Below are 288,358 nucleotides of genomic sequence, written 5' to 3'. Positions count from 1 at the left end.
CTGTCCAGTGCAGTGACAATGCGGAAGTACCTGACATTGTCCAATACAATTACAAGCAGGTGGAAATGCACTTCAACATGCTGGCACCAGGAAGCTGGGTCGCACTGCCAGAACTCCAGGAGTGCAAAAAGCCACAGCGAGAACGGCCGGCAGTGGGAGTTGGGGTGATGTGGCTGAAGTGTTGTCACACATGAGTGTGACATATCCATAACAGGGTCACCATGTGGTGTGAGAGGGAAGGATTCCGGAGATGAGAACTTGCAAGGCAAGTTCTAACTTTGCCCCCCCCCCCAGCCCCTATTCCCGTGGGGTGTGAGTCCATGCCCCCTAGTGTTCACCACAACATTATATTTTACTATATTTCACGTTCTCTTTTTATTTTTTATAACACAATATCAACCGTAGCCCCTTATTATGAAAGTATCATTAAATTGCCTTTCCGTTGCTTTGTGTCAACATAATTGTTATACTGCTCCATAATTCGGTATCGAACGGCAATCATTTCACAATTGCAGCTCAGTGCTTATTTTAAGCTAAAACTTCCCCTACTCCAGCTCTTGACAAGGAATTCCATCACCGCAAAAAATATTGGCTGTGACTTTATTTGTCCACAAAAATTAATCACTTGGCTCATGTGTGTCCTCTCCACACATTCACTTTAAAATAGAAAAGCAATGTAGAGAAAGTGGTCTCATAGAGGTGTTTGTCACAGAGCCCCAGCACTGTGCATATATGAATATGATGACCTTTGTGTTTGTGCTGTAACTCCTCTGTGGGGACAAGGAGGACGCCCTGCAGCATGATTAAGAATTCCCTTCTGGCTGCCAGGAACTGCATTAGTATGGATGCTGAGTAGGAGGAAGTCCTCTTTTCACGCTACGACCCTCAACTGCTTTCAGGTACGGGGGACATCATCTGTCCAAGGTATAACTGCTAATACTTGAAACAGACAGGAAGCTCAGAAGAGACCAAAGTGCTTCTTGGTAGCCTAGACACCTTATAGCCCTCTGTGACTGTCCTCTCCACAACACACACACTCTTTCAACCACACCATCACTTCATCGGCAAGTTAATTTCCATTCTGAATGCTCCCCGCTGGTGGGTCAAAGCCCTGATTGTGCAGAGAGCTGATGGAGGCAGAGACTTATACTTACATAGCACCTTATGGTGGAGGAAGCGTCCCCTTGCATCACAGCCTCCCAGATCCGGCAGTCTGGACATAAACATATTCATAGCATCCACACCGGCCGGGATGGTTTGGAATGAGCCCGTTACGAAATGATTTAGATAAAGAGGTGGTGAAGTTGGAAAATAATGGGAGGGGAGGATTAAATGCAATTCAGCAAGCTGGGCACCTTTGTTTTCCCAAACCAATTCAATCTGACCATGGGCAAAATGAGAGAAAGGTGTTAGCAAAAGCTCTTTAATCATGTTCATTTTCCATCCACTCACCGCCATGGGACCGCCAACTAACGAGAACATGAAAGATTTAAAGCAAATCAATAGTAATTTAAAGATGGGGCTTTTTGTAAAACACCAACCACCCTATATATTTCATTACAAACTAGGGAATAATGTTTTATTTTTTGGGACGTTGCTTGTTACTGCTGATCATGGATGCAAAGGGACAAATGGTAGAATGGTGATTAAATCACATATATGTTTTTGGTTCCACTTCACCTCCACAGTATACTCAGACCAAATACATTAGAAACATAAAAATGATTTAAATTAAATTAAATTAAATTAAATTAAATTAAATTAAATTAAATTAAATTAAATTAAATTAAATTAAGAAAAGCCTCTAGATTCAACTTGTTCTTGTTTACAAGTGTTCCTCATATTTTATTCATAAACGACACATTGCAAAAAAGTAACAAACAGTAAAAACAGTCATTTCAAGAAAAAAAAAAAAACTTCAGCACATTGAAACAGAAACAATGGTTCTTAACTTCTCTTACTTCTTATAAACATTCCCAAAACCTTCCCAATGCCCAATTTGAGGTCATTTCCAGCCTAGAGAGAATTATGCTTTTGTTTTGTAAGTACAACTAAACTGCGACAGTGGGATAATTCTTCTACAAACAAATCCCACTCAATTCCAACTGATAACATTTTTTTTTACATATTTTTTTTGTTTTTTTGTTTCTCACATCAGCCAAGAGAACTTATGTCAGCCCACACACAGCAGGAAACTGCTTTTCCTCCATTTTTCCTTTCTATATGATTCTCTATGATAGACAAACATTGAACATTTTCCACTTGCAGTTTTCCCCTGATTTGCGGAAAATTATGTTGCTTTATGAAAATCCACAACTATTTGTATCTTTTTATTGGTTTTGCATGCAATCCTTCCAAATAATTTTGCAAATTCAGTTTTCGTCGGGGCCTGCAGTAACGTGGATTCAGATGAAAGCCAACATTTTGAGCAACCCGCTGAAATACGAGGTTGGAAATCAAATGGGCAGCTCTCAAGGGTCAGTTCTGGGTTCAAAAAGGAAAAAAAAGTTTTGTGAAGCAAAAGGGGGATAGGAAACAGTAGAGCGTTCAACCAGACAAACTGAGCAGAAGAACAGGTCAGTGGAGGTCAAAATTCAGGGCAGGAATCAAAATAGTGGCCAGCCCTAAATAGGATCAAGGATGCAATCGTTGTTGCGATGAAACAAGTCAGAATGACATAATGACATCATTACCAGAAAGCAAACAGTCAAATCATACATTTACAATATAAACTGTGCAAACTGTGCAAACTGGGCCAAATCATACTTCGATCTGGTGTGGGGGGGACGACAAACGTGTCAACCTGGTAAAAACACAAAGAATCCCATTTTAATATGAGCTACCGCTAGCCTGTTTTACATGCTCTACGACTCCCTGCTCTTTATCTAGACATTTCTATCTGACAAAGACATTTTAGGCATTACTGTAGCTACATGAAAATGATACATTTTCATGCACCTAAATGAAAATTATGCATTTTACCTTACATAATACTTAGGCAGGTTACTGAACCTGCCTAAGTGCAGCTACATAATATCCATGGGAGGCGAGAGTCAAACAAGTGACCTTGAGAATAACAGTAAAAGGCTTAGCGTGAAACTATATTGAGAGGCATTTTGTAAGGATCATTCATGCCTGACTCCTAAAAACGAATTTTTCTTTATCTTAATGTTTCATCATGGGGAGCAGATGGGGTTCAGATGTACAAGAATGACAAAGGTGCTCACAAACCAATCCTAATTAGCATGCTGGGGCACACAACATTAATATGATGGATACTGCCCTCTGAAATGGAAGGAACTGACTCATCCCTTCACCCGTTGCTGGCACCCTGAAGCTGCTGCTGCTAGTGCTGCTGCTGCTGCTGCTGCTGCTGCTGCTAGTGCTACTGCTGCTTCTGCAGCATGAAGCGAAGATAAGGGCTCTCATTTGGAGGCACCTGGGATGCTGTATCATCACTGCTCAGGGTTGCATACACTCATCACATGCAGAGGTCCCGTGTGAGGGCTGCCTACATGACCTGACTCCAGAGTTGGGGGTTTGTGCTGAGGCATTGTTTGTGTGCTGGATGCCACAGGCCCTGGACATTTCTGCCTAGGGAAAATATCAGCAAGCAGATCGGGGATGGAGAATTGTTTTGTTTGTTTTCGGGGGTTCATGTGAATGTCACTGGATGTTAGTGCAGTGGGTTGAATGACAATACTCCCACCCCTCTCTCTCACTCACACACACACACACACACACACACATACACACACACACACACACACACACACACACACACACACATAAACACATAAAAACACACTGATGTTTTCTTTACCCTGACCCTACACTGTTGACAAAGCGGGCAGATGGAGCGAGACATCTGATTCTGCAGCACAAATGTGACACTGGAATAACGTGAAAGCTATCAGAGTAATGAGGAGACACCTTGGCGTGACCCCATCTTCATCTTCTCCCTTTATTTGTCCGTGTCTTTCATTTCAGCTCCCTCACTACCACTGCTGCTCCTGGAGGAATTGTTAGTATGAAAACTGATTCAATGACACACAAATAAACAGGACCGCATTCGCTCTCTAAAATCCAGTAAAACTTCATTAGGTATTTATACATGCCTGTTTGTGTGTGTGTGTGTGTCCTCAAGCAGGAACATCTCAGCATAGTTGCTGCAAACAATTGCTAATTATAATAAAAATCCACCTGCTCAACAAACTATGAATGCTAATAAACGGTTAATATTTATCATTATAAATTAAGTATGAGAACTTAAAACAACAAAAAGGCAATAGTTCGTTCGTTTGTTTTTGTAAACAAGTCCAAAATTGTATCAGACAATGCTGCAGTGATTTTAATGATTTTTTTTTGTTTGTTTGTTTACACTAATGACTAATTTATTTTTGCTGCCACAAGTAGGCACAAAAAAGTATATTGTGGACAAAAAGTCTAATTTAAGCAGGATAAGCACAGGATAAGTATGAGAGGCAGCGAACACAATATTCTTGTGTGTTTTGTATCATGGAATAATATTAAGCTAACCAGTTCTAGTATTTTCTATAGAACTGCCAGATTCTGGGGGCGAAGGCAATGTAAATGTAGTGTAAGCAAAGAACACCATCCACCTACATCATCTACTGAAGGACACAGTACAATGATATGATATAATATTTCATTATATTTTATAATGTTCCAGAAACATTGAGCTTGTCCGCATATTAAGGCTCTCAGGTATCTTGTTCAAAAGGCTTCAGTTGCTATGACGCAGCTGTGGGGTTCCATCAAAGGTGAAGTCATTGTTGCACAGTGGATCGGGGGTTGTGGAGCCAGCAGACTGTATTGAACCAGTGATGCACTTCACCTGCGGGACTTCAAAGCTTTCCCTGATCAGATAGCTAATACAATCCCTTCAGCATGTTCTATACCCCCCCCACACACACACACACACACACACACACACACACACACAAAGAGCACCTGCAACTCTTCTAACTCCAGGTGCCCAGAGGGCATTCTTGTCCCACAGGTGAACCATCTCAACTTATGTCAAAAGAGCAGAGGCTCTACTCACAACTACTCCCCACATCTATCCCCCCGAGCAATCTCCAAGCCTTTGCAGTGCCTCCATCTCTGTGGGTGTTGCACCGATCCACAAATCCATTTCAAAATTCACATTGCCCTCCCTGTAGAACTCCTGCTATTTGACACTTCTCTTGACACTTGATCCGGTTTCTGTCTTCCAAAGTGTCCAACAGTTGGTATCCCCCAGTAATACTGCATGCATTGGCAATTGAAAGAGGCTTGCATAGGCATTGGCTCGACATTGATGAAGCATTGATTATGGCATGCAAGGTAATATTTCTATGTTAGTCAGACTGGGGCTGAATAGATTTTGGTGTGGATAACATGATATGGCCAGGTTTGCTCTAAAAAAATGCTGCTCAACAAAATAACAAAATATCCAAAGCATTCACCTGTTACTTGTCTGTTTTACCCTTTATGGCAATGCAGCCTAACACTAAGCCATGCTTTAGTGTCTATAAATTATTTTTATCTGCTTTTCAATGCTGTAAATACTGTATAAACTATGTATTGTCAATATCCCTTTGCATTAATTTAAAACTTTCATAGATTGGCTCCACTGAAACAAAATGTTGACAGAACTCTCTGGGAGAAAGTGCATCAATATGCTAATATTACTTTGGAAGAAAAAACTGTGTTCTGTTTGTATCATTCTGTTTCAAAAATGCTTTTTCACTTTTACACTCACACATAAGCAAAGAAATAAATGTATATAATGATATGTTCAGAGTAGAACAAAGAATTTATTAAGGGGAAGTTAGCATTAAAAATGTTTTCCTGGGCTAGGGATGTGTGTTTGTGCTCGTGTACATGCATGTGTGTGTGTGCATACATCGGGCGCGATTGATTTTCAGTCTAGCCTTAAGACGGCTGATGCTGTTGTAAATTACACATGGAAAGCTCAGCAAATGAAGATTGTCACACCACTGTCCCCAGTGTTTGGCTTCAAATTGGCAACGACCCCCTGACCAGGCGAAGGCAGGTGTATCTGTCCATATCTAATGGAATGATTGATAGCAACTGGAAAGTTTTCACCAACCAAATGGAATTCAGTCCGAGATACAGTGACGTGATTTAAGGATGGTAATGTATAGATTCAACTTGATAGACCTTCAATTAGACTATGAATATGATAATCCGGCTTTAATTTTATTTTAAAGTTGACATTTTTAGTCAATTTCAGATTACATTTAACTGTCAGCAGGATACTTTCTGTTATTTCACAGTACAAAATTAAGTCCTGGTTTGTCAAAACTTACAATGTGATTCCATAATGATTACCAAATTAGATTAATAAATCACCCACGGTGTTCACTGTTCCTGCATCCTCAAGTCATTGTATATGGGTAAACATATGACATATATATATATATCAGTAGTGACCGTGCATTTCCCACCCAGGCCTTCAGTAGTGCTCCATTCATCAATCCACCCCTAAATAACAATTTTATGGCTATAAAAACCTTATCATGCAGAAATGCAGTATAAAGAGCCGTTACATTGCAGAGAACTTGTTTAGCCACAATAGAGGCTGTTGCTGAAGAAACAAAGCCAGGGTGCATAAGTCCCCTTCCGCTGCAACTACAACTGCGACACACATAAACAAGCAACAATAAAATTGCAATATTATTTAGAAAAATGTAAACATTTTACTCAACAAAAAAATGATTATCTGTACACAAATCCATCCTTCTTTATTTCCTCAAAAAGAGTTAAATTACTTGTATAAATTATCCGTGCACTTCAGCTCCATTAGGAAGTCCTTTTCTACCTCCATCAGACATGACCACTACGCTGTCAAAACACTGTGCCACATCTTTACCCAGACATTCATTTTCCACCAAAAATTGTATAATAAGACCTGCAATGTCGTCAGCTCGCTTCCCACTGGTAACATCTTCGAATCCGATGAACTGCTCCTCGACACCTGTACCCGTTACATAATGCAGGACCACTGCGACCTGCTTCGCGTTGCAAGCTCAGCTGTAGATCCACTCTAGTTTCCCCCCAAATTTTGGACTGCACCATTGCTTTTAATTGTCCGGTGCTCTGGTATCTTGTTGCTGCCTTGGTTAGGCAAGTCAAATTTACAGACCCAGCTTGGCTCCAAGCACAATGTCAATCAGTAGTGAATAACAAGCACTCCCAGCAATACAATTTGCAGTATTCCTCGGCGACTGTGACCAAGGGGTACCACTCATAGTTAGCGGACTGAAAGTGACGGACAATTCCTTTTCCTTGCTGTAACAGACCTGCTAGCCGGTGAGAGATGGACTCTGCCAGGCCTGCCTTTTGTCACCTATTCTGTTCATAACGTTTATGGACAGAATTTCTAGGCGCAGTCAGGGCATCGAGGGGATCCTGTTTGGTGACTGCAGGATTAAGTCTCTGCTTTTTGCGGATGATGTGGTTCTGTTGGCTTCATCAGGCCATGATCTCCAGCTCCCAATGGAGCAGTTCGCAGCTGTGTGTGAAGCAGCCAGAATGAGGATCAGCACCTCCAAATCCGAGACCATGATGCTCCTGCTCCAGGTGGAGGAATTCAAGTATCATTGGGTCTCGTTCACGAGTGAGGGAAGGATAGAGGAAGAGATTGACAGGCGGATCAGTGCGGCGTCTGCAGTGATGCAGACTCTTTACTGGTCTGTCATGGTGAAGAGGGGATCGAGCCAAAAGGCGAAGCTCTCAATTTACCAGTCAATGTAGTTCCCACCCTCACTTATGGTCACGAGCAGTGGGTAGTGAACGAAAGAACACTACCCAATATTTCTGCACAATATTTTTGGATACAAGCGGCCAAAATGAGTTTCCTCCGCTGGGTGGCCGGACTTTCCCTTAGAGATAGTGTGAGAAGTACAGTCATTCGGGAGGAGCTCAGAGTAGAGCCGCTGCTCCTCCGCATAGAGAGGAGTCAGATGAGGTGGTTCAGGCATCTAGTCAGGTAGCCTCCTGGATGCCTCCCGGGGGAGGTGTTCCAGCCATGTCCATCTGGGAGGAGGCTATGGGGAGGACCCAGGACACGCTGGAGAGACTATGTCTCCAAGCTGGCATGGGAATGCCTTGGGGTCTCCCCAGAGGAGCTGGACCATGTGGTGGGGGAGAGGGAGGTCTGGGCCTCACTGCTCCAGCTGCTGCCCTTGCGACCCGACTCCAGATAAGCAGGGGGAGATGGATGAATAGATGGATAGCATGATACAACAGCCACCCTGTAAATCCAGTCTTCATGAGCATTATAACGTTCAGTTTTATTAAGAGCTGTTGATATATTTTAACAGCTATTATGGTGGCTGTAATATGAGGTGCTGTGGGACTCAACTAGTTTCATCTGAGAGGTGTTCTGAATACGAAATTGAGAGTGCGTCATATATAAGACTCTTTTTAACAAGTCACAGTTATGATTGGGTGTTAAGTATATAGAAGCAGACTTGGATATTTTTGAACTGCATTTTCTGAAGTCAGATAAAACTGATGATCACTTAAAATGGATTTAAATGTAAGTGCTCCTTGCAGTAAAACAGTACTTATCTAAAAATTACACAGGACTCCCTGAGGTGTCCTGGATTATTTTTATCTTTGTTGTTTCATATTGCAAAACTCACTTTTGATTATGGCAAATAATTGTCATCTTTACTGAAGTGTCCACTTCCAATTTGCCCATTGCATTTCTAAAAAGAAAAACAAAACCTGAGCATTGACTCGAAAATGTTTTTTTGAGTGATTTTTTTTTTTTCTTTTTTTTCCAAAGACAAGTCAACCTCAAGATTTAGTGCACAAATAAGGGTCTGCAGTTTATTGTAATTCTACATGAGGACAAATAAGGGAAACTGAAAACATATTTTGTCACAGTCAAATATAACATTTTTAAAGCAAAAATACCACCTTTTGTTGAGAGTATGTCTTAAAATATTCCAGAAATCAAAGGTCAATCACATCCTGCATTTACCTGCAGGGTAAATTTCCATTCACCGCTAAATATCTCCTGTGAGTGGAGGCTGTTTGTCGATATGCAAATACTTTCCTGTTTACGTCGAGAGCAAAACTTATAATGCAAGTAGATTACAGTAATGACTATTAAACATAAATTTCAGAGGACAGCCTTGGTTGCTGCTTCACTCCACATAATTATACTACAAACCCACTGAAGCTTAAATGTAGCAATGATGCAGATGGAAGTCTGTGGGTGGACTCTACAGTCATTTTCATTATGCATCTTTCTATTATCTTCAATGAAACCAAATGTGGTTTGTGTGGAACCTGAAAATCGGTCAGAAGCCAATGCAGATGCGAGCAGCATCCCACCATATATTTTCAGTAGGCAGAGTCAAGGTGACATTGGAAGATTACTATTGCAGTAATATAGTCTTTCAGCTGCAAGTATAATAATTCATCATTCCCCAGAGGGATTTAAAACAAATGCCCAAATGTAACATCTCAAGATAAAAACTTGTAAATTAGCCACATGCAATTTATCTTGTATCACAGAGCATCAGCTCTCGGTATGTTGGGACATGATTTGAGGTTTTGAAAGAAATCTGTCCTTTGTTTGCCTGTCCAATAAACAAAGAGCATAATCTGTCCAACAACAAAAGGAATATAAAAATTCTCATTGAAATGCAGCATGATATACAGCTGTCAGCTGTTTCTCTGTATTACTGCGTCCAGGTGGACCAGTGGTGGACCCTTCAGGTGCATGGCTGAATGTGTCACATGTTCAGTGTGGGTTTTATGAAAATATAAACTGCTAATTATAGGTTGGAAAAATAGAGATTTTTTATGAATATGTGTTTAAACTAAATATTTTTTTACATTGAAAATTCAGCTGCAACGTTGGGGGGGGGAGGCTTCCTATTTAAATAAAAAATAGATGGACGGACATGCTATATTGATCCCGTTATTAAAATCGGGATGGTGGTGTTACCTGAAGCATCCCAGTGGAGGCTGAAACTCAAACCACAGTTTTTCCAAAGGATGTATAATCACAAAGAAAGAATAAGAGAATATGATAAAAGAGCCATTAAATTCCATTTAATTGATGGAATTTTTGGATGTATTAAAAAAGAAAAGAGATACAAGAATATATCAATACTCAATAGAGTGTTACATAGGGAATACTGCCTCTTGTGACCATGAAGGTAGTCAACACACTTTGGTTTTTACAATTTTAATTGACAAAAATCTTCTTCTCATTTCGGCTTTTCCCATCAGGGGTTGACACAACAAATCAATCTTCTCTATCTAACCCCATTCTCTGTATCCTCCTCTCACATACCACCTTCATATCCTCTTTCTGTACGTCCCAAATCTTCTCCTTGGTCTTCCTCGAGACCTCCAGCTTTGCAGCTCCAATTCCATCATCCATCTACCAATATATTCACTATCCCTCCTCTATACATGACCAAACCATCGCAGTCTAACTTCTCTGACCTTCTCTCAAAACATCTAACATGAGCCGTCCCTCTGATAGACACATTCCTGATCCTATTCCATTCTGGTCATTCCCAAAGAGAACCTTAGCATTTTCATCTCTGCGACCTCTAGCTCTGCCTCCTGTCTTTTTGTCATTGGAGCGTTTTCTAGGCCATACAACATCACCGGTCTCACCACAGTCTTGTACACCTTTCCTTTCATTCAGGCTGATAGTCTTCTATAACATAGTACTCCTGACACTTTTCTCCACCCATCCCAACCTGCTTGAACCCATCTCTTCACTTCTTTTCCACATTCTCCGTTGCTCTGGACTGTTGACCCTAAGTACCTGAAATCCTCCAGCTTCTTGATCTCCACTCCCTGTAGCCTCACCGCTCCACCCGAGTTCCACCATTTCACACACATATACTATGTCTTGCTGCAACTAGCTTTCATTCCTATCCTTTCCAGCATATACCTCAACCTTTCTAGATTTTCCTCAACATGTTCTCTGCTCTCACTACAGATCACAATGTCATGGTCTGTGGAGATTCCTGCCTAACCTCATCTGTCGGCCTTTCTATCACTACTGCTAACAAGGAGGGGCTCGGAACTGGTCCCTGATGGAGTCCCACCTCCACCTTGAACTTCCCTGTTAAAACCACAGCACACCCCACCACTGTCTCACAGCAAGCATACAATTCCTGCACCAGTCTAACATACTTCTCTGCCACTCCAGACTTCCTCATACAACACCAGAGCCCCTCTCTTGGCAAAGATAATCTTGCCACTTTTTTTGATCCTCAGAGGTTGAAATTGTCATAATTTACAAATACATAAATTACAAAGGGTATAGCCACAAGTCAGTGAGATTCATGTCTCGGAAATTGAATCATTGGGAACAATAAATTCCTTATCTTTTTTCTTTTTTTGTTGTTGTTGTATTTTTATTTTTCATGAGACTGAAGACGACATTGTAAATCATGAGACCTCAACAATTATTATCCTTACTTTTTGTATGATTTCAAAAAACTGTTTCATGAATGCCCCAATATCTAAACACAAATAACTTTTTCATAGATAATGTTGAATTGTAGTGATGCTGCAGCCTGTGTAAAGTTTTACTCTAAGTGTTTTGAATTTGGACGGCAGGTTGTTTAAGTAGTTAGCAATCTTGCCTCACAGCAAGGGGGTTAATTGAAGACTCCAAATTGGCTTTTGGAGTGAATGCAAGGGTAATTGATGGTATGTCTCTGGATGTCAGCCCCTGTGATCGACCTGCCCGGAGTCTATTCTGCCTTTCCCCTGTATCACCTGGGATCGGCTCCTGGTTTCTATGACCAAGTCAGCAGGCTGAGCTGTAGGCGGATGGATAGATAGATAAATGGAATGTCTACATTGCCTTCTGACCAGGTGTCTCTTTGTATAACCTTGATTGTTCATGAACACACAGATATTGCATTAGCTTAGACATGCACAAAAACTGTTCATTTGGTTTATTCTGCTGAACACCTGGTTAAAAAGCTACTTGTCTACCATGTTAATTTTCCCTGCATGGGAAATGGAAACAACTGTCACATGAGGTAAAGGTCATAGGATAATAGCTCTGAATGTAAATGTGAGACTTCAACCACCCTGCTGGTGTCCGACTAAAATATTCGCATTCACAGACTGATTGTGTGTTTCCAGACGCTTGAAACAGCAGCACAAAGGCTTCAAAAAACCATGTTTGTCAGATGCATATCCACACACAGTTTAATCCAAGAAAGTTTATTACACTAATCAGTTGCGATTTGAGATGAGCAGACATGATCCAAAAACAGTTTTCTCCTTTTAAAAACCATGGGCATCACTTCTCTTTTTTTTCTCAATCAAAAAATGAAATTGAAATAGCCTTTGTGTGCTGGTGGGGCAGTGCCAGGACTGGTGAGGTCAATAGGCTCAACAAGATAGTGAGGAAAGCGTGCTTGGTGGTGGGACGGGACTGAACCAAGACCATCTTCATTGTGTGGCATTGAGGAAGGAACAAAGCGGGAGCTATCCTGGACAATCCTTCCCACCCCCTGCATGACGACCTGTGGCTGACAAGCAGCTCCTTCAGCCAATGGTTCATCCCACCCCTGTGCAGAACTGACCGCTTCAGAGGCTCCTTTGTGCCCATGATCATCAGACTGTACAACAGCAGTCTGGACGGCACACAAATCTGACCAGCCTGAGGTGCACCTGTGCTGCTTCCACAATCTCACTAGCTTAACCCATTCACAACCTCACCCATTTACGCCATGCCCTTACTCTGTTGTCTTTCTTATCCTTGTTGGTCCCAGCCTGCCCACATCCTACCTATTTTGGTGTATTTATTTTATTCATGTCATTGCTATTGCAACTCTATTTACATTGTCGTTTAGTTCTGGTTGTGTATTTTTCGCTCTTACGGTTCCTATATGTTGTCCATTATTATCCCTGATGTTGTTGCTGTTGTTGTTATTACTGCTGTCTATTTATTTGTGGATGTCTTGCTATCTTCTGTCTCCTGTTTCTCCATTCATATTTATATTCATATTTATTTTAATTTATTATTTTTTTGACATTATAACTATGACATACTATTACTATGACAAGGGATTTTCCCCTATGGTGATCAATAAGGTTTATCTTATATTATCTTTACAGTAAAAGCAGAAGGGTAACAAATTAGAGGGATCAGCCGACAAATGGGGAGTTAAAGTAGTTTAATCCACTGCCCATATGAAGTTCCATCTCCTCATTGATTGGGCCAGTGAGCCAACTAATAGACAACATTTAAAAAGTGGTGTTGTTTTAAAACAATAATTTCCTCTGAGGAATAATTCCCTCTAAGAACAGATCCATTAGTTAGGAAGTTGCAAGTGAGGGATCACCAAGAAATGACCTGTAGAAGTATGAGTGAAAAAGAAAATTGATCAAAGCAACAAAAAAGCCTCTCTTGATACCATTCTACAGATTCATACATGTAACATACATGCAACATACATGTAACAGTTTTTTATTTTTATTTTCCAATATTAATTCTCTTTGAAAAGGTAATACCTTGGTCAGTTTAAGAACATTATTGATATTGCTGTTGTTTTTTTCCCAGGATGAAGCAATCTTTTGTGAGAGGTGAACCTAACCGATGATGAGACAGCCTTTTTCTTTTCTTCTGGCATTTATCAATGTTATGATGGTCTACTTCCGCCAGCTCGAATAATAGAACATTTGACATCGGTCTCTATGGCTTTGGACAGATATTGTATAGCTCAGCATGGCCTTCCTCAGCTAGCCCTCAGCCCCATATGCCTTTCATGAGATAACCACGTCTGATTGGTTCTGCTTTGTCAAATTACAGATGATGAGAAATGGGGAGGAAAAAGGAGACGAGATGGAGCAGTTGGATGGAAAGTATCATGAAGTGGGCACTGTTAGGGGTTCAGTGTCTTGCTCAACAACACACTAGGAGGATCCGGGAATCAAACCAGGACTGTTCGGTCCTGAACAGTTTGCTCCACCTCCTGCACTACACACCCCCAACAGAGCATTAACAGGGAGGCTTTAACCATGATGGAATAAATCATACATACATGTATAGCTTTCTTATTCTTCTTCTTTTGGCTCTTCCCTTCAGGGGTCGCCACAGCATAACAACTTTCTCCATCAAACCCTATTTTCTGTATGCTCCTCTCTACCACAAACTAACTTCATATCCTATCTCACTACGTCCAAAAATCTTCTTTTTTGTCTTCCTCGAGACCTCTTGCCTGGCAGCTCCGATTCCAGCATCCGTCTACCAATATATTCACTATCCCTCCTTTGTTCATGACCGAACCATCTCAGTCTGGCTTCTCTGACCTTCTCTCCAAAACTCATTCCTGATCCTATCCATCCTGGTCACTCCCAAAGAGAGCCTCAGCATCTTCATCTCTGCGACCTCTATCTATGCCTCCTGTCTTTTTGTAATTGGAGCGTTTTCTAGGCCATACAGCATTGCTAGTCTCACCACTGTCTTGTACACCAATTTTCTCCACCCTATCCAACCTGCCTGTTCCCATCTCTTCACCTCATCTCCAAACTGCTCTGGACTGTTGATCCCAAGTACCTGAAATCCTCCAACTTCCTGATCTCCACTCCCTGTAGCCTCACCGTTCCACCCAAGTTCCTCTCATTCACACACATATATTTTGTCTTACTGCAACTAACTTTCACTCCTCTCCTTTCCAGAGCATACCTCCAACTCTCTAGATTTTCCTCTACTTGTTTTATGCTCTCACTACAGATCACAATGTCATCTGCAAACATCATGGTCCATGGAGATTCCTGTCTAACCTCATCTGTCAGCCTATCCATCACCGCTCAGAGCTGATCCCTGGTGGAGTCCCACCTCCACCTTTAACTTCTCTGTTACTCCTACAGCACAACACACCACTGTCTCACAGCTAGCATACATGTCCTGCACCAGTCTAGCATACTTCTCTGCCACTCCAGACTTCCTCATATAATACCAGAGCTCCTCTCTTGGCATCCTGTCATATGCTTTTTCTAGGTCTACAAAAACACAATGCAGCTCCCCCTGGCCTTCTCTGTACTTCTCTATTAGCATTCTCAAAGCAAATACTGCAACTGTAGTACTCTTTCTAGGCATGAACCCATGAACCCATGAACAAATGCTGACTTCTGCTCTCAGTCTAGCTTCCACTACTCTTTCTTACACTTCATTGTATGGCTCATCAACTTTATCCCCCTATAGTTGCTTCAATTCTGAACATCCCCCTTATTCTTAAAAATGGGCACCATCACATTTCGTCTCCCCTCTACAGGCATCTTCTCACTCTCTAAAGCAGGCGTGTCAAACTCATTTCTTATAGCGGGCCACATACGGCCTAGGTAGATGTCAAGTGGGCTGGACCATTAAAATGATAGCATTCTCAGCAATAAATAACCAAAATATCATGTCTTTCCTCTGTTTTGGTGTAAAAAAGTACAAGGAAATTAGGAAATTCTTGGAATTTATTGAACAATCCTTATATAAAACATTTCATGAAACACCTCATATTTCCTTAGACCTTCACATGTATGCATTGCAACTGATCCCACTGATCCTACAAAACACAAAAGTTTAACATTGGTTATTGGTATTGAAAAATATAGTAATGCACTTTACTTATAAAGAACTTATAAAGAAGAGGATTTTTAAACCACTTACACATGTGCATATGAAATCTAAATTGAATTCCTACCTACACCGTACAAAATTAAAGAGAGAGCTATTAAATGTGTAAGGAAGAAAGTATTTACCTGTCCTGTAAATGTAGAAAACTTCATACATGAAGCATGCATACAAATACAGAAAATGTATGGATTTGCAAGAACAGTAGCATTCCACCACACTCTTTTGTAGTGAAGCTAGTGACTAACATTAAATTGTACATTTTCGCTAGCAATTCTGAGCTGGCTATTGCCGCTGCTTTCTCGGCAATTAGGTAGCTTGCTTTTGCTGCTGCTTCACTGATTTCTCGGCTATCGTGAAAGTGGACCGCTGTTTCCTCAGACCCGCCAGCAATTCGTTGATCTTATCTTTTCTCAGTTGTTGTTGCAAGCTGTCATATTTTTGGCTGTGATGTGTCTCGTAGTGGTGCCAAATATTATATTCCTTGAATACCAAAACTTGTTGCAAACACACCAAGCACAAAGGTTTCCCGTGCTTCTCCATTGATAAATAGGATTTTTCTTTGAAAATTCTACACTCTTTATCTACTTTTCTCTGTTTTGATAATGACATTTTGGCTAATGAGTGAGTAGCGGGGAGGTAGAGAACAGGGTGGAAACAACGTCGTAACAAGCAGCAGATGGCATTGATAACGTCTGTTGATTGGTCTGTCTCAGTGATACAGCTTGTCTTCTATTGTGACCAAAATAATGCGCCCCCTAGCGGAAATTCTTGAATTGCATTTACTTAAAAAAATGAATCCTTGTCTTTTATGCATTTTTTCACTTTCAAATTATCCTGTGGGCCTGATCGAACCTACACGCGGGCCGTATGTTTGACCCCCTTGCTCTATGGTCTTGTTGAATAATGTAGTCAGAAACTCTACCACTGCCTCTCCAAGACACTTCCACACCTCCACAGGTATATCATCAGGACTAACTGCTTTTCCACTCTTCATCCTGTTCAATGCCTTCCTCACTTCAGTTTTAGAAATCTCTGCTACTTTGTGGTCTGCAATAGTCACATCTCCTACCCTTGCCTCTCTTTCATTTTCCACTTCATCGGCACTTCAAAGTACTCCATCTTTCCATCTCCCCATCACTCTTCTAGCATCTATCAATACATTTCCCTCTCTATCTTTAATCACCCGGACCTGCTATACATCCTTTTGATCATTATCTCTGTTTCACCAACCTGTATGGATCATTCTCTCCCTCCTTACTGTCTAATCGAGCATACAGGTCATCGTACATCCTTTTTTTTTGCCTTTGCTACCTCGATCTTTACCTTATGTTGTATCTCTCTGTACTCCTGTCTGATGTCTTTTTCTGTATATATACTGTTCTCCTGCACGTCTTCATTCCACCACCATGTATTCTTATCAACTTTCCTTCCAGATGACACACCAAGTACTCTTCCACCAATCTCCCTGATAACACCAGCTGTTGTTCTCCAAACATCTGGAAGCTCCCCCTTACCACCCAGAGCTTTCTCAACTCCTCCCTGAAATCCATACTACACACCTCCCTTTTCGGCTTCCACTAATTTGTCCTCTGCTCCCTGTTTTTTTCCTCTTGATCTTACTTGTCACCAGTCATCCTACAAACAACCACACTATGCTGTTCGGCTACACTCTCACCTACAACTGCTTTGCAGTCACTGATGTCTTTCAGGCTACCTAGTCTATACAAGATGTAGTCTACCTGCGTGCTCCTACCTCCGCTCTTACAAGTTACCCAATGTTCCTGTTTTTTCTGAAAAATGGTGTTCACTACAGCCATTTCCATCCTTTTTGCAAAATCTACCGCCATCTGTCCTTCTGCATTCCTATCCTGTATACCAAATCTGCCCATCACTTCTTCATCACACCTTCATTTTCCAGTTTCAGACTCCTAAGTACAACTTGCTCCTAAGCTTCTAGCCTTACTACCTTTCCACCTAGTCGCCTGGACACACAGGTTTCCTTCTTTGCATCATGTCGACCAACTCTTTACCTTTTCCTGTCATCGTCCCAATATTCAAAGTCCCTACTCTCAGTCCCAGGCGCTTTCCTTTCCTCTTCTCTCTCTGCTTCTGAACACGCCTTCCTCCCCTCTTTCTTTGACCTACAGCAGCCCAGCTTCCATTGGTTCCCTGTAGGCCATCAGAACCACTGGCGGTTGTTGTTAACTCAGTCCTCGATTGATCTGGTATGATCTGGTTATTATGGTCGATTCGCATGTTTGGTTTTGGCAAAAGTTTTACGGACGATGCCCTTGCTGAAGCAACCCTCTGCATTTTTCCGGGCTTGGGACTAGACACTGCACCGGTCCGTGCAGCCCTGAGGCTGCATTACATACATGTATAGCTACAACTCAAAAACAAATTACAAAGCAAATGGTAAATGGTTTCCACTGAAATAGACCATTTATCCTATGATTATCCCAGGATTAACATCATACAAGAGGAGAACAAATATTGTTTTTGGAGAAAGAAAAGACGATTTATGGTGAGTCATATAAGAGACATTTTTCTATTGACCGCCCATCTATTTATATGTGGAATGGAATTCTCTTCGTATTCTTGTTAACAGAAATATCTGAGCACAGAAAAAGGGGGCAAGCAAGAAAAGACAAAAATTAAAAGTAAAGACAAAAATTAAAAGTAAAATTATGAGAAATTAAAATACCCCTTGCGCTGCAATTTCATCTTAGATACATAAGAAATGGCAAGAAACATTACTTGAGAAAATAGCCCTCTGAATGTCCCACCACAATTTCAAATGGAAAATGTACTGATTTCCCTCATTCAATTTTATGATTGGAATAGAAGTAGGAAATAACATTATATAGGTTGAAAGTGAAGGAGGACACAGAGCACCCCATTGGAATCTGAACTCTTGTATCCGCACGTAAGATGAGTGAGGAACAATCTATTGTTCAGAAATCTGCAAAAATATTAGACGCCGAAGAAAGTAGGTGAGATAGACTAACTCAAGGTTCATGTTGAAGCTATATCCTTTCCTGAGGCCACTACATCTAAAGCAAGAACCTCAAACAGCAGGTCTTATAGTTTTTCAACCGTCAAGAGATAAGCCATAATGTAATCCTGGTAAGATTTGCAGACATTTTTTGCACCAGTCATTGTGGGTCAGCCAAATGTTCTCCCGCCAACACATTACTCCAGACTTGGTCAGCAACATGAGCCAAATCCGATTAAAGATAACTTCTACACTAATGATCAACTGTTCATAGATTTTAACATCAGTAGCTGCATCAGCAAGGGATTAATCTTCAGTTGTGGGGAAGTTAAAATACAGACAACATTTCATTGGAATAGGTATCAGTGGGAAGTTAATAAAAATAGAAGAGAAAAGAAGTGATAATGAAGGAGGGCACAATAACAATAGGATTGAATTTACATTGAAAAACACATTTCCAAGGTCTGGCGCATCGATAGAAAGGTACCAGGGAACAGTTTAAGCATTCTCCTAGTAAACCACTTAATATCTGTGTTTTCTTCTCACTATTCTTCAGAAGAAGCCATCCTTTTTGCCCAGCTGGGTGGATTAGACTGTGATATGGGCTGATATATTCAGCAACACTTGAACATGACATCAAATTATACACACCGCGCGCACAATAATTAGGCAAGTGATTATTTTGACCATATCATCATTTTGTCAATAATTTTCAACTCCACGCTGTATAAACTTGAATGCGCATTGTATTTAATGCATATCCAGTCATGTGTATTTGTGTAATGAAGGCCTAAGGAGTGGCCTAAGGAGATCAACACTAATATCAAGGTGTGCTCAAAAAAGAGACTTAACTGACTCTGAAAACTCAAAAATTGTGTAAAGGCTTTCAGAGGGATGCAGCACTCAGACATTGGGGCATGATCACAGAACCATCAAACGTTTACTTGCAAAGAAGACCCAAATTAACCACCAAATATTTGGAAGAATCAAACATGAAGCTACCAGGAACCCATTATCCTTCAGTGCTGCCTTATTCCAAAATTGCAACATACCTGCAGTATCAAGAAGTAAATAAGTGTTCAGTTCCCAGAGACATGGCCAAGGTAAGAAAGGCTGAAACCCAACTACCTCCGAACAACACATAAATTGAAACATCAAGAATGTGCCAGGAAATATCTGAAGACAGATTTATCAAAAGTTTTGTGGATTGATGTGATGAGAGTGACTCTTGGACCAGATGGATGAGCCCCTTGTTTGATCAGTAACAGACACAGAGCTCCACTCTGACTCAGATGCCGGCAAGGTAGAGGTGGGATACTGGTATGAATAGATGCTATTAAAGATGACCGAGTTGGACCTTTCCGTGTTGAAAATGAACTCAAAATCAACTCTCAGACCCTCTGGCAAGTTTTAGAAGATACTTTCTTCAAGCAGTGGTACAGGAAAAAGTCTGCATCTTTCAAGAAGACTTTGATTTTTATTCAAGACAACGCTCCATCGCATGCATCAAAGTACTCCACCGCGTGGCTGGCCAGTGAAGGTCTTAAAGATGAAAAACTAATGACATGGCCCCCTTCTTCACGCTATTGAGAACTTTTGGGCCCTTCTCAAGCAGAAAATTTACAGTGAAGGTAAAAAAGTACACCTCAGTGTCCGGGAGGATGTGGTTATCGCTGCACAAAAAGTTGATTCTGACCAGATAAAGAAACTGACTGACTCTGTGAATGGAAGACTGTTATCAAAAATAATGGTGGCTGTATTGGTCACTAATGTTTTTTTTTAAACTTCATAAATGTTTTTTTTGTAAATTTTAATTTTTTTCATTATTCTCACTGAACAGGTGAAAATAAACAAGTGAGATGGGAAAATCTCAGTTTTTCATTTAGTTGCATAATAATTCTGCACACTGATATTTGCCAAATAATGGTGTACATATAGATATTCTCTTAGAAAAGCCAAACCTTCACTTTTACGGCTTAAATGCTCAGGTTTGAGTGTTTGTTAACATTTTGGATCGACCAAGAGCGCTGTAGTTGTACCATTAACAAATTAATCCTCAAAAATACAACTTGCCTGATAATTGTGCAGGCAGTGTATATGAAATTATTATCACATAGACATACAGAAATTGGGAAAACGTGATTTTTTAAAAGTGGGTAAATTAGTCTGACTTGAGACAGGAAGAACCAGATTAAATTGGTTTAATCTGTGAATCCAATCTGTGAAGTAGCAGAGAACCAAGCTTGATGTCAATAAGAGGAGACGTCCTTGCATCACTGACTCAGACACAAGCAGAGTCTCTTAGGTTGTGTTTTTTTCTTTTTTTGAGGGGATGTCTTGTTGTTTGTTTGTTTTTTTTTCATTTTACATCATGTCATGCTGAACAGCCTCCATTCCAGTTCCATTATTATTCCAGGGTTCATTTTCATTCTTCCATTGTTAGGAGTCTGCTTTTATGAGGTTGATTTGGTTAAATATATGCATATTTTTTTAGTTTGTTGCATACGGGCTTTGTGGCATCATAGTTCATTTTATCCGTTTTTTTGTCTGTTTTTCATTTGCTATTTCTATTTTTTTTCATGTTATTTATATCACAGATAATTTATTGAAGTTTTATTTGCTACTTTGAAATACATTATAGACTAGATTTTTATGGAATTTTTGTGATGTATTTGGCAAAAATCCATTTGAAAAACATCCAAGGCTTCTCTCTTTCTTCCTTTCTTCTTTCTTTTTCTTCTTTCTGTTCTTCCTTTCCTTCTTTATCTGCCAAGTTTATCACAGTAGCAGATAAAATCCAGGAATTAAAGGACAATGGCCTGTTGCCTTTTTGTTAGGACCAACATTTGGACCAACATCTAATTTTTCTTTCTGTTCGTTATATTTTTTTCTGAAAATCAGCATTGCAGAAAATCCACAGCAGCTGTTTAAATGCATTTTGCCTAAAGATTTTATTTTTGGCAGGGATTTTTAAATATTAATTGAAAGCTCGGAGCCCAATTAATAATGGAGCCATTTTAATTAAAATGTGAGTTTATAAGTCCCTACTCACTGGACTTTAGGTGACATTAGGAAGCTGAGACATTACTCTTTAACTTGAATCCAGTAGTGCCTACTCAGAGCCAACACTGTCTATCAGAGATCAGTTGTGTTTTTTATTGATTCCATGCATTACTCATTGGTTGAAGGCAGCACAGTGGCACAGTGGCTAGTGCTTCTGCCTCAGAACAAAAAGATTTCTGGTCTGATTCGAGCAGGTGGTCCTTTTTTTGTGTAGTTTGTATTTTCACCCTGTTTCGATGTCGGTTTCCAGCAGGTTGTTTGGTTTTGTCCCACAGTCCTGGGATTGGCTTCCATCCCCCTGCAACCTTGTGTGCTGAATAAGGGGTACAGATGGTGACTGAATTGTAATTTACTCATATTCTAATTTGTAAGCTGAGCAACCACCTGAAATTATCTCTGGATCTTTTTGAAAGCAATACACGCGTACTGTTTGTTAAAAATGTGTCCTTCACTGGACAGCTAATAAACATAAAGTAATATTTGTAACTCACTGTTTCTGAAAGTTTAGTTTGATTTATCTTTCGATCAAGATTCAGATACCAAACCAGGTAGGTACACCAGTGTGATACTTCCAGGGACCTAAATTCAAGTGTTTAAAGAGGGACACATAACGGTTAAATTATGTGAAAAATTATAAGCTGTGTTACTGTAATGATGCTTGACAGCTACTGTATGGCAACTTTATATTGCATCAATTTATTCACTACTGGAATTTTTCTGGGATTTAGGAATATGTTTTGTGGTAAATGGAGAGAAGATATTTTTTTGTTGATGAAAGATCCCTGGGACCACTTACAAAGCGTGGGATTTGTTAAAAACGTGTTATCTATATCTACAGTCTGATTCTGCTGAAGTAAAGAGAAGAGCCTCAAAAGACTGCAAATCCTCAGTAATTGGTCAATATGCTCATAGACTTTTGGGCCAAACCAAACACATTGCTACTAGAGCATTCAGCATTTTGCATCAATTTCTGTCCAATTAGCTTTAGTTCTACTGTCCCATCTGCCTACGATGGTTTGTAATGATTATCCATGCAGGTCTATGGTCTCAGCCCGAACTTGCACCATGACAGTCATGAGTTGTACTTCTGGCAGTCAGCTGCTCGCTTCTCAGGACATTCCTAATTTATCTGCATTATGTATCTGAATTGCTAATGTTCCCTAAGAATATGCTTTGAGTGCTTGCTTTGAATTCTTGAAAGGGTCAGCAGAAATTTCAACAGGCTGTCCTGCAGCCCCCCTCACCAAACACACACACACATGCACACAGACACACACAAACAAAAAGACATCCCGCTCCTAAAAAGCACATTAGTTTGCCTCCCTTGAGACAAGACTAATGGATTTATTTCCACAACATTTTGCACCAAAACCTAGTGCACTCTATCCTCAGATTTTTTTTTTCTCAAAGGACCATTCTTTCCATCATTTTGATTTAGATTTTTCGGTCTCAAGAGAGCTATTTCTATATTAGCCCAAATGGCAAAAGGATGGAACTCGGCTAACATGACGGTAGGTCCTGGCAGATTTAGCTTCTGTTGTCCTGAGGGGGCGGTTCAGCTTACCCCCAAGAGTGAGATGCTTGCCAGAGTATGCTCCATGGGAGAGAAACCAGAATTTGTTTACATACACCACCTCACCAGCACCAACCTTTTCTTCTCAGCTGCTGCTCAGTTTGGGAGTTTCTTTCTCTCTGTTTGATTATATATTGCCCAAGAAGCAGAGGCATGTGGATGTGTGAGCAAGGGTGTTATGGAGTTGGTTATAATTACTCCCCAAGGGAGAGCTCCTCCCCTAGAGGTATTTGCCTCAGTAGGAAAACAAAGACAAACTAAAATTCATCTAAACCACAGCCAATGCGACAAACCACAATAAATGGGCTATTATCTGTTTCCGGTTGTGTTTTTGTTGATAAGAAAACTTTTAATATTAGTAGTGCTTCCACATTCAAGATCCATTCCTTTGACTGAATAAAAGTCTCCAAATACTTTTGGAAGCTGAACAGGCAGGGGAGCAGAGACTGTGGAACACCAAGTTCTGTCACAGTGTCACAGATATTTCTGCATAATCTCTTCTGATCATCATTTAAGCGCTGCCTAACGCCTGTCTTTTGTGATTCCATCCTCCGCCTCCTTTCATTGTCATGATCATCACCTGCCCTCTTTCTGCCACCTGAACCTGCTGCAATCCTATGCTCACACACTAACACACACAAAAAACATTCAAGTTCAGGAAGTGGATGGATGCAGTCAGATGAGATCAGATCCAGAAATAGATTTACTCATATAATATATACAATTCTTGAGTATAACTGAGGAATTAGACAGACTCAAAGAGCAGATGTGCTTGCATCACCAATGACTTGTTGGCAGCTGTGGTAACAAAGGGGGTAGTTTTCTAAAAACACTTTTCTGTGAAACTTAAAGCAACAAAGGTATCAGACATTTTCCATTTGTGGTGGTGATGAGGATTTCATAGACTAGTTTCAGTAAAAATCCATTAGAATGTTTAGAAAAATATAAGAGAGAAACACACAAATTGCGAAAAAAATTACATATCCAATGTACACTCTTTCTGGATTTGCTTGGAAGTGTGATTTCGGTCAGAATTCTAAATATGTGCTTAAAGTCCACATGCCATAGCAGTGCAGACGAGTCAGACACATAATTGGTCTGGACTAGGTCTGGCAGGTTTTATTTCATTTCAAAGGAACCATGTGGCTACAAGTTCGTGTTGATTCATAAAACAATTTTATAATATGTAATCATTTATCCTGTCTGACTATAGGTTAGATATTTTAGATACTTTATTCTTCAAGTTCCTTCAAAGATGAAAATTCCCCAAATTTCGCATTGGTCCACTAAAATATAAATACTGACCTTGAGCCAACAAACCAGGTTGGGATTATATCAAAACCTTCTCAACATTAAAACTTGATAAAATGTTGATGCTGTGAAATCAAAGAGACATGACGCTATACCACAATAATTTCTTGCGCTTTTAAGCTCATTTCCTGCCAGTGAAGTGTCATTCAACAGTAAAACAACTTCAATAATAGTTGAAAATTGTAGTTCCTATTATAAATACAGACAGTTCAAGAGTATGGTACAAAATTTACTTCCCAAGTATTAAAATAACCCTCTTAACTTTAGATCAATTTTGGCTGTCTGTAGTTTCACCTCTTTACCCAATGGATTTAGCTAACTTTCTTTTCTCAGAATGGCTGTTCTCATATATTTCGTTTTACTGGCCAATAAAAAGTCATCAAGCCAAACTTAATCTAAGAGAAGCCTGTTGCAGACCCTAATATTTTTACAAAATACTGCTGCTCAGTAGATTCGAATTACTCTGCTGTGCTCCTGAGTTTATAGCTGCCCCACTGACATTGTATGGGTGTGTGTGTGTGTGTGTGTGTGTGTGTGTGTGTGTGTGTGTGTGTGTGTGTGTGTGTGCGTGGTTGCATCTCCACCTGGCAATGCTCTGAGCATGATCATCTTAAAAGCACACCATCATCCAACTTAAATGAGGTATTCAAATTAAAATATCCATTGATATTTGTGGGTCAATTTTTCCAAATTTAAGATTAAATAAATGAAGAAATTTAAAAAGAATTGTCTCATGCCACAGTGGACCAGTCTCATTACCACATCATTGTTAGGATTTGCCTCACAGCAGCGGTGCACAAGTGGCTGTACAAGTGGCTGAATATCTATAATTAAGTACACCTACGTTTGTATGATGTGCTCTTTTATACATTAAATGTAACACCAGCAAAACACTTAGAGGGGGAAGGAGGAGTGGTGACTTGGGGTTCCAAAGCCACTGGGAGTTGAGGAGTTGGACAGCTTTTGGGAAAAAAGTTGCCCCCCTCCTCTGGGTTTTGCAGGCATGGATGCAGAGTCTTCAAGACCTGAGAGGAGCCTCTCAAAACCCAGGGATATAATGTGGGATGGGTCTTGAAGGATTCTTTTGACTGTCCTTACAGTTTGTTGGTCATGAGAGCAGGAGAGAGATCTGACAGGTTGGCCAATTTTTTTTGCCAGATCACACCTTGACGCACGCGCGAGGCTTAACTCTGCAGGGTAATTGTGCTGAACCAGCAGGTGAAGGGGAAGATCATTATACTCTCAATAAAGGAGTTAAAAAAATGTAGTTAAGTTGGTACTGCTCACGTCAAATGACCTCAGCTTTCTAAACAGGTACTGAGAATAGAATACAGTCATGTGGCAGACGCTTTTATCCGAAGCAAGATGGAGACGCCAGGGATTGAACCCAGAACCTCATAACATTGAACCACTGAAATACACTGCTAACTGTCACTGCTGCCGGTGACACTCCCTCACGATCTCATCAGCGTTCGTGGAAAACCTCACGAGGTTTTCCAAGATAATACCCAGGTATCTATATTTCTTCACTTTTTCTACTGGTTCCCCCTGGATGGTGGTGGTGACTGCCTCAACTAGCAGCCTCTTTCTGCTGGAGAAGGTAACTATCATGTTTGTGGTCTTACTCACATTTAGCTTGAGGCAGGAGGCTTGACACCAGTGCGCAAAGTCTAGGGGGGCTGAGCCATGGTGGATTTACAGACCTGCTGGATAGTATCAACAGACAACTTCACCCGTTGACTGTCTTGTTGGGTGGATTTGCAGTCGTCTGTGTAGAGAATGAAGAGTAGGACCACAGGATGCAGCCTTCTGGTGGGCTGAGGGAGGTAAAATTGAGTTGATGATGAAGATATTATCAACATCGTCTCTGCATATCGGTAAGTGACTTTGAGAGGATCAACACAGGGTTCAGATACTCTGATGATGTGAGTTTTTCCATGTGTCTCCAAGGCCTACATCACCAGAGAGGTGAAAGCCACAGACCTGAGGTCATTCAGGACCTTTGGGGTACCCTTTCTGGGATGGGAATCAATGTTGAGTGCTTCCACATTGGGGAAAAGTGCTGCAAGAGAGGGAGTTTTAGAAAAGGAGATGGAATACTCCTCCCAGCAGCTCAGCAAGATGCCGGAGGGTCTTGCCCACAGTTTCTGCCTGGTCCAGAAGCTGTGTTAACCTTAGCTGTCCAAAGGGCTCTCACTACCTCCTATGAGTTGTGGACCGGGCAGGTTTGAGGCTGGAGGCACAATAACTTAAAATCAACTATTTAAAATTGTCTTTTACTTGTAGAACAACAGGAAGACAACATGTCCTCCATGACTAACTTAAAGCAATTGGATAATTTTAGGTCAAACTTTTGCCAGCAAATGATGTCCATAGTAAATTAAGATTATATACCTTCCAGTCAGTGCTATATGCACATTTACAATCAGATATTCAAACATCAGGTTCATACTGTCTTCCAAATATGATCCTCACTAACAAAGGTATCAATAAATTAGTTACTGGACATACAGCAACATTTACTCAGTATACAGACCAAGCACAACACATACAACAACACAACAAAACAACATGGAGACACACCAAGACAGCATCTAATAATCTAATAATCATGTTGAAGGTGATGTATAAAGGTAAGATAAGTAAGATTTACTGAGGAAGTGTTGAAAGTATTGTGTATACTTTGCAAACTCTGTTTTTGGACAAAATTCCAGTTCATACAGCAGAAAGGAGCTCAGGAATTTTAGGACGCCAATCCTCTCTGATTGATTCACGACTTTCATCGCTTCATCGGTGGAATTATCATCCCGGTCAAAGATGTGCTCACCTTTGCACACAGTATGAAAGAAGAGGAAGAGGAAGACATACTGATGTGCCGGTGCACTCGAGTGCTTCCACTGACACAAATATCTCTCAGTGTCACGTGGAATATTCCTATCAATCATGCGTTCACTGTCAAATAAACTGGATGAACTTCAGCTGCTGTTGGGGAAAGACCAGGATCTTTCTACATCTTCTGTTTTGTGCCTCATGATGGTGCTGGACTCTGCACAGCCTACAGCTCTTCAGAGCAGATTGTGACACGGAACTTTCTGGCCAAGCGAAAGGTGGACGACACCACCATCATTGGACTAATCTCTGAACAGAACAACTTGGAACTAAATGCTCTTCAGACTGTGGATATGGTCATAGACTTCAGGAAGAACCCAGCCCCACCTTTCCCGATCAACACGAGGAGACTCCCCTGCTGGAACTTTGGAGTTCTGCTACTTCCTGGGAACGATCATCTCCAAGGACCTCAAGTGGCAGCTGAGTATCAGCTCCATCACCAGCAAAGCAGGTCAGAGGATATTCTTCCAAAGGCAGTTTAAGAAATTTAACCTGCCAAAGATGATGATGGTGCACTTCTACACCTCCTTCATCGAGTCCATCCCCACCTCCTCCATCACTATCTGGTAGGCCGCTGCCACCACCAAAGACAATGGTAGCCTGCAGCGTGTCATTCCCTTTGCGGAGAAGGTGATTGGCAGAAATCTGCCATTTCTACAGGATCCATACGACTCCAGGACCCTCAGGCTTGCAGGAAAGATAATGGCTGACCCATCTCACCTTGAACACAAACTGTTTGAACCAATTCCACCTGACAGGAGGCTGTGGCCTGTCAGGACCAAAATCTCTCACTAAAAAGATAGTTTCCTTCTGTCTGAAGCCTGCCTCATCAATGAGACCCAGGACCCCAACACGCACTGTATGGACCTCTTCTCTATTACACTACTTTTGTGCTACTTTGCACCACTTGCTCACTTGCACCACCAATTATACATGTCCTAATTTCTCTTTTTTATCAACAAACCACAAACCACTGCAAATTCCTGGTATTTGAAAAAATGCCCGGTAAATAGAGACTTTCTGATTCTGATTCTAAGTTTGATTTCTGATTAACTGGTCTGTCATGGTGCCCTATCAGCCTCGATTGGTTGAGAGTAAACTGGCAGCACAAAAGTTGTTTGAACTAAGCTTGTTCCAGACAGGATTTTTAGGGGGTTATTTTTTTCAAATATGAATCTATGTGATTAATGTACCAGTAGTCAAAATACGCTGGTCAAAATGAAATCATTTGATCAGCCGTAATGTCCAAGCTCAGAAATAAGTGAACATTGCCACACACAAATATGTATTACACCCCCTCGAGGGTCTGAGTAATATCAGTATTCTGTAATATGTCCCGTTGCTTTTTAACATCAGCTGACCTGTTGCATTATTGTGTTGGGGTTCAATAAGAACTCAGCAGATTCATTTTATTGGTGTTGTTTGTGCCATGTTTGTTCGTGACTGAATCGTATCTGCTCCAAACTGGTAATTTCCTGCATCTTGGCTATTCCAAGCACACTGGGAAAGCTCTAAGTTTACGAGTTCACTCCTGGAATTACAATGTTTCTTCACATGCATCTCAAGTGACCACTTGCGATCAGATCCCACTCTATATGCAAATATACCCCAACATTATTTCCCATGTCTGGACAGCAAGTGTAACCGACATCTGGAAGCCTCACAACTCTTACAGCTCAAGAAGGGAACACAAATTGATTTTCAGTTGTCTTGGAAAATGTATGGGGAAATGAGCAGTCGTGGATTTTCTATATATTTTATGTTGCACTCATTTTTATGATGTCGATTATGATTATTGAAGTTACAGGGCAATACCTGGAGAATGTACTCATAATCTTTATCTCAAGACTTGTTGTACTTCTTGTCCTGGCTAGGATACATGTACTTACACTTTTTTTTCTAGTCATTGTTGCCTTGTCCATTTTGTCAAAAACAGCAGAGGCTATCCTGGCTTGTGGAATCACCTGGTTCACGGATAATTTTTACAAAGCATGTTAAGGAAGAAGAGAACCAGATGAATGTCTGAAAGCTGTAATTTTGATGAAACAATATGGAAAAAGAAGGGCAGCAAAAAGGGACCATTAGCACCTATGGGGCCAATTCACTTCTCAGCCACGTGGGAAAAATGTATGCTAAAATTCTGGAGCAGCATACTACAGCAAAAATGGGTTCAACCGGCTTTGGTTTCAGAAAAGGTATGTATGCTATCTTTCCACTCGGGAAAAGTACAGTATAACAAGGCACTGTCCCTTGGGATTTTTGACAAAGAGGAGGAATTCGAAAAGAGTGAACAAGAACAAGGTATGGAAGGTCCTGTAGAGGTATGGCATCAATGGGCTGTGCTTGTAAAACATCAGAGCTATCTACATCAATGGTAAGAGTGCAGTCTGCGCCCCCAGCAGACTTATCAACTGGTTCCCAGTAAAATTCAGGGTGAGACAGGACTGTTTACTTCCCCCTTGCTCTTTATCATGTGCATGGACCAGATAACAAACTAGGCAAATCCAGACTCAGAGTCCATTAGTGAACCGCTATTTGCTGATGACCGTTTTATGATAGGCAATGACCAGGAACAACTACATACTCTCCAAAGACTTATGGCATGAGAATCAGTGTCCACAAGACAAAAGTGATGAAAAGCCATCCAAACATTCCCATGAGCACAATAAAACACCTAATCTCTGTTTTGTTTTGTTTTTTTCTGCCAACATGCATGTATCTATACCAGACATGGACTCTGATAAAAGTCCGGGAGTGATAATTAATCAAGTCAAGTCAAGTCAAGTCAAGTCAAGTCAAGTCAAGTCAAGTCAATGACACGTTACATGTAGGGCAGGTTTGGACCAAACTTTTTAAAATAATTTACAGAAACCCAACATTCTCATATGTGCAAGCACTTGGTGATAGAGATGAGGGAATATGCCATTTTCCAGTCAAATCCAAGCTCAATGTGGTTAGCTTTCTTTCTCGACCAGTTGGTGTAGAAAGAGTGAAAAGGATGGAGAGATAGAAAGCGAGGTGTGATGAAGACAAGGAAGGGTACAAGGGTTGGGAAGGAAAGAGACAAATACTCTTATACTTCTTCTTTCGGCTTTTCACTTCAGGGGTCGCCATATCGAATCAACCTTCTCCATCTAACCCTATTCTCTGTATCCTCCTCTCTCACACCAACTACCTTCATGTCCTCTCTCACTACGTCCATAAATCTTCTCTTTGGTCTTCTTCGAGACTTCTTGCCTGGCAGCTCCAATTCCAGCATCCGTCTACCAATATACTCTCTATCCTTCCTCATTACATGACTGAACCATCTCAGTCTGGCTTCTCTAACCTTCTCTCCAAAACATCTAACATGTGCTGTACCTCTGATAGACTCATTCCTGATCCTATCCATCCTGGTCACTCCCAAAGAGAACCTCAACATATTCATCTCTACAACCTCTAGTTCTGCCTCCTTTCTTTTTGTCATTGGAATTGTTTCTAGGTACTACAGCATCGCTGGTCTCACTACTGTCTTCTACATCTGTCCTTTCATTCTGGCTGATAGCCCTCTATCACATAGTACCCCTGACACTTTTCCCACCCATTCCAACCTGCTTGAACCTGTCTCTTCACCTCTTTTCCACACTCTTTGTTGCTCTGGACTGTTGATCCCAAGTACCTGAAATCCTCCAGCTTCTTGATCTCCACTCCCTGTAGCCTCACCTTTCTAATAATGGTGCTAACAGTTACATGGCAATTGCTGACATGATACAGTAACAGCTTAAATGATCATTAGAGAAATAACATGTCACATGTAAGTTGAATGTCTGAGGAAAGTCATGAATAAGACTAGAAAAGATCTGATTAGTAACAGAGTGGTCAGAAAAATGGTATGAAAGATGCCTGTTCTGCAATACATTGCACAAGAATGGATAAGGTGGTTCAATCACCTCCAACATATGGTCCCCAATCCACTAGACTCTGACCCTCAACTTCCCGAACTAAGGCATGAAGACCAGGGGAATATAAAGGTAGCCTTCCTCCTTCAGGCTGCCATCTTGCCTCCAAGGATGCATATCGAATCTTATCTCCAAAATCTGAAAAACAAGAAAACATTTCCTCCAGAATATATTCACCATCACAGCTGAGCAATGACAAGAAACAATCGGATATGAATGAAAATGAATACAGATACTCGTTTTCTTGATAGTCCCAAAAAATCTGCAAACACACACACACCAACATCAGAGATTGTGCGAGATGTAGTCACTATTATATTTTTCTTAGTTTATGACAGTGATCATTGGGAGGAATAGTATATCTGCTGTTATATTTTTCCTCTTCACAATTATTTATCAGATCCATTGTCACTCCATCATCTGAATCTGAGATTTCTTTTATCATTCATCAACAACTAATACATATTCGTCATACATTCCATCTCCATTTCATACTCTACATCACATCCGTCAGTGGTTCTGGAAGAAATGGATTTGTGCTGCACTTGGGTCTGTTTGATAAATACTTCATATGGAGGGAGGAGTCTTCCGAACAATGACTAATATCGCATAAATGAACTATTCAAGTTGTCAGGACCATGGCTGGGACATAAAATGTGGTTATTCTGAGGAACTTTCATTTATGACATCTCCTCTGACATTAGCTTATTTCTGCTGCTGTTTCATTGACACTTTGAATTAATGATTATGTATTGAAGCAGATATATGGCACCAATCTGCCACTAAAATGGATATTTTTCTTGGCAAAAAAAGGCTTAAAAATTATTTGACATTTTTAAGTCTTAATTTCCTTGTTATTTTCAGACTGTATTTCGAATAAATTTTTGCCTCTATTTTTAGTCTTTAAGAAGAAGTATAATATATTTAATGCAGCCTCAGGGCGGCACGGGCTGGTGTCTCCCTGAGCCAGCCTCAGGGGGTTCAGAGGTCAGTGTCTCCCTGGGCCGGTCCCAAGCCCAGATCAATGCAGAGGGTTGAGTCAGGAAGGGCATTCTGTGTAAAACTTTTGCCAAAACCAAACATGCGAATCAATCATACTGGATCGGACGAGGCCCGGGTTAACAACAACCGCCATTGGTACCGATGACCTGCAGGGAACCAATGGTAACTGGGCTACTGTAGGTCAAAGAAGGAGAAGGGGAAGGCGTGTTCAGAAGCAGAGAGAGTAGAGGAAAGGCAAGAGTCTGGGACTGAGAGCAGGGACTTTGAATATTGGAAGTATGACAGCAAAAGGTAGAGAGTTGGTCGACACGATGCAGAGAAGGAAAGTGGATATACTGTGTGTCCAGGAGACCAGGTGGAAAGGCAGTATGGCTAGAAGCTTAGGAGCAGGTTGTATTATCATGGTACTGACAGGAAGAGAAATGGAGTAGGAGTTATCTTGAAGGAGGAGTTTGTTACGAATGTTCTGGGGGTCAAAAGAATGTTAAATGGACTTATGAGTCTGAAACTGGAAAGTGAAGGTGTGATGCTCACAGTTATGAGAGGCTATGCCCTGCAGGTGGGATGTGAGTTAGGGGAGAAGGAGAAGTACTGAAATGAGCTAGATGAAGCTATGCAGAATATCCCAAGAGAAGAAAGAGTGGAAATTGGAGCAGACTTCAATGAACATGTTGGTGAAGAAAACTGAGGGGATGAAGAAGTGATGGGCAGATTTTGGTATACAAGATAGGAACCCAGAGGGAGGGATGGTGGTAGATTTTGCAAAAAATACACTTTTTTCCAGAAAAGACAGGATAAGAGTGGAGTTAGGAGCACAGAGGTAGACTCCATCTTGTATAGACCAGGTAATCTGAAAGAAAGCAGCGACTGCAAAGTAGTTGTAGGTGAGAGTGTAGCCAGACAGCATAAGATGCTGGTTTGTAGGATGACTATATGTGACAAGGAAGATCAAGAGGACAAAGGCAGAGCAGAAAAGAAAGTGGTGGAAGTTGAAAAGGTAGAAGTGATGTATTTCAGGGAGGAGTTGAGAAAGCCTCTGGGTGGTCAGGGAGAGCTTCCAGATGATGGGACAACTACAGCTAGTGTTATCAGAAGAAAGAGAAAGGTGGGAGAGTACTTGGTGTGTCATTCAGAAGGAGAGTAGATAAGAAGACTTGGTGGTGGAATGAGAAAGTGCGGGAGCATTAAAAGAAAAAGCGGTTAGCAATGAAGAAGTGGGACACTGAGAGGACTGAGGCCATCAGACAGGAGTACAGAGAGATACAACGTAAGGTAAAGGTAGAGGTAGCAAAGGCAAAACAAAGGCCATACGATGACCTGTATGCTCGGTTGGACAGTAAGGAGGGAGAGAATGATTTGTAGAGGTTGGCGAAACAGAGAGATAAAGATGGAAAGAATGTACAACTGGCCCAGGTGATAAATGATAGAGAGAGAAATGTACTTTGACCGTGGCTAGAAGAGAGATGGGACGATGGAAAGAGTACTTTAAAGAGCTGATGAATGTGTAAAATGAAAGAGAGGCAAGGGTAGAAGATGTGACTATTGTAGACCACAAGGTGGAAGAGATAAGTAAAAGTGAAGTGAGGAAGGCATTGAAGAAGATGAAGAGTGGAAAGGCAGTTGGCCCTGATGATATAACCGTGGAGGTATGGAAGTGTCTCGGAGAGGCAGCATATCATTTCTGACTAGATTATTCAACAGGATCTTAGACAGTGGGAAGATGCCTGGTGAATAGAGACAAAGTGTGATGGTGCCCATTTTTAAGAATAAGGGGGATGTGCAGAATTGTGGCAAATATAGAGGGATAAAGTTGATGAGCCACACAATAAAGTTATGGGAAAAAGTAGTGTAAACTAGACTGAGAGCAGAAGTCAGCATTTGTGCCTAGAAAGAGTACTACAGATGCAGTATTTGCTATGAGAATGGGAATAGAGAAGTACAGAGAAGGCCAGATGGAGCTGCATTGTGTTTTTATAGACCTAGAAAAAGCACATGACAGTATATGATGCGCTGGAAAGGAGAGTATTGAAAGTTGGTCCCAGCAAGACAGAGTATCTGTGTGTGAATGAGAGTAACTCGGGTGGAACGGTGAGGCTACAGGGAGTGGAGATCAAGAAGTTGGAGGGTTTCAGATACTTAGGGTCAACAGTCCAGACCAGCAGAAAATGTGGAAAAGAGGTGAAGAGACAGGTTCAAGCAGGTTGGAATTGGTGGAGAAAAGTATCAGGGGTACTATGTGATAGAAGCCTATCAGCCAGAATGAAACGACAGGTGTAGAAGACAGTAGTGAGACCAGCGATGCTGTAGTGCCTAGAAACAATTCCAATGACAAAAAAAAACGGGAGGCAGAGCTAGAGGTCGCAGGGTTGAAAATGCTAAGGTTCTCTTTGGGAGTGACCAGGATGGATGGGATCAGGAATGAGTCTGTCAGAGGAACAGCACATGTTAGATGTTTTGGAGAGAAGGTCAGAGAAGCCAGACTGTTCGGTCATGTACAGAGGAGGAATAGAGAATATATTGGTAGGCAGATGATGGAATTGGACCTGTAAGGCAGGAGGTCTTGAGGATAGCCAAAGAGAAGATTTTTGGACGTAGAAAAAAAGTAGAAGGACGTAGAAGGACGTATAAGAAATTCTCATTAATTTTTGGGTACCCTTGGGGTCCTTAATTTTAGCTATTTTAGCCTATTTTCATTGGATATAAATTGGAATAAATAAGTGAAATACATATCTCAATGAACAGCAAGTGCCAGTGCCTGTGTGTGTGTGTGTGTGTGTGTGTGTGTGTGTGTGTGTGTGTGTGTGTGTGTGTGTGTGTGTGTGTGTGTGTGTGTGTGTGTGCGCGTGTGTGTGTGTGTGTGTGGTTGAGATTGAGGACAAAATAAATGTTCTAAGAATGATCAAAGTATCAAAGCATATATTTGACAGTTATTAAAGTAATACAGACTACCAAGGGTAAATGAAAATACTCTGCATGTAATTTTGTGCCCAGAGGTGTCATGCATTGTTGATCCAGCCTGGGTCAACCCTGTCTGCCACTGTCACTGTCAGTTTTAAGGTTGGTTGCTCCACTGCTGCTATGTCTTCTGCCTCAGTGATGCGCCTGTCACTGAAAGCCCTGAGACTGAGGCAACAACCCTCCAGCCCCCCACACCTCTACTCCTGCACAATCCTCATGTGGCCTGACGTACTTATAGCCCATTTAACCAATCCACACTTCTTTAGCAGTAGCAACTGAGAAAAGGGATTGAAAGTCAGTCCTGAGCTCCGTGGAGAGGTGCTGAAGAGACTTAAGTGTACTATATCATTGGGCACATCTGTCCCTGCTGATCTGAGAGGATCAGAGAGGTTGTGTTGTGAGGCTGTCAAAGCAGGAGTCACTTGTTGTGGTGCTGAATGAATATGATATGAAGCTCAGGAGATTTTGACGGCCTGAAGAGCATCTCATCAACCACAGCTAAACCAAATATCTGTCACTGCTCAACAAACAGGACAATAAATTAATATTTGATGAGGATTCTATAGCTCTGCAGGCAATTTGTGAGTCATCATATATCCAAATGTCCTTTCCCTCCTATGTTGCTGCCTTACTTTCCTGCTCTCCTACCTGTGACCCAATCACTTTCCATTATACCTCCTTTCCCACCTTCTAACCCTTCCTAAATTCCTACTGTTTTGCCTTTCCAACATCTGAACCTCTTTACCTTCCAACCTTCTGTCGTCACCTTCACTGCCATTACAATCATTTGCCCCTTCCTTGACCCTTGGTGAACTGTAGTACCTGTAGTACCGTATTACCATAATGGGATCCCTCATGGCCAATCTTTATCGATAATACTGAGAGATTAAGTGATTTTTCCCTTTCATTATCCTCTTTCTCCCTCTCCTCCTTTTTATTTTAGTATAACATATATATCAAAGCAAGGAAACCCCAACACACATACTCTCACGCAGACCCATAAACAATCATGCACATGCTCTTTATCAGTTCAGTGTCAGAGTTTAATGTTGGTCCCTTGTAATGTGTGGATAGAAGTGCTTTTATGAGACTGTGCAGTATTTAATCGCTTGATATGTTTATCTTGCAAAGATTAATTAGTCAATATAACGTTATAAAAAAAGCAATGTTTATTATGGTGTCACATTGAGAGCTGGGTCACAGTCCATCAACTATAAGACTGTTTCTCAGTGGGCTATATTTGCTCATTGAACACAGACTCCAGTGGAGGCAGACAAGCATGGTTCTATGACGCACAGTTGGTTATTCTAGATATTAAATGTTCAAAGTTGTCGTCTTTTATTTTTTTACAGTAACATTAATTTGTTTAACATTGTACAACAATGGCAGCAATATGACAGACAGTACAACTTGAGAAAGTTGAACATGTTTTGATCTGCTAATACAGACATTACATTACTATATCTTATATTTTATTCAGTGTGTTACTTTGACTGAGCCTGCTAGTGATAAAAAAAGGAAAGAAAGTTTTAATAAAAGTAAAAATCACAAGGTATTGATCAGTAACAGATCAAGACAATGGTTTCAGTTATAAACAGTTTATTAATGTTTATTTTTGCAACTTGATGTGCATGTAGATATGCATATAACATTTTGAAATACAAATCCATATTTTATGACAAGACCACATAATTTTCATGTGAGGACGTCAGTTTTATCCACTGAGTGTATCAGTAAATTATTTAATCTGCTTCATAACAATTGTGAACAACTTTATTAACACTTCAGAAGCAAAGAAACAACAAAACGCTAATCTGTAGCAAATGTCACACGTTTCAAAGTTATTCCTCAAATAGAACATTTAAATCGCTTGGGTTCCTTTGCTTTGAAAGCCATAATCAATTGCTCGCTAATACATCACCCTTATTTGCAGTTGAGATGGCTGTTGCTCTGTTCACTTCACACTTTGTTCGTTTTCTCAAATTACAAAGTGCCTGGTGTGACCGTGAGCATAGTCAAACTGGCCACTGTTCAGTCACAGAAAACTCTGATAATTATTGCAACACGTGTAAATATTTTAATATAGATATGCATTACTTTTTCAACAAGTCCAAATTCTGTACATGTTGTTAAACAATGGACCATGAGATGGGACCTTCAGTGGAGTAAGTAAAGTGTGATATGTTGACGTTGGATCATTTTCACAGGCAGAATAAGGCAGAAAAAAAAAAACTCAGTTTACGGTGAATTAAATAGTTGCTTTAAAGGATTTTTCTTCAACATACAAATACAAGTAAGGCTGTTTGCTGCACAACTAACCTCTGATGCCTTTTCTGAGTTGAACTATTCAGGCTATGTGTCTGAAGGGCTTCTGACTTGGACAGAGTGGAGCAGAGAGAACGCCAGCCATGATCAGTAGGAGGATTTCATTGGCGGGGAGTCCTGAGCTGCTGCCAGCCAGCGGTGCAGCTCACAGCGACTTCCCGCTGGGGGCTTTGAAGGCAACCGATGCAGCTTCATCTGGCAACCACTCATCCCGGCTAGGTCCACGGGGTCGTCACCACACAGCCCTCGATCCAGCAAAAACACTCTTGCACACTGTCGAATCCCTCTTGTCATAGAGACTTAGATTGAACTTTGTCAAACTGGGGTAAAATTTGCATCCGAGTGATGCAAGACAACAGGAGAGAAAACAGGGTTTCTCGGTGTGTGGAAGCTGATTGGTTTCCTCTGAAATCTTGTTTGTACACTTTTGATGTTGGACTTCTTCTTTATGACTAATTTGCCTCTTGGACAAAACCAAAGAATATCCGAGAGCAAGTTTAATGTCCCCTTGAGTTGTTCTACCTGACAAGGAAGGGATATTTGCACAGCAAAATAAAATGTATGATATTGATTCAGTTCAGCAAAAGAGAACCCCGGTTGTACCTTTACACAAATAATACATTCCATTTTCAGATATCCCGGGTTGCTATCACAAAACAACAACCCAGTTAGAAAAAGCGAAGTAGAGCAGAGCAGCAGCTGCTTGTTCAGCATAGGCTCTTCTTTCCTTCTATGCCTATATTGGATCAAAACTGACCTGACAAATTTATCTTTTGCTTCCTGTCATTAGAACTGAAAACAGTGTAGTTCACCTGGGTGACAGTGGGTTATACCAAAACTAAACCAAACTAAAATTTTATATAAAAAATATGAAATTTTATTTTATATTTTTATATTTGTTATGTAATTCAATCATTTCCTTTCTTTATTTTAAATGTAGAGTATCAGTTCATATTGTCAGTGTTTATCAGATTTTGCATTCCATGAAAGTTTTCTTTTTTCACCAAGTACTGGTAGAATTAAAAAATCTTGTTTTTTTCCCCCTTTTTATTAGAGAATACTGAATTCAGCTGCAGTTTGTTCCATTAAAAAAAGAAATAAATAATCATGAAAAAGAATACATCTTCTGAGATAAATTAAAGGATAGAAAATTTCTCTACCTATACCTCTCTATATATTTTCTTTTTTCCATTTGAGTTGACAACATTGTTTGTATAGAATATATAAAAATAAATAATATAGAAAATTAATTGGTGATATAGTTTTTAAAAATCTCACCAGAAAACCTTTTTGCTTCAAATGTCAAGGAGATCAGTGTCTGCAAAGTAGTGGTTGGTGAGAGTGTAGCCAGACAGCATAGGATGGTGGTTTGTAGGATGACTGGTGACATAGAAAGATAAAGACAAGAAAGGCAGAGCAGAGCAGAAGCCGAAAAGGGAAGTTTTGTGAGGTTTTTAGGGAGGAGTTGAGAAAGGCTCTGGGTGATTAGAGATAGCTTCCAGGTAACTGGACAACTGCAGCTAATATGATCATCTGTAATGAAAATAGATAAGGACATTTGATGATGGAATAGGAAAGTGCAGGAGTCCATAGAGACAGCAGTTAGCGAAGAAGAAGTATGACACTGAAGGAGGGAACTGAAAAGAACAGACAGGAGTACAAGGAGATGCAGCGCAAGGTAAAGATAGAGGTAGCAATGGCAAAACAATAAGGGTACGATGACTTGTATGCTCAGTAGGAAAGTAAGGAGAGAGAGATGATTTATACAGGTAGGCAAACCAGAAAGATAGAGATGGAAATGAAGTATCGCAGTTTCAGGTGATTAAGGATGGAGAGGGAAATGCATTGACAGATGCTGGAAGAGTAATGGGAAGATGGAAAGTGGGCTTTGAAGAGCTGATGAAGGAGAAAAAATCAAAGAGAGGGTACAGTTGTGAGGTAAGTATTGTGGACTGCAAAGTCGCAGAAATTAGTCAGAGTGAAGTGAGGAAAGAATTGAAGAGGATGAAGAGTGGAAAGGCAGTTTGTCCTTCCATGCCCCTGGAGGTATAGAAGTGCCTACGAGATGCAGCGGTCGTGTTTCTGGTTAGATTATTAAACAGGATTTTAGAAAGTAAGAAGAGGCCTGAGGAATGGAGACGAAGTATGATGGTGCCCATTTTTAAGAATAAGTGGGAGATGTTATGGGAAAAGAGCAGTGGATAGTAGATTGAGAGCAGAAGTAAGTATTTGGGAGCAGCAGTATGATTTCATGCCGAGAGAGAATACCACAGATGTAGTATTTGCTTTGAGAATGCCTTGTTCACTACCGCCTTTTTGCTCCTTTCTGCAAAGTCTACCACCATCTGTTCCTCTGCGTTCCTATCCTGTATACTAAATCTGCCCATCACTTCTTCATCCCCTATATTGGCTTCACCAACATGTCCATTGATGTCTGCACCAGTTTCCACTCTCTCATCCCTGGGGATATTCTGCATCATTTCATCTAGCTCATTCAAAAACTTCTCCCTCTCCTTAAACTCACATCCCACCTGTAGGCCATAGCGTCTAACAACATTGAGTATCACACCTTCAATTTCCAGTTTCAGACTCATAAGTCTATTTGACATTCTTTTCACCTCCAGAACATTCGTAACAAACTCCTCCTTCAAGATAACTCCTACTCTTCTTCTCTTTTTGTCAGTACCATAATAGTCAGTACAATAATAGTACAACTTAGGGCCTGCCCCTAAGCTTCTATCCTTACTACCTTTCCACCTGGTCTCCTGGACTCACAGTATATCCACCTTCCTTCTCTGCATCATGTTGACCACCTCTCTACCTTTTCCTGTCATAGTCCCGATATTCAAAGTCCCTGCTCTCAGTCCCAGACTCTTGCCTTTCCTCTTCATCGGTACCAATGGCGGCCGATGTTAGCCCGGGCCTCAACCAATCTGGTATGATCAGAACATTAGGTTTAATTCGCGTGTTTGGTTTTGGTAAAAGTTTTATGGCGGCTGCCCTTACTCACGCAACCCTCTGCATTTATCTGGGATTGGAACTGGCTCAGGGAGACACCTGTGCCACCCTGGGGCTGCGTTAATAAATTTATTCTTTGTTATGAGTTGATTTATTTATTTTTCATTTCTTTAACGTTAATAAGGATACAATGTGTTTCAGAGGTTTACCAATAAACATTTTTATAGGCAAATTATAATTGTGGCGGAAAGTCGGGGGGCAAATTGTTTTTCTGCTTCCTGGGGGCGTGGAACTGAAAATAAATGAGAAGCACTGGGTTAGACAGGAATCTCCATTGACAATGTTTGCAGATGACAATGTGATCAGTAGTGACAGCAAGGAACTGGTTGAGGAAAATTTCGAGGTGGAGGTATGCTCTGGAGAAGAGAGGAATGAAGGTTAGTCGCATCATGACAGAATATATGTCCGTGAATGAGAGGGACTCAAGTGGAATGGTGAGGCTACAGGAAATGGAGATAAAGAAGGTGGAGGTGAAGGTGACGTATTTTGGGTCAACAGTCCAGAGCAATGGAAAGTGTCCAAAAGAGGTGAATAGACAGGTTCAAGCAGGTTGAGAAAAGTGTCAGGGGTACTATTGAGGTTCTATTTGGGAGAGACGAGGATGGATAGGATCAGGAATGAGTCTATCAGAGGAACAGCACAATGTTGATTTTTTTGGAGAGAAGGTCAGAGAAGCCAGACTGAGATGGTTTGGTCATGTACCGAGGAGGGATAGTGACTATTGGTAGAAGGATGCTGGGGAAAGGAAGACCAAAGAGAAAATTATGGACATAATGAAAGAAGACATGAAGTTGGTTGATATGAGAGAAGACTATGCAGAGGACAGGGTTAGATGGAGAGAGTTTATCGGCTGTGGCGACCCCTGAAGGAAGAAGAAGAATGATTTTGTGAAATTATTGTTCCTTTTTTTTTTACATGAAATGACTGTGTATTTTCTTGACAACAAAGTTTTGTCATGCTTCACTTCCCTAGCTTAGATTAATTGCGGAAAGGGAAAAAAAGATACAATGAAGTAACAAATACATGCAGTCAATACATTACATCAGTGTGTGACACCCAGGTCACATTTCATCATGCGCTGTGTCGCTGCAGCTCTGTAATCTTATTCAGACATGCAAAGATAAAAGAGCCTTGGTGTTACTTCCGACCATAGTGACACAACACAATCCCCCCTGCCTGGAAACTCTGATGAAACGTTTTCATCGCAACAATGCAAAGTTTTGACATTACAGCTATTTCTAATTTTGTTTCATTTGGCAGATTCACTTCCACGGGTATGTTCTTGACCTTGAAATGTCAGTAATTAGATGCTAATTTACATTATTGCTCTTTCAGACCTATTTAGACTTACACAAACTTTAACAGACTACATCATCATTCATATCGTAAATATATAGCACCAGTGCATTATAAAGTGCAATTGTGAACATGGCCTATGGAGTTAACAGAATAAGAAAGCAGTTGAGAAGGTACGTAAGAGGATAGAGGCATGATATCCAGGAATTACAATCAAAAACTTAGTAGCAATTGCCAGGAAGTTCCTGCTAATTTTCAGGTAACAGAATAGATCACAATTGAATCGAAACAAATCGAATCGAATGGATTAAATCACCAGTTGTATCAAATAACATGAAAACACAATTACTAAAATTAAGAGCAAACCCTAAAATCAATTTCTAAATATCAGGGGAAAAAAAACATATATGAAATTGAAATCAGTAGCCAATGGCAAGAAATTCCATGCCAATATTTGGGCCACTGCTTATTTTTCTTTTCAAGTCAACTTCCTAATTTCACCGTAATGTCTTACACATTTTTTTGATTTTGTTTTACTCATGCTGGTTGGTATAATTTCTTAGTGATATTTAAATCCATATCCTGCTGATTTTCAAGTAATTTCTGATTCATTCTTGGGTTGTTACTTTTATTTTTTTAGCTTTCTTTCATTTCAAATTGGTTCTTGCATATTTCAGGCTTTTTAAATCTTTTTTAATATGTAATGTAATTATTGATCTTCATTTAGTCCCCAATTAATTTTTCAGGTAAATATATTAATAGCTCAACATATATGGCAGGTTTTTTGGATTTCTATGGATATTTCCAAGAATTAAAAGGGATATGCAGAGGATGAAAACATGTTAAAAGTATCTACCATGGAAATAGATTCTGAGGTACAGTGGGTTGCAAAGGTATTCATGCCTCTTTAACTTTTCCACATTTTGTGACATTACAACCACAAATGTGAATATTTATTTTTGGAATCATATGACAGACCAACACAAAGTTAAACACAAAGAAAAAAAAACTTTACACAATTTTATTATTATTCGTTTTATTTATTTATTTTCAAATAAAAAACAAAGCTGTGCTGTGTGCAAAATTATTCTGCCTCCTTCTCTCTGAGTGTAACAAAGTGCCTTCAGAAGTTGCCTGGTGATTGCTGAATAATCAAATATTGACCTAATGACTAAATAGATTGCACCTGTGAGTAATTTAATTGTACAAATACCGCTGTTCTGTGATGGCCTTAGAGGTTTGTGTAATATTGGGGAACAAGCAACATCATGAAGTCCAATGATGAGGGATAAAGTTATAGTGTGAAGTTTAAAGCAAAGTTAAGCTATAAAAGGTTTCCCCAGCTTTGAACATCTCATGGAGCACTGTTCAATCCAACATCCAGAAATGGAAAGAGTATGGCACAACCGCAAAACTATCAAGACTCCTAAATTTACTGGCCAAACAAGGAAGGCACTCATCAGAGATGCAAAAATTGGATTCTGGAGCACCAAACATGCTCACACTAACAATGCCAGACGGGTATTTTGCCATCAGATGTTACCCTTCTGGGTAACATCTGATGGCCCCCAGATGACCAAAGTAACAATATCACAACAATTGCACTTTCAACTTGAAAAATACATATTTTATTGCCTGTTTATATATTGTGTAGTTATTTTATTGCCTATCTGTATATTTTACATACATTGTCTATTTTATACAGTTTTATATTTGTATTGTCCAGGACTACAGATGGAAATTAGCCATGAGCTATAATCTGGTACAAACATCTCTGCCACTGTGCTTAATGTATTTGTACACTGTCCTAATAAACTTCTAAACAAACAAACAAGCCAAGAGAAACATGGTGATTCTGGATCCAATCCATAATGTGTGGGAAGATCTGAAACTTGTCATTCACAAACATTCTCCATCTAATCTGACCTTGAGATGCTTTGCAAAAAAAATGGGCAAAAAATTCAGTTTGTAGATGTTCAAAGATGGTAGAGACATACCTCAAAAAAACTTGCAGCTGTAATTGCAGCAAATGTAGGTTTCAAAAAGTATTGACTAAGGGGGGTGAATACTTTTGCACACTGCACTACTCAGTTCTTTATTTGTAAAAAAAAAAAAAAAAAAATCACAATCAAGTGCCACTTTGTGTTCTTTTGCAAAACATTTAACAATGTATATTTACTTTTATCTCTCCCTCCATTACATGTTCAGCTTTCATCATTATCATTAACTTCTTCAATTCCTGATTGAATTAATTGCACAACTTTTCTATATGTTCATATATTGAGGCTCTATCTTCTTTTAATTTCTGACTTCTGATTTGGTAATCATGCACCTATTTTACAGCTAGTTTTTTGAGAAACTTCTCCAAAAGAGTTCGGGGAATGCTGCTCAACATTCTCAGTGAGAATGTTTCAATAGTGACTCAACAAAACAAACCAAAAGACAATCATTTTTCCCTTTTTAGTTTTGTTACTCGATCAAGAACAGCTTAGTTGTGTTGCATCACAAAATTTTTAAAGTAGGGTCGTTTTATTCAGGTTATCAACTTTTCAGACAAACTTTATATTATTCATTCTTTCATTTTCTATACCACTCATAGCTGAAGCCTATCCCATTGAGCAGAGGGAGGCTCAACCTGGACCGGTCTCCAGTCAATGGCAGGGCGATATACAGACCTACAACCAATCACTCTCTTATTCACAGGACTGGACAGTTTCAGGTCTCTCCAGTTAATCTGCATGTTTTTGGACTGTGGGAGGAAATGGGAAAACCTGGAGGAAACCCATGCAGGCACAGGGGGAGAATGTCCACATTCCATATACAAAGGCCCGGTGGGAATCTAATGAGGGAACCTTATGGCTGTGCAGTAGAGGCACTAACTACTGCATCACCATATACCACCAACTTCTCATCATCCTGGCTTAAAATCTTCCAATGGTTGGATTTGTGTCCCAGTGTCATGGCATATCATTCTGACAAGGTGACATATATATATATATATATATATATATATATATATATATATATATATATATATATATATATATATATATGTTTTTTTTATATGATAGCACATCTCTCTCATGTTATTTGAAAACCCAACCTGACACCACCATGTCCTACCACCTGGGTTCCTGTCCTGTCTGACCTGATTTGTGCGGATTCATTTGGGGACCATCTTGTCCACAGAGCACATTTTGAGTTAAAGTGGAGCTTTCAGGCACTTCCAGGGCTCGGTTGCCACCACAGCACTGGCATCTTATCCAAACAGGCCTGACAAAACGCGGGTGACGGATCCGAAGCGAATTAGCAGTTAACTCCGTATTTCACCAGAATACATCCTGATTTATGGCATACAGAAGCTTTTAATTCTACTACTTATGTTATTATTGCAAATTTTTGACAATCAGGTAATTGTAACTATTGACTATCCTCACATGCAGCATTTGCTTTAGTTGTATTTGTCAATCTCATCTTCTTCTTCTTCTTCTTCTTCTTCTTCTTCTTCTTCTTCTTCTTCTTCTTCTTCTTCTTCTTCTTCTTCTTCTTCTTCTTCTTCTTCTTCTTCTTCTTCTTCTTCTTCTTCTTCTTCTTCTTCTTCTTCTTCTTCTCCTTTCGGCTTTTCCCTTCAGGGGTTGCCACAACAAATTAACCTTCTGGCCTGTGCCGCCCTGAAGCTGCATCATTTGTAAATCTCATCTATTATGATATTATAATCCATCCATACTTCCGCCGCTGTCTCGGGCAGCTGCCTGCCAGAGTTTCTCCTCACTTTAGTGTCTCTTTTTACTAAATTTTATACTTTTTTTTTTTATTCCATTTATTTCTTCTTCCTTTAGTAACAATTTAGTTAAGGAATTTGCCAAAACAAGAGATGTTGCTCCATTCTCTCTTTCTTGTTTTCAAAGTGTTTGGGGCACTTTTTTCGAGATGGATCCCAGTCCTGGCGAAGCAGCGCAATGGCTCAATTGTTTACACCCAGGATCAGCTGATGGAGCTGAGATGCAGCGGCGGGATGGGGGAAAGGCCCGAAATCCCTAAGGAGCTACGGAGGAAATACCTGGGCTGCAGAGCCGGGAGGAGACGGTGGCTGACAAAGAGGAGATATAGACCGTATCTCCCCTCCATTGTGATGGGAAATGTGAGATCGCTGGGCAACAAGTTGGAGGAGCTAACAGCACTCACACGGAGCGACAGTGTGTTTTGTGAGGCCTTGATATTTTGGTTCACAGAGACTTGGCTAAACAAAAACATACCGGACTCTGTGGTGAGTTTACACGGCTTTCAGTTGGTGCGAGGGGACAAGAGTTGTGCTGACAGCAGCAAGAAGAAAGGAGGAGGTGTTGTCATGTTTGTAAACAAGTGGTGCAACCCCGGATACGTCACGGTGAAGGAGCGTGTTTGCAGCCCGGACATCGAACTGTTTGCAGTGAGTCTCCGGCCGTACTATCTGCCCAGAAAGTTTTCCCACGTAATCATCATCGCTGTTTACATCCCACCGTCTGCCGATGCACCGCGGGCTAATAACGTCATCAGCTCTGTGGTCGCAAGACTTCAGACCCAGCACCCCAGTGCCTTCATAGCCATCTCTGGAAGAAGGCGGCATTCAGGAGCGGAGACAAAGAGGAAGAAGGTGTAAACTGAGCTGAGGGAGAAGATCGCAGAGGGCAAGGACAGTCACAGGAGAAAGCTGGTGAGCAAACTCCAGCAGAACAACATGAGGGAGGTGTGGAGTGGGTTGAAAACCTTCACTGGTCATGGAAAACAGGTGAGCCAGATGATGGAAGAAGACCTGCATGAGACCAACGAACTAACCCTGTTTTTCAACAGATTTGATGAAAGAGCCTCTGCCCACCCTCCCCCCAGGTCCGCTCAGGACTTTCCTTCCCCTGTGCCCTCACCCCTCACTTCCAAGACTTTTCCCCCTCCCCCACGTACCTCTTCTGCTCCCCTGTAAGATGTCTCGTCGACACCTCAGCCCTCCTGCCCCCCACTGGGACTCTCTCCATCCCCTCCTGTCGCCTTCACTGCTGAGGACATGAGAAAAGAGTTCAGTCGCCTTCGTCCCAGGAAAGCTGCTGGCCCTGACGGCCTTAACCCCAGAGTGCGAAAAGTATGGGCCTCTCAGCTGTGCGGGATCTTCACACATCTCTTCAACCTGAGCCTGATCCAGATGGTTGTCCCCGACCAGTGGAAAACCTCATACCTGGTCCCAGTGCCGAAGAAGAAGCATCACAGCACACACAGCGACTATAGACCAGTGGCCCTGGCATCACACGTCATGAAGTCGCTGGAGAGGCTCGTCCAGAGGCACCTTCGCACAGTCGTCAGACCTTCGCTGGACCCCCTGCAGTTCGTATACCAGCCCTGGATAGGAGTGGAAGACGCCAAGCACAGAGTCTGCACTCTGCACAGAGTCTACACCCACATTGTGAGAGTGATATTCTTTGACTTCTCCAGTGCTTTCACACCATTCGACCTGCCCTGCTGAACAGGAAGCTTCTGGACATGCAGGTGATTGCTCCACTCGCGGCCTGGATCAACAACTACCTCATAGGCCAGCCGCAGTACGTGAGGCTGGGAAACATCACATCGGACACCATTGTGAGCAGCATGGGGGCGCCACAGGGGACGGTCCTGTCTCCCTTCCTGTTTACGCTCTACACCTCGGACTTCAGGTTCTCCTTGCAGTCCTGCCACCTGCAGAAATTCTCAGAAGACTCTGCCATCGTGGGCTGCATCAACAGAGGCCAGGAGGAGGAGTACAGGAGCATGGTGGACAGGTTTGTGGAGTGGTGTGGACTGAATCACCTGCAGCTCAATGTGAGTAAGACAAAGGAGCTAGTGGTGGATTTCATGAAACAAAGGACCCACTTGAACCCGGTCACCATCAGGTGTACAGAAGTGTACATTGTGGACAACTACAAGTACCTGGGTGTCCATTTGTACAATAAACTGGACTTGACTGTAAACACCAACGCCACCTTCAGGAAGGGTCAGAGCTGCCTGTTGTGCTGGGGCAGCAGGCTCAAGACAGCTGACACTAACAGACTCAACAAGCTCATCAGGAGAGCTGGATTTGTCCTGGGAGTCTCCCTGGGAGTCTGTTGTGCAGATGTCAGAGAGGAGGATGCTGAGGAAGCTCCTCAGCATCATGGACAATGTCCATCACCCCCTGCATGCCACACTGACGGTCAGGGTCTCACACACCTGGGTCAAATTGGTAATCAGCGCCAGCTGCCGCTAATTACCCGGCCCCATAAAGAGCAGTGGCACGCTCTGCTCAGGGCTGGGGAATTCGTGAGGGACCTAGAAGGCTCAAATGAAGGATCGACTGGAGGTTCCAGGGCTGAAGGATTGAGGGGCCCTTCCTGAGATCCTGCCCTGACCCTTCTGGTAACCCTGCCTGAGACCCTGTCCTGGTGAGACCCTGCCCTCCCTGTAACCCTGCCTGCAACCCTGCCTGGGGCCCTGCCTGAGACACCCTGCCTGCCTAAATAAAAGAGCTCCAACCCTGATTTCAGCCTTGGTGGTGTGGTTCCCAATCCGAGTCCGCCCCCAGCGGCTCGTGACACTGACATCCTGTCAGAGCTCTTTCAGCTGCAGACTGATACCACAGAGGAGCTCCACTGAACGCCACAGGAGTTTTTCCTATCTGAAGCTATCAGGCTTTTTAATTCCTCTCCCTTCAGCTGCAGGGAATCTCAAAATCTTAAACCTTAAAAAAGAAAAAAAATTGTGTTTCTTCTTACCCCATTTTTTTTTTTTTTTTTAATGTTTATACAATTTTCTACGATCATTTATTGTGTTTTTCTTGTAACTCTGGCACAACAATTTCCTTTTGGATAAGTAAAATTGTTCTTATCAATTTTTTTTCGCTTATTCAGAGTCGGGCAGCGGCCGGAGCAGTGAGGCACAGACACCCTCTCTCCAGCCACATGGGAGAGTCCGGCCACCCTGAGGAGGAAATTCATTTCACCCGTTTGTATCCACTACCCACAGTTCGTGACCATCAGTGAAGGTGGGAATGTAGATTGACCAGTAAATTGAGAGCTTCGCCTCTTGGCTCAGCTCCCTCTTCATGACGACACACCAGTACAGAGTCTGCATCACTGCAGATGCTACACCAATAAACATGTTGATATACTGCTCCATCCCTCCCTCACTTGTGAGCAAGATACTTGAACTCCTCCGCTTGGGGCAGAACCTCTTCCCAGAGAGTGGGCATTCCACCCATTTCAGGTTGAACACCATGATCTCGGCTTTGGAGGTGCTGGTCCTCATTCCGGCTGCTTCACAATCGGCAGCGAACCGTTCCAGTGACAGCTGGCGATCATGGCCTGATGAAGCCAACAGAACCTTTTCATCTGCAAAAGGCAGAGACTCAATCCTGTGGCCACCAAACTGGATCCCCTCGATACCTTGGCTGTGCCCCGAAATTCTGTCCATAAAAGTTATGAACAGACGGTGACAAAAGGCAGTCCTGGCAGAGTCCAACTCTTACCCGAAAAGGGTCCAACTTACAACCAGCAATGCGGAGCAAGCTCCAACACTGATCATACAGTAACCGAACAGCTCATACAACAGGGTTCGGTACCCCATACTCCCAGAGCAACCCCCACAGGATTTCCCGCTGAACACAGTCGCATGCCTTCTCCAGCCCCACAAAACACATGTAAACTGGTTGGGCAAACTCCCATGCCCCCTCAAAGACCCTGCAAAGGGTATAGAGCTGGTCCACTGTTCCACGACTAGGATGAAAACCCCACTGCTCCTCCTGGATCCAAGGTTCAACAACCTGGTGGAGCCTCTTCTCCAGCATCATTGAATAGACTTTACCAGGGAGGCTGAGGAGTGTGATCACCCTATTAGTTGGAGCAATCCCCTTTTAAAACGGGAGATCACCATCCCAGTCTGCCAGTCCAGCAGCACTATCCCAAACATCCACGCCATGCAACAGAGGCGTGTCAGCCAGGACAGGCCTACAGCATCTAGAGCCTTGAGGGACACAGGGTGGACCTAATCCACCCCTGGAGCCAGACTACTGAAGAGCTTTTTGACTGCTTCAGCAACTTCAGCCAGGGAAATAGATGTGCCCATTCCAGTCCCCAAGCTCTGCTTTGATTATTCACAACCACAACGTCTCATGTTGACATAAGCAGCAACCTGCTCCCACTGTACACAATGTTGGCAGAGCACTGCTTCCCCCTCCTGAGCCGCTGGATGGTGGGCCAGAATCTCCTCGACATCCCCTGGAAGTTGTTCTCCATGGTTTCCCTGAACCCCTCCCACACCCGAGTTTTTGCCTTAGCAACCACCGAAGTCGCATGCCACTTGGCCTGGTACCTGTCAGCTGCCTCCTTCCCCACCAGGGTTGACATTCCATCTCAAGGTTTTCCGCTCCGGCCAATGCCCGGGCTCACACTGCACCCAACCCCCATGGCCTTTCTTTCCTCTTCCCCTGGTGAGCCCAGGGGAATAGGAACCTGTGTCTTTCCTTCGGGCTGTGCCCTGCCAAGCCCCATGGGTTAAGACCCAGCCACCAGGCACTTACTGTCCCGGGGCCTGGCTCCGGGGGAGTTTATGGTGACCTGCGTCCAGGCGAGGGAAAACTGGGTCCAATGATTTTCTTCTTCATGAGCCACACTTTGTCTGGTGCCTTCCTTACCTGGGACTTTTTTGCCTTGGGTGATCCTTCCAGGGGCATAAAGCCCCCGACAACATTGCTCCCGGGATCATTGGGACACGCAAACCCTTCCACCACATTAGGGTGGCAACTCGCAGAGGGGTATTCTATTATTTATAAGTTTATTTCCAACTTGAAGGTTAAATTATTGTATAATATTATGTGTTATTAGATATCTGGACATCAGGCAAAAACAAGAAAAAAAAAAGAAATTTCCAGGGTTTCAGCCCGTCTCAGTGCATTTTACCACTGTACGACACCCATCCATTTGCATAGGAGAAGCCACTGCCTAGTAATGTTCTACTTTAATTTTGAATACTTGTCTCATCTACTTCTTTTGGTCTGCTTCTTCAGTAGAAAGAGATATGTAGTAATTCAATGTCCAGATCTAATATCCTTTTCTTGGAAACTTCAACTTCACAGGGCAAAGGTTTGAGGACAAAGTTTGGAAATTTAGCATCAGTGGCCCCATTGTCTCCTGAGAGCGCACTGTGATTCCAGGTAGACTTAAGTAAAACTCAAAGATTTCCTTCCAACTTTCAGTTTTGAGTCGAAGACTGTGAAACTCATCGGGTGTAAGCCCAGCATAAATGTAACTATTTGGGAATTTTGGTTTGTTACTAAAAATAAAAAGTTTGCTTTTAAAATTCTAAATTTAACATACTAATGGAGAAAATGCCAAAAAATATTAGAGACACCCGCAGCTGCAACATCTACAAATAGCTTGACTTGAGGACGTTTCATGTGACATAGCTGATGATGCCGAAATAGCACCGGTGACGCTACATTTGATTTCAATTCTTACAACAAAATATGGAAAAAACAATAGATAAAGGCCTCATATTTCCTACAGAGAAAATGTTTTCATTTAATTCACATATAACTGCAGCACATCAACAAATGCGAACTAGTTACTAACAGTAGCATCACCGCAGTTATAGTTAATCAACTGATTACCAAAACTAGTACTTTGGTTAACTATTTCGTCTAACATATCTTATTCTTAATTTTCTACTGTCTTAGGGAATTGTCAAGCGGCATGTCAGGGGTGTTTCAGTTGTGTATGTTTCACCCTGTAAAACATTTTCGTTGAAAAACCACCGGGTTACTAACAATGCAACAAAGGTGTTGACATTGCAGTTCACCACTGCTTACGTCAGCTTGGCTAACTTCCATCTCCTCCTCGCTGGGAGGTGTCCAGATTTCATCGGTGTCAGAGAAGCCAATGATCAGCCTGGAAGAGATTTTGATGGCACCGGGATGGACACAGCAGCGCTCAAAGTGACAAGTAGAGAACTGGGAACCTTGCTAGTTGCAGTGCATAAGTACTGAATTCCAGGTAAGTTTAAAACCTGGATAACACCTCCTCTGGCCAGTGTTGGTCTACGACCTCCCACTAACAATTGTTGACTGCTACAAGAGAAAGGTAAGTGGCTACCTGCGCAGGTGGTAAGGCCAACCAGAAAGCCTCAGCAGCATAGCTTTGTATTGGAAAAAGAACAAGCTGCAACCTCCCTTCAGTAGTTTGTCAGAGGAGTTCATTGTTACCTGTGCATGGCAGGTGCTGCTGTATAGGGACTCGAGTGACACCCAAAGTCTCCTTAGCTGGGATTAAAGTGTGAACTTGCCGAAAGTGGAGAGCCCAGGAGATGAATGACCAAGCTGAAGCGCGACTGCATCACAATGCTCTAGTGAGAGTAGTTGTGTCAGGTCAGGTAGGTCTTGGGAGCAACTCGAGACCTTAGTTCAGCAAGGCCAATCGGAAGGAGAAGTTTCAGTTTGAAGAGACGGAAGCAGAAGAGGAGGATAGTCAGGGCCTTGGACTGAACCAAAGCAGGCACTGGAAGATCTCTCGACCCGAGCTTTGGAAATTGGAGCTGCGCTGGATAAAGTTTTTGATCTAGTCTACAATTTTTTTTTTTTTTTTTGGCAAGATGGTGGGCGGGAGGACGCTGGCGCATTTGGCCGCCGCTTCCCGCTCTCCTCCTTCTCCTTCCAATCAACCAAACCAAAGACAAAGGCTCACCTGGACAATCTCCAGCAAGCTACCAAACTAGCTTGCCGACCTGAGCAGGCTGGTTCGCTAGCTAACCTCTCAAAACTCCAGATCCCGTCGGTGACCTGAGCAGGCTGGCTGGCTGGCTAGCTTGCCTTTCGAAACTCCAGATCCCGATGGCGCCTAGCAAGACGGCATTTCCATTGGCCAAAATCTTCTTGCTCCTCCTGCTCCACCATCTCTCCCTCCACCAAAAATCCATCTCCGACATCCAGCTCCAACACTTGCCTCCTCACAGCAGTACGACACTCAGCTGCACACCGGCGAAGCCCCTCCAGCTTGTCCCTGGACTGGCGCTCATCGCCACACTCTCCAATTTGGACTTCTTCCCAATAATTCTGTGTATGTTCTGTTCCCTCTGTTTTTTTTTTTTTACTTGTGAAGCGTCTTTGAGTGTCATGAAAAGCGCTATAAAAATCCCATGTATTATTATTATTATTATTACAATGCAGCCTTAGGGCAGCACGGGCCAGTGTCTCCCTTAGCCAGCATCAGGGGGGCATGGGCCAGTGTGCCAAGCACAGAAAAAAGATGAGGGTTGCGCCTGGGAGGGCCTACAGCATAAAACTTTTGCCAAAACCAAACATGCAAATCAAGCCTAATAATCTCGTACTGGATTGGTCAAGACCCGGGTTAACAACGAATGATACTGGTACCGCTGACCAGTAACACCAGCGGAAACTGGGTTACTGTTGATCAAAGACGGAGAGGAGGAAGGCGTGGTCAGAAACAGAGAGAGAAGAGGAAGGGCTAGAGTCTGGGACTTAGAGTAGGGACTTTGAATATTGGGACTATGACAGGAAAAAGTAGAAAGTTGGTCTGCATGATGCAGAGAAGGAAGGTCGATATACAGTGTGTCCAGGGGATGAGTGGGAAAGGCAGTCAGGCTCGAAGCTTAGGAGCAGGCTTTAAGTTGTACTCTCATGGAAGAGAAGAGACAGGAAGAGAAATGGAGTAGGATTTATATTTATTTAGGAATGTTCTGGAGGGGAAAAGAAATGTCAGATAGACTTATGAGACTGAAGTCTGAAACTGGAAAATGACGGTGTGATGCTCAATCTTGTTAGTGGCTGGGCTCCACAGGTGGGATGTGAGTTTGAGGAGAAGGAGAAGTTGCGGAGTGACTTGGATGAAGCGATGCACAATATCCCCAGAGATGAGAGAGTGATAATTGGTGCAGACATCAATGAGCATGTTGGTGCAGGCAATAGAGAGCATGAAGAAGTGATGGGCAGATTTGGTATACAGAAAAGGAATGCAGAGAGACAGATGGTGGTAGACTTTGCTAAAAGGATAGAATGACTGTAGTGAAAACTTTTTTTTCCAGAAATACCGGAGCACAGGGTGACTTATGAGAGCGGAGGTAAGAGCCTGGAGGTGGACTACATCTTGTATAGACCAGGTAAGACCTTAAAGAGAGCAGTGACTGCAAGTTAGTTGTAGGTGAATGTGGCCAGACAGCACAGGATGTTGGTTTGTATGATAACTCTGGTGACAAGGAAGACCAAGAGGACAAAGTGGTGGAAGCTGGAAAGGGAGGAGTGTTGCATGGTTTTCAGGGAGGAGTTGAGAAAGGCTCTGGGTGGTCAGGGAGAGCTTCCAGATGACTGGACAACTACAGCTAGTGTTATCAGGGAGACAGGAAGGAGAGTACTTGGTGTTTCATCTGGAAGGATAGTAGATAAGGAGACTTGGTGGTGGAATGAGGAAGTGCAAGAGTATATACAGTGAAAGTGGTTAGCAAAGGAAAAGTGGGACACTGAGAGGACTGAAGAGAGCAGACAGGAGTATAGAGAGATACAGTGTAAGGTGAAGATAGAGGTAGTAAAGGCAAAACAAAAGGTGCACGATGACTTGTATGCTTGGTTTGACAGTAAGGAGGGAGAGAATGATACAGGTTGACGAAACAGAGAAATAAGGATTGAAAGGATGTACAGCAGGTCAGAGTGATTATGGTTGAGAGGGAAATGTATTGATGAATGCTAGAGGAGTGATGAAAGGTGGAAAGAGTACTTTGAAGAACTAATGAATGAGGAAAATTACAGAGTGGCAGGGTAGAAGAGGAGAATATTGTAAACCACAAAGTAGCACAGATTAGTAAAAGTGAAGTGAAGAAGGCATTGAAGAGGATGAAGAGTGGAATCGCAGTTGGTCCTGATGATAAACCTGTGGAGGTGTGGAAGTATCTATGAAAGGTAGCCATAGAGTTTCTGACTAGATTATTCAACGGGATCTTAGAGAGTAAAAAGATGCCCGAGGGATGGTGCCCATTTTAAGAGTAAGGGAGATGTACAGAATTGCGACAACTATTGAGGGATAAAGTCGATGAGCCACACAATGAGATTCTGGAAAAGAGTAGTAGACACTAGATTGAGAGCAGAAGTCAGCATTTGTGTACAGCAATATGGCTTCATGCAGATAAAGACTTCTATAGTTGCAGTATTTCCTAACGCTAATAGCAAAGTACAGAGAAGGCCAGAGGGAGCTGCATTGTGTTTTTGTAGACCTAGAAAAAGCATGGGTGCCAAGAGAGGATCTCTGGTATTGTATGAGGAAGTCTGAAGTGGCAGAGAACTATGTGAGAATGGTGCAGGACATGTATGCTGGCTGTGAGACAGTGGTATGGTGTGCTGTAGGTAGAACAGAGCAGTTCAAGGTGGAGGTGGGACTCCATCAGGGATCAGCTCCGAGCACCTTCTTGTTTGCAATGTTGATGGGCAGGCTGGCAGATGAGGTTGGACAGAACTCTCCATGGACTATGGTGTTTGAAGACATTGTGATATGTAGTGAGAGCAGAGAACAGGCTGAGGACATTCTAGAGGGGTAAAGGTATGCTCTGGAAAGGAGAGGAATGAAGAATAGTTGCAGTAAGACAAAGTATATGTGTGTGAATGAGAGGGACGCGAGTGGAATGGTGAGGCCACAGGGAGTGGAGATGAAGAAGTTGGAGGATTTCAGATACTTGGGGTCAGCAGTCTAGAGCAGCGGAGATTGAGGAAAAGAGGTGAAGAGACGGGTTCAAGCATATTGGATCAGGTAGAGAAAAGTGTCAGGCGTACTACAGTATGTGATAGAAAACTATCTGCCAGAATGACAGGAAAGGTGTAGAAGACAGTAGTTAGTCAAGCAATGCTGTATAGCCTTGAAACAGTTACAATTACAAAAATACAGGAGGCAGAGCTAGAGGTCGCAGAGATGAAGATGCTCAGGTTCTCTTTTGGAGTGACCAGGGTGGATAGGATCACGAATGAGTCTATCAGAGGAACAGCACATTGTTAGATGTTTTGGAGAGAAGGTCAGAGAAGCCAGCCTGAGATGGTTCAGTCATGTATAAAGGAGAGATATAGGTAGATGGATGCTGGAATTGGTGCTGCCAGGCAGGAGGTCTCGAAGTAGACCAAAGAGAAAAAGCATGGATGAAGTGAGAGAGGATATGAAGTAACTTGGTGTTACAGAGGAGATACAGATAATACGGTTACATGGAGAAGGTTTATTCGCTGTGGTGACCTTTAGGGGAAAGCTGAAAGGAGAGGAAGATCTTATCAGTCTATGATGTCCTCCCCAGCTTGTCCCACATCTTCTTTTGGGTTCTGGCAGAGACACCTGCTTGCCCTCTGGCAGAGGATCACTGGAGCACATCCTAAGCTGTTGCCCGCAGGCCCTGTGTGAGGGGCACTATCGAGGTGCCATGTCCAGGTTGAGGCAAATAACAAAATCTATCAGTTCAGGGATCTCACTCAGCAAGAAATGTAGTGGAAATTTTCTATTGGCTGGAAATTCTTAGAAACACAAGAGTCAAGATACCCAGCTTTACATAAGATAAATTTAATTTTGTGCACACAAGAGGAGAACTATGATAGAGTTTCAAGGTGTCTGTACCCTTGTGCCGTTGGAGGGACGGGTGAGTCGCTCTTATATAGTGTCTGAGTGGGGTGATACAAAGGAAGATCTTTTACAACCAGTCAGATTTCCATGTATGGCGTTGTTTTCTATTGCCAGACACAGTTGGTCCTGTGTTAGCAGCCAAAGGGTGTACCAATACCTGGATGCAACAAAAAGGGGAAGACGAGGGGTGTACGTCGTCCCTCTTCTAGATGTGACCCCCCGGTGACCTCTTTGTTTTTCAGGACGTTGTTCCCTTTTCTTTTTCTAGCTATTAGTGACCTCTTGTTTTTTAAGACGTTGTTCCCTTTTCTCGTCCTGGCCTCTCAGCAACCCCTTATTTTCAGGACGACCCCGCTAATGGTATGCATGTTGTATACGTTGTTGTAGGCGTTGTTCCCTTTTCTCGTTCTGGCCTCTCAGCAACCCCTTACTTTCAGGACGACCCCGCTAATGGTATGCATGTTGTAATTTTCCATTATAGAAGCAACAACCAGCCAGGGATGCCCTTGCCTTTGTGAAAGCTGGAAAGAAGCCCCTGTATTGCCAAAGACAAGCAGGCTCCTGACCGCAGCTAGGGAATGGCAGGGTGGACCTGGGCAGGCAGCTTAAATTCCCAGATACCATCACAGTGACCACACTCGTGCTGGGCATGGTCCTCATGTCAGAACCAGAGTAAACTGGGGTTGACTGTGCCCTGGGGGAGACCAGAGGCATTTAAGAGGTAGAGGGCCAAGTATGAGGAGCTGGCAGGCAGTATGCCGACACAATGGGTGGAAGACTCCTTGAAACCCCATTGAGACTGGATGCGGAGGATTCGCAGGCCGGACACTGCAGGGTTCTCCAGGTGTAGGGATAGAGTGCTGAGAAGGCATCAAGATAGCTGTGTCCGTTGGTCACACAAGCTAGGTAGACACAAGCAGGGGACTGATCATCCCCGGCTGAATCGAATGGGCAAGGGTGTTTGATGTTGAAAGACCCAAAACACCCGATGATCGCAGGTTACATTGCTGAGGATGAATAGCAGTAGGTGTGTATTAAATCAACATGCTAAACTAATTATATTCACAATAAAATAACATAGATTAGATAAAATAAGATATCATCTATATCTTGTTGAAAATACAACCACTTAATATAATTTCTGAGAAATAGTAATGTGACCGATGAAAAGTGAGCATGTGCATAACCAATTACTCAGCATTTATTTATCTATTCGTTAATGTATCTATTCGTTAATTCATTCATTAATTCATACATCAATTCATTCTGAATTTATCATGGGAAGTATATTATTAAATGTCAGTTTTTATGTCGGCTGGAGGCACGGTGGTCAAAGTGTCCGTCGCTCCGGTCCAGACTCCGCTCCGCTCTGCTCAGATCCAGTCCTTCTCCTCCCGGGATCCAACTCTGACTGCGGCGCTGTGATTGGTCGCTGGCTGCCTGGCAGGAAGAAAGAGCTGCTGTGTTGAGGCCGAAAAACTCAGGCACGTAACAGGACGGGGTCTGCGTTGAAATCCCTCGGAGGGGGAATACACGTTCCCCCGGACACTCGGAAGGCATTTATATCTGTCTGAGCCACAGAGAAAGCGCCGCGGAGCCTCCGCGCTCCCCCTGCCGAAGCCCGAGCGATTGTGTTGCCCCCCCTCTCCCCCCCCGTCGACTGTGCGTCGCTGGCTGCTGGTCACAGTCAACCAAACCCCGCTGCTATCACTGAGACTGAAGACGACCACCGCCGCAAGCAAAAACACGGGATTTGAAGTCATCGCCCCGCTCTTCGCTCTTCCCCCCCCTCCTCGCCGGCGGACCGACGAACGGCACCACAGCTGTTGCTGGTAGCCGGTGCTAACAGCTGACCGTACCAGACCGGATAACATTCCGGTAAGGCTTAAACTCTTCAGCGGCAGCGCGGCGCCTTATTCAGCGCCACAACTATTATGACCGGCCCGTGAAGACCCGGCGAAGAAACGTGGGGGTTCTTAAAAAAAGCCTTCCCTTTTTTATCATTGCCGAGGGATTTATTCGTCCGGAGGACCGTTAAACCTCCCGTTTTGAAGCGTACCCGCATCAGGTGAGTTCAATCCGCAGCGACGGTGACCTTACCTCACCGGGCTGCTAGGCTTTAAACCGCTTTGCCCCTCGTGGTATTATTAACCCCGACTTATGTGTGTGTCGCACTTGTTCTTCACCAACGCCAATCTTCACGAGGGCCTTTATTGTTTACAAATAAATCTGGAGTGTGTGAAACGACGCAGTACTGTCGGGTATCCCTATACTAATTCAAGCCAGACGTTCTTTTTTTTTTAATCCCCTCCCTCCTCAAACAACATTTAAAAGAGCGTGGGGGTGAATTGAGATTATCAGTCGGCGCAGTTCTGAGCGTCAAGCTGTCACACATCGACCCTTTTTGGACAGCTCACTGAGGATAAGCGGCGGTAGCCGTTGGAAGTTGTGTTTAGCATAAGTATGCTAATTGTGTGCCTCCTCAGTTTTGGCACGCGCGTGTTACAAATAGTGGCGCGAGCTCATCCGGTCCGAACAGCGGCAACGTTACAGACTAATATCAGCATCTCCTCGTGTATACAGGACTGTCTCAGAAAATTAGAATATTGTGATAAAGTTATTTATCTTCTGAAATGCAGTCACAAAAACAAAAATGTCATACATTTCGGATTCATCACAAATCAACTGAAATGTTGCAAGTCTTTTATTATTTTAATATTGCTGATTATGGCTTACATCTTAAGAAAACTCAAAAATCCTATCTCAAAATATTAGAATGTCATGCAAAGTCTTTTTTTTTTTTTTAATTGCGTTACAGAAATTAAGGACTTAATCACAATATTCTAATTTTCTGAGACAGCCCTGTATGTCTCTCAAAACAAAACTGCAAAACACTAACAAACATCTACTTAATTATGCCCGATTTCTCAATTGTCAGTGGCTCTACGACGTGTCGATTTAATTTGATTTAGACTGGGGCTTTTCAAACTTTCCTTCCTCCGCATCCCCACATGTTGACAGTGCGTCTTTGCTCAAACAGAAAGACATGGATTCACGTTTATTATCATAGGGTCATCAACTGAAAGGAAAACAGGACACAAATCACTACAGTGCAATTAGTCGTGGAAAATTTTAGATTAGTAGTGCAGTTTTTATCTATTTATTTATTTTTATTTTTGTGCAAGATCCCTCTTCACCCGTCCTACAGTCAACTTGCAACACTAAAAACAGACACTCTTCTTCTTCTTCATTATTATTATTATCATTATTATTAGTATTATTATTATTATTGTCATTATTATTATTCATTTATCTGTTATTTTGTTTTCGGGTGAAACTGTCTTTGAACCTACTAACTTTATTCATTTTATTTCTAAAGGTAGCAAGTAAGTACAATTTGCAAATCGCTGTTCCCCCATGCAAATGTATTAGTAAAATTACTACTACTACTATTAGTAGTAGTAGGGTAAGTACTACTAGTATTTGTTTTCATTATTTGTATCTGCAGGGTCTTAAATACATTTTCATAAATATTAATGTACAACTTAATTCAATTTTCACAGTCTGACATTTCTCTCAGTCATAAAAACTGAAGGTTTTCTCCTTATGTTCCATGTTTAAACTGAGACTACTTTAACTTTGTCCTGTCACTGTGCTTTTGGATTCATAGATTAATCTCTGAGGAGTATCTACCCATATGATAAAATAATTTCTTTGGCGATTTTAGAGGGAAAAATGTTCAGTCTTTCCTCTTCATTTTTGGTTAAAATCATCTTGACACAGTCTTATATGTCATTATAGTAAGGCTGTGGATACCAATTGGTTGCCTGATAGAAAAACCTGGAAATAATACTTAAATGTTTTTCAAAATTCATCAAAATTAATGATGCTGTGCTTTTCATATACATGTATAGTGACACTAAGTTTTTTCACTTTGCTGAGGTTATACATTCTATTGTTAGACTGTCAACTTAGCAACCTATTTCACAATTCATTATTTCACTGTCCTGTGAATATAAATCAACTGCAAATTACCCAAGATAAACCACCTTTCCCGCATTCCGACCGTGCCTTTCTTTGCAGCCATTTCTTTTTTAAAATGTCAAACAAGAATTTACAAAAGAAGATTCAATCCTTGAATCTCTTTGGCAAAGGGGTTAGCCTGTTCCATGGCAAAGTAGTGTTCAATTATTAGTTTAAATTGTTGACATAATTGTATTCCTCTAGATCCTCCTGAGCCGGAGAGCCACTGGACATACAGCTGAGAGCAAAACAACCAACATCATCATTATAATCAAATGGCAATCAGTGATTATTCTCTCTCATCTTGTCTTTTAATCATTTTGTAAAACAATCATATTACAGTTGGGATACAAATAATTGTTACTGTTTTCCTCTCCGCTTTTTTCAATTGATCTTCTGGAACAAGAAAATATGCCTGTTATGATTTGCCTGAGACCAAGGCCAAGTCCAGACTGATTCCTGTCTGTGAAACACTCCAACACTATTTTAAAATGTTTACACAAAACAAGAAATATTAATCAGTTTTCAACAATAGATCTACCTGCTGAATAGTCTTGAGTTCATCAAATCAGTTGTCTGGCAATTTAAGCCCCAATGAATATTTCCAAGGTAATTTACCTTTTATTTATTTATGTGGTTTTTTTCCCGAGGTGGAGGTTTCACTAACCACAAGAAATCATAGGTTTTTGTCAGATAAATCAAAGGTTTTATAAGCTTATCATTGTAAGAGATGCTCTCCTTCTCCCTTTTCTTTCTTTTTCATCAGATACCTAAATTCTGATGTTTGATTGTTTTACGACCATGGTCATGATGTAAAACATAAAGTAATAATGGAACTGAATTATTGCCAAGTTTACTTTTTGTTATTCTTCTTCCAACAAGCTTGGATTTGACTGTCAAAAATTGCCATGATGTCTGAATGTGAGAGTAAATGGTTGTTTGTCTCTATATGTGGCCCTGCGGTTAACTAGTGACCAGGTCATGATGAAGCCCACCTCTTGGTTCCAGGTGCCCCCGCAACCCAGAGCAGGATAAACAGTAGACAAGGGATGGATAGATAATAACTGACTATCTTACTGGGTAAGCCTCAAACGTCTGATGTTCGGGTGAAATTGAATTGTGAAGCATTGTGAAACAGCAAATACTAAAATTGGTTTTGACATCAAGTTTTAATGGGGTGGACTGAAAACTGAAAACTCAGTCACAGCCAATAAAGCAGCATCAGCTTGTCATCCATCTATGCCGCTGTTACAGATTAACAATGAAGCTCTTAAGCGGGAATCAGGTTTGTGGGATTGTCGAATTTATCATCCGACGAAGGAAAAAAAAAGAAAAGAAGCTGTAGGTTAGATACCCCAAAAGCCTCTCAGTTTGTTCTCATAGCTACATGATGCGAAACAATAGTTGGACATCCTGGTTCGGTCATCCATGTTTTGATTAACTGAGAAACAACACTTAAAAAATTCAATTGCTGAAGTCTGGTTTTGGTTTGGCAGTGCTTCTAGCCTTCATTTGATCACCTTGACAACACCGTATCACAGTTTAATGTATGACCACTGTATTGAAGGCATGATCAGATATGAATGTCTGGTCGGCAGAAACAGTGGATGCAACCTGGCAACACACCACAACTTCCTTGCTTCTTGATCAAGTTGTTGCTCTTTCGTTTTTTGAGCTTTATCACCAGTGCAGATCACTGGTGTCTGCACTGGGGGCTTCAGATTACTTGAAGCCGTGGGGAATTTAAGTTTGTGGAGTATTTGCAGGCAACTTGCATGTACCGTATTTCCTGCACTATAAGGTGCACCTAAAAGCCTTTAATTTTCTCAACAACTGACAGTGTGCCTTATAATCCAATGCGCCTTATATTGATCAATATTGGTTTATTATGGCAACTGTTGTCAGAGGGCCTTGCCGAAGTAGCAGCGATGTAAGGGTAAAGGGGAATTCCAGTCCCACACCACTTGTGTGTGTATAAAGACCCCAAAATGGCACCTTTCAAGAGACGTCACGACACAGAATTCAAACTCAAGGCGATCAGTCACACAGTAGAACATGGGAATAGAGTAGCAGCAAGAGAATTCAACATTGATGAATCAATGGTACGGAAGGGGAGCAAGCAACAAGATGACCTGTGCCAAATAAAGAAGACTAAACAGAGATTCCGAGGAAACAAAGCGAGATGGCTACAGTTGAAAATTTGAACAGTGGGTTGTTGAACCGAGAGCAGCAAGTAGAAGCGTCTCTACAGTCACTATTCAAATGAACATCAATGAACTTAGAGGCGGTCCTTCCTTGTAAATACAAATACCGGTAAGAGCTACAGGTACATATGGTACCGTATTGTGAATTCACTTACTTGTTTTGGGAGTGAAAGGAGTATCAGAATGTTGGTTTGTATTCTATTAATGAAGTTTGACTGACTGACTTCGCTGTCTGTTTTGTTGACATTCCCTTTAGCACAGCTTCATCTAGTGAATGCACAACGCAACCCCAGCCACTACAGTAGTTTCTGTTCTATGCGCCTTATAATGCAGTGCGCCCTATACATAAAAACAGTTTTAAAACAGGCCATTCATTGAAGTTGCACCTAATAAGCCGATGTGCCTTATAGTGTAAAAGGTACAGTACAGTCAGAATTGGGTTCAAGTGCTGCCCCCCCCCCCCCCCAAACCTGACTGTACAAGTCCTTATAACTAGTAGGCCAATAACCTTTAGATAATCAGTAGGCAGTGTTTCTATCTGGCCCAGGATCAGTATAAGTTGACAGCATAATGTCTGTTTGTCTTGTCTGTGGAGGTTCTGGGTCATCCAGAACATGGAGAATTCTTGTCATAATCTTCTTGTCGTTGCAACTGGACTTGAATTTTTGCAATTGAAAACCTCCTCACCCCTCATTTGAGAGGCATCTTCCATTCGAATGACCTGTGGGGTGATTCCGAATATAACTGCCATTAGGACAGGAGAAGCCTCTTGGATGAGGGGGGAAACATCTTCAAGTGAAGAAATTCAAGTCCAGTTGCCAGGACAAGAAGATTTCGACAAGAAGTCTGTCTTCATTAATGCAAGTGTATGCTGACTCTCAGGGGGATGTATGGTGGAACGGCAAACAAGCCTGTTTTGTCCACTGCTTCATTGATTTCCTCGTTCATGCCCAGCAGCATTAAGCGGCCACATTTCAAGTGATGCACTCATCACCGTGTAATGACTGTGGATATCCTGCAACTTAATGCACTCTGCTGCAGACGAGTCTGCTACCATGTGGGTGATCATGTCGTTACAAGACTCTGACCCCCCCTGACAAAGTCATCTCCGCTCAGCCTGGCGTATGCATGTATTTATGCTGTTTGATTAAGACGTCACAATTTTCCAGCTCATCTTAGTAATGTTGTAACCAAACCAAACTCTAGTGCCCACCTTTAACTGCCATCCCTCCTTCGACCCTTGTGGCTGTTATTGCTCTGACCTTCACTTAACAAGCTCTGGAAATAATTTTTTGGTTTTTCAACACATTTTTTGAAATAAAGGAAATTTGCTGGATATTTGGGCAAGGTGTTTGATCAAATTGCAGTTTTGAATTTTGGGTTCCTAGGATCAGATCTTGATAATTACATACATTTACACTGTGTTTTTAAATGCTGTGCTTTTTAAATGCCCCCCAAGTCATTAACAGAATGTACTGATATAAAAATCACCTGTGAAGGTAATTTTTTCTCACGGCTCACGGAGTGCTATGTTTCCATTGTGACACCAGTCTCTCACAATAATATTGGCGATTTCACCGACCATTGAATAGACATTAGCAGCATTACAGACTTTTCCTTTTTTTAAATTGTAAACTGTGGTCTAACACAAGCCAACAAAAGCTGAGTCCTTACAAATCAACTGGTGTAAAGAGGCATGCTGTGTTTTCTGGGAAGGCTAATGGTTTGTCCTGCTTCATTGCCATTGTTCACTGCAAAACAATCAAAAGAAAACTGTAACACTGTCCTGCATCATTGGTAATGCAATATTTCTGCCTGGTATCATATCAAAGTTTTCAATTGCATATCTATATTCTAAACATCCAGTTCTGGCGTTTAGAGTATTTTAAGATTTTGTATGAGAACTACTCTAGTGAAATTTTATTGCAATCTAGTTTCCCTCTTTTTCCAAGTTCTATGATGGATCTGCTGTCAATATCTGTGAAAATCTGTGTCCTTGACAATTACCTGTGTGATCCACGTATAACTTGTCATGCTTTTTCTTTTTTGTGCTTTTTGTAAAAGTATATACAGTAGCTTCCTTCTAAAAGAGGCATGGCTTGTATATTTCAGGGCAAAAGAATGCATAGTTCTTAAATGTGCTTCCTCTTTTTTTTTTTTTTCAATTGTCAGAACAATTCCGTGAAAGAGCCGATGGGCCCTGTGGCATCATTTGTACTACTGTTGAATTGGGTGTCAGGGCCAATTTTATCCTCAGAAGCATAATGAACTAAGTACAACTGCATTCCCTCCTGCTATAGTTATATCGGGAGCCATACTGTTCTACATCTGTGGTCTCCAACCCACCCAGAATTACATCCCAATCAAGGGACCTCTTTGGTAATCCTCTTCCCAGACCGTGTAGTCTGTCCTTCACAGTGCTTTCTGGTCCAGTTCTACCACACTGAAGATGGAGATGATAAACTAGTCATTTGCCAGAGTTAATTGGAAATGTACTATAGCTTGCCCCTCACTGGATTTATTGCACCTACCAGATTCCTATCATGGCTCTGAAGAATTCCATTTAAACCCAACTACCCGGCCAGAGGCGCACACAAAATACAACCTTGTCACATTAATGTCTCTGCATCCTGATTATCTAAGCATTTAATTTAGCCTATAAGCACCCAGGTCATTACTTTGGATTTAACTGCTGTTAATGTGATTATTTTCACATTAGTCATACAAGCTGATTTGCACTGATTCAGTTGCCATTAAGCTGGAATTGGCATTAAGAAACTGCATTTCAGGTACACATATGTCATTTGCAAAGGGAGGTTCTTACTTTTCACTTCATTCTCTGAAAGCCGACTGATTTTGAGCGAGTGCTGTGTTCCACAGTGGGCTAGCCACCCACTAGAATTCACGAACATCTCAAGTTTCTGTGCAATATAACAAGTTACTGCATCCCTGCACAAACTCCCACATTTAAAAACTGGAAGATACAGTGGAGCAAAAAAGTATTTAGATAGTCACCAATTGTGCAAGTTCTCCCACTTAAAAAGATGAGAGAGACCTGTCATTTTCATCATAGGTACACTTCAACTATGAGAGACAGAATGGGGGGAAAGAATCCAGGAAATCACATTGTAGGATTTTTAACGAGTTAATTGGTAAATTCCTCTGTAATTAAGTATTTGGTCACCTACAAATAAGCAAGATTTCTGGCTCGCACAGACCTATTACTTCTTTAAGAGGCTCCTCTGTCCTCCACATGTTACCTGTATTAATCGCACCTGTTTGAACTGGTTACCAGTATAAAAGACAACCTGTCCACAACCTCAAACAGTCGTACTCCAAACTCCACTACGGCGAAGACCAAAGAGCTGTCAAAGGCCACTAGAAACATAAATGTATACCTGCGACAGGCTGGCAAAATGAATCTACAATAGGTATGTAGCTTTGTCTGAAGAAATCATCTGTGGGAGCAGTTATTAAAAAACGGGAGACATACAAGACCATTGATAATCTCCCTCGATCTGGGGCTCCACGCAAGATCTCACCACATGAGGTCAAAATGATCACAAGAACGTTGAGCAAAAATCCCAGAACCATATGGGGGGACCTAGTGAATAACCTGCTGGGAGAGCTGGGACCAAACTAACAAAGGCTATCATCAGTAACACACTATGCCACCAGGGACTCAAATCCTGCAGTGCCAGATGTGTCCCCCTAATTAAGCCAGTATATGTCCTGGCTAGTGTGAAGTTTGCTAGAAAGCATTTGGATGATCCAGAAGAGGATTGGGAGAATGTCCAATGGTCAGATGAAACCAAAGTAAATCTTTTTGGTAAAAACTTAACTTCTTGTGTTTGGAGGAGAAAGAATGCTGAGTTGCATCCAAATAATACCATACCCACTGTGAAGCATGGGGGTGGAAACCTCATGTTTTGGGGATATTTTTCTGCTATGGGACCATGGCGTCTGATCCGTGTAATGGAAAGAAAGAATGGGGCCATGTATTGTGAGATTTTGAGTGAAAACCTCCCTCAATCGGGAAAGGTACTGAAAATGAGACGTGGCTAGGTCTTTCGGCATAACAATGATCCAAAACACATCGCCTGGGCAACAAAGGAGTGGCTTCGTAAGAAGCATTTCAAGGTCCTGGAGTGGCCTAGCCAGTCTCCAGATCTCAACCCCATTGAAAATCTTTGGAGGGAGTTGAAAGCCTGTGTTGCCAAGCGACAGCCCCAGAACATCACTGCTCTAGAGGAGGTATGCATGAAGGAATGGGCCAAAATTCCAGCAACAGAGTTTGAAAACTTTGTGAAGACTTACAGAACATGTTTGACCTCTGTCATTGCCAAAAAGGGTATATTAACAAAGTATTGAGATGAACTTTTGTTATTGACCAAATACTTATTTTCCACCATAATTTACTTATAAATTCTTTAAAAATCAGACAATGTGATTTTTCTGGATTTTTTTTCTTTTTCTGTCTCATAGTTGAAGTGTACCTATGATGAAAGTTACAGGTCTCATCTTTTTAAGTGGGAGAACTTGCGCAATTGGTGGCCGGCTGAATACTTTTTGCCCCACTGTAGCGATGCTGAGATGATTGGAGTAAGTGTAATATTGTGTAATATAAGTAATTCTTTTGCCGGGAGCTCTGAAATATCATTCCTCAATGAGCATGAAACCACTGAAAAATATTTTCTTTCAGTTAAACAAACAAACATTAACATCATCATCAAATGCAAGGTTGCATAAAAATATTTTAAAGGAAAATGTCAGTTGACAAAATGGGATTTTTGACGGTGTCAGTATAATGACTTTTTTGATTATTTGAGTGTTTTTTCAAATTGACTAACATAGGATATGTTATGAACGTAACTTTGCACCATGGTTAAGGGTAGTTTGTGTGGGGGGGGGCAAAACAAGAAAATAACTGGGAGCTATTTGATTTGACTTTCTTGGGTCGGGTGGGGAGTATCAAACATGCCTGTTAAAATGTTAATTTCTGTGACACTGGAGAGAGTAATGTTGGAGCATTTAATCAAACTCTTCATACTTCTACCCCCTGCAGTTGTGAATGACACCAAAGCGGCTTTTAGACCTGTCTTCAATGTATCACAATACTTCCTATTGGATTAATAAAGGATACATTATCATGTTTGTATCCTCTGATTGCAGGTGGATAACTAACTTTTTAATTGAAAGTGTTAAAGGGGTTCATAGTTACTAAATAGAGAACCTTCATAAATAAAATGAATAAGATTTATCTCAAAAGGCTATTAATCAACTAAGAGAGAAAGGAGGCTTGGTCCCTGCATTGAGAACAAAGGGATTGCATCTTGGGCTTATACATGGAGATTGAATGGACTGTCTTGTAATCAGAATCGATGCCCCTGCCTCTGTGGAAGCTATCAGAAATCTGCCCTTGAAGACTTCAGTATCACTGTGTGAATGTGTTAGCAGCTGCTGTCAATGGTGAATGAATGTCTTATAAAGTGGTATACCATGTAAATGCAAACTTTTCACTATTATTGAAACTTAACAAATGCTAACAGAGCTGATATTTTACTTTATAACTTTTTTGAAGCAAGGGTCTTTCTCTCAGACAAACCCTGACTGCTTGAATTCTTCCATGACCTGTTTTAGCAAGTGTTGCCAAACTGAGATAGTGCTGCAGCATTGGCCATAGCATCATTACCCCATTTCCAACTTGGAAGTCCATTCCAAGCCAGAGGTTCATCTGCCAGGGTTTCTACAGCTGACCAGCTTGTATAATACATAAATACATATTCAGATATTTAGCATCTTCAAAGTTGGGTAAATAGGAAAAAAAAATCTTAATCTATTGTCTGTACCCCTTATCCTGAACTCAGGGGCGCAGTGGGACCGGAGCCTATCTCAACTGTCATTGAGCAGTAGATGGGGTTCACCCTGAAACGATCACCAGTTGATGACAGGGTCACATATAGAGAGAAATACAACCATTTACTCATTTGCATTTTAGAGCCTTCACTTAACTCAATATATGTTTTAAGAATGCTGGAGGTAGCCGGAGAACCTGTAGCAAACTAATACAGACACAGGAGAACATAAAAATTCCTTCTTACTGTGAGGTGTAAGCACTAACAACTGTGCCACTCGGCTGCCTATAATTAAAATAATTTATTTTGAGAAGGTCAAACTTACCTTTTATACTAGCAAATTAATATAGTTTATTTTGTTATTAACTAGGCCTCCCGTCAATTCTTTTATCCATCACTCAGATTTGCTTTTAAAGTGCTTTTCAAACAAAATCAATGCATGTACTTCCATCCAGATACATACAGTTACAGTTAATATTTTGAGAAACGCTTTTGGGCCAGAGTTGAATCCTGCTTGTCCTGCTGTCTGATAACCTTTCAGACTCGCCTGTCCTCTGTGGCATTTTACACTACATTCTCTGTCCAGAGACTTTGCCAAATTTTGGCACATGTTTGGCAGCTGAAGAAGTAATTAATAATCTAATAATCACATTTGTAATAAGTGTCCGTTTCTCCCAATGAAGTTGCTTTTCCTAGTCTGATTATAGAAGGTTTCAATGTGTGGTTTTTGACAACATCTTTAGATTTGTCTTCAAGATACAATAGCTGTCTTAAGTTACTGATAGACATCAGAGAAAAAACAAAATAATCTCGAGTCCCACACAGACAAGTAAACACTGGAGCCTTAGCGACTCTGACAACAACCGACAATATAGCGGACCTTGACGCCGATATCGGAGGGAGGAAGGAGAAGAGGTGTCTCCGACGCTGTGAGTAGGAGTAGAAGTGCATGAAACATGAAGATGAACCCCTAAGGCCAGAGACTAGTTCACATCAGCAACCCATCACCTTTTCTTACTGTCCCTTGAGCAATTCTTCTTCTCCTTTCTTCGTCGTCTTCTTCTCCATTTAACCTTATTCTCTGTATCCTTCTCGCTCACACCAACTACCTTCATGTCTCATGAGCAATATGCCCCTTAAAAGGATAACTGAACCCATGAACTCTTTCTCGGGTGTATGCTGAAATGACAGAATGAAAACATGACGAAACCCAGGACTTTGTCCATCAATGTAGACAACCCAGTCGGTTATATCATGCGGTTGCAGTTGTCATATTAGGAGTCTCGTGACTGCTACTCCTGAGTAGAGCCCGCACACCTGTGTGTGCATGTGAGTTTGTGTTTTTACACCAGTGAGGAATGTAATATTGACACCTTGCCGCCAGCTCTTCCTGGAATTGGTGCTGTTTCTCTTCTGTGTTTAATTTGTCAAGGAAAGTTGATTTTCATTAGCAGTCTTAAAGTCTTAAACCATTATTGAAATTACTGATAAAATTACTTAAGTTGGCTGGGCACACTGCAAAAGAAACAAACAAAAATAAAAAAAAACACACTTGAAGATTGACAGTAACTTGTTGTATAGACTTTGTGTGGAGCCTCTTTGCAAGAGCAATCTGCATTATTCTCCTACTGCTCTCCACCGAAGAAGAGAAACAGACTGTAAATTTCTAATCTAATGCACATAGTATTTTCATGTGGAAAAATGGCAATGATGAGGTGGCTGATCAGGGCTTCATCCTTTTTTTTCAAGTATAAAGTTTAAAGTGTTACTTTACTTTAACACACAGTAACCCCGCCCGTGTCAAATCTACAAGTGTCCTGTGAGAACTGTTTCTTGTTTCATCAAACAGGTACAACAAGGACTTGGCACTTCAGTGCATGATTTAATAGAACTTAATAGAAATGTGACCCACTTAATATTCAAAATGATACCTGTACTCTGTCTTTATCATTGCAAGTTTTGTCATTCACCCTTGACTTTCAGTCTGTGATCCTGGGATTATCTTTCCTCTGCTCTACATATAAAAAAGGAGAAAAAAAAAGTAGAATGAGTGAGTAAATGTGTCAGAAATGCTAATTATGTCCTACTCACCACTTTTTTTTTTTTTCTAAGTCATACAATTTGGGATAGCACAGACATTTACATATAACACATAGCTCCACTAAGAGCACCGGTGTGCCTTGCTTTAACTGTTCAATGCAAAATCACAACATTAATATCTAAATGCAGTAATGCAGATCTTCAGCTGTTTTGCTGGTAACTGTTTCAGTATCCCCTTTCCATGTTTTCATTTGATAATGGTATCTAATGAGGCTTTGAACAAAAAGTGTGCCATTTGTAAAATTATGCCAAAAATACAGTCATCGTATGAAAATAAATCCATTTTATCTCCTAAGGACAGTACTCTATATACGAATATTCCACAAAACTCGTTTAATTTTTGCCCACACGTGATCATTATTTGATATCGTTAGTGCTTAAAGAACCATTAAATATCATGACAGTATTAAACCTCTGTCACCTGCCTACTTGATGCGGGATGACATCCTCAGAATTTGGTGACAGATGTCTCTGGCGGTCCATATCACCTCAGATCAGAATATGGGTCAGTTACAATCAATTCAGGTGAAAATGAAGCCGTTTGAACTAAAACCGGAGTATTCAGATTCATCTTCACAATATTTTTCAAATTAGTAAAGGAGACAGTTATTGAGTTGGTGTTGGTCAGCAGGCAGCCAGGGAACTGTGGTAGGCTGGAATTTGCAGTTATATTCACTTGCTGTTCATTGTGCTGAAAGATGCCACAAAAATAGCCGCTGATATTATGACTGAAAGGAACTGCTGGTCTCTCTTTCATTCCCTGCCTGTGGTGGCTAGTCACATGGGAGTAAATCAGCTGGTCACCAGGCTGGTTACATTTCTTATGCACCGTCAAGCTGCATGTCTATCAGCAAAGATACAGAGGCTGAAGCTGCTTGTGGAAAATCAGAGCAGAGGAAAATCGCAGAAGCAGACGTAATCCAGTTTTAAACAAAGTAGATCAATACTTTTATTCCCTCTCTATTTTACTTCTGAATAAACATGCATACTATTAACTAGTAATTATAATTTGGTCTTTGTCATTAAGTTTACTGAATAATCATCCCTGTAATGTATATCATCTTTCCAGCTGTCTTTTACCTACATTGTAGCAAAATGACAGGATTCCTTCCCACTTCCATCATGACACAAATGGGTGATTCGCAAAGAAAGCAAAGTGAAATCTCAAACACCTGTAGAACTATATCTCAGGAAAATGGAAAGAAAATCTCAAACTTCAGAAGTCTTTTCTATTATCATTATCAGTATATGTCATTTATACAATTTAGGTATGGGAAACTCCAACACAAAAAGATTTCATTTGAAATTGTCCTGCCCGAGAATAATTTGTCCTTTATTAACCCCTCATTCGTTCTCTGCAATTCACACATCATGGATGAACAAGAAGCATTAGTTCTGCCGTCCACTGTACCTTTCTGTGTGGATTTTGCATGTTCACCCCTGTGTCTGCGTGGGTTGTCTCGGGTTTCCTCCCACAATCCAAAAACATGCAGGTTAATTGGGAAAATCAAATTGTGCCGACTGAATGAGTGAGTGAATGGTTGTTTGTATAAATTTGTGGCCCTGCGATTAACTGGCGACCAGTCCAGGGTGTACCCCGCCTTTCACACGATGACAGCTGGGATAGGCTCCAGCAGCTCCCGTGACCCTGTGTGCAGGAAAGCGGAAGAAGATGGATGGCCACCCAAAGCTGGCAAAAGAATGGTCCGTTTAAGATTTTCTTAATTAAAAATATACCTCGAAGAAATTTCATTTGTTATGTAACCGGCAACATTTTCCTAAATGTCTGATTTTTATAACGCAGTTAACAGCACTCAATGTTCCCTAAAATATTTAATGTGTCAATCAAAGCATTAGGTTTGACAGTTGTTTTTTTTTTCAACGACTTTTTCAAGCCATTCAGTGCATTTAGAAAAATAACTTAATAGTTCAAGTACATGTTACACTCATATGCATCAGCTTGTAAATAAAAATGTATAGCAAGTCTGAGAAGGGCTTATAATTTTATGGTCTTTTGTACTTTCGTTAAAGACAACAAATGGCTTCCCGGGCTGGGGTTGTTGGTTTGTCTCTTTCTGTTGCAGATGTGAGTTTTCTGTACATTGGTCCTTTAGAAGACCAGCAGTGAGGCTTTTCTATCCCAAGTAGAAGGAATCTCATTATATTCAGCAATTTGAGGAGCCAGATGGGAACAGTCTCCTAGGTGGCTCAGTGTAAACTATTCTCTGCTGGTCTTAAATGATATTTTAATGGCAGTGATTCATGATGAATGTTATGACTGAGTGATGCTCTTTGAATGCAAATATATGAAATAAGGCCTGTCCCCCACTGAGCTGCACTTAGACAGGCGAGTTTGTGAGCCACATACTGAGTAAAAAAAAATGCACACATTTCAAATTTGGACAGAGGGACATCAGTGTGCTGTGCTGCAGTGAGGCAGGAAATATGGTGTCAGGTGAGCTGCTTGGCCAAGGTGTGAGTCCCAGGATGCTTTGCCCCTGTTTATCTCTTTCAAATGGACTGTTTAAGAATTTAAAGCATCTGTAATCCCTATCTTTATGCCTCTGTGCTGGTGACTCCATGTGTGCCGGTCTGTCCTTTTCCTGATATCTCTGTCAGACCCCTAAGGCAATATCTTCAAAGTTTGCAAAGATGTTCTCTTGGGCTCAGGGTTGAATTGATTATGTGCATTGGTCAAAGGATGCTGTCACTGTGACCTCATAAAACACTTTAATTTTTTTTGTTTTTCTGGCTTTGTGAATGTGAGGATGAAGTAATTGCGTTTGGCAGGGAATCAAACAATAATAGCTTGAAGAGTAGATCTTTAATATCAAAAAAGCCAACTTAAAATAGATATAACAGTGTTTTGTACCCCTGGCCATTATTAAATGGTAGTGTTAGCACTGCTTTCCATTTTTTCATGCATTATTGAAATTACTCATCCTGCACAAGGTTCCAAGGAGTTGGGGCCTCTAGCTGTCACTGACATGTTGAGACAGACAACCTTCAAAGCCATTAACAAATCACACTCTCCAAATAACGCTCCTTTGTTACTTCTGGTAATGGAAATGTGTAGGCCTGTACTGTAGGCCTGATGTTAATATGAGAAGAGCACTGGTGGGGAAAAAAAAAAAAACAAAATTGCTTTTAAATTCTTAACTACATTAAACCTGGAGAACATGGCTATACACTCACCTTTTGCCACCCTACAGTTGTGTTTGGGGGAAAATTTGTTTGTCCATCAGAACTCTGGTGGTCTGTGATAGCTACTTCCAAGGCATTAGCAGCTGATCCCTTTTGTAGCAAGAGGAGCCTCCATGGATCAGATTTGTTGTCCAGCATATTCCTAAATGCTCATTTGGACTGAGAGCTAGGGAATTTAAATGCCAACAACTTGAATTTATCACTATGTAGTTCAACCCATTTCAAATCCATCCTATTATAATTTTGGAATGTAACAACAACTGAAGACCAGAATTGAAGCAGTGGTTTGATGCTCCAGTCCAGTCATCCATCTGGCAAATTTTGGCCCTGAAAGGTCACATACTTCTTGCCCAAGTCCAACTCATCAAATCTAGGAATAAGTGTTCACTGGGTGCCCTTGATCCCACCCATTGGCCTGCCAGTGGAACAGTGAACACTATTTTGTCATAGCAATGTATTACCATATTTTCCGCACCATAAGGCACACCTTAAATGAATGGCCTATCTTAAAAAAGAAATCATATATAAGGCGCACCGCATTATAAGGCACACAGAATAGAAGCTACAGTAGTGGCTGGGGTTGTGTTATGCATCCACTAAATGGAGCTGCGCTAAAGGGAATGTCAACAAAACAGTCAGATAAGTCAGTCAAACTTAATTAATAGAATACAAACCAACGTTCTGACAACTCCGTTCACTCCCAAAATAAGTTAATGCATTCACAATACGGTACCGTATGTACCAGTAGCTCGTACTGGTATTTGCACCGCCTTCGTTGAAAACAATGTATTTCCAACTCAATATGTCACAGTTCAAAGTGCTTCATGAAACTAAAGCACCGAGAAGGACCGCCTTTAAATTCATTGATGTTCATGTCGCTAGCTAGCGCAGTTGCCTTCATTGGAATGGTGACTGTAGAGACGCTTTTTCCATGCTGCTCTCTATTCAACAACCCACTGTTCAAGTTTTTCCTCTGACTGTAGCCATCTCACTTTGTTCCCTTGGAAACTGTTGGTCTTCCTTACTTGATCATCTTGTCGCTTCCTCCACTTCCATACTATTGATTTCGTTAATGTTGAATTATCTTGCTACTGCTCTATTCTCATGTTCTACTGCGTGACTCATCGTCTTCAGTTTAAACTCTGCGTCGTAAGTGTGTCTCTTGAAAGGTGGCATTTTGGGGTCTTTATACACACACACACACACACACACACACACAAGTGATGTGGGACAGGAATTGCCCTCTACCGTTTTTACCACTACTACTTCGGCGACGCGCGCGCACACACACAAATGGAAATGAAAATACATTCTTTTCGCAGTCATATATCCCAGCATGCATCGCACGCTACTTTTTCTACGGGAGAAAATGGAGTCGGCAGCCGCTTCCTGTAGTTGCACACCGCATTATAAGGCGCACTGTTGGTTTTCTGAGAAGATCAAAGGTGCGCTTTATAGTGCGGAAAATCCGGTAGTTGTCCAAAGCCAATCAAACCTCCCCTGACAAAAATGAAGCTTTTGTATTGCAAGATCATTTTTGACAATGAATCAGCTATTTATGCTACTTATGTGCCATTTTCCATTTATATTTAATTGGAGTTCTAGTTCAGCAGACAGACTGCATATAGAAACAGGCGGCTTCATTCTCTCATTCAAACTTAGTCAATTTAAAGTATTAGATGAAACAAAGTGAGGTTTCAGACTTTTGGAGAAAGACTGAGAACCCTTAGAGAACACATGCAGGTACAAGGAGACAGGCAGTGTGATGCAGGAGGTAGAGTGATCCTTGGAACCCAACATTCTTGATTCGATTCCTGACTCCTCCTTGTGTGTCAAAGTGTTGTTGAGACACACAAGAAGGACACTGAACCCCTAACTGCCCCCCAGGTGCTTCTAAATGGCAGCCAACTGCTCTTAGTTCATCCATAATGGGTTAAATGCAGAGAAGATTCAATATTATAACATGAAGGATCTATACCGAATCAGCCCGTTTTGCATTGTTTTTTTAGTAGTGAAGAAAACTATAATATAAATTAACCAATAATTTCACAGGCAACTAGCCTGAAACTCCCAATTTCAGAATCTTACCAGCCAGAGCTAGAATTATTGACAAGACAATGTTGCTGTGTAGAGGGAATCAATGGACAACAGAAAGTACTTGTGTATTCTATTCCGACCAGTTGTATTTCACAGCTACTTACTTGATGTCTTGTCAAAAACCAACAGCAGGAGCAGATAAATCCCTAAGTGGTATTCTCTGCAAACTGGATGGCTGTGCTTTGCTTAGCATAAGCATCTGGTAGCTTTGTAGTGAAATATGTCGCTTAAATGTGTAGAAGAAGACGTTTACCATTTGTTTATCACCATATGTTAAAATAAATGCAGTGTATTTTCCCATACTGTAATGTCAGTATCCACTTTGGCAAAGACAACTCATCAGCCAGAGTTCATTCCATGGTTAAGAACTCCAAAAGAAATAAAATGAATTAAAGCTCATATCTTGGGATTCCTGGGTTTGAGCAATACAATCATCTCAAATTGCTGTAAAATTTAAATGTATAAGTAAAAGAGAAACTATCAATTGATATTTTTTTTTCCTATGTGTTTGTTTGCTTTTGGATAAGGTTATTCAATCCTTCAAGCACTTTTCTGCTTTCTGCTATCACCTACTTCTTGCAGCTTTATTTGTGCAGTCAGTAATTGAAATGTTGCCTTGAATAAAGGTAATAATACCACAGTATGCAATGTTTTTAGTTTGTCTGTTAATGTAAAGCAGCACGTGAGGCAAATGTCCAGTGAAGAAAATCTGCAACCGTATGCAGTATTATACATCTTCATGATTTGTTATAATGAAATTTGGCAGCATTTGAGTTGAAATTCTTTTTCATATTTGTTTTGATGCTTCCGCTACTACTCTATAAAGAGCCTCTGAGGCTCTTTATGGAGTAGTTCTGGAGCAATTCTGGTAGAATATGTGTAATATTGAAAAACAAAGCAATATACCGTCACCCAGTGGTAATGTTTGTCACAGCCTAAACAGCTTGACTAAATCAAATAACTCAAATAAACAAGAGTTCTCTGGTTTACAGAATGAAAATACTCTGATTGTTGCTTGTGGTTTTTGGTTTTTTGTTTTCTTGTTTAGTTTTTTGGTGTCCCTGTTTTGCTGTTTATGTGGTTCTTTACCTCAAAGCAGCAAGATGTTTCTGTGTGAAAATGTGTCTTTCAGTATTCCATCTATTAGTCTGCAGTATATTTCAAAGGAATAACCAGATAGGAAACAGTGTTATGGGCTTGTCAAAAGGGGGGCAAACGTCGAAGTTACCAGGCTGAAGATGAAAATCTCCTCATCAAATGGTGACTGAGTGACTGATGCACCAAGCAACTCTGTAACATGTCCTGGTAATGGAGCACTGGGACTGTAAACCACCATTGAAGACACAGTTTGGCCAGAAAGGTCTTGCTTAGTGCCCCCAAAATATATGCTGATCTTTGATCTGCAGTTTTCAATAAGGTTGGTGGGTTTTTTTAGAGGTTATGTTCAGAAGGCCCAGATGGCACCATCTCTACTGCCTCTGAATGGTCATCACCGGCTGAATTTTTTTTTTTTTTACGGCAGCAACCATTGCAGAAGAGTGGAATAAACCTCTGTGCTGGCACAACTAGTTAGTTTTTAATATACAGTCATCTCTGCATGGCTGGGGGTGGAAAATCTTGTTGCAAGATATTGCAAAGAAAGGTCCCTGCCTTTCTGTCTCCCTCCGGACAGACATTTCATGTGGTAAAAATAATGTGTTTTCAGATATGACAAATCGGTTCTCGTTCCCATGTTTGGTGGGAGTTACTGTCTTGCAATCTCTTAGAATTTGATTATTTGATTATTTATCCCCCCCCCCCCCTTTTTTTTTTTTTTTTTTTTTTTTTTTTTTAGGACAAACACAGTGATTGAAATGAAATGAACACAACAAATACAGTCACTGTTGGGAATAAAACTATATCAAGGTAAGACCTGATCATAAATGATTCATCTGGCGAGTGCTGTGCTGCTCTATGGCAAACCCACACCGAATGTTGCTAACTTCATGAAATCACTTATATTTCACATGGCTGCCACATGATGAAAGATATTGTATGGGGGGTATATTTGTATATTATCTGTTTAAATATAAATATATCAGTTAATTTGAATCAATGTTGAGGAAAATGTTCCCATTTGAATGGATAGTTAAGGTAACACTTGGTGGCACCGTGGTTAGCGCTTACACCAGATAACAAGAACATCCCTTGTCCAATTCTGACAGGGGCGCATGCTGTGTGGAGTTTTAAATGTTCTCCCAGTATGGTTTTCATCCATGTTCTCCGGTTGCCCCCATATTCCAAAAACATGCTGAAGGTTAATTGGAGACCCTAAATTGGCCAAACATGTTTAATGAGAGGGTGAACCCCACCTCTCATCCAGTGACAGCAGGAAAAGGCTCTAGTAACTCTGATGGCAGGATAAGTGGTAAAGATAATGAATAAATGAATGAATGAATGAAGTGATATCCCCTTGTAACACACACTAAGAGCAAGGAGTAACAAAAAAGTTTGACAGTGCTTTAAACCATTCTCTAAAAAAGTAATTTTAGAGATAATAAGCACACTTATCAATTTATAAAAAAAACAGTGCAGTGAATACCAGTGCTGCTGCCATTCTGGTGATGAAGAGGCAAACAGAAAAGAAACAAAGCAAATTACTTTGTGAATAAATTTTAAGGGAGGAATCCAGCATAGATCAAATTGGAGCAAAAATCATTCCTGGTTGTCTTGAGTTGATATCACTCGACTGAGTTTGCCTTCCCAATGGACAACTTCACAACAACACTCGAGGGTGTTGTAAACCAGAATGATTTAAACAAAAATAAATAAATAAATAAATTTGAGAAACTACAAATGAGAAACCTCATTTATGCCAATCAGGCATATGACTGTCATGCTGTATGTTAATTAAACCAGAGCTTTGTACAAAAGACAAGAAAAACAACTTAATTTTTTTCTTGTCTTTCTGCTGTATTGAAAATGTGTCACTATTAAAAAGCTTTCTTCCTTTTCTGCACCATCATATTTCTATAGTATCGTATGCACTACATTATAGCTTGGATGTTGAGATCCAGAATTCTTTGTGTCTTCTTTTGCACATTACCAAAACCAGAAATTCCCAGACGGAGGTCCTTCTGGGTTTTCCTTCTGGGTGCAAAAATAGGCCATCAAGACCTTCAATATCCACAGAAGGTGTTGGAGCTAAAAAGCGTTACTAATTCATTTTCCCCAATCACATCCTAAATTACGTTCCTTAATATTCAATTGATATTTATGTTTTGTAAGAACTATGGCAAGACAAAAAGACTATTCATGATCAATTTGAATTTCGTTTTATTTCGGGAAACCTCTGGTATGGATCGAAATAGGCATGTTATGCTTGTGAATTATACCTTCTTCTTCTCCTCAAGGTTGTTTATACATCGTACCGAGACTCCCTGGATTTCTCTCTGTAAAGTCACGTAAATTATTTTTATTCCTGGTCTCTTGCTAACCCTTCTTATCTCTGGCAAATAACCTTGCGGCACCTTGCTGCAATTGAATACAACGAATATGACAGATATACAGTGAAATCCCTTTCAACCGGCATCACTGGCACAGTGTTGGGCTTCATGGCTGATTCCAAACTGAATCAGGTGACTTTGTGTTTGAAGCCATCTGCCATCACACAGCTGCAACAGGATTGGTGGTCATTGTTGTTACACTGGGAAATGTATGGTCATCAAGCCCTTGCACCGTAGTATTAATGTTCAAGTGATATGGCCCTATAATGTCGTAAGAATGTTGTGGAAATGCCTGAAAATAGTGATTTAAGCTGTTTCTGTATATGAGATTTTTGGACTATTTGTGAAACACCATGTCATTGTTGGTACAGCAGGGTGACAAGTCAGATTTGGACAAATGCTGAAACTTTACATCATGAGCATTGGAATAAGTTTACCACTATTTTATAGTTGAATATTTTTAAGTAGAATAATACTTTCTTATCATTATCAGTGTCATAAAACAAAGTGAACTGTTTGCTTGGAAACATTGTATCCAACTCAGGACAACTTTGGTCCTAGAAAACCTGACCACATATCAAATGTGGTTAGTGTACTGCAGCTTCCCAGTGCCATCTTATCTGTTACAACAGTTCTATGAATAGTTCATACAATTAGATGATTATTTCCAAGAACTGTGCAACATCACCCTCTGCCCCCAGCTGCAGTCTCCTGTAGAAATACCAGAACACAACTTACTATACAAATAGTTTGCCACACCTTGGTCGCTGAGTCAATTTAACCTTACTGCACCCTTTTGGGAGAAAATTCTTGCTGTTGTGTCAAGTTGGTGGTTACCTTGATCTGCAAGTGAAAAGTGATTTTCATCATAAAATCATAGTTTTTAATCATGAATTCAAGCAAGTCGATAAAATATGTTATTTCCTCCAGTGTCTGGATGCCATATGCAGCCTGTGCCACAATCATTATTACAGTCTCATCAACAAAACCATTACTTTTCATTTGCTTATTTCATCTACTGCAGTGTATCTCAATGTTTTTAAAAATGGCATTAGCTTGGTCTTGTCCAATACCAGTTAAGTAAAGAGTAAATTTAACATAAAATAAAGAGGTAGGCTACATCCCTCAGATCCACCACATCTGTGTTTGTACCGCACACGCATCTGCCATGTTGAAGTTCAAAATGTTCACTGTAGACACTGACACTGACCTCTGTAGCTGCCCTGACACGCCACCCTCACTGCACAGTACGTATGAAATTTGTTGGATCCGCTTCATTAGTTGTTGTGCTGATGCGATAAGAAATTACATTCTAGATAATTAAAGGAACCTAATTATTATTTATTGATATGAATATTTTTTCCAGGCTGCTTTGCATCATCTCAGTGTGGATAATATGCAGATGTTTAACTGCTGTGCAGAGTCTGTTGACTAATCTAAATATAGCGAGTACTTCTTTTGTCCCTGTATCAACTAGCCAAGGGGCCACTGCACTAAATGTGAATGGTCAGTCTGCCATGCTGACATGCTGTTTTTTTTAAACCACTTTTATCACTTACATTTTTTTAATTTTCATGTTTCTTTTAAATCTGTTTTTCTTGTAAATGCATTTATCTGTATGTTGCCTTGAGTGTCGAGCAAGGTGTGTAATATTATTATTACTCAACCAGGCAAGTCTAAAGGGACAATAAGAGGAGAGCAAATGCAACATACAGTGTTACGAACAGCTCAGCAGTGTGGTCGACTTTAAGGCAACACACATCAACAATATCTGGTGGATATGTTTTTTTCTGTATATTCTGGTCAGAAATAGGTGTATAATGCATTAATTACATTCAGTTTAAGAAATGCCATCTTCTCAGTGGTGAAATACTTGAGTCCAAGTCCGAACATTCAACCAATATGGAATAACAAGAGATGAATATACAGTACAATTCAACATTACAGCTGGTCAGTGTTGTTTGGGTAACAAAATTGCAGGTTATGTGTTTGTGAATTGGTGAAGGATGAAGACTTGAATGATTAGCTGAAAGTCGTTACCGAGATACAGCACGTGTGTTAGCGCCCTCACTGCACCCCCCTTCCCCAGCCAATCCAGGTCATAACATACCGTAAAAGGGGGCTAAAGTAGGGCACACGACTAAAAACAGAAATGTGTCGTTGGTGGCTTCCATACAAACTGAGTGCTGTGAGCACATACACATGCGATACGGCTTGTCATAACTACGTCAAAGTCGGAAATCTAAACAGATTTTTTTTCTTTTTTTTCTTTTTTGCTGTCTGTCAGAGAACTAAATTCAACCTTGTTAGTCTGGATTTCTCACTTCTGAAACGCTCCATAGAAATACTAGTTGTTGTTTCTCCATTATGGATCATCTTAATGTCTGATGTTTCGATGCTTGTTACTCCCTCTCCTCAATATCATCTGAGCACTGCAGTTTCAAGTGTGTCTATAAAATTCCAAAGCCATTCAAGACATACACACTTGACTGGCAGGCTGCTTGTCTCTCTCAAAGACTTGTGAATAATCTGCTGTCTCCATTTGGCTGCAGTAAATTAGTCTAAAAGGCTGATGGATGTCATTTTATGGATAGCTTTGATTCCTTCATCGTCCAACTGCTTATTGGGGCCTGGGTGTCTGTGAGAGCTGACTGGGGAGGTTGACATGAGCAAAAACATTCAGTCCCCTTAATGGGGGGACTCCAAAGTGTTCTGGATAATCCCTCCAGGGTTTTTTGGATTGATCATGGGGCCCCTTGTTGGGTGACCGTGCTAAGAATACCTCTGACATAAGGTGTCTTTAGAGGCTCCTCCTTGAATCATCATTGTATCCTGGTTGAGGACTTTCCCTGTCTGTGATTTTTGGAGCATCATTGCCTGGTATGGTCTCCTAAGACAAACATCCCAAGAGGCAAGACAAAAAGCGATTCAAAATCACCTTAAATTATGAGACTGGGAGGCAGCCATTCACCTTGACTGGACCAGAGAGACCAGGGCTTTCTTCTGGAGCCATGCACAGTTAAGGAACTTGCTTCAGCTAGCACCTGGTGAACAGGCTTCATCCCACATGGCTCATATGAGCATGACCTGCACAAACAATGGAGAGCCTACAGGTTAACCCCCAGCTGGGTGATTTATTCTGGGAACTGGATAGATGTGGAGACCTATGTTTGCTATCACCAGGCCTGGTATACTATTTGGTTGATTTGTATTTAATGTGGAGAAAATGCCTTTTAGCAATCTATTTAAGGTAGTCTTAATTCGCTGAAAATGGACTTATGTCTTATGTATTGATAAAGAAGGTCTGGCAAGGATGTGACTTGATTCTTGTTCTGTTTTTTTGTTCAATCCATCTGAGTCAGCAATACCACAAGATACTGCATCCTCCCATTTACTGGCCACGTACAAGCTTCGAAATGCTCTGGCAGCCGCTAACAATGAGGTTAAACTCAGCTTTTAAAATATTTCCGGGTCCTTAAAACCAAATCCAAACAGATTACATGTGCCATGACAGATCCAATTATGCAAAAAGAGAGTTGATGCTTTTTAGCATTCATGTGAAACAAAGAAAATGTATTGTTTCTCTGGTGCCATGAGCTTTTTAACAAAACATAATTTTTCTCATATTTGTTGTTGACTGAAAACAATTTCAGGTGTGTGAACATAATGTCACAGTTAGCATTGCTAAGGTGTAGGTTGAAATTCAAGAAAGGGATTTGCAAAACGGTGGAAACGTGAAGCGTAAACAAAAGAATAAAAACAATATAAATGCTTTGAAGTCCTTCAGAGTTCCCCTTTGTTACCATAGATTGAAGTTTGGTCTCTGTGTTTTACAGCTGGCTTGACTTTAACTTTATACTTGAGCTCATAATGGCCTCACGCAAAGCCATTAGTCAGCCTGTCCATAAAGAGAAAAACTGACCTCCTGTCAGTCACGTACAATTACAAGACCATCTTTATCACACATTGTACACTTGTATAAAATAACCGGCCTTTAAGGACCATAATCAGTCATTGAAAATTGCAGTTGGTTTAATTTGGCTTGAGTGGGCTTATACACCAAGGGTGATGGTGGTCCAATTAAGGGAATGAGAATATACTCTGAAGATATTTTCTTAGTTCCCTTTTATTCGAGTGAGTGAGTGAGTGAGTGAGTGAGTGAGTGAGTGAGTGAGTGAGTGAGTGAGTGAGTGAGCCATGAAGATAAATGTTTCAGCCGGCGTTTCCCAAGTTGTGTGTAGCCTCCAGCTGAGAGTTGGCTGTGATTAATTGCTTCATCTGGGCTACTAAAGGTGTGTGCACGCCTGCCAACTAAACAATAGTTCATCTCAGAGGCACTGTATGAATGCTCAGCCCTTTTTTTATGAAAAAGAGCTAAAACACTGAGCATTGGTGCGAGACGTTGTCTGACGCTGAGTGATAACCAACCACTTGATTCAGAATTGGCTGTCACAACAATGAGTGAGGCACATGCCGGCAAAGCCATTAGAGAGAACCGTTTCCTGAGATTTAGGGTGGATGAAGAGGATACACAGGGTTCAAAATGGCACAAACAATTTCTTTTTAAGTGCGCACTTGGAGCATAGATTATTGTTCTCTATGGTGACAGCACCTCTACGTGTCTCCTTCTGATCAACAAACATGGGAAGTGATTTTAAGAGCATTTTTGGTCTAGCCCAACTTCATTCTAAAATGATATGTACCGGTAGTTGTTTTTCTTCCATTTCTGAAAGACGGGAATTTTGCAAATTTTGTTGTAGTATTGCTATTATTATTAGTAGTAGCAGTAGCAGCATTAGTAGTAGTAGTAGTAGTAGTAATGTGCATTATCTACCTGGAACCTGGACTGTTCGCCAGTTAGTCACATGGCCACATTTAGAGACAAACAACCATTCACTCTCGCATTCAAACATTAGGACAATTTTAATAACCTAATTTAGTCATGCTGTGCATTTCATAGCGCATTTGACATTTGCAGACAATTCTTTGCTGATTTTAGGTGATTCTTGAAATGTTTAGGGAATTTCTAGCTTTTTTTATGTACTTAATTGCAAGGCTACTCAGTGACTGTACTGTTGTTCTCAGAATAGTCAAGGGATTATTAAATAGGTCAATTAGGTCTTTTTTTGTGTGTCCTCTTTTACGGAGTCTGATCAGTATACAATGCATGCTGTCGTCATTTTTACGATACAGTAAAAATAGTCATCATTAAATGACCTAGAGTCATTTAATCTTTATTCAAGAGGAACTGGGACCATTTGGTAAACACTTGAAATGCATATACTTTAATGCATATACTCCACTTTTTTGTGTGTGTTGCTCTTGAGCCACTTCCTAATTTTCATTTTTATATACAAGGTAGCACAGCCACACAGTGGTTAGCTCTCCCACTTCACAGCAAGAATGTTCCCTGGTTTGATTTCAACTGGATTCTTTCTGTGTGGAGCCCTTATGTTCTCATTGCTATGTAGGTTCTCTCCTTACTCTTTTCGAATGAAGACTGAATGGATGGATGTTTTTTATATGTAGCCCTGTGATACTAGATACCCAGTCCAAGTAATACCCGACCTCTCACCCCGGTGCCAACCAGGATTGACTCCAGCTCCTTGACACCCTATAGACAATGAATAACTGAATTTAATTTTTTTATGTTATATAGTTAATCTGTATTTGGTTAAAAGTTCGGGTTTTCCTTCATCTGACATTACATGGACATCCAGTGTAGCATTTTGTCGAAGTCTATACAACCGGGTTACGTAATAGAATTATACTACATTAATGTAAAATAGAATGATCAATCAGTTTTACATTGATCCTGTACACCCTGCTGACGGTAAACTTATATTTACCAATATTGGACTCTCAGAAATACAGTGTCTGTCATCGCTTGTAATTACTGTGAGCTTCAAGGAAAGAGTGAGTGAAATACACCAATTGAATCAAATGTTACAATTGATGCAAATGTGAAATGTCAGTGCATGATTTCTCATCAATATATCAACGTTTAGTGAATGCATTCAAATGTAAACTGACTGTGTTGACATTTATCGCAGGGATTGTGGCTGAATTACAGAGATTGTGAACTTTGCGTTCTGTTCATTTATGGTGTCATCCAAATCATCACTGTATGTTTTGTACAGTGATCACAGTTGGGATTTGCATTCTCCCTAATGATGTTCACTATTTACGGGGGTCCTCATTCCTCTAAAGTCAAATGAGAGATCTAATCGCAGGCTTAAGACCTGGGCAGAACGGCAACTGTGGATTTTGTGCAGCCTCAGGGCGGCACGAGCCGGTGTCTCCCTGAGCCAGCTTCGGGGGAGTACGGGCCACTGTCTCCCTGAACCGGACTTGGGACTGGCTCAGGGAGTAGTAGCTCATTGGTAGAGCGCATGCTTCGCATGTATGAGGTTCTGGGTTTAATGAGAATGAGAGGATAAATGCAGAGAGTTAGGTCAGGAGGGCCATCCAGTGTAATACTTTTGCCAAAACCAAACATGTGAATCAAACCTAATAACCAGATCATACCGGATCAGTTGACCAACAACCATCATTGGCACTGATGACCCACAGGGAACCAATAGAAACTGGGTTACGGTAGGTCAAAGAAGGAGAGGAGGAGTGAGTTAGAGGAGAAGGAGAAGCTCTTGAATGAGCTAGAATATCCCCAGAGATGAGAGTGGAAATTGGAGCAGACTTCAATGGACATGTTGGTGAAGAAAACTGAGGGGATGAAGAAGTGATGGGCAGATTTGGTATACAGGATAGGAACCCAGAGGGAATAATGGTGGTAGATTTTGCAAAAAAGATGGAAATGGCTGTAGTGAACACTTTTTTCCAGAAAAGACAGGACCATAAGGTAACTTACAAGAGCAAAGTTAGGAGCACGGCAGAAGACTCCATCTTGTATAGACCAGGTAACCTGGAAGAGATCAGTGACTGCAAAGTAGTTGTAGGTGAGAGTGTAGCCAGACAGCATAGGATGCTGGTTTGAAGGATGACTGCTGTGACAAGGAAGATCAAGAGGACAAAGGCAGAGCAGAGGACAAAGTGGTGGAAGTTGAAAAAGTAGTGTTGTACTGTTTTCAGGGAGGAGTTGAGAAAGGCTCTGGGTGGTCAGCGGGAGCTTCCAGATGATTTGACAACTACAGCGTTATCAGGGAGACAGGTAGGAGAGTACTTGGTGTGTCATCTGGTAGGAAAGTAGATAAGGAGACTTGGTGGTGGAATGAGGAAGTGCAGGAGTATATACAGAAAAAGCAGTTAGCAAAGAAGAAGTGGGACACTGAGAGGACTGAAGAAAACAAAGGAGTACAGGGAGATACAGTTCAAGGTAAAGATAGGGGTAGCAAAGGCAAAACAAAGGGCATACGATGCTTGGTTGGACAGTAAGGAGGGAGAGAATTATCTGTAAAGGTTGGCGAAAGAGAGAGATAAAGATGGAAAGGATGTACAACAGGCTAGATTGGTTAAGGATATAGAGGGAAATGTATTGACAGATGCTATAAGAGTGATGGGAAGATGGAAAGAGTAGTTTGAAGAGCTGATGAATGTGGAAAATGAAAAAGAGGCAAGGGTAGAAGAGGTGACTATTGTTTACCACAATGTAGCATGGATTAGTATAATTGAAGTGAGGAAGGCATTGGAGAGGATGAAGAGTGGAAAGGCAGCTGGTCCTGATGATATACCTGGAGGTGTGGAAGTGTCTTGGAGAGGCAGTGGTAGAGTTTCTGACTAGACTATTCAACATGCCTGAAGAATGGAGACGAAGCGTAATGGTGCCCATTTTTAAGAATAAGGGTAATGTGCAGAATTGCGGCAACTATAGAGGGATACAGTTTATGAGCCATACAATGACGTTACGGGAAAGAGTAGTGCAAACTAGACTTTAGTGCAGAAGTCAGCATTTGTGAACAGCAGTATGTCTTCATCCCAAGAAAGAGTACCATATATTCCGCACCATAATGCGCACCGGATTATAAGGCGCCCCTTCATAGAATGGCCTTTAAAACTTTTTTCATATATAAGGCGCACCGCATTATAAAGCACATAGAATAGAAGCTGTAGTAGTGGCTGGGGTTGCATAATGAATCCACTAAATGGAGCTACGCTAAAGGGAATGTCAAAAAAACAGTCAGATAAGTCAGTGAGCTTCATTAATAGAATACAAACCAATGATCTGATAACTGCTTTCACTCCCAAAACAAGTTAGTGCATTCACAATACGGTACCCTACATACTGGTAGGTCTTACCAGTATTTGCGCCGCCTTCATTGAAAACAATGTATTTCCAACTCAGTTAGTCACAGTTCAAAGCGTTTCATAAAATTAAAGCACCAAGAAGGACTGCCTCTTAATTCATTGATGTTAAGTTTGCGTGCTAGCACTGTTGCCTTCATTCGAATAGTGACTGTGGTAACACTTCTACTTCCTGCTCTCTTTTCAACAACCCACTGTTAAAGTTTGTCCCCCATCTGTAGCCATCTCGCTTTGTTCCCTCGGAAACTGTTTGGTCTTCTTTACTTGTTGCAGGTCATCTTATCGATTCCTCCACTTCCGCACCATTGATTTGTTAATGTTGGGATTTCATGGTGCTGCTCTATTCCTATGTTCTACTGCATAACTGATAGCCTTGAGTTTAAACTCTGCGTCGTAACTGTGTCTCATGAAAGGAGACATTTTTAGGTCTTTATACACACACACACACACACACACACACACACACACAAATGGAAATGAAAACGCATGCTTCGCGCAGTCATATCCCAGCATGCACCACACGCTACTTCCTCTACGGGAGAAAATGGAGTCGGCGTGCTGCCTCCTGTAGTTGCGAGACCTCTTGCGGCTCAATATTGATCCAGATTATAAAGCGCACTGTCAGTTTTTGAGGAGATTATAGACTTTTAGGTGCGCCTGATAGTGCCCAAAATACGGTACTACAGATGCAGTATTTCCTTTGAGAATGCTTATTGAGAAATACAGAGGCCAGACGGAGCTGCATTGTGTTTTTGTTGACCTAGAAAAATCATATGAGAGGGTGCCAAGAGGGGAACTCTGGTATTATATGAGGAAGTCTGGAGTGGCAGAGAAGTATATTAGACTGGTGCAGGACATGTATGCTAGCTGTGAGACAGTGGTACGGTGTGAAGTTCAAGGTGGAGGTGGAGGGATAAGGTCTGAGCCCCTTCTTGTGTGCATTGGTGATGGACAGGCTGACAGATGAGGTTAGACGGGAATCTCCATCGACCATGATGTTTGCAGATGACATTGTGATCTGTATTGAGAGCAAAGAACAAGTTGAGGAAATCTAGGAATGTGGAGGTATGCTCTGGAAAGGAGTGGAATGAAGATTAGTCGCAGCTAGACAGAGCATATGTGTGTGAATGAGAGGAACCGAGGTGGAACGGTGAGGCCACAAGGAATGGAGATCAAGACGGGGGATCTCAGGTACTTGGGATCAAGATGAGTTGAAGATGCTAAGATTTTCTTTGGGAGAGACCAGAATGGATAGGACCAGGAATGAGTCTGTCAGAGGAACAGGGCATGTTAGATGTTTTGGAAAGAAGGTCAGAGAAGTCAGACTTGGTGGTTCAGTCATGTACAGAGGAGGGATAGTGAATATATTGGTAGATGGATGCTGGAATTGGAGCTGCCTAGCAGGAGGTCTCGAGGAAGGCCAAAGAGAAGATTAATGGACGTCGCGAGAGAGGATATGAAGGTAGTTGGTGTGAGAGAGGAGGATACAGATTAGTGTTCGATGGAGAAGGTTGATTTGCTGTAGTGACCCCTGAAGGGAAAAGCCGGAAGGAGAGAAGAAGAAGAAGAAGAAGAAGAAGAAGAAGAGGATTTTGTGTGTATCTCCCCCATCCAAAATGTCTTCGCTTGCTTCTGTTCAGAAGAAATACACATACTAGTAAGGAGCTGCGTTTGCTTGTCCCCACTACCATGATGGAATAATAATGAGTTTTACTGCAAAGTATTATAAACAGAATCAGTACGCCCTTCCTCAATTATTTCTTATTTCTCCTTATCACTGGATGACTTCTTGTCATTGTCTGTTTTCTTTTTAAAAAAAAATGGTTCCTGATCGTCAGAAATATCATTTGTTTTAGATAATTTCTTTCTGGCTTTTACATCGGCTGGCAATGAAGTGCACCTCGAAGGTAGCATGTAGTAAATGCAATCAATATATCCTTCCGCTGCTGTCATAGTGGCGGTAGTCATATGTGGACAACCTCTCCTATCACGTTGAGAGCCTTCTATACAGAGTGTCGTCCCTCTCGTATGACATCCTGTCCTCCAAACACACACCCTTATCACTTCCTGTTCAGCTCTGAACGCTGACGGATAGCGGGGCGCCGCATCTCTGTCTCGGCCTTTCAGGTTGACGGTGAAGGGCACGCAGCACCTCTTCAGGGCAGACTTACGAGTGTCTTCCATTGCTCGGCGTTAAGGGCACTGTGGGATCAGAGTAGAAGTGACAGGTTTAATAAAGCATTCTGTGGAATGGCCTCACTGTTCTCTGCGGCAGAAATTATTTCTTACACTTGGGAGTTTCTCATTCTGTCCCTGCTTTATGATAATAACTAGCAAGGCATTTGGAAATTAAAAAATTGAATGTTGTCAGTGAGTGGCCAGAGTTGATGTAGAAGGTGAATTATGATTCATTTTACAATTCTACATTCAAAAAATAAGTAAATCAAACAGATAACCCAGTTAAACCAAACAAAAAACTTTGCACAATGACTTTGTATCAAGAAGTAAATTAGGTTGCTGTGCACAAAACAATATAAAAAGTCCCATTAATACACCTTGATCAATTTAAATTACTTAAAATTGTTGATAGAGGGCATTGATGACACAGGTTTAACACTGCTATAAAAATGTCCTTATTTGAAAAAAATATATATTAAAAGTGGTTTATTATGAATAAATAAAAGTAGAAAATGTACTGCAGCTGATAATAAATTCACATGAAATTTGAATGCTCAGCTGCAGAATATTCCCAATTTTCAACTACTGCTTGTTAAAGCTATTATTAGTTTTGAGAGCAAAGTATTTTTTTTGACTTTTCTTTCTGAAAAATTGAACGATCAAGCAGAAATTCCTCCCGGTGGGTCCAGAGATCAGCGTGACAGGAAACTTTGTCAAGGTAAGCTTTCAAACATTTTGATGCGGCAGAGAAAGCCAATGCCAAAAGTGGTTCTCGCATATGGACCCCCAGCTCAGAGGCTGGAACACAGCAGGACCTCCCCATCATTGCATTTTGCCTCTTGTCAAATGACAGCTGGCAGCACCCCTGCTACCCTGAGTCAGGATGAAGTGGTATAGAAATGGTATAGATAATGAATGTAACAACTGTCTTAGTAACATTAACAATAACAATTTTAAAGATAAAGAAGAAGAATGCAATAAAATAGTCCGGGCAGTGTGACGCAGGAGCTAGAGCACTTGTCTTTGGAACTGGACAGTCCTCGTTCGATTCCTGGCTCCATCTAGTGTGTTGAAGTGTTTACATTACAGTCATTTAGCAGACGCCTTTATCCAAAGCGACTTTAAAAAATTGCAATTCAATAACCGAAAATCCAAAGTACCAGCAGTCGTTATTCAGAAGTCACCACTCTGCCAAATAACAGTCTCAAAACCATATACACACTTACATTCATTTCTTCAGGTTTTTTTTTGTTTGTTTTTTGTTTTTTTCGGGGGGGGGCTAAGTGTAATTAGTGGGGTAGTGCTTGGTGAAGAGGTACGTTTTCAGATCATGGTGGAAGATTGGCAGCGACCCCGCTGCTCTGAGCTTTTCCGGGAGTTCGTTCCACCACTGAGGAGCCAAGACCGAGAAGAGCCGAGACCGGTTCGATAGGCAGCCAGGGGCTCGGAGTGATGGGGTGGACAGTTGCAGAGTGGTGGCAGATCGGAGGGGACGGGTAGGGACATGTGGCTTGACCATATCCTGATGATATGACGGGGCTGTCCCATTCACTGCCCGGTAGGCGAGCACCAGGGTCTTGAACTTGATGCGGGCGGCTACCGGAGCCAGTGAAGGGACATAAGAAGGGGGGTTGCGTGGGAGAATTTGGGACGGTTGAACACCAGGCGGGCTGCCGCTTTCGGAATAAGCTCCAGAGGCCTGATGGTCACCGCTGGGGCACCGGCAAGGAGGGAGTTGTAGTAGTTTAGCAAGACACTGAACCCTTAACTGCTACCCTGGTGCTGGTCGACAGCATGCCTAACGCTCATGGCTCATCCATGATGGGTTAATTTCAGAGAACGAATTTCCCCATGGGGATTAATAAAGGATAAATTATTATTAAGGTATTTTAAATGCATTTTCTCTTTTTTCAGAGGTGTCACTCATTCATGTGTTAATTCATTTATTTATTATTAATTTTCCAAAAAATCGAAAACTGTCTTCAGTCAGTTAATATTTCTCGTGGTATTTTTGTTCGCTTATTGCTAAGCAACCACCATCGAGGGCTTCTAGGTTAAGAGCTGAGAAACTAACCATCAGAAATGAATTCATCAGATCAATGATCATTTCAATAAATTTGCCATCATTGAACTGAACAATTTTACTGTGACAATATGGTATGTCCTCCTTTGCAAACTATGTTCACCTGTTGTGGAGGGGATTTAGTCTAAAATAAAGTGGCCCAATGACCCCACACAGGAAATTTGCCTACCTGTGCTTCCTGTTTGGCCACTCTACACCAGGACTGTGATTGATGCATGAGTCTTTTATTTATTTATGTATATGTCTCATGATTTTGACATGTAGTCAATTTACTGGAGAATAAAATAGGGTTTAACTGTAATCTTTTCGAAATCTTCTTGTCTTGACAACTGGACTTGAATTTCTTCACTCTAAGACTTTTCACCCCTCATCTGTGAAGAAGCCTTTTGGAAGACGAAAAGATTTCGACAAGAATTCTCCATGACCTGGATGACTGAGAACCTGCACGTAGATGTTCGATTGTAATCATTGTCATATTAATAGAAAATAGCAACTTCCACCGACAAGATTTGTTGGGGTGCATCACGGTGTTCCAATGAAATTGTATTATGACTCACAATGTCTGTGCCAGTAACCAGACCTAAACTATAATTAGCATAAGGGCTGATTATAGATTTTCTTTTCCTTTCCATTCATTCTCAAGCCCCAGCTTTGCAAACGTTTCCTTCCACTGCCATGCCTTCAGAGAACAATTCAATCAGCCTCTCTCTGCATGTTTCCCCGTGACCTTCTCAACCAATAAACCACTGCCCACTTAATCATATCTAATCACTTTTCGTGTCAACAGATCCCTATTTCGAGCTGTTGATGTAAAATTCTTTCTAATATTTACTTACCATAGAAGAATGACACCTCAGTGGAAAAAAAAAAGACCACAAATTTTTCTGTTGACCATCGCAGGACTGATTTCTCTCCATTTCACTAGCATGGATTTGACGGTTTACTGGAGCTTTTATCTGCTAGCCAAGTCTGATCAGAGATTTAATTCATCTTATATAGAGCCTGTTGTCATGATGAATCACCTCTCAATTTCAGTATGGAAAGGGAAGCAGAACACTTGGTGTGCTTGATGGGTGCCTTATTTTCTGTCAGACTGGAGACGACAGGAATGGTGACACAAGAGCAAGCCCAAATGAACTACCAATACCCCACCTCCATACAATTTTATATTTTTTTTACCCAGCTTGCCATGTTTTTCAGTCACTGTTCAACAGTCTGTCAAATAGATAAATCAATAAACAGAGTAATTAAGACATTACAAATCCAAGACTTGGTTGTGTTTCGGGGGTTAAAAGGACAGACAAGAAGTTTTTCCATCTTTCACATTTTTATACATCTCATCCGGAAATATTCTGTATACATCTGTTATATTTCCATTTGAGAGCTATTGAATGGAACGTAATTCAAATTTAAGTAGTTGATGCTGCCACTGCTACAACCACCACTGACAATAATAATAATCATCATGAAAATATGACAATATATTATAATAATGCTTGTTAAATGAATAATGTTGGCTGGTTATATGTAAGCTGACATGTTATAACTCAGAATGTAACATCCTTGAAAGTTGTATCCATGGCAGTAAACCCTACTGAAGACGTCAGGTATTCTTCCGATTCTTAGGTAAAGTCTTAAAAGCCAAGTGGATCTGTGACACCGAGAATATCTCTCTCTCTGCTGGAGCCACTTGTACCCGTCAATTCTCAATCAGTGCCTCAAGAATTCGTCATCCCGCCTATCAGACTCCTGAGTGTTTAAGGTTATGAACAAAGCTAAAAATGATATATCTTAAAAAGGAAAAAGGGAGGAAGAGGCAGGGTCCTGTGTCTCCTTGAATAAATGGTTGGACACCCAACATGAATATGGTAATAGATGTGGTTTTACAATGTAAATCAAAGAATCCAGTGGAGAGCCAATATCACAGGAGGGTCAGAGGCTAAGGAGGCACTCAGATGATTCACAGTCAGTCTATCAATGTGCTGTTTGTCCTACTCAAATGACTTGTCTAATCTCCCCTTGCCTCATTAAACCTCATCCCTGTCATTGGCCACAATTATTAAAAAAGGGAAGAAGTAGAGAGGGCAGGGAAGAGTGCTATTCTTTTTTTTTCTATTTGTCATATCCTCCTCCTCCTCTTCCTGCACGTTACGGGTGACATGATGAAAACCAGGGCCCCGGCAGCTGCAGCAGCCACATGTATCTTGCCGCACCCTGGATGCCCCTGGATGTCCCTGGATGCGTATCAAAAATGGACCTGGGGTCAGCCGGGTAATTGGACAAATGCGGTGGCAACAGAGAGAGGATTTTGAGTAATATCTAATAATGAGAGACTTCTCTCCAGCTGCTGTCGCTCCGGAAAAATGGACAAAAATAGTCTGATTAGTACATGGCTGGGATTTTGGAAACACTTAATGGCAGAATATATTTTCAAATGTGGGTGGCAGGTGAAAGTCAGTTCAACAATTTATGCCTGCTATTGTCATTTTCTGAGTGTCTAATTAAAATTCTATATTCTAAGTTAATACGCTCGATAAATTGGATACTTGGGGAGACGGTCATCTCATTGGTTTTGTCTTACCCCGAGTGTGATGTCTGAAATCAAAACTGTGATTTTAAATTGCAAAGGCTATACTGTACCTTTTTCCGCTTCCATATTTCTCTCAACTGTATTCATATGGCATAAATAAAGTGGGTTTAATCACAATACCTGCAAAGTCAAAATCACCTTGTGACTGGAATTTTGTCTTAATTACAATTATTTTGTCCCAATTAAAATTAACTTAGAAAGTGAATGAATGAATAAAATGATAAATTGCATCCCATGAAGTGCATTTTGTTTATTTGCGTTCATACATAATGCACCCATCATTTGTGATGGGTGCATTATGTGCATTATGATTCGATATGGCTAAATATTTTAATGTGGTCATAATAATTCTTATAATGAATTATAATAATAGCACAACTACTACTCATAATAATTATAACATTAGCTGTAGTACTACATACTTTGGGAAATATATATATATATGTATATATATATGTATGTATATATATATATATATATATACACACACACACACACACACACACATATATATATATATATATATATATATATATATATATATTCTTGCATCGAATATATCTAGATGGATGTCCCAGCCTCCGGATCCTGTAAGTCATCTGTTGTTTCCAGTGGTTTTGAATATAAAACAGCGCTCTGAGTGTCCACTTTGACACCTCCCTGATGTTTCCTGCAGTAGTGCTCTTTTTAACTGGATTCACCAAGCATGCTGTCAAACTGCCTTAAGTTCCACCTGAGCCAGGAGAGCAGGGCATTCCCTCAGTTTTCAGGGTCTTTTCATTGGCTCCCTGGTTGAGTCTGAAAGTGGTGCTAGTGGTCCATAAATCACAGAATGCTACATCTAAGATGTGCTCAAAGAATCAAAAAGGCTGGGTTGTAAATAGACTCTGGTTTGCCGGTTGAGCCCAGATTTCCATGTTCACACGGTGAGAAGGGATTTATCAAAAAGAAGTTTGAGAGATGTCTTTGGTCCAAAGGTTGTTACTTCTGTAGATAGTTCTTAAAATCGTATGGCTGTGTCATCTGCAAAATATTGCATGTAAAATCCCCTGTCTAAAATTTGTCAGAACCTGCCAAAATATTGAATGAAGGTACATGAAATTCAACAAATTCAAAAGGAACTCACTAACAAGATCCATCCCCTGAGAAAATACCAAAATATGTTGTTGAGAAAAAAATTGCTGTTTAAAAAAAATAAACAAAATCCACCTGAAAAAAATCCTTGCCAGAGACTAGATGGAATACAGAGGATACTGATTTCACCTTGCAAAATAAGCTTCTTCTGCTTCTATTACCTGATAAAGATAAAAAAAGAGCCTGACTCATGACCTTCAAGATGATTTTAAATGTGGCTCAGTAAGTTGGTGTAATCAGTATCATTGACAATCATTGATAATGATCACTCTTGGCACTTCATTTATTCATTAATTTGTTTTCAAGCACACCAAACTGCTTCAGCTAGGTGCTACTGCTACGTGTTACCCCGAAAAGGGGTGAATTGTAATTGCCAGCCCTATTGGTGAATATCCCTCACTGTCTGTTCGGAGCCTCCTCCCCTGTGTATCAGTAGGTTGTTATCACAGGACGTGATGATGCGCTCCTCCTCTTACACTCCTCCTCCTTTCATCACCTTCCCTCTCACAGTGCCATGAATCAGCCTGGACAACAGTTGCTGCCGACATAGAGGTCACTCCACCTCTCTTCACGTGTACTTCAGCCCAGAGGATGCTTGGAATGTGTCGTGGGCGCAGGAAGTTCTTGGCGGCCTCCCTCGCCCTGCTTTTCATCCCAGCACTCACTTGGCTCTACCTGTCCGTCGGCAGCTTTCAAGGTAAGAGATCGTGGCTCCAGAGTGAAACCAACAGGTGTGTGTGTGTGCGTGCGTGCGTGGTCGTGGTTGTAGACTTTTTTTGAAAATATCCAAAAGATATATTTTCAGCTAGATCAGATTCATCAGGATTGATGATACATATTGTGAAGGAAACCTTGTGAAGTTGTTTTTTTAGGTTTTTGACGGTAATATTCCAAAAGGGTCCAGTACTTGACGTGAGTACAGTGCTCACAGAGCACATTTAAATGTTGTAGGACAGAATGTTATACACTTGAATAAATTTATTAAATTTCTGGTAAATTTAATTACCAATGTGATTTCAAGCTGTGGAATCTCCAATTCTCCTTTTCTTTACAGAATAAAATATATCTATATTGCAGTCAAAGATGTCAAATATAATAATTATTTTATCTGTTTTAAAAATGCCAATGTGACTTTCTAATTTCCTAGTTTTTTTTTAATGTACCTTGAATTGTTTAACTTAACTATGCCAGATACAACTTAAAATTCAGTAGGACAATTTCATCCAAAATGAAAATATATAGGGATAAGAATTAACTGCTCAGAGAAGGAGAAATATTCTGGTGACTCTCAGTCACCTTTAAAAATGAGCTATTCTTAGGTATCAGGGGAATTAACAACTGTGACGGTAAATGACATGGGGGGGAAATGAAAGAAATCAAATCATTCTGGAAATAGGGATTAAAGGGTTAAATCAAAGTACTCCATATTTGTGTTTTGCACTCCATATAGCAAACAGAGCTGAAAGTATCTATTTATTTATGTTAAAATTTTTTGAATAGTTTTTTTTTTTTTTAATGTCTTGTCACTTATTATAACAAAACAACTAAATACATACATAGACAGATAGGTAGACGGATAGGTAGATAGGTAAATCTGCTGATAAATCGATCTAGGTTTTTGTCAGGACTCCAACTTCTTTCTCTTGAATTTTCCCATCAGTTGACTCCAGGACGGTCACTCTGCCATGGTAACAGGTTTACAGAAGAACCCATCCAGAAGCCGAAATTAAGGGTTGAGCCTGTGAGATCCGAAAGTGTGTAGATTGTGCCCCTGCAACTTGCTCTGCAGAAGTCTGAATTTTTTGATAAGCTAGATCTGAAGATTATTTGCTTTTAACATCACAAGAAAACAGTAACCCATTTATTATTGTCATTAAGGAAAATAAAGCGTCAGGATTTAACTACATGGTATGTGGTTACCTTGTATGGCTAGGCTGTATAAATAAAATATTGTCATTAGTATGATATTACTACTAAACTCAGCTATAACTTTAAAGTTAATTGCAATATTTTTTTCCTCATGTATCCGAAAATAAAATAACATAGCTAAATATATATATTGGAAGATTGCCGTTTGGCTTCCCAGCTCCTCTCTGTCTGTATGCAAAAGTGTCCTTGGGTAAGACACTGTCCACCGCGTTGCTCCCTATGGCGTGGTTAGCATCTTGCATGGCAGCTCTATCGGTGTGTAAGTGTGTGTGTGAAAGGGCTGAACACAATCTACAGTAGTGTAAAGCGGTCTGTAAGAGGAGACCATTTACCACACAAATATTAAATTTGTGGGTGGGAAAGGTTTGGGGGCATTGTAAAATGCATATCTAACTAATGTATTTGTTTTATGTATTATCAATGCACCTTTTGCAGGTTATTACCTAATAATAGCATGGGTGTTAGTCTTATAGGTATATTACCACGGCACTACTGTGTTGTTCCTTTGCTCTGATATAAAACACTTTTTACTGAGCTGACTTTTAAAAGTAGATGAAGGGAGTGTGGGTAGTGGTGTTATAGTGCAGGGCAGTGCTGGTCAGAATAACCTCAGCAATCGTCTACAAGGTGTCGTCAAATGAAAAATGCTACACCTGTAACAGCATGATCTTTTGTACTTTTTCCAGATTTTCAGGACTTAGTGAAGTTTATAGATGTTTGTGATGAGATCCAGGCAAGACAGACATGATAATTATGTAAAATCAATTTTGAACCAAAAAAATTGATCTTTTGTGTGTTTGTTTCATTATAGAGTCACATTTTCTCTGTTGACTTAAAAGGCTTTAATTTGATAATCAGATAACATGTCACCGAACTGATATTGATGTTTTAGAGACAGATTCAATTTTGTGGTTGTAATACTTATGACTCAGGAGCAAGAAGCGGGGTGATGTTTAAACGCCCACGTGACCCATCCGGACACAACTTTAATCACAAGACACAATGGCTTATTTAAACTGAAGCTTTAAACACAGTTGTGCCAAGTTATCTTTCCATTTGAGTCCCAAACGGGGGAAAAGAAAACACGGTAGCGCTGTAAAGGAGACGTGATGTCAGTGGTTTGGAATTGATGACTTTTAACTCTTTATTCAGTTATTGATCAAGGAAAATCACATATCTTTGTTAATTCCCTGATACATGTCTCGATCTGCCTTCTTTTCTCACTCTCAGGTATTCTCTTTCTCATTTTTAGTTTAGTTTTAAAACATTCCCTTTGCATTTTAGACTATTTTCCCCCTCATTATTTCTGTCATTTATAGTAAGTACTGAAGTGGTTTTAGAAAATGTTTTGCAGAATTATCTATGTACTTGGTCACTCATTTGTTTATTCATTTATTGTTTATTTTTCCATTTTTTTCAATGTGTCTTTTATTATTTTTTTACCTTTGCGACAAACTTTGTTAGTTCTCTTATGAAGTACTTGAAAAAAAATTATAGTTTTTATTTGAACTAAATTTATTATCTGTCTGACAGAAAATAGTCTAAGAATATATGATCAAACTGTAACTAATTGGGGCATTTTGTATGATGATCATTACATTTTTTGGTATATTTATTTGAAAGTAATGATTATTTGAATATTCAAGGACTGGTCTCTATCAGAAAATGCTTATCTGAAAAATCAGCACTTGATCTAAGTCAGGCTTAATTGAATGGGGCCAAGTTTTATGTTTACAAGTGTGTGTTCTGACCACTCAGCCTGCTGTTTTTGTCTCATCTGAATAAAATCAAAGTAGTTTTTTGCCAGCGTCTAAATTCGACACTAAAGAACAAGAGCAGATAAATATATGTACAATGAATGAAGACAAAAGTGTGGTTAATCAGAGCCCCCTCCCCACTTTCCTTTATAAGCTGTTGTATTAATGAGTTACTGAGGCCTGTCCAAAGTTGATTACTTCCCACAGACAACGCAGTCCTGGAGTGCTTGAGGCCATTAAATGACTGACTCACAGGATTGAAGTCCTGTGGTTGAGTCTTCGTTAATTATGACTCAGGGTCACAACCATTGGAGGATGTATGTTCGATAACATTCCAATAATTCAAAATTCACCAGGGTCTGTAACGTAATTTTCGGATTAGGCTGAAAATTCCTTACAGTCGTGTGATGTTGTGCATGTATACATGCATACGTGTAAAGTATTGTGACTTGCGAAAGCAGTGACTGCGGTGGAAGCTGTGGCTGAAGGTGAAGCCCAAACATTTAAGATGGGAACAATATGGCTCAGCCTGCTTTTCACATTTCCCTCTCCAGGTCCATCTCTGCCCTCGTTCCGCCACTTCCGTCTCCATCTTGACTCTCTTCCTGCGTTTATCGGTCTTGACAGAGTGAAAGAGCCGAGAGACCCACTGGCCCAAAGAGCTTTGTCTGGATGCGCTGCTACATAGAACAAATCTCCAGAGAAAAGATTTACAGATTTCATTAGGATAGAGGGTACACTCATTCCAACAAGTTAGGCTTATTTGTTTGTTCATCTATTTTTTTTATTCAACCCTTTTTCCTGTTGCTTAAATCTTCATAAAAACTTTGGACCATTACCAGAGAATGGACAAGAACTGAGAATTAATCCCCATCTCTCCATTCATGCATTCATCTGTCTACCATCTGTCCATCCATACAGGTTGCTCTATTTTGTTCTCCCTTTTTCTTAATTTTTTTTTTACACCTTATTTTTCCCCAAACGTGTCCTCACCATTAAGTAGAATGAGCAGGGTGTCTCCTCAGCCAGGATGGATACAGTCAAAGACCTCGGTACTCCATCATACCGCTCTGTAAACCTGCGCTTGTCGAGGCAGGCCAGTCCTCACACCCAAATAATCTCTGCCCTGGCGCAGTCAATGGCAGCACATTCATTAGGCAGCTATACTGTTATATAATTAACTTTAATTAGTGGTAGCTGATATAATCAGTCCCCAGAGATAGTCGCAATTTTAGTGCCAGCAAACCTGATATCTCCTTGGGTTACCTTAATAATTTGTTTATTACATGTTAATAACTTGAAGCGGGGACAGAAAAATTACTTAAGTGTTTTATTAGATTGAGAATGGAAGCCATCTTACCACCAGCTCGGCCTGCTAACCGCTGCATTTCATTTTGTCCCTCAGCAAAACCAAAGGATCAACAGCGAGTTGAGATTAAATTTTGTAACTGCTACTATTTGTGTTAAATGGGTTTAATCTTTAAACAGTAAAAATGGTTTTCAGTTTCCATTTGCCAGAATATTAACAGCATTGTTCAAGGTCATATGGTTAAAATTTGTAAATTTAAGTATGTGGACTAAAACAAAATATTCAGGATTTTTTTTTTTTTTTTTTGTAAAAAGGAAACCAGAAAAGCTTTTACTTAAAAAAAAGAATTCGCTATTAACAGTATAAATATTAAAACTTTTCAGTTATCACTACAACAACCACTAACATGCTTTTCTAAAGACAGACCTCAGTGAAAACAGTAGGCTGCTACTGAAAATGCCTTCCCCTCAACAAAAAAAAAAAAACAACAAAAAAATGCCTTAGTTTTGCATTAGGTTTGCATTAGTTTTGCATTTAAAATTGCATTAGATGATGATAAAGCTACTGCTATGGGGTCTTGTTTTTTCTCAAAATTGAGAGATGTTAAATTATCCATGGTTCCAACAATTAACTACAAAACTATAATGCTTTATTATATATAACATTTTGAAAGGTCCTCTTATTTCCATGTTGAAACAGAAATATAAGATGGAAGAAAGTTTATGACAACTGTTTTAGGGAGCTGATGTTCTTTAGAGATTAGAGATCCAGGCCCTTTTTATAATGTTTCAACAAAATCTCAAGGTGTTCAACTGCTCTTGTTCGCTTCTGAAAGAAAGCAGTTTATTTGCTTTCATAAGGTAACCTTAGCTGCACCTGCCATGCCAAATTGAGATTAATGGTCCTGCAGCGTGAGCTCAGGTCAGTGAGGAAATTCTGACCAAATAAAATATCTACAGAGAGAGGGACACACAATTCTGACGTAGGAGGGCTTGGTGATGATGTAATTTCGAGACAGACTGTCAGAACGGGAAAACAGTCACTTCTTTTGCTCTGGCAATACATACGAATGGATTTCTCTGCATATAAATTCGGAGTGCATAAAATATCCCGGCATTTAAAATATTCAGTTGCAGTTTTCTTTACACATTAGTTAGCGAAGGGAACTGAGAAGCACACAAGCAAAGCTCCCTGCTGCGGAGAACGTGTTTCATCTTGTTCAGACTGAAGATGTACCTTGTCTCATCCCCAAATCAGACCTTCATATTCTGTCTGCACAGCTGTTTGCAGTTACTCAAAAAACATTTTTTATGTCTTCAAAGATCTGCATAGGTTACTATGGTAACTGCCTGAGTCCAAGTAATTATTTACACTAGTGTAACAGCTAAAGAGCAAGACTTTGAAGTGAAATATGTCCATTCTCTCTTATCTCCCAACACACCTCAAAACCCCTCTGACCTTTTCTGCAATATCGGTTCTGTTGCCTATGATAAGCTAACTTTGCTTTGCTTCTTGGGTTTTTTTGCCCCCTTTTAGTCTGGGGGACTCGTTTCAACTTTGGCGGGGCATTGTTAGATTTTCCTTTGGTTTGCTTTAACATTGTACTTCATCAGATGCACCAAATCATCCAAACAATAACATGCAGTCGTGGCAATCGCTCAACTGAAGCGGTAATGCATCTTGCAGCTGGCTTGCCACTGGTCAATAAACACTAGAGAAGAAGACAATGAAGAAACCAACTGTCAGTCTATTGGACAAACACTGGCTACACTAGCTTATTCAATTAGCGGGACAGGTATTTTAAAAACGTATTTTAAAAACCTTAAGGGGAGATTGTTCAGCTGCGTGTAAACCCACTGGAATCCATTTGAGGATTCTTACCAGCCCACTTTACTGGACAGTCCAAGAAAACCCATCAGGGTTTGTTTCCCAAACAACAGTAGTGTGAGTGTGACTTTATGGTAATTTTCCGTGCTGTGATGCACTGCTCACACTTTACACTTTAAAAATAATATTCAAATGCTAACAGTGTCAGGATCTAATTCTATATAATTTTTCAGTCACCTCAATACCTGGGTTGGATTAGACCTGTAATAATAGGTCTGTTATTTCTATCATCCACTATAGCCAGGATTAACAATTGGAGGTCTACTGGTTGATTTTTTTTCTCTATGATTTTAATTTTCTAATTTTGGTATATTAGCACTTGTGGGAGTTCTGAGCTGCAACACCTGACCTAAAGGGTTTCCTAACCATGTCAATGAAGAGACAACGTGGCAAGGCTTGTGCAGAGTAGAGACACGTTTGACTGCTTTAGTGTCTAAGTATTGGTTGTAACTTCAGCATATAACTACTATGAATCTGTAATTACATCGAACGTGGGGAAAGATTTTTTTGGCAAACATCATAATGGTAGCCGTTGCCCCTTCGCAGCTGGAATGCTCCTAGAGCCTTTCTGTGTAGAGCTCTGAATTTTCTCCCTGCGCCTGCGTGGGTGTCATTGTGTGTCCTCCCACAGTAAGTTATTGTCTATAAGTGTGAATGGGGAGTGTATAGTAGAATGTCTCTATTTGTGGTTTTGTAATTGATTGACAGACGATCGACCAGAGGTGAACGCTGCCCCTTTCCAACTGTCAGCTCCAGCCCCACCACAAACCTGCATGCAAGTTAATAGGCCAAGAAAGTGATGTTTATATCTTTGGCATAAACGTGTAACATCAGATCAAGTTTCCTGTGCTGTGTTTCGAACAACAGATATTGCTTATCTTTTTAAACTTCTTCATGCATCCAGACTCCAAAGCCTTTTCTGTCTTTGAAATATATCGTATGATCTTCTGACTGTAGAATAAGCTAGTAGGAACCTTGAACTATAAGAAAAGAAAAGAAAAAAACTATGATAAACATAACACTATGACAAATGCCCGATTTGGGCTAGCAGTCTTGAAAAACCCTCCGTGCTCTTAATTTTCATGGTCAGTGATGCCAGCGGGAGCCATCATTTATTTTTTGAATCGTGATGTTGTGTATTTGTGTCAAAAACAGATTTACTGGCCAAGGTTCTTCTCACTGCTGAAACAACGAGCTGATATTTAGCCCCCCCTCTCTCCCCATCTTTTGATCCATTTAATCATTGAACTTCCATGCGGAGATCTAGAAAGCAAAACTGAAACCAAAAAAACCTGCATGGCATCCCTTTGTACCGTCACTTACTCATCAGCAGAGTTGTGTCCTCTACGCTGTTTGTTTCTTGACACTGAGTCAATTGTAGTTGGAATCGTCCTTTTTTGCCTCAGCTCAAGCTCATCAGTCACAGCGCTGACGTTTACATCACAACCACCATACAGGGGGAGCCAGTAGGAATAGTGAAGAAGTACCGATACCTGGACACATTCCTTGACAACCTCCTGAAGTTCATCAAGAGATCATCAGGAAATGTCCTTAGTGGCAGTACCTGCTCTGGAAGTCGACGTCATTTGATGTTAGCAGCACAATCCTAACCACGTTCTATTACTTACATTCGAGAACATAATGACCTTCTCCTTCACCTGCTGGCTACATTCCATCACCCAACATGACAGGAATCGCCTGGAGCTCTACGTGTTCTTCTGCTCCAAAATAATTGTCCAACCCCTCAGACCTCTCTCTTCCTTCCCTCTTATCTTGATGTGATACAAGAGTTGGAGGCTTGAGGCTTGTGCACCCAAATATAGTATACTTAAAAAGATTGTAGAAGATATAAGTACAACTTAGAGTTTGAAAAGCCCAGTAAAACCATCTAGTCTAAAATGCAGGAGCTCAACAATGATTGTATTCTGAAAATTACACATGAGGTCATTGGGCCACTTTTACTTTAGTTATTATTGGTACTATTGTAAGTAATTTTAAGAATCGCTGCCATGAAACTATGGATCCCAAAATGCAGTATTAGTCTTTTTACCACAGAGTAATCTTCAGACGTTTTCGTACCATTTAATAAGTGTTTCAGGGCCGGCGATCATTCATTTGAAGCATTAGCGAATTAATATACCGGTGAAGACTGTTCCTGTGCACCATAAAAACAAAGTTGTCTCCGTAAAACCAGATTGAGTCCAGTATTTCACTCAAGTTGGCAGCAAGGACTCCGGCTAATAGCGGATTTTAAATCCCTCAATGAAATTTACAACACTGTCTTTCTCCACTGCCACAAATGCAAATAGTGTCTTTTCCCCATTAATCACATGGCCTTCATTATTGCAACCTTCGTCGTCGATTCATTTACATGCAGGTTCCCTTTGAGAAGCAGTTGATTCCGGCCAGTATAGGGACAATAGTCTTTTGTATTCAGAAGAATAGCAACGCCTCTCAAGGGACCCCGTTTAAAGAGAGTGTTCAGAAGTGGAAATGAATGTTCCCGTGTCCTCAGGATGACTCAAGGCCTACACGCACGCACACAGACACACACACACAGCAAGGCTGTCTGGACTCGAAGAATTACGTCCTGACACAATCAAACAAATGTGCCTGAGAGTTTTCGTGTTGTTCCTGGAGCTCCTTTGCGGAGACTCTGGGAGACAGAAACCCGCCCAGACACTGCAGTTCGCCTTCATGATTTCTGGCTGCTGGGCATTGAGCCACCGTGAGACATTAATTCAATGCCTACCTCTGTAGGTGTCCTGTTTTGCACAGGTGCTGGTGAACTTTTACTCATAAAATCCCCAAGTTCAACTTCAGAATTCCTTTTTTTTTTTCAAGTAATTTCTCCCTTAAGCTGTCTTTTTTTTCTACAAAACTGACATGCACCTGATTTCTATGACTGTTAAAGTAAATTTTTGCAGCTTTTCTCGACTCTTCAAGAGCTCCCATTAATTTTCTCAGCAATTTTTATAGATTTGTGGGTAATTTAATTTTCAGTTGCAGGTTTTGGCTGAGTTGTGATGACTTTGGTTTTATAAAATAACAGTATTTTCATTTTGATATCAATTTTCAATTTGTATTGCTTGTCCCACAGGATAGTTTGAGGCTACTACAGCTGTCATTAGGGGCAAGAGGCGGGGTTAACCCTACACAACTATTGTTAAAACTATACCCTAGCCCATTTGCAAATCTGGGAGATTAAGGGTGTCAAATGAACCTACTGCATGTTTTTTGACTAAGAAATTTGGGAACCCAGATAAAGCCAGATAAATACACTAAAGCCGTCCGGGGAGAACATACCATCTTCCTGTCACAATTGAAGGAGGTAGTGGCCCCCTCCTAGTTTCTCAATACATTTCTGGAAATCCTTGAGCGTTTTTGTCATTTTATTCTTTTTGGCTGAAAATTAATTGCCACTGGACCAGTTAACCTTCAGGTCAGCATCATGTCTGTCAAAGGAAACCGAGATGCCATGTAGCATTCCACGGTTCCCCCTCTAAATGGGCCAATTTTTGAATCATAATTTATTTTATCAGAGTGCATGGTTATACCTTCACTTGCTTCTATTTGCCTCACTTTCTAATTCAATCAGACTTTGTTCCTGTCCTTGTTCTCCTATAATTGAATCACCATTTTTCAAGGTGTAGCAGCCTCTCCCAAGCTGCACTGTGACTCATATGGATCATGACGGCTCCAGGTCCCTATAACTTGATTTAGCTGGGCATTAATAGGCTCAGGGACTATGCACTTTCGCTTAGACCTTCTAATAAAAGCTTTGGCTGTGGGGGGTAATGGAAATGGAAAAGATGCCAATTATTATGAATGACAGTCTGTATCTGTTAAGCAGCTGCATTACTCCATTCCATTGATTGAGAAAGAAGAAGAAGAGGAACAGGAGAGGGTCTATACTGTCAGTGAACATCAAACTCAGTAGTTTTCTTCAAGGTGTTGTAAACTGTTTTTTTTTTTTTTTCCAGTTCTGAGTTGACTGTATGCTCATTTCCTGTTTGTGTTTTCACCATAAACCATTGCCGTAGTAGTTTTCTGACATTTGGGGGTTTCTGCTCTCACTCCCTGAAAAAATGGCTCAAGATTAGCAGCCGTATTGTTTTGCTCAGTTCCTACATGACATGTGACAGGCGGTTACATTTGCTGCTGTCAGAATACATACAACACTTACCGCTCTGTGAACACATACACTCACAAACACTGGCCGGCATTTCATCCGAGATTACCGTAGGATTGCTATCACAGCGTTGGGCATATCGTCAGCAGGTGCGACATTGTTCAAAAATAAAAATGCATTCAACATAAAGAAGGGGGAGGTTTTATGTTTGTTATGGATAAATTTAGGACTTGAATAGTTATTACCCTTAAAAAGAAAATAAGAAAATAAGAGACAACATTTTAGCAAGAAATAGACACAAATTCTGGAAAAATAAGATACATTTCAGTATTATAATAAATCCATTAAAATAAAATTTTAGAACCAAACACTTCATTCATAAGCGGTTCCTTGCACAAATAGAAAATAATGCAATATATAAATGTACAAATGCAAGTGGAAATGACAGCAGAAACTGTTTGCTGGAAAACATTCTCAGTTTATTACCCGTGGTGATAATTGCCAATTGTCAGATTTGATATCTGACAGTAACCCAGAAATCATAAAGTTGGTATGATGTTTGTTTGTTTCACAAATAATTACTTCACCTTTCATCCAGCCTCCTTTGTTTCTTAAAGTGGTGCCGACTTTTCAACTCATTGTTAAACTGAGGCTGAAGGCTTGAGTTTCTCAAGGAGACTTTAATACTGTTACCAGAGGAACTGAGGATCAACACTAGTAAAACCTCCTATTAGGCAACAGCTGGGCTGCACAAAGCTGATAAAATGATGTGACAGTCACGGCAACGACTGACACAGTCAACAACAGTTTGGCTGAATGACCTCTCCGAAATGTGTTTGGTGCTTTTGACGTTTTAAAAACCATCCATTCCAGTGAGAGATTAAAGCGACTGAATGGTCAGAGGCCATGTGGGCTTGTACTGATTTCTGTCTCACTGAAATTAAATTGTATTGTGGGATGTGAATAGGGTTTCAGTTGACAGCAGCTACAGAGCCATTTTTGATGCAGTCGATTAAGTTTAATGAATCATTCTCTTTCTTGAAAACTGAGTTTTTATCTTGCCAGAACTGCATTTTATTTCAATTTTATAACAGGGTCTATCTTTACTCTGTCACTCTTTAGACTGAAAGATCCAAAAATTCCAAAAGCTTGAACATGGAACCAATGTACATATAACCATCGAAACACAGAAATACATACTTCAGCATTTGTTGAAGTTCACATTACAGGGAGTCTCAAATATTCACTCACACATAAGCTGCTTTCACAACTGTAGCAGCAGTTTTTGCAGTCCTTCGAGCCTTTTAAGGAACTTGGCTGTTTTTCCGATGTATTCAAACGGCATAGGAACTAGGGAAAAGGCTAGGACCTGAGTTCATTTTAGCTCCTGAGCCAAGGTAGGGTCTTTTTAATGGAACTGTGTGTCCAAGGGGCTGGTCATTGGTGGAGCTCACTTCTGCCGTGAATGCTGACACAACTACACTCTCCATGTTTTCCAAGTTTGTCGCCCTCTTCTTTAATGTGATTTGATTTTCGAGTGTGGCGCTAAGGGTAAAAGGGTGAGGGAAAAAACAGCTTTGATTTGTGATTTTCTAATAATTTTCCATATAAATTCAAATCTTTAATATATTGCCTCTTATAATACCTTTCCAGTCTGTTAAATATTTTTTGTTTATTTTCTTTAGTTTTGTTTTTCTCATCTTTGTCAGTCATTGCAGTACAAGAACTCTTAGGATTCCAAATGAATAATTTCCATATAAGTAAGACCAGTAGGTTTTCCAAACATGAATATAGTGTATGTTTTAAATACAAACCTCCTTAAATTTGGAATATTTGATCTTTTGCATTATTACTACCCCCTCCAGCACTGGGAACTTAGTCTTCTGTTATTTAAAATAATTTCTGGTCTCAGACAGTATCTCTTATTTGTGGTCCTGGCAATTTGTATCAGGAATAATAACTTGGTTTTGTGAAATTACACTAACATCCATCTTCTGTCTTCCTCTATTATTTGTGTTCTGAAGCCGTCTCACCATTTCATCTCCATACTGCTGGCTTCAATTCGTAAATTCACAGCAAACAACCGGTCACTTTGAAGTAACTTGCATGAAAACACATAAAGCAGAGATTGCTTATAAGGAGTTTCCCAGAATAACAGAAGAGACCCTTGGAGAGATCAAACAAGCCTCGCTGGCTTGTAATTTTACATCATATATTTCATCCAGTACAGGGCAGAAGGCCAGCATTTCCAGACTCCAGGTCTGTTTCTGAGGCCAAATAAGTGTTCAATACAAATGCGCAGGTCACTGGATCCAAGAGGGTGTGTAGACCACTGGATCCTTTCAACAGCTCATATCAGCCAATGGCCACCTCAAGTTTATTAAGGTTGCTGTTAATCATCTGTTCTATCTCAAGCCAGAGGTTAATCTCATCACATTGTAGGAGTTATTACCATATTTTTCAGACTGTAAGTAGCTCCGGAGTATAAGTAGCACCAGCCAAAAAATGCATAATGAAGAAGAAAAAAAGTCCCATTTTGGGGGGGAAATTTATTTTATAAAATCAATGACCAAGAACAGACATTTCAACTTAAAAGGCAAGTTGCAGTGTAATGTCCGAGCGGACGTGCCCAACGATGACAATTTGCAAGTTAAACTTATCTTTATTGGAACAATTATAACAATTAAGCAACAGCAGCTCCACTCAATCTTCTCCGTCTCAGCACTCTCTCTCATCCCAAAACACATTCACAGTCAGTAGGAAATCACAGAAATCTGAATATTCCTCTAAACAGTACCGCAGGGTCATTACAATAGTAATAGCATAGAGAACAACAGGCTGAACAGGTGTCTGGTATGTTAACATAACATATTAACAGCTGTTCAGATAACTATACCACAAACAACATAGCATAACAAGTTTACCAAACTCCCGATGTCACTCCAAATCACAAAATCCATTGAATTTTTCATCCACTGTGACACTTCTGAGCAACTCTGCCAACTCCGGAGGTAGGCAGCGCACTGCTTCCTCTTCTTCATGGCTGTTTTTGGGATATTGTTGTCCGTTTTCTGATGGAGAGGCAGTTGCGTCGCATGAAGAGGTAACACCAAGATGGTTCTCCCGTAAAGTCATTTATACTCATCGCCCTGGCAACTACCTAGGCCTGGAGACGTAACTGCACTGTTGACAAGCCTCTCCCAGCAGCATATTGTTCAAGCACCCATCGGTGAACTTGTTTAGCCTGTGATTAGGTTTTTTTGTTTTCCTCATTGTAGTTAGAGTATTCTCCATTTTTTTGTCTCACTCTAGTTTCTCACTCAGTCTCAGTCTTCTCACTCTCACTTACCATTTTCAGCTGCATATTTCACTACTTGCAGCTTGTAATCTGCAGAATGTGATTTTCCTTTTGGGGACTTTTTGTGTTCATTCTTTCTCAGTTGTGTTTAAAAGTTGATGTTTAAAATTTTAATTATATTAAATATTAATAAATTTAACATTTTTAATATGAGTAGCAGATACTGGCACACAAGCCTAGAGTGCACTCTTGCGGCTGTCAGTGTCAAACGTGAAATTACTGTATATATTTTGATATATAAGTTGCATCTGAGTATAAGTCGCAGGACCAGCCAAGCCATGAAAAAAATACGGTAGTACTTGACATCCAAACTAATATCCATAAAATAAAAAGGAATGGCCATTGGAGGGGAATGAACAGGTGTTAACAGTCCTGGCAAATGAACTGTATAGTAATTGCAATTCATTTATTACATACTTATCCAATCATGGGGTTAACAAAGTAATTGGAAACGTTAACATACACTTAAGTAGAGTCGCAGTCATTAAAAATTAAGTGTAATTCTTCAATGTGAAGCTCCAAAGTCACACAATACTGGCTGCTCTTTATGTATGTAATGGAAGAGAAGTGACAAAGGTGAGACCTGAATAGAAATGAACGTATTTTGATACAGTCCAGAGGACGGGGAGGAAACACATCACTGTTCATCAACGCTGAGACCTTCAATAAATATTTTTAAAGTTTATGAACAAAAATAATCATTCATATGACAACGATGCCCCTACCAGCTGCACAATTAATTATAACTATTCATTATGGTCAGTAAGCAAATCACTAAAAATTCTTGAAATCTTCTATTCTTGGCAACTGGACTTGAATTCCTTCACTTGAGACATTTCACCCCTCATTCGAGAGGCTTCTTCATTTCTGATGACCTTTACAAATATAAGTTACAGGTTTTTGGGTGTATCTAGGTTATGGTGGCTTGCTGTGTAAATGGAAGAGTTGATCTGCAGAAATTAGGTGTAAGGGGGATTGTTATGCTAATGGGGATGTCTTGTTCATTGGAACAAAAGAGGAAATTTTAAGGGATTACCTGGATTGGAATGTGAAAAGGTAAAGCTAAACAATGGAGAGAAACCAGGTCCACCTGCATCCTCCAAACAACCAGGAAAGACCCACCACCAGAACCAGCCCCTGGTAACGTCCGCATGAGCCTCAGTTCATGTGATCCAACAGGTTTTATTCCTTTGTTTAGCTTTACCTATTCAGATTCCAATCCAAGAAGTCCCACAAAATTGCTCTTTTGCTCCAACAAATGACACAGACAAACATGGCCAGAAACCTGGCAGTTATTTTTGGAAACTCCCCATAAGTCATGAGAACTGAAGAAGCCTCTCGGATGAGGGATGAAATGTCTCAAGTGAAGGAATCAAGTCCAGTTGCCAAGACAAGAAGATTTCGACAAGAATTCACCATGACCTGGATGACTGACAATCTCCACAGACATTTTGCTACTTTAAAGATATTGTATGATTGTTTTCATCAGACCAAAAACAAGTAGTCAGCTTATTTTTAGAATACTTTCACCTCTTCAACATCATACTTTATAGAGTAAAAATGAGCTCTTATTGGAATATTTGACATCATTGTGTTTTAGCGAGGCTTAAAAAACTACATGTGAACAAATATATAGATTTTCATAGCCTCACCTGACTTTAACTGCAAACTTAAAATGCTTTTTGGAAGGAGCAGTCAGCTTCATGGGAGACAGAGATGTTCAGTTCCACTTTGGAGGATGTCATGCAGCTGCAGAAGATTTTCTGGATATTAATTTTAACCAGTTCTTGCATCAAATGGCAATCGGATCACGCTTGGCACCGCTGGCTGTACTCTCAGGACGCTCACTGGATCAGTGAACGGCAAACTAAGCTGAAACAGCACGCAAAGCTGAAAGGCCTAATGGGCATGGGCCTGAGCAGGACTCTGAATACCAGTTAACCTTTGAGAAATAATGGGATTCCTAACCAGAAAAGGTTTTGGCATTCCTTTGCAGCAGCTGTGAATGAGGTACAGATTTAAAATAGATTGCCCTTATTAGGTCACAGAATCAGTCAGCTGGCTGTCAGTTGAGGCACCTTGTCCCACATAATCTATAGCAACTTCTTATGAAACAGGCACCAAGGCCAAAGCAGATAGTGTATAAGACGTCAGGTCCTATATCAAGCCTTAAATGTTTGACTCTCAGTGGCATTGAATTTGCAGATTGATGCCATAGTTGAGACGACTTGACATTACTAATCAACTATTAAGCAAGGCTTAGGAGCTAGGATGAGGTCTAGCTGTTTGCTTCAGTCATCTTGTGCTTATTTCCCAGACGACAGTATTAATTACACAGTCCAGTCCAGAGCAATCTGATAATAGCAGCTGGTTAATAAGTATACTCATCATTATGATGTCATAATGAATTTAGCCAGTATCTGATCGGTACTGAGTAAACAGCATCTGCCTATTTGATAATTCTATTTTGATAATTGTGTTTTACACGCAAAACAGCCATTGCAAATAAATGTGTGTGTGTATGTGTGTGTGTGTGTGTGTGTGTGTGTGTGTGTGTGTGATTGTGTGTGTGTATATATATATATATATATATATATATATATATATATATATATATATGTGTGTGTGTCTTCATCTCCTTTCTTCTACGCTTTTACCCATCTTACCCTATTCTCTGTATCCTCTCTCACACCAACTAACCTCATATCCGCTCTCACTACTTCAATAAATATATATGTATGTGTGTACATATATGTGTATGTATGTATATATAGATAAATGAGATAAATGTGTGTGTGTATGTATATATATATATATATATATATATATATATATGCAGGAGGAGAGGAGAGGAAAGACAAAAGTCTGGGACTGAGCGTCGGGATTTTGAATATAAATGCTATGACAGGAAAAGGTAGAAAGTTAGTTGACATGATGCAGAGAAGGAATGTGGGTCCAGGTGACCAGGTGAAAAGGTAGTAAGGCTAGAAGCTTAGGAGCAGGCTTTAAGTTGTACTATCATGGTACTGACAGGAAGAGAAACGGAGTTGGAGTTATCTTGAAGGAAGAGTTTGTTAGGAATGTTCTGGAGGTGAAAAGAATGTCAGATAGGCTTTTTAGTCTGAAACTGGAAATTGAAGGTGTGATGCTCAATGTTGTTAGTGGCCATGCCCCACAGGTGGGATGTGAGTTGGTGGAGAAGGAGAAGTTCTGGAATGAGTTAGATGAAGTGATGCAGAATATCCCCAGAGATGAGAGAGTGGTAATTGGTGCAGACAATAGAGGGGATGAAGAAATGATGGGCAGATTTGGTATCCAGGATAGGAACGCAGAGGGACAGATGGTGGTAGACTTTGCAAAAAGGATGGAAATGGCTGTAGTGAAGACTTCTTTCCAGAAAAGACAGGAACATAGGGTAACTTATAAGAGCGGAGGCAGGAGCAAGCAGGTAGACTACATCTTGTATAGATGAGGTAACCTGAAAGAGATCAGTGACTGCAAAGTAGTTTTAGGTGAGAGTGTAGCCAGAAAGCATAGGATGGTGGTTTGTAGGATGACTCTGGTGAAAAGGAAGGTCAAGAAGAGAAAGGCAGAACAGGACAGAGGACAGAGTGATGGAAGCTGAAAAGGGAGGAGTGCCATATGGTTTTCAAGCAGTAGTAGAGAAAGGCTCTGGGTGATCAGGGAGAGCTTCCAGATGACTGACAACTACAGCTAATGTTATCAGGGAGACAGATAGGAGAGAAACTGTTGTATCATCTCGAGATAGATAGATAAGGAGACATGGTGGTGGACTGAGGAACTGCAGGAGAAAATACAGAGAAAGCGGTTTGCAAAGAAGTGAAAGGCAGTGTAAGCTAAAGATAGAGGTAGCAAAGGCAAAACAAAGGGTGTACAATGAATTGTATGCTCAGTTGGACAGTAATGAGGGATGGAATGATCAGGTTGGTGAAACAGAGAGATAAAGATAAAGATGGAAAGGATGTACAACAGGTCCGCGTGATTAAGGATTGAGAAGGAAATTAACAGATGCTAGAAGAGTGATGGAAGAGAAGATGGAAAGAGTATGTTGAAGAGTTGATGAATGTGGAAAATGAAAGAGAGGCAAGGGTAGAAGAGGTAAATATCGTAAACCACAAAATAGCAGGGAAAAGTGAAGTAAGGAAGGCATTGAAGAGGAAGAAGAGTGGAAAGGCAGTTGGTCCTGATGATGTACCTGTGGAGGTGTGGAAGTGTCTCGGAGAGGCAGTGGTAGACTTTCTGACTTCATTATTCAACCTCAGAAGGTGCCTGAGGAATAGAGATGAAGTGTGATAGTGCCCATTTTTAAGAATAAGGGGGATATGCAGAATTGCGGCAAGTATAGAGGGATAAAGTTGATGAGCCATACAATGAAGTTTTGGGAAAGAGTTGTGGAAACTGGAAGCAGTATGGCTCCATGCCTAGAAAGAGTATTACAGATGTAGTATTTGCTTTGAGAACGCTTATAGCGAATTACAGATGCCAGAGGGAGCTGCATTGTGTTTTTGTAGACGGGGCATGTGCAGAGGAGGTATAGTGAATATATTTGTAGACGTATGCTGGATTTGTAGCTGCCAAGCAGGAGGTTAGGAAGACCAAAGAGAAGATTTATGGATGTAGTGAGAGGATATAAAAGTAGTTGGAGTGAGAGAGGAGGATACAGAGAATAGGGTTAGATGGAGATGGTTGATTCACTTTGGCGACCCCTGAAGGGAATAGCCAAAAAGGGAAGATGAGGAAGTATGCTTGGTATTTAACTAATTCACCAAGGACCATGCCAGCCCCAACATGAACTGTTCACACTCCTATACTTTGGCTGGAGGTTCAAAAGTGTGAAATGTAGAACAACACGATTCAAGAACTCGCTCCTCCCAACTCCCATTGGACACTTTATCAGCTGACACTCATTCTTCGCCTTGCACATGTAAGGTCTACTGCCACTTAAATTGCACACATCCTTACACCTATACTTTTTGAGTAGCACACCAAGCACCCATCTTATTGTACGTCTTATTGCACTGTCACTGTTCAATTGCAATGTTCATATTTATAATCAGGTTTATAATAATGTTTACAGTCTTTTTATCAGCACATATGCAAATGCACTGTGGAAAGCAAAGAAGGAATTTCACTGTACAGGGAAACACGTTTCTTTAGTGTACATGTGACAATAAACGCTTTGAATCTTAAATCTAATTTTATGCAAATAGGATGTAGATACTGAAGTTGCACCATAAAGCCACCTAGCTGCTGCAGAACAGTTGTCAAAACTGATTGATTGTATATGTGATGCTGTTTGTCGGGGGTGTAATATAGTATAAATGAATAATGTTGGTTGGGTATTCAGACCTGTTAGTGGCTGTCACACTGAATAGCATCCATCTAACCATCCAGCAACATTCAAGGTCACTGACCCAGACAGTTCATCAGCTTTTATTACTGTGCTGTGGTGAGTCCCGGCATGGTATCACCCAGATCATAGCATCACTGTCAATGGTGAGACATGCCTGCTGACACCATCCATCTGTCCTGACGCAGACACACACACATACACACACACACCCTGCTGTGCAGCAGAATGGCAGTATCAGTATAATCCTCACATGGGGTTGCTATGTTAGTAAAGCTAGGTGTTTGATCAGTTGTGCTCCCGATGTTTTATTTTGTGCTCACTAGCTGATAACCTTGTACCTTCTGTACATACACTCCTGATTTTAGGAAGTTTATACACATAAAGTTTATTTGCTTTGTTATAAATTAATTGCTTCATTTACTTGTGTTGGTTTGTTCGAGGGGAAAAATCCCAAGTCTTTCTGGTTTTTTGATGGGCAAATTGAAAAGGTTGAAGCAAGTCAGCTTGGTTTTGCATCAGGAAGTCTTAAAGATATCACTTCTGCTGGTCCTTTTGACTGGAACTCTGTTCTGCACGGGTCTTCGAGTCTTAGACAATTTGTACACAAAAGAGTTCAACTAACATAATTCAGATGTATTCCCTTTATGTGACCCAGTACAACATGTGTTGAAACATGTTGAACATGTTCATTCATATGTGAAACTAAATCTAAAATTATTCTGATCTCTTGCATTGTCAAAAAACTAATTAGCTGGATCACATGGCCTGCCATTGAGTCACAGATCATCTTAATAAGACAATTGCACATTTTAGTTATGTTTGTGGAGTTCCCTCTTGCTGCTGAATAAATCAATGAAGGGTCAGTGGAGGGCAAGGTGCTAAAGATGTTCCAGAAACCCTCCCTATGTATTATTTACATTCAGTATCCATCTGTGGCAAAATCGCCAGAGTTTTTGACTCCCTCCCTTTTGGTTAGTTAATAGCCAAAACTTTGAGTTTTTCTTGTACATCAAATCTAAAAAAAAGTGCAAACGAAATACATGTCAGGGTTTTCATTTGAAATGCGATCTCAGCATGGGGTCAACAAATATGACCGGGAGACGTGAGATGTAGATGCAGCCTTTGAAACCTAGATCATCTTCTTGTTGGATCATCCATTGAAAGAAAACCATCCCAAGAACAGGGATCTTTTGAATGCACTTCATTGAGACTCCATTCATTTTTCATCCATTCCGTGACAGTGGCTTGACCGTCGTGATACATATATAGAAGCCCATACAAAGCTGCCGTTCTGCCACTCAAGCTTGTGAATTAATACAACAATCTGTTGATCCCCCAACAGAACTGTGACAAGTGACCAAAGCAGCATCAGTCATACAGATTGGTTGAAACACTAGTTTGTCTGTTCCCTTTCATGTATATGTCTACACGGTGCTTTGTTGACCTCAGCAGTCACATCAGAAATGTAAAATGTCCCAACTTTGCACTCTTTAACAGATTGTAAGGATTCACAGCAGAGAAATCGCCCCATTTTGAAAGCAAAGTGAAGAAAAGACTAAAAGGTTTGCTTCACTTCGTGTGAAAAGCACTTCAGTCAATCAGAAGAGAAGGAGACATATCGATCACAAATTACAGCAGCTGCTGCAGGAGCTGATTTAGCCCGAAACCGATCAATGTTCCCAGCAGTTGATCAGATCAAGGTCCGATCACGTTCGGACCCCAAACTGGGGTGTGTTTGTAAGCAAACCGAGACCATCTTTTCAACAAGGTCACGCTGGTTGTTTTGGTAAATGGCTGTGTCACACCAGGATGAACATACCATAATTTGATTCATCTGGACTGAACAAGTAATCCTGAAAAACAACTTTGGATGTTTGTTGTTTTATTCACACCTGTACAGTATAGGTTAATCGCTCAGCCTAAACCCAAAGCTCACAATTTATTTGCTAACATCGTTTGCTCTGTGGCCCCGGCTGATTGCTTAAAATCTCAGAGGGTGGCACAAATGTGTTTACTATCCAAACAATAATGTTTCTCCTATTTTAACGGAAAGTTCATTCTGCTGGCAATCAGTGGCACTTTTAAAGAAACGATAAAAATCAGATAAAACCACGATAAAAATCACCCTGTTAAAAGTATACAAGTTCTATCATCCAGTTGATTTTATCCATGAAAAGCCAAATAAAGAGAGAGTTAACTTCATTGTAGATCTTTCTTGTTTTTCTACAAGAAGTTTCTAACTTGACTTGACAGAGGAAATTTGGGAATGACCAATGTTGGGAATGACAAACTTTTTACACTTATGTTGTACCAAAATGTCATGCGTAAAATGTCAGCTGTATTTATTCAAAGTAGTTGAAACTTATTAATCAGCTGTTTTATTAAATGTTCCCTTTTCTTTGTTAAAAGTATCATTTTCCTCTCATTATCTTCCAGAGCTAGCAGCTAAAGCAACAACCTATTTCCATATACTTTGGATACATCATTACAGACGTTTGGGAAATGGCATGACTGATGTCCTTCAGCAGAGTGATGACAGGGTTGCCGGTTCAATCCCAGAACCCTGCCGTCTTTGATTCAGTTCAAGTTAGGCATGAGAAGGACAAAACCCTCTTAACTGAATTAGTACATGTGAGCGTGAATGTCAGGGATATAACACAGTATGTCAGGGATGTACATAGAATTTGAAGTTTGATATGTACTCTGTGATCATGGTTGCGGGTTTGTTTCATTTTTTGTGACTGAAGAACCAAACATAATATTTTTTTTCTTGCGAATGCACTCTGTGTTGAACTTGCATAGCAATGGTTAGAGGAGCAAATGTGTTACTTGGTTATTTAAGAAAGAAAAATTAAAAACTATATCCTCTGTGACTTTTCCTTCATTGGACGATGATTTTTTTTTTTGATTCTCCTTGGTTTATTTTTTAAATGTGGCATTAGTTAATGGTTCAGTGTGCAGTTAATTACAGTCAACACTTTATTTGTTTTTTTGTTTGTTTTTTTTCCCCGTCTTTTATAAAGTAAGGCAAGAACAGTGTTGTGCAGCAGGATGGCACATTGGTTAGGGCGTTTGCCTCATGGCAAGAAGGTATCTAGTTCAAATAAAACAAGGGGCCTTTCTGTGTGGAGTTTGCAGGTTCTGTCTGTCTGTCTGGGTCCCACCGCCCCCTAGTGCAGGATGATGAATTAATGAATGAACTCAGCATTGGCATATTGTTTTACTACACTGAAGACCTGTTTGAGATCTGTCTGTGACTATGCTTTTTATCATTATGGCTATGGATTTGATCCCCTAAAGAATGAAGCTGAAGTCAGAGAAGCAAAAGATAATAGCCCACTAATACCCAAAGAGCAATGTGATGATGAATCTTGACCCAAAGTGAGAAAGAGACAAACCCAGATGGGATGAAATTGTTCAAATAGGAGACACATGATAGCTCTTTGTCGAAAAATGTTAGCTTTTTGCTTTTTTCAAATCCATTTCTGCAAGTTTTTATATCGGAACTGTCATGAATAACCTGGCAAGACCTTCATGTGTCTGTGTGCCAAAACAGCGCATGCTGCTCTCACAATTCCCACCGTGCTGTGGTCCGTGTCCATCCTGCTGGTCTTTCTGACACTCAGTACTGACAAGCTAAGCGTTTCATTAAAAGACATTAAAGAGCCGCATCTTTATATCATGGCAATTAAATATAGTGAAACTTTTCCTTTTTAAAAAAAATTCCTCGCTCGGAGAGAGAGCTTTTTATTACTGCGAAATGAGTTTATTGGTGAATCACCTCTGGCTCATATGTACTACACCATTCCTGACATTACAGTAGACTGTAATTTCTATCCGTACAACAAATTGTGGGACATAGTTTACAATCAGCATCCAACTGTTTGTTTATTTGCTTATTCATTTATTGTAAAATGACAGTTAGTTGACACAAGAGGTCAAATTGCAAAGCAAGGCATTAATTCACAGTAAGGATAGAAAGACTGGGAAAATATAAAGGAGAGGGTGATTGAGAAAAGTAATAAATAAATAAATTGCAGAATTAATTGAAATTTTAATTTACTCTATGGATCAGTAATGCTGTATCACATTTCATTTATTTTAAATGATCCGGAAATCCATCCAAAGGCAGCTGCATCCAAAACTAGAAATAAGAACACAGTAATTTCATTATGGATGGATATTTGACCAATGACAGTATTGTGATATGTATCTGTATTAATAAGATCATTCTAAATATTACTATTGGAAGTTTGTATTCCCCATATAATCAACTCTACAACACATGACACATCTCTTCCTATTTTTTTTTGTTTGTTTTTCCAACAGCTTTGTGTGTTTTAGTCGATAATATTTCCTGCTGCCAGACCACCCGGAAATGGGGGATTACGTCCTTCGAGCAGCCACAAGGATTTGAGTTTCACCGCTCAGGACTAATAAAATTGGATGCCATTGGGATTAATTTGTGAAATAGAATAATATTTCTTTTTCGAAAAGGGAAAGTCAGTGACAGCAACAGAGTGTAGTCCAAAAATTTGTGGCCATTGTCAAAAAGGCACTGGGAATGTAGCTGTTGCTGGACTGAATCCAAAGCTGAGAGCCGGACCAGTAATACCCTGCAAAGTGTTGGACCCCAACACCAGAAGGCACAGACCCCATCAGCACAGACTTAACAGCTCATTGCTGCTCACAATTTAGTGTGAATTTTTAAGATTTTTGAGAAGATCCCAGTGCAAAGAAGTCATGAGATCCAGTTTGCCTATTGAAATCATGCCAACCAAATTATTGTTTTAGTGATCATATCTACAAGTATATTTTGTCGACCAACCAAATTTAAATCTAATGTTCTTGAGATTGTTCTGCAGCCACCAGCTGCACTTTTAATCGATTCAAAACCAGAAAGGCATTGAATTCAAACCACTAAAACACAGATAAAATAATAAAAATTACAAATTTTAAAAATCAGAAATAGGTCTGAACATGTGTGGTGCAAGTAAAGGATCATCTTATCAGAAGGCCTTTTTTTTTTAATATCAGAAAGATGTCAATCTAGTGCAGGTTTCAGGTTAGTCGGGTACAAGGCTGAAGGTAATAATGAAATCTTTAAAAAAGTTGTTGAAACAAGCAATTCAGCTAGTGTTTGCATTGCATTTTCCTCAATTAAAAGGCTAGTGAATCCATTGACACAGTGATACGATACTTTTATTGCGATTTCTCCGAACATTCTGAAACCTGACTATAATGTCTGGTTTTCATGCTAATCTTAAATGTTAAATGTTGATAATAATTACACCCATTGTGTAGTTTACATTGTAACAGCCGACATTGCACAGGTTAAGAAAAATACTTCACTATGAAGATCTAAACCGAGGGTCAAAGGGCCAAACGTGGACTGGAAGTTTGTTTTGACAAAATTATCTACAGTTGTATGCTGAGCATGCAGTATTAACCAGTTGAAATAAAAACAGCAGGGTTCTCTTGTAGAGACGACCTCCAGCACAGCCTCGGAAAATGTGGTTTACATCTGAGCGGAAGCTTTTGTCTGGATGTCAATGATGAGCTTCTTGACAAACGCTGAATTTTCTCAGCCGTATAAAAAACCAGGTGCTTCCGCCCCCCTGAAAATGCTGCACACAATTGCAGAGGAGCACAAAGAAATGGTCTCTGAGTGGAGTTCAGTGGGATTAGGCCTCGCAAATCCACTCTACAAATTAATTACAGCTTGGACGCAGGAGAGTCCAATAGGTGCTTTGGTTCTGCAGGAGAGGGGTTATCCACCTGCATGGTTCAAAGGCCCTCTTTGTCAGCTGGTCTTTATATATTACATCCTATATCTGAGGGACACCTAAACCCTGCTGCTTCATTTAACAGACTTGGTCGCACAACAAACTGAGACCAGTTAGACAATATGTGACAAAACTGCACCCGGGCTTCTTAAACAATAAACAAACGCTTTAAAAAAATGGTTAGAAATATTGTCTTGAGGGGTTCAGGCACAAGTCATTACATCAGGATCAGGATTGGAATTAGGGAAAAAAATACACCCATAAACTAGAAAGAAGTTCTACATATGTCACCAAAAATCACCTTAAAAATCAGCAGGACAGTAAATTGAAATAGCCTTGAATTACAAAAAACAACCAATAAATTACACTGAATTATAAATAGAAAGTCTCAATAAATCCTCAAAGGAATGTCTTAAATGTGCATGATACTGCCTTGAACATGACTGAGAAATTACCTCAAAAAGGTAACTAGAAAATTGTTTGAGATAAATTCAAGCAATTACCTAACAGGAAAAGAAAAGTGCACTACCCAAAAAAACTGGCGAGAAATTACCCCTCCCAAAAATCTGCAATTTTTGAATTGAAAAAAAAAAGTTAGTTCTATAGAGAGTCATTTGTCCTTTTTTTTTTTTTTTTTTTTTGTAACAAGTCTGCAAGATATAACATAATATATGGGAAGCAGAACGCCTGGCACAGAACAAACCACCGTCCAAGTTGGGCTTTTCTCTTTGGGTTTGCCTTTCAGAAACACAGAAAATTCTACAGGGCTTTCAGCCGTAAGGATGAATATAAGATATTGTTCTTTGTTATGTTTGTACAAGGTGAGATTGAACACAAAAGTGTCTCCGCTCTACTTAAAATGAGCTTTTCCCTTCTTATTCCGACCCTGCAGTGAAGCCCCTCCCCCTGTCTCCGTTGGAAACGCAGTCATCCACGCCGGTGGGTGGAGCCGGCGAGCGGCAAGCACTGGAGCTGCGTGTCCGCGCCATGGAGGAGGAGAACCGGGCCCTGCGTCGCGAACTCAGCCGGCCACCCAGGAGCCCGCAGGCGCGCCTTCCGGGCGGTGGTCACCATGGCAACCAGAGCCGAGCCCATTCAGAAGAGGGGACAGGCGACAATGAGGGCCAGAAAGCTGCCGGAGGGGGGAACAGCTCAGACTGTGTGCAGCAACCGGTGGTGGATAAATGTGAGGTGTGTATTTGTTACAGATGTTTACCGCCACAACACCTGAAAGATGAAGAATCAAGTAAAACCAGATAAAGACCTGGGTTTTTAGTTTCCTTTTAGACTAATCCTGGAGCTGAAATGGCTGGTTGTCAAAAGGCAGGACAAGGTGAGATTCCCGCAACAGCAACTTTCAGCTCAGTGGAACTCTGAGTGGATGGAACAGAACCTGAAGTTATAGAGTGCCTGGGTTCGGCTACCTGTTACTCCCTGTAATAAAGATTTAATATCCTGACGCAACATAAACTTAGCATACTAAGCTACATCAACAACATTTAGTTATTTTTAAGGCTTTATCTCAGAAGTGGAACGAGAATTACAAATCTAATCTTAATATCGGAGGACCATCACCAACCTCTGCCTTTGAATGCGAGTGTGATGATTCAAATGTTTGAGATAAAATTGCAGTATATTTGTTGGAAGATTCCCGCGAATCCATATCCATCCTGTTGTTTCTCAGCGAAATAAAAAAAAAGGATTGGGTTATGTTATATCTTTTTCAGTCAAACATTTTGGTGGTTATTTTGGCCAAAAATATGATCTTTGTCTAAAAGCACTCTTCTAGTAAAAACAATTTAAGCCTCCATACATCTAAATACTTTGAAAGGATTTATAAAAGATTCATGTAGAACTACCATCTCACACCAGCTCACATCTAAAGATTAGTTTCTAAAAGTTTGAACTGTCAGCTTAGTTTTAGTCTAGGGACTCGTGTTTATTTTAATTTCTTTCACCCTACAATGTTTTCACTGGGTATTTGCGTATTAATGATACGTTGGAGAGTTGACATCGTACAAGCTGGGCTTTTTTTCCCACAGCTCTACCTTCTGCTTCTCTTTCTGGACGGTCCATGTTGATCAGGACGTCCTTCTGCGTTCCCATTCATCCATACCTCAAAGAAATATTGTCTCTGCTACCAATACTGCTCTGGTGACTGTTTGTCTACCAGATTTCCATTAAGGGTTTTGTTGGAACTCATATATCGGTTGTTGATTATTTTACGTCACCATAAACCACTAAGCATTCTGATGCAGAACTTGACATTGGCAATGAGATACATCCTCATCCTCACCTTATCCATCAGGATCTCTTACACAATTATCTACTCACATGATGCCCCTTAGCGTCACCACCCTCCACTTTCTTCCCAAATCCAACAGGTCAAACGCAATTCAAATGCCAGCTGGCTGCTGGGAGAGCAGAGCACCAAGGGTCAAAGGAGGTCAGGCCGGGTGGAACCCCCCCCCCACCCAACTTCCAGTGGCACTTGAACGTAACCCTGCCTTCTTCGGAGAGTCAGCCGGGCTTCCTTTGACCACTGCCCTCGGGGAGATCACAGCATGAGGGGTGGGGGGCGGGGGTGGGGGGTGCGCGCATGGAGTTTTGCCGCATCAAGCTGGCATCAGGGAGAGACTCACTGCTGGAATGATTTGAACTCAGAAGCTGTGAGAGAAACTCCATCATTATAACCTGCTGCACATTGAGATTTAGCTACATTTAACCGGTCAGACACGGTGAGACAGACTTAGCGCACAATTGAGACCAAGCCTGCTACTCCCATGCTGTCACGACATTACAGTAGATCTGTTTACCAGAGCTATTTTTTTTTTCCCAGAACTAAACACATCTCCATTATTTCTGTGAAAAAGCTCTTTACCTAGGATTGGATTGTCATCAACAATCAAGGTTGTGGATTCTAGAAATAAAAAGAATATATTGTTGCCTAGTGCACGGTTTTCCCTCAGCAAATGTAGGTGTGATATAGATCTCAAACATATTAACACTTTGTTTTTTGAGGTTAAAAATCACCAGTTGTTGCATATTTAAAAGACATTTCCCATTTTTTATGGCAAGCCTCTTGAGGAACAAAATTACAATTGTTCTATGACTTGAGTAGTATTTAGAGAATTTGGTTTTAAAATCGGGGTCATTTGCACAACTGGCCCTGGAAGGGCCCTGAAAAGTATCCAGTGCTGAATATTCAGGAATTTCCAATCAGACAAGGACACTTTAAGTGCCAAAAAATGTTGTTTTTTGATTGTGAGGGGTTCCTAGTTTATCAGTATTGTCCTTGCTGTTTTGTAAATACTATTTCCAAACTCAACTTATTATTTCATTTCTAATTTATAAAACACGTTATTTTATGATGAAAAAACAAACCTTTTAATCATCAAGAATTACCTGAATTATTATCATTTTTCCCCCAAAATATTAACACAACACCCTGTGAATTTTAACTGCTTTTTATTAGACTGGAATATATTTGTGCTGTATAACTCACATACATTAAACAGACCCAAGGCCTTCAAACAAATTATATCAGTAAGTTACCAGCATTTCTCACACTTACTCTTAATCAACTGAAAAGCACTAATTGAGTTAATCAGGTTTGGATCGCAGAGCAGGATTATACAAGGCAAGGGGGTCTATAAGGACCAGGATCAGAACTTGGTGTGGGATATTGTGTTAAAATGTATTCAGGTGGTGACACAGAGGCTTCACATCAAGAGCAACAAAGGACATTGAAAGAATATTAAAAAAAAAGAAACGTTATAGAAATATTTTAACTTTCCCAGATATTCGTTTTCCGTTGTTCACATGCACATAGCTGATACAGAGAATAGAGTTAGATTGAGGAGGTTGATTGGCTGTGGCAGACCCTAAAGGGAAAAGCCAAAAGTGAAAGAGGAGTTCACATGCACATATACACATCCCGGCGCACTCCATTTTGTTATTTTTTGACCTGGAGAAGCATCTACTTTCGGGTACAACGTTAGCTGATGAATGCAATTTCTCATTTATAAGAGAAATATGTGGCAAATACAAACTCTGCTTTTATTTATGTTCGGTTAAGTGTTAGATACAAATGTTGATGTAGACATGACGCTCCAGGTTCATTGCAAAATGACAAAAAAGGGTGTCTACAATGTCGGTATGTGACGCTGAGGGATCTTTCACATTTCGTCAGGAGGTTGATCTCATGGGATTGAGTATGTGTTTATATAGCTGATCAAGTGGAGTAGAAAGTGCATACATAACAGGCCCCAGTATCATCATTTCGTCACATCTGCATAATAACATGAGCCACAGTTCCAGCAGTCAAAGGATTTTCACTAGATACGAGTCTTTAGAGAACCACCTTGTAGACATACCTGTATTTATGCTATCTGCAGCTTCAGCACAACATAGTAGGGAATGACATCAAGAACAGCAGTTTTAAAAAAAATTGACAGATAAAGCTTCTTATCCATGGGAAAAGCACAGACATCACAGAAAAGTAATCAAATCAGCAAGGGGTAGGATATCAAATCATTCCACCACCGGTGGGATGTGAACAAACACCTGAATCAAGAGGTAACAATATCAGAGGAGTAAGTTCATGTCTTGGATTTGTAGAATGGTGACACAGCATCACCGAAAGGTTTGCTGGAACAATGTACTTTTAGGAACTTGGTAGTGCATTCCCCACATCAAGGAGGTGATGTTCTCACTGCATTTGTTTTCCTGGTAGTCAGCAAAATGAGCTCCCAAGGCTTATGTTAATAAGCCCTGATGGAGGGGTGTATGAGAACCAATTAAATTTTAGAGTATATCTGATAGTTTTCTTTTATGGTGGCACTTTTTGCAGCCTGGATGTGTATATTTGTCTTTTAGAAGGTGTAAAGACCCAAAAATTGTTTCTCTGCCTCCTTTCCTGGTAGATTGTAAACATATATTTCCCTGTTTTTTCTTCTCTCCTTTTCCACAGACCATCCATGTGGCCATTGTGTGCGCCGGTTACAACGCCAGTCGAGATGTGGTGACGCTGGTAAAGTCAGTCCTGTTCCACCGGTAACTTTGGGCTTTTATATCAAGATCTTTGACATCTTTCTGATATCTTTGACCTTGCTGAAAGTAAAAACCAGCTGCTTTACCATTTGATTAGGCTTCTGGCGATTGGAAAATCTGAAAATAAAACCCATATTCCTGTCTCAATGACTTCAGCAGTAGTACAGCCTCTCTATGTAGATCTTGTCGGCGTGGTCCTGCTCACGACTGAGAGATTTAAATCTCTTGCCTCACAACAGAGTAATGGGGAATCAAATCCTAGAAAAGAAACTTGACAATTTTTTTTATTTTCTGGTAAGCAAAGTCCATCCACATACCAGCTTTTGACTTAGTAGTAATAGAGGATGCCAGCATTGAAGAGCACACTGAAAGACCCCTGAGAGCACCCTCTGACAATTATGAAAAGATATCACTGCTGCCAGAAATGTATGGTTAGACGTGTAAAAATACATGATAATTTCATAAGCCGCTCTCTTACTTTCCTTGATATAAAGGGCACCATGCAAAATATGCAGGTATTAACATATCAAATAATGGAAGAGCCGGGTAGTCTGGTTCTTGGGGCTGTGACAACAGCTTGAGAAAAGCTTAAAAGTAAAGGTAGAGAAATTAGCTTGGAAATTGCCTTTGGCTGTTAGGGTTATGTCACTTTTTTTTTTCTGAGAAGGCAGAGACATTCTGGAGTGGCAGCACCATTAATATTCATAATAGGTGCCTGGGAACGAGATGAGCTGCATAATAAATAAATGAAGAGAAACACTCCAATAAAGTAGCTGCTTTGTTTCTGTCCCTCAACTACAAAAAAAAAACACCCCAGGTTTGCAGTTGTGGCCTTTCTTTTCTTCCACAAATGATCAAGGCCCAGGGCAGACAACAGCATGCTAACGAGACATTATAGATCCCCTGGACAAACGCCAGGCGAAGACTAACACTATTGTTCTGTACAGATTATGTTCACCGACTTCCCTCATGCTTGCTGATTCACCCTTAATGCATCACACGATGGCTGGACAGTGGTGACCTTTTGTTGGCTGGGCCTGGTCACCAGTAGCATTGCTAATAAGTGCTAACCCTTGCTTGCCGTGTTGAATCAGACTCATATTAAATGTTGAGTCATTGCCACTGAGTGACAGAAATACGAGCTGACAGAAGCTTCACAGCCTGGCTTCTTGGCCCATCATCTTGCCGTACGGGGCCTCGCTGCACGCCTTAAAGGCTTGGATGAGGCATGGGACATTGATTGTTAAATATCAGTAGACCCCTGCGATAAACTGACCTGCGGCTTTCTTATAACCCTCTGTCCAGCTGGAGTGCACCTGTATTTGGTCGATTTGCGATGCAATATCAGATCAGCCATAAATTCTCTAGTTTTCCATTATATCTACCTATTCACTCTTTTTACTCGATTTGTGGGGTGTCAGATAATTTCCACCAATAGCTTGTCATCAAGCCCAAAGTATAAATCACAAATTTGCCCAAAGTACATCCTCCATGAGTGATGGAAAGCCCGGACAAATGCACAGTGAGACGGATGGTGTTCTCACTGAAAGATGGCCTCATTCTGCTGTATTCAGCCTGACAGCCGTGATGCTCATCATTCTCCATCTGTCCAGCGGCTGCTGCTCCCATCCTCTCGAAGGTGATCCCAACCTGGCGTTTTCACTGTGATTACATCAATAAAACAAATGGGGGTTTAAAACAATCAATTTGTAAATTTCTCTGAAAATGACCAAGCTCAAATGGAAGGAAGGAATTTTCCAAAAAAAAGAACAATGCAGCATTTCAGAAAATTAGAAATTTCACCGGGGGAGTATAATGTTTCACAAAATGCTCCAATTTGTCTGCACACAAAATGTTGCATTAAAAACTCTACTATGTTTAATGAAACACCACAACATCTCACGGTGCCATAACACTACACGCTTCACCCAACACCTCCAAATAACAGGCAAGGATCTCCAAAGAAAACAAGACATCATTTCACAGACCACAAAATTGCACAGTGTGTCTCAGACATGCGTCATTCATTTGTATACTCCCCCCTGAAACATAGCAACATATTTAGACTCATAATTTCTCAACTACGACATTTAAGTAAGAAAATATTATTAGCTACATGGCAGAATAATGACCGTGCATCTCCTTTCCGGCCTCGGCAGCCCTCATTGGATGGAGTCAAAGCAATTACTGGACTGCAAATCCTTGGTGATCTTTAAAAGGACTACAGAGTTTAAGATCCCTGTCCATATGGCACAATTTTTGCTGGTTGAAGTGTGGGTGGGTACAGTTAGTGGTCAGGCCCAGTCATTGATGAACCTTAACTGCCTTTTATGATGGGTTGGTAAAAATGTAGATGATATAAAAGCAGATGGGCCCTAACTATGAGGGAGAAGTTTTCCCTGAATTGTGTCTGCAAGAAAGTGTTAACAACAGAAAGGCTGCTTTTAGTTCAGATAGTGGCTTTGACAAAATCCGGCCCCACTCCCCGCGACCTCCCAGAATACAACTGTGTCCATGCTGACCATAAACAGACTGACTGAGAGCTGAATGTTACAGACCTTGTGAAGGATATAATATTATTATGGCCTACTAAACCTGTCAGGGCTTTTAATGCTGTGTCAGATCAGTCTAAATGCACATGTTGATGCTCTCTGCCTGAAGAGATTAAAGACATCAGTATGAATGGCAACAAAGTCATCTTGAGGAGCAGATCTAAACTGCAAGTGTATTTTCATTACGAGAATTCAATTGAAAAGTTATAAGAAATAACCCTTTCAACCAATATAATCTAAGAAATGCCCCATGGCTCGGCAATGTTATGAAATGTTAAAAAATCAACAAGAAATAACCTGAAATTTTGGCGAGACCTTGCTTGTCAGTACATGAAGAGTTTGAAAATCTTTTTTTTTCTTTTTGATCCATCCAGCTGAATATTTCCTAATTTCTTTCTCATCATGCACTTCAAATGAATTGATGGGCATCATTGTTTGCAGGAGTGGTGACATTTTGTGCGTGAATGGTTTTAAAGTGCTGGCAGGCATGGATTCGACTTCTCTTCATGTCAGTTGGCTGCATTGTAGCCTAATATTTTGGCATCGTGCCTCAACTACAAGCAGCGAGTAGCAAAACTTTATTTCCTAATCAGTTTTAGTTGGTAAACCTACTGTGATGAAAGGCGTTGTCAGACATGTCGTGATTTAAATTGCCGACTTAATTAGAAATCACTGGCTTATAACTTCATTCTTGACCTTGGCCTTAAATATAATACTAATATAGTATATATACTATATACTTATAGCTCATTATTATAGAAATTTATCAGGCAACTATATTCATCATATCTATATAAATAATTGCACCTGCATATTTATTCCACAAATACTGGACAGAAGCTGGAATTATATTCATTCATGAGTTCAAAGTCTTAAAATCAAAAAATATATCATCCTGCTTAAAAGTTAGCAAGTGACAAACTCACAAATCAAATAATCCCTGACAATCTGTGTTGCAAATATAGAAACAGATTGCTCGATTTCAGATAAACCATAAAAGACATAAAGAACAAGAACAGTACATGCATTAGCAATTTTTCTATTTCTATTGTCATATGCTCATTTAAAGTGGCCGTTGTGTCAGAGCATAAACTGAATTGAGGGTGGAGGATCTTGAATGTGTGTCCATTAAGAGAGAGCTAAATGGAGGTTGTGTTGTAAATAGTATTGTGACTATTAGATATATGGACACTGATGGAGAATTGTTTTGTTTTGTTTTTTATCTGTTGAGAGAAACTTCTTCTCCTTTGTCAAACTAATGCCTGTGCTACTTGAATCCAACCCCACTTCCTCCAACAATACTGACCTGTGTCATCTGTGTAGCACATCCTCCATTGTCTTTTACATTCAGCATTAGCCTTTTTCTCGACAGTTTCTGTACATATATTGATTGTTTTTTTATTGTTTTTGTTCTCATCAATAGCCATCTATGAATCTTAGAAAAAATCCTGTCGTTCTTCCTTTTAAATAAAGAGCAGCTATTCTTCATTTCCAATTACCGGTGAGACCTGGATGCCCATAAAGGGTTTTTTTTAAACTTTTCTTTGTATGTCACATATATTTAAATAAGTAAATTGACTTTTTTCAAGGAAAGAACAGACATTTTTCTGTCTCATACTGTGTAAATTCTACACAGCATGAACACTTAGGAGGGTGACATTCAGCATAACTGAGAGTATAAAAAAGCTCTTGCTAAACCTATGTTAAACATAGCCAGGTGAAGGAGAATTTCTCAATTTACAAGGACTGATGTTGGGGCTTTAGCATTGACAGATGAACAATGTTTTCCAGCTGTTTGGTGAAGTTGTTAAGTTCAGAAGCACAAATGTGTGGTGTGCCCACAACCATCCTAAGCTGTGGTCTGGATGGAGAATTGCAAATTGAGCACTATTTATCACTGACAATGGGATTCCAACTTGACATGAAGGTGACAGTTTGGGGGTATATTTTTTTTATTTATTTCAAGAGAATTTACCATTGACAGCACGCATCAGTCAAAATTACAGTTTGCACTCCTGTGTCAATATGTTTACCTCTGGATTCCCGTGGTAGATGCTGGTGTTAATGTACCCAGTGCACGAGAAATGGATGTTTTTCATCCCACATCACTCGCAGGCTCCATTCAATCAAACTGAATGGTATCATGGCGACGGTGTGCGATCTAAATCCTCATAGCGTCGTACCGGGATCCTGGAGCCCCCAACTGTCAGCTGTAATACTAAACGCTAAGTGTTGTCATTGCAGATTAACTGTCGAGTCTATTCTAGAAGAAAGCATCAATAATGTCATTTCCGTTTGTGGATTCCGGTTTGTGTAATCCTCTATGACAGTTGTAGTATGTCTTTGGACTCTCAGGGAGGCCAAAACAGGAACTCTCACCTCAGACAGCAAGACTATTTAATCATTGGAAAAACAAAAACAGAGAGTTATGATTATAGGGATTACTATCTGCTGCCCTTTACTGGCTTAATGGGGGGAATTCCTCTGAGATAGTGTTTTCTAATCTCAGAGCAACTCAACTATCAAACCAAAGACCAAGAGCAGAAGACCGTTGGGTTTTTTTTAATGGAAAAAAAAAACAAAAACACAGTAAAACCACTACTTTACTTCTACACTAACCTAAGAAGAAGATTCATTCCCTCACTTCATATTCATAATATTTCCATTCACTGAGTGCCCTGCACTGAATCGGTGCCACAATGAAAATCTCTGTTCTGCTGAATCAAGATAACATTATTCTATCATAAAGATTAGATCATTATTGCTCCAGCCCTTAGTACCGGGGTTCTAATGACATATTTGCTTCCTTATCGTGCATAATCCCAAGCACGCCGCAATTCTTCCAGAGCATGTCTGTTTGCGCCACTGCTGCTGACTTGCGCGAAGCTAGAGTTCTGTTTTAATTTTGACAGCCCGCAGCCCTCAGCACATATTGAGCAAGTGCAGCTGACACTTTAATTCCTAGAATTATTCAGCATAACCCCTCCCCCGACATCCCACAGTGCTCACATCCTCCGTTAACTGTCACTGTTCCCTGGCCCGATTTTTGAGGTCCTGAATACCCCATTTGCGCTCTCGCTGGCTCCCTCCCTCCCTCCCCCTCTCGCTCTCTCTCACTCACTCACTCACTTGCACAAAAACACACACGAAGACACAATCTTCTTTGCATGTGCGCTGATATAAATTCCTGCTTACTCAGAGTTTGGGTCTTCTTCAGAAGAATGTTTTGCCTGACAAATGATTTTCTTGCCAGTGATAATATTAACTTTAAACTAACTAAAAGAAAATATCTCCTTATAATGTGTGTTCCTTGTGATTTCGGTCGTATCTCAAAATTCATCAGTATATTTTGAGTCCTTTGCCAGAGTCAATAACAATTCTCAATAATAGAAGACATGTAGACCTTTATGTCACAGAGAAAGGGCTGAGATTAAGCTCCAGGCCCCATTCAGTCACGTCGGATCTATTCCATCTCTTTGTATCCACTGGCTGTGCTCCTGTCGGTGTCAGAACCTCTGTCAGAGCCGTTTTGGTCGGTCACGCCAAGCTCCCACTGGGAACGACCTGCAGTGGGTCCAGCTGTGGCATTGTTTTGTTCTGGCTTCCCGAGGGGGAGCGTCTCAGAGGCAAAACTGATTTGTCTGTCCTGGCTTTTGCTTTTTGTGCCTCCGCCATGAATAAGAAGCTTTATCTAGCTAAGTGGTTTGGCTGTGTCTGTTTTCATGGTGGTTATTGATGTTGTTTCGTCACTTAATACTGAGCCCACTCGCTGTTGTGTTCTCCATTGTCCGAGATGAACCCCTGCCTCTTCTCTATGGAAAAAAAACCTCTACTGATAAAATGTCTCTCCTGGAACCGGTAGTTATCATCTTGTTGTTGCAATGCAAGGTAAAAAAAATCAAATCAGCTGCCTGGTGTTTTATTTTGAAAAAGGACCAGAAGCCGTGCTAGTTTTCTATCTCATTTTCAAGCCTCTATGATCTACTCTGTAATTACTGACATTGTATATTTCCACAGAGACAGCTGAAAGAGTAAATCCCTTGGTTTTCTTACAAATCGATCCGTACGAAATTTCTGGTGTAACAGCATTTGTCGAACAAGTATTACGATGGATCACAACATTTTTCTCAGAATGCGAAGTTCAAGGTGCGGTTCTGCCATGTTTCCTTTTTTCTCAATTCATTTAAATGAAGATTGAGTTGAGAATGAATTTAGCATTGACTCATCTGCACTCCTAATCCCCTTCCACCAAATGAGGCAAAAGCTGTTTTTTTTAGTGTGTGTGTGCCAGTACACAATTTTAAAGACCTGCATCTCAATAATAAGAATATTTCTTGATAGCCTTAAAGGAACAGTGGCCTAAATTGCTTTTATTTTTTTGCCGATCAACTTTTGCAGACCAATTTTCAACATGGCGACATGTCTGTGGTTCTAACCGGGCAGCATTTAACTACACTTATAACATTAATACAACAGAACCTACACTGTTGAAGGGTGATTATTCTGGCACTTTAGTAAAACAACAATTACAATTAAATAAATAAATGAAAAAAAATCCCCAATTCATATCACTGTGTTTCTTTTCATTAAAAGAGACACTAATATAAGTTAGAGCATTCCACTGTGTGTCCACAGATCCTCACGAGGTAACAAGCAGCTGAACGTAATGTAATTCTGGCTTCTGTACATCAGTTGCAATTACCATTGTGCATCTGATAGTCAGGCAGTGATCGCTTGAGCTAAACTCGGATGGCAAGGCAGGCACGGACCTGCAATGTTTCAGTAAGAATTCTTGGCACAGCTGTAAACAAAGAAATGCATTGATAGCACAAATCCGTAAGAAAAAAACAAATATAAAATGACAAAAAAAAAAAAATATATATATATATATCTATATATATATATATATATAGATATATATATATATATAATTTTTTTGAATAAATATATATTAAATATATATATATATATATATTCATTTTAGATTTGTTTATATATATATATATATATATATATATATATATTTTTTTTTTTTTTATTTTTTTTCATTTTATATTTGTTTTTTCTCACAGATTTTTTTTTTCATATATATATTACAAAGAGTTATATTTCTATTAAGGCACTGTAGCCCACAGCCCAAGTGGACAAGATTGAATACATGCATATTGACGGGCGTCAACAAAGTTAGGATAGCAAGTCATATGTTAACACATTGCTAAAAAAAAAGCTAAAAGAAGCTTAAAATAGCTTCTCATCATGGGTACAGGCATAAAACAAGGTAAATAAAATGTCTTGGGATTATTTTCAGCGGCAGTTTAATCCACATCTGGCATTCCAGAGGCATCCAGTATCATTGAGATGAGATGAGATGATGAGATGAGAACAACTTTATTTATCCCGAAGGAAATTGTTGTGCCAGAGTTTCAAGCAAAAACATAACAGTAATAGAAATAGTAGGAAGGGGGAAGAATAAGAAATACAATGAAATATAAATTGTCTTAACTGTTAACTACAAAGATTTGACAGTTAACAGTTAAGACAATTTATATTGTGTGCAAAAGTCAGAACTATTTTCTACTTATGACATAGTTCATGTTGCAACATTCACTTCTCTAAAGCAGGCCAAAAGGAAGTGTTTCAGACTTATAATACAGCGTGCATACGTGCCTTTGTGTGTGTCCGCAGGCGGAACCCCCTACATTTTCATTTCATCACAGACTCCATTGCTCAGCAAATCCTGTCATCTTTGTTCCACACCTGGATGGTTCCTGCTGTCCGGGTCGACTTCTACGATGCGGACGAGCTGAAGGTGAGGAAGAGTCATTCCCAGCCTCCCCGGCAGATGCTGTCAGGGCTGTACGGTGTTGCACTTAAGTTACAGTCGTGTAGCGCTTAATCTACCAAGTGCTGCCTCTTTAATTACTTCCAACTAGGTGGTTATAGTTTCTTTCACATGAATCTTTTTAGTTTGTGTATCTGTCAGAGGTGTCACACAACAATGACTACCTAAATAATTTTCATTAAAGATGCTAGAGAGATGGTTCACAATCAAACACAGATATTAATTATTGGTAAATAAGTGAAGCAATGGATTTTAATCATTTATCAAAATAAATATAACCCTAAAAATGCTAAACCTTTTGCCTTAATCCTTTGTGCCTTCATCATTTTGTGGTATTCAAGGGCAAAGAGCCTATTGAAACCCATTACTTGGCTGGTTGATTGAAATCAACATGATAAAGCTGCAGCTGTTTGCATAACTGTAGCTCTGCTGATATTAGAGGTTTGGTGCCAAAACTCTTACTTGAGTTATTTATACTGTCATGTCGTCTGATAATTCTTTTAGATAGAAGTAAAGAAAAAAAAGTAAAATGAGACCATCCATTCTGTAAGATGGTCCTATGAATATTTGATTTATATCATATGTCAGTGAACGCATTGGTCAGCATTTAGTTAATGCCATAGTCAAGCTTTTTCACCTCCACTACTGTCGCTTAGGTACTAAAAAACAGGTGCACTGGACTTCAGCTTATCACCAGGAAGCCACTGACATAATATCACGGCCAGAAAACTGCAGCGAAGAGATTTAGATTTCATTTCAGAATGTAAATAGCAGGCGAAGTTCTAAACCCAACACTTTATCATGTCCAGGGGACATTAAAATTTCATGTCCCTAGCTGATCTTGACAGTCAACAGAAAGTGATTGTATTGCTAAATTATGTACCTTTCTAAAATCCTGTCAGTATTGCATGTATAAGCAGGGGAATGGATAGAGATAATAAGAGATGATACATTTATTACCTGTCTAGCTATCAGCGTTGGCTGGTGTTGTTGACTAAACAGAATAATCTTTCAACATCTTTAGACTATTCAGCTATATGAAAATCTGATTCCATATGTTAACCCTTGATCCAAGCTCCCAAGATCAAGTGTCCAACAATAATGATAAATTTTATTTTTCAAACACAATTGAGTTGGTGTCTGTGGAGGTTCTCAGACATCCAGGTCATGGTGAATTCTTGTTGAAATCTTCTTGTCTTGGCAACTGGGCTTGACTTTCTTCACTTGAAGATGTTTCACCCCTCAGCCGAAAAACTTCTTCAATTCAGAACTGAAGAAGCTGTTGCCAAGACACATTTTGACAAGAAAACAGTTGAGTTGGTTTATATTAATACGTTATTAATATAAATTGGTGTAACTCTGTGTACATTTTAGTCGGAGGTGTCATGGATCCCCAACAAACATTACTCCGGAATCTATGGCTTGATGAAGCTGGTACTCACGAAGACACTTCCATCCAACCTGCAGAGAGTCATCGTCTTGGATACAGATATCACGTTCGCCACTGACATCGCTGAGCTGTGGGCCGTCTTCCACAAGTTTAAAGGTAACCAAGCTTCTGTTCCCAAACCCAATGAATGATGGGAGAACGTTAAAAACAGCAGCAACCAGTGTCAATGAAGAAATCAGACTCTTAGCTCTGTCAGACTATGGTGACTGCTGCGTACTTCAACCGGTTTGATTTGATGTGATGGCTTTAACATGGATGGCTTTGCAGTACAAAACTTTTGTTCCTATATTTGGGAGGTATGCAGTATATGAGATAACAACAGGTGGTCAGAGCAAACAGATTGTAGCATGTTATGCGCAAATTGATCTTCAAATTGATCTTGAATCAAAACCTTTCCAGTTCAAGCATTTATTTCTTTTTTCCGTCGCTTCAGTCTTTCATCCATCATGGTAAATGCATTATCATACATTAGGAACTGTGTAACACAATCCAGTTGTTGGCAGGAGGTGAGATGAAAGGAGACGTTAATGTGGACATTGACAAGGACCACAATATTCAACTACAGACCTCTTGGAACCAAACATTCCTGGTTTGATTCCCAGCTGCTCCTAGTGTGCCGAAGTGTTGTTGAGCAAGACACTGAACTCCTAACTGGTCCCCTGGCGCTGGTCGATGGCAACCTACTGCTCATGGTTCATCCATGATGGCTTAATTGCAGAGAATAATTTTCCCCTAGGGGATTAATAAAGGATAAATTATTCTAATTATTATTATTGTTCCATTTATATTTACCTGCTTATATCATGGATTTTTTTTTTTTTTTTGCATCAGGTTTCTGAAGTTGACCTATTTTCATCCGTTGGCTTTGCAGGATTTGATAGATCATCCACTACCAAATCAGGTTTTCACCCTGATATAATATACTTCCTTAGTCATACACCTTTATCAAACATCTCAATGTGCGGGTAGGCTGTGGGTTGCGCGCCTGATCAGACACTCATTCCACACCCAGTATTACATCGGAAGCCTTTTTCAAAACAGTGTTACTCCTGTTTGCATCCGAGACCATCTTATTTGCCCAATAATAAAGATGATAGTTCAATCCTCATTCAAAATGAATCAACAGATCTTTGCATCAACAGATCATTGGATGCCAGCACACTTTTTTTTTAATATGTGCCAAAATGCCGTGGAAAATCCAAGAGGAACCTCATTTTGATTCAAATACTAACATAACACACAATTCAATAATGTGATTAAATAATAGTTTACCCGTAACCCAAATGGGTGTCCCTTGACTTCAGCTCCGACCTTATTCTTGTTAAAATAATTGGAACCTCTTCTTACACGGCCGTATGTAATTTTTTTAAAATTCAGACTAGTATCGTAGTGCCCGACTGAGATTTAATGATGTTTTGTTTTGTGTTTTTGGATTGAATTGACTCTTTGTGAGTTAGTGTTTTCATAACTTTAGGTATAAAAAAAAAGACTTATCATACTTTCTTTACGACTTACTGCTAAATACCCATTTTTTTTAGTTTGTAGATTTTGGAGCCATTCTTCTGTGTATATGTGTCTTGGAGCTTCAAATGTTCCACCCAAGAAAACTGTTACTCGCCCTCCCTGACAAATGGGATGGAACTGGTAAAAGAGTTAATAATTCCCCAGTAATGCAGTACTTAATGTGTCATGGCATGAAATACAACTTTTGCAGGGTTCTTTTATTGGCAGCATTAGTCGTCACGGAAGGCCTCAGATATGAACCTGTCAATGTTTATCACTGCCTCATCCCCAATAACATACAATGCATCCCCTGTGTAGAGAAGGTGACCATCCCCCCCAAGACATAGGGGTTGTTGTTGATGTTGTTGTTTCGTCAATATTTACACAAGAATTATCCAGAGAGAAGCTTGTACTGAAGAGATGCTCCATCTGGAAGGAACTTTACTCTCTTTTTTGATGAACCGCAAAAATATACGCTGTAAATCTGGTGATAAAATCCTTACAGGGTCTATGGGTACAGTCCTTTTTCCAGTAAGAGAAGATAATCCAGACCCCTCACTGTTCATAGTCATCGGTCTTCTGACGACATACAGTGAGACATTTAAAAGAAAAATTCGGAGTAATAAAAGCCAGACTGCACACACAACATAACAAAGGCAGTCAAATACACAAGTCGTTCGAAACTATTTCAGGATTTTTGTCAGACACAAGGAAATTTCTCCACTACAGTTAGCTTACATTTTGCAACTGGAGCAAACATCTAGAACTAGCGTAGCCACAAGAGACGGTATTTCCAGAATCACTTGATCATCTACAAGGAGAAACAGCATGAGTGAATGTGAAATAAAAAAAATAATAAATTTGAATGAGCTTGAATAAAAGACAATCAGGAAGAAGTTTTTATGAGTCTCCATTTTTTTTCTTTTAAATGAGACATAAATGAGATACTAAACTTCTAAGAGAGATGCAGCCTTCTTGTAGTTTTTGGTATTTAGGACCTTAATGACTTTACATGACTGAAAATATATGTTTTTTTTGTTTTTTTTTTAATATGTAGAACATCTTAGTGTACTTATGTAATTTACGGTCAGGTCCCCAATTTTCAAGCTGTAGATGGTTCATAAGATTCTCATCTTCTGTGGTCCTTCAAATATTTCAATTGTTCAAGAAAGGGCAGAAAGCAAACCAAGTGTGCACATGGAAGACTTCTGATGACTGTAATTCAGCAAGCACTTGTTTAAAAAGATATGGAGGCCGCGGGATATTAACAGCGAGCGTCGAGGCCACGGGCCACAAAGTCCTTTGAGTCTGCTTCTTCAGGTAAAGCTTGAACGAGGCACGTAGCCGCAAGGAGGGAAGAAGGAAGCAGTGAGTCACCTCAAAGATTTATTGGTGCTGCTGTCCTACACTGCAGCACAGCCAGCAGGGGTTTGGATCAATCTTAATTAGCAGTTGACTCCAATGCAGCACCTCTGCCACCCAGTCCCTTTACAATCCGGCCTGGCCGAGCTGTCTGGCCCCATTATGTTTAAAGCAGTACAACAGTCCAGTAAGACACATTCAATAAATGTTCGTCTTGGACCCGAGCTTTCCTGAAACTTCTAACGGATGTGAAAACGTTACAAAGATTAGGGAAGAGAGTTGATCCAAGGCAATAATTTACCCGGCAAAGCTCTTGTTTTATCGGTCATTCATTTTATCAACATCTACCAAGTCAGCGAGGCCAATGAAATGTAAATATATTGCGGGAAAAAAAGAAAGAAGAAAAAGATTGATATTATATAAACACATACTGTTCCATCAAGTGTTATCGTGAATGATTGTTTTCTTTTGTTTTAAAAAAGGTCTCTATACAATTGTGTGAGCCTCAGATTTTCAATTTAAGGCTCAAAAAATGGAAGTGGGAATGAAATTCCACACATATTCCACAGTATGCAAGGTTGGTAAGGTTATGTCATTCTCATTTAAAACATCTCAGTAATAAAAGCTTCACCGGGATTATCAGAAACAAGGAATCAAAATGCTGATCTATATCCTCTGGTTCAGGTTCTGTTTGCAGCAGCAGCCTGTGCACCCTCCAGCTCTGTCTGGGCCAGTTATTACACAGTTTTTAATGATAATCGAAAAACTGTAATGGATTTCAGGTGCGTTTAGATCTGCTTCTTTTGCGGTGAAAAGCTGTTGGCTTGTTCTCCTGCCTGATTTCCAAGTTCTGTCATCGCCAAGGCTGCCGGAACCAATTGCAACCATGGTCCCTGATGTTTGTCGGTCCCACAAGACGCGCCGCGGCCCGTTACAGCAGGGTTCTGATCAGTCGTTCTGCTCCATTTGACACATTTCATAACAGAAGCCGTGTTGATATTCACAGAGCAGATTTAGCAGTGACTGAAAGCCAAGACGTAAAAACAGTTTAGTGTCTAGTTCACTTTCAGACTAAAAAATACACAAGACAGATGCCATATCGCCACCTTATCATTGTGATACAGGCTTGCAGCACCAGTGGAGAAATCTGGAGAGATGAAGCTTAGAACTTCAGAATTCAAAGCAATTCACTAAATACATTGCCTGTGGATGCGACACAACAAAGCAGGAACTTGCTGAAATAGATACGCTTTAAAATCGTCAAAAGGAGAAACATTTCAACTACACGAAGCTTCTTATCCATGACAGAAGCAATAAGCCCTGGGGACTATGATTGAATCAGTGATTCTGGGTACACCAATCTCTGCTGAAACGCTGTGCCCAAGATGGAATAAAGCCACAGCAGTCAGCCCACGGCACAGACGCATCCGGTGATCATAGGTGTTTTTTGGACGAGGTAAAGAAGTAAGAACCATAACGTGGCAGACAATGCAAAACGTCTTCAGTCCCAAAGTTAATTGGTGCAGGAAAAGACCTGTGGCTTAGAAAAATCAGCACTTTGCATTCCCTTTGTTAAAGGCTGTGGAAATAGCAAGATAAAACACCTGCTCTGTATAATTGAAATGTCAAGGAGGAAAGCGGTTTCAATATCAGTTTCTATAATTATGACAAATCAGTGGTGAAATGTGGATGTATCTGAGGAGAGCAAACATTATATGAACAGCTGTAATTTCAGACCAGGGCATTCAAAGATTTAAGGGTAGATATCTATATCTTCATGTGATAAATTTGTCCACATACATCCCTGCTAATCTATTATTAGAGGCCGCTCCTGGCATATATGGAATGACACTAGGTGTACATTAAAATTAATTTTTCAAGTCTCTACTGATCTCGTGCCTTGGTCATCAACCTCAGGTGGTTCCTGAGTATGTGTGCAGACATATTTTTACATAGATTGAAATGCCTCCGGTTTAACTTGGCAGATTCCCGGAGAGACCCACTTGGAGAGAAATGCTGCTCTTTGATAGCAGCAGGGATGCAAAGAGACAGCTGTCATTAGTCAGATCATCTGCCAGGAGATTAGACGTCTCCAGGCAGGTGGATCCTTTTCCTCACTACAGGACAAGTGTGTGGCCTTTGACTGTGGACCCTCTGGTCCCTTCTCCCCGTCAACCACTCTGTATGATTGTATAGCGAATATATTAACAAGCAAACAAAAATAATCTTCTTCTTCTCCTTTCAGCTTTTCCCCTCAGTGGTCGCCACCGCGAATCAACCCTCTCCATCTAACCCTATTCTCTGTATCCTCTTTCACACCAACTACCTTCAACTACCTCTCTCACTACATCCATAAATCTTCTCTTTGATCTTCCTCTGGATCTCCTGCCTGGCAGCTCCAATTCCAGCATCCGTCTACCAATCTATTCACTATCCCTCCTCTGTACATGACCAAACCATCTCATTCTGGCTTCTCTGACCTTCTCTCCAAAACATCTAACCTGACCCGTTCCTCCGACTGACTCATTCCTGATCCTTTTTAACCCTGGTCACACCCAAAGAGAACCTTAGCATCTTCATCTCTGCGACCTCGAGCTCTGCCTTCTGCCTTTTCATCATTGTAACCATTTCTAGGCCATACAGCATCGCTGTCTCACCACTGCCTTGTACATGTTTCCTTTCATCCTGGCTTATAGTCTTCTATCTCAAAGTACCCCTGTCACTTTTCTCCACCCATTCCAACCTGCTTGAACCCATCCCTTCACCTCTTTTTACACTCTCCGTTGCTCTGGACTGTTGACCACAAATACCTGAAAACCACCAACTTCTTGATCTCCACTCCCTGTAGCCTCACCGTTCTACCTAAGTTCCTCTCATTCACACACATATACTCAGTCTTGCTAGACAAACTTTAATTGCTCACCTTTCCAGCGCATACCTCCACCTCTCTCGATTTTCCTCAACCTGTTCCCTGCTCTCACTACATATCACAATGTCATCTGCAAAAATCATGGCCCATGGATATTTCTGTCTAACCTCATCTGTCAGACTGTCCATCACCACTTCAAATAAGAAGGGGCTTAGAGCTGATCCCACCTCCACCTTGAACAGCACACCACACCACTGTCTCACAGCTAGCATACAGGTCCTGCACAAGTCTAACATACTTCTCTGCGACACCGGATTTCCTCATACAATACCAGAGGTCATCTCTTGGCACCCTGTCATATGCTTTTTCAAGGTCTACAAAAACACAATGCAGCTTTCTCTGACCTTCTCTGTACTTCTCTATTAGCATTCTCAAAGCAAATACTGCATCTTTAGTACTCCTTCTGGGCATGAAGCCATACTGCTGTTCACAACTGCTGACTTCTGCTCTCAGTTTAGTTTCCACTACTCTCTCCCGTAACTTCATTGTGTGGCTCATCAACTTTATCCCTCTGTAGTTGCTGCAATTCTGCACATCCCTCTTATTCTTAAAAATGGGCACCATCACACTTCGTCTCCAATCTTCAGGCATTTTCTCACTCTCTAAGATCCTAGTCAGAAACTTTACTGCCGCCTCTGCTAGACACTTCCACACCTCCACAGGTATATCATCCGGGTCAACTGCCTTTCTGCTCTTCATCCTGAATGCCTTCCTCACTTCACTTTTACTAATCTCTGCTACTTTGTGTTCTACAATAGTCCCCTCTTCTACTCTTGCCTTTTTCATTTTGCACATTTACCAGCTCTTCAAAGTACTCTATCCATCTTCCCATCACCCTTGTAGCATCTGTCAATACATTTCCCTCTCTACCCTAAACCACCCAGACCTATTGTACATCCTTTCCATCGTTATCTCTCTGTTTCGTAAACCTGTACAGATCATTCTCTCCTTCCTTACTGTCTAACTGAGCATACAAGTCATCATACACCCTTTGTTTTTCCTTTGCTACCTCTATCTTTACCTTATGTTGTATCTCCCTGTTCTCTTCAGTCCTCTCAGTATCCCACTTCTTCTTCTGCTAACTGCTGTCTCTGTATATACTCCTGCACTTCCTCATTCCACCACCAAGTCTCCTTATCTACTTTCCTTCCAGATGACACAGCAAGTACTCTCCTACCTGTCTCCCTGATAACACTCGCTGTCGTTGTCCCATCATCTGGAAGCTGAACACCCAGAGCCTTACTCAACTCCTTCCTGAAAACCATACAACATTCCTCCCTTTTCAGCTTCCACCACTTTGTCCTCTGCTCTGCCTTTGTCCTCTTGATCTTCCTTGTCACTAGTCATCCTACAAACCACCATCCTATGCTGTCTGGACACAATCTCATTTACAACTACTTTGCAGTCACTGATCTCTTTCAGGTTACCTCGTCTATAAAAGGTGTAGTCGACCTGTGTGCTCCTACCTCTGCTCTTATTAGTTACCCTATGTTCCTTTTTTTTTTTTTCTGGAAAAAGGTGTTCACTACAGCCATTTCCATCCTTTTTGCAAAATCTACCACCATCTGTCCCTCTGTGTTCCTATCCTGTATACCAAATCTGCCCAACACTTCCTCATCCCCTCTATTGCCTGCATCAACATGCCCATTGAAGTCTGCATCCATTACTACTCTTTCATCTCTGGGGATATTCTGCATCACTTCATCTAGCTCATTCCACAACTTCTCCCTGCGGGAGACACTGGCCCGTGCTGCCCTGAGGCTGCATTAAACAAACAAAAATAATGATGATTTGAAAAGCATGTCTATTGTCTGTTGGTATTGATTGATAGAAGACACAACCCATACGCCCTGTCTCTGAAAATATGCAAAATAGACAGAGACTCTATATACTTGATACCATGAATGCACGTGTCTATGATTTGTAACCAAAAAGTGGTCATGCTCCTAAATTATATATATAGAAATGTATTATTCTGTCTGTCTGTCCGGAGTTTGCAACCCCAACTGCAGGATAGGCAGTACAGATAATGAATGAATGAATATGCTTTCATTGGAAGTCCAATAGACTGTACATCTTCTTTTTAGCACTACACTTCTTTATCAGGACTGAAAACTCTCTGTCCTTTTAAAGATCCAAATGATATTGAAGCATTTGGTATAAAATTTGTCTTTAGTCTTTGTTGACTGGAGACTGGAGTATCAGTTTTCAGGAAAATTCTTTTTTGATTAGCAGACATTTATTCAATCATTCATCTTTCATTTGGCCCAAGTAAGAGATGGATTATGCCTTTAGACAGACCTCTAACATTGAATTGATGCTGTCAAGAGGTATCTGCATGATAGGGGAGCAAGAAGAGGCACCTCAGTTTGAACTTTGTGTGATATGAGACCCAAAGTCTAAGGCCTTGAAACTCCTGTAATGCCTTCTCAAATTCCCATATGGTGCAGATGTATAAAAATATATATTTGAGTGCATGCATAACCCGATTGGGATAATTTTGGATACTAATTGACCCACTAAATATCAGGATACTGAACCTTTAAAAAAGGATTCCCTTCATGAGGAATTAAAGAACCAACATGGCTCGGCTTCCAAGTCCATTACAACAAGATACGATCCTGTCAAAAGTCAAAATTTGGACCATGTCTCAGACCTCACATTTTTATAGTCATGAAATGTGGCATCTCCTCTTCTTTGAGATTCTGTTTTACTTCCCTGTTCAATTTTTCACCCCATCCATCATTCTATCCTCCAGCTTATTGATCTTTTTTTTAACCCTGCCAGCTGTTTTGTCAGCACCTCACTTATTATATTTGCCATATCCCCTTCACTGAACACATAATTATTACTGACATTCTCCTTTTTAGCAAAGAAGTCGTTTTCACAGACACTATCAGTGATCAATGATACATGTGTCTTTTAATGACATTGCAATTAAAATACTTTTCTCACTCTGTGAGTTTTGTGGAGCTTCCATGCACATCTGAAAGTTCTTGGTAAGAATGGAAATGGCTAATTATGCACTTTTATAGATGTTCACTTAGACATAATTTCCGCAGATACTAACGCGTGTAATGATACGTACATCACTCAGAGAGGCATGTAAATTTAAAGTTTACCCTTTCCTCAGTCCGTCTTAACAATGTGACAAGGAGGGTGTCCATGCAAGACCAAAAATCTAAATATTGAAATAGTTATGTATTAAAACTAAGCAGAGTTGGATGATGTATGGCTATGACATGGAGATATGTCATATTGCAAAAGAAAATCAACATTTTTCAAAATGTCCAGCAGGGTAGAAGAAGGGTAAACATGTGAGCTGAAAGTATGGAAGTGAGAATGAGTGAATGACAAAAAAAGAAGTATAAGCAGATGAAAGGGCAGGACTTAGCTCAGTCATCCAAGTCATGGTCTTTAGATGTCAAATTTGACCATAGCAAAGGATCTGTTGTTTTTTCGTTTTGTTACTGGCTACTAAACTGCACGCAGAAAGAATGCAAGGCACCAGAATTAAATGTTTTTAGAGATGACCACCTGTTCTTCTGCAAAGGATTTTCTACAGGCATGAAAACACCATCTACAGTGTCTTTCATAAGTATTCACACCCTTGGAAGTTTTACCCTTTTCGTGCTTTCATAAATCAATCATGGTCAATAAAATTTGGCTTTTTTAACACAAAAATTTATTGGAAAAAACTCTTAAATGTCAAAGTGAAAACAGATTTGTACAAAGTAATGTCCATGAAATAAAAATATATAAAGAAATATAATTGTTTGCATAATTAATCACCCCCTTCCAGTCAGAACTTTGTAGATGCACCTTTGGATGCAATCACAGCAGTGAGTCTGTGTGGATAGGTCTCGAGAAGTCTTGTACATCTGCCCACAGCAATTTTGCTCCATTCTGCCTTGTAAAACCACTCAAGCTCTGTCAAGTTGCGTGGGTATCGGGCATTAACAGCCCTTTTTAAGTCCAGCCACAAATGCTCTATAGGATTGAGGTCTGGGCTTTGACTCGGCCTCTCCAGAACATTTACCTGGTTCTTTTTTAACCATTCCTGTGTAGCTTTTGCAGTATGCTTCGGATCATTGTCTTGCTGGAAAATAAATCTTCTCCCAAGCCATAGTTCTCTAGCAGACTGAATAAGATTGTCCCCCAGGATTTCAGTGTATTTTGCAGTATTCATTCTGCCCTCTGCCTTTACAAGCCTTCCAGGTCTGGCCGTTGAGAAACATCCCCACGGCATGATGCTACCACCACCATGCTTAACAGTGGGGATGGTGTGTTTTTGGTGATGTGCAGTGTTTGGTTTCTGCCAAACATGACATCTTGTCTGATGGCCAAAAAGCTTGAATTTGGTCTCATCCGACCAAAGAATCTTCTTCCACTTGACCATGGAGTCTTCCACGTGCTTTCTGGCAAACTCTAGTCGAGATTTAAATGACTTTTCATCAACAGTGGCTTTCTCATTGCCACTCTCCCATAAAGCTTTGACCGGTAAAGAACCCAGGCAGCGGTTGCTATATGCACAGTCTCTCCCATCTCAGCAGCTGAAGCTTGTAACTCCTTCAGAGTAGTCATATGGGTCTTGGTTGTTTCTCTCACTAGTCTCCTGCTTGCACGGTCACGAGGGCTGCCTGATCTAAGCAGATTCACACAAGTGCCATAATTCTTCCATTTCTTGATAATGGATTTCGCTGAACTCTGGGGGATGTTTGATGCCTTGGAAATTTGTTTGGATCCATCCCCTGAATTGTACACCCCATAACCCTTTCCCTGAGTTGCTTGGAGTGTTCTTCTGTCTTCATGTATTAACTTTTTCTAGTTTTTCCAATAAATTTTTGTGTTAAAAAAGAAAAATTTTATTGACCATGATTGATTTATGAAAGCACTAAAAGGGTAAAACATCCAAGCGGGTGAATACTTATGATAGACACTGTAATTCATTTCCCATCAGGGGTTTCAGTCCCTTCAGCAAAGCATCCAAAATGAGGTTTTCTTTACAATGTCTGATGCGACCGCTTGTAGTTCAATACGTTCCAAATGGTCTAAATCCTTCTTTTGATATTGTTGTCCACAGGACGTTGATTTAATTATTTTCTATTCTCATTTTTGGGTGTTTCTTGTCTAAATAGAACAAATTTTCCATCCCATCCATTGCAATCGTTGGCAGAATACAGCCCCATAGTTCACAGTGGGTTGTTCATATTGTCAATTAAGCGCAATGTCTTTTATATGGATTATTTCCCCCCGCCTGCCTCCAGGGGCCCTTTACTCTCCACCTCTCCCCACATGACCATGACTGCTCTTGGAAAGCTAAAACATCAAATAGGTTGCCATTTGTCCTCCCTGAATGCTGACTGTTAATTTTGCTGATGGACTCTAGGCACACTCAGAGTGACATTCACTGCTTACCCATCTACTGTCAGAGGAGAGCGCTCAGAGTTAACCCTGCAATAGAAATGAGCAGATACTCTGGGGTTAGGTTAGGAGCCCCGGGGAAATTAGATCACCATTCAAGAACTAATATTTCATTTTAGCATTGCGTACCATTTGCTTCGGGGAGAGCAATCAGTGACCCTTGCCACGCTGACAAATTTGTGCATGTACTGAGTAGTAAAGGGCAGGCAGGTGAAGGTCAGGTTCGTAGGAAATTGAGCACAGTGTTGTAATGCATTTGAACTCATTAATTCTTCATCATCTCTCAGGAGGTGTGTGTATTAACCAAACGGACATTTCTCTTTACCTGCCATGTTTTTGAGAAGTGTATGAACATGACCTACAGGGGGTTCTGAAAAGTTCTGCCCATTTAGGCCGACTGTCGTGGAATTGCCATGTTACTTAAGTTCCTTTGTTACATCCATGCATAGTGGTCTAAAGACATTCTCAAAACCTTGTTTAGTAACATTTTTTCCAGTGATTATTGGAAATTCCACTTTTAGGTTTTTCTACACACTAGAGAGAATTCACTGATAAACTGAGTTGCTTTTGTTCAAGATGAAGTTTGTCATAGGTCGGTGTAACTATTTTACAGTAAAGTAAACAACACATGACACTGAGCTGAAAGACAACAATCAGTTTTTCTTTCTTGGGACCTTCTGTTCCAAAATAGCCCAGAAACATCAAAAATTCATAGTAACGTGGCAGTGAGAGTTTAAGAATTTTTACTTTCCTATGCGGGTTGTATAGGTGGCCATTCATTATTGATTTTCCTTTATTTTTTTTGTCTCACTAAGATTACAGATCTCATTCTCTGGAATTCAGTGTCACGGGAAACACAGAGTACAATTAGCAGAACGAGTTTCTGTAACAATCATAAAAACAGAAATAAATAAAATACTGAGACATCCAAAACAAATTCATTCAACGTTCACATGCAGCCTTTCAGGAAAATAACTTCCTCCAATCCTTTGTTCAAGGAGAGAGCGCCATCAGTGTCAACCCACTAGCTTTGTTGTTTGGTGTGTGATTATATTGAGCAAACTTGTCAATCACGGTGAGATTGGGATCAGCTTCTTGTCATGAAACCCGTCAGAAACGCCGGCTGTCGCTGCCTGAATGCCACGTGGAACTGCTGTGTAGTTGACACTAGAACAAAATGTCAACAGCAATAAAACACATGCTGTATTTAATCCCTGCAATTTTGATTAAGACAGTAAAACAGTGTGCTGTGCTACAGCAAGGAATCTGCAAAGTAAGCTTGATCAAGTTTATGAAATATGCAAAAAATAAATAAAATAAAACAATGTTGTCTGGACGGAGTTTACACCCTTAGGAAGTTTGTAAAGTTTTGAGGGGCGCTTTGTTCAAAGATACATTTCTTTTCCCTTTAACATTGTTACTTTAAATGGAAGGTGGCAGCTACCAGCTTAAATGTTGAATTAATGGGTTAGTGAAGACAGTCAGTTAAGTGAATTTCAGTTTGAAACGTTGCTTGTAAGAGCTTGTTGGCCACTGGGCTGGATTTGCATAAACCGAAGGGCAGACAATAGTTAAATAGCACTGTGTGGCACGAGATATGCACGCTCTAACTACCAATCTAAATTCTGTGCTCAGGGTATGACTTAGTGTTTCCACTAAGATCCAGGAATTCCGGTTTGAGTGTAGACCACTGTGTTTCAACATCAGCTTTGAAGAACACACATATGCCAGCTCTCAGGTGAACCAATAGTCACACTCGAAAGCCTATTGCCAGCTTTCACACATACACATGCCACATGCATAAATTAAACACAACTTCTTTTTCCTCCCTCCCTTTGAGCGTGTTCTGTACAGCAGTGTTATATAAATCATGCTCCACAAATGCGACTACACCTGCTTTCTCTAAAACTTAGATGACACTGACCTATTTTTTATTTTTCCTTTTTTTGGCTCTGCTGAGAAAAACAAAAACAAGAATTTTTAGCACCCAAAGTGTATGCAAACAAAACACTTAAAGATGTTTGCATGCCCAGTGGGTTTATAGGCCAATGGAAGTTGGGCATTAAGGGGTGGATTTGCATGTGCCTCAGCAACCACGTTAAACATGGCCATTAATGGCCACACAACTGGAGACCCCAGCTGATACAGAGACAAGATCAAGTACGGGATTTTAAGTGAATTTTAGCTTGCTCCCATTTCAGCTGCTCCCTCAGATAATAAAATCTGCATTTATATGTAGGTTTGATATGACAAATCCAGATTACCACATCTTATCATTGGCCTTTTTTTTTTATTTATTTTGTTATTATTAGTAGTAGTATTCAATAGTGTGTTCTGTATCTCCAGACTCACATGCTTGTTTACAATAAACCTTGCAACCCCCTGGCAAAGATGGCGACATAAAGAAAACAATTATGGAGCAGCTTTCCAGGCAGGCTGTTGATTGCAAATCTGTTGGCAGGGGTTATGAGTATGATGGCACTTTTACTTCAGCTGACTCCAGGGAGCTCTATACTAAATGTGAATATCTTTAGATGCTGTGCAGTAAAAATTATAATAACAGGAATGTACGATAGTTGTGTGGCGTGAAGGAATAAGTCCTATCAATGCAAAAAAAAAGTCTACTGTGTTATATTGTGCTTTGGGCACAAGAAGTCTGACACTGAACATGAAATTGTCTCCAAGACACAAATTAGTAGAAGCTCTATTCTATGGTGTGAAGGTATGCCATTGTGTTCATTGGAATGACTGTTACAACCAAAGTCGCTTTCACACTGCAGAACTCTTTCAGAGTTCTGAAGAGCCTTTTCAGGATAAAGTCATTTTTTCATGCATCCTTGGAACAAGGAACCATTGACCTCAGTTGCTAGAACCATTTTAGCTCCTACTTTGAGGCAGGGTCTTTTTACGAATGACGATTAGAATATTGTTTGATGTAGGTGCTTGGTTACAGATACTTCATGTGGACAGAAGAGCATCAGTTTTCAACATGTCTATAGAGGTTCTCAGTCATCAAGGTCATAGTGAATTTTTGTCGAAATCATCTTGTCTTGCCAACTGGGCTTTACTTAATTCACTTGAAGATGTTTCACCCCTCACCCAAGAGGCTTATGCAGTTCTAATGACCTATGGGGAATTCAAAATATAACTGTCTGGTTTTTAGGCGGGTCTAGGTTATGGTGGCTTGTTGTGTGAAGGGCAGAGTTGATCTGCAGAAACTAGGTATAAAGGGGGTTGTTATGCTAATGGGGTGTCATTCGTTGGAACAAAAGAGCAACTTTGTGTGATTATCTGGATTGAAATGTGAATAAGTAGAGCTACACGGAACAGTGAAGCCTGTTCGATCACATGGACTGAGGCTCATGTGGACATTACCGGGGGCTGGTTATGGAGGTACCAGTACAACGTTGTGTGTTTGTGTGAAACTTGCACAAATGTTCAACGCCGTACATGGATCAATACCTAGACGGATTTGCACACACGGACCAGGCCCATTTACACCCTCCAAATGACCAGGAAAGACCCACCGCCTGATCCAGCCACCGGTAATGTCAATATGACATTATTCAGTCCATGTGATCCAACGGGTTTCACTCCTTTGTTTAGCTTCACCTTTCTTCAAGTGAAGAAATTCAAGTCCAGTTGTTAAGACAAGAGGATTTCGCAGAGAATCATTTTCAACTATTGTGGTGCATGGTCAGCCTTTATCTTGCAACTTCCAAAAAAAAACGGGTAGAACCAGTGAGGAAAGGACCGTGGAAGAGGTCCAAGGGCCTCTGACCTGCTATTCCTGAGGGATATCCAGGTCACGGAGCTGAACATACATATTCTCACCAAAATAAGGAAGGAGTTCGCAAACAGCAGTGTTTTTCACCCCCCAAACCCCCTTTCTTTTAAAACCAGAAGCTCCTCATGGTCTTCACATCGAAAATGTTGATGATAATTCGAAAATACACAATATAAAACCCACATATATTTGATAAGGGATCTGCTAGCTACATTGTATATTTATCGTCAGTTATTTGGGGCTTGCCAAAGTAAATACTGAGCTCTTGGAGTCAGACCGTGTCTCCAATCAGAAGTTCAAGCAGGCATATGTGCAGCCAATCTCATCTGTGTTGTCAAAGGACCCCACTGCATGTTTTGATGTGAAACTCTGAAAATTAGAGAAGGAATGAAGAAAAACGAAGTGATAAAGAAACAAAACAGCCCTGTTCCATTTGAAAGCTGCACCGTGCGTCACTCTAAAGAGCAAAAACCAAATTCATTTTGCTCCACTTTCAAGTTGCTATCTGATAAAATTGATGAATTACCCCTTAACATTTCACTTTCCTGAAATGCAATTTCATGTGAAGTTAATGTGAGATGTGGTGTGTGTCCTGGAGAATTGGATTGTGGCAGGGTCAATATTTTACAAGTCATCACTTAAAGGTTTTCACCAAGTTTGTATTGGAATTGCAGCACTCTGGACCCTTTTTACCTGCACTTTCATGGTGACACAGCGCAAGAATATACAAAGAATGAAAATGTGATGGATGAGCTTTATGTCAGCTCATGTCTAGACCGCCTGTGTGCTGAAATGATGCCATTGCTGGGATGAGGATGCATGGGTTCTATACAATTTCAGATCCGGGTCGAATATAGCCTTTATAAGCAACCTGTGAGTTTTACTCATAGAGGGGTAAGAAAAGAAGGCAGATTGCATCATGCATATGTACATTTATGCAGATCTTGACTGGAAGGTGCTATGTGTAAAGAAACACGAACATTTCTGTGATCTTTTAATTTGGGAACCATCAGAGGAGGATAAAATATAATGCACTTTCATTATCCTTTTTATAAGATTTTAGAAAGTTACAAAGTAACCAGATTCCTTGTTAAAATGTAGCTTCACCATTTACCCCCCTTAGTCTAAAAACATCAGAACACCATTTTGCAGTTTCAGATAGCGCAATAACTTGCGGTTCATTTTTACCCATGGCCAATTCACCAGAGTATAAAATTTATATGTGTGACACATCACAAAAGAATTTGTTAAGGGGGCTAGTTTTCCTTTAGATTAAAAATACTGGGAGAACTTGGGAAGAAATTGTTTAAGTTTTTAGTTGTTTTCCCATACCTGTTTGAAATACAACTGAGACTATTGAATACCCAAAGGACAGAGTCCTTAGGGGGATTCAAGAGTCCCAAACAATTTTCAGTGAGGACAATCTGCACACCAGCCCCTGACTTGTTAACACAAATACGAGGTGAGGAATGAGGCTCAGCATCATTCGGCTGAAAGAGGTTGCTGAAACACGGATAATTATTGTTTAAAAGATTCAGTATAATGTTTGAACATTTATGAGGCATTGGAAAAAAAAAATGTGTGACCAGTCGCACAATTGACATGGATCTCTGTTTCTGTCTATTTAATTTATTGGCTTACATATTTATTATGTCTTTCACCAAATTATCACATATTTATGCAGGTTTTTTTTTTTTAAACTTTGGGAAGGGAAAACGAATGTGGTTTATTCACCCCAGTTTAAACATCACAACTCTTCATTTGAACTTGAGTAATTGTGAGATCAGAACTAGTCAGGTGAACCAAACCTTGCCTCTGGCCAAGTGCAGGGTGGGTCATCTGGTCAAAAGGCATTTTCCTCTTGACTAACAATGAAAGAAGCAATTCATTTGGTGTATTACCATTTTAATAGCTGAGAAAAACTGCAATTATTATTTCATTACCATTTCTGTTGCTGAAGTCTTTCTCAGAATATAGCACTATGTGTCTCTGGCCTGCTTGCGCTTTTGACCTACATTGTGTACAAATTCCGGATGTATAAAAGAGAGCTGCAGCTTTTTTGTTGAAATGAACAAACACTGTATTTAATTTTATTATGCATCACTAGTTCTGACCTATCATAAAACTCATTAAAAATGCTTTGATAATAATATTAAGCAAGATTTTAGAGGCGCAGTACAACTGATACAAGTCTCTCATTTATGAGCAAGCAACTCAAGATTTTTGCCGTGTTGGCATTTGACATGTTGGATGTTAGCGAGTCTTTGAATGCGTGTTCAGGATTTTACACTGGTAATTTTCTCCGAAAGGAGGAGTGTTTTATGGTTGTTGGGATTTTTTTTGTCTCTTACACTCATTTAAGCCCTGCTCGGGTCAGACAAGGTCAATTAACCACTGGCAAACCTCAGGCTGTCTTGTGAAAATGGGCACCAGAGCTACAGAAGAATGTTTGAGTAACAACAGAATAGTCATTTGAAATGTCCTCTGTCCAATATTCATTCATTATCTGTACCTCTTATCTTGCACATTGGGTAGCGGGGCTGCTGTAGCCTATCCATTACATTACATTTCAGTCATTTGGCAGACAATTTTAACTAAAACGATTTACACTGGAGATGCCAGGGATTGAACCCAGGACTTTATGCATGCAAAGCATGCGCTCTACCACTGAGCAAGAGGCAGGGTTCATTGGTGACCACTCAATCACAAGCCCACATATAGGGATATACACCCATTCATGCTGTTATTCACATGTCTGAACAACTTCAGGTCTCTGATGTACCTAATGCATGTTTTGTTGAACACTGGAGGAAACTTGAGAACACCAGGAAACCAAGGAGAACATGCAAAATCCATACAGAATTGCCCCCTCGTAGAATCCAACCAGGAACCCTCTCCCTGTAAGGTGGAACGTACAATCATTGTGGCAAGCCTTCTGTTCAATAATGCCCCTGTATAACTTTTCTCAAACGTAATCTTAAACATAAACCTTCGTCATTTGCAAGGCTTTGGTCTCAGATTCCTGCTCACCACTTGCTTTTTGAAATGCAAAGATAGAAGAAAACGACAGGGAGATGTACATTGTGTGAAAGCCAAAGTGATTGATGATGGAAGGCTGCACGCAGGTTTTGCGGCTTCCCCCTTGGGGTTCAGCAAGGCCTTAAGAGTTTGAGAAAGTAATCAGATCTGGATTTCTCCTCACCCCTTGAAGCTTAATTCTCCCAGGATGTGATTATTCACTGGATGTCATACGTTTTGGATTTTATCTTTCCAAAATATGACAAAATCTGCAGGAAGAAGTGTTTAAATTAGAGTTACCAGAGATACACCAGATACAACGTAAGATAAAAATAGAGGCAGCAAAGGAAAAACAAAGGGTGTACAATAACTTGTATGTTCAGTTGGACAGTAAGGAAAGAGAGAATGATCTGTACTGGTTGGCGAAACTGAGAGATAGAGATGGAAAGGATGTACAACAGGTCCGGATGATTAACGATAGAGAGGGAAATGTATTGACAGATGCTAGAAGAGTGATGGGATGATGGAAAGAGTACTTTGAAGAGCTGATGAATGTGGAAAATGAAAGACAGGCAAGGGTAGAAGAGGTGACTATTGTGGACCACAAAGTAGCAGAGATTAGTAAAAGTGAAATGAGGAAGGCAGTTGGTCCTGATGATATACCTGTGGAGGTGTGGAAGTGTCTAGGAGAGGCAGCAGTGGAGTTTATGACTAGACTATTCAACAGGACCTTAGAGAGTGAGAAGATGCCCGAAGAATGGAGACAAAGTGTGATTGTGCCCATTTTTAAGAATAAGGGGGATGTGCAGACTTGCAGCAACTATAGAGGGATAAAGTTGGTGAGCCATACAATGGAGTTCTTGGTAAGGGTAGTGGAAGCTAAACTGAGAGCAGAAGTCAGCATTTGTGAACAGCAGTATGGCTTCATGCTTAGGAAGAGTAAAAGAGATGCAATTTATGCTTTGAGAATGCTAATAGAGAAGTACAGAGAAGGCCAGCGGGAGCTGCATTGTGTTTTTGTAGACCTTGAAAAAGCATATGACAGGGTGCCAAGAGAGGAACTCTGGTATTGTATGTGGAAATGTGGTGTGGCAGAGAAGTATGTTAGACTGGTGCAGGACCTGTATGCTAGCTGTGAGACAGTGGTGTGGTGTGCTGTTCAAGGTGGAGGTGGGACTCCATCAGGGATCAGCCCTGAGCCCCTTCTTATTTGCGGTGGTGATGGACGGGCTGACAGATGAGGTTAGACAGAAATATCCATGGACCATGATTTTTGCAGACGAGATTGTGATCTGTAGTGAGAGCAGGGATGGTCAGGCGATTGTTCGTCTGACCATTCCCACCTGACATGTGGAGTTTGTATGAAAGTCACTCCTTGGTTGAATAGGGGTTGCAATGTCGAACAATGTTAGATAACGAATTATGTTGTGCTGGACGACAATGTTGTTCCAACCTCACACTAACTTCAGGTGTTCGCTATTAAACTGGTGCACCTTAGGTATGAAAAAAAAAACCATTCATTGATATTACGGCTTATAACACAGTGCACCTTATGGTTTGCAAAATATGGTATTTATGTATGTACCTATATATATATATATATACACATATATAAGAATATAGGTACCTTATGTATGTGTAGTTTTTGTAAAATTTATAGTAATAAAATTTTAAAAAAAAAAAATATTATTTATCTTTCATTAATCCCTCATGGGGAAGTTTGTTCTCTGCAATTAACCCATCATGAATGAACCATGAGCAGTCGGCTGCCGTAGACCAGCGCCAGGGGAGCAGTGTCTTGCTCGACAACACTTCAACGAGCCGTCAAACCAGTGATGTTTTTCTGTTCCAAAGACAATTGCTCACCGCCCCTAAAAAAGGTTTTGTTCAGGATTTCTGTTTCTTAAAGTCTAGAAGGGAATTCTTGTAAATATTCATGTTTTAATCATTTTTGTACGTGATTATTGTTTGGATAATTGCTCCTGATTATCCACCTCAAACACACGTATTAACACCTAATGTGAAATGTGTCTGATTTAATGATATGCACTTCATAAGGTATCTTAGTCAAGCTAGGCAGTGCTCCTGAATTCCAACAATGTTGGCTTGTCTGACAGCACAGGAGTTACTCTCTCTCTCCTGATAAAGACTCTGGATGGGCTCTGGATGAGCTTCAGATCAGTGAAAGTGATGTCAAAAGAAATCTTGGGATCTCATACTTTGACCCTGCCTGAAAATGTCAGTTCTCCTGTATTCTGTCCTCAAAGATTAACGTTAGACTTAAACTTGCTAGCCATCGTATGGCTCTTGACAGCGGCCCTAAACGACCCCTGATCTTTCTCAAAGACAAAAAGTGTTCCCTACTCTGCAGTGACGTCATCCCTAATCTTCAACCCAAGCTATCTGCCGTCAGCACTGCTAATGCTTTGGCAGTGTCATGTCTCCTACTACCTGCCCTTGAATTAGCAACACTTAAGTGTATTGCAGTTTTCAATGTGCATAAGACATAATTTCTCTCTTATTCAGCAGGTCAAACCTCAAGTGGCCAAAATGCTTTCTAGCTGATGACTTGGTATTCAAGGACGCAAGGACGGGGGATTGTGACTGTGGCTCGAAACATCATGTCTCATTACATCACAACTTACTGTAGAAGTCTGACTATCTAGGCTCTTGTTTTTACAGCGATATCGTGGTCAGTCTGTTCTGGTGCCAAGTGGGTAGCTGATGAGGTGTCAGGAATACAGGATTTAATGATCTGTTAGAATGTTTGTTTTTTTAAGACAGTTAACATACAAGCAGGGATAAGCTTTCAATAATGATGTGTCATCGACAGGTTTCTCTGTGTCATTTCAAAGCACGAAAAAAATTGTCTGAACATTGTGATTACTCTACACCATATGGAATATATTTGAAATGACTCTAAATAGCTATAAATGGCATTGTGGTATGAGTGTTGTGGTTTCATTATCAACCTTTGCAATCCCTTTTCCCTTTTCTTCAACAGTCCTGTAAAATTCCCCCAAGCGTGACATTTCCTCTTCCTTTCCACCTGCACTCAAATCTGCCAATTAGATTGTCTAAGCGACTCATAAACCCCATTGCCAACTTTACCTCGAATTGGTCATCGTGCATAATTTTGGTGCTTGCAACTAGTCTAACTCTGCCTCACTTTCAAATGTAAATATCGTAGTTGAGTCTAAAGTTACTGTGCGGAAAAGAAAAGCAACTGTTGACAATATAAAATGAACTGACAAACATTTATCAGAAAAAGAGTAGGCAAGCAGAACACACTTGACTGGATAAAGGCTGAGATTCTTGCCAGACTTTTATATCCATAAGTTAATGAATAAAATGACAACCGAACACTTCCAGATCCATAATGTGCATTTGCACCAGTGTGGAAATGCTGCTAAATTTTTACATCCAAATCTAACAAGGCATTACATTTGATTGTATGAAGTAGCTGTGACCGGGCTTCAAATTTTGATTAAATCATTGTGATTCAGGACGACCTTTCAGCTACATCTGCTGTTCAGTTCAAGTGCGAAGGGGGAGATTTGTCTGCTTTGTCAGTCGAAGGTTGCCTTTGTGCATCATGCAGGACAAAGATGTAGAGGTTGAGTGACGCCTGGCACTGACCTTGGCTTTAAACTGCGCTTGTAGCTGCACCACTGACTTAGCAGTAAAAAAAAAAACACTACGACTGATTTCCATGTGTTTCTCAGCAGCGCCCTTAAGACCCGTTATAGCGAGCGGAGAGCTGGAGTGAGAACTGGATCGTGAAAGGCCTGAAAGTTGGCCATGTGATGAGTTTGATTGGAGGAACAAAGGTAGAAACAATCGTGTCTGACTCCCTAATGGATCTTACCCCGTCTGTACTCATTAAACAGCAGAAACTAACTTTAATCCTCACAAGCCAAAGAGCCAGTCAGTAAATTGTGAGATCAATAGCAGCTAAACACTGTAATGTGTATTAATCTGTTCTGAAGATGAAAAAAAAAGAAGAAAACAGATGATTGATTGGCTATGCCTGACAGATGGTTGCTTTGTTTAAATGTAAAGAGGGTTTTTTTTTTCTTTGAGATATCATTTTAAAACGGAGCCTTTGTTGAAACAAAGCAAAGTCGTATTGATTTATTTTCTTTTTCTTGTCTGTTGTGGCTCTTTGACTTCAAACCAAGCCTGACTGTATTTTTAAAAGCGGCTTGCTGAGGCTTCACACTCACTTGTTTGTAGTCAATGCACTGCGGACAGCAAAGTAGGAATTTTACTTTATAGGGAAACACGTTTCTACAATGTACATGTGACAATAAACACTTTGAATCTTGAATACGGTTTTGGGCAATCAAAGGGTTAGTGCGTTTTAAAGGTAACACATTGTCACACTGCCAGGGTTCCCAACCTATCATGCAATCAACGCACATTTAAGGCCCTGCGCCTTTAAAATTGACCCTGTCATTGAAGTGAGTAGTTGGTTTGTCTCCAACAGACTGTTTCTTGACCTTTGTTGGTATATCGGGCAAGTTCCACCGTCTGCTCTGTCTAAAAATGCACACAGAAAGAATTGGGAAGCTGAATGGTAAGCCATTGTAGTTTTTCCCTCCCCTCATTTGAATGGTAGAGCTTTTGTCGAGCAACCATCTGTCTGATTGTGGGCAAGGTTTTCTATATCATTAAAAATATTGAAAAATTGAGTTGTACCAGTTGATATCATTGGTGGCAATGTCAGATTACATTAGGGGAAATATTTTCCATCAAAACGTATTCTGTGTTTACGGTCCGCACTTTCTCCAACCTCTATAACGCTTCTTTTTAATCACATACAAGCGTAAATTCCATCACCATGTAATCTCTGGACTGCCCTCTACTGGACACTTTGCTTAGCATTCAACACCAAGGCTGTATGTATGCGCTGTAGGTAGTCAATATGTAACACATTGTTCAATAGGGTGATTTTTTTTCACTAGCTAAGATCTTGTTAAAACAAATGGTTATCGCCACATCTAGCATTTCTCTTTATAAAAAAAATGGTTGAATAGAATATTCATTTAAATTTTGATTTTGAAATACTTTTGTGCTTGAGGAGTGGAAGGTCCAAGTCTCAGGTTCCTTTATGTTTCGGATCAAAGGGTGAAAATTTTAAGTTCCTTCTCTGTTTACATTTGCAAAAGCTCATTATATATACTGCAATATAAAGCAGCAAAATTCGTTAACAGCTAAAGCTGTGAAGAAAAACCAAAAGTTGAACATTGGGGAGTGTCAAATTTGCATTTTACTGAATGAATGAAACTGAAAAAAGACTGGGAGTGTGTGGTTGTAGTGGAATCCCCAACATGATTTCAATGTCATGAACTAATCAGAGAGTTATTCCTACATTGTAATTAAAAGGGTAGAATAAACAGTAAGTATTCTCAGTAGAATTGTCTTACTGATGATGAGATCGAGGCAACAGGCACATTTGATAAAAACAAAGATGAAACACTTGCAGGGTCTCTCTTGCTATGGAGAACCAGGTTTTGTGTTTGAGCTCTAATTGTTGCTGTCATCTTGATGGCGGAACGCTGCTCTTTTGTTTCGGAGTGCACTTTCCGCCGCCTGCTCCAATAAGCTCTCATTAATCTTCGTTATGGCCTTCATTAAAGCCAACTCAGCGTCTCCATGGCTTCTCCCTGGTCTCCCAACTCCTCCCTCACACCATGACCTTTAGATCACTCTGTAATCTTTCGCCCTGAAGTCCCCCAGAGTGCATGTCCCTCCATCTGTTGGATTCAAGTATGCCTCCTTTTTTTGGTTTCACCATTTGTCTTGTTTATAGGCTGGAAGATTGAACATTTGAATTGGTTTGCACCTTCCGCTGTGGAGGTGGTGTCGTTTTAAAAGTCTCGCCCCACGTGCTGTTGACTCTGGCATTAAAATCCCATTTTATGAAGGGATTGTGTTTCTGCAGACTCCCTGTTGTTGAACGAGGTAGCCTCAGATAACCCACCCCCATCCCCCACGCTCATGCCAGATCTCTGTGCAGCTTGACTCAGCCAGCTCTTAATCTGACTAAAATCCACTGTCAGAATCAGAATGAGAGAAACTTAATTTGTATTAACTATATAAAGTACAAATATATAAATACAGGAAAAATAGAATAAAATATAGATAAGTTGAAAAGACAGTGAAAAATACAGTGAGGCAACATCTATAAATAAGTGCACATCTGTAAATGGGCAGAAGATAACTAAATTTGTGCAATGCGCTCTTCATTTATACAATAAACATAACAAGAGCAGAACTCCATGAAGGGGGAGGAAGACGTGGTGAGATGGGTTTCTGTAGCTACTGGGAGTTGGACAGCTTTTGCCCTTAAAGGTTGCCCTTCTCTTCTGGGTTTTGCAGACGGGGCAGTGGAGTCTGCAGCCTGAGGGAAGCCACTCAAAAGCTGGGGACAGGATGTGGAATGAATCCTGAAGGATTCTTTTGGCTGTCCTTATGGCAATTTGGTCATGGTGGCGGGAGAGATCTGACGGTTTAGCCGATGATTTTAGAGCAGACCTTGACAGTGCACTTTAGGCAGTTCCTGTTCTGAAGGGTAATCGAGTATACCCAGCGGGTGAACAAGAAGGTCATTATACTCTCTATCAAGGAGTCATGAAACTTGGTCAGGTCGGTACTGCTCGCCTCAAATGACCTCAGCTTCCTGAGCAGGTACATTTCCTGAGGATTTCTTCAGTGTTTGAGGAGAGCCTCCTCAGGAAGTTGTCAAAGACAGGGCCCAGGTAGCTGTACTCCTTCACTGTTTCTACTGGATCCCCCTATATGGTGGCGGTTACTGGTTCAGCCAACTGCCTCTGTCTGCTGGAGAACCTAACTACCATGTCTTTGGTCATCCGCCTGAGGCAGGACACTTTTCCACTTGTGTCCAAAGTCCTGGAGGGATGAACCGTGGATGAGTGAAGGACCGGAAAGTAGGGACACGAACGTCACCAGGTGGCAGTTTGGCTGAGTGGACCTGCAGTCATCTATGTAGAGGTTGAACGGGAGAGACAGGATGAAGATTTCTGGTGAGCTGTGGATGCGAGGAAGGTGTTAGAGAAGCTGTTCCACAGCAACCTCTGCAATCTGTTGGTGAAGAAGTTGATGAGCCACTGGATGAGTTGTTGGATGAGGTGGAAACAAGTGATCAGGATCTTCTTTTGAAAAACACTAGTTTCCACCTTCGCCTTACTGCCGCACTTCATATCATCGAGGCAATTACATTTATTTCATGTAATTGCCTAATATAAAGTGTAATCATTGTATTCAGATGACATACTGTGCAATGACAAAAGTTTTTATTATTGGAACTCCCACGCCTCTAACCGCTCCGCAGAAGCATTTTAATGCATAAAACTGGTTCCTAGTGCAAAGAATATTGGGGACCACTGGCTTACAGGGATAAGTTGGGAAAACTGTCAGCATGGTGCTTCAGGAATAACCTCATCCTCAATGTTTCCAAGACGAGGGAGCTAATAGTCGATTTTAGGAGGAAATCAGATGTTCAGCCTATCCTCGTCAACGCAGACGTAGTGGAGAGGATCCCAGACATCAGGTATCTGGGCAATCATATTAAGAAGGACCTGGGCTGGACAACTAACACTGCTGAAAAAAAACACACCAAAGGCTGATTTCCTATGGATACTTAGGAGGAACAACCTCACCAAGAGGCTGCTAATATCATTTTATCGCTGCACTGTGGATTGTGTCCTGAGCTGCGGAATCATACTGTGGTTTGGCACCTGCACAGTAGTAGACAGGAAGGCACTGCAGAGGATCATAAACACCGCCCAAAAAATTATCAGCCATCCTTTCTCATCACTTGAGGACATCTACAACACACACCCCATGAGAGCCTACAGCATCCTCAGAGATCCATACCACCCCAACCACCACCCACTCCAACCGTTGCCATCAACGATCAAGACAAAAACAAACCAATTGAAAAACATCATGGCACTAAATTTGGCACAACTTGTTGTCTCACATTTGAATCTCACATACACGACAGAGCTATAAACCCTTTTTTCCCCACTTTTCACTTTTTTACTTCTTACTTTTTTCTTTTTACATATTTAACCATTTATTCTTCTAGATGTTATTTATAGTTTTTGTCATATTTTTTTGGTCTTATCTCTAACCCAGAGATGATGCTTTTGTTGTGCTATGTCCTGCTTTTTCAGGTTGTTTGTGTCTGTTTTTGATTCCACTTAACCTGTGCTGCTATCTCTATATTTTGTTGTGCTCTATGTAATGACAATAAAATTCTTGAATCTATACTCTTGAAATGAATAGGGGTCAGCCATTTGGAACCAAAACAAATTGTAATGTACGTTTGTAATGTACGTAATGTACAAATTTTGTACGTTATCATGCCGAAAATCTGTCTCCAGAATAAGCAGTCCTCATTTAAATTGCTTAAGTATAAAGATGCTGTTTCTTTTTGTTGAGACACTGAATTTGAATTGATGTCTGATGTATCATTCCACCTGGGAAACACCAAATTAGTTAAAATGTGGAACCACAAAATCAGTGCTGTTATACTTTTTTTTCATTATGATTAGCTGGATTAAAAAATCCATTTGATGATTTGTTTGGAAAAAAAAAAGTGTTGTCTTTAAGTCTTTAATTCCCTGAGCATGAATGAGTTGTAATGTTGAAATGAAACTTGAGATTCTTTATAACCATCATTTTACCAAAGGAGGACCCCTAGAATTTGCTCTTAACAAAATAATTGCCCAAAAGAGTGCAATTGAGTCACCTGTAGTGCAAATGAAAATATGCAGAGAATGCTATTAAGCAACAAGTGTGTTGTGTTTGTGTGCAGGCCAGCAGGTTCTGGGTCTGGTGGAGAACCAGAGCGACTGGTACCTTGGGAACCTTTGGAAAAACCACCGGCCATGGCCAGCCCTCGGGAGGGGCTTCAACACTGGTGAGCTTGTAAACTCTTCTCTTCTAGTGTTCTACTATCTAGTCATAACTTAATTAATCTGGCTTAATTTAAAATAAAAAACATAATGAGCTATTAATAAGACCTCAAAATGAATCACTTGGCTTGACTTGTATTATAATTCATAATAAATTGCCTAAAAATCATAAGCTGTCATGGTTTTCAGAGGGTGTCCATGACCCAAATGCAAAGACACTCAGGAGGTAAGGCGTTTGAGGGGGTTTATTCACAAAGGCAATGAATGGAGGGCTGTGTTGGCTCCCTTTACGCTTGGCCTGATGAGCCATAGGTGTGCACTGCACCCCAGCTGAAGTCCATTCTCCTGCTCAACCAGGCTCATTGGTGAAGAACTGAGGTGAAAGGAGACACAGGCCTTTAACCTCGGATTCCAATAGTGGTTGATAATAAACAAAGAATACCAATATTCATATGGCAATTGCCAAGTTCCTAATTTTCATTTTCCTCAGTACTGTACTTCACCGAAAAAAAATGAAAAAAAAAAATCGGCAAGGTATTACATATGTAACACCAGTTACATTTCTTTTGTATAGATTATCCACACACAAAGAGAAATTTTACCATCAACGCTGCACAGCATTTATAAAGAAAAAAAAAACAGTTTACAATAGTTTGTTTATCCCATGGCTTTAACACAAATACAGCCAGGTTTGGAAATTTGACACTTTCATCCGTTCATCACTATTCTTTTTCAAATATTTCAACCAATTTCATTGGTATTGTTAAATATTTGATGATGTTAGGGATCAAAGTTACTTTTACGGATGGTGTTTGTGTTCGCTGGCTGTGAACGGGTGTTTGCTGAAGGTGACTTGTGGTTTTATGGTGCTATTTTTGTTGTCACTATTTATATTGTCAGCACTAATGACACCATGAAATGTTGTGATGGAGGTTGAAATCTACATCATCCGCTGCAACCGAATTCCCAGTGCGTCGACTCTACATATGGCACACCATTACAACGCAATATGAAAGTCTCACCGTTCTTAATTTAGCAACTGCAATAAGAAACTATCATAAAGCTGTCTGTGATTTGTTATTTTCTAATCCGTCTTTCCTCCCACAAGTTCACCCTCACAATTCAGAACACAGCAGCGACAACAAAGACTTTTCACCAAGGCAGTTTCCTCCCTCAAAAGAAAGCAGGGAATTTTCCAGTCATGAATGAAATATGAAGGCGTCCACAAAGCTTGTTAAGAGTTATTTGGAAAAAAACATTTCCTAAAACAGGGCAGGGTATGAATCCCTCTCCACAGCAGTTGATAGTGGAATTAATTGGATTTCATCACACCTTGTTGTTTTCCCCCTCTTTATATATGTTTTCCCTCCATTATATGCAGCAGGTCTTTTGCCGCAGGAGACAGACATCTTTCCTTTTTTGGAGGATAATCTCTATCAAATGCAATTTTATATAACCAACTCCCGCTTTAAACACGTTTAGGTCGCTGATTTTATTTAGGAAAAGAAATTGCACAGTGATGAACATGAACTCTTGATTCATGGTGTCATTATGAAAATGTTTAGGGTCTACTCACATTCAAGTCACCAACTAAACAGATATACATCATACAAATATGAAACATCTGATTTACATATAAAAACCTTACATTTATACAAATGCACACATGTGCACAAATAAAATCCCACACATACAACCTTGCATTAATCTACAACTCATAAGCACAATTTCCATTTGGCTTTCGTCTCTTCGTTTCAGTCCAGACTCTAAAAGCAAATATCAGTTCTATTTACCCGCAGAAGGGAAACAATAACAGAGATACATGGAAGCTGCATGTTACAAATATATTTGTTTTAAAGTGTAACAAGGGCCTTTCAACAACTGAGGTCAACAAAACAAACAAAGGAAATCATGTACAAAAAGAACAAACGCAACCGACCTAATGTCAACAGGGGTAACCTGGAGGAGAAACACAAGGGAAGGAAGGCCAATAAAAAGAAGAAATTATCTTTTAGTTCACACACATCCTTAGGGAGACCCAAGTTCATCATATCCAGGATGTCTTTCAGCAATCAGATCAGAGAAAGGCTAGCAATGAAAGGCAGGCTGTCACTCAGGGAGCATAACTGTGAATGCACTCTCATAATTGAGGGCAGAGCCATGACAGATAATGTCTGCTTTCATTGGTCTTGTGTAAGGTTTGGATCAACATATAAATCCATGTACAACAATGAAACCACAATTCAAATTTCCAAGTGAAACCTTTTCAACGTTTTCTAAAGCTGAGTTATTAACAGCAAAACTGATAATATCGTATTACCGAAAGTGTCAAATCTAAACTGCATGTAATATATTTTTATTCAGTTTTGAATATATCCTATACATTATAGATACATTAGGAGTTAAAATGAAACAGAATTAGATTAAATAGTAAATAGGTACAACTTTTGACTATGTGTGTATGTGAGTAAGAACAACTACAAATGCCCCTTTGTAGTGGCTGAAGGCTTTTAATTTATAAAAAACTGAGCCAGGGTTGGCATTTATGAAAAGAGAAAAAAGGACCTGTTGTGTTTTTTTAATGATAATGTAGAAATGTTAAACTGAGCCAGAGTTGACATTTATGAAAAGAGAAAAAAGGACCGGTTTTGTTTTTGTAATGATAATGTGGTAATGTTGAAATCCAAGTAAAAGCGTTGTCAATGCACTCATAATAATCACAACCTTCAGCAAAAAGTAACTCCCAATTACAGTGCATCAGCAGAATAATTTAATCGTCCATTATCATATGTATTAGTTCAGCCAATAATGGTCTTTATATAGATTCAGAGTAAAACTTTCCCTGATGCTTCCTAGTTTGATGCAAAACTAACTGAACATGTTGTAATGGCTCTGTTCCTCTTGAACTTCCTGTCAGTGTGACAGAACGGCAGACCTTGGAAATAAAAAAGGCATGTGCCGCTTTTATACCAAGCGGCAATTCCACACAAAGCCTCCAGTTCAGCTGCGGTTGGTTGGCCTTGTGGCAGTGGCTGTGGCAACAGATGGAGCACAGCAGGATATGAAAGATGGTTTGTTTGTTGCAATCTGAAATAAAATGATTCACCATGTCTCTTCGCTCTGAAAATTGGCTGCTTAATTTTATTTGTCCCAACCGAGAGGAATTCTTTTATTAGCGAGGGAACTGAGAACCAGAAATATTGTTTTGGGTTTTTTTGTAGTTTTTTTGTTTCTATTTGTTTGAGGGCAAACTGAGCAAACCAGGAGGGGGGCATAAGCCTCTAAGAAAGATTTATATTTCCAGGAGGATTTTAACATGTTTTCTACATTCAGTTCCAGTCCATTGCAAAGCTTAAACGCTACAGCTTTATCTCAGAAAACACAAGGCTGTGATTCAACGTCTCTTGATGGGACTTTATCACCTCAACCAGACTTATGCGTTCGTGTGTGTGTGTGTGTGTGTGTGTGTGTGTGTGTGTACCCAGGGGTGATTTTGCTCCTCTTGGATCGACTCCGGAAGCTGAGATGGGAGCAGATGTGGAGGTTGACTGCAGAGCGGGAATTAATGAGCATGCTGTCTACCTCTTTGGCAGACCAGGTAAGGCACAAACACACGTTGTCGCACCGGCAGCCTGAAAGTGCATGTAAGTCCCTGCCTCACTGTACACTTCTGAAATGGAATAGCCTTTTTTTTTTTTTTCGGCTTAAACAATGTAATGCAGAAAAAGAAAATTAAAATTGATATGCTCTGCCCAAACGCTGCAATTTGTAAGGTAATTTTCCCTCAAAGCTTCCTCTCGCCTAAATCTCCCTGTCTGATCGCCCCTCCACAGACATTTGATCTCATACATACATCTGTTCCAGCTAATATCTATATACACTTTATCGAGGCCTGGCCAACCTGTGGCTCCAAAGCCACATGCGGCTGTTACATACATGTCGATTTTTGTGTTAGTGTTTTTTTTTTGTTTGTTTTTTTTTTTTGGAGCAGCAAGCGATTGCACAAGTAAAAAACACACAAACACAAAATTCAAAATGAACTTAACAGCCGCATGCGGCTCAGGAGCCTCAGGTTGGCCAGACCTGCACTATATGGCAAAAAGTATCCACTCATCTGCCTTGACTCATATATGAACTTAAATGACATCCATAGGGTTCATATGACGTTGGTCCACCCTTTGCCGCAATAACAACTTCTAGAAGGCTGTCGACAAGGTTCAGGAGTGTGTTAATGGGAATTTTTGACCATTCTTCCAGAAACGCATTTGTGAGGTCACACACTGATGTTGAATGAGGAGGCTGGGCTCTCAGTCTCCCCTCTAATTAATCCCAAACGTGTTCTATTGCGTCGAGGTCAGGACTCTGTGCAAGCCAGTCAAGTTCATCCACACCAAACTCTGTCATCTATGTCTTTATGGACTATCCTTTGTGCAATGGTGCACAGTCATGTTGGGAAAGGAAGGGGCCAGCTCCAAACTGTTCCCACAAAGTTGGGAGCATGGAATTGTCCAAAATGTCTTGGTATGCTTAAGCTTTAAAAGTTCCTTTCATTGTAACTAAGGGGCCTAGCTGAGCTCCTGAAAATCAACCCCACACCATACTTCCCCCCTCCACCAAACTTCACACTTGGCACAATGCAGTAGGACAAGTACCGTTCTCCTGCAACCGGCAAACCCAGACTCGTTCATCAGATTGCCAGATGGAGGAATGCAATTCGTCACTCCAGAGAATGCGTCTCCACTGCTGTAGAGTCCAGTGATGGCATGCTTTACACCACTGTATCTGATGGTTTGCATTGCACTTGGTGATGTGTGGCTTGGATGCAGCTGCTCGGCCATGGAAAGCCAGTCTATGAAGGTCTATGAAGCTCTCTGTGCACTGTTCTTGAGCTAATCTGAAGGCCACATGAAGTTTGGAGGTCTGTAGGAATCGACTCTGCAGAAAGCTGGCCATGTCTTCGCACTATGCGCCTCAGCATCTGTTGACCTTGCTCCGTCAGTTTACACGGCTCACCATTTCTCGGCTGAATTCCCAATGTTCCAAAACACTCCCATGTTCATAGTTGACAGTGGAATATTTAAGTGGGAGGAAATTTTATGACTGGTTTTGTTGCACAAGAAGCATCCCATCACAGTTCCACACTGAAATTCATGTAGCGACCCATGCTGTCACAAATTTTTCAGGTCTTGGAGAACTACTTTCTTGATGACCTGTAGTTTTAAAAGACATTTTTATATTATATCTGCATTAACATAACATTTGAGCAGCGGGGCTTAGGGGGTTAGAGCGGTCATCTTGGAACTGAACATTCCTGGTTCCATTTCCACGATTCTTGCACTCCTCCCATACTGTCCATGTGGTGTTGAGCAAGACACTAAACCCCAAATCAATCCCCTGGCACTGCTCATGCGGCTCCCCACTGCTCATGGTTCACACATGATGGGTTAAATGCCGTGGTCAAATTTCACTGATGTTGTGCTGTATGTCAAACTGAGTGTGACAATAAAGTGCTTTTTTCATACCACTTGCCTGCACCGCAATGAAAGACACAAATCTCTAAAAGACAGTAATGAATTTGATGCCCGAAGCAGAAGTAAACAAATAAACGAAGGATTTCAGAATCAGATATTACAAACGGTTTTTGTGTGAAGCATATTATAGCTTTGTCCTCTGTCGAACTTTTACTGTGTGCCTCAGAGGCAACCTGAGAGTTTTAACATTTGGTCATTAAAAACCTAAAATCCTTTCAAATTTAGTAGGAAACACAATGACAAAGTATCCAATCCTTCTGCTTAGATGATAGAAACAAAAGATTTGTGTCAGTCTTATTTTCACATAATAATAATAATAATAATAATAATAATAATAACAGTAATGAAACATAGCGGAGAATATCGGACAATAATCGATGTGTTTTTTTTTAGAAAATAATTAATTTGAAACAGGAAACAGGGGCCAGAGTTGACCTTTCCATTAGCCTAAAATTCCCTCCATGTGAGAAACATGACATTGTACGTTGATGTTATCTGACCCTCAGCATGTATGGTTTATAATTAGGACAATCTCATATCCTGGAGGTTGCCGATAGATGTTATCTCTACACTGTGTTTCCAATGGATCGGCATGAGGACTTTCACAGAGACCTTGGTGAAGGGTCTCCATTATCTCAGAGCTATTCAGGGCCCATCTAGATGAGAGGTGTGTTTATGAGATTTTAATTAAACCTTCATTATGTAAAGTCCCGCTAGGTATGCAGTTTGGAAAATGAACAGGGCTTTGGAAATGGTTTTCAGCATTCCATCTGCCTGCTGCTGTATGAGTGCCTCAAATATACTGTCAGCCCTCTTATTGCTCCATTCATTATGTAGCTATAGAATTTTATGTGTCCCAGTATTCCCAGTAGAAAGCCAGTGTCTGTCAGTGAGACTGCCGTCACGCAACCTTGCAAAGATTTGGAGTCTTTCCAATCTTAGTTTTCTTCTTGAGTGTCTGGAAATATCTGGTGTGATGTCATATTACATACAAATTACAGCTTAATAAGAAGAGGATAGCCAAGGGAGGATCTAGAATGTTGCATTGAGCTGATAGCGGTAACACCCATCATGCCCAAGAGGTTGTAACGATATTGTCAATGTTTTTTAAGTAGCTCTGAATAGCTGCTTTCGGACAAAAGTGTTTTAAGAACTCACCAGCTGACTCACTCTAGGAATTACCCTTCTCCAGGAGAACTTTTTAGTTTTCCGTTCAAACAGGTAGCTAGGGACCACGGTAGGGGCTGGTGTGACGCAAGTGTCTCCAATGTGTACTTAAAGCGCCAAACTCAAAAACAAACTACTGGGAACAAGAAGCCAATACAGACCACAAGGAGAAGTAAAGTTGCCACGGCAATCATATTCTGCATGGTGGGAATAATAACCATGGGCCATAAAATAGGTTTAAGTGTTTTGATTTTTCTACCTGCGCTGCTTTGCTGCATGAAAATCTCTGCCATTAGTTAACTCCATTATTTTAGTAAAACATTTATGCTGCGATGCAACTCCCCGGGAAGGCAGACTAGAAGAGCGTTGATTTCTTTGTCACCCCATTTCTCGCTAGATCTGTCCATTTTGTTGCAAAAAAACAGCTGACTGTTGACCTCGATAGTTTTTTCAAAATGCAAAAGGTATCTGGTAATGGGTGCGGCTTATGAGTTCCACCAATCCCCAAACACTTAGTCACCTAGTTTTTATGTTACCGTAAAAAGATCCTGCCTCAGAGTAGGAGCTAAAGTGCTTCTAGGAAATTAGGTCCTTGTTCCTATGCTGTCCAAATGCATTAAAAACACCCACTTCCTGAAAAGGTTCCAGGATCAGGAAATATATTTTTTGAGTTGTCATTCGGCTCTCTGTCAGCCAGCAAATTATATTAGAAATGTGGTATTCAAAAAAAGAAATAAAATAATAAAATGTGGCAGCAAAAGCAAACCACAACCAATAGAATCAGGCTTGCCTCACTGTCCTGGCATGTGTCCTGTACCCAAGCTGTGTCACTGTTGCAGAAACCCACATACTCTACAAAACACAGAGCCAGCGTCCTCGATGGATCATCGATGTGATTAACTTGGTGATTTTCACCTCAGAGACTGTTGCAACAACGTCTCGCACGGTGGAGGCAGACACACCTGATCACCGCTGCTGCATATCAGCTGTCCCTGCCTACATGCTTAAATGGCACGTTGGCTGTATCCTAGTACAGCTCAGCTGTCCTGACTTTGATGCTCTACTTATTTCCAGCTATTTAGCTGAAAAAGTAGCTGCACATAGCTTTAGCCAACATGTGTTTATTGTGAGCTTAATGTGAAATGCTCTTGAGTTGAGTTAATTTGATGAAAGGCCTTTTTTTTGTTTGTTTTTTTATATGCAAATGTTACAAACTGCAGACAATACACATCTCAGATATAAGGGGAAAAACAAGTGCATCTCTAAACCCTGCAACGATTTTGGAATCGAAGAAGAAATATTGATGTCCTCTTCTCAGAAGATGAAAAGAGCTTTAGAAAATAAGGTCTGACATTGTGTGTATTATCCTTGATTTTAAAAGTTTTTAAACGATGTATTATGTATGTCATGTCACTGAATATTTGAGCGTCAGACCAAAAGCTTCTTTTCAAAGGAGCAGCAGATTTTCTCAAAAATGCTTATGAACGTCCTACAGCAATGCCATGTATTGACAGTGGGGCTCAAAAATGAAGACATCTAACGAATATCAGTTGCAATGAGACTAAGGAGTTCAACGGTCCTTCACAAAGTTAAACTCTGTCTAAAAAAACTGCATAATGGCCATGGTTTCGAGCAAATTTGCATTATACGAAAAATTTGTCAGGGTCAGAGCTTATTATCTATTCACATTTGACTTCAGCGTATTTGCTCCGCAAGGGGTGCACGACTCAACCATCTCAGCCTGGCAGTCATTCCTGTTCTCTCATCTGTATGGCTGTGAATCATTTGACGTGTCACAAATATATTTCAAGAACATTTATTGAGCCAAATGGCTTCCCTTTTCTGATATTTGAAACAAGTCAAACAGAAAGCTATCTTCGGTTAAAAAACGGACAGCGAGTTTCTCTCTAACAAATGATTTATCATCAAGGCAGCCTTTGTAAAATGAAGCTGCTCAATGATACACTTGACATTTTGTTAAGAAGGACATAATTTCCTTTCTTCCAATTCCAGAACCTGTTTCGCTTTGAGGTGATTGAAAACATCGCTTCTGTTCCTAATATGCTTTCGTTTATTCTCGGGTGATTCAAAAACAGCTAAATGATTGAGACCTCCTAAATCAATTCCAAACAAATCCCACGAATAATTGCATCAAATGTTGTTTAATATTGCGTTTGTAGTATCAAAGTGAAAAGGGAGACAAAATGAAAACAGCAACTAATGTTCCTCATTCTGTCTTTGAAGCCCAACAAACACAAAACTTAACTTTAGCATACTTCATTTCTCAAACCCTAAAACTGCTTTACCCCCTGCAGACTGACTGTCTGCAAAAAAGGATAGAAAAACTATTTGAAAAATATATGCTAGGACATCAAAGGTGTTGCGTCAAAAATAACTGGAGACTTGTAAAACCCCTTTTGCTGTCCTATGCTAAACTCGAGCAGTCACTGCCATTCCTAGATCCTACCCGCTCCACTAAGTTGTCGTAAACCTCTGCAGTGACCCTGAAACTCCTTTGGTAATAAACTGTCTGTGGTTGGATAAATGCCCTAAATCTTAATAATGTTAAAATGTTTTAATATTCTAATACGCCCTTATAATATGGTTATTAACATTATTTTGCATTGAGAAAACAAAATAACCATGTTTATTGTGAGATTTCAGAAAAAGAACTCGCTAATGAAACGTATAAACAATTTAAGAGCTACAGCCACCGTGGTGAAGTTTTTCACATTTGTTTTATAAATGCATAATTTATTCAGTTTTTCTTTTGTACTTATTTATCATGTAATTGTCAACAGTTTATTTGGCTCATCAGTAACCATGTTAAGATGCAATAGCAACTAGAGCTTATTTTGGTCGATGCTTCAAAATGTTATAAAGTTAAATTATATTAAATCACAGTAGCGTCTAAAGTCTGTATACACTATTGGAAATGGTTGAATTGATGTAGACGTGTATACACACACAAACATTATAATATAAATATAATACAAAGTACAAGGTTACAAAGCTGTGCAGGGAGAAAAATAAAAACACTTAAACCTATTTACAGTCTATGGTTATTATTCCGTCCATGCAGAACAATGCTGTGGCAACTTCACTCTCCATATATAAGAGTACAAAGTTGTTGGAAAGAGATAAGAAAACATGAATTAAATTTGTGGTTGTGTGTGTGTGTGTGTGTGTGTGTGTGTGTCTGCAGGACATCTTCAACGCTGTGATCAAACAGAATCCGTTTCTGGTTCACCAGCTGCCCTGCTTCTGGAACGTCCAACTGTCGGACCACACCCGCTCGGAGAAGTGTTACAAAGACGTGTCTGACCTGAAGGTGAGACCTCGCCCGTCTCTCCCATCTACACACTCCGCTACACGCTCGACCTTCATCCATCAGCTGCGCACACTGAGTGTCACACACCCTGCTCCACTTCTTGGCCAAGTGGAAGGATTTTATGGATCTTTTTCTAACCAAGAAAAATCCTCTTTGCTTGTTATTCTCATACGGCAACATTTAAACCAAAAGTTGTTCAAGGTTAATGTCATGCTGAACAACGCCTGATGATGATACAATCTTACTGTGATACATATACACTGTATATGTGTGTGTGTCTCAAAATTCACTCCTGACATCCGGACACATATTGCATCATGTTCAGTTTAGTATTGTCTTTGGAATTCTTTAAATATGAGGGGTTTGTATGTGTGCGTGAGTGCGTGTGATACAAGACCACATAGAGAGAGCAGGTTAAAAAAAGGTAGCTTTATAGATGAGGTAAAGGTCTAAACCTAAGTATCCAAACTTCGTATTTGACAAGATACGGGTGATCACGTGAGGATATCGGGGAAGCTGATTGGAGGAGAGATCCAACGAGAGCCATCGGAGACCAATCAGCTCACAAGAAACAGACAATTACATGAAAAGGGGGATCACAGAAGAGAGAAATCAAACAAAGACGTGAGAAGTGAGAACTAATCACATTGAAAATGACAGGAATAATAACTTAATATTTGAACAAAGGCAAAAGGGAAGTTTTATTTTAAAAAAGTTGCCAATTTTTATAGAGTAAGACCAGACTGACATGGAATAGAATGGGCAAGGGCAGAATTAGAAGAAGAACCATCTCAAATGTGTTATTTTCATTAATGTTAGAATACAATATTGCTAAAATTAGTGAGCACAGGTACTTATAAAGGGACAATGTAAATTTGATGATGAAGCCCCCCTTATTCATTCCATTTTGTTGACTTGAAAGTACTTAGACTTGAAAAGTGTTTTTTTTACTGTTCTCCAAACAAAAAACTGCAATTTAATGGCAGAGACAGACAAGTCTGTTCTCCCACTAATCAAGTTTGGCGACGCCTTCAGATGAATTTTTTTTTTCCCTCCCCCCACTGCTCCCTGTTGATGCCACGGCTCATTTAATATCACGGCATTTAATATCACGAGACCTGATATAAAAATATTAATGTGCTTTAAGACGGATGATCAGTGATTTTGAGATGCAGATAGAATATGAGAGTCAGAGGAGAGAAGCAGGTCTCAACCTCAGTTTGTGAAAGCGGCCTGTAAAACAGACAAGTTGCTTTTCAACAGACAAGTTTCAGACCAACATCACACTCCTCCGTAACGTCTCATTATGTGTTCCCATCTAAATATTTTCTTAAATGTTAAAATACTGTTGAGGTGCATGAAGTGGGAGCTACTCCAGAAGATGCAACTTCTAACTATATTTGAGTCACTAATAAATGCCCAGTATTTCAGAATGTGTGAATCTGCGGTGTTTGTCTGTGCTCGAACTCTGAGTGATAAGTGTGTTTGAATACTGAGTCACTTCTTGAAAGCCGACCACATGTTCCATATCGTTATGAAAAATGCAGAACTATAGAATTTCTCCATTTCCCAAGGAAGCAAGCTTGTTTTAGTTTGTTGATTTTTCACAGTCCTATGTCAGATCCAAAAGCAACGCAAGAACTACAGTCAGTCTATGATGCAACACAAAATAGACGAAAAACTAGACACTATCAATGGCTATAGTTTTTGATTATCTCTATGACTATTCATAGTATAAATAGATGAATTTTTTATAATTATTTCCTCTTGAAATAATGCATTTTGCATCATTTTGAATTTCCAGCTTGTATTTTTCAGAGTCTCTCCCCTATACATACAAGTGAAGTCTGATCCTACAGAAATGTTCAAAGTGGCCCTGGTCAAAAGTCATATTTATTCTTACCGGGAACTGATCAATATTATAACAAAAAAAAGTAAAAATCCATTTTTTTGTTGAGATGAATCAAGCTGTTTTCAAATTAACTTCAACTTTAGTTAAAGTTGTTTTTTTTTTAAGTTTTTAAATGTACACATTTCTGAAACATACTAAATCATTCCGTACATATTTTTTACTGAAGTGCCTTCAAGCCATACCAGTGCTGAAAAAATGCAGCTTTACAAAACCTTTAAACCTAAGGATTTTTCAAACCTTTCAATTTTGCATATTGTTATTTTTGTGTGGTATGATTCTGATCATTTACTGCATCACTGAAATGTACTTCTTAGTTCCTGTAAGAAACTTTATCAAGTTAACTTAATTGAAATCATTCATTTCAAGAAAATAGCACAATCTCAATTGGATCAATTGGATGTACTAAAAGATACATTGACATCTAGTCGTGTTTTGCCTGAAAGTTAGCTGTATGTCAAGATTTACATTAGAATTTTTCTTCATTCCTTCCATTTTTTCTGTTTATTCTCTCAATTGTGTTAAAAAACTTGCCACCAGTAAATCGCCTTTTGAACAGAATAGAATTTAGATAGAATATAGTTTCATTCAAAGAATGCAATTGATGTCCTGTACAGAGTTTAAAGCTATCGCCTCTAAACTTGTCGCTAGTTGGGCTTTTACATGGACAATAAAAAACATTCAGTCTATCATTATCTGTACTGCCTATCCTGCAGTCAGGGTTGTGCGCTGGGGGGGGAGACTGGCGCCCATCCCAGCTGTCATTGGGCGAGAGGTGGGGCTCACCATGGACCCATCGCCAGTCCATCACACGACCATCATAGATGATGATCACGTTAACAGTACGCCAGACAACGGAATAAAATACAAATACACAACCATCACAATGAACCTTTAGATGACAAAAACACTAAAACCATATGACACAGTTCATCTAACTGTACATTGTACAACTGTACTGTACATTCTTCAAAAAGCACCCTTTATCTCAATCAACAAATCCAAATCCATTTCCTGAAAATGTACAGAAATCAAGCAACATTCCATAATAAATGTGCAAGCATATCCAGGAGCTTGTAAAAGATGAAACTTGACAAATAATAATTTGAATTTTGCTAATTAAAGAACTGTTGACTGGGACAGGAACCTGCTGCCATAGCCTTTACATATATATATACATATATGTATTTTTTTATCATCCCTCATCCTCTCTGACTAGGTCATCCACTGGAACTCCCCCAAGAAGCTACGGGTCAAAAATAAGCACGTGGAGTTTTTCCGCAACCTCTATCTGACGTTCCTGGAGTACGATGGCAACCTTCTGCGCCGGGAACTGTTTGGGTGTGCCAGTGAGGCTGACCACAACAGCGAGAACGTAGGTACACATGGATGGCCCGCGTATTGTCTTGTTGGAGGAGGTCTGCTCTTTTTATTGCAGACTTTAAGAGGGGCTAAACAAACAGCTGTAATCATTATCTTTGGCTGTTGGGGGTAACAAAGCCGTAACATCTGTCTAGGGAGGGTGGGGGCTTCCTCTCAGTTGGGATCTGATCCACTTTCATCTAGGAGGGGTGAGCATAGTTAGAGTTAATGAGGTGAACAGCGGACCCTCGTGAGAGAGGTTATTCACTCTCATAAGGTTATTATCTGCGTTTTGTCTTTCTTTCTCAATCATTAAGATGCGGCACGGGATCGACTGTTAATTTTTTATGAGCTGTTTAGCGGGAAAAGCAGTGAAGCCTTAACAACGATCAGAATCCTTGTGGGCGGGACAGAGTGATGGACCCGGGCAGGAGTGGAATTTTTAATGCTCTGATTAAAGGGGTAACGCTGAACAACACAGGACAACCTGTCACTGCAACATCCCTCCTTTATAAAGCATCCTTGTGCTCTAGGCTTCAGTTTACCAAACAAAGTGCTTGTCAGATCAACTGAGTGCTGGCTCGCGGGCACCCAGATGCACCAGTCCACGTTTTTAAGCTCCCACCTGACTATTACTAGGATATGAGCTGGGAAAAGGCTGCGTTTAAGAAGGCAGAGAAATCTCATGCTAAAAAAAAAAAGATGTGCAACTGGAAGACTGAACCCAGGTTAATTGTTATTTTACATCACATGACCAGAGCACCTTTTGATAGAAATCAATAGAGGCCCCTCGCTCTACCACTGCATCCTGGTTGTGATGCTTCCCCACCTCATGGTCAAAATCCGACATGCAGTTCGACATTTTTATTTTGTCAGGCGAACGCAGGTGTTCCATCACGCCTTAACGTAACACTCCACATCTTCAGCTCATATCTTTATCTTATTAACATTAGCAGGGGTGTTTGACATCATACCCCTCAAGCCATGGGCTGCTTGGTATTCCTGCAGGGATTAAATGATGACGCACATCTTTCAGGTTGGCATGTGCAGAGGTGAAAGGGAGCATTCAGAGCAAGTTATTTATAACATTATTTTGAAAGGCAGTTCAATGTGACACAACATTGTTGTAAAAACACAAAGATGACGATTCTGTTTAGAGATCTTAAGAGCTTAATTTGGTTAATACGTCAATAATGAAAACATTGCAGATCAACATTTATTTTTAAAATTTCCAATTTCCTTTCCAATGCTCAATGTGGTGTCTTCAAATACCCACAACCTGATGATATTAAAATTAGCAATAAAAAAAGAATACATTTACATTTCATGCATAGGCGTATGACAACTTTGACTTTCAACTCAAATGTTTTCACAGATTATTTGAAAATAATGATTAATAAGATCACGTGAGAATCCGTATTATCAGCCCTTATGCCATTCCTTAGTTAAGCATCAAAATAGAAAGTCAGCTGGGTTGTAGGTGTGGCAGCAGTAACTACATAACTAGAACCCACATTAAGTTTTTCCAAGGTGTTGTACAACTTGTGGATTTGTAACAAACGGCTTTTAGAGCACAGTCGTGTAACCAGCTCCTCCGGACCACCTTCTGGAAGCGATCACCATCCAGGTTTGGGCTTCTATGCATCAGCAAACATGGAGGATTATTTAAGTGTCCCCTTTGTGGTTACTTCATCAATTTATAACAACACCACCCCATCCCCACCCCCGTCAATTCTGATGTCCTTGACTCAGGAAATAATTTGCTCACTCAATTTTTCAGTCGGAGCAGTGATTTGAATCCCATTAAAATGATGATTAGTCTAATGAAGTCACAGAGGGGTTGACTCCATCAGCACTGTGAAGCCTGGGCTTCTTTTGGGCCGCAGCGGCTCCATGGGTCCAGGTCGCCTGCTGCAGCCGCGCTAATCATACAACCTGCACGCCACATTGCTGCTGACAGCCTCCCTAGCGCTCTTGTTTTCAAAGCCAATAGTCTGCTGGGTTGTGGTGGCTCCTGTGTGTTGAAAACATCAGCTCTGCTCATTTGGAATGGCTCATTCTTTTATGAGTGACCCCATGCAGCCTTTTTTTATTTAGATTAATTTTCAGACTGAGGCCCGTACTTTTTATCGCACTTATTTCTTCACAATTAGCTAATAATTAGCAATAGTTAGTTTAATGTTCACATTAGTGTGTGAATGGTTAATGTTTTCACACGCCATTGGCCACAATAGCATGCATATAGAGTTACTGAACTATTTTTTTATAAGAATTCACCTTCTTACTACCTACTGCTCAAGTTTAAGACATTATGTTGCATTAGTTTGAGTCATTTTTTAGGTAAACCATTAGCATATCTTGGTGATTTGCCCCCAGAGAACATATAATGTTTTTTGAATTTGCATTGAATTAGAGTTTTTAGCTGTTTTCAGTTCCCCTCTTGGTAGTTTGTAGGCAGTTTCGATTTTAGTGATTTAATAACTTCCAATTTCCTCATGTTATAGGATTGAGGCAAATGATCAGAAAGAAGTGGAAGACCAGTGATATTAATGGGGATCATAATTTTAAGTCTGATAATAAATAATTATGAATATAGATTAAATACACAGTAAATATATATTTTAGGTCAGCTTTCACCTCCAGCAACAAAACTACCATCAGGCTGAGCACAACAGGCCAATGGTTTGACACAGTGTTTTTGGCTGCTCTTGGAAGTGACACATCTTCTCCACCCTGCGTGGGACCAGAGCAGCAGCAGCAGCTGGCAGCAGATTCAATCCTGCGGGTTGGTGCTCTGTTAATCGGCAGGCTTGTCACAGGACTCAGGTGACAAGGTGCTCCTTCACATCCTGTTCCTGTTTAAAGACTCTGTACATACCATGAAAACCTATCTGTTCTAAATACTATAAGGGATGGCAGTTTCAGACGGTAAAGATTTTTCAGAAATATTGAAATTACCCTGAAAAAGCTTGTCAAGTTGGACATTTTTCAACTTATGTAAGTTTTTTTCCTTCAGTTTCCAGTCTTACGCTGTCCCTCCCCCTCTGCCTGTAGCTCCAAAAGACCCTCTCCGAGCTGGATGAGGATGACCCGTGCTACGAGTTTCGCCGGGAGCGATTCACCGTCCACAGAACGCACCTTTACTTCCTGCACTACGAGTATGAGCCCAGTGCTGACAACACTGACGTCACCTTGGTGGCCCAGCTGTCTATGGACAGGTACTGTACTTACCCTGACCAAACATGGGGCCTTTGGGGGGAAAAAATACCAGCACTTTTATGGTATCAAATTTTACTGATCAACCTGAAAGTCTAACAAACTAGCATGCAGACACAGGGAGAGCATGCAAACACCAAACTGAAAGGTCCTGTCAGAATTGTACAAGCGTTCGCAGTGCTGTCTGTGCCACCGTGCCACCCCTGGATTAATCTAGTTAGACAGTATTTTTTTAAAAAGTTACCATCCTGTGCCAGTTTCCTAACAAAACCTCATCTCTTAGCACAGGGGATTGATTTTTCAAGAAGGAAAGAAAAGAACCCCTCCTCCTTAACAAATGTAGTGTTTGGTCAAAAAAGTATTTTTGCTTTAACTTTTTTTCTTTCAGTATTTGAAGCGTAAATATGAATTTGAATGAATAGTTTTTGCCATGAGATTGACAAATATAATAAAGTCACAAATGACAAGGAAAAAGGTTTTCATCATGCAGGTATTATCTGATTTTATTTTTGCCATATTTAAATGCTTGCGAAAGTCGTCAAAATCAACTGGAGTATCTTTTGATTTAAAGGTGTTAAGTCTAAAAGCTTCTAATGAACATGAAGAATGTCAAGGCCTGTGTTATAGAATGTCAATCAATGGTTTGATAACAAACATTATGTATTAAAAGACAGCTGTAATGGCGTTTTCTGGAAATATATCTTTAAATATCCCATTGATCAATGGATAGGATTTACGAAGTGCTCCTTGGACATTTGGGGCTGCCTCCAGTTCCAGAGCGGATGCTCAGCCATTCATTATGTACAGCTTGAAGGATAAACAATGAAAGTGCACAGCTTTATCCTCTGTTTGAAGTCTCATCATCCTGTCACCTAGTTCAGAGGAAAAAAAAAAAGGCCTGAATTGTAACCATTTTGGTCGACGTGATGATACTTTTACCAGCCGTGTCAAAAGCTTCCTTCGAATCCAGCGGTATCCTCCCCCCGATCCAATGTCTTTTTCCATCTACACATGAAAACCCCCTACAAGGCCCTCAAATTAGCTGTACATGGGCAACTAATCAGGTTTCTATTTGATGTGATGGGGTTCATTTACAAGCTACGTGGCAGAATGGTTGTCAGAATTCTATTAACAACACACTGAGACAATGGCCATATTAACAGTCTGCAGGATCTGATTGGCCATACAATGGTCACGATTTCAATGAAAACGCCCCACTGTCACATTTAATAAAGAGCATTATATAGGTTCTAAAGATACAGACAAAATAGATCCAGAGATTTTATCATCAGGCTGCCATTTATATGCTAATGTTGTTAACAGTTAGCAGGGTTAGTGCGTAGTATTTCTGAGATTGAGCTGTTTCTCTGCAGCAGGTCCCCTTTGACTGTGAAAGGACCAGAGTCTTTTGCTTAGTGGCACTATCCTTATCTCACAACAACTTGTTTAAGACGATCAAGATTATCTATGCAGACGTAGACTAAACAAAGGTCTAGAATTAACGTCCTCAACGGTCATTGGCATAAGAATGTCCTCTACATATGAATGTAAGAAGGACCATTTTTTTCTGCTGTGTGTTGTGTGTGAGCGCGTGTGTGTGTGTGTGTTGTGTCGGGCGTGCGTGCGTGCGTGCATGCATGTGTGCCCGCGTGCATGGATGTGTGCCTGCATATGTGTGTGCAACATCCATTTTTAGGTTAATAATGTGACCTCTCACCATGCTGCTGAAAACAAAGTAAAGATTGAACTTTTGTACCAAAGTCCTTTCTTCATTCTTTTTAAAACTCCTTGAGATTAAATGAAATGATTCGGAAACTTTATTCAAGTCTATAGAAAACAATTAAATTGATTGATAGCATAGTTGCAACTACAATCAATAGTCCCTAACCTGATTGGTTTCAGACGCAGTGCTAAGTCATTTGACTTTAGATTGATTATTACACTAGAATGTATTCTGAATGTCATACTTTGGAAGAAATAAAATAAAATAATTTGTTTACCTTTTTTTGTACATAAATACCTTAAAGTAAAGCACACTCTGTTGACACTTTTCTTCAAAGTTTCTCCCCTCACCTATACTTTGATGGAATATTGCAACTCACTGGTCTTATTTTATTTTGTTACAAATTATCAAAATGTACTGTATATTCAGATACATTAACCTTTTTCCCCGCAAAAGCTGTTACAAGTGGCTGTAGGAGAGGCTTGAATTACAGTGAAGGGTCTCGTGATGGTTTCCCCTCCTCAGCTATAGGTCTACCTCTCTTGGAACAAAAATGGAGAGGTTTTTAAAATGAAAAGAAAAAAAAAGTGTATTATCACCACCTCAAGGACTTGGTGTTAAATGTTATGGCAAAGGTTAATAATGTGACCGCTCACCATGCTGCTGAAGACAAAGCAATAATTTTGAGATCGCTTGCAGAATTAATGAAGATTAATTTGTCAAAGTCAACAGATCTGTTAATACTTCAGCCCCTGTAATCCTCTCCCCTGACTAAACAATGTATTTCCTCCAGCATGCTCACATTAAGCTAAAGAGGTGTGGAGACTTTCCACAAGCATGATTGTCAGATGCCTGCCGTTCCTTTTGATAGCTTATTCAGTGAAAACAAAAACTGACTTCGCCATCCCTCACATTTTCTTGATATGGTAATTTTGCTTTAATTCTGTAAATCTCGCTTTTGTGTCCTAATTCCGCTGTCACTTCCGTGTTGCGGCTGCCCCCCAGCTTTCCCCCTGTGAATCATTAAAGAACCCAGCATGTCGCTTAGACCTGGTAATACTGTGGCATATACTGTGGCCCGCTCGTCCATCTGCACTCATGCTGAACTTCCATCTAGTGTCGTTGGAAGCGATGAGGCTGTCTTTGGCCCACAGACAATGGTTGTGAATCATTTTGGATGCTCCCACAAATTTTAGTGTCACCACTCAATGTAACATTAAACCAGGTTTGTTGAAGCCATACCTGTCTGCTGCTGATAAACCTACTCCTTTTCCTTTTTGTCACATGAAATGTGAAGGAGTAATTTGGATTTTGGTGGGGGGAATGTAATCGCTCCTATCCAGGAGGATGGATACATGGTGAGCCCAATGCCAGGCCGCAGTGTGTGGTACCCACAACCAGCCCGCGTGGCCAAGGCAACCACTCCAGATTATTTTTCTACCATGTTTGGCTGGTTAATGGAGGAGCAGTGAAAAGACAGCCTCATCGTGCAGTCTTTCGCCTCTAAAGCCTTGACATTTATTTTAAACCTGCCAACATCCCTAGCAGGTGTTTAACTCCAATTGATGAATCAGAACCACCACAACTAACCCACCTACCCCGAACCCTTAACAACCACAACAACCATGGTTTCTTAGCTGTTAGAGCTCAACCAAAAAAATTTCAGGAGATGTAACTTGGCTAAAGCCTGACTTGAGCTAAACAAAGGGACCTTTTTCACTCACATTATCCTATAATTAGGATAACTATTATATTATAATTAGGAAAAAATCCTACATGTCAGAGAATTAAAACAGTTAAATTTTGAAATAATACAGCGGTGCATGGGTTGCTACAATTGACCAGTCTGAATAAACAATGGGTAATAAATACAGCACAAATGCTTGAGAAAAATAAGAGCACTTATAAGCAACCCTGACTGATCCCCTGAGGTGCAAGGAGAGATCTTAAGGATCTGTGAAGGATTCTTGGAAACATTCAGCTCTTGTAGACCAGTTTAAGCCACCAGTATATGAATTTATGCTTTATCAATGTTCTAGTTATATTTGATAAGATCACCTTTTTATTAAGGTGCTTGTCAAGTGACCTGGATTAATTTTGGCACCGACTATCAGCTGTTGAACATTTAATAAGAATTAATTATTACATTTTTAACAAGAGTTAAAGTAAAGCATTGTTGTTATGTATTTACAGTTACCTGGTGAGTACACTCAGGCCTCTGCTACACATTAAAAAAGAAAGAAAGAAACATAGAGCCACAGATCTGTGATGCTGCAGTGAATGTTGCCTCATGGGGTACATAATAACAAAAATATAATGGAATTCGACATATTCAAAATGGACAGAACTCTTTTTTTTTTTGTCCCCTTTGCACATTAAACCTTTAAGTCACGCTTACAGAACATGGTCAGATTAGGTTCCTGCCCCAAAACAACCAAATCCCTGCCCTCTGAAGGGTCTGCGTGCGTGGTTTTACAAAACCAGAGCCAGATTGTCGTGCTTAGATCCACCAAAATGAATTATGCCAAGGGTAAGGTTTAAAGAAAAAATGCCCTAAATCACTGTCAGGACACGCAACACTTCAGCGGCATATTAATATTGCGAGTAATCTATGAGTCCTCCTCAGCAATATATTATTGCCCAACATGTGTAATAGGGATTGCTGCATCTGGGGGCCTCTGGCTGGTGCTTGGCTTTGTCTCATTTTAATTAGGCCCATTGTGGCTGTGTGGAGGGAAATATTGGCATTCCAGATCCAAAACAGCATTAGACACTCGGCAAATAAAACAACTCCAGCTTCAGAATACTAAATGAATTGTAGTCACCGAAGCGGGACGCATGCAGAGTTACTGAGAGGGGCTAAGTTCTGCTCAAGTTTTTTTTTATCAAAATTATTTGATACAAACTTTATTAATTGAACTGCCGAAAGATATGAAAGATATCCAAATTATAAACAATTACCTCTGGCCGGCTGCCTTACTTTTACTTTATATTCAGACTGAGTGACAACTAAAACAGAAGTGTTCATCTCTCACGAGCCAAACATTTTCCTCAGTGGATCGAATAAAATATTAGTACCCATTTTCATTTTATTACACAAAGTACTATTGTGTACAAGATGTAATGACATTAGGACCAATTCCATGAATATAGGGGCCTCCATATGAACAGAAATGGTAGTAAATTTTTATGGTGTTCTATCCTCCACAGGCTCCAGATGTTGGAGGCCATCTGCAAGCACTGGGAAGGTCCCATCAGTTTGGCCCTGTATCTGTCTGACGCAGAGGCCCAGCAGTTCCTGCGCTACGCCCAAGGCTCTGAGGTGCTCATGAGCCGCGGGAACGTCGGGTACCACATCGTTTATAAAGAGGGGCAGTTTTACCCTGTCAACCTCCTGCGAAACGTAGCAATGCGTCAGGTCAACACACCCTACATGTTCCTGTCTGACATTGATTTCTTGCCCATGTACGGCCTGTACGAGTACCTCAGGTAAGCGCAACAAAGTATGTTTAATCTTCAGCTCCACCATTAAATGGAAACATAAGCTGTGTGTGTGTTTCTTTATGTGTTTGTAGGAAGTCAGTTGTGCAGCTAGACATGGCCAACACCAAGAAAGCTCTCGTGGTGCCCGCCTTTGAGACACTGCGCTACCGTCTGTCCTACCCCAAATCTAAAGCAGAGCTACTCTCTCAACTGGACATGGGAACCCTCTTCACATTCAGGTCAGCCACTTACCTTAAGTTAGATTTACGAGATTTCTTGCCCGTCAACGCAACGTTAACACTGCGTTAGCTCAGTTGTAGTTTTTGTCTCTAGGATACCGCCTCTATCCTTTGCTTTTTAGATGTACATTGTAGCAGTCATATGGGCACAACCTCTGTTTTGAGAATGCACTAACACTTTATGTTGCTTGTATCTATTTTCTTTTTTTTTTCTTTTTTTTTTCTTTGAATCATATGTTCCTGACGATAGAAGTTAACACATAGCTCTCCCCTCACGACGACAATACAGTTACATTTTCCTATACAGCAGGAGGACAGGAATGCAGATCACTCTGTGTACCGGCAGACTCATTTCAGTCACACTCACTTTGCTTCACCTGCTACATATCAGCCATCAGTAAATGCCTCTTTTATCTTGTTGGTTAGTGAGAGAGGGGTGTTGTGATGGCTCACACAGAAAAAGAAAGCCTTTCTCTATAAAGTTTAAGTGTGCAGGGTGAGATAAACAAATTTTATGGCTTCCACCACCAAGCTTATTGCACAAATGGTTGCACTTTCTTACAGGAACACTAAACACTAAATATTTTTCCTTCCAACAGGTACCATGTGTGGACAAAAGGCCACGCACCAACTAACTTTGCCAAATGGCGAACAGCCACCACACCTTACAGAGTGCAGTGGGAGGCTGATTTTGAGCCCTACGTCATGGTGAGGCGGGACAGCCCCGAGTATGACCGTCGCTTTGTCGGCTTCGGTTGGAACAAGGTGGCCCACATCATGGAGCTGGATGCACAGGTTACTGCCCTTCCTCCCTTTTTCTAATGGTTGATTATATCTTAAAATGACTGTTAAAATGAGAACATTGCAGTTTCTTTGGAAGTGGTGCTCTTCACAACCACGCTTGAAAAATCACCTTGCATGGAATTGCAATTAGCCTCTATCATTAAAGTTCTATTAAACTGTCACAGATCAGATTGGACTGAAGAGCTCAAGATCTGCTTTTCTGGTGGCCCACAGGGTTAAATGTCATTTTTTTTTATGAAAGAAACCATTAACAGAGAAACGACTCATTAATCCCTCAAACATCTTCCATTTAGTCAGAACAGAGTCTGTGTTTGAGCTCCATCTGTATGAACAAGTTGTGTAACCGAAGTTAACCAACTGTTCCAAATGATGATTCGACTAATCGTTTGACTCAGGTGGAATTCCAAACTTCATTCAACCAGTCACAAACTCGTTCTCCAAACACACTAGTCAGAAGTAGCCCAGGGTTTGTTGCTTAAGGACTCTTCTACATTGCCTATGTGAAGCCGGGATTTCAATCACCACAAAGCCACTCCTCTTCCTAAAACGTTAACTTTTGTTTTCTGTATTTTTTTTCCCAGACTACAAGGTTTAAAGTTGACTTACCATTCAGCAGTTTTGTTTCTTTATGGCCTGTTAAATTGAGATAAAACAACTGAGTGGAACTGTTACAAAAAAGGTTTTATGAGTGAGAAATAGTTTTTGTTTTTTTAAGCTTCAATGCACTTTATGGTCAATGTAAATGTCTGTTCTTGCAAGTAAGGGCCAGATAAGCCTATTGCATTAAAACAGTATTGACTTCCACCAGTTACATAAAGGACATAGAGGTTTGATTCTGAGTTGAGGGCAACTTGACTTTTGAAAATCTGACTGGGAATTGGCTGCAAAGTGCTTTTTTCAGTCTAATGACCACTCAAAACAAATTCACACACTGTTTGAAAAAGAGGCCATACAACGTCGATGTTTTTGAACACATTCACACTTGCACCCACTAATGGTGCTTTTAGGGGTTCTGTGTTTTCCTCATGAACATTGGCCAGAGCTAGCGATCGACCTCTTACCCTCCGATTACTAGATGGCTCTTTTTGATAAATTTTCAACAACTACTGTAAGTAATAAACCAATATTTTGTGAGGGTATAGCCACCAATTTGAAGATACTTCCTAAATAAGTCTTAGAATATAGAATATGTTTATTTTGGGTTGGTTTAATGATGAACACCAGTCTTACAAGCTTTAGCTACTACACACATTTGCATTGTCACCCAGCGCTTCCCTTTTTCAGGTTCATCAATATATTCAAAAGCTTCACTTTGCTTGCACTAGTGTTTGTAGTATGACTGTCATTAGTAATAAAATTATTGGTGTAATATCTTATGGATGACAAGTACCACAGTAGTGTTTAGAAATTAACCTTCTTGAATGTTAACACTGATGTTGGTGTATCCCTCCTCCACCTGCAGGAGTATGAGTTTGTGGTTTTACCCAACGCCTACATGATCCACATGCCTCACGCTCCCAGCTTCGACATCACCAAATTCCGTTCCAACAAGCAGTACCGGGTCTGCCTCAAAACCCTGAAGGAGGAGTTCCAGCAGAATATGTCAAGACGCTACGGTTTCGCGGCCCTCAAATACATGACGGCAGAAAACAACAGCTAGCTACCACCACAGACCCCCGGGCCCCCCGGCCCGAACTACTGGCAATCTCCAGCCGGGGGTGAGTGGGCGACAGAGCAAAGATGGCATGTGAAGGTCATCAGGACACTTTGACACTGGAGCCCCCCCCAAGTCCGGAAGGGTCTTATGTCTGTAATTTCTAATGGATAAGAGACAAAATTCTGGCAAAGGACTGAAGACATTCTAAGCTTTGCCTTTTTTTTTTCAGTGAAAGAGTTGTTGGCTACGTGTAACATTATGTACGTATGCATGTGTGTGAATGTATCATGCAGGTAGCAGAAATGTTTGCTGTGTGTGTGCGTGCCTGCGTGCCTGCGTGCGCGTGCGTGCCTGTGCGTCTGTGTGTTCCTCCAGGAAGGGTGCTTTGCAAAAGCGTCAGGAGAGATGTGAAGCATTTTGGGCTTACATTCTGTTTGCACGCAGCCAAGAGGAACGCCTTTCAAGTGCCATGAAGAAACAAGAAGCAGCCACAGTTTGACTGACAGCACACCCCAACTCCAATGCAAATCATCAGCAGGCGGCCAGATAGGACAAAGTGGCAAACACGTCCATACGGATTTGGAAAATCTCATTGTCGCGAGTGACACACACACACACACACACACACACACACACACACACACACAGAACTGAGGTAATCATTCAGCCGACCATCTGCTGTTGCTTAATTTGTTTCATGGCCGATACAGATCAGAATAAATGCTCTGGCTCGTATGACAAGCAGAGCTAGATGCAAGGATGGCTGGAGGTTGTCCCGATGCTTGATATTCAGGGTATCTCCAGATCAGCCTGAGCAGCTGTGAGCAGGTGAAACTAAGAGAATCTTGACAACAGTGGGTGCATTTTGTTTTTCGTCCATGACCCTCAGTGGTGCCAGTGTGAAACTCAGTCCATCAAACACATATATAAGCACCAATCAATTCAGACTTTCCAACAATGGGTATTATTTACCTAGGCTGTGTGTGCACCCGCGTGTCATTCCTTTTCAAGTACAAATATTCTTTACTTGTTCTCACCGTGGCCTCTAGTTTGACAGCACCCTGCGAGAGGATCGCCGCCGTTCCGGTGACTGGAGCACTTTTAAAAGTGGAACAGACACAGATGCACCCTTAACTCTGGGTAATAATTACTTAACCCCTCCGGTTGTGTCCCCTATAATTGTATACTTTTAGACAGCTTGGCACCTTAAGTTCCCTGAGCAAATATGGGATATTTTGAAACGGGTTCCACTAAAACGAAATAGCTCAAAAGAACATTACAGTAAACAGAAATTAATACTGACTGAAATTAAATTTATAAAAAAAGAGTAGTCTTTTCTTTGGGTTTTTTTTTGTTTACCATTGGAAGGAAACTTTATGAGGTTTAATTTTTGTAATATGTAATATGTGATGGTATTGAAATGTTCAAAATTAAAATTACAGTCAGTTCTATGAAAATTATTATTGAAATTGTCGTTCAGTGGTGCAAATACATGTGGAAAATTGTGATTTTTTTTCCTTAAATTACACATTCATTTTTAATATGGGGATTGATGGACTTTAAGAAAGGAACTCCAGACAAATCGTAGCAGCGTGTAGGCAGTGAGGAAATGTCTGGAACATTAAATCTCTTGTTACAGGACCTCAGGTAAACATTTGTCTCTGCAGAGGCTGCTTCATGTCCTTCCTGATTTCAGAGACGCAGACTTTATCTGTCACCGTGAACCAAGAGGCCATGTTCCCCTCCGTCAGTCTTTCTGATCAGGAAGAGCTCGGTGTCTCAGTGTGTCTCTGTGAATAATCTGTCTGATGTACATGTATGTCCAAGTATGCAGCTGTGTGTGTGTGTGTGTGTGTGTGTGTGTGTGTGTGTGTGTGTGTGTGTGTGTGTGTGTGTGTGTGTGTGTGTGTGTGAGAGAGAGAGAGAGAGAGAGAGGGAGAGTATGTCTGTCTGGCTTTTGCAGGGTTGGGAGGAGCTACAGTGTGTAAGTAGGACAGGCTGACTGATGCTGCAACCTGAATAAAAGCAAAGAGTCAAGCACTCAGTTGTGACTGTCTTTCATCGTTTCTTCCAGCATGAATACCAATTACAGAGGGTTCCTGGAGTCACAGCACGCATACTTTCTGAAGATCTCATATGAAGGTGCCAATAAGAAGAGCAAACGCAAATATCCTGGAACGGTCCACTATGTTTGCCGTTGCAGAACTTCAAATTATACATGTGAAATGTAAACAATGAAGTAGCTGTTTGATATTCTGCCACTACATTAATAGACCTGCACATTTTGTGGCTGTGTTAGTTGACATCAATGATTAAACTATTTGCTGATTTACTTTTCAAGAATTAAATCTGTATTCATCCTTTCTTTACTCCTGGAAAAACAAATGAGGGCAAAATGAAATTAAACCAACACCCAATGCCATGTAGATTTCTGAGAAAGATAGTACATCAAGTCAGTAAAGGCTTCACTGGTCTTTTGCAATCTGACCACAGGCTAGTTGTTTGGACCATAATAAGGTGATTTAAATGTGGAAATGTGAACAATCTCGAATGACCCAACATCTGTTGCATCTGCAAACATGACAAACACAGTCCCAGATAGTAGATTCATAGCTGATTTATTTCCACATCTTGAACAAGACCTGAAACATATCCAGAATATTGCAATCTTTATTCTTTAACGACAATAAACACAGAAGTTCCTCAGCGCCGTGCTCTGGCCAGCCTTCCAGAAGTATCAGTTCCGGAGACTGATGGAATATCATCAAACAGAGAAATATGATGTTTGCGAAGTTCCACAGCAATTGGATTTGTATCAAGGATACTGATAGCCCGGGCTAAAGGGCGAATACAGAATCAATAAGAAAGGGCACTACAGGCTACTAATTAACTCTGATCAATTTATACAGTCAAACTGTAAAAACTCATGAATTACAGGCCGGCGATAAATAGATTTATATGAAATAATTCTGGGGGTTCAAGTCGATCCCCGAGAAAGTCTGTGGTCATTATAGTTATTCTAATAGCTATATTCATAACTTCAATTCAACAGTGGGCTGAGCTGAGGATAAATTGTGTTTATGCAAATGTTTCATATCGATATTTCTAGGATATTTCTGGAATTTATTAACTGTGGAGACACATTTGAAAACACTTACCCTTTTATATTGTTTGTTTTTTTTATGTACGGCACGTAACAATAGACCTGATGACCCATCACCCATTGTGAAAGTCCCATTCAGACGAAAAAATCTCTTGGATATCTTTATGTCATGTGTAGGAGATGATCATTAGTTTATGAGACATCATGAAACAATCAGATGTTCCAGGGCATCACTAGTTAAGAATATTTACATTTGCAGGAAAATGCACCATCACTTGTGTTGGCATAAGAATATTCAGAATCAATGAGCATAAAAAGGAAATGGTAGACAAGGGAGCTGAATTTGATAATTTTGATATTTTCCCTGGATTGGGAGATCATTTGAACTTAATTATTTTTCCAAAAAGGATGGAAGATGAGATGGAAATTATTGTGAAATATTTTAACTTTCATCTAAATGTTTTAGTGAAATTTATTTCTATTGGCCCTACTACATTTTTTTCCCTTCCAGGTGTTCAAGTGTGCTTCAAATGCACATCTTCGAGGAAAAGCGTTGGAGGGCGGCTGTGGCTCAGTTGGTAGAATAGGCATCCAACCAATCAGAGGGTTAGCAGTTCGACCACAGACTTTTCTTGTCTGCATGTCAACACATCCATATTAGAGACACTGAACCCCAAGTCTTTCCTGGTTGCCTGGTTAGTGCCCTGCTTGGCACCTCTGCTACCATTAGTCTATGACTTTGTTTGTAAATGTTGTCTTATATAAAGTTCTTTGTAACTACTAGGTGTGAAATGGCTATATAAAGAGAGACCGTTTAAGGTCTAGAAGTTAATATAGTGGTTTTGTCCAGGTTGTGAATGGAAAAAAAAATGATGATATATTCTTTTGACTCCTCAGAGCACTGTATGTTTGTGTCGATAAAATGGAATAGTTTAAGTTATGTAACATTATCGTTGAGGTACCCTGGTGAATATCACATTTTCCACTGAATGCACTCAGGCCTGATCTTAAAGAGCTGTTAACAGCGACCGACCAACCAAGACTCTGCATTTTGTTATGTGAGCCATTAAAATCACAGTACACTCAAAGCTGTGTGCTCTGAAATCAAGTTTTCTCTTTAAGCATTGAACACAATAGAATAAATTAATAACAGACAGCACATCTGTGGAGGTTCTCAGTCATCCAGGCCATGGTGAATATTTTGACCGAATAAACATCAGAAAACACAGAACACAAGCCCATCATCCTTGCCACACACTGAGTGACAACTAAGTGAATGCATCCTCAGGACCCTTGGGAACCCAAAAGTGCCTGAGGGAGTTGAACTCAAGGAAAAAAATATGAAATTATTTTTCTTCTTCGTTTCCTTTCCGGTGTTCCCTTCATGGGTCGCCATGGCAAATCATCTTCCTCCACGTAACCCTATCTTCAGTATCCTCTTCTCTCACGCTAACAAACTTCAGGTCCTCTTTCACTCCATCCATCTTCCTCTAGGCCTCCAGCCTGGCAGATCCAACGTCAGCATCCTTCTACCAATGTACTCACTGTCTCAACAATCTGAAAATATATAGAACACATAACTGTGAAGGTGGCATGGTGGTGTAGTTGTTCGCATTTTGGCCTCAGATCAAGTGGGTCCCTGGTTGGATTCCCCAAGGGAGCCTTTCTCTTTGGAGTTTGCATTGTATCCCATGTCCGTGTAGGTTTTCCTTTGGACTCTCCAGTTTCCAGCTACAGTCCAAAACATTCATTGGAGAGCATAAATTACCCTGATCTGTGAATTACAGAGAGTGAATAATTGTACATCTCTACGGCCGTGTGATTGACTGGCTACTAGTCTAGGGTGAACCCTGCCTCAATGACTGCGGGGACAGGCTCATCCGTGAATGAAATAACATTGTTGTAATTCCTACAGTCATCCACAGTATCTGCTGTAATTTGTTTTTAATAGCTAGATGCCTCTAAATCCACTACCAAAATCATTTTTTCACTATTTTCTTTTCCAGATAAGAAATGAAACAAAAGAGTAGGAATGATTGAAAACTGACTAGAAAACATGGCGGATCCGACTGGCCAGTATCGTTGAAGCACCAGTAGTGTTGCGTTTTTGAATAAGAATCGAAGGTTAGACCTTCCTCTCTCTTTGTGTGCGTGTGTGTGTCTGTGTGAGTCGACTGTCAGACGACTGCTGGGACATTTCAGAATGAAGGGACAGTGGGACGACCTGACTCTTAATGAAGCTTGGGCTGGGGGGCGTGAGGGAAGGGGGGGGGTAATGGGGAGGGGGGTGGAGGACCCCGTTTATCAGCTCCCCGGTGTCCAACTGTCCCCCAGAACTGCCGTCCTCTGACTTCCCTTTAATGAAGGTCCCACGACACCATTCCTCTTATCGCACAGGCTATTAAAAGCTTTGGAGGAGATGCTCATTAATTCAATTTAAAATTTAATGCCTGAATTTCAGCTCATAAATTGGGAGGTTTGGACGAGGGTTGCCTGGTCGCGGAGCGCCGAGGATTATAAAGCCAGAAAGCAGAAGTTTATTTTGGGAGTTTTTTTTTCCCTTCCCGATCAACAGAAGGAACGGCGAGGCATTACGGCTGATCCCAATTTGATTTTTTTTTCTTTTTTTTACCAAATTTGAATTTAGTGTTTCTAATCCTCACAGGCAGTGGTATCAGGTAAAGAACATGTGCAGCTGCCTCTGTTCGTTTTCCGTTCATTTTATAGGAACATGACCTCCCTTTGTCACCTGCCTAATCTGCCTAATCGGGATCAGCGGAAATGAAGACGTCCCTGCCATACACGGTACCTTCAGACACATGGGAGGAGCGGATTAGCTTTCCTTGAACCCAAAAATGAATTATAATATTCACTGAGTGCGAAAAATTTTATTTGTCAGGTTCCAGTGGAACCAATTATTTCACTTTTTGAAGGTGATCGGCAAGGAAAATCAAAATTGATGAAAAAAAATAGATTCAGCAATAATCATTAAGGAATCAGGTGTAAAGACATTTGATAGCACCATATACATGGAGAAGATACAAAATCATGAGATGAGAGATGAGATGAGAACAACTTTATTAATCCCGAAGGAAATTGTTGTGCCAGAGTTTCAAGTAAAAACATAACAGTAATAGATAATAGTGGAAAGGAGGAAGAATAAGAAATATAATGAAATAACATCCGTGTTGAAACTGATTAATTGATAATCCTCAATTTCAATTAACACATTCAACTGAATATTTGCATTTGCAAAAAATGTGAATAATTTCTTCACAGTTTTCAGATGATCTGCTGCTTTACTCAAAGCGTCAGACTCACGTAACCAGGAAGTGATTGGTTGGTGTTTATCACTTCACATAAACCATCGAGTGAAAATTGAAACACACTACTGAGATGGGACAGTGTGGAGAAATGAAAACTGCGGCAATTGACAAAATTAAATTCAATTATTTATTCATTCATTATCTACACCGCTTAACTTGCATTCAGGGTGCTTGAACCTATCTTAGCTGTCACTGAACTAAAGGCCAGGTTCACCCCGGACCACTCACCAGTCAAAGTTTTATGTTAAATCATGGGAAATTCCTTGTGTCAGTTTCAGAGGAAGATGTTTTTACAAGTACGATAATGGTGTGATGTTTTTTCCTATTTTGGGGAAAATGGATCTTAGAAGGAAACACAATACACAACGGTTTGAGGTTTGAAGAAACTCAGTATTTCAAAGTCTTGAGACAAAATCAGCTCTGTCAGCTGTCAAGCATTCGCCTTTTTTGAAAACAATGCAATATTTTAAAATAAAAACTCTTTACACATCTACTAAGTTATGTTTGTTGGTTTTGTCACAATAAAACCTGCAGCCATCCTGCTATCTAATGGGTAAAATAAATGACCTATCACCTCAACTTGCATCATATATTTGTAGTTAACAGTTAACAGTTAAGCCAATTTATATCTCATTGTATTTCTTATTCTTCCTCCTTTCTACTATTATCTATTACTGTTACGTTTTTACTTGAAACTGGCACAACAATTTCCTTCGAGACAAATAAAGTTGTTCTCATCTCATCTCTCATCTCATATTTAATTCTATATGTTAGTCAGGCTATACAGATATTAACCTTACATTGTTGCCATCATACTTTTTAGTATTATTATTATTTCAATTATTACAATTTGACTTTTTGGATTAAACACTGTGGACTGTCAAGATTAAAAGCTGGTTTATCTGCAGCTCTTCCAAAGCGTGCTGTAGAGCTTTTCTCCACCCCGAGCTCCTTCTCACAGCAGCACTTGGTATGTCCGACCATTCAAGGATGCCCGGAACCTTCTCCTGGGATCCGACCAGTCAGCGTACCAATTAGCAGACAACCTGATCGGTGAGTTTAAAACCATTCCCGCCTGGCGTGGCAAAGGACAAGCACCAGGGTGATTTGGTATGATGGATCATTTTGGATTACCATTCCAGACAGAACTGGCAGATATTTATCATGCGGAGGCTTTGATGGCAGATTCAGTGGCGTCTCTCTCTCTCTCCCTGTCTGACACTCTCCTTTGTCCAGCTTTGAAGTCGTCCTTCAAACCGACTGGCCGAGGAGTCTTGCTCCCTGAGCATAAAACCCCGTCTCTCATCTCCGTAATTCACGTTGGGGGTGGGGGGGCTGTAATTTCATCAGCCCCGCGATGGGGTGAAAAGCACAACGAGAGCCTCAAACAGCATTTTTTTTTTTTGTTTGTTTATTGGAGATGTATGTTTGCCTGAGCCGCAACAGCTGCTGTTATCAAACTTGTCAAATAGTTTGACTTTTATCGTGTTTGAACTGAGATTCGTGGCCTTTTTCCTTTGAAATGAGATGAAGGCCCCCGTGGTTTCTGGACTCTCTAGTCACTGACTTTCACCCTGACCGACTCGTGGGTCCACAGTGACACCTGGTGGTCCCGATCCAGCTCCGGACCACCTCAAGCACAATTCCCATTTAAAGGTTTTGGTTTTATTTTCTTAGATAGCTGCTGAGCAGATGAACAGATGGCATATTACTGCGGTGTTACATAACCAGAACACAAAATAATGATTTTTTATTACTTGTTTATTGTTTGAAAATGATTTAACACCAAATCTCACTGGGGGGGATCCAAATATAAAAGATTCAAAGACTCGAAACCCAACCTGACCCTGAAGACACAGGAGTATCATTTACAGAATGAAAGAACTTAATGAAAGAGTTCTTCTGTTAAAAATGTGTGTGTGTGTGTGTGTGTGTGTGTGTGTGTGTGTGTGTGTGTGTGTTTCGTCTCATTACCTCCTCCATGAAGTTGTTGTCTAACTTTGCCCATCTAACTGCTGGAGCCACACACTAGCCATAAAATGAACACACACACACAACTCACTGAGGTACCAGAGTTCTGCCACAAGAACATCTGCAAGAGTGAAATGCCAGAGGAAAATGCATTTCCGTGAAATAATCACCTCAGTCAGTGGAGAGCAATGGAAAATTGACATCCTTCTGGGATGGGTGGAAAAAGATGTGTATAAAGCAGCCAGTGGGTCTCCTGTGGGTGAAAGATACCGGCTAAAAAGCAGAAACACAAGACAAAAGTAACTGTTGGCAAAATTGATCTCTGAATAAGTGAGCAGCTCGAATTAATAAATCTTTAATAGAACAGTCATTAATGCTTCAGCTGGTTCTTAAAGAAAATGCCTGATCGCCCTGAAGCTGCTTCTCCTGTTTAATGATACCATTGATTTATAAGTCGTTGTTCTCAAAGACAAATAAAGCGGGAAGGAACGGGAACTTAACCGAGAGTTAATTAAGATGTTTTCTTCCTCTACATAATTGGAGGGTGTAATTAGGCAGAATAATGAAAAATAACGTAAACCTGGAATTTTTCATGACCCCGAGTGGGTTTTTGATAGGCTCTTGATGCTGTTTCCTGATCTGTTATGCAACCAGGGTAATTTCAGATTACCATGGCAGCAACCGCTTCACCAAACACCCAACTAAAAAGGGACTGTGCTCTGTCCATTTTTAATGTGAATGTGTCGCTTCCGTTTTTGCTTCAAAAGAGAGCAGCTCACCAAGTGTGATGAATAGAACAGTGGCCTAGTGTAACATTTACAAAAGTCCGATTAAATCAAGTTAATTGAAAAAAAAGGGAAAATTGCCCCAAATGAGTGAGTGAATGTTGTCTTTCTGTATATTTGGCCCTGCGCTTGACGGGCGACCAGTCCAGGGTGTACCTCGCCTCTTGCCCCATAACAGCTGAGATAGGCTCCAGCATCCCTCGCAACTCTGAGTGCAGGATAAGCTGCAGATGATGGATGGATGTTAAAAAAAAAAAAAAAAAAAAATGTTTTTGGTGTGTCTTCCCGATCAAGTTGAAACTCAGGGGCTTGACACGCACGTCCTAAGGATGTGCATGTCAAATATCACATTATCACACCCAGGTGTGACGCTGGGTGCTACCTTTCAGTCTGCTCACGTAAAAGCATAATGGAAATTGTCTGGAGCTGCCGGACTGAAGCAATCAATCACAAGGCGGAGCCCCCAACACCACCACCAGGATACTCCCCACCGACACCCCCAACCCCATCCTCCGAACGCGACACGCACATGCTTTATTACCAAAGAAAAGCTTCTCGCGTCCTCACTCCCAGCCCCCACCCTCCAAACGCAACATTCGCATTCTTTATTACCAAAGAAAAACTACAATTCCTCAGACCCCCCCCCCACCTTTCCCTGACACTGGATACATGCTCTGCAGGCTGTCACTGCCTCAGTTGGTCACTTAGTTAGAGGTAGGTAGGTCATAGGGGAGTAGGTAGTAATTGTACTTCTCAACATAACATTAGTTATGTTGTTGACTTTGCAAGGAATATGATAAATCATTAGTATAAGAAAGAACTTCATTTTGTTGCATTCAGATCTACAAAAAGGACATCAGCAAAAATCGACCACTGTATTTAACCCATCCATAAAAGGGGGTGGGGGTCTTAAGGGTTAAGTGTCTAGCTAGACAACACTTTGGGAGAGAAGGAGGAGCCCAGGATTCAAATCAAAACTGTTTGGCTCGGGAGCGACTGCTCTGACCCCCCCAGACCGTGTCGGCCAAAGAGGCGGGATTCGAACCAACGTCTCCATCAGGAAACCAGAAGCCCTGCAACTGGGAAGGTTTGTCACCTTGAGTCAGGCCCCTTGCCCTTACCCATTGATTCTGGTCAAATATAACATAAATAGAGCATTATATATTATTCACTTTTATCCTTAACGGAAAATATAGATCATTTCATTTCGATTTTATCAGCAATCTCAGGCTGATGTGACCGAACTTCCTACTTCCTGTTTCATGTCGCTGCCACTCATCGAAAACTGCTCCTGACTGACGTGGTGAGAAATTCTGAGGCTGGCAAAGAATGATGGAGATATATACAGTAGAATATGAAAGAAAACAGCATTCAAATTAAGTTTGCTATTTGAAGTATATAAGGGAATGTATGTCATTTCTAAAATAAAAATAATTGTCCCTCATAATTGAAATACCTCTTACTATATGTACCATCAGCCATGTGAGTAGTTTTCCAAGTATAAAATACCTGAAAATCATAAATATCCTTATAATACTGCTCTTTCTCAATAGTCACCCATTTATTTTAGTGTGTTGAGACAGGAAAATCTTAAAATTCAGACTGTTTGATCTGTATTAATACAGATTCACTTGGAAAATAATTATATTAATTAGTTGACTGTAAAAATCTGAAAAGAAGATTAACGAGTAGGAAATATTCAAGATAAACACAAAAATCCAGTCCATCCATGCAAATATCGCCGCAGATAATTCCCCGGTAATTTGATTTGTTGCATGAATTATTCAGTCTTTTTTTCATATCTTAAGCCAGATACACACATATTTAGATTCTACATTTCCATGCACACATTCAATATTGCCTCTTTTTATGACATTTGGAGAGTTGCCTTGCATCTCTTCTTTTGTTGCTACCACTGTAAACAGAGCATGTGATAAAGGCCTGACTTCCATCACAGAAATTAGAAGAGAATGGTGTGAAGGAAGAGATCTTACATTTCTTTGCCAGACAGCCAGGTGTGTCATTATGGAGATTTTTTTCTTTTGCTGTGTTTGGTTTGACATAGGCTGTCATGTCAGATGACCAGAATTCAGATGACTGAATGGTCCTTGATGTTGTGTTCTGCTGAGCCTGAAAGGCTCAAACAATGGAGGTGGAACTCATGATGAAGGGGGAACTCTTGAAAAAAAAAATCGTATATGTTTAACGATTATTTTTCTGCCTGCAGAACCACTTAAAAATCATTTTATACAGCATGTAGGCCTCACTTAATGAGATACAAATAACACAGAAGTGCATTGTTCATTGAATTAGTAGTTTTCAAGTTCATGCAATTTACTGATCTAACTTTTAGAGGGCTCTCAGTTGGCATTTCAGAAATGGAGCCATTCATTTCCAACATCAGAGGATTACATGAATTCACTGTTTGTTGGAAAAAACTGTTAGACATTTGTGTTGTAAATTCAACAACTACCACTCTTTTGATCCATCATTTGATCATCAGTATTCAGGGTTTGGAGGTTTTACAAAACATCAAAAGTGTGAGTCTTGCTAATTCCTTGTTGTGACAAGACTTGGCAGTCAACTAAAGCATGTCCACGCCAAATGGGAATACCATTTTACTAATAACAGGATGAACTTTTCATTGAAAGATGGAATAAAGATCTAATCAAACGGACAGTCATAAGAACTGAGAGGCCATCATTATCTGTGTGGAAGGGACATACAGTACATGGTGGAATTTCCTGTCCTATTGTGGGCACAAATACAAATGTCTTCTATTCTTCCTCTCTAGTAACATTGAAAGGATTTGATCAATTAAAAGTGTGCAACTGTCAGTTCTTAAACGGAAGTCAGGATTTTGTTGTTCTTTGATGCACTTGAAAAATCCCAACAAAAAAGAAATATTAAATAAAACACTGAATAACATCAACAGACAAACCAGCTTCCATGAGAGGGTAAATTCGAGGCGTGAGTTGACTGGACAAGCAAATTACTGGGAAAATCCCAAGTTCCAGCAAATTCCCATGAACCATTCCAACCACCAGTAGAGCCCAGGCAATTTGTCCAATCATTTAATATACACCAATAGTGAATTCAAGGGAGAAATAATATCCTGCCCAATGTCTCGCTGAAGAAGCCCCCAAGTGTCTGAGTCCGCAGACTACCTGATAAGAGAGTAAACAATGGCGCAGAGAACCGCTCTGTATCACTAATTATCGCAAATACATGCCACAGCACCCCTACGTGATTCACTTTCAATGAATAGAGCAAGCACCAGCATTATGATCCACAGCATTGTTTTAAATAGTTGCAAGTGACATATCACTTGGTAAAGAACGCATAGCTACCAACATCACCCTCATCATCTCTACCTTCCTTGTCCGGGAAACATGACCCAAAGTAATCATCATATGTTTTAAGTATTTCAGGCAAATGTTATGTGCTAGCAACGTACACACTATTCATTACAGGGAAGTGGTCTTTCCTGCTGGGCCTTAGGCCTGTCGCAGGCCAAAACCTGACCGCATCCCACAAGGTTTTGCTGCAGGATCTCAAGCTTGGGACCACTCCTTGGCCTATGAACACAGAACACTTCTCCTAACTGGATTTTGCTCCCCAGGCCTTGTCTTGCGATTTCAGCCAGGACCAGTGGCTCACTTTCTCCTCTTCCTCAGACAGTTCCTTGATGGATCTAAGTGTGGCTCTGCATAGACCCAGATCGTTGAGCAGGCGGGATGTTGATCTTCCCATAAAGTCCCTGGCTCCCACCTCCACCGGGTACAGCATCATGCTCCTTCCCTTTTCTTTCCACTGTGTGACCGGATCTGCATACTTCACCTTCTTTCTCTTGTGAGCAGCTTCCAATCCCTCCTCCCATGGCACTTACAGCTCAAACCGTAATACTGCCTTCACCTACAGACCACAGCACCATGTCTGGGCTTTGGGTAGTTCTGTGTAAATGCTTCCTACTCAGATCCACCTCCATCTTCCAAACCCGCCCCTGGAGTTAATAGCTTGGTGGGAAGTCTCTTGTTGGTCTGCATTGTGGGTCCAACAGCACATGCTGGAGTGAGGTATTGATGGTCCCGCAGAGGTCACAGCATTGCTCTGTCCCGATCCATTGGTAGAGGTTTTGAGGGCTGGGTAGTGTTGCATGTTGCCCCAATGAAAAAAACTAAGCCGAGCCAGAGGCAACTTCCAGAGATTTTTCCAGTTGATTGCTCGGCTTGTGCCATATTTTCAGAATGCTAGTGGACCAATTCCGAAACATTTGTTCATTTCAAAATTTCCTGATTCCTTCATAACTACTTGCTGATTTCACAAATTGAGCAAATTGTTGTCATCTCTTTCTTGTTCTAGTTTAGTTCGAGTTCTCTTTTCTAGTCTAGTTCTCTTTTCCAGTTGTTTTCGGGGGTATTTGCACATTTTTAAAGATGTTTTACTCATCTTCTTCATTATCTTGGGTCATGTGTTTCTTATTTCATTAGGGGAAAGCAGCATTTTGAAAACAGCCAGGTCTTCTTCTTTCGGTTGCTTCCTTCAGGTGTCCCCACTTCCTGCAACTAATCCTTTTCTCTGAATCCGCCTCACTCATGCCAACAAACTTCATGTCCTCTTTTACTTCATCCATAAATCTCGTCTTTGGGCTTCCTTTAGGCCTCCTGCCTGGCAGTTCCAACCTTCGCGTCCTTCTCCCAAAATATCCAGTAAGTTATGATTCATACTCTACCACAAAAGTCTAAGACGATATTGATTTTTTCTTCTCTTTTAAGACTAAACTTACTTTCTTTATGTGTGTGTCACTGTGGCACGAGACATTCCGCTCCCTGACCTCGGCATACAATGGATTTATTAGATAAATCTTGTAAGGTGTCATGGACAATAATCTGCTCAGTATGGATCGAATAAGTTTTACGTGGTTTGTAATTTGATCAGAATATTGATTAGAATGCTTTCAATGAATCAACAGCTCCAGTGTATAACACACACACACATATATATATGTATTTATATAGTTGATTTTGAAGAAACTCAGTATTTCAATTTAAATCCCTCAAAGCTTTCTTCTCTATCATCGCTTTGGATGTAGAATCCAGTCATTTGGCAGACTCTTTTATCCAAATTGACTTATATGATATGATATGATATGATATGATATGATATGATATGATATGATATGATATGATATGATATGATATGATATGATATGATATGATACACATCCACTGTTGTATCATATCATATCATATCATATCGTATCGTATCATATCATATCATATCATATCATATCATATCATATCATATCATATCATATCATATCATATCATATCATATCATATCATCATATTGCCTAATGTCTAATGAAAGTGCTTTGAGAAGAACTGAGTGGCAGACAGAAAAATGATGGCCCCTGACAGGAACCACTGGGAAGAAAAGTGCTGATGATGAACAGAATTATGGATGTCAGTCAGAAATCCGCTATAAATATCAATCTCATTTCAGAGCAATTTCTCTCTTTTGTGAACACTGCTGTATTTTCAATAATTCATTAATTCATACATATTTATTCATATTCTTATACCTGTTTTATTTCTTCATGGACTCTCCCCTTAAGAAGTCCCAGGTAGCTGTCGGTTGGCGCATCTTCTACCCACCATATTATTGCCTTTTGGTCATGGAAAAAAAGCAGAACATATGCATATTATTAAATGCATGCACATGTCCACAGCACTGAGCTTTATTCCCACATTTGATGGGGGACTTAGATATGAGGCAGCAACAGATACATTTACTCATCAGCATTCATCCTTGTAAGGTGTTTGTTCCATCCTATGGATTTTTACTGCCTTTACAAAGTCAAGAGCAATATACAGATCATATTTTGGTCTTCTCATCTATGATTCTATTTTATATTAGCCATCAATATGATGATTTCCCCGGGAGTTATTATTATTTAACCAAATGTAAATTAAGCCCTTTCATTTTCTTCTCTCGGGTTCGCCACAGCCAATCATTTGCCTCCATGTAACCCTAAACCCTGCATCCTGTCCTCTTTATACCAACTAAATCCATGTCCTGCTTCCCAACATCCATTAACCTCACTGGTCTCTCAGCGGGCATTTCCAGCTTCAGCATCCTTCCACCGATATATTTGTTACCTTTCCTCCATACATGTCCAAACTGTCTCAGTCTGACTCAACCCAAAGAGAACCTCAAAAACTTCATCTCTGATACCTCCAACTCTGCCTTCTGTCTTTTTCTCAAAGTCACTTGTAACCCAGGTGAAGATAGCTATAACTTAATAAATACTTGAATAAATATTGAGTAGAATTTCATCTTTTTAAAAAAAAAAAAAAGTCATACTAGTGATATAGAAATGTCTAAAGTAGATAAATGCAATTAAAAAATCATATTGTTGGTGAATTATTTTTCCTTTAGTTTAAGAGTAGAGAGTCTTTGGGAAGTGGTAGATCTATCAGCCAATCATAATGCTGATAGCGATTTTGTTCTAGAAGTTATGAGAGTGGAAAACCAAACAAAAAAAAAAACAAACAAAAAAAAAACATGATATAGAAAGTCATGCTGTCAAGTTGATCGAGTGAGTGAACAAAGAAGGGAACAGTTATTAAGTATTTCTGACATTTATTTTATCTTTCAAAGTGTTTTATTTAATGTTCTGTGTATGCTGATAGACTGTGGTTACTTTGAACATTTTCCTGCTAAGTTTAATCACTGAATTGCTGGAGAAACTGTTGAAGGCCATGCATCCCGCGCATCGGCATGAATGTTTGATGGCGAGCCACCCACAGTAAGAGCTTCCACTACTGGATTTCTTTACACTAAAATAGGCCTATGTTGATTTAAAAGAAATATGACTGGTTAAAACAAAATAACTTGGTGCTTAAACATTTAAAATTAGGAACTGAATAAGAACCTATGATGGACAAAGACTGAAAACTGACTTTAAACAGAGCTCAATTTCGATACTGAAACTAAATAAGCTTAAATCTATGGAAGAATAAGAAATTAATATATGTTTCTTTACTAAAAGGGAAACAAGGGTTGAAACTGAAACTTGTGTGTCTATGGAAATGGTTTTGTGTACTTAATGTTGAGTCTGTGTAAACAAATAAATATATATATAATGGCAGAAGACAGAAGATAGCGAGACAAAGAAAATCCATTTAACCATATTAACTCCTCTTCCTCAGAATCTAGCCCTTGTCCAAACCCTATTATATTTGAAGTGCTACATTCTGGCTCCAAATCTAACAGCATTGCTGGTCTCACCACTGTCTTGTACAGGTTCCGTCCTGCACGAGCACAATTCTTCAGCTCTTTCCATTGCTTTGGAATGTTGACTCTTCTTCTTATTCTTCCAGTGCAGATGTGCGAGAGGAAACCAGAGATTGAAAGTGTCTGTTTGGGCTGTTTGGCCCACTTTTCCACATGTCTTTTTTTTGTATAGATTACTTTGATTGTAGTTTCTTTTCTGTCCGTAGTTTATTTTTCTTTATTTTATTTTATTATTTTTTTTAATTTTTTGATCCGTCTGTCCGAACGGAGTACGGATAATTCCGCCCAACAGCACAGTGTCTGTGGAGGGAATACTGTCACTGAGCAGGTGGAACATGAAAATCTGATATACTGTAAGCATCCAGAATGATGTGTGCTGTGGTTGTGATGTCAGACGCACTTGTGCGGAAGCTGTTTGCTGGCAACTTGGTCATCGGTGATACTTTCGTGCAGGCGTCACCCTTGTCCGTACCCTCAATGCTGATCAACATCTCAGTGTACCGCTATTCATTCCAAACAGACTGTTGGAAAATGAACTCTAAAGGTTTGTAACCCTCAACAGCGGCTTCAAACAGTGTGGTGACTTTCGCAAGTTGAACGATGTCACCCCCAAACTGCTACCCCATCCCCCGCATTCAGGATTTCTCCATGCAGCTGTCAGGCGCCACTATTTTTTCCAAGGTGGACCTGTTAACACCAGGTGCCCATGCTCACGGAAAACATGCGCAAGACCACAGTGTTCACCTCATTTGAACTTTTCGAGTTTCTGTGCATGCCGCTCAGACCTTCCGGAGGCTCATGAACTCGGTGCTTCACGACCTTGTGTTTGTATTCATCTATCTCGATAAAATTCTGGTGGCCAGCCCATTGGCTGATGAGCACCTTGAGCACCTAACACAGGTTTTTAATTCTTTAGACAAACATGGCCACATAGTCAACCCAGCTAAGTGCCTGTTTGGACTGCCTATGAGGCATTGCATTTCGCCACAAGGAATGGTCCCGATGCCCTCAAGAGTGTAAGCGGTACCTAATTTTCCTTGTCCGGCCTGGGTCAAGGCGTTGCAGGAATTCTTGGGCAGGGATAAATTTCCGTATCTCCTGCATTGGCAGAGGAGGGACTATGGACAAAGGGGAAATATGACATGGCCCTGATAAAAAATTGTGAACCTATATGGATCGCCCCCAAATCTGACTATTGGCCATGCAAGAAACAAAATCCATTGAAACCGGATGCTTTAAAAGGCATCGCCCCTGTCTTTGATTTGCTTCGAGAAGCTGGGGTAATAGTGCCCTGCACCACGGCTCCATTTTGCACCCCTTTGTTCCCAGTAAAAAAAATTCCCCCTCAACCCACCAAATGATGTTTCGTACAAGACTTACATGCGCTCAATGCGGCAGTGGTGCGAGGGCACCCACCATGCCCAGTCCTTATATGCTACTTTCTCAAATTCCACAACAGGCGCCTTATTTCTCTTATCACTTCTGGTTTGCCTACAAATTTAATGGAAAACTATGGACATTCACACGTCTCTGCCAAGGCCATTGCGAGAGCCCAACAATCTATAATGCAGCAGTGAGAGACAGCCTGGCCTCACAAGAACTCTCCGATGGATCCACTCTCCTTCAATTCGTGGATGATTCATTGATTTACAGGCCAACAAGAGACCAATGTTAGCAAGAAACCCTTGCCCTGTTGAAACATTTATGCAAGGCAGGCCAATCTCTATAAGTAACAATTTGCAACAAACCTAAGTGACATTCCTGGGCCACACAATTTCAGCAGAAGGAAAATCTCTATCCCCAGCCCGCATAGCGATGATCCAAAAAATCCCTGAGCCAATCACAAGGAAGCAGATGATGTCTTTGCTAGGCTTCTGCTCCTACTGCAGGCAGTTCATCCTGACCAATTCAGGGCAGACCGTGAACTGACTTATGGCACTTAAATGGCTCCGTTAGAGAAAATTCACTGGACTCCTGAGGCAGGGCAGGTGTTCAACATGATGAAGCAATCACTTCAGAACCTCCACACATTGGGCTTTTCAGACCCATCTTCACCCTTTATCCAAACCTGTGACAAAAAGAGTGGGTGTATGGCCGGGAGAGGGCAAATAGCGGCCCACAGGCCACAGGTCTTTTTAATCCAGCTCGCCAAAGATTGGTACAGAATTAATACTTGATGTGAATGATTCAATGATTACATCAATGAATGTGAGAGCTCAAACTGGAGATTATTTCATTTTTGGAGCTACTTGAGAACACTTGAGAATTTCCCTGAGCTGAATGACACGGATTGGCCTTGTGATTTAGCCTTTACTGTTGACATACTGATACACATGAATGAGCTGGGTGTGAATCTACAAGGGAAAAACTGGTTTGTGCATGAAATACAAGCAAACCTCAGAGCCTTCAAAACCGAGAGGGTTTTATTTTCAAAGCAAATGTCAGACGAGTCTGATATAAACAGTTAACAAATTTGGTTTTTTTTTATTGTATCTTGTGCTGACCCCGCCCGGTTGTCAAATTTTAAAAGTCAATGCGGCCTCTGAGGTAAAAAGTTTGCCCACCCCTGGTGTATGGCGTCAGTGCTACTACAAAAACATGGGGATGGGCTCTGTTGCCTTTTTTTTCCTCCAGTATCACTGGGGAACGCACGTGCACAGATGCAGTAGCCAAAGCTGCCAATCTGGACACCCCTCCAATATGTTTGTCCATGACACACATCTCACCCGACTCTCCAAAAGAATTTATGGCTCTACAATCCTTTGCCACCCCTGCAAAGGAGCGTGTTTGGCGCAAAAATGAATGCAAATTTCAATCCAACATGATGGGCTCCAAACGATTAGCCTTATCTCCCCAAACATGTCTTCCCACATTTTGCTAACTGGACTCATGGGAGAGACCATGTGTCCAAAAGGGGAATGATGTCAGTGATGGCAACACATTGGTACACAAAGGGGTTTATGACATATGCAGACAAATACTGCAGAGCATGTTTGATTTGCACACAAAACAACCCAGGTAAACCACAAGATATCCCACTGGCAGCACACCCGCCTCTGACGAGACCATTTGAACATATGATGGATTTTGTCGAGCTAACAACTGCGGAAGGGAAAAAGTATTTAGTAATGGTGGATATGGGGTCGAAATACATTGAAGTATTTCCAAGAAAACAAGCATGGGGAATCCCAGCCAAACTATTGCGTGACAGTGGATCACTTGCAAAATGTTGTCAGGAGACTAATTTGTCCTGAACAAAGGCACTCCTGCTAGTCCTGATGAACATGCACATGGGTAAAAGGGCTGAGTAAACAGATCTGCTTCTGTTATGGCTATTATTCCTGTTTTTGTCAAGTCAATTTTCTCAAATTATGAAAACAGGTACTGGAATACACTGTTGCCCAAAATTCAGCTCAGTCAGGTGAGCAGGCCAGGAGCATTTCCTGTCTAGGTTGATGGAGTTGAGGTCCTCAGAGAGGTCCTCAGAAGCTGAGGTCCAGGGCTTGCAATATCTTCATTTCATCGATCCTCTGAGATGAAAGATAGACTGGTGATGTGATTCTTACTAAAAAACAGACGCTTCAATTTGGGGAAGACAGCAGTGCACTGACAAGGAGTCCACCAAAAGTCTAAATCAGACAGGAGGTTATCTGACAGATCCAAGGTTTCCAATGATGACATGGTGGACAGAAGGTTGCAGGGTAAAATGTTCATTCCGGTCTTCGAGAGCCTCAGATGGGTCAGATCTAAAACGGCTTCCAAGCTGCTGTTAATTATGGGGTTCCTGCATTGATAATGAAGCACTTTGTCAAAGGTAAGTTAGCAAAGACTGAAAGTGTGATTGATAGTAAGCCCATCCAGTTTATCTTCATCATAAGTGATATAGACGAGCAAAATGTTTTCAAGAGAGGAGAGCCATATATTTTTTCAGAAGCTGCCTCAGAAAGGAGGTCTTCGTCCATGTGTTTTCGATCGTGGGGTTCCGTATCAATGGCATCCTCCCTTGGTTAAGGAAGGGGTCACTCTTCACTTTGCCGTCAGATGGATTTAAAGCTATAAATCTCAGGGCTGATGCTCCTGTTGCATTGATGACCCCCAGGACCTCTCCAAACATATCCAACCTCCCACAAAGATACAAAAAGAAAATTCTTCTGTACGGACAGTTTTCTGAGAGCACCAGACTGATACTGTTGCCAGGCAATCCCTGTTCCCAAGGCCAAGTGTTGCAGTGAGATGTTGGTCAGGGCATCGAAGTCATTAAGGTTGAGGGACAGAGCAGCTGTTCCTCCTAATGAAAGAACTTTTATATCAATTAGACTCTGAAAGGAATTCAGTAGTTGGTAGCTATTGTAAGGGTTGTGAGCTACATAAAGGCTTGTCAGGTATTTTCACTGAAATATCAGGAATGGTAGTTAAGTTGTTGTATGATATACTGAGAACTCTAAGTTCTGGTATGTGATCAAACGCGGCAGGTAAAATGTGGTGCAGACGACAGTGAGTTAGCTTCAGGACACAAATCTTTGAGAGTCTGTGTAAGGCAGCCAAGTTAAGTCTCCGTATGAAGTTGTGAGACATATCCAACTATTTATTGTCACTGGAAAGATTTGTCAGGGCCTGTCTTAGATTTCAATAGGAAAGATCTTTCACTCTCTTCCTTGATATGAAACATATTTCAAAGTCCAGTTTGTCATCCGTTGCATCCATGAAGTCAAGCTCCAGTCTCGTGATGATAGTCATCATCCCAAGATGCCTGAGAAGCATCTTCAGTTCTGACTGTTCATGGAGAGTTTCGGGTTCACAAGTGCTAAGGATCGGGTTTGCACAGATTTAGTTTGAATGGGATTTGCCTTGCTAATGTGCAGATTGGAAAACAAAAGAAAATTATTTGGGTGGTTCACATGAATTGGCATTTGTATTTAAATCATAAAAACTCACTTTTCTGGGATAATATCTTGCAATGTATGAAGGCACTGCTGGGATCTTAATCCAGGATCTCCTCTTTACTAGAAGGACACTGCCTAGCTAAGCCACAGAGCCTATTATTATTAGTGTTATTGCTTATATAAAGCTAATCTCTCTGTTATCCCCATTTTGTCAGGGTTCATACCTGATCCCCATTGTAATCGGCGCCAGCTACAGCAGATGCTGCTAATCAAGATCCCTAAAAAGGGCAGCGGCACGCTCTGCCTGGCGCCGGGGGATTGTGGCCCTCACAGACCACTGTGAAGCCCTTGCCATGACCAGGACCCCATCCTTGCTAAGACCGGACCCCAGGTGTAACCTCTGTCCCCTCCCTCGTTACGACTGGACCGAGTCGGCCGGTGTAACCTCTGTCCCCGTCTGCAGTCCAGTCTGCAACCAGCCCCGTCTGCAACCCGTCCTGGTGAGCCCCTGCATACCCGTCCCGTCTGCAACCCGTACTGGTGAGGCCCAGCCTCTGCAGTCCCGTCTGCATCCCGTCCCGTCTGCACACCCGTCCAGTCCGCAGCCCCGTCTGCAACCCATCCTGGCAACCCTGCGTCCCGTCTGCAACCCATTCCGCCATTTCAACCCCAATAAAAGCGCTTTCAACCCGTCTCTGCCCCGAAGCGTGGTTCCCTGCCCAAGTCCGCCCCAGCGGTTCGTGACACATTTATCAATGCCATTTGATAAGTAAAATGCTACTATGTTCTAATTTTAGACTGGGGAACAGTGTTTCATGGATCATATTGGAAACAGTATTCCTTTCACAAAAAAGAAAATATTTACATTGCAATATGGAAAATCCGGGATCATGAATTTACTTTGCAAGCCCATTAAAGCTGTGTCTCGGAAAACTTTTACTCATGTAAACATCTTACGAGTTTATTTTATTTAGTTTTACTAATCATTGAGACTTCTTTGAATGGAAAGTGAAAGCATGTTATACCACAGTCAGGGATTTTTTTTCTAAATAGATTCTTTTTTTTTATATTATTGACTTTGGTTTTGTTTCTTGGAGCTGTTCCATCCCTTAACTGACAGGCTTTTTTTGTTTTTATACACTGCCTTGGTATAATTTCCCATGTCAACAAGAGATACGACAGTGCTAAGGCTCTGAACCCAGGGCCCTCTTTTTACAAAATAGATGCTATGCTCAACTAAGCCACAGAGCCTCAAGTTCCACTGTATTTCTATCTAAAAATTCCCTTAAATGTTTGTAGGTCAATAACTTATTAATGTTATTGTGAAAAAAATCAAAGTAGCTTGACCGATAGATAGATTTTAGCTCTATGCAAACAGCTTTGAATGGAGAGATTCAATACAAATTTCATTCAGATGGAGTCAGTTCAGAAGGTTTTCACAGTAAATTGATCAAGCAATTTTTAAATGCTTCCACTTTTGTATTTAAATGAAGTCAGCTGAAAAATGGACAGACACATAATATTCCATCCCAACAGACCTCTCATCAAATTGAACTAAAGTGTGCCCAACAAACATAAGTAAAAATATATCTCTTATGTGTAGTGTAATGTGTTTTTCTGGTAATCCACTCAGCATTAAGTGGAAAAGCAGTCTTCTGCTTTTGGTAAATATTTTCACTATTGTTAAAGGGTTTGTCAATGGAACAAACTCCCTCACCCCCTTTTCATATTTGATGTTTTCTTCTTCTTTTCCTTTAAGCTTTTCCTTCAGGGGTTGCCACAGCAAATCGACCTTCGCCATCTCATCTATTCTCTGTATCCTCCTCTGTTACAGCAACTAACTTCATATGCCCCCTACTATGTCTATAAATCTCTCTCTTAGGTGCATAGTGTAAAGAGGTCGCCAACTTTCTGCAGTGTTAATTGCTACAGACCTCCAAATTTCCTGTGGCATTCAGATTAGCTCAATAAAAGTGCGCGGAGAGCTTCATAGAATGTGTTTCCATGGTCGAGCAGCTGCATCCAAGCCACACATCACCAAGTGCATTTGAAAGTTTTGGATGCAGTGGTGTAAAGCAGCACGCTGCCACTGGACTCTGGAGCAGTGGAGACGTGATCTCTGGAGTGATGAATCGCGCTTCTCCATCTGGTAATATGATGAACGAGTCAGGGTTTGCTGGTTGCCAGAAGAATGGTACTTGTCTGACTGCATCGTGCCAAGTGTGAAGTTTGGTAAAAGGGGGGTTATGATGTGTGGTTGTTTTTCAGGAGCTGGATTTGCCCTCTTAGTTTGAGTGAAAGGAACTCTGAAAGCCTCAGCATACCAAAACATTTCAAACAATTTCCAATACTTTGTGGGAAAAGTTTTGATGCTGGCCCCTTGTGGATGAACTTGACTGGCCTGCACAAAATCCCAACCTCAACCCAACAGACCACCTATTTGATAAATTAGAGCGGAATCTGAGAGCCAGACCTTCTTGTCTGACATCAGTGTGTGACTTCATTCTGGAACAATGGCCAAAAATTCCCATAAACACAGTCCTGAATCTTGTGGACAGGCATCCCAGAAGAGTTGAACCTGTTGGAGCTGCAAAGGGTGGACCAACGTCATATTGAACCCAATGGATTTGGAATGGGAAATAACTTAAGTTCATATGCGAGTCAAACCAGGTGAGCGAATGCTTTTGGCCATTTAATGTACTTCTCTGCCACTCCAGACATCCTCATTCAATATTCCTATTTGGTGTTTTGAATTAAAGGGGCATGTTATTTAATCATCAATAGACAAATACTGTGTCGTTAATGTTAAAATTCATGCTGATCTCAAATATTTCAATATATTTGTTCTCGGTGGAATGTAATGAGAAATCAATGGATTTCAAAATACCGGTACCTTATGTTTACGTCTCAAATTAAGGCAAAATTTACAGTAAAAACGTTTAATTCATAAACTAAGCTCCAGAGAAACAAGTCTCTGCCGTGCTGCAAACTTGGACAGTCTTTGTGTAGCAGCAGAGATGGAGTTTCAGAAAAAAAGGAATTTAACATAAGCTTGTGGGAAGTATGAAGGAGAAATTAATTTAGAAGGAAGGTGCTATATTTCGAAAAAGTTGATTCATAATATAAAAGAGGGGAGGTTGGTAGTGACAAACCTGTCCATGATGTCATCATCCGCTTGCCAGCAAGGAGCGGTTTTACATCAGACTGAGTGTCTGAATTCTTGCATTAGTTTGGTCTTTGCCTTAAGTAGCTTTTTGTTTGTTCTTTATCATCATCTTCAACAGCTACTAACTAATCCTAGCTTACTTACTGTGATGTAACACATTTCCTCTCAGATCCATTGTCATAGTGTAATTACTGATCATCAACCATGCCATTACCTGCTACATACATGTAATAACAAACAGTGTGTCAAAAATAATGAAACCTTTTCTCATAGATTTGCATTTATTCTATTCATTTCTAATAATCTTAATGGAATTCAACTGTAATAACCATAGTTGAAAACTGTGAATTTTTTAAGTCTTATTCACCTTTTTTCTTCCGGGCAATGATATCTTATACCACGTCTCCATTGGTTCCCTGTTTTGTCACAATATATGTGGCTGGATTTTAAACAAACTTTACAAGAAATATCCATATAAAGTAACTTAGGAGCCTGAAAAGCTCTACGCAGCAAACTACATGAACATTGATTCCACTCATATTTCTGTACTAGTTAACTAACAAAGGCCAAAAAGCCACCTAATAAATGATGCAAGACCTCTTTTCAGCTCAATACCAAAAAATACATTTGTTCTTTAATTTAAAAAAATAAATTAACAAAATAATGACCCCTTATTATTTAGAGACAAACTCTCAGGAATCCTCAAGCGCCTGCTCATTACTATGAGATGAAATGTAAACAAAGAATAGAAAGTCGAGTTATGTGATCTAGATGAACTGTAAAGACAATCAATGAAAGCTGTTATTCTAAGGAATAACAAAGAATTCTAAGCAATACTCTGCAAACCATTAAGAAGAGGGTGTCTTGTTCTCCAAATACCTTTTTGTACAACAGAATACATTTTAATAACTGAGCACGTATATCTGGTGACATAAAGCGGTTTTTAAATGATCAAAGGTCACTAAGTTGCTCTCTATGTTTCAACCAGTCATTAATTTGATGGTTGGGAACTTAAACTGCCAAAATAAAATGATTTGAATGTGACTGTGTGGGTATTTTTTGAAAGAGAAGCAAATGAAAACAAACCAGATTCAAGTATCTGTTTGCAAAAGATTTATTGCTGCTCTCATTAAGTTTCTTTTCATTTATTTACCAGTGTGTTATTTGGGGGTTACATTCACTATCTGATTTCTTTCATAAACAAATAGTCATTTCCCCTTGCATTTCTGCATATCATTTTTTTCCTTTTTGACCATATGCCTGCATTTTTACATCCATGTTACTACTGCTGACCAGAATACCTTTTGTTCCCAGGTCTTTACCAGTTAACGCAGTCATGCAAGAACAAGTTTATTCATTAGTCTGGGAGAAAAGATGCCTGGTGATCATGGACAAAAATATACAGAGCCAAATCAAAAAAAAAATGTTTTGGGTAAATAAGTGAAGAGATGAAGATGGTCTAACATTCAAGCAAGGGAGGAGGGGTGAACAACTGACAAGAAAGGGTCTCTGAGTTCATATTGGAGGAGAAGCATTGCAACTGTGTGGGATAGTTGGGCCAGTTGTGTTCATCACTCCGCCATGCTGTCTGGATTCCCTCTGGATACTTGGAGGTCATGATGGTGATCCCTGAATTCTACCTTCTTTTACCTTCTTTTACCTTGATAAAATCATCATAAAACACTGTAGATTCTCTTGAGGGTGATGTTGTGGACAGCAGCATTTACAACACTGTAAGTGTGGTTTAAGTGTGCGATTTAGATTTGTCAGTATCAAACACTTGTTGAGGACAGCCTTGTGCAGTTCCACTGTCTCATGCAAATATCCTTAAATTCTCCAGTAACACGGAGGGTCAGAAAAAAACCTGACATTCCTTTTTTTCAACAGTCTGAAGCTCCCTGGTTTCCGGGTGATGTCTTTCACTTTCAGCTGGCGGATCAACACAGGGTGCAGGCTGGATTCTTATTGCCATTATTTTCCAGATGAAAGCTAAACGTTGAATGTATCGAGTGTGTTAAAATCTGAATATAGTTTTAGCCAGAGAGGTTAACATATTTGTCATAGAAAAGACAGCTCATACAAGGAAATACAAGTATTCAAGAGTGCATCCAAAAGACAAGGGATCTCACTTAAGAGATCTATGATTCTTTGCCTTACCCTTGTCAGGTCATGCTTTTGTGTGATCTGGTGAAGCGCACAATATTAAAAAAGCATCTTGTTTGGTGAGCTGTTGTGTATTTTTTTTCCCCCATTGAAGAGCTTGACATAGTTTGTGCAATGCAATATTTTGGTGTGATTTGGTAAAATATGACCCCAATACATGTAATAATGCATGTCCTCAGAGGACGGGCGATTGGGGTATCAAGAGAAGTTTATTACAAGATACAGCATCAATGTATTGAATTGTAGATAAGGTGTCGGTAATTGAGTGCTAAATGACTTTAAATAAGTATTTTGAGAGTCACAAATCTAGGGAAATGTATTTGTTGACTCATCAGAATGTGCGCCATGTACATTCATTGGTCAGTGTCCCTGAATAAATACAGTAGCACAGAACTGGGGTCAGTTTCTGAGCACAGCAGAATGGCAGCCAAACGGTGCTCCAGGAGGGTTAAGGGGTAATAAAACACAAATGAAGCATCCTTCTAGTTTTCCTTCTGAATAGAAAGAAAACTAACAAAAAAAAAAAAAAAGCTCAAGAGAAAATAAAAAACTAACCCAGAACTGTGTCAAATGATTTCCTCGTCCTGGACGGCATGTAATAGACACTGCATTTACAAAGACATTAAAAAGAGTAATTTGTAAAAAAAAATGTAATGACAGGATACCTGTAATCTATCCCAACACTGAGCAATGTCAGATGTCCCCCGGGGGGCCCGAGTGACAAGACCCCTCCTCAGCAAGATGTTGCAGATTAGATTAGGTCTAAATTACTAAATGATTGCATTGCTATAAAAGTGTGGGCTAAACAGGACCCCGGCAGCAGAGGTCTTTAATGTGCTTATCCTGTAGGCGTTCTTTGCCACAGACCCTCGCATCTCACCATTATCGTACATCCACAGTGCATTTTCTGGGAGGAATAAAATAAAATTGAGAATGGAGAAAAGTACCATAAATGAGACTTTAAACTGCGATGCAGGGAACACACAAAAACAATATTCATATTTGAAACAACTATGGCCTCCAGGTCCAATGCAGCTTAATTTTGTTTTTGTTTGTTTTTTTGCATTGCTTAAAATGTATTCAGCTTGATGAACCTCTGGCTTCAATTCCGCTGTCCACTGTTTCAAAGGCAATATTGCAATGTGTCGATTTCTTATACCCTTCTGTCTCTTTAATTTGCTATATGAATGAACATGACTTAACATTTTATCTACTGTATATCCCCACGCTTGTGTAAGTGTGTGTGCATAAAAATGTCCAACATTTACACAACAGACCAAGAACTGTAAACTATTTGCGCTTTAAATTATACCACCCACATCAGGCCAGATGAAACCTGAATTCTGGGTAAATTTGCTGGAGTGCATAGCAATTGTTACCAGCTGAATATGAAGAAGTCCAAACAACAACAAAAAAAAACTTTAAAACGCCTTTTTTCTGTTCTGTTTGATCTCATCACTCAATGCATTTAATGGTCAAATCGATTGATCAATGAAATGCTTTGTTCTTAAAAGCGAGTCCAGCAGCTCATTGAGAGTCAACTTGAGGATCCAGGACATGAAGAAGACTGAAACCTTGTGCTGTAAATACCGGATCGATATTTGACAGCAAACATCATGTTTTCCAGAAGATCGGCATCGTCTCAAATCATTAACAAATAACTATCCGAGGATCATTTTTTCTCCTTTCCTGCTAAGATGTACCATTTGATAGTTGTGAATTCATTGAGCAGATTGTTTTCACTTCACAAACACTTAAGTATGTGTGAGTGACGGGAAAGAAAGTGACAAATAAACGGGAATTGGAGTTCTTGTAGTTGTCAATCGATGGCTCTGGTGGCAGTAACGTTTTTATTTCTTCCTCCAAAGCTTTGTGATTGTGACGGTTACTGTCCACGGACAGGCCTTGCGGGATTGTTTTCTAGTAATCTGGGTCAAATTTCTGTGTGACGGGTCATGGGGGTCAGGTGCTGTGCTCCACAGAGGCAGTGGACACGGACAGAGAGGTCTGACAAATACAGACAGGAGGCACTATCGGCGAACATCTGCTCTGTGGTCCCGCTGTTGTGCTGCAGATGACAAGACAGTCACCAGTCAACCAGTAGTCACAAATGAGTGTGTGTGTGTGTGTGTGTGTATACGTATGTACTGTAAGCCCTGAGAGATGAAGACAAAATATATTCCTGTTTCATTTCCTGTTTGTCCTATTCATAACATATTCCCAGCAATGGCAGCCTTGTTACACTCCAATGCAATAGCACAATATTAGCATATGAACTTTCAATTGTGGACTTCGTTGATCAATTTGTCATATTTGTTGTTGCTCTCAGTTTCTTCTCTGTCACAATCCAACTTAACTTACTCAGCTCCTGCCATTTATTCATACTGTATATTGGATCTTCTTTGTTGTAAAGTTCCCAGTTTACGCTTTAGACGGGCAGAGAACATGCAAAGTACGTCCCCGGGTGTAGACTTATGCTGCCCGAGGCAGAGAATTGTGTTATCAAATCCTCCATAGAAAACGTCCTTATGGGGCAAGACAAGCGTAGTATGTTCTATCTAACTGTCCCTGTCGCCTGATGGCCTTTGTCTGCAGAATTATTCATATGATTTCCTGCTTCACTCAAGGACATTTTTTTTTAGCTGCATCAGATTTTTTACGAGGGGTTTTAAATGTCATTATCCGTGCCTGAAATGTGATAGGGGGATAAATACATTAGTAATACTTCAATAATTTACCCTAAAAAAAATGTCTAATTTCTCACAGGCAGGGCCATCATTGTTCATTCTATACTGAATTTCAGTTTTGACAGATGACTCATTAACGTCAGTCCAGCTGTCCTCCCTCTCCTTTCATTTCTACAATATAGCCAGATGGTTATCTTTATAGTTTTTTTTTCCAACACCATCATGCCAAATAAGTGACATAAATTCAAAGTTACGAGTATTTTGCGCCAAATGGGTATCACAAAAAAATTACATTACAGCTTTCTCTGTTTCATTGAAGACAAAACCACCCTACCCTTGACTGTAAGTCTCCGTGCTAAGACAATGCTTTATTACTATAAATGAACTGCTTTATAGCCAGAGAAAAAGGTTCTTGAGGCGTACTAGTCAGACTTTTTTTGGATTTTGTTATTACCTGTGTGTGGTGCGGGGGGGCATAAGAGAAGGAAATCCTCAGCTGTGGGGAGGATACGAGGAGTGGCACTGTGGCAGAAGGCTACTGATGATCTGCAAGAGACTGAAACTGTTAGATGGACACAAGACACTTACTGTATACGCTGTCCATTCCTGGCTTACCAAAAAAAAAAGAAGCATTTCTATCTAAAGAATTTGTGTGTGTATGTTGTTGTGGGAGAGTAATTGTAAATTCACAAAATACAACAACATTTTTCATGGATATTTACAGTATATATTAACATAACAATGTACAGTTAAAGCTTTCAAATACTCAGTATGTACACATGCATATAAAGTCATTAAGCAAAGAGGCAATGGAAACATTCGGGTGTGTGACATTGATGGAAATGTGAATGGAACAGTGGGATATTATTAACTCACAGGTGCTGCTTGAAGGATGCTAGTACAGAACTCCTGGGATTATGCTTGGTGTTTGTTTGAGATGGCGGAGTATTGCAAGGTTATACCGCATCTGCAAATTGGTGTTTTTGTCACACAGACATTTCTCAGAGGCAAAGTCACTCAGAAGGCAGAAGGTGATTGTGTAATTCTAATAACAGTTTGCAGGGTTTAAATACACAAGCCCAGCTAAGCAATGCTAGACTAGTAAATTAACCTGCAATATTGGCTTGCAAGTGGATATATGCAATAGTACTTGCAGTTTGTGAACAGGAAGAAAGGGATGCAATGCTATTTTGGTCCGTGAGACAAAAAGGGACTTTGGTCCTTTACCCCACTGATAGAGCTGTTTGAGGAGGCCTCAGAAAAGAGTGTTCCAGTATCTGAGCATACCAAGACCAACATCTGGTGATCCAGCAAAAAAAATTTGGCACACAATTATGCACTTAATATAAAGTTGGCAGTGAACTCAAAGTGTTTGCAGTTAACTGGTAAGATTAAATGCTAAACATTTATTTATCTGTTGGATTTTTTTTTTTGTTTGAAGTCATTTTTCTCATAATAAGGGCATGATTCCTGCTTTCCTGCTTCAATGACCACAGTAACATGCAAAGTACAATGTTATTCCAATTAGATGATATACTGTAATCTATTTGCTATTAAATTTATAAGAAAAAAGTGTGCTGCTTTGAAATTTGAAATCAGTCTCTCCCAGGGTGATCATAAAACAGATGCAAATATACATGAATCAAACACATCCCATTGATCTTACAATTTTTAGCATCGCTTCCTAAGGATTAGATTGAACATTTTGACCAAAAGTCCATCTTTATGGTTGTCTATGAAATGTCTGCATGGCAAAAACCTATTTCTTTGTCTTTTTGAAAACCCACATGGGTTTATGGCACTGCAGTACCAACATAACAGCATGTAGAAATTCAGTCAGATTTCTAAATCCCACAATGCAAAGTTTTGGAAATCTGAAAAGCCATGGACTGAATACGCATGTTACAGTAGACAACTTACATTCTGGTTCAGAACAAATGTAACCGTCAATACTTACCTAATACACTCTTTATCCTGTCATAATATCACAGCCTGTGACCTGTCCATCTAAAACCCCGAGTTGGCAGAGGTTGTAAAACCACTGCCATCAGGTTAGATTCTTGAGCAGCATATAAAATGAATCCAAGGTACCATGGGGCAGAAATCATTTGACAAGTCCTCTCCTGCTGGTTTAATTTATTGAATTTTAGCATAGGAGTAGGTGGCTGGTGAATTGGATGTTATATTCAGCTCATCATCATGATGAGTTCTGTATGCCTTTCGTAAAGGGTGGGGCAGCGTAGGGCAGGGTGGGAGCGGGTGTATCACAGAGAGGAGGTCAGGCAGGTTTCCATCAAAATTACATCAACAAAAGTCTGCTTTTGTTTTTCATTTCAAAAACAATAGGGCAAATAAGTATACACATAAAAAAAATGTATTAAAAATGAGGAGGCAATCAAGCGCACAAAATATTTGATCTCGACTAAATTATAGTCATTCAAAGCCTAACAATGTTTTTTTTGCTACATGCCATATGCCACTTTAAAAAATATAATTACAGCCATATAGCACCAATGACTTGAGACAAATCAATTAATAGAAAATGTACATCACGGCAACGATAACAGTTAGAGGATCTAATCGGCATGGTAGAAACTGAAGGTTCCTGTCAAATTGGTTTTTGCCCCATGTTGCATTCTAAAGGGATTTTGTTCAAACACATAATCTAAATTGTAACATAAAATGATGTTCTAAGCAAATACAAATGGAAAGGAAAGGAAGTATACAGTGGAGGTTAAATGGACTTAGGGAATTTTTTCTCTTGACAATGGCTGGATGAACCATTCTCAGATACTAGCAGGTTTTAATTTGAAGTTGTTTTAGATACCTAGCACAGCAATCCAGGCAAAAAATATGTATATACAAATAGCACTGTATAAGTTGTAAAGAAGAAAATTAAAGGCAGCTATACAGGAGAGCTTTGTCTCAACAAAAGTAAAATCAGACAGATTGTATAGACTTATATTAGGCAAAAACAGCACAGCCAGATCCTAAGTACCCCAAGTAAGTGTGCTGAATTGGTAGGATTTCACATTAGTATTATCGTTATGAATGGTTTGTTGACTGAACGTCAAACCGGCCATTCATTCACATGAAATAAACATTAATAGACCCCCCCACACACACACACACACACACACACACACACCTGCCGTGCTTTAAGCCATTTGTCTGAATCAAAGATATTAAAGGTATACTTCAAGAAGGTTGAAATAATGTTACCCTATGGAGCCATAAATAATCTAACATAACATATGAAATTTGATTGCCAGGGTTCCCTCTGAATTTAAAATGAAAGTAATTTTATACTGAACAAAGATTTTCGTTGGATATTTTGTCATAAAGTTCTGTCTAACATAACTACATCCATTCTACTGAACATCAGATGGAAAAAAACATTTCTAAAAGGCACTCAATTACAGCAACAAGATATGTTTGACCAACAAAATTAGCTTTATCTCTCAAATGGGACAAGGTCTTTATCTGTTTCCAAGATCAGCCAATACTCTATAGCAAACAATATATCAGATCATCTGGTTTAGAATACTATGTGTGTGTGTACCCATGCAGTTGAGATACAATCAAGTACTTGATATGAACTAAAATCACTAACTAGAGCTAGTCACTAGTGTTCTTTTTAAACCTGTGGTTCAATTCTGTCAAAAGTGGACACTTCTGGTTACAACACAGCAATATGGCCCATTTGCACCAGTGCAGATTGTTGTTTTGTAGAAATCCACGAGGAGTTCATGATTTTGCTCAGCTAGCTGACACATACAACAGCCTCTACTCTGAACTCACTTCTGTACACGACAGCCATCATTATGTGACATGTAAAACATACTCTGATTTTTATAAGATGAGGCTGACTGGTCCTTTTTCTCTCAGCCAAGTGCACTTTTAGCTGATCTGATATCCGAGCCAAAACTATGAAAAAATTGCTAATATTATCCGATCGTCCTCTATCGTGGCTGAATGAGGTGTGTCATGTTCCCTGAGTTTGGTGCAGTGCCATGTCCAAACCTGAATAAACAGAATACATTCGCTCCCATGTGGTCAGATAAACCTCTGCAGATGGCTTCAGAGGCACAAGCGGCTGCTACATTAAAGTATCAGTAGAACTGAAGAAGGTCATGATGGAGGTCAGTCATTTACCTTTCCCTACAGTGTTTTAATGTTGGAATATCATAGTAATTGTTTCTCTCATTTAAGGAAATCTGTAAGTTTCTCATCCTGTCTTATCTGATCATTGTATAGTCTTACAGTAACAATGACTTGGTATGGTCCACACTCATAGCAAAACATACGAGATCCTGTTAATAATTTCACTTGTAACCCAAAATGAACTTTTTCAAAATGTCCTCTGAGATAGCATGAAATCACCCAAAAGCACTCTCAATTGCAGGACGTAATTGAAAAGCTGTCCTGATTTATCTGGTGACCACATAGCATCTGAGGCCGCAGCAGACTAAATAGTCTGTTGTTGAAATCCTTTTGACTGAAATTTGCTTTTCTGTTATAAATGTATAAAATAGCAAGCGCTAACTCAGGGAAGTACTAATTCATGGTACTCCTTTGATCCTTCATGTCATTTGTTTATTCTCTGCCGTGACCTTTTATACATCCTGCACCTCTATCAAACGTTTTTTTTATTTGTTTTGGTTTGTTTTCTGACTTTCTTTTTCTTATTTCAGTTAAAAGCTGTGGGTGTCTGCAGCCGACCTGTGAGCATGCATAGCTAAGTATATGGCAACCACAGGGTGGTACAAGTGATTGAAGAAAATGAATAATTGCTACAATAAGGTTAGGCTAAACACTGCAAGTAATGATGAATGAGTGAGTGCTTTTTGAATAACAGTTAAGTTGATGCCCCTCCCCAGTTGTTTTATCATATGAAATGTGTTTATATCTGTGCAAAAATTTGAAGAGTGGGATCAAAGCTGAGTAACAAAAGAGGCTAGGATGCTTCAAATAACTTTTTTTTTCCCAACAACCACCTTCATCTTTGTGACACCAGCGGGTGGAGATACATCTGATGAAGTTGTCACTTCCCAGCTGTCACTTCTCAAGACGACAGTCCATTTTCCAAATAATACAAAGCTTGGCTGTGGATATGACGTTGTGTTCAGACAAAACACAGAATGATGTGCGTTCCAAAAAAAGTTGAAAATGTTTAGTTATGAATGATCCTAAATATTTTCGGTGTTAGGATTCTCATGATGTCAGAAATAGAAAATATTATTGACCTTTCTTCAAAATAATTTCTTTTTTTTATCGTTTTCTTGCAAGACAACTGGTGAATGCAAAGTTTTGCATGATTTTTATCCATGTGTCGCAATATCCATTGCACTTTTTTTCGTTGTAGTTGCTGTGAAAAAAAATAAGAAAGGTATATCAGTCATGAAACATTCATGAGTGATACAAAAATGGAATTTGTGTTTGGTCTGAACACAACATCAGTGTTTTCAAGGTTCTTCTTCACAAAACAACATGGGTCAGATTCAAACTTTTTACAGTTCATTTAAAGCACACTGAACCCTAAGTATCAAATTGCCACATCAAAAAAAAAGAAGCTTGCACTGAAAGACAATTGGTATACAGTGGTTGTGTATACAATCTATGGTTCACTATCTTTTTAAACAAAGTGGATATTACACAGTATGTAGAAGGTTTTGCATGTGAATTACCAATTTTCCCATCAAAATCTGATGTTCTGGTGTTTTCACCAACTCATCCATCTGAGGTCTCAATCTGAAGAATCTAAAGGCTAAAAACAGCCAATGAAAAGTCCTATCAATGTCCTCGAGTTGACCAGTCAGCAGTCACAGAACTAAAGGAAGGTGGGGCCGCTTGTGCTCCTTTATGTCAAATCCCTGAGCATAGTCACTGAACATTCAGAATCCACTGGCTGAGGCTTAGGCACAGGAAAACAGGAAACGGGAAGCAGGAAACCACTCTGCTCCTCTCTGTGAGCCCTCATTCTTTTCGGCGACAAAAAGAGCAGGAGGATGGAAGTTGCAGTTTTATTGTCTGTAGGGTAGCTCAGTGGGAAAAGCCTCCTAAAGGCTGGTGGTAACGGTTAGAGGGGTTCAGTGCCGGGGCCGGTATGAGCTGTAGTATCTGGGGTAGAGTGGGGTGTAGTGTGTGGAGTGGCCATAGGAAGTGGAGGTGCCAGAAGAGCTGTGGTAAGAGGTTGTGGGGGAAAAAGCAGGAGAGGAGCTGTAGTAGGTGGAGGGAGGAGGGGAGTGGGTGGAGGAATAAGGGTAGGCTGAAGAAGCGTGCATGACGGAGGATCTAGCTAGTGTGGACAAGGGACGAGTTCGAGGAGAGGGGCTCCACACGGGTCGCCTAAGCCCAAGAAAGGAGGATCTGTAGGGGGAAGAGGGGGCAGATACTGGCTGGACAGATCTTGCGGCAGGGGTGTTTGTCAGAGGGGGGGGTTGAGAGTCTGAAGCGGAGTCTCTGGAGGTCCCCGTGCTACAGGGTGGAGTGGGAGTGAGGTTGACGCTAAAACTGTGGGTATCAACCATGAACGTCCGCACACCTTGGGTCCATTGGGATGGAGAAGACCTCAGAGGGGTTGAGGGCGGGGTCTTGGCTGAGGGAGAGGAAGGCGCTTCCAGAGATGGGGGGCTCTCTGGTCCCGCCAATGATACAATCACAGGTGACGATGGACTGCATGTTGGTGCGTGCGAGGTAGGGGAGGTGAGAGCTGAGACCAGCGCAGCTGCTGCCGCTGATGGACTAAGGGGTGCAGACAAATCCTCAGAAATGACTGCTGTTGGACTAGCAAGGCTGGAAGGGATGACACTACCAGAAGCCACAGCTGTAGGCGAGCCCGGGGCAAGAATGGAGGAAGAAGCCGGGGGACTTACTTTGGGGGTTCTGGTCTTCCCACGGGACAGCCTGCTCCCTCGGGTACGATGTGTCTGTTCTTGATCAAAGGCCAAGTCCTCCAGGCGCTGGGTTAGAGCGAGTTTTTGCTGAATAGCCATCCTCAGGAGGGAATTCAACGTCTTCTTCTCATCCTCAGCTGCAGCCAGCTGCCTCTGCATCTCATCCAGCTGGGTCAAATATTCATCACATCTGGAGAGAAGCAAATGTGGAAAATGCAATGTAAAATCACAAGTGTGAGTACCTCAAAAAAAGAATCCCCTGAAAAGATAATTTGAGTCCCAAGTTCTCTCCTCCTGTCTCTGACCTGGTAGCAAACATTGCCCGGAGAGAGGAGAAAGTGGCAGCATCCTCCTTCAGGGCCTTTAGCTCATTCCTCAGCTTCGTCATGGTATCAGTGACCATGGACTTCTCTGCCTCATACTTGCTCTTCAGATTGGCAAGAGCCACCTCTGCAGTCTAGGTCAGCACACACATACATTTAGAGTTACCGGTAGATATAATTCACATCATCATGAGATTTATGGAGGAAAGACTTGACTACTGTCTGACTGCCTGTCTTTTCCCCCCACCTGTTTGTTAGCCTTGAGCACTAGTCGAAGGGTGGCTATCTGCTCTCTCTTGGTGCTGAGGAGAGACATGAGTTTCATGATTTCCTCCATGCAGCTCTCCTTGTCTTTGTCAAGAAGAGGAGCCAGTTCCCTGGCGGCAGCTCTCTGTCTGGACAGCTGCAGAGACCTGTCCACTGCCCGCTGGAGGTGCTTTACCTGGAGAAAGAACAGCAAGGGGAGTGGGCAAGAAAATAAGAGAGCATAATCCCTTCAAAAAGGAAATATAATAAGCTTGGAACTGACACGCTGAGGCTGTGAAGTAATCAGTCCTAAGGAGGAAACACATTTTGAGGAAAAGAGAAGATGAGATAAAGGAAAGTAAAGGAAGAAGGAAAAGAGTGATTACATTAATCCTAAAAAGCAGGGAATTAAAAGTGGACCAACAATTTTAAAGGTGTTAACTTTTTGAAATAAGGGGTAATGAAATATCACGTAGAGCAGGGGTGGGCAATTATTTCGGCAAGCGGGCCACATTTTATATTTAAGTTCTATATCATGTAAATTGAACAATATAAAAACTGTCATTTAAATATTTAAAGTTTTCGGCATTTTATTTCAACTTAATCATTAATGATCATATAAATGCACCGGCATTATTTTGAATGCTATCATCCATACAAAATCAAACAAAAGGAAAAATATAGGGAGTTTCTGAATTTATCATTGATTGAAAATATTTGTTAAAAATATTCAAAGAAAATTGTTTGGCGGGCCGGATGTGGCCCGCGGGCCGTAAAGTGCCCAGGTCTGACGTAGAGCGTGAACAAGTTGGAAACCGCGTTAAATGAGAGGATATAAGTTGCAGGAAAGGGCGATGAAAGAGAAAAAAGTCGAAGAGTGACTCATTTTCAGTACCTGGTCTCTGATGATGGAATTGAGGTTGTAGATGTTCATGGGCTCCCTTCGCAGCTCACCATGGGGCTCCAGGGCAGGCGATGATGATGATGAAGAGGACGAAGAGGCACTGATGCTGGGTGAGCAGACCGGAGGTGTGCAGGACGGCAGGCTCTGCTCAGACTGAGCCTGGAGATCCCCCTCCTTGTCCTCCCTCCCTCTCTCCCGAGATAGGGGCTCTTTGGATGGAGACTCCGAGGGGCTCCGTGACTCCCCGGAAGTTGAGGTTGTTGAGGTGACAGTAGCCAGCCTCCTGGCGAGGCGTGGCGTGAGGAGAACTTTGCTGTTGTCTGAAGACATGGCTTTGAGACTGGCACAAAGGCCCCTGAGCCCCCTGCCCTGTCTACGATAAAAACAACAAAATGCCTGTGAGTATTTCAGCCTGTAAGAGCAGCAAAATTCAATTACCTGTGAACATTTTCCAGTTCTGAGAAATAATTCGATATTGTGTATATATCCAAAATAGAGAAACACTGATTCATACAAAATTTGCATTTCAAGATGCATGGGGCCCTAAACCCAATGAAAATGAACAAAAGAAAATGTATTTTCCAACTATACTGCTCAAAAAAATAAAGGGAACACTTGAACAACACAATGTAACTCCAAGTCAATCACACTTCTGTGAAATCATAGTGTCCACTCAGGAAGCAACACAGATTCATTTTGACTTGTTTTAAGGACATTACATCAAAGTTGGATCAGCCTGGAGTTTGTTTTTACACTTTAATTTTGAGTGTGATTCCTAATCAGACCTCCATGGTTGATACATTTGATTTCCATTGATCATTTTTGTGTGATTTTGTTGTCAGCACATTCAACTGTGTAAAGAGCAAAGTATTTCATAAGAAGATTTCATTCATTTAGATCTAGGATGTGTTTTTTAAGAGTTCCCTTTATTTTTTTGAGCAGTGTAGTTACCTCCGCCCCAAACACTCTTTTGACTGGTTACTAGTGAATGAATGCTTTACAGATAATAAGAACACCTGAGGTACCTGTAGTAGTCCAACATGACACGGTTTGGTGTCTCATTGTTACACAGACAGACATGATGGTAGAGCGTGGCGAGCTCCTCACTCAGTGTCACCAGTTCATCCTGCACTGCATTCAATGCACCCTGGCTCTCGCTGGCTGCGGACTGAGCTGCCTGCAACTCAGCCTCCAAGCTGGAAGTCTAACAGGAGAGGAAATAGTCCTTATGTATTTTTTTCACTGACGGTTAATGTGCAAAAAGTCAGATATTTTGATCCTGGACCACTTTGCATTTTTAAGTTTACATGCAGCTATTAATAATTCAGCCATTTTATAAACGTTTTTTTATTGGTGAGTCGTCCAGGCTTTTATGCGGTTTACTGCACTTGTTGATAAATCTCATTTTGAAAGCCTTTAAACTTAATTTCTTGAAGCCTTTTCACCCACCAAAGGGCTTTTTTCATAATTTCATCCAGTGAAGAAGGCACATAAGGTAGTCTATTGTTACGGTTTAAATGAAGCAACGGTCCAACAAAATTGTATGAATAGAATATTTATAACACAGTGGTAGTTTTAAAAGATGTCCTGCCACAATCACAAATTACTATAGTTTTCATCTGACACATTTTAATGAAATCAGGTTTGGTTTAACAACCTCTATGAATGGATTATAGGTGTGCAAGTGTATGTTGCATGTAAAAGGGTGTGTTATTTCAATTTTGCTGCTAAAGATCAATGACAACGCAATCACTTGGTCGCAAGTGTGATGCGTACCTTCTCCCGTCCCTCCCGGCAGTTCTTCTCTAGCAAGGCCACTTGCCTCTCCAGTTTTGCCAAATGAGTGCATGGTTTTTCCTGTGTTGCACCTCCCTCACACTGAGCCAGCCTGTCTCGCAAGGCTTTCAACTCTGACTTGAGCTCCACCACCTCCGTCACAGCCACTTGGTACTTGCACTGCAGGATTTCCAAACCTGGTGACTGGTATGTAAAAACCTGACTTTTGTTTCTTGTCCCACTCCTATCATCTTCATCTCCGTCTTCTTCTTCAGCCTCCTCATCTTTGTCCAACCCGATAGAGATATCGAGACGTCGCTGAGAGGAAACATTGTTTTGGTGAGACCCGCGTTGTAGGCGGCGGAGGGCACAGACTTTCTGGCTGAGGCGGAGGGCCTTCTCGTGTTGTTCACTCAGTGCCCCCTGGGTGTGTTGGAGCTGAGTTTGGGACTCCTGCAAGCTGGTCAACAGTGTGACTTTCTCATGTTCCACCTGAAGAGGGCAGCAGATTCATAAAAATGGACCATGAGATCATGAGCTCAGCTATTTCCCAAAGATCTTCAAATGATAAAGTTGCAAATTCAATTCTTGTAAATGGCTAGCTATTGACTATGTCAAGTGTAAGATGACAAGATGACAGACTTCTCTAACAATTCATGAATAATAACAGTGAAATGGATAGATACAAGAATGGGACTGGTTCCGCACCAAGTAACTGCAAGTAAAAACGTAAGCTCAAAAATTTAAATTTTTCTGGGTCAAGAAGTATAATTTCAAGCTTCAACAGGATCCAGTTGGGTATTGTATTTGATGTGACATGATTTATAATTGAATAACAATTATCAGAGGAAAGGGACAATTACAATTAGCGTATTAGAGGCAGATAGATAACTAAGTTGTCAAGTACAGCAAGCTGTGTACCAGAACCAAGGAGGCCAATGAAATACTTTAATCTTGGCTGTCTTCGAAGAACTGTGGTGTTCTGACTTTTGAGTTCATTAAAATACAGTACAGTGCAGATCAGGAAAGTTCATGTGCCTGTTGGTAGTCTTTACTGATCTTATTCCTCATCACTGTTCATTGGAGGTTATTTTCATGCAGTGAGCAACTGTATGTAAGTTATTGTTATTTAATGGTAGTAATGGAACAAAAAGTAGGCCTAATCTTCCCAACAGTACAGACAACGATATCATAAATTTGGCTTGCAACTAACTACTAATGAACAGCAGCAATGAAACATCTGGATAACTTGTGATTGCTTCCAAAGTTTTAGGGATGCCATTTTAAGCATGCAACCTGACCTAACCTTAGAGCTTGTTCAGTCAGTTAAATTACATGCAGATTTTATGTTTTGGTAGCATGGCAAAAACACCAAAAATCTAGGATTAGCCCCTTAGCTTTTTACATTACATTACATTGCATTTGGCAGACGCTTTTATCCAAAGCGACTTACAATAGAGACTTAGCTACATTATACATACACCTGTATAGCTTCAGGTGAGCAACCATTACCCAAAATTCTGATAAAAATAACTGAAAGACTTCTTCTTCTTCCTCTTCTTTCGGCTTTTCCCTTCAGGGGTCGCCACAGCTAATCAACATTCTCCATCTAACCCTATTCTCTGAATCCTCCTCTCTCACACCAGCTACCTTCATATCCTCTCTCACTATGTCCATAGATCTTCTTCAGCCTCTCTCACAAGTCCATAAATCATCTAAAAATAACTAAAAGACTCTACTAGAAAATTAAATATCATTAAAAAAATGTGCTAAAATTACATCTTTAAATCGTTAAATAGGTATTAAGGATGTACACGTTTTACTTCTGAAGTGTGTGTGTTTGTGGAGGGGGGGCTTTTTCATGGGGTACAAATTTGTATAAATGCAGGTCTGATTAGCAATCACGGCTGATTTCTTTTTTCCAGCAAACTTTGGGGAAAAGTTGCTGCAAAGAAAGGCAGAATCAGCAGAAATGTAGATTTATGAACACTGAAAAAGACAGGCTGGACAGCAGCAATAGATCCCATCAATCTACTTGAGATTGGTTGATAGTGTAGTGTGTCACCTATGACAAAAATAAGCTCTTCTTGGAGGCCAACCAATTGGAGAGCCAGCAGAGAGCATGGATGGATGAGGTTACATATATAAGAGAAATATCCAGAAATGCCGACACACAGAGAGAGAGAGAGAGAGAGAGAGAGAGAGAGAGAGAGAGAGAGAGAGAGAGAGGAAGGGAGGGAGGGAGAGAGAGAGAGAGGTATAGATTGATGTAATGCACTACACAAAAAAAAAATAGTGTGACTGTATGGAGGAAGACAGATGGAGAAAGCGAGAGACAGTGTTGAAAACATTGTTGTTTTATAGTGTAGAGAAGAGAAGTTTAAATTAATCTAAAGTTTTTATTTTTTACCAGGATTGCAATGTTGTCTGATGAAGTAAGTTGCAGTCTGACAAGGCCTCTACTGATTTTGGCAGTACTTAAGCCAAAATGTTTATTTTCTTTTTTGTATATTATCTAAATGTCCCTTTGTCAAAATAAGATGGCTCACCTCCAACTTTTATTTCCAGCACTTGATCCATGGCTCATCCTATTTTGTTATTTTGTTGATGCACTGATTTAAGACAATTCAATGAATCTGCTGGGCGCTAATGGCCAAACAAAACAAGCCATTCTAGTCAACAGATTCCATATGCTTTGTCGTATTTGATATGCGCAGTGATTTTTTTATCCCATACTCATATCTATCGTCACTTTAACCATAAATAGAGAAAAGAGGTCGGGGCCTGTAAAATAGCAGCCTGTGCATGCCAGTGTGATTAGAAGAATTTAATTGTATTTCGCTGTCTCACTGTTGGGACACTGAAATCAGATGATAGTCATAAATCTGTATCCACCAAGGAAGGCTCCACAACATCATTAGTGTTTAACCCCTATCTATGAAGCAATCAACCATCTCAGAATTGTTCTAGGATAGAATCTCAAAAGACAGAATTTTTGTCTGTGTTGATGTGATTTCAGCGTCTAATCAAACAGACCGTAAGCAACTGTTGCCGTAGCTTCTGGATCTCGGTCAGATTCATCTCGCTGAATAGGTCAGACGTCGCGCCGACCTCTTTGCGACCAGAACTGGAGCTCAGGTTTTCTCCATTCGAACCTGGTGTCGACCCCGCACTGCTGCCTTGGAGGTGGCCATTACACCTGAGTGGAGAGAATTAAATAATGTTTAAAATCCAGCATGTTTCAACGTACTGAGAGGAAAAAATTGTTCATGATGGAAGAAATAAAACTTCATTATCTAGTTTTCATTATCTAGTTTTCCAAATAGGATACAACACGAGCACAAGAAACCACAGAAAGATTAATAATATTGATATCAAAATATTTTCTTTTGAAAAAGAGTAGATAGCATAAGGGTATAAAAACAGGTGGCTACTCGCCAAATTATAATTTGTTCATTGAAACATGTTATCATGCCATTCTAATAATTAAAGGCTTGTTTGAATGGAAATATCACAGAAGACACAGTATTGTTCATGTATTACTGTTGACAAGCTGCCATTAACCATTTCGACGTCTGAGATTGATTATTTTCAAATTTGGTTATCAAATTTCCCTTCATTATGGACAAGAATCCAGATCCCTGGCATTAATTACACCTGATTTCAAAATAATAGCCTAAACACAGTCTAAATGTTAAATGAATGAACACTTCACGTATTAAAATGCAACCTTTTGTTGAACAATTTTTTTTTTTTTTTTAAAGAATGTCATGTCAAAGATTACAACTAGAGCTTTTAATATTTTTGCTTTTGTGTTCCACAGTATTTGTTGCGGTGAGATAACTATACAGGTGGAGAAATATATAAGCCCAGCATCTTTCATCCTTTATATGAATCTTAAAGAGAACAGCAGTAGTTGGAGTATAACGTCTTGTGGAAATTCCTGATGCAGTAGAACAGGTTCTGCAGACTGTGTGCTTTTTTTCATGTTTAGATAAAATAGATAGCTGCACTAAAATACCTCCAGCTGAGAAAATGAGATGGACTGGATTCATTTTGGAGGACTAGATTTATTAGTTGAAATCTCAAATTAGCTTCCCATTGTTTTATTTTCCAGGGCCTTTATCACTAAATTTTCAGTGGTAACTTCAGTAATATGACAAAGGGACATTGGCCCAGCTACGGCTCAGTCAGTTGAGCAGTTATCACTCCTCTCAGAGAGTTGGCAGTTCGATTCCCGGTTCCTTCTGTCTGCATGCCAAAATGTTGGGCAAGACACTAAACCCCAATTTGCCTCTGATGACCTTGTTAGCACCATGCAAGGCAGCATTGTTGTGAATGGGTCAATGCTGTCTAGTGTAAGAGTACTAACGCCCTGAAAGTTGAGACCGTTTACCATTGTCTCCCTCTCTCATAATTGAGTTGACTATTTATAAGTGTTATTTTTAGCGTAATTTTATTTTAGTGTAATTTTTTTCCTTCGGACTATTCCATTTATTAGAATAGAATCAAGTTTGACCAAGATCAACAGTAAATGTTAAAATGAGGTGGTAAGAATATAATATGACAACTTTGATTAATTTTATCAATCTACTGAAAATATCTGGCCTTTATCTCAACCTTCATTTGATTCAACACCTGACTTTCAGATGGACAGTTAACTAATTTTGAAAAATTTTATGGGAAAAATTTTAAATGTTAAAATGCAGCATGTTCCCTCATAACAGAAGAGAAATTACTTCATCGTGTAAGAAATCAAGCTGTTGTCAAACATTATCTACTTTTCCTAATCGTATACGAGGGCACAAGAAACCAGAGATATAAACCATGCTGACAAAGATTTTACTCTCCAAAATAGTAGAAATTGCAAGAGTATAAGATAGTTGGATATTAATTCAATAATTAATTTTTGAAGCATAGCATGTTATCATGTTATCATTCTAATAATTAAAGGCTTCTAAACAGGCATGCCACCAAACACACAGTATTGTTTCTGTATTACTGTTTAAAAGCCATCAGTAGTCATCTTGCCATTCAAGATTTTTTTTTTTTATTGAACTTATTTGATAATCGCTAAAAATCTATATCAGAAATGAACAACTCTTGAACTGAACAGTAGATTTGTTTGAAATGTGGCGCTCTCGTCTATGTTTAAATTGACTGACTCAAACCAAATGTTGATATTTTTTCTTTCTCTGAGTCTCATGACTGGACAATTGGTCAACTGTTTTCACAGTTTCCAGGAAAATATCAAACTTTCACACATAGCTTCATGTCAAATAGAAATAAAATCACTGTGGAATAATGGCTGATTCTTCATAATCTCACACTAACTCCAGTGTCTAGAACAGGCATCTGATTTTGTACAGCAGTGGCACACCTGGCTTGGTCTTCTGTGCTTGGGGAGAGCAGGGTGGTGGGCGTGGCACTGCCGCTGGCAGGAGCGGAGGTGAACATCAGGTGAGCACTGCCTGTATAGGCTATATCACACATGTTGAAGTGGTTGACTAGCTCCCGTCGCAAATGCTTCTTCTGCTCACGCTCGCTCTTCAAGGACTCCAGTGCCTCCTCCAAATGGGCATCAGAGATTTCCTTCAGGCGCAGTGCATCCATCAGCTGACTGTTGAGGAGCTCCGTCTCCTCCTCCATGACCTTGATCTCATGCTTCAAGCCTTCATACTCCACCTGAGTTGGAGGGATGGAAGGATAACAAGATCGGTCAGGTGATATTAAAAGACTGGCTGGTCTGATATGACTGAAGATTAGAATAAAATAAGTTTTTCTTCATAAATCAATATCTTTAAAGATTTGAGACCATTTAAAAGATTATACCACTATATAGGGGAGAAGAACACAAAGTCATTCACGTGGTAATGTAATGTGTCATTGATACTATTATATCATCATTACCATTATATTATCAATTATGATTGATACAAATCTGATTAACAAATATCCTCATGTCTTCTTTTCCCATCTATGTGATTTACATGCTGTTGGCACACAATGTGTTATTAACAGTAGTGAATAGCCCGGTCACTTTTTACTTTCCGACTTACCTCTCAAGATGCACTACTTTGTGCAAAATTATACTACTGTACACCTATTTTGACATATTGTACATCAATTATACAGGAAAATCGTTGTTGTAAATAGTGTCTTAATTGGAAAATCTGGCCTTTACTATTCAAAGCTACAACCAAGTCACAGCTCATTCTGGACAGGCGAGGGTTGATTAAAGTTAAATACATATTGACACATTGATCTATCGATGTGTTTACAACCTCAGCCATTTAAATCTTCAGATGGCTAGAATGAAACTACAAATGGCTGGCTTATTCTTAACTAAAGAAATTCATTAAAGAATTAATGCTGAAACATATGAGAGAAAGTTAAGTGAAAAAAAAAATCAAAACTGAGTTGTACTTTAGCCAAAACAGCCAACAAAATGTTCGTCCAACCAAGTGCACTCAGATTTCGTTTTGGTGGTTTGACCAACACAACAGCTGCTGAAAGCCGGAGGGAAGCTGGGATTTCCCTTGCCTATAAATTTACCAATTGAATACAAAACTGAAAATTCAAGTTTATCCTGCATTTGAGGTCAAGTCCACAAGGGTCTTTAGCATTTGTACCTGATTCTGTTTGAGTGTTGACACAAGCTTCTGCAGAGAGATGTTTTCCTCCTCCAACTCTGTGTAGTCCTGCAGTAGCCGAGACTCTCGAAACTTGCACTCTCTGATTTCCTCTCGCATCCGGCTGCGCTGCAGCTCCAACATCTCATTGCCCTGCTGAGACAAAGGAGACATAATATGACAACACCAAGCTCACTACATCAGATCTGGGCTAAAAAAGAAGTTCATAATTCTTTTATTTAAGAAAATGTAGCTTTAAATATCCCAACATTGTCATTTAAACCAAGTGCTATTCTTCCTCTACAACTTACAAATTCCTTCTTGTACATTCAAATGCATGTATTTAACTGAATCAGCTAGTGGGGAAACCTCTTCAATTCAGCACTGTATTCTGGGTGTGATGCTCTCAGTACTTAGCCAGAGGGAAATTCTTTGGCTTACAAAGGCTTCTTATTTGAAAATGAATGTGTTTATGAGTCATTTCTCCTGCCAGTGAATGAATCAGTCTGAGAGGATGAAATTCTGAGGAAGGTGTGTTCAGAAGCAGAGAAAGAGAAGCAAAGCGAAGCGAAGAGGAAAGGCAGGAGTCTCGAACTGAGAGTAGGGACTTTGAATATTGGAACTATGACAGGAAAAGGCAGGCAGTTGGTCAACATGATGCAGAAACGGAAAGTGGATATACTGCGTGTCAAGGAGACCAGGTGGAAAGGTAGTAAGGCCAGAAGCTTAGGAGCAGCAATTAAGTTGTACTATCATGGTATTGACAAGAAGAGAAATAGAGTAAGAGTTAGGTTGAAGGAGGAGTTTGTTAGGAATGTTCTGGAGGTCAAAACTGGAAATTGAAGGTGTGATGCTCAATGTTGCTGGTTGCTATGCCCCGGAGGTGGGATGTGAGTTTGAGGAGAAGTTCTGGAATGAGCTAGATAAAGTGATGGAGAATATCCCCAGAGATGAGAGTAGTAATTGGTGCAAACAACAATGGGCATGTTGGTGCAGGGAATTGAGGGGATGAAGAGGTGATGGGCAGATCTGGTATGCAGGCTGGCAACGCAGAGGGACAGATGGTGGGAGATTTTGCAAAAAGGATGAAAATGGCTGTAGTGAACACTTTTTTCCGGAAAAGACAGAAACATAAGGTAACTTATAAGAGCGGAAGTAGGAGTACAAAGGTAGAATATATCATGTATAGACGAGGTAACTTGAAAGAGATCAGTGACTGCAAAGTAGTTGTAGGTGAGAGCGTAGCCAGACAGCATAGGATGGTGGTTTGTAGGATAACTCTGGTGACAAGGAAGATTATGAGGTCAAAGGTAGAGCAGAGGAGAAAGTGGTGGAAGCCGAAAAGGGAGGAGTATTGTATGGTTTTCAGGGAGGAGTTGAGAAAGGCTCTGGGTGGTCAGGGAGCGATTCCAGATGATTGGACAACTACAGCTAGTGCCATCAGGGAGACAGGTAGGAGAGTACTTGATGTGTCATTTAGAAGGAAAGTTGACAAGGAGACTTGTTGGTGGAATGAGGAAGTGCAGGAGTATATACAGAGGCAAAGGCAAAACAAAGGGTGTACGGCGACCTGGATGCTCGGTTGGACAGTAAGGAGGGAGAGAATGATCTATACAGGTTGGCAAAACAGGGAGATGATGATGGAAACGATGTACAACCAGCGATTAAGGATAGAGAGGGAAATGTATTGACGGATGCAAAAAGAGTGATTGGACAATTGATGACTGTGGAGAATGAAAGAGAGGCAAAGTGACTATTGCAGACCACAAAGTAGCACAGATTAGTGGTTTGAAGTGAGGAAGGCATTAAAAACGATGAACAGGGGAAAGCCAGTTGGTCCTGATGATATAGGAGAGGCAGGCCAGAGTTTCTGACTCGATTATTCAACAGGATCTTAGAGAGGGAGAAGATGCCTGAGGGATGGAGACGAAGTGTGATGGTCCCCATTTTTAAGAATAAGGGGGGGGTGCAGAATTGCGGCGCCAAAGAGGGATAAAGTTGATGAGCCATACAATGAAGTTATGGGAAAGAGTAGTGGAAACTAGACCAAGAGCAGAAGTCAGCATTTGTGAACAGCAGTATGGCTTCATGCCTAGGAAGAGTACTACAGATGCTGTATTTGCTTTGAGAATGCTAATAGAGAAGTACAGAGGCCAGAAAGCACTGCATTGTGTTTTTGTAGACCTAGAAAAAGTATATGACAGGGTGCCAAGACAGGAACTCTGGTATTGTATGAGGAAATCTGGAGTGGCAGAGAAGTATGTTAGACTGGTGCAGTACATGTATGTTAGCTGTGAGACAGTTATGCGGTGTGCTGTAGGGTAACAGAGAAGTTCAAGGTGGAGGTGTGACTCCAGCTCTGAGCCCCTTCTTGTTTGCAGTGGTGATGGACAGGCTGACAGATGAGGTTAGACAGGAATCTCCATGGACCATGTTTGCAGATGACATTGTGATTGGTAGTAAGAGCAGAAAACATGTTGAGGAAAATCTAGAGAGGTGGAGGTATGCGCTGGAAAGGAGGGGAATGAAATGAGTGGCAGTGAGACAGAGTATATGTGTGAATGAGAGGAACTCGGGTCAACAGTCCAGAGCGATGGACAGTGTGGAAAAAAGGTGAAGAGACAGGTTCAAGCAGGTTCGAATGGTTGGAGGGTGAAAGGGGTACTATGCGATAGCAGACTATCAGCCAGAATGAAATGAAAGGGGTACAAGATGGTGGTGAGACCACCGATGCTGTTAGGACTAGAAACAGTTACAGTGATGGAAAGACAGGAAGCAGAGCAAGAGATTGCAGAGATGAAGATGCTATGGTTCTCTTTGGGAGTGACCAGAATGGATAGGATCAAGAATGAGTCTGTAAGAGGAACAGCACATGTTACATGTTTTGGAGAGAAGATAAGAGAAGCCAGACTGAGATGGTTCGGTCATGTGCAGAGGAGGGATAGTTCAGTGAATATACTGGAAGACGGATGCTGGAATTTGAGCTGCCAGGCAAGAGGTCTCTAGGAAGACCAAAGAGAATATACTGATGGATTTAGTGAGAGAGGATATGAAGGTAGTTGGTGTGAGAGAGGAGAATACAGAGAATAGGGTTGGATGGAGAAGGTTGATTCGCTGTGGCGACCCCTGAAGGGAAAAGCCGAAAAGAGTAGATGACGAAGAAGAGGAAGAAGAAGAAGAAAAGAGTAAATTTGTCTAATATCTAAATAATATTTAACCTCGTAGAACCTCATTTCAACTGGCCTCATTTCAAATAATGAGACAGACTATCTGAACGAATAACTTAAGTGCTGTATTCAGATAGATTAAAACTGTGAAATGTGACAAAAACGTGTAGTGAAAAAAGAGCAGCCCAATTATTATGCTTGTGCCACACGGAAGAGAGATTGGAAAAGCAGACTCATTAGCAAACCATTTGTATCTTTCAGGTCTTACTGTAATCTCATGAGCTGATTATTTTAGAGTGGACATTGATCTCAGCAGTGACGGACTCCAAAATGTACAAAGGGGGAAATCATTTGCAAATCCTATTTATTTCCAATTGAAATTGCAACCCTGAGGAGGATGAGCAGTAGACAATGGATGGATGGACCTTTGTGGAGAGTTTGCATGCTCTCCTCTTGTCTTCGTGGGTTTCCTAGGTGTTCTCCATTTTCCTCCCACAGTCCAAAAACATGTGGCAGTTAATGGGAAAAAATTGGGAAAATTGCACAGATGTGCGAATGAGAGAGTGAATGGTTGTCTGTCTGTTTATGTGGCCCTACAATTGACTGGTTTGACCCCACCTCTCACCCAATGGCAGCTGGGATAGGATCTCCTGTAACCCTGGATAGGATAAGCATTAGACAATGGGTGGATGAACCTTACTGTGCTGAGTTTGCATGTTCTCCCCGCGTCTGGGTGGGTTTCCTTTGAGTCTCCAGTTTCCTCCCACAGTCCAAAAACAAACAGCAAGGTAATTGGAAAAGTTGGGAGAAATGCCCAGATGTGCAAATGAGAGAGTGAATGGTTGTATATGTGGCCCTGCGACTGGTGACCAGTCCAGGGTGTAGCCCCGATGGCAGCTGGATCGGCCCCAGCATTCCCCGCGACGCTGAGTAGGATAGGCAGTAGTCAATGGATGGATTGAATGTGATGTTACTGGTAGGAAAAAAAAAGATCAATCATACAGTTGTGGCTGCAATGTTACTGCTGCCACTGAATGACATGGTTTCATCCTCATATGGTTAGAAATATGGCACAGGTCTTTCCTTGGTTCTGACTTGATAAAGCCCTCAAATCATTTGTTGTGAAAGTTGTCCCTCTAGACTCAATCTTGGTGCCTGATTTACTTTGACGGTAATTCTCAAACTGCAAAAGGAGTTCCATTCCTCCTTATGTGCACATCACCAATGTTCCCTCGAAGCTGCACAACTGCGCAATTGCGCACTGCTCGCACACTCCCAGCGCAAATGAATTAGATGTACAGGACTGTCTCAGAAAATTAGACTATTGTGATTAAGTTCTTTACTTCTGGAATGCAATTACAAAAACAAAAATGTCATACATTCTGGATTCATTACAAAGCAACTGAAATATTGCAAGCCTTTTATTATTTTAATTTTGCTGATTATGGCTTACATCTTAAGAAAACTCAAAAATCCTACCTCAAAATATCAGAATATCATGAAAAAGTAATTGTTGTTTTTTAATTGCATTACAGAAGATAAAGAACTTTATCACAGTATTCTAATTTTCTGAGACTGTCCTGTATAACCTTTTTTTCTGTACCATTTTGCTATGTAACTCTGAGAGTGACAGTTGTCCAGCCAATCATACGATACGATGCAATTACACTGCGCAGCCAATCACGACATTGACAGTACTTGCGCATGTGCTCTGCCCATACACACTATATGACAATAATAACAGTGTGGCAGAGTTAAGTGACGCTAATGCTAATATGCTAACCCCTTATCATGGCGAAACAAGGGGGCAGAGAATGTGATACGTCCAATCACCAAACCAAAGTAAAAAAGAAATGCGGTTCTTTTAAGCTGGAATGGCTGTCGGACTACGTACAAATAGATAAAGCAGTGAAACTGGGTGAGATTTTTTTCCTTTTTGAGCGAGAAGTAGTTAGCAAGTTTTCTGATGGAAAAATATGAACTAAATGGAAGCTGGACTACCTCAAGCGACACATTCAGCAGAAAAGTCATATGAATGCTTATTATAGGAAGACTCAAGATGGGAAAAGGCATTGGTACATTGTTGCAGGAGAGCAGAAACTACCAGGAGAAAAAGAACGGACTGTCACACAAAAAAAAAATCTGACCCTGAGCAAGTTCTCATTGACAAAATTTTACTTGCCATCAAAATGAATGCATCAATGCTGTCAGTACAACAAATCCACGATCACATGGCAAAGTATGTGAGTGTACCAGAAAGCTGGGGAAGCAAAAACTATACCTTTGAATTTGTCAATCAATGAGATAGTGGTGTGTGGCCACAGCATGCACATCTAATGTTGCTGGCAGTGGTACTCAGTTTGCTCAGGGAGGTTGTCTGTATGCCCAGACATATGAAAAATTAGCGGGAACATGGCATATCACCATCTCAAGCTGGAATTTGAAAGCAAAAGACTGAAATCAAGGCTCTAAAATTTTGATTCTTTGATTTACAGGACAACTTGAATTTCGGTACCCTCTTAAAATAATCGCCAAAGTCATTTTTTTACAATTTTTTTTTTTTTTGCCAAAATCATCTCCTCATGATGCTGACCACCTCTGGCAAAATTGCCTACATCCTCAGTTAAACAGACTGTGCTATTCTACCCCTTTAGTAGAAATTGCCTATGTCAAGAGTGTATCAAATGGTTCAGTTTTTTATGTTTCCTGAAAAATCTGAAAAAATGACTTAGGTGATTATTTTAAGAGGGTGACAATTTAATAACCCTAAACCAGGAGTGGGCAAACTTTTTGGCTCAGGGGCCGCATTGACTTTTAAAATTTGACAGACGGGCCGGGTCAGCACATACGATACATTTAACAAAGAATTAACAGCACATATCAGATTCGTCTGACATTGGCTGACGTTTGCTTGTATTTCATGCAAAATACGGTTTTTCCCTTGAAGCTTCACATCGAGCTCATTCATGTGTGTCAGGATGTCCACAGTAAAGGCTAAATCACAAAGCCAATCTGTGTCATTCAGCTGAGGAAAATTCTCAAGTAGCTCCAAAAATAAAATAATCCCCTGTTTGAGCTCTCACATTCATTGATCCAATCATTCAAGTATGAACTCTGTGCCAATTTCGGCGGGCCGGATTAAAAAGACCAACGGGCCGGATGTGGCTCGCAGGCCGTAGTTTGCCCACCCCTGCCCTAAACTATTGTATGTTTAACAGCTCTGAAAATACCGCTCATAATGACTACTGCATCATTCTCAGGTATACTCTTGTCCTCAAATGAATCTTGGGCTGGTATAGACAAGATTGTCCCAGTCCCAGCCAACCTGCTCTTTCTTCTTCACGTACCTCCCGTAGCTCTTGCAGCAGGCTGCTCAGGTGCTCATTGTCAGCCTGCAAATTAGAGGATGTGGCCCGACTGTGCTTGAGCTCCCCTTGAAGCTCCAGGAGTCGGCCCATGTAGTAGGCCTCCTTGGTGGCAGACTCCTGCAGCAACGTCTCTTCATTGGTCTCACCATCTTCTGCCACCTTACGCTGGGTGTAGTAGGCCTGGCCAAATGCCTGGATAGTAAGAGGGGAGGGATGAGTATGAATAATTAATGAATGTTTACAACAAGAATGAATTCCAAACCTTCTCCATCCATCAAATCATAATTTCCCAAACTTGGTATTATGATGAGACAAACTTTAGGGAGGCACATTTGAGCTTTGTTCTTCTTTCCAAATTGATACTTCTACAGGGCTAACATAAATGAGTAAGTCCATCACTAAATAGATTAATTTTAATGCTGGGATAGAATTTTGTACGCCATTTATGTTAGTTAGTAGGCTGTTATGTTAGCCATAGGCTGTTTCTTGATTTGATTTTGTACTATTCAACAAGGTTCCATAGAAATATTTCCATTATTCTATTTGTTTTTAAAGTTTGCATTCTCAAATATGAACGTGTTACTGATATGATCATGATTTATGATATCATGAATTACATGTATAATCAATGTTTAGCCAATTACCATTTTCGCAGAGTTCAAAAAAGATACTCCTTTCCTCCATGTGTTGATCAATAATTATTAGTCAGCATCTCAAAGGTCTGTTCAATAGACATTCACTGGAGAAATTTAAAATGAAATACCATATTTGAAGTTTTATTCACGTCCAAATTAATAAGGTTTGGTGTGTGTTTAGTGTATATGTGACAATGTCAGCATCAATCAGAAAGGAAGTTAGCAGCTTGACTTGGCTGGCACATGGCCATCCCCTAATGGCTGCCCAGATGCGATCCGGCCCATTTATCCTGCACACACTCCACCAAGTTAACATCTATGATTTAAACATACTGGAAGCTGTTCTGGACAAGCACCACTGGGGAGTGCTACATGCCGTATCGGTTTTGCAAATTCAGACTAAAGAATAACAAATGTTAAACCGTCTAGGGAGAGGGACTGTAACCAGTCACATCAGACAGTGAGTGAGAGATGGGATTTAACTTGTAGAAGTAAGCCATGAATCACAGGGTCACATATAAAGATATCCCACTCTTCACTCTTTCATTAACCCCTATTGAAAAGTTATATTCTTCCATTCATGGGCAGCATGTTATTGGCCTGTGGGAGGAAGCAAGGGAATGGTCAAATCGTTAAAAGAAAGAACCCAAAGTAAAGCGATTGGATTATAACCATTGGGCTTCTTGCTTTGATAGTGCTAAACACTGTATCACCAAGCTGTCTGATATTATATACAATAAACTTTGTTTGTTGGCCCAAATTAAGATATACATAATGGCCAAAAGTTTTGAGAATGACACTTTCACAAAGTCTGTTCCTTCAGGGTTTTTAAGTGTTTGCCAGATGTTTCTATGATTGTGTCAATCTCAAAATTTTTTGCCATGACTGTATTTTTTACAGATAGACAATACTGTACTTGTACCTATTTCATTCATGCTGATTCAGAATACCATTAATGTTCTGAACTCAGGAGATTCACCGTGACCACAGTCATAAGATAACAAAACTGAAGACGCTCCAATGTTGAGAAATGTATTTATTTATTTAGCCGTTTAAGCTCGAGAAAACAAATGCTTTTCAGTTCGATTGCATTAAATGGAAGACAGTCAACACACTCCAGTCACTACCATTACATTTCAGCAGGACACACCAAAACAAGTCGGAAGGACAAATAGCAGTACAGGCTAGGGGTGATGGAACTGTCACTTTAAGTTATTTTATTATCAACAGATCCAAACCAACGGACTGAGTGATGCTGAATTAATAAACAGACAGTCAATAGCACAGATACATCTGTTACTGAAGACAAAGACAGACAGTCAAGACAGCAGGCGAACAGAAAAATGTCCATTTTCAGCAGCCTCGTAATCAGCAGACACGAGCAACTCATTACCGGTTCTGAACACATCTCGAATCGAAGATCAGTGAGATACACTCAACATAGAAAGGTTGAAATGCAAAGAGACGACTGCCGTTACATACATCATTCGTCTTCAGTTTCTGCACTGAGGGAGAAGAGAGCTGAGAGCAGCAACATTCCGATGTCGATAACTTCATTCTGGAATTTCTAAGGGGAACCTGGTAATCTGACAGTTTTCAATGTACAAAACAGTGTTAAGCCGTATAGTTCAATGTATTTTAAGCCAGAAGATATGGCAAATCTCTACTTGCTAATTATCAAATCATTTCTGTTGACACATGTGTTTATGAAAATAAGGATCCCATCTGACTGCACCAAGAGACATGAGAAACCACACAAACCAATGAAGCGTTTGTGGAGCAAAATATTGATTTAAATCCCCTTGCTCATAAAGCTATAGTGGTGGAAGCAACTGGAAATAAATGGCATGTGCAGTCCACACAGCCAGACAAGCCGTGACCGAAACACACCCCACACACACACAATGATAACGATGTGTGCATGTCAGCATGCGTCACCATAATTGATATCCATTCAAGAGGTAGGACAATAACCTCAGGCTGCAACATCCCATCAGGATGCAAAATTACCAAAACACACAGCATTGTGGGGCATAAAGGTCACAGGCACTCTCGCATCACAACAGGCTGAATGCAAGACTATATCCTATAATTCAACAGTGGTAATGTTTCCTCCCTGCTACCGTAAGGGGTTGTGATCCCACGGGTGGACACTACTCAGTCTATTTCTCGATTTATTGCACACACACACACACACACACACACACAAGGGAAGTGGAAACTTATAAGAATGAAAAAGGAGGATCCTCCTCTCAAGACAGGCAGATATTACTTGATATCACATGTACAGAAGCATAAACAGAATAGAATTATATAGGGTGTTTGATCTTTTCATGAAAATATTGGCTAAAGTAGTTCTGTATCCTGCTGAGGTCATTGCTGGGAAGCACATGAATGAAAATAACTTGTCAGTAAGAGCTGGGTCATGTTCAGTTGAACAACTAAATTATTATTGCACTTACATAAGCACTTAAGTCAAATTCCTTTGGTTCGAGTACCAATCGAGCCATGACTTCCCAGTGTTTTTTGACTCGTAGATGCCAAGTCACAAAAAGAAAAGTCAAATTTATTTGGAAAGCTTTTAATGTAACTCTTTTTATTTTTACTACCTCTGGCTCTTCCCTTAGCGAGTTGCCACAGCAAATCATGTCTTTTCAACAAACCCTATCCTCTTCCTACACACCAACTAACTTCATGAGAAGTTGTTAAAAAAAAAGGGGAAAAAAGCGCAACAGGGGATCATAAGCATCTAAGGAAGCTTTCCCCTCAAATTGATTGGATGAGAGGTGGGTTTAATTTAATGAATTTAATGTTAAACTTTCCAAGCCATATATAGATTGATGTCTGTTGATGGTCTCAGTCAACCAAGTCATGGTTAATGAAAGTATTTTTCTGCCAACTGGACTTGAATTTCTTTAGGTCCAGTTTCCACTAAAAGACCTTGACAGGACATTTACCGGTACACATACTTACAGATATTACTTAGATTGCTTTAAAACCAAATAAGAGGAAAGAGTGACATGCTATACTTGTATAATCAGCCTGTTGACTCAAAAACACCCAACTATCAGTATAGTATAGACTATAAATAGATTATGTAGTCCAATTGAGAATCTCATCAGAACCTTCTGTGCTTAACTCTCAACCATAGACTTCTTATCCTGGTTTCTAATAATGCTCTTGTGTTCAGATATTCAAATTTTTTGGTCCATAACAGTATGCCAGACTACTGGGAAGACAAAGTGTTCCACTTACACGTACACGTTGCCCTGCAGCCAAAACTGACCTCATCCTACCTCATACTAGAAGACAGAAAAGGACATAACAGACAGAACCAGAGGCAGAGAATCCTACTGGCTGGCCGTGACACGACACAATGGCCTCATCAGAGAGGTATCAGTGTCTACAGACAGCATGTGACTGGGGCTGGAGTCAACATTTCCGCATAAACCTGTTCCCAGAAGAGTGACACCGAAGGACGACCCAAGACGATTTAAAGCACAGCAACTGCCATGCAGGTTGAGCATTTTATAATGTGATATTCATCATCTGAAAAGTCATCAAAATAGTTGGTGTCACAACATTTGTTCGAAAATGCAACATAAAGTTAGTCACATTTAACCCTGACTTAAGAATAAATTGAATCAGCAGAGCATTTGACATTCCAGCCCTCAATTATAATCTAATAAGAGTAATTGGAACGCACATCCCCGCCCTCATCCTCCCAATCATCTTATCTTAAAAAAACATCTCATTTCCAGACACAAGTAAACAAGCACTTAAAATTAACCACAGCTAAACACCTAAACAACAGATTTTAAGTGATTCACATCATAATATGGCTCGTTGCAAAAGTGACAAAAAAACACTAATACTAAAAACTAATAGTGTTATTACACATATTAGTCTAGCGCTAATGCCCACTGGTCCATTAGCACAATATTTTGTTTCAGTAAAAACATACCAGTAAAACAGCAGCTGAAAATTTGTGGTCTGCTCATTCAAACAGAACTATAATAATAATAATAAAATCACATTGAGACTAGAACTGTGTTCACCTAATGTCACATATGGTCCTACTTTAAATGGACATACGATCAGCCAATTGATGCCTATAATGTTTATAGCTTGGATTGGAGGCTCAGAAAATCTTTGCGCACATGGGGCGAGACACGCCCAGTGAAATCATCCATTTGTCTTAACGAACAGGTAAGACTACAACAGGCCAGAAGAATACTGTTGGCATATTGATAATGTTTATGTGTAACCACAGACCTAAAACTCTCTTAGCAGGAAAATGATTACTGACTAATTGAAACAGGACCGATAGATCAGTCGTGACCTGGGAACTTTTCCAGGAAATATAATCTTGTAGATAAATGAAACCGTGCTGACTTACCGCAGATTTTTACTTCCAGTACAGCTGACCTGAGTAGAATAATATCAGTGAAAGTTTCACTACACAGAAGTTTATTCATCTTTAGTCTAGTGAGGCGGTGACATATATTGGGGCAAATGACTTGAGATGAACCAGTAAAGCTGAGAATTTCAAAGGTATGGCAATATGTTCAAATTATAGAAACCCATCCTCACTCAGTGCTGATACCTTTGGGGGTGAGTCAAATTAAGGCATGGAAAATTTAAAAGAAAATACAAAAAATGTGAACACAAAAGGCCAAGAGGGAGCCAATTTCCTGCTCAGTGATCAGAGACCTCCTACAGCTGCCCTACAATACAGTGGTTTCTATTGTAAGTCGCTTTGGATAAAAGCGTCTGCCAAATGCAATGTGATGTAATGGTGAGACCAGCGCTACTGTATGGACTAAAAACAGTTACAATGATGAAAAGACAGGAGGCAGCACTGGAGGTCGCAAAGATGAAGAGGTTCTCTTCAGGAGTGACCAGGATGGATAGGATCAGGAATGAGTCTCTGGAACAACACATGTTAGATGTTTTGGAGAGAAGGTGAGAGAAGCCAGACTGAAATGGTTCGTTCATGTACAAAGGAGGGATAGTGAATATATTGGTAGACGGATACTGGAATTGGAGATACCCGGCAGGAGGTCTCGAGGAAGACAAAAGAGAAGATTTATGGATGTAGTGAGAGAGGACATGAAGGTAGTTGGTGTGAAAGAGGAGGATACCGAGGATAGGGTTAGCTGGAGAAGATTGATTCACTGTGGCAACCCCTGAAGGAAAAAGCAGAAAAAGATACATATATAGGTCCTTCTCAAAAAATTAGCGTATTGTGATAAAGCTCATTATTTTCCATAATGTAATGACAAAAATTAAACTTTCATATATTTTAGATTCATTACACGCAACTGAAGTAGTTCAAGCCTTTTATTACTATTGATTATTTTGGCAAAAAAGTAAAGAAAAACCAAAAATCCCTTTCTCAAAAAATTAGCATGTCATCCGACCAATAAATAATTGTTTTTGATACCAAAAAAGTCAACCTTCAAATAATTATGTTCAGTTTTACAATCAATACTTGGTCGAGAATCCTTTTGCAGAAATAACTGCTTCAATGTGGCGTGGCATGGAGGCAATAAGCCGGTGGCACTTCTGAGGTGTTATGGTGGCCCAGGATGCTTCAACAGCAGCCTTAAGCTCATCCACAGTGGTGGGTCTGGTGTCTCTCAACTTCCTCTTTACAATATCCAACAGATTCTCGATGGGGTTCAGGTCAGGAGAGTTGGCAGGCAAGTTGAGCACAGTAATACCATGGTCAGTAAACCATTTACCAGTGGTTTTGGCATTGTGAGCAGGTGCCAGGTCGTGCTGAAAAATGAAATCTTCATCTCCATAAAGCTTTTCAGCAAATGGAAGCATGAAGTGCTCCAAAATCTCCTGATAACTAGCTGCAGTGACCCTGCTCTTGATAAAAGACAATGAACCAACACCAGCAGCTGACATGGCACCCCAGAGCATCACTGACTGTGGGTACTTGACACTGGACTTCAGGCATTTTGGCATTTCCTTCTCACCAGTCTTCCTCCAGACTCTGGCACCTTGATATCCAAATGACATGCAAAACTTGGTTTCATCCGAAAAAACGTACTTTGGACCACTGAGCAACAGTCCAGTGCTGCTTCTCTGTAGCCCAGGTCAGGCGCTTCTGCCGTTGTTTCTGGTTCAAAAGTTGCTTGACCTGGGGAATGCGGCACCTGTAGCCCATTTCCTGCGCACGCCTGTGCACGGTGGCTCTGGATGTTTCTACTCCACACTCAGTCCACTGCTTCCACAGCTCCCCCAAGGTCTGGAATAGGCCCTTCTCCACAATCTTCCTCGGGGTCCGGTCACCTCCTCTGGTTGTGCAGCACTTGTTCCTTCCCACAAACGTCTCACTGAGGTGCCTTGATACAGCACTCTGGGAACAGCCTATTCGATCAGAGATTTCTTTCTGTGTCTTTCCCTCTTGCTTGGGGGTGTCAATCGTGGCCTTCTGGACAGCAGTCTGGTCGGCAGTCTTACCCATGATGGGGTTTTGAGTAATGAACCAGGCTGGGAGTTTTTAAAAGCCTCAGGAATCTTTTGCAGGTGTTTAGAGTTAATTAATTGATTCAGATGATTAGGTTAATAGCTAGTTTAGAGCACCTTTTCATGACATGCTAATTTTTTGAGATAGGAATTGTGGGTTTTCATGAGCTGTATGCCAAAATCGTCAGTATCAAAACAATAAAAAGCCTGAAATATTTCACTTGGTGGGCAATGAATCCAAAAATATATGAAAGTTTCATTTTTTTCATTAAGAAATTCATGCAAATTTTTTTGAGAAGGACCTGTGTGTGTGTGTGTGTGTGTGTGTGTGTGTGTGTGTGTGTGTGTGTGTGTGTGTGCGTGTGTGGATGTGTGTATATGTGTGTGAATGTGTGTGCGCACATACACATACCATCAGTGACAAAAAATCTGATTGACATGGCTCAATTATGTTCGCAAATATAATAAGAATGTTGTATGTATACTAATGAACACATTCATGACATGTTCTTATAAGCTGATTCACTCTCTCTGAATTATAAATATCGTAATTTGCTCCAATTGCGGAAATAAAATGAAGTAAGAACATTAGATCAAGCAAGTTTAGTATCTATTTGTAGAACTTTCATCTTATCCTCCAATTTTGAGGCATCCTCTGTGTGTGTGTGTGTGTGTGTGTGTGTGTGTGTGTGTGTGTGTGTGTGTGTGTGTGTGCGTGTCACGCGCACACACAGTTCCAGGATTCAGAGATCAAAATAAACCTGTCAAATTACCTCACTGCTGAGAAATCAAGCAGCCAAGAAAAAAGGAAATGATACAAAGACAGAGGAGGAGGTAAAACGCCAGCAGATTTTGATGTCGTTCCTGAGAGTTTTTGAAAAAGTGAAATTGACCTTTGTGGATGTTGTCCATTTACACAAGATCCACAAAGCTGAGATGGATTATTCAGATAGGTCTTTGATGCCTCAGGGTAACTGCTAATGCCAGATATTGGAAGCCAATAAGTGTCCAAGGCAATGACTAGACATTAAAATATTTTTCATATACAGTATCAGTCATTCATCATCTATACCACTTATTCTGTACTCAGGATTAACAGTGAGGCTGAAGCCATCTCAGTTGTTTCTGGGTTAACTCTGGACCAGTCTGCAGACAATCTAGGGGTCACATATAAAGACCCCCAAGCACTAATTCTCTCATTCACACATTAGGCAAATTAGGGTCTTCAGTGAACCTACTGCATGTTGTTGGACTGTGGGAGTAAACAAGAGAACCAGGAGGAAGCCCATGCAGACGGGGGAGAATATGCAAACTCCACAAAAAGATGCTCTGTCAGAGTTGAAAGGAGGGACCTTCTTGCTGTGAGGTGGCTGAAATAACCACTGCACCACCTTGGCATCTGATAATCAGATTTTCTATATAAGATGCAAAATTGACAGATGTATGATGCCCCCAGAAAATTTCTGAACAAAAAAACAAAACAAGTATGTATAAAAGTGAAGCAAAAATGAAGCCATCAAGCAATATTACATCATGTTATCTCTGCACAAGAGTCGAACATGATAAGACAAGCCATGGCCTATAAGAAAAGTCTTATATATTACAACTTTTGTAGCTTTTTCTGTCACCCGTTGACAGTTTAACATATGAGTAGCTGAGATCTAGATTTCGTCTTTTAATTATACTATTCAGTACTTTCACAGAAATCACAGTATCAACGTGAATGTTGGCTAATGCTAAAACTCCATTCACTCATTTATTGTCTGTACCACTTATGCTACTCTCAAGGTCGATAGACCCTATCCCTGTGGTCATTGGGCAATAGGCGGGATGTACCCCAAATCGCCACTCCATCACAGGACCACATACAGGGAAAAACAACCAAGAGAAAGACAGGGAATCCGGAAGAACCCCTGGCTGAACATGCTAGCGCCTCACAGAAAAGCCTAGTCAGAATTGAACAAGGGACCATCTTCCTATGAGAGGAAAGGCATTAACCACTGTACCACTATGTATTTCACGAAAGAAATCAATAGTCATCCATTCACTATTAACAGTGCTTACCCTGCAGGACTGGAGGTAGGCTGGAGTGTATCCCAGCTGACATTGGGTGAGAGGCGGGTATTAACCTTGACCTGTCAATTAAAGAGCCACATATGCAGCTATACAATCATTCACTCATTTACACCTACCAACAATTTAGTTTTCAGCGAACCTACTGTGTGCATTTTGTGGACAGAAGCCTCAGATGCTGGGGGGGGGGGGGAGCATGCATAGGAAGAAAAGAATCAAGACTGGAACCTTCTCTCTGTGGTGCATTGAAATCCAGTGTCAACCAAAAGTAACGATTTCTCATCTGTGAGTAAAAATAAATAAGCTTGTTGTTTTCAAGTATTAGCTGTTTGCTATTAGCTCTATCCCTTAATGATTGCCATTACGTTACTTGTTGAAACACCAAGCTCGTAAACATCAGACATCATACTTGCTATTTATTATTAGCAGAATAATAGTATGCGCGTCAGCTTTTGGTTCACAGAGAAGTTACTGTGGATGTAGACAGAGTCATGGCCCACTGGGCATCGAGTAATTGCATCCCTTCCCATATTCACTAAAAAAACGTCATCTTTAAAAAAGAGCAGGACGAGATTTAATGAAAGCAATTCAGACTCGTCCCTCCTTCCCTCAGGTCCTCTTGCTTCCTTCACAATCTGTAACACTGAGGAATTTTTAAAGGACGAAAGGAATAGCTTCCAAGGGAGGAATAAGAGGAAGGGAGAATGCCAGAGAAGAGGAAGGGAAAGGCTAAAGGACAGATGTGATTATCCAATCACACTCCCTTGGCACAGGTTCTGTTTAACAGCCAACCCCCAACCCCCCACCCCACCCCAATTGCTCTATTTTAAGACCACACTCCCTCCTCCTGTTACTCAAGCTTTTCATCCAGAGAAACAATATGGTGAGCAAAAAGGACCAGGACACCCAGGAGAAATGACCTATTTGTTTAAATCTTGCACCAGAATCATTCCTTTCAGTTGATACAATTTCAATTTAACTAGGACTGTCATACGTTTTTAGAGGACCTCTTAAAAAAATAATCTGTAATTTATTAATCTGATACCAATGATTTTTTAGTGTGTTAAGTGCTGGATATTGGGCATGGAATTTCTTATGACTATGATTGGCTGAGCTCAGATGAAGGCTACGTCTCAGCATCAAAGAAGGGCAATCCAACAGCCACATTTTAATGATATTACCTGCTATGTCATGAAGACAAGCAAACAACTCCAATCGGTTTTTAAGGACCTTTCAAATTCTTTCAAGGGCTGAACCATCCATTCAGAGAACTTCAAGGCTGTTTCTGAGAGCTCTGCATCCCAGCATCCCCACAACCTTCTGTAAGGTTTAGGGTAACAGACAACAATTAGTGATCCCTCCTTCCAAGGACAGATTCTTGACATTGGCAAATGCCTTGGACACCATAATTCATTTGCAAGGATACACCCACCACAAATTTAACAAATCCATTGTCATTGTATACTCGGGCTGTCAAAAACAAAATCCAGATATTATGGCTTTATCAGATATCTGAGCATTTTTAATCCATATTGCTATTTTTAACTGTAATTGAGGAGAGAATGTTGGTGCAGAGCCTGGGTTATGTTCATTGTACAGTTGTGTCTGAATTTAATATTGCTTTCAAACAAGCGGACAATTGATGTGCACACTCACTTGGGCAGGTTAATGCTGTGTAGGCTGCTTCTGCTGCAAAAAAAATTAAACAGAATGCACAGGCAGGGAGCACAGTATAGCTGTATCAGCCCTGATACTGAGCATTATAATCAGCTTGAAATGTGCAGTTTCAGCTTCTGTTGTTTGGAACTGTAATGAAGTGCGAATGAATGTGCAGTACTTCTTTACATCATCAGACATCTTTTCTTTTCCTTTCTGTGGTTACCACAGTGAATCATCTGCCTCCATCTGACCCTATTCTCTGCATCCTCTTCTCTCACACCAACTAACTTCATGTACTCTTTAAATCCGTAAATCTCCTCTTCAATCTTCCTCTACACCTCCTGCCTGGCAGTTCCAACCTCAGCATCCTGCCTTCCAATTTAGTTCCTATTTCTCCTCTGTATATGTCCACACCATCTCAGTCTTGCCTCTGACTTTATCTCCTAAGCCGAGCCAAATAACTTGGACTTGGACTTCATTGTCATTCAGTATACAACAAGTCATCACATTGAAATTTTGGTGCAAGGGGATCAGCACAGAATTTAATTTACATTACATCAAAATTATTAAAAGCAATATAGTAGCAAATTATCAAGTGCAATTATGACCTGTAGAGTTAACAGAAGTGGCGGCAGATACTTGAAAATAACTTTATAAAACATAGACTAACATTAGAAAATATTATAGCTTAAAGATAGAAGAAGACCATCAGTTACATTCTGATCTTTTCCTTTTGGCTGTTCCCTTCAGGTGACAACACAGCGAACCATCTCTCTCATTGATCTCTCTCCATCCTCATCACTCACAAAGAGAACCTCAAATCCTCATCTCTGTTACCTCTCGCTCTGCTTCCTGTCTTTTCCGCATTGCCACTGTCTCTAAACCACAAAACAGTACATTTCTCACCATCATCTTTTACACCTTCTTGCTGATACTCCAACCTCCTTACTTTTTTTCCCCACACCCATCTTTGGTCTGAACTGTTCACCCAAGGTACTTAAAATAATCCACCTTCTTTATCTCTGTTACCTCACTATTCCATTTGTGAAAAGAGTAGGATCTAAAATTTGAGTCATCTGTGGGCTGATGCTGAAGCAGGATAGTGGTTTAATAAAATCATCCACTCAGTCAGACTCACTCATTGTAGATTGAAACACAAAGGTAACTGAGTCCAGTGCAGGGGTAAATGCAAATCTATAGCCATGGAAACGCTAAGTGAGTTCAACCAATCCTTTATTTCTTTGAAAACATTTACCCCATAACTGTTTCTTTTGATATTACAACATTAAAATGTTACATGTTAAATGGGCGCATACAGTATCTACCAGAAAGCTGCCCAACCACCATCCTTGTGGGTTTGCTAGCTTGAGATCTGGGACTCTGGGATGAGCAATAAGCTGATCAACTCCACCCAACTTCTGTTTGCATGGTGGTGAGTAGTGACCAGATTTAATTTTTTGTATAGACTGCACAAGTTATGAGAATTTTTACCCAGAAGCTGAAGAGATGTATCAACAGTCAATTACCGGTAAGCACTGACATTGCGCTTGAGGGAAATTTACTACATACTACTACTAATTATTAAATCATTTAAGGAACAACAACGTTGTTTACAGTTAATATCATCAAGGTTGTTATATGGCCATATGTTTTGTATAAATGTATAGAGTATACCAGTGGTGGGTATAGAAAATATCTGAATAACAAACGTTAATTATATTTTGTCCATAAATACTTACTAAATAATTCCAAATGGTCTGTTCACTTCCTTTCATAGCTTTTCTCCTGGTCGTGCCGTTTCCAGACATATATTTTCATATTAACCAATCACATTTCAGCCATAATCTGTTGCCAGGCAGGGTCAAAGTCAAAGGAATCTGCCTGTTGGGGGGGCTTGCACAATCAGTTCTGCAAGCCCTTTACGCAAATAATAAGTGTTGATGACACTGTTGCTTCAACCAATCAGATTTTGAGTTGGAGACATTGAAGCCTTCTAGCAGGCTACAGCAACGTCAGTGTATTCTCACCCTCTGATTGCATAGTCAGAGAGTGAACAAGAGTATTAGTGAGAAGAAGCGTACCAGCGAGCTGCAAACAGAAATATAGTTATGTTTGTTTAATATCGGTATTGTCAACCAACAATGGCTGCAAGAGGAGAAGAAACGGATTTAGTTTCTAATATATTGTTAAAGCCGTTTTCTAAATTGAGTTTTGAAGAAAAGCTGGACATAGTAAAGAAAGGGCGGGTAACTCCTAAGCTGGCGAACCTGTCACAACCAGGAAAAGGATTTGTCTGACATTTTTAAGCCATGAACTATGACAGGTACCCCTGGCTCACAGGCTCCGAGGTACACTGCAAATTGTAATACTGGGAGTGCTTGGAGACGAAGCGCACGGATAATCTGTACGACAGAATAATAGAACTCTATTTGAGGAAAGGAAGGAGGATGGGTTTTGTCTACAAATGATCAGAATTTTGGTGAGTAAAATGCTTCTATTTTCCTTAATAATACTGAAAGTGTATAATGTATTATTGGTGTTTTAATGTGTCGCAGCTGTTTGCTATAAAGGCATTTATTGTGGCTTCTGACCGTTTTTGTGGCTCCCGCCACGGGACCAGACTTTGTCTCGGTGGGTTCAGATTTCATTCAGGGAAAAACGTCATAATGGTCAGGAACTGATCAAGCAAGAAAGGTTTATTCAAAGTCAGGAAATACACTTAAGAGACATCCAGGGCCAGAGATATCCCGGATTACAATGAATGTCACCCCAAGAGAATCGTTCACCCTCTGCACATCCGCTGAGACGCGTCCAGCGGATGTGCAGGTGAGGAGGTTCTGGCCCCAAGCCAAGGAGGTGCAGTCATTTTATACCAATGCCTCAACAGACGGGTTTATTTCCTAATAAGGACTTGTTTTACACACTCTTGGAATTTGGGCATTTGGGGTGTTGGACAAAGCCGCAGGGTGTGCAATCGATTATGCACGGGGGGTGTCAGTGGAAGAGTACAGAATTGGGCATCCTTTGTCGTCACGTGATGCGTACCCGCGGGCTAATTTTAACACTACATGAGTTATCTATCTGTGATGCACCTCTCTTTATACTGCATTCCTGCCTAATAAAATGTGTTTTTTATAGCCATATACTAATTATTGGGGGGTGCATTGATTTGGAGTACCACTGAAGGCCTAGGTATAAAATGCACGGCCCGTATACTAAGTCAATTGCCAAGCTACAAAGTATAGTCCGTAACTATCTTTACAAGCTCAGTCAAAAAAACAAGTACAGTTCTGAGGCATATAGTATTTTCACGACCATAAGGCGCACCGTCCTAAAAGGCGCAGTCTCAGCTGTGTGTGCCATTATTGTATTTAACACACACATAGGGTGCACCTGATTATAGGGCGCGGGTTTTATTTACAATCCACACCCACACTTCCCCATTTAACGTTCTCATGGTGTTCTCTACTACGTCCGCCTTATGACAACAACACACACAGGGCGCACTGCACTACAGGGCGCGCCGCACATTTTGAAGAAAATCTAAGACTTTTATGTGCGCCTTATAGTCGTGAAAATACGGTAGTAGAAATACTGTAGAAAAAGATCATGTTCAGGCAACCAAGCCTAAGGAGAAAGTACTATATTCAGACTTTCTGTGCTTCATGGGATTAATGTTGATGAACGTTACCAAGCAACTCAGCAGAGAGGACCTTTGCAAGAAAGGGTTAGTTCAGTAAGTACGACGATGGAGGTTTTGCCCGAGGATCTAAAAATATAGTCACATTAGATTGGTAGACTGACTGCTTTGGGTTTCATTCTTCTGATCAGGCAAAGTTTAGTCTCTGTCTTGTATAATTTGAAGAAGCAAAAGAATAACCGCTAATGAGTGGCTGGAAATCAAATCAGACACAGTCCATTCTATTCAAGCTAATATCTGCTTTCTTTCTAGAAACCCTGCTCATAAAACTAAGAAAAGTGTTGTTTGGGTATTCTCATGAAACCATCATGACCTTATAGTGCTGAATAATTCATCATGTCTCTCTATGTGTGTGTATGCAGGCAGACGCATTTGCGCACATGCATATTTCAAACAGTCAGTCTGTGCTTAAGTGCCTCTGAGCATGTGGCTATGTCACATTGATAATCAAGCGAGAGCACAAGGTAGAGAGCAGGCATCCAGGGAGGGTAAGAAGCTTACAGACTCCAGGAAGTGAAGGAATCATGTTAGTATTTGTGCATTCTAACACACACCAACTGACTATGACTACTCCAGAGAACACAAAGCAAACTTCTATGCCAGGCTCAACAGTCATTTTAAATTGTTCACAAAGTATCATTCGAATAGCTCTTGGAGTCCAGACCAAACGGGATGAGCCAGCTGGAAACCTGTTTCTGGTGATGACGCTTAGGGATGCATCCCTTTGGCCATGTGACATCACAGAGGAGTAACAGAGGGGGTCACTTGCTCCTATTCTGTTTTTAGCTGCACAGCAGCACTGATGCACTTCCTGCATTTTTCATAGAAGCTGGGCTCATCACAAATTCATCCCATGCCATTTATGACTTGCAAACGCACTTACAGACAACCATAAACAGCATTTGACAAGACCTTGAAAGACACTTGGACAAGAGCTATAAAGGACAAGACTTTTTACAGCTTTTCACTGGCTTTATATCACACACGACCTCAGCGCACTGCTCCAGGCCTTGTTTTGTAATCAATGTTTATCAAGTTTTTCCATTATAACACTGAATGGGCCCTGTGTCCTCAGAACAAAATAACGGCATTTAAGGACAGGTCAGATTATAAACAATTTTTAATGGAACCAGGTTGCTATACTGACTGTTTTGACAAATTCAGTCCAAATTCAGTCAGTGTGTATTGCTATGTGTGTTGCCCAGTACACTGATTTGGTTCTCTCAGATATAGCACCATTTGAAACAGACAATATCTTCGGTCTTTGCACTTGAGCAGAGGTCCTACATCACACAGTGGGATATGTTTAAATGAGTCTTGTGATCAAAGACTTTGGGGGTAAAAAGTCTGACAGTGACCAAAATGGAAGATGCTCATCTCAAATTCTGAAGCAGTTGACTACCAACTGAGCAACTAACCAAAAGAAAAGGGAGCCGTGAACCGATGCCCTTGTCACTATGAGAATCATGCTTACGCCAAACAAACTGATGTTTATTACTTCGCTGGTTCATTTAGATAATATAAATCTTTTCTCTTCCTCTTAGTGTAACTGTGACGATCTTGAGCATTCCTGCTTAAGTGCTTCACTGTTAATTTCCAAGTGTAGAAGGATGATAAGCCAATGATGATGTCATTGGTAGATGTGTTTCTAACATACTGACATACCATGAATCCAATTTCTTATTGCTTAATGGGACCCAAGTGACCTTGATCCCTATGGCGAGCAATAAACACATAAGATTTTGAAATCTTAGTATATTGGGGGTCATACAAATGACCAAGCAATACATTTTTCATCTCAATGTCAACTTCTGTGCCAGTACCAAAAAATTGTTTGGTTATTGGAGGCTAAGAATCTTCATAGAATCATGGGATATTGGACTCTCACACAATTAACCGCACACTGAAATACAATAATATGCTTCAAGCCTTATTATCTATACTGCTTCTCACGCACTCAGAGTCGGGGGGCTGGAGCCATTCACTCTGTCATTCACATATCTGAACAATTTAGTGTCTCCAATGAACACCACTGGAGGAACACCACTCAGACACCTCCACAACTCCACACAGAAAGGTCGCCTGTCAGAAATCGAACAAGGGACTTTCTTGCTTTGAGGTGGAAGCGCGAAGCGCTGTGACACCCTGCCACCCTGGTTTGACATTATACATGAGTTAAATCAAACCTAGACCAAACTGGATAAATAATTTGTGATACCTCCTATGTTCGTTTTGATCAGACAGTTGCACTGTTGTCCAACAGCTTTTATAATCATTTCAGAAAGACAAAAGTGATTGGTTAACAAAAATACAATGTATACATATATATATATATATATATATATATATATATATATATATATATATATATAGAACAAAGCATTTTGGTGACTTAATTTTTGGTGTATCAATCAGGGCATTAATGGTGGCGCACATTATTCCAGTTTTTAAAAGGCTGGCTTTTTTTTTGAACATTGCACATAGCTTTTGCTACACTGTTGACTTGAATGTACAACAGGCCTTGTCACGCTCATTTGTATTTATCATGCTTATTTTTGTATATTTGGTTTATATAGGACCTGCGTCTATCGAGAGAGATGAGAGATGAGAACAACTTTATTAATCCCGAAGGAAATTGTTGTGCCAGAGTTTCAAGTAAAAAAACAGAACAGTAATAGATAATAGTAGAAAGGAGGAAGAATAAGAAATATAATGAAATATGAATTGTCTCAACTGTTAGCAGTAACTACAAAGATTGAAGATTCCCTGCGGCTGAGGGAAGAGGAATTAAAAAGTCTGATAGCCTCAGGTAGGAAAGACCTCCTGTGGCGTTCAGTGGAGCTCTTTGGTGGTATCAGTCTACGACTGAAAGAGTTCCGACAGGACATCAACGTGGCATGCAGGGGGTGATGGATGTTGTCCATATTGTGCATATTTTATACTTTTACATTTTTTTTTATCTTTTGTTGCTGCTAATGGCTGTCTAATGGGCCTCAAGAAACCATTTTTATATACACATCCACATATATATATACATCCACATGTGTATATATATATATATATATATATATATATATATATATATATACATTTTCTATCTTTAATGCAATAAAAAAATATATTGGAACAACTGAATTCATCAGGTGTTTAGCTCAATAGTTAAGAAATTGACTCCACTGATGAATCACGAATCAGAATAATCACCCACCTTTAAACTTCACCATGATCTAATACTGATCCAAACACTAATCTTCAACCCCTTGATTTATTCCATGGCTTCAATGCACTCTTAACCTGCATAAAGTGCAGTGGCAGCTCTCATTTTGAATATTTACAACATTCTGCTCACAATAATCAGCAGTTTATGGCAAGTGCTGTTTGCGAGCACTTGGTTATACTGTCGCAATCAAAAAAATAAACATCCCCGGTTTTAGGCAAGTCTTCTTGGTATTGGAGGTTAAACTGTAATGGCAATTACAGTCTGTAACCCAGCCCACATAGATCTCCTGGACTTAGGAACCACAAAAAAAAAAGAAAGGTAATGGTGCTTATTGATGGGCTGAGGCTCCACCAGGCAGGAGCCACTTTAACACTGGCACCAGAAGTGCTAGCAACAGGCTCCTTTTAAGCTCTGCCTGATGAGACCTGATTAGCAGGTGTGCACTGTACCCGAGCTGAAATCCGTTTTCCTGCTCAATCAGGCTCACTGGTGAAGAACTGAGGTGAAATGAGCTGTGCACAGACACATAACCTCGGATCCCAACAGAGGCGAAGACTGGTGCACCCCAAAGAAAATAACACATGGGCCTAAGATCAAAAAAAAAAGTGGTTTATGCTGTCACCTGCACTGAGGATCGTGAGGATGTCTACATTGGGGAATAAAAAACCAAAAACCTCTACAAACTGATAGCCCAACATGGGAGAACCACCACTGCTGGACAGGACTTTGCAGTCCACCTACACCTGAAGGATATGGGCTGTTCCTTTGAAGACAGCAATGTTCATGTTCTGGCCAAAGAAGACAGCTGGTTTGAGAGCCATCTTTGTCACAACAGAAAAAACATCTCTCAACAGGAGGGGTCCTTCAGCACAACCTTTCACTAACATACAACGCCGTACTGGGATCAATACCAAAATGGATAATCAGACACGGACCAGGCCATCTGCACCCTCCAAACATCCACCATCAGAACCAGCCCCTGATAAATTCCACATGAGCCTCAGTCCATGTGATAGAACAGTTTTCACTCCTTTGTTTCACATTCTTCAAGTTTGGCTTCATCTTTTCACACACCCCAAAAGTTGCTCTTCTGTCCCCCGGCTAATGACACCCCAATCAGCATTACAATCCCCTTCTACCTTGTGTCTACCGATCTACCGATCAGACCTGCCCGCAACCCTGACATTTATATTCAGAAACTCCCAACAGGCCATTAGAACTGAAAAAGCCTCTCAGATGATGGGTGAAATTCTTGAACTAAAGAAATTCAAGTCCAGTTGCCATGAAAAGAAGATTTTGATAAAGAATTTATATACTGTAATATGTAGCGAGATTTGCTAATGCAGCTTCTAGGGGCACAGGCCGGTATCTCCATGAGCCAGTCCCAAGCCCGGATAAATGCAGAGGGTTGCATCAGGAAGGGCATCCGGTGTAAAACCTTTGCCAAAACCAAACATGCAAATTAAACATAATAGCCAGTTAAGTGATGCTAATGCTAACATGCTAACCCCTTATCGTGGCGAAACGAGCGGGCAGTGAATGTGATACGTCCACTCACCAAACCAAAGTAAAAAGACATGCGGTTCTTTTAAGTTGGGGTGGCTACCGGAGTATGTGCAAATAGAAGAACAAGCGGGGAAACTGAGTGAGTTATTGTCTTTCTTTTCAAAAATCTAATCGAGTGAGAAAGGTCAGCTCTGCAAAACATGCAGCGAAGCTAAAGTTGTAAGTGAGTTTTCTGATGGAAGAATTAGGACTAAATGGAAGCTGGACTACCTCAAGTGACACATTCAGCAGAAAAGTCATACGAATGCTGTTGGAATTATACGAAAACTCAAGTTGGGTAAAGGGATTGGTACATTATTGCGGGAGAGCGCAAGCAACCGTGAGAAAAAGAACAAGCAAAAAAAAATCTGACCCTGAGCAAGTGAAAGTTCTCATTGAAAATATTTTACTTGCCATCAAAATAAATGCATCAGTGCTGTCAGTTCAACAAATCCAAGATCACATGGCAGAGTATGTGAGTATACCAGAAAGTTGGCGAAGCAAAAGCTATTCCTTTGAATTTTTAAATCAATGAGAAGAATGAGACTAGACTAAGTGTAAGGTTAAAAATGCACCCTGGCATACCCTGATAGTAGATGAGAGCACAAACATAAAAGTACACAAAATGCATGTATATCAATTTAGGGGGGAAAATGATGTTCTTGTGCAGGCAATAATTCAGTTTTACTCCAAACATGGACTTGACATGCAGAGAATGGTGATGCTGACCTCTGATAGTGCCTCAGTAATGCTAGGAAAACACAACGGAGTTGCGGCTTTGCTGAAGCGCCAAATACCACATCAAACTGAACAACATACTGTGGCCCAAAGAGAGGACTTGGGCATTGATCATGCCTGGAAAGATGTGCCTTTGATGCAAGATGTGGAAACTCTTCTTAGAATAGTATATTTCACTTTCTCTCAGCCCACTGTGAAGAGGAGCAAATTGGAGGTCCTGGCAAAGGTTCTTGATGAATATACAGCATTGTCGTTCAGGCCTCTGAATGAAGTGCGATGGCTGTCGCGACACCAAGCTGTGAATGCTGTTCTTAATAACTACACTGTGCTTGAAGAATACTGCAAAAGAGAATTCACTGAGAATTAACAGAGATCCAATGGCAAAGTACTGATACAAAAAGCGGAGTGATTAAAAGTTCAAGGTTACTGTCACTGCTCTGGGAGATATTTTAGGAGAGCTACCACAACTCTGCCTCTCTTTACAAAGACGCAACCTGACTATGATGGAAGGACACTGCTTTGCTCGAGCAAAGATTGAGAAGTTGTGTTCCCAATACTTGAAGGAGAAGAATGTGCAGTGGAGTGACCATGTCAAAGAGGCAATGTGGACTTCATCAGCTGATGGCAGAAATACTGATGAGATTACCTTTTTTATTAGTAAGCTCTGTGAGCACATGGATGCTCGTTTTCCAGTGGATTAATTAAATGAGCTGTCTGTGTTTGACATTGAAGCATTGAGCTCAGACATCAGTTCTGACTATGGATCAGCAGACTACACTGGCATAGAGGTATGAGGCCATTCTCCGCCACCAACAGTCTAGGGAGGCCATTAACAGTCAATATGCTGACTTCAAGTATATAATTAACCAAAAACTTAAACAGGGGACAATCAGCACATTCTCAAATATGGTGGCTGCAGCACTTAAATGTGAGGAGTTAAAGGAGATCTCACGACTTGTGCTACATCTCCAGCTTCCAGTGCAGATTGTGAAAGAGGATTTAGTTTGATGAATCATATCAAAACGGCATCCAGAAATCGTCTTTAAGTTGCACATTTGGACCAGCTGATGAGCATAAAGTCAAAGCAAGAAGCAGACAGAGCCATCAACATGAACAAAGTGTACAACAATTGGAGAAGTGAGAAGGATAAATGTGAAAAATAAGGTATATTGTAAGTCAGATTTGTGCATATTCTAGTGACATTTATTAGGATGTTTTATTTATGGATATAATCATTAAATTCTATTATGACCAGATCGTTTATGGGTAGTTGAAATGCTAGTAAGACTCTGTATCACAAGCGTCAGCACACGTCATTGTGGAAAATGTGAATGCTTTAATGTGAACAAAATGTTATGGCTGACAGTTATCTAATTTCTTCCAGAGCAAGACCCTCCCCCAGGCCAAAATTGGACATCACAAACCTAGGCCAAAGCAGGACTCTCACATAACATACCGGTACTACAAATCTAATGAACAATTTTCAATCAACGATTTTTGTCCTTTTCATTTTAAGTGGGCCAAATGAGTTATATTAAAAGTAAACTAATGTAAATTGCTGTTGTAATTTGATTATTTTAATAAGCCATGACACTTGCTATGATCCCAGGTGTGATATTGGTGAGTGGCCACAGCATGCACATCTAATGCTGCTCACAGTGGTCCTCAGTGTGCTCAGGGAGGATGTCTGTATGTCCAGACATATGAAAAATTAGAGGGAACATTGGCTGTAGTGAACACTTTCTTTCCAGAAAAGACAGGAACATAGGGTAGTCTATAAGACCAGAGGTAGGAGCACACAGGTAGACTACATCTTGTATAGACAAGGTATCCAGAATGAGATCAGCAACTGCAAAGTAGTTGTAGGTGAGAGCATAGCCAGACAGCATAGAAAGGTGATTTGTTGGGTGACTCTGGTGACAAGGAAGATCAAGAGGATAAGGGCAGAGCGGAGGACAAAGCGGTGGAAGCTGAAAAGGGACGTGTTGTATGGTTCTCAGAGAAGAGTTGAGAAAGGCTCTTGGTGGTCAGGGAGAGCTTCCAGATGATTGGACAACCACAGCAAGTGTTACCAGGGCGACAGATAGGACAGTACTTGGTGTGTTTACTGGAAGGAAAGTAGATAATGAGACTTGGTGGTGGAATGAGGAAGTGTTGAAGTATATACAGAGAAAGCGGTTAGCAAAAAAACTGGGACACTGGGAGGACTGAAGAGAACTGACAGGAGTACAGGGAGATACAATGTAAGGTAAAGATAGAGTAAGCCAAGGCAAAACAAATGGGATACGATAACATGTATGCTCAGTTGGACAGTAAGGAGGGTGAGAATGATCTATACAGGTTGGCGAAATGGAGATAAAGATGGAATGGATTTACAACAGGTCCAAGTGATTAAGGATAGAGAGGAAACTGTATTGACAGATGCTACAAGAGTGATGGGAAGATGGAAAGAGTACTTTGAAGAGCTGATGAATGTAGAAAATGAAAGAGAGGCAAGGGTAGAAGAGGTTACTATTGTAGACCACAAAGTAGCACAGGTTATTAAAAGTGAGGTGAGGAGGGCACTGAAGAGGAAGAAGAGTGGAAAGCCAGTTGGTCCTGATGATACCCGAGGAGGTGTGGAAGTGTTTAGGAGAGGCAGCGATAGATTTTCTGACTCGATTCTTCAACAGGATCTTAGAGAGGGAGAAGATGCCTGAAGAATGGAGATGGAGTGTGATGGTGCCCATTTTTAAGAATAAGGGGGATGTGCAGAATTGCGGCAACTACAGAGGGATAAAGTTGATGAGCCATACAATGAAGTTATGGGAAAGAGAAGTGGAAACTAGACTGGAAGCAGAAGTCAGCATTTGTGAACAGCAGTATGGCTTCATGCCTAGAAAGAGTACTACAGATGCTGTATTTACTTTGAGAATGCTAATAGGGAAGTACAGAGAAGACCAGAGGGAGATGCAGTGAGTTTTTGTAGACCTAGAAAAAGGATATAACAGGTTGCAAAGAGAGGAACTCTGGTATTGTATGAGGAAATCTGGAGTGGCTGAGAACTATGTTAGACTGGTGTAGGACATGTATGCTAGCTGTGAGACAGTGGTGCGTTGTGCGGTATGGGGTAACAGAGAAGTTCAAGGCGGAGGTTGGACTCCATCAGGGATCAGCTCTGAGCCCCTTGTTTGCAGTGGTGATGGATAGGCTGACAGATGAGCTCAGATAGGAATCTCCATGGAGATCCATGGAGCTGGAGGTATGCTCTGGAAAGGAGAGCAATGAAGGTTAGTGCCAGCAAAACAGAGTATATGTGTGTGAATACAAGGAACCCAGGTGGAACAGCAAGGCTAAAAGGAATGGTGTTCAAGACGTTGGAGGATTTCAGGTATTTGGGTTCAACAGTCCAGAGTAACGGAGAGTGTGGAAAAGAGGTGAAGAGACAGGTTCAAGCAGGTTGGAATGGGTGGAGAAAAGTGTCAGGGGTACTATGCGATAGTAGACTATCAGCCAGAATGAAAGGAAAGCTGTACAAGACAGTGGTGAGACCAACAATGCTGTATGGACTAGAAATAGTTAAAGTGACGAAATGACAGAAGGAAGAGCTAGAGGTCACAGAGACAAAGATTCTAAGGTTCTCTTCGGGAGTGAGCAGGATAGATTGGATCAGGAATGAATTTATTAAAGGAACAACACATGTTTGATGTTTTGGAGAGATGGTGAGAGAAGCCAGACTGAGATGGTTTGGTCATGTAAAGAGAAGGGGTAGTGAATATACTGGTAGACTGATGCTGGAATTTGACCTGCCAGGCAGGAGGTCTCAAGGAAGATCAAAGAGAAGATCTATGGATGTCAGAGAGGATATGAAGGCATTTGGTGTGAGAGAGGAGGATACAGAGAAAAGAGTTAGATGGAGAAGATTGATTGGCTGTGGTGACCCCTGGAGGGAAAAGCCGAAGGGAGAAGAAGAACAACAAGATATAGGGAGATTTGCATAACATAAAGTGTGCAAACTTTAATGCTTTCTTACTTTATAGACTTATGCTTTCTTATGTCATACCAATTCTTAGCTTCCAGTGAGTGAACACTGGAGCTACTTGCACTTCTTGTGCTACTTACTCACCAATTAATAATGTGCACTTATCTGCACGGTGACCTTGAGTGTCAAGAAAGGCACCTTCAAATAAAATGCACTATTATTATTTTTGTTGTTGTTATCAGTAATAATAATAATAGCAATGATAATAATAATGAGGCCTCCTACACCTACATGCATTTCCATTAAAGGCCACCGGGGGGTTTGATTTGTCTCCTTTTCAATTGTAACATACTAATCATCATATGCAAACCTTGTGAATTATAAAGTAATGAGTAATGCTTCTATAGCAAGCTACAATTTGACAAATGGCTACATGAAAATCACCCTTTTTGTTGACTGAATACAATCCTTTTCAACAAATATTTCAGGTCTCACTTTAGAATATTGTGAATTAGGTAAATAATAATTGCTCTACAATAGAATTTTTTACAAGTTACAAGTGAGCAGGATGAGCACTTGACACCAAGTGGCTGCTTAAAACCATGAAATGGCGTTTAAAAACAGTCAGATGTGCTGCCAACAACTAGCTAACCCAGCAAAAATTGTCAAAAACATAGGCAAAGCGTACATGTTATAAACTTGTCCATGTTGAGATGGAGAAGTTGTTGGTGGCTGAGAGCATCATCTGTGTGAAGGCAAGACACCTTTACAGTGTCAGTGGATGAGGTATTGGAAAATTCATTCAAAGCCACTCAAAGGTTGTTAGATTGTTTTAAAAAGAAGACCGGCATTCACTCTGTTACTGAAACAATTTTAGCAAAAAAGTGTGGCATAGTTTGCAAGTTAAATTTAATAAGACAATATAGCATCAAGTGTGAAGCAAGTAAGTTAAGTTCAGCGGTAAAGCACGAAAACTCCCGCAACCTTCCCCACTCCTGGCATCTTCGTCTGACCCTCAAGGTAAATACTTAATACAATCATTTTTTTCTTTACATTCTCTTTTATTTTGTATTATTATTTTTATACATTATTTGTTATTTATAAAGTGCATTGTTCTTGAAAACATGTAACAAAAATGGGGGTGCATTACCAAATAACAGCGTCTCAATTGATCTCAATGGAGAAATTAAATTTTGCCAATCAAATTAAGTTACTGAAAAAAAATTACTTACACGTCAAGGTTACACTCTACTCATGGAAAGAAACTGAAATTCAGAGTGACTGACATACAGTATTTAGTAACATTGACCATGTGTTGATCACTCTGTGTTTGTGTGTCCACGGGCTGGAGAGCAGAGAAGAAATATGAGATCATATATAAGATCAGAAAGTGTGTTGCATATAAATATGAAAGAGCATGTACAATGTGTACATATTTGTATCGCAACATTACTAGTATCATCCACCAAACTGTGTGGCACACCTGAGCTAATTGAGTTCCAATGCTTTGGAACTAAACCAAAGCATTGAGCAAGCTCACAGTCTGAGCTTAGAGTCCAGGCTCCTGTTGAGCTCATTAGCAAGCAATGAACCATGTGTAGCTCTTTGCAGCCCAATGATGAGGTGTGTTCCCACTGCAGGCCACAATTATCATATCAAAGCTTATAATTACCGGGTGCAGATGATAGTGAAAGGGATGACTTTTCCTGACACTGCTTTACAGCAAAACGTTGTGTCTTGGAAAACAAAGAAAGATTTGAAAAATCATTAAAATAAATTTTACCTGCAAAGAAGCGTATAAGAGACCGTGCAAAAGGATGACTTAACTTGACTTGGTTATTTAAAACAAAATCAATTATGATACGAAATGACGAGCACGTTCATAAAAATGCCATTAATGCAGTAAATCAAAACGTAACAGTGGTGTTGAGGAAAAGATGGAAAACAGAACCGGAGGTAGCACAGATGAGGATGCTGGGGTTCTCTTTGGGGATGACAAAGATAGATAGGAGCAGGAATGGGTCCATCAGAGGGATCACATACTGTATGTTAGATGTTTTTGTGAAGTCAGGGAGGGCAAACTGATGTGGTTCAGACATTTACAGAGGAGGGACAGTAAACTCATTTGTAAAAGGATGCTGAGGTTGGAACTGCCAGGTTAGAGGCCTGGAGAAAGACCAAAGAGGAGATTTATGGATGGAGTGAAAGACGACATGAATACAGTGTAAGAGAAGAGGATGCAGAGGATCGGGTTACAACAAGGGTGGGCAAACTACGGCCCGTGGGCCACATCCGGCCCGTCGGTCTTTTTAATCCGGCCTGCCAAATATTGGTACAGAATTCATATTTGATGTGAATGATTGGATCAATGAATGTTGGAGCTCAACCAGGAGATTATTTCATTTTTGGAGCCACTTGAAAACAGTTGGGAATTTTCCTGAGCTGTATGACACAAATTGGCTCTGTGATTTTGCCTTTACTGTGGAGATACTGACACATGAATAAGATGGATGTGAAGCTACAATGGAAAAAACGATTTGTGCATGAAATGCAAGCAAATGTCAGAGCCTCCAAAACCACGCTGGTTTTATTTTTAAAGCAAAGCCAATGTTCAGACAAATGTCAGACAAGCCTGATATGTATTGTTTACAAATGCGTATGCGTATTAATATGTATTGTATCTTGGGCTGACACAAATTTGTTGTCAAATTTCAAAAGTCTGGTTTACAGACTAACTTGTCTGTGTTTGAAGAATGGCGCTACTGGGTTTGGATTACAAAATATAAAGGACTTGGTAAATTCTGAGTATGATAATCTAGGTTCAAACAGAACCTTCCGCAATGATCAGCCTACTTTTCTGGTAGACAGGATAAGGAGAAGATGATCGATAATATGTCCTCACTACTGAATCAAAGATGATGACTGTGATTTTCATGGATGGGTTTAACTGAGTAGGTTTATGTTTTAGGTTAAACTCACAATGTGTAAAGGCTTATGACTTCCTGACTATAAAAAAGTCCTTATAGTAATCTGGACAAACAAGACATTCCTCCTAAGGACATATTTTTCCTATCTTTCATGATAAAAACTACTGCCATCTATTGGTACACTGGATTATATCCTCTCACAAGCACAGGAAACATATGCTTCATCGATGGCCCTCAACCTTGTTTTGCGCCATGTGCAACGATCTTCACGGACTGAACTTCAAGGTGCCGGATGGCAGGACCAATATGGAAAAAAATGCAACTCACCATAACACTGAATCAGTGGGCACTCTGAGCTATTATTACTAATGTTTAACTAATTTTTGCTAGCACTAGGTGGTTGAGGACCTCTGTACCAGTTGATTCTTGGCTCAATTAAGTTTTGAGTAGGGTAGCCCTGAGCTAACAAAAAATTTCTACCAGCAACAAAGTCCCTCTCTCTTTCAGTAAAGTAGAAGTTATACATGATTATGAAGCATGAAACACTGACTGATTTTTAAATGTAAATCATCGAACAGACAACAGTGTCATATAATATGTAACAAAGATGTAATATAAGGAGCAGGTACAGATGAATGAAAAACAGTCAATAAACATATGCATCTTTACCTTGATTCTAAACTGCTTTGTTCATTCTCCACCAAAAGTCGTTCATGGGAAAGGTTATTTATACAAATAGCTATTTGCACTCTCTTTGTGTCTGCTGTTATCCCAATGGCTTTGACAGAAAGCTTGTGTTTCCAGTGATGATAAGTTCATCCCGTGAGGTAAGTTATTTTCAGACCTCTATTTTTATCTCAAATACAAATTTTAAAACACTGTCAGAATTTTTTTTGTGAATCCTGTGAAAGCCTTTGATCAGATTTTAATCAAACCATCTATTAAAAAAGATTTCCATGAATGTTGGTCCAGACATTTATTTATCATTTTCTCATTTGAGAAGTATAACTTTTAATAACATTTTTATGTTTTATTCCAGAACTGGAATATGTGTTCTCAGGAACATACACACACATACATACATACAAAAATACACATATACACACAAACACTATATATGTGTATATATATATATTTATTTATTTTTTTTGTATTTATTGATTTGTTATGTCACTGTTAGACTCTTGATGTCAATTTGTCTGCTTGAGCTTGCTTTATGAGCTGAACCAAATGTGGTCTTGTGGCTGAAATATTATTCCAGGCACCTTATTCACCTGTAATTACAGTTTGGGCCAAATTGAGTTTTAGTCCAACTTTCCAGACAGAAAAGGCAAAAACTATATACATGTTTGGGGAAACATAATAAGGTGACTGAGTTTGTGACAGTCTCCTGTGAAATATGAAATGGGAATATGTTACTGTAAATAAAAAGTTTTGAATTTAATAAAACAATACAATTAAAAAGTGAGGAGAATATTCATTTTGCATTGTATTTTTGACTTGAGGGTATTTCCTGCATGTTTTTTATGTATATGCTAGTTTTTGTTTGCTTAATTTATTTATTTGTTTATTTGTTTGTTTATTTATTCATTTATCTATCCATCCATCCATCTATTCATTCATTCAGCACCTACACTGCTTATACTGCCCTTGAGGTTGTGGGTATTTATTTATTTATTTTATTTTTTATTTCAGATTCACTTGCATTTAAAATAATTTCTTTAAAGTCAAAGTGGTTAGTGACTGAAAATGTATTGTATTAGAATTAAAGATTCGTTGTCTGATGTTCGGATCCAGTCCCTAGTCACTGGGTTATCTTGATGACACTTGAATCAATAAAAACTGTAGTTTAAGGTTCAGTGAAATAGATAGACAGAATAAACTTTACCGGTCTTGAAACTGGGAAACGGCTGGTATTTGTTCTCTAACCAATGCTGCCATTAACAGTTGACTTCTCTGTCTCAATAAATGTAAAGAACTAGAATGCATTAACATTTTCTGTTTATCCGAGCCTTCACACACACGCGCACACACGCACACATATACACACGCATGTAAGTGCACAGTCGGTTCAGCGAATAGATGGATTATCATGTTGCCGTGCTTTGAAGATTGGTGTGTAGAATGAGATGATTGCGGCTCAACCTAACGCGGCTCATGAGCGCACATCGATTGTCAGACTTAGCGGCAGTAAATCATGTCCAGCACCCACAAACAAGATAATGTATCGGTACCAGCTATAAATTAACAGCATAAACATGACAATGACCGTGTGGTTTATTTATTTCGATAATGGTGGGATTTTCGATTGAAGAAAAACATGTTTATGGGAGGGACTTAATAAAAGGCAGTTTGATGTTTTGTTCATGTACTCAAAATACATGAAATGTGACTACCTTGGGGTTTCTTCTACCTTCTTTTTTTCAGAACAATTCTAGTTTATTTCTCTCACTCTCGGGTAACTTTAACCAGTTTTTATTTAATTTCTTGACAAGTCACTTCAGATTTTTTTAATTTAGCACCAAAAACAACACAGTTTCTCGTGACACTTTCCATGTCTGGACCACACCCTTTAAAATTATTTACAGAAATCCAACATTTCCCCATGAGTATGTGCTTGGTGGCAGTGGCAAGGAAATTGATTGATTGTCCATGGCCTTCTGTCTCAACCATTTTGGGTGGAAAGCTATTTCTACGCTCCTTTTAAGATGACCATATGCCATTTCTTTTCAATTTTCTTGCTTACATTTTGGGCCATTCCATCATTGTTTTGTGTAACGTCTGTGGGATGTTTGTGTAATAGAGAAAAAAATCAAGTCCAGTTGCAAAGAAAAGATTTTACAATGATTTACCATAACCTGATTACTAAGAACATCAATTTTCCTGTCACGTTATTTCTTGGCCATATCATTCTCAATAGTATTGAACACATATTAACCAAAATACCCCCCAAAAATGGAAAAATTCCTTTGTGCCTCCTCCACTCATATCTGTGCTTGTTTGTTTTGCTTAAGGAAAGGAAAAAGGGGGAAAAGTAACCAGTTTGATGAGGCAGCAGAGAATTGTAGGTCCAACAATGCTGTAAGAGGAATATCATGAATTTTCAACAATCATCTGTTTATCCAACCCCTGAAAGGACTCCAGTGCTGCATTGATAAGCTGCGATCAGCTCCAGGGAATTAAATCTGATATTTGATTCCTTCGTGCGAGTGTGTGATACAAAGCCACTCTCACCATGATATCATCCAGCTCTTTGTCTCGTTCACTGGTCTGCTGTAGTATCTTACAGGTCATACAATGACTTAGGGTATTTTACAGCATGACTAATACAACTGTTATGACATGAAGTACACAGCTTGCATTTCTTTTTCTTGCAAACTTCTTTTTTTCTTTATCATGGTCTGTTGGAGCAGCTCACAACCCCCCTCTGCGTCTAGACAGATGTCTTTCTCAAATCTTTGACATTAAGATCTCATCCATAACAAATCCGTCGCCCCTATCAAAATGCTGATAACAGAGTGATCAGTGACATAAAAAAGAGATTACCTCCCTATTTGAACTAATTCTTTTTAAAAATTTGCTTTTTTGCTTCATTTGATTTTACAAGTTCTGTAATAATCAAGTAAGGCTTCAGGAGTACCATTGCTTTCAATAACAATACAACAGGATAAATAGAAAAGGCTTTGTGAAAAAGTTATTTGGGAAGATTTGGGGGATAAAATGTGTTTTTAATGACAAGAAGCCAATTTTCCGATGTAAAAGTTAAGTATTGCTGTGTCATGTTTCATGCAAGAACTGGACTGTGGTTTTTTTGTGTAACAATCAATCTAAACCTCAATACCTACTTTTGTTGCGTTGTTTTTAATGTTAGAAAGCAATGCAACAATTAAGTGCGCTAGACCTGTGACTTAAGTCTCAGAATAAAGCTTTCAAATCGTAAATTCTGAAATGGATCGTAAATTACCATACTTCGAATACTTCGAACCACCTGACCCCTAAAACATCTGGGGGTCCACTAGGGCCCGTTTGAAAGAACCAGGACTAAAACCATCCTTAGTCCATAAATAAGGGGAAGTGATGACAGACTTGTGGAGGAAAGAGCCATACCCCTGCCGAGCCCACCTCCTGCAGCTGCTCCAGCTCTTGCCTCAGCACCTCCTGCTCGGCCTCCAGCTCGGCGTACTGCTGCTTCAAGCTCTGGTTCTCCTCCAGGACCACCAGCCCGCACTCCGCTGCTCGGATCTTCTCGCGGTTGGCCTCCGCCAGCTCCCGACTCAAGCGCTCCACCTCGGCTCGGCACTGCTCCACCGTGTCCCCGCATCCCGCTCCTCCGGCGGCCATCGCCACCTCCTCCCCGCCTCTGCCCACTCCTCCCTGCGTCGGCCGAGCAGAGAGAACCGACGGCGGGAGAAACAGCTGAGGTCGACAACAAACCCGCGTTGCCCTCCACCCCACCTACTCCTCTTTCTCCTGCCCGTCGAGGGTGGGGAGGTCACACCGCCGCTTCAAATCGCCGGAAAGAAACAATACAGTTCCGTGAAAATCCACAAAGTGCCTTCATCAGAGTCATCCTCAGCCATGTGCCGCAGCTTCCCGTCTTCCGCAGCCTCCTACACGCCCTCCGATTTTTTCTGCTTATTCACCGACATCGGCCCGCCATCCCCGCCTTCAGCCCCGCGCGGCGAGCCATCCGGTCTGCGTCCTCCTGATGCTGCTGGAGGAGGAGGAGGAGGAGGAGGACCGCCGTCTGAGAGTCTCATCACTCAGGCGCCGAGGAAGAGGAGGGATGCGCCCTCGCATGGCGAGCGTTGTTCAACTCCACCAACATATATATACTGCTCAAAAAAATAAAGGGAACACTTGAACAACACAATGTAACTCCAAGTCAATCACACTTCTGTGAAATCATAGTGTCCACTCAGGTAGCAACACAGATTCATTTTGACTTGTTTTAAGGACATAACATCAAAGTTGGATCAGCCTGGAGTTTGTTTTTACACTTTAATTTTGAGTGTGATTCCTAATCCAGACCTCCATGGGTTGATACAATTGATTTCCATTGATCATTTTTGTGTGATTTTGTTGTCAGCACATTCAACTGTGTAAAGAGCAAAGTATTTCATAAGAATATTTCATTCATTTAGATCTAGGATGTGTTTTTTAAGTGTTCCCTTAATTTTTTTGAGCAGTGTATATATGTTCTCCTTCTCCTCTCGGCTTTTCCCTTCAGGTTTCGCCAGAGCGAATCAACCCTCTCCATCTAACCCTATTCTTTGTATCCTCCTCTCTCACACCAACTAATTTCATATCCTCTCTCACTACGTCCATAAATCTTCTCTTTGGTCTTCCTTGAGACCTCCTGCCTAGCAGCTCCAATTACAGCATCCGTCTACCAATGTATTCACTATCCCTCCTCTGTACATGACCGAACCATCCAAGTCTGGCTTCTCTGACCTTCTCTCCAAAACATCTAAGATGAGCTGTTCCTCTGATAGACTCATTCTTGATCCTATCCATCCTGGTCACCCCCAAAGAGAATCTCAACATCTTCATCTCTGCAACCTCTAGCTCTGCCTGCTGTCTTTTGGTCATTGTAACTGTTTCTAGGCCATACAGCATTGCTCGTCTCACCACTGTCTTGTACACCTTTCCTTTCATTCTGGCTGATAGTCTTCTATCCCATAGTACCCCTAACACTTTTCTCCACCCATTTCAACCTGCTTGAACCCGTCTCTTCACCTCTTTTAAATATATTTATTGTATATTTAGTTGTTAAAAAAACAGAAAAATTCACACTTCCTATATAAATTCTGGGCGTCTGGTGTCTTGAGGTAGCATACTCAGTATCTTAATCATGTATTGCAAGGTCTGTGATGGTGCTGTGAATGACATATGTGTTTTATTTTAATGTTGTCCCACGATTATGTATAGGACGTGCTATATGACTAATTATGTGGTCAAGCATTTATCTCCCAAATGAATTTTTACCCTTCAAAAAATACTTCAAGAAGTATTATTTTTGAGTCTTTATGAATATAGATGCTCAAAAGTAGCAACGCATCGAGGCTGAGCAACGATATTTTACTATTGGTCAATCAAACGTGTGCGGTACAGTGTCCAGCAGGAGGCAGCATCATTTCTGCCTGTCATTCACCCTCTGCCACATGTGCGGGACCTCTTGTCTGGCTTTCGCAATAAAAGCATTTAAAGTACTGAATGTACTGAATTTCACACTTTATACAAAAACAACAATAGCAAGTTTGGGATTATGGAATTAATGAATTTAAATTTTGGAAAAAATTTAAATTAAATAAAAAGTATTTGCTGCTTGTCTCTTTGGTGAGGTTATTATACATTTTTGTTAATTTATGACAGGACTGAGACGGTAATTTCATTTTATATTCACTCTTTAATAATAGAGCGACTATAAATGACTGTTGAAAAGATAAAAAAAAGAAATGAAGAAAACAAAGAAAAGAAGAGTAAACAAAGACTTGTAGTACTTGTTTCTGTTGACTTGAAAACGCGGAACAGCTTTTATGCTGAAATACTCTTTCCGGAAGTGTAACCTTTGTTGTGGCTAGCGGAACCCCGGCTATATCACCACCGCTGTAGTTACGCCGCGTTGCACGCTGCTAGTTAGTTGCAATGTTGTAACTATTAGCACGAAAATCATTCCTTCGCTGGGAGGGGAACCCCGCTATTTAACCGGCAGATATACGGATATTTAGCTAATTTAGCACAGTCAGGTAAAAGAACAACAGGTCTGGCCAAAAAACACAAGTAAATTACGAGCTTGCTTGTGTATTTCCCCCCCAAATAGCCTATCTTGCTAATTAGCCACTAGCGCTTTAGCCGTTTCAAGCGGCTCTTCCCTCAGTGCGAACCGTCTCCTCCTCGGCTGCAGGACCATGGCGATGAGGCAGACTCCACTCACCTGCTCCGGTCACACCCGGCCGGTAGTGGATTTGGCCTTCAGTGGAATCACTCCCTATGGGTACTTCCTTATAAGCGCCTGCAAAGGTGAGACCATCAGACTCGAGGCTACGTCTGTGTGCTCTACCTAGCATCTATTCAACATATTTTTAAACCTGTTTTCTATTCTCGGTCAAACAGTTAATTGTTAAAGGGTCTCTTGATGTTCAGAGGTGCATTCGAGGGTGTGGCTCTCCCAGCCACCGTTAAAGTGTCAACTTTCTCAGAGTTTACTTAAAAGATATTTCATTAGGACAGGATAAGACAAAGATGTGTGGCATCACTTAAATGCTGAGATTAAACCTGGTCCAATATTCAGCATCTCCTGTGCGCTGAAAATGTGAAGCCTCTTGATCCCAAACACAAAGATGGATTTTAGATAGAATAGGATACTTCCGATGTCCAGCTTTTTAAAGTGAAAGCAATTTATGCAATGTAAATGGCTTAAATGTATTAATGAGATTTTAAATCACGTGTCATTCTTTTGAGGTAATACACAATTCAGTGAATGTCTTGTTTTTTTGCTTATGTTTTGTAATCACTAATGATTGGATGTTTTGATTTTTAACGCTCAGAGCTCAGAACTGTTATAATGTCACTGTTATTAAAATGTTATTGTAATGAAAATTAACTTTACTGTAGGGAGTTGTAGCAGAGTAGCAATATAAATACTGTTATACTTTAATGATAAGTATTTGTATATTTATACAAAGTAAAGAGAAGCAAGCACAATATAACAAGTGTGAGTTATATTATTTGAATAAATCATGTCATGATGAATATTTTTGTGTCTTGATTATATATCCTGGAATTAATTTTTGTATACAAGTTTTTGTGACTAGTACCACTAATGTTTTAGAAAAAGTTGTTACTTACTTCTGTATTTATGAAAATCTTGACAGAAGGATTCTTATCAAATGAATCACCATACAATTTCATACTGGCATTATTGGAAAAACTATATTTAAGCCAACTTCCATCTGGTACAGGTGCCTGTCTGTCCATCTAAACAGAAGATTTACTGCTAGTCACTAAAAAAAACTGACCTTTTTGCCCTTCCCTCCGAAAACAGTCCTAAGTGTCCAATTAAAAATCTGTATGCTATACATGTTGTCCAAACACTTGTTTGTGGGCAGAAACCACACTCGTCATGATACATACTCTAAACTCTCATATCTCCTTTTGACAGATGGCAAGCCCATGTTGCGCCAGGGAGACACAGGGGACTGGATAGGAACGTTTCTGGGTCACAAAGGCGCTGTCTGGGGAGCCACTCTGAACACAGACGCCACCAAGGCAGCCACTGCTGCTGCCGACTTCACAGCGTGAGTGGTGTGTGTTTGTGTGTGTGTGTATGTGTGTGTGATGTGTTTGTTTGTTTGTACACCATTGTCTGTTGTTAAGACATGTGTCAGTTCCATATAGTTCATTCATCATATTAATATGTTTTAAATAAAAGAAGCCAGTTTCACCCTGGTAGTGACAACAATTCAACAACATTGTATTTTCATACTTACAACGCTCATTTGATAAGTCCACATAAAGGATTTACAAGTATGGCAGGCTTAGTCTCATAAAAACCACAATAACACATGCAGTTATTTACTTTTATGTATTTGATATTTGAATGATCACATTTATTGCAAAAGCATCTACACTTATGCCAGACAGGCATTTGTCGAACAACTACAGCCAATATTAGATCCTTCTCAATATTTTGATTTTATATTAATATTTATGTGGCTATTTATTTGTCTCTCAGTGCCAGACTGATGCAGCTGACAAAGTTAATCAGCAATTTGATGAAAAGATGCCAGTGAAAAATAGAAAAAAAACAAACCAAAGAACCGTTGCTGAAGAAATACTCTATTTTTTTATTATAATTTTTCTTATGATTTGTTTCAATCATCTCAACCAATCAGTGGACGAGACCTGACTTTGGGAACCCTTGATAGCGACCACCTGGATGTTTAATAAAGATGCCTACTGTGGTTTCAGAAAGGTGTGGGATGCCGTGAGTGGAGATGAGGTCCTCACCCTGGCTCACAAACACATAGTAAAAACTGTCACCTTCACTCAGGTCAGTGACTGGATGTTCTCATCAGTCTGATCTCCTCTTTTTGCTATTCTGACTAGAATATTTGTGAAACTGCTATTCCCTCTCAATACGCTTCTACATTTCAGGACAGCAACTGCCTATTGACTGGAGGAAATGACAAGCTACTACGCATCTATGACCTCAGCAGTCCTGATTCCGGTGAGAGATAATGTCATACCTGATTTATCTGGTCAGGTTTATAAACTTAGTGTGGCTGTGGTCTGTGTAGTGGAGCTCCTGGCTGAAGGCAGATCTCAGAGGCATGGTTACATTCTTTTTTTTTCTTGTCTCGCCGACTGTCATGTTTCTTTTTGTTCAGCGCCACAGGAGATTGCAGGTCACACTTCTGCCATCAAGAAAGCCCTATGGTGCAATGACGACAAGCAGATCTTATCTGCTGCCGATGACAAAACCATCCGGTCAGTTAAGTGTTTGAGATGTGATTGTGTTAGTGAGCAAATCAAATGTGTCAGACTATGACCATGCCCTCTGATAGCCAGCTGTCTGGCTGCAACGCTTCAGAAATATCTGAATTCTTAATATTTGTTGACTTAACACAAGGGAGAGTCAACAAAGGGAACAAATGAACAAATCAATACCATAATTTCCTGAACTATACTGCACCTGAATATAAGCTGCTCCGGCTAAAAATAAACAAATAAACAAATAAATAAATAAATGTTTAATCCGCTAGTCTCTACACTGTAACATGAGATATTTACACAGAAACATTTTTTGATCCATCCATTTTCTATTCCCCGTTTAACAGGGATGATAAGAAAGGTGGATACGATAAGGTGGTGAGAGACAGCGATAAAGCTAACCTCCGTCCTACTCCCGCTGATTGCTATCTTCGTCTTCCTCCTGCACACTTAAACCATAAAAGTCGACTTTTTCAGTGTCTGAATTAAACAGCCTCGGAATTTTATGGTACTTTCATTGGTCTGATGTGATGGGGGTAAATGTTTTGGTGGCATGAAGCTCGTTAGCCCAAAAAAATATCCATAAATAACACAATCATTGTTTAAGCTGCAGTGTTCAAAGCATGTGAAAAAGTAGCACCTTATAGTCGGAAAATTACAGTATATGATAAATGCTCAATTTCAGCATCGACTCTTAGTGAAAGTCTTTCAAAGAATTCAAAGTCTTTAGACTTTCTTACTACTTACAAACATAAGTATTTATTCAAGAATTCTTTAAGTACAATGAAAAATGTGTGTCCATCCATCCATCTGTCCATGCCTGAGCAGGTTGTGGGACAGAAGTTCAATGGAGGAGGTGAAGACGCTGGCGTTCGACACGTCTGTGAGCAGCATGGAATACATGGCCGATGGCGAGATTCTTGTGATCACATATGGCAAGACGATCGCCTTCTACAATGCTTTGAGGCAAGTTTCATCCTCCTGTGCGTGTGTGTGCACGTGCATCAGTTTCAAAACAGCTAGCCTGGTTTGATTTTCTTGGCTTAAAAACACTAATGCAAGTGACCCAACTCAAGCAGCTTATCAGCGTAATGTCTTTAGGTGGCGCCTTAATTTATTTGGCTTCATGCTGTCCGCTGCCAACATTTTTAGATGCAGTAAAGCTACCAGTCTTTCCTCATCTTCCACCGTAGTCACAGTGAAACCAAGCGCTACATCATATTGCCTCATCTTAGCTTTCGGGTGACTTCCATTTGTCTCATTATCTCCGTCTCTCACCATCTTATATGCCTTTCTTATCCCTGTTTATTATATTATAGGGTATTATAGGTTTTCTGGGAGAACAGCTATAACTGACTGACTGACATATGTAGATATGTAGTGACAAAAACTTTGTGTGTGTGTGTGCGTGTGTGTGTGTGTCAAATCCAGCAACTGTGTTCATGATGCTGAAATCCACATTCCAACAACTGATCGAGATTAGCTGCTAGTGTTCCAACATTTTGGTTTGATCGGTTAGGTAAAGGTTAGAGTTGTATTGATGCATTGAGTTGGTTATGACCTCCTTTTATTCTGTTTTCCAAGTACAAGGAACACAGTGTGGATCTTGGTAATTCTTATCACTGAAATAACATATTAATTTGTTTATACTTTCAGCCTGGACCTGATCAAGTCTGTGGAGGCTCCAGCCACCATCAACTCAGCCTCTCTCCACCCAGAGAAGGACTTCTTTGTCGCAGGAGGAGAAGATTTCAAGCTTTACAAGTTTGACTACAGCACCAAGGAGGAGCTGGGTGAGAGGGTCTTAATAGAAAGTACAGGTTGAATCAAGGGAGCCACATTGTTTGTCAATGGCGTCACACACTATTTATACCCACTCATTTCTGAAATATGAATCAACATGCATGGACATGTTCTAGCGATTTCAGTGATCTCAACTCTAATGTGTGTAATCGCATTTTCACACAAATCAAATTATGATTTTGGTTGTAGTGGTTATAATAGATCCATGACCTCATTCTGGATGATGATATCAACCAAAATCATATTGGATAATGGTAGTTCAACCATTAAAACATTACAACGGATTGCACGTCATTTTTTTTTAGTAGCATGAAATTATCATATCTAAGATTCATTATCATTTATTATCAACGGAGAGACTAGTTTATATGTATTTACAAGGAACCCTCAGATTTTCATCGAAAAAAAAATGGCAGATAAATGTTTAGAATTACAGTATATCCACAATGCTCCCGATGTTACCAATTATTTAGAAACTCAATGGATAAACACAGATCTACACTCAATTGCAACTGCTCCAGTTATTCTCAGGCCATTTTATTCACCAACCTTCAGCATCTCAGTTCTCTTTGTGTATAAAATGATAGATAATTAGTAAGACTAGAAATCTTCATAGCTAAGTTTATTTATGAATATTATATTTTATCAGAAGGGACCTGAAGAAGCAGTAAAATGACATGAGTTGTTTTTCTCAATTTGGATTTGTATACTAGTAATCCTTTTTTAAAGACTATCAGTGCACAGAAAGTGCCGATATTGTCTGTGAAAATGTGGCGCATAACCTGCATGAAAACGGATTCTGCTGCTCTATATTCTCCGGAAACCAGTCTATCCCTGCTGGTTTAAAAAAAAAAAACTTACACTTTCTTGTTTTTGTAACTAATGCTACTACTTTGTAATTTTGGTATTTGTCAAGTTTTTTTTTTTAATTTATTTGGTAAAAGTTTTAGTTCGGACATAAACATAGTTTGTGCATGTGTCTTATATTAAAATCATTGTTTTTTGTTTTGTTTTAGGGCGGGGGGGGCTCTGTAGAGCTGTCATTGTTTTCTTTCTGCCCTGCCATATGGGCTGTTAGGTGTTGTAGCCAAAGTTCAATCACATTTTCCCCGTGTCCGTGTGGGTTTCCTCTGGGTTCTCAGGTTTCCTCCCACAGTCCAAATTAATTGGGAAAATTGAGTGAGTGAGTTAGTGAGTGAATTGTTATGTGTCTATTTATGTGGCCCTGCGATTGACTTGCGGCCAGTCCAGGGTGCACCCTGCCTCTCACCCAATGCCAGCTGGGATAGGCTCCAGCATCTCCCAAAAACCTGAGTGCGGGATAAGCGATGGCTGGCTGGCTGGCTGGCTGGCTGGCTGGCTAAAACTCAAGTAGAGCAAATTAAATAAAGGCAGGTAAAAGCAATTGTCAAAATATCAGGCTCGGGTCCTCATCCTGGGTGTCTCTCCTGTCTTCAGAGTCCTACAAGGGTCACTTTGGTCCAGTGCACTGTGTTCGCTTCAGCCCAGATGGTGAGCTGTACGCCAGCGGCTCTGAAGATGGAACCCTTCGTCTTTGGCAGACGGCAGTGGGGAAAACTTATGGCCTGTGGAAGTGTGTCCTTCCTGGTTAGTTACTCATCCTGCTTAAGCAATTCATGAATGTAATTAGTTCAGGAGCAAGCGAAGTCTAAATGTGGTAATTGACAATCAATTTCCTTTATGTCCTGTAAAAAAAAAATTGGACAATATTCCAGTGATGGAAAATGAGTGGAAAAGACATTTCATGTCAAATCTTGTTTTAGATTTATTTATGCCAGTTTTGGTCGAACCACAAATCTCCTTTATATTGGTTGTTGGAATTAAAAAGAAATTGTCTGAGAATTAAATTGTCTGGTTAGAAAATACCATTAAGTTAACAAGCAGTTATTTGAAAATTAGTCAAATTTTCCACCGTTTTCTCAAAATAAGTACCTACATATTTTCAAGAAATCAGCTGAAAATAAAGACAAATTTCAATAAAGTGGAAATTTCTAAAATCCAGAATGACACAAAAGATGAAGAATTGACCTTGAAATCAACAAGAAATTACTAAAGGAACATATTGATTGGTGGAGTGGTAACAATGGAATTAAGTCTCTGTCCTTCCAATTAGATTACAACTGAATAGTAGTTGTAGTATTGTGGCCACATTTTGAAGTCCTGTTTAAAATGGGGACTCCCATTTGGGATAGTGCATATACTGTTAGTGAGGTGCTCCATGACTGCACAAAAACTAGTCACTGGCAATATCTTCCTGACATCAAGTAAATGAATCTGTGATATATAATACAAGACAAAGTTGGTTTCAGTTTGTTTTGACTACATTTTTAATGACCCGAAGGTTCACTGACTTACTCTAGGTAAGTGAAAATTTGATCTAATCATTAAATTACACTATAATTCAATAGTTTCCAAAGAAATCTTCAAAACTACCTGGAAACTGCTAAGAATAAAAGCACCAAAATGTCTTTGTACAACATTACAATACACAACATTCAGGATAAATCTAATGTCCATATTGCCCTGCTTTGTGGATTTTTACTGTTCATGCCTTGATATTTAAAAAAAATATGTTGCTATCCAATCACATACGTTGTATCACCTTATACAAATCCTTTTTTTTTTTGGCTGCTCCCTTCAGAGGTTACCACTGCAAATCAACTTCCTCAATCTAACCCTATTCTTTGTATCCTCTTCTCTTACTCCAACTAACTTCATGACCTGATTTTCTACATCCATAAATCTTCTCTTCAGTTTTCCTCTTGGCCTCATGCCTGGCAGTTTCACCCTCAGCATCCTTCTACCAACAGATTCACTATCCCTCCTTCATTCATGTCCAAACCATCTCTGTCTCCTAAGTAACCTCCAAAACGTCTTAACACGATGTCCCTCTGATCAGCTCATTCCTGAAAAGCATCACAAATGTATTCATTAAAGGCCAGTGCTGACTGCCTGAATGCCTGGGATGTTTTATTAGAGTTTACATGTTAATACAACAAATCTCAGGTGTAAGTGTCTTTTTTCAAAGGAAAGTTTGACTGATCCTTTCAGCGTTTAGTTTTTTTTTTTTTTCATGCCAAGAGTTTGTGAAATCTGAATTTATTTTTCCCCTAACACCACTGATTTGTGTCCCTCCAAAGAGGACCTGGGGGCGGAGAACTCGGAGCAGATCTACACGGCCCCTCCTGAGATAAAAGCATGAGGAGAGTGCAGCACCATCCGGAAACCAATTGAGGAGGAAGGAAGCAGTGGGGAGTTCCAGTGTGTTCTATCAGGTCCCAGCAAGGAGCAGATTTCAGATCACCAACCATCAACCACCGATGTGCATTCTGATTTTCTCTAATAGACCAGCTGCACACATAGATGAACACATACAGGCAATCACACACACACAGACACACTCAGACACACACAAGCAGTTAAGATGAAGCAGGCTCAAGGATGGTTTAGGCTGCAGAGTAAAGCAGTAGAGCTGTGACTGTCATGGCTGCCTGCTACCCCTCGGATCAGTCCAGTCCTTTATTTTTGAGCTTATTTTTATCCCAGTGATGCTAAGATCGTTTTTGTTTTCATAATGGCCGTAATGAATGAGCTGGACCAAGGCTTTTGTTTTCAGTTCATAGTTACAGTAATGGAGCTGTTTGCTAAGTTATGGAGCTTTTATTTCTTCAAAAGCAGTATTAGCTTTGGGGATTTGCCGCTGTTGTGGTTAAATATTAAAAAAAAAGTTAAATGTCCAAACAAAAACAATATTGTTTTGTGACAAAGTGGAAATCGAAGAAATGTCACTTTTTTCATTTCGGTTTCTGTGTCTTTATTTGTATCCAGTGATAAAATAAAATTGAAAAAAGTTAGTTTTATTTCAAAGTAATGAGAAAAATACCTGTTGTCTGTATTTTTATTTTAAAATTTTTTCTCATTTTATGTATAATTGAATGTAAGGGGGCCAAGGAAATCGTAAGAAACCATGCATGAATCAGCAAGATTAATCATAAAAGTCAGAAAAGCAAATGTCCTCAAAATTTGTTGGTATATAATCATTGGAAAGAAGTAGAATGATTTGGAAAAAGCTCAGTTTTACTGCATTTGTTGTCACTTCATTAAAATTCAAAAATGCCTCCTTGCTAAAATCTCCATGGATGAAGATATAAATATTAATTGCATTTATAGTCTGATTTTGAGAACTCCCACTTCATTAAAAAATCGTTCCTGGGACGACAACTGCAAAACCAGCATTGTTTTTATCGGGGAGATGACTGGTTGTAATGTCCAACAGGCGTCACTGGTTGCTCTCCTCCTTGCAAACTGCAGATCAGGTGTCAACAGATGAAAATGTCCTGAGTGTCATGAATAATGAATGAAATAGCTAATGAAGTTTTAGCCAAGCTGTCATGTTCTATCGCAAGCAGATTGTGATCTTATAAGAATTTTGATCATCAACATGAAAAATTAAAAATAAAATGTACAAATGTGCGCCAAAAAAGTAGATATGTTATTAATACATATTTTTTACTCTCCTACACAGATCTATTTATTTTCAAGAAAACTTGAAATGAAGGAACCATGATAGACATGGACTTAAATTGTCTCCATCTCCAATATTTTAACCGGTGGAAGGAAATTGAATAGTAACCAATGATATTCTCCTGCTACTCATGTATTCAATGTTTTTTTTTAAAAATACTGATCTAAAACGCAGTACACGCTGGACTGGTCGCCAGTCAATCGCAGGGCCACATACATAGAAAGCTGCCCATCCACCTCAAAGCGGCAGTAGGTTTGTTACTGCATTTAAAAATTAGGGGAGTATTTAACCAAAATTAGAGGAACTCTTGCTTTTCATTGTCCGTGGTTTTATGACCTTATAAGACTTGCCCTTTCGACACCTTAGTTGTTGGTCTGCTTTGTGAATTTAATCCAGTAAGGGGCACAAGCTTGCTGTTTCTCTCACACAGGAACCCTGCTTGCTTTATTTTGTTTGTTTTTTCGGTACAAGTACCTGGAAGAGCTGTCTCAGCTCACCAAGTATAAGCTTAAGAGTGAGCTGGTGGCCCACACCGTGGAGCTCCCAAGCGGCAACCCTGCCAACGACGTCTACATGCAGCTGTAACTGAAGAACTTGACCGGGAAGAACAAAAAGATAGCGGCAACGCTGGATGCCTTCTCCAGCAGGAGCCGCTCCTTCAGCAGGGTGAGAAACAAGGATCTGAGATTTATTACTGCTGTGTTAACAGCCAAATCGTAACAATTAGTGCTTCACGTCTCAGCGCAGAGTAGTGCACATGCACCCCTGTATGCGCCCTGTTGCGGTCACTCTTGCTTGGTTTCTCAAATGTTCCTATTTTTATCTACTAACTTGACTTTTCTTTTAATTATTTGCTCACTAACCTTTTTAAGCTGCCCCCCAACCAACAATTCTGGTGGGGAGAGATCTGTTCTACATGTTTGAATTTACTTTTTTCACTCTACTAGGCTCTGCGACCACATGGCCACCCTGTTTACACAAGGGATCAGCTGATTTCTTTGAAGCCGACATCCCCAGAGAGATCTGAGGAATAACATAGGGTAAAGAGGGGTTGCAGGGGAAAAAAGAAGTGGAGGAGGGAAAGTAGGGAGAATGAAACAAGGCTGATGGAGAAGAGGAGATATAAGACATGTCTACCCTCCGTCACGAAGGTCAATGTGAGAGCGCTGACGAATAAGATGGATGAGCTAACAGCGTTAGCCTGGAGTCAGGTAGTTTAAAGTGCTTCATGGAGACATGGCTACACCAGGACATTCCAGATGACAATGTCTCCATTGATGGCTTCCAGACAGTCTAGGTCGACAGAGACCGCACTGGGAGCAGAAAGGAGGGGGCTCGCCATTCGAGAGAACAACAGATGGTGCAATCCTGCTCACATAAGGATCAAAGGGTGTATCTGTAGCCCGGATATTGAACTGGAATCTATCGGTCTCCATCCGTATTATTTGCCACGGGGGTTCTCACATGTTGTTTTGGTTACTGTCTATGTTCCTCCCTCAGCAAACCCAACGTCAACCACTCGCATAGCCCGGTTTCAGACGCAGCTTCCGAGTGCCTTCATTGCTATCTCGGGTGAGTTCAGGCAGACAGAAAATTTTCATTTGTGCTTGAAGGGCAATGTGGGGACAAATGGGATAGCAGCATCAAAGTTTCACAAATGTGCACTGTTAGAGTAAAGTTTTAGGAGGAAGGAAAAAAAGAGAATAATATATATATGTATATATTTTGGTGAACTGGGGCTTGGTTAAAGCAACAATCAGAGTGACCCTGACCCAGTCAAGGATAAATTGCTCTCAAGATAATACTCTTTAGAGACAGTTTTAATTTAACTGACCACAAACAGTGAACACCCAGGTCGTGTCCCTCAGCGCTAACAGTTAGCCTAAGGGTGCACTCCCCCGTTATGATAGCAAACGGAGCAGGTTAGTGTCACACATCAAACACAACATTGTACAGTCATTCAACCATGGAGTTCTATAACACAGAGCCAGGAGAAGCTTCCAACAGTCATCATCATCATCACTCACAAAGGATTCTTGGGCAGTCCCTGCCCTACACTACATAGCCCCCATCAAGAAGGTTAGCTGTCCTTAGCAACTTTAGCATTCATTCCATAGTCCTGAAAGCCGCTTGGGGTCTTACGGCATCGACGGGATCGACTAGGTCCCTCCTGAGCAGGCTCGGAAGAGGGGCTGGTCCCTAGTGGCCAGTACCCAATCTCGCTCTGGGTTGGAGTAGAGTTTGGCATGGGGCAAGTCTGTCTGTGCAAGACCACCACGCAATACCTTTGCATTAGTCTCACCCTATACACAACATCTGACAGTTTTTCTAAAACAGTACAAGGCCCAACCCAGTGGCTCATCAGCTTGGGGGAGAGGCCCTTTTTCCTCACCAGGCCATAGACCCACACGTGGGAGTGAAATCCTCTCTACAACAATGGAAGTAAAAGGCCCGTTACAGTTTGGACCCCACCTCTGTGAGGGCTTGCCTGGTTAACTCGTTCAGCCCCTTGAGTCGTTTTCAGAGATGGTACAGGCAATCCAAGCCAAATTTGCTGTCGACTTCAGGTTCAGCCAGAGGCCCAAAGGCCGAGTCCACAGGCCGGCGTAGTTCCCTCCCAAGCATGAGTTCGCCAGAATAGCTTGCACTTCTTCAGGTAAGGCAGAGATGGTCTCGGCGAATGTCATGGAAAATGTCGTTAAGATTCTCCAAGGCCCCCTGGAACTCTACAGAATGGACCAGGCGGTCATCCAGATAGACCACACACCGACTCCGAGGAATATCACCCAGGACCCTCTCCATGAGGTGCTCAAAGGTGGCCAGTGCATTGCAAAGACCAAAGGGCATCACCCTGAACTGCCACAGTCCTTGGCCCATGGAAAAAGCAGTCTTGGGGCGTTCCTCTCGCACCAGCTCCTCCATCAGCTGATCCCTGATGGAGTTCCACCTCCACCTTGAACTTCTCTCTTACCCCTACCGCACACCACACCACTGTCTCAAAGGTGGCATTTATGTCCTGCACCAGTCCAACATACTTTTCTGCCACTCCAGATTTCCTCATACAATACCAGAGTTCCTCTCTTGGCACCCTGTCATATGCTTTTTTCTAGGTCTACAAAAACACAAGGCAGCTCCATCTGGCATTCTCCATACCTCTCTATTAGCTTTCTCAAAGTAAATACAGCATGTGTAGTACAATGAAGGCAGTGTGACATGTTGGCAGTTCTTATCACTGAAATTAAGTTTTAATGAGTTCCCTTTCTCTCAGCCTGGCCCTTATCAAGACGGTGGAGGCTCCAGCCCCCATCAACTTAGCTTCTCTCTGCCACAGAGGAGAATTTCTGCTGGAGAAGATTTGAAGCTTGACCACTGTACTAGGGAGGAGTCGGGTGAGGAGGTCTCAATAGAATGAATGGGTTTAATCATGGGAGCCACATTGTCTGTCAGTGGCATTGTACACTATTTACACTTAATCATTACTACAGTCAGAATCAACAGGTCACTGGATGTTGCAATCATTATCACTGTTTAATCACATTACCCATTACTCAGATTTTTATTTTAATTGGCAAACTTTAATAGTTATTGATTGATGACCTCATCCTCGAACATGGTGTCAACCCAAGTCCTATTGGATGGTAGTCCTGACATTAAAAACAGATTACATGGCATTGTTTTTTAGTAACCTGGAATTATCAAATATAATCAAATATATTCATTACATTAATTAATGCAGAGACATAGTTGTGCCACTGCTAAAAACCTTTAGATGTTCAATGACCAGATGGCAGATAATTTTAAATTACATACACCCACAGTCCATACAATCGTACCATTTTTTTCAAACTCATTGGGTAAAAACTTCTGTTTACACTCAATCTGGGCTGTGACCTGAATGAAAATGGCATGAGTCTGCTGCTCAGCATCTTCTCCAGAACAGCTGGTCACTGCTGTACTTGGGGCTGGTAAAAGTTGGTAACCAATATTACTGCTTTCTAATTGTTCTCTTAAATAGGATTTCGTATTAGGCAAGTAAATTTTGGTAGTTAAAGACTTATTTGCTTATTTATTTGATTTTTTTGCTAAAGATTTATCCTGGACATCAACTCCATTTACAGGTCTTATATTCCAATCTTTTTTTTTTTTTTTTGGTTTTGTTTTTTGAATTCAGTTTTCCTTCTGCCCTGCCATATGAGCTGATTTTCAAAATTATGTCCCAGATGGGAAAGTCCTTTATGAAGGCATTTTTTTCTCTGTGTGTTCATATACTGTTTTTATGTGCAAGTGAGCTGTTCCATGACTGCACACACCATGCGTTGAAAGGTGCAATGGCAATCCAGTATCTTTTTTTTTTTTTAAAGAAGAGTCTTTGTGGCGCTGGATGATGTCTTTCCAAGTCAAGCTGTGACACAAAATACAAGGCTAAGTTGGTTTCAGTTTTCATTAACCCAAAAGTTCAATGATCTACATTTGAAAAAGAGATTTAATAAATGTAATTACATCAGAAGGAGCCTCCTCTTCTTCATTCACTGTTGGTGAATGGAGCCTTGGCCAGGTGCAGTTGTTGCCATCGGACGGTGCCCTTTGATCATTGAGTGTTTCGTCCCGGAACTGTAACACCCTTCCAAGACTGGGAGGTAGGTCAGCAACTAATAGACCGGCTGCACAAATAGTTACAATGAAAAAAAAACACATGAAGCAGGCTCAAGGATGGTTCAGGCTGCAAAGCAGAGCAGTAGAGCTGTGACTGTCATGGCTGTCTGCTTCACCTATGATCAGTCCAATCCTTTATGTCTGAGCTTCTTTATATCCAAGAAATCCCAGTGATGCCAGTGAATGAGCTGGATCAAGGCTTTGGTTTTCAGTTCAGAGTTATAGAACTGGAGCTGTTTGCTATGTTATGAAGGGTTTATTTATTCAAAAGCAGATTCACTGACGATTTCCTGCTGTTGTGGTTAAATATTTTTTAAAAAGTTTGTTTAAACAAAAACAAAACATTGTTTTGTAAACAGTGGGAGTTAAAGAACTGTCAATATTTTTCATTTCAGATTCTGTCTCTATTTGTGTCTGGTGCTAAAATTAAATTTTAAAAGTTATTTTTTATTGAAATGTTGAAACTTTTGATCTTGTAATTTAACTGATTTGATTGAGAATTACATTTTTGATCAAATTTAAAATAAGGG

At 40.4% G+C, this 288,358-nt stretch overlaps 3 protein-coding genes and 1 pseudogene across 4 annotated transcripts; 2 read left to right on the top strand and 2 right to left on the bottom strand.

Annotated features, from left to right (window-relative positions):
* Positions 1-58,108: 58,108 nt before the first annotated feature.
* On the top strand, positions 58,109-189,729 carry large1 (LARGE xylosyl- and glucuronyltransferase 1). Its single transcript, XM_086146750.1, has 15 exons — positions 58,109-58,730; positions 96,385-96,571; positions 122,299-122,597; positions 126,379-126,461; positions 134,696-134,819; positions 136,227-136,398; positions 163,174-163,278; positions 166,759-166,871; positions 173,177-173,302; positions 176,431-176,586; positions 179,628-179,791; positions 184,723-185,001; positions 185,088-185,234; positions 185,834-186,029; positions 187,501-189,729. Exons 2-15 carry the CDS (start codon positions 96,466-96,468, stop codon positions 187,696-187,698), a joined length of 2,268 nt encoding a protein of 755 aa, XP_086002876.1. The 5' UTR covers positions 58,109-58,730; positions 96,385-96,465; the 3' UTR covers positions 187,699-189,729.
* Positions 189,730-207,419: 17,690 nt separating this feature from the next.
* LOC147234020 (toll-like receptor 1) lies at positions 207,420-208,916 on the bottom strand (annotated as a pseudogene).
* A 2,390-nt stretch (positions 208,917-211,306) lies between these two features.
* LOC147234019 (protein bicaudal D homolog 1-like) lies at positions 211,307-271,984 on the bottom strand. 2 transcript variants are annotated; one of them, XM_086146748.1, is made up of 13 exons: positions 271,454-271,984; positions 240,370-240,582; positions 233,856-234,008; positions 232,604-232,908; positions 230,260-230,422; positions 227,224-227,715; positions 226,473-226,651; positions 225,439-225,820; positions 224,545-224,739; positions 224,280-224,431; positions 223,954-224,164; positions 217,533-217,624; positions 211,307-216,459 (listed from the first exon to the last, which is right to left on the bottom strand). In XM_086146748.1, exons 1-12 carry the CDS (start codon positions 271,670-271,672, stop codon positions 217,571-217,573), a joined length of 2,718 nt encoding a protein of 905 aa, XP_086002874.1. In that variant the 5' UTR covers positions 271,673-271,984; the 3' UTR covers positions 211,307-216,459; positions 217,533-217,570. The 2 variants fall into 2 exon arrangements, with proteins under 2 accessions (XP_086002874.1, XP_086002873.1); XM_086146747.1 differs by lacking the exons at positions 211,307-216,459; positions 217,533-217,624 and having other exon boundaries at positions 217,743-224,164.
* Positions 271,985-273,928: 1,944 nt separating this feature from the next.
* strap (serine/threonine kinase receptor associated protein) lies at positions 273,929-282,532 on the top strand. The gene is made up of 9 exons (XM_086146743.1): positions 273,929-274,354; positions 275,496-275,631; positions 276,305-276,386; positions 276,491-276,563; positions 276,724-276,823; positions 277,655-277,792; positions 278,483-278,619; positions 280,088-280,237; positions 281,791-282,532. The coding sequence occupies exons 1-9, from the start codon at positions 274,243-274,245 to the stop codon at positions 281,850-281,852; spliced, it is 990 nt and encodes a 329-aa protein (XP_086002869.1). The 5' UTR covers positions 273,929-274,242; the 3' UTR covers positions 281,853-282,532.
* Positions 282,533-288,358: the final 5,826 nt, after the last annotated feature.

This window comes from Fistularia commersonii, chromosome 5 (genome assembly GCF_037954325.1).
Source record: "Fistularia commersonii isolate RoL2024-O1a breed Wild chromosome 5, RoL_Fcom_v1.0, whole genome shotgun sequence".
NCBI lineage: Eukaryota > Metazoa > Chordata > Actinopteri > Syngnathiformes > Fistulariidae > Fistularia > Fistularia commersonii.
This window is presented reverse-complemented; position numbering and strand designations above follow the sequence as displayed.

What these genes read in the sequence shown, in the direction of transcription:
- large1 (XM_086146750.1), top strand. Translation starts at nt 96,466, where the DNA reads ATGCTTGGAATGTGTCGTGGGCGCAGGAAGTTCTTGGCGGCCTCCCTC. An exon ending in CGGTGGTGGATAAATGTGAG is followed by an intron (nt 122,598 to 126,378) that starts GTGTGTATTTGT and finishes CCTTTTCCACAG; the next exon opens with ACCATCCATGTGGCCATTGT. An exon ending in CTACCTCTTTGGCAGACCAG is followed by an intron (nt 166,872 to 173,176) that starts GTAAGGCACAAA and finishes GTGTGTCTGCAG; the next exon opens with GACATCTTCAACGCTGTGAT.
- LOC147234019 (XM_086146747.1), bottom strand. Translation starts at nt 271,672, where the DNA reads ATGGCCGCCGGAGGAGCGGGATGCGGGGACACGGTGGAGCAGTGCCGA. An exon ending in AGCTGGAGCAGCTGCAGGAG is followed by an intron (nt 240,583 to 271,453) that starts GTGGGCTCGGCA and finishes CTTACTATCCAG; the next exon opens with GCATTTGGCCAGGCCTACTA. An exon ending in CAACACTCAAACAGAATCAG is followed by an intron (nt 232,909 to 233,855) that starts GTACAAATGCTA and finishes CCTCCAACTCAG; the next exon opens with GTGGAGTATGAAGGCTTGAA.
- strap (XM_086146743.1), top strand. Translation starts at nt 274,243, where the DNA reads ATGGCGATGAGGCAGACTCCACTCACCTGCTCCGGTCACACCCGGCCG. An exon ending in CCTCAGCAGTCCTGATTCCG is followed by an intron (nt 276,564 to 276,723) that starts GTGAGAGATAAT and finishes CTTTTTGTTCAG; the next exon opens with CGCCACAGGAGATTGCAGGT. An exon ending in GTGGAAGTGTGTCCTTCCTG is followed by an intron (nt 280,238 to 281,790) that starts GTTAGTTACTCA and finishes GTCCCTCCAAAG; the next exon opens with AGGACCTGGGGGCGGAGAAC.